This window comes from Pelobates fuscus, chromosome 12 (assembly GCF_036172605.1).
Source record: "Pelobates fuscus isolate aPelFus1 chromosome 12, aPelFus1.pri, whole genome shotgun sequence".
Classification (NCBI taxonomy): Eukaryota; Metazoa; Chordata; class Amphibia; order Anura; family Pelobatidae; genus Pelobates; species Pelobates fuscus.
Genome location: NC_086328.1, coordinates 128,835,092 through 129,123,449, shown reverse-complemented (window position 1 = coordinate 129,123,449; position 288,358 = coordinate 128,835,092). Strand labels below are relative to the sequence as shown.

Here is a 288,358-nt window from a genome sequence, read left to right as displayed (position 1 = left end):
GGAATTACAATTATGTATACAGTGCCAACATATTCTGCAGCGATGTACAATACGTGAACAAGACAAGCAAAACACGTACGTAAAGGACGCCCTGCCCAAATGAGCTTGCAATCTAAATTTCAATGTGAATAGCTCAACTGAAAAATTCACTTTGAATTGTGTTTAAATCCAGTTCACTAGAAGGAAAAAAGCAACGATCATGACCAAAAAACAATTTCAGGGTTTCTAAATGCTGAGCTTATAACATTTAAAGTCCCAGAGGATTGTGTGATGATTGGTTACTGGGCGTAGTCACCCGTTAGTAAATAACAACTCTAGGTCTGTGTTTCCCAACCCAGTCTTCAAGGCTCCCAAAGGGTAGATACAGAAATTGGAAAATCTCTGTATCTACTGGATGCAGTGTGTGTGAGGGGTGCAGTGTGAGTGTGTGTGTACGTTTGAAGAGTACAGTGTGACTGTGGGGCAGTTGTGTGTGGGTGTGTAGTGTGTGAGCATTGCAGGGTGGGTGTGCAAGGGTTGCAGTGTGTGTTTGAGGAGGACAGTGTGTGAGCGGTGCAGTGTGTGTTTGTCAGGGGGCAGTGTATGTCAGGTGCCAGTGTATGTCAGGGCTGCAGTGTGTGTGTGTGTGTGTGAGCGGTGCAGTGTGTGTGTGAGCGGTGCAGTGTGTGTGTGTGTGTGAGGGAGAAATGTGTGTAGGGAGGCAGTGGGGGTGTATGGGGGTCAATGTGTGTGAGTGAGGGGTACAGTGTGTGTGTGTGTGTGTGTGTGTGTGTGTGAGTGAGGGGTACAGTGTGTGGATAAAGGGTGCCGTGTGTGTGATGAGTGCAGTTTGTGTGTATGAGGGACATTGTTTGTGTGAGGAGTGCAGTTTGTGTTTATGGGGTGCAGTGTGTTTGTATGAGGGGCAGTGTTTGTGTGAGAGGTGCAGTATGCGTGTATGGGGACAGTTTGTGTGTGTGTGGGGCAATGTGTGTGTGGGGGGCAGTTTATGTGGGTTTGGGCAATGTGTGTATGGGGGGCAGTGTGTGTGTATATGACGGGCATTGTTTGTGTGAGGGGTGCAGTATGTGTGTATGGGGGGGGTCAGTTTATGTGTGTGTGTGTGTGTGTGTTTGTGTGAGGGGGCAGTTTATGTGTGTGGGGGGCAATGTGTGTATGGGGTGCCGTGTGTGTGTATGAGGGGCAGTGTTTGTGTGAGGGGTGCAGTATGTGTGTATGGGGGGCAGTGTGTGTGTGTGAGGGGCAGTGTCTGTGTGAGGGAGGCAGTATGTGTGTATGGGGGGTCAGTTTATGTGTGTGTGGAGCAATGTGTGTATGGGGGGGCAGTGTTTGTGTGTGGCACACATTTACACATTCCTGCACACACTCACATCATTGTATTTTTCCCTGGGGTCCAGTGGGGATCTGCTATCTGGAGATCTCCTTCCTGCTCCTTACTGCTCCCTTACGCGCGCAGTTTAGTGATGCCGGGTGCCAGAATATGACGTCAAAATCCGGCACCACTACAGACGGCGCTCGAGGGAGCAGGAAGACTGAGCTCCTCCAGCGACCTCTCAAAGGTCCCGATGGGTACGTTTTAGCAGAGTAGTGACTGCAATGAGGAGAAAGCAGGTGCCTACTCTGCTTTAACACTAAGCATGTACTCACAGCTCGCCGGGCTGCAAAGATGTCTATTGTGGGCCGTGAGTTTGACATGCTTGCTCTAAAGTCATACCAGCCCTAAAAGTTACTCTCCACTGTAAGCCATAGTATACTCACCAGTAGTGAATTTATACTTGCCAGAGTTACATTTTCACTTGCCAATAGCTAGTGTTTTGTGGAATTGTTGAACCCCTATTTAGAAATAGCTATTTTATTATATCATAATTATTTATATGTTTATTTTATTCACTGTCACCAAATCAGTCTTTTGGTTTCCTTTGTATAATGGTTTTGCCTATGGCTTTCTTTTATTCTCTTTATAGGTTTTTTAAGTTAGATTGATTGCCTGTGTCACATTTATTTATTTAGTAAATGTTGATTTATTTATTTTTTAGTGTTTACCAGTGAAGAAGATGCCAGCAGTTTTCTTAGACGTCGTTTACTTTACAACCAATTTGACTTTGAAATGTTCGTCTCCGGCAATCTGGAGAGAGAATGTAATGAAGAACTGTGTAGCTACGAGGAAGCCAGGGAAATATTTGAGGATCAAGATGCAACGGTAATTTACATTTTATTTTGTTCAAACAAAAACTTTAGGGACTAAAGGGTCACTTTGGCCCCCTCTCTCACCCACCACTTATCTGATTCCAGCACCGATATCCCTCAGGCTCCTACGCCAACATTAGATAATGGGGGGGCTAATAAGAGTTGGCATTCAGCCTTCCCCAGAGGAAAGCATTGACTCAGTGCTTTCCTGTGGTGTTTTTAGAAGACACTGGACATCATCGTGCAAAGCATGAGGACATCCAGCATCGTTTCATGGAGTCAAACTCTGTGTAAGGCCAAGAAGTGCTCCTAGTGGCTGTCTAAGGCAGTCTTAACCCTGGAACTGTGCATCTGCAGTGCTAAGGGGACAGGGACACCACATCAATGAGATTAAGTAGTCTGGGTGCCTATAGTGTCCCTTTAATAGATTTAGGTGGGTACGTTAATTCTATTATCTAGTTATATTAATTTGTATAATGTTTCATTGAATGGCAGTGTAATTAAATATATAGGCCAATAATTGAATTGTATTCCTAATAAACGCATGCATACTTAGTACAGCAATACAATGCTCTCTGGCATAACACAGGCGGGTGTGTACCTGCAATTTATCATAGCTCAAAATGGACCCAGTACCTGCTATGTAACATCTCCTAGCGGCCTGCTATTACAATGCATTGGTTATTATCAGAGCGTCAGAGTGTGATATCATATCCTAGCAGCCTTTGTTTCCGAGAGTGCAGAACCATGTAAAAAAAACAGTTTACAAGAAAATGCTGGAGTTATAGGCATACCATCCAAGAAATACAAAGGTAAAGTATGTACTAAAGCATGTACTATTTCTCTCAATGGATGCTCAGTGATTGGCGTAGAGCAGGGGTTCCCAACCCAGTCCTCAAGTAACCCCTAGCATTCCAGGATTTAGGGATACCCTGTTGCGTCTAAAGTGTTTTTTTTCCCCCATTGTTTATAAAAACACCATAGACACAACAGGGTAATCCCTTAATCCTGGACTGTTAGGGGGTACTTGAGGACTGGGTTGGGGACCACTGGTTTAGAGCATCCACTGATACTGTGAGCCTGTAATCTTACCTCTTACTGCAGTGCAGGGGGGAAGGAAGTCAGGAGGCTACAGTACCAAATACCAAAGTCTCAATTTAGAGGTTAAACTGATGTTTTAGGGCTTTTTCAAGCAATCATTGGTAATTAGATCTGGTCACATATAGTAACGGCATTTTAGCACTGAAACGGTCAACAAGCTGGTTTAAAGGAAATCAACATCACATAAACCAATGCCATGCTTTAATATATATTTTATATTTTGTATTTCATAACGTATTATAACATTGATTTATTTCTGTTCTAATTATGTCTGCATTAAAATAAGCAAGGTTAATATATTTTTCGTTTGCTCTATTCAGTAAAAGCACAATGGGTAAACAAAACAGTCCTTAGAAAACTACACACAAACACAACATTTTTATTTTTTTTAAGTATAGGATGGAACATGTGTAAACCACTGTATTCTTTACATCAACAACAACAACAAAGTTATGGTGGAATGCTTTTATTTATTTTCTCCTAACGGAAGCTCTTTTTCTGTCTTAGATGACGTTTTGGAAGAAATACACATCTAAGGATGTAACCTCAAGTAAAGGTAAGTTATACAAATACAGTATTGATGCTCCCCCACACCCCTGCCAAAAGAGAATTTCCTTGCACAAATCATGCAGCCTTGCGGTCGCCTGCTCCCCATCAGTTCCTCGATTTTCTGCTGTGTGGTGGTGATCAACAAAGTGTGGTGACAGTTAAGATTAAGAATCTCAACTGTGACATAATAATATTATTATATTTTATTTTTATCACACAAATATACTAATTAATTTGTTGTGCCACTTAGCCACACGGCCAGGAAGGGAAAATGCTGTAAATTAATAGATCTGTTTCTTCCTTGTCTTCTCGGGTAGCACTTGAGATTGATGTGGTGGGACTTCTCACGGGACTCATATCTGCTGGGACATTATTGGTGATCATTGGACTTGTTGTTTATTACGTGTACTCAATGCGCTGTCACCCAAGGAGACACATTAATGTGTAAGTAAAAGTATTATGGGAGAGTGTTAGATGCAGTAATGCATAGCAAATTAAAGTCAGACAAAAAAAAAACATTAAAAGGGAAGGTAAATGATCTATTGTTTGCAAATGATATAAAATAAATAGTAATTGTTGTATATGTGTACTCCCCTCTAATGTAAACGGACCATTTTCTCAGGGGCAGGGTACTTGTGTGCCTCCTTCTTATTCATGTAGCATAAGTCTTGCTCTTAAAGGGACACTATAGTCACAAAATAACTTTAGCTTAATAAAGCAGTTTTTGTGAACAGATTATGCCTCTGAAGTTTCACTGCTCATTTCACTGCCACTGGTGACTCTGTCAGTCGGCATGCACGCATTGAAAATCGCAGAGGCCCTAGCTACATGTCGGGAAACCTAATGAGAGCGACAAGATAAACAAGAGGTGAGAAGGAGGGGAGGCATCAGAAATCCCCAGTAATATGAAGAGGAGTCCCCAGAACAGGCACACACAGCAAGTAAACCCTACTGCAAACAAACCTACATAAGCAATAATAAAATACAATTAAGAAAGGTCACCATCAACTCGTAGCAAGCCTGGCATCCCAAGCCCGGGAGACCTTGACTGCTCAGGGAGTATATGAAGACCAGGACTGCCATCAGGAGGTACAGACAATGCACCTGTAAATGGCACTGCCACCATGCTATAAATGTCTATAAGTAGTTAATTTGTTTCAGTTGTCATTCTTGGGTGTACTCACCCATATATGTATTTAGTAATCATGTTCTGTGTCAGTATGGATGAGTGAGGAGTACATAAGTGACATGATGTTTATGTTACATATACTGAGCATTAACACCTTATTGGTTGGTCACAGTTCTATGGGCCACCTTAGGGTCTTGATACACCTAGATGACTCAATGAAAGAATCCATAGAGTCTGACTTTAGAATCTCCCCAGATCTTCCAAAGAAATATCCCGGTAATATTGTTGCTGCTTCATGGTTTTTATCTAAATAGTATTTGCAGGAATTTTGCTTCCTGCAATGCTTGGAACATATTAAAAAAACGAGAAATGTCCAATATATTCAAGGATGGATTTTAATAGGCTGTGCTATAACTAAGCTAAGAGAAGATACAAACCCAGGGAAAATTCTCTAAAATATTTACATTAGCCAAGTGAAGTAAAGTCATCAATTTTATTGACCTCGCCCCCCAGACAAGGTCCATACTGATTGTATCGCACAAATCCTGATTTCCTGTAACATGGTGCAATATCAAACTTCTATCTCTGTAGGAGTGTAATCGTTTTGCATATCGGACAAAGATTATTTGCGCAATCATACCTCTAATAGTATATTGTCTGACATGTTACTATGGCTATTTCATATTATACTCCCCAATATTATTCTACTACGTGAATTTTAGGGCACCTGACAGGGTTTAAAAAAAAAAAAAATTATTTTGACTCATTACTCGAGTTATTTTAAAAAAGCTCTACAGTTTGTAATTAACATGAAGAAATTACTTGTAGCAGCGAAACGGTCAAGGTTCCCATACAGTAAACCTGTAACTTCCATGCCCCCACAATGCACGGTGTGACTGTTTAATATATTCTGGGAATTTCAGATGAATACGAGGCAGATTGTCTACATTCTATCTATAAACCAAATTTAATCACACCTCTCTATTAGAGGCAGATACTTACGGACTATTGTAGATCCCTTTGAGGGTTGAAATTGAAAAGAGGCAATCGGAAAATGTTTCACTAACTATAAAATGTTTCAACTTGCTAAAACCAACACGAAACTGATTAAATGAATATGTTTTTATTAAATATGGAATTTTATTGTTCTGTATAGATCAGAAGATACCTGCGAATGCAGACGTATATCACACGTGGCAAGCGGAACAGAGGAAGAGCATCCATTACAGCCCATCTATCTGCCTTCGGTGGAGCTAGGTCCACCACCGTACGACCAAGCAGTGATTCCCCTATGTGATTTACCGCCACCACCCTATCCAGGGTCGGAGATAGATGCAAAAGTCTACAGAAAGTCCTACTCAATTCCTGCGTCTCAGGAATTTTAACTCCTCAGTGGGGATTCATGAAACCATGGGAGATAATTATTCCTTATTTTAGAAGGAGAAAGCAATCTCTTTAACAGAGCCATGTGCTAAAGGGAACAAGAGGGGGGATATGGTGAACATACCTGATTGCCAGTGGAAACTTTGCCAAGTGGACCTTATCTTCCAGCAATGTCACTCTATGTGAATGTTCTAGCATGGCCTGTCTATGGTCACAAGTTAATTTGCTGATGAATTTGGTGACCTGGATCGTGACCTATCGTGAAACCAACCAGTGTAAGAGATAGTGGGCCGCTATTTTTTTGTTAAAGTGGTGCACTCTAATCTGTGGTTGGAATAGGATTCTAGAGCATGATGGATCCCGGAAAACTAAACACAGTCATTTATCTTAAAGAGAGAGAGAGAATTTGACACATAATGCGGGTTTGATTATAATTATTATTTTTTTTTATAATTATGGGTATATTAACGTAAGCCGTTTTATACCACTAAGAACGTAACCGTTCTAAGGAGTAGTATATTTATTGTTAGTGTAGCACAACTCTTATGCCTTTTTAAGTGAAGTAACTGACCACACAACACGTACTGCACCCAAAATGCAAAGGCTGCGTTCTGATTTGTAAAGGATAATGGGACTTGTAGGGCGGTGTGCTCTTAGATAAATATTGCTGGTGATGTTCTTTACAATGATAAATAAATCACAACCATGATGTTTATTATTATTGCCATTTATATAGCGCCCACAGATTCCATAGCGCTTTACAATATTATTCACTGTGTCTTGAGCTGACAAAGGTTTAAAATTAGCCGAGTTGGAAAAATCTCCTACATTTATTTATTTCCGCTCTGCTATTTGGACGGTATTTTACACGTATGTTGCCAACTAGCTTCAGTTCACAGTTTAATGAATAATCCATTTAATACAGACACATCGTTACTTTGCCGTCTAACTGCAACCTAAATCATGTGCAAATTGATTGACAAGTGCATAAAGACGACGACATCAGCTGCGTAATCTAAACAAGAATTAAAAACAAACTTTAAAAAGTAGTAAAATTGTTGATTTTAAAATTGCTGCAGTTCTAAGCCGCCCACAGAACTGAGAGTTGGCTCAGAGTGCTTTACGCAGCATCACCTTAATACTACAAAGTGGTGATGGTGCTTATGTGACCCTTTATTAAACATTTAAAGAAAATGAAGCATTACATTTAAAAAACAAATCAGTTCTAGTGGTTTTCGCTATTTTAATAGTGTAATTTCCTGAAAAGTATTGGTTCCTCTGTACACACACCCCAACCTGCAGGCTTTGGTGCTACCGGTATTTCTCAAAGTAGCTGTAATGCAATCTCACGATGATTATGAAAGGTTAATGCACGTCTATCATTAACTTCAGATAGCTGCAATTGTCTGCTAATTTTGCAGAGTACAGAGTGAAGGAAAATACTCCTTTAAATCCTATACATTGTTCTATAACTGTTCTGTGTGATCTAATCCATCCAGCTCAGTATTTGTCAGATTTCTATTGAGAAAGTAGGGCTACTTACTGATCTGGAATGTTTTTGTCCTTAAATGCACGACAAGCAGAGGCTTGCAGCTCAACCAGAACCATGAGAATTATTTTCAGGCTAAGCTATTAAAAAAAACAAGAGAAAAACCCATCACTGAGCATTTGTGGATAAATATGAGTGTGTATGTATGTCTTATTCTGTGACAGCCAGATTAACCCCTTAACTTCCAAGTGGTAGCATACCACCGTCCATCGAGTGGGTCTCCAAATGTAGGTATGTGGAAAGAAAAGAAATATCTCTGATCACTGAGATATTCACTCACGTTAGCATTTGTGGATTACAAAAACAAAAGAATTAAAAATGATGTCCCCGTTTTAGGCCACACTTTGTCTATGAGTAAGTCCGATCCCGTAATGACTGTGCCAGGTGTACAGATATGTTCATGCTGAAGTGTCTTCAATAAAGTTGGCTTTTTTTTCTTACCTTCGTTGTTTGAGTGCTGGGATTCTTTCAAGTTTTGTCTTGATTCAGCTGAACTGGAAGAGTTCTCCAAATTAGCTGTGTTATCAATTCTGAAATTCACTGTGAATACTGAACAATTCACACGTTACTGTACAACCCTGGAGGTTTCTTTCCTGTGAGATGGGCCATTCTAATAAACTAAAGGGGAACGTAAAGCAACATAAAGGGACACTATAGTCACCTGAACAACTTTAGCTTAATGAAGCAGTTTTGGTGTATAGAACATGCCCCTGCAGCCTCACTGCTCAATCCTCTGCCATTTAGGAGTTAAATCCCTTTGTTTATGAACCCTAGTCACACCTCCCTGCATGTGACTTGCACAGCCTTCCATAAACACTTCCTGTAAAGAGAGCCCTATTTAGGCTTTCTTTATTGCAAGTTCTGTTTAATTAAGATTTTCTTATCCCCTGCTATGTTAATAGCTTGCTAGACCCTGCAAGAGCCTCCTGTATTTGATTAAAGTTCAATTTAGAGATTGAGATACAATTATTTAAGGTAAATTCCATCTGTTTGAAAGTGAAACCAGTTTTTTTTTTCATGCAGGCTCTGTCAATCATAGCCAGGGGAGGTGTGGCTAGGGCTGCATAAACAGAAACAAAGTGATTTAACTCCTAAATGACAGTGAATTGAGCAGTGAAATTGCAGGGGAATGATCTATACACTAAAACTGCTTGATTTAGCTAAAGTAATTTAGGTGACTATAGTGTTCCTTTAACCTTTACAGTTTGTGTTAGTCCAACACTCTCAGTCAGTGACGTCCATGTTGAATGTAACTAGAACTGGTAATACAAAGTGTCAATTCTATATTATCTATGTGATTGATATGGTAGAGGGGTCCCTGACACTCTTTACTGATCTTAAACCGGGGGTCTCTGGTCAGCATACTTATTACAGTGCCGTATTGCAGCTGTGTCATGCTACCAGATCATGATTCTGATGTTAACCGCAGAATGTCAGTTCTACTTTCTAGTGGGTCTGCAGTCAAGAGCGCTGCTTTTTGCTGGATTAGTCTAAAACAGTGTTTCCCAACCCAGTCCTCAAGGCACACCTACCAGTCCAGGATTTAAGGATTACCCAGTTTTGTCTAAGGTGTTTTTAGAAAAAAAAAAAGAAAAAACACCTTAGACACAACTGGGTCACCCCTAAATCCTGGACTGGTAGGTGTGCCTTGAGGACTGGGTTGGGAAACACTGGTCTAAAACATGTTTCCGTTATGTACTGGACCAATGGCTGTACCTATGAAGTATGTTGCTCTACACCAGTGGTTACCAATCCAGTCCTCAAGTACCCCCTACCAGTCCAGGATTTAAGGATTACTCAGTTGTGTCTAAGGTGGTTTTGGGAAAAAACAAAAAAACACTTTAGACACAACAGGGCAATCCCCAACTCCTGGACTAGTAGGGGGTACTTGAGGACTGGGTTGGGAACCTCTGCTCTACACCATGCCATCTTAAAGGAACACTCCAAGCCCCTAAATTACTACAGCCTTCTGTAGTGGTTATATGCTTGGAGTGCCCTGGGACCCTCCCAGAATAAGTAGTCAAAACATTTAGGACCGTTTTGATAACCTACCTGAGTGCCTTTAGCTACACTGCCTGCAACTGGACGCTCTTGCAAGGAGACTTCGGTTAGCTCCACTTAGCTAAAACGGTCCACTGTTGGCTGAAAGTGCCAGGTGAGTGCTTCAAGTCAGGGAGCACAAGCCTGTATTGGGCTGTTCTTATCTCTCGTAAGACTGGATATTGAGCAGCCTGTAGTGGTTATAGTGCTTGGAGTGGTCCTTTAAAATGTGTCCTTTTGAAAATTTGCAAATGCTGCTAGCTGCCCTGATTTGTAACAGCAAAATGCAAAAAAAACCCAAAACATTCTATAATTAGCTCAAATATCAGAGAAAAAGGCAAAACTTGGTGAATACAAATGTGAAAAAGTGTCAAGATGGAGCACTAAAAATGTGCAAGTGCAAATGTTCTTACCAGTAATAAAATGGTATGTCACAGGTGTACATTGAGTACATAACAGAAAGAAACAGAAACAAATATATAGTGTAGATGGTAATGCACATAGAACTTGAAATAATAAATGATGAGATCCACTTACAAGGATCAGAGCCTGTAACTACTGGCTCTGTAATCAACGCCTTTATGGTATCATACCACCGTCCATCGAACGGGTCTCCAAATGTAGGTATGTGGAAAGTATAGAAAGAACTCCAATGGTACAGTTATGGTACATGTATTATACTTCCATATATGAATTGTTTAATAAGTTTTTAAGCTCACCTTGCTCAGAGCCCACAAATCCTGGCTCTGGTATTGAATACCACTTGCCTAATTAAAAGGCTGGCAAGAGCTCAAACGAATCCCTTCTGGAGCTGAGGACCATAAACTATGCTGAGTTAATTATACAAGGTTGATTTACCAAAATGTAATTAAAATAATTATATAAAACAAATATAATTAAAAGCAGTCCTTGTAATCAAATGCCAAAACGCATTTCACTCGGATGAGCGTCCTCAGTTGGCTGTATGTGTACGTAGCTCCAGAAGTTGTCCGTTTTTGAATGCTGCTCTCAAACAAAGTTTTCGGTCACATGATGGTGTTGCAACCAATCGCCATAACGGTCTTCATACCAATTTATTAAGGGTAAGAACTTTGTCACTGTTCACGTTTGTATTTTTTATCTGTGTGTGGGTATTCCAACATTTAAGTGTTTTGAGCTGCTATTCACTTTTAGAATGTTAAGCACACTAATTGTACTCTAAAACTTGGTCAATGGTTATTTAATATGTGCAATCTAAGAGATAGGTCATTAAAGGGACACTATTGGTCTGGGTGCAGTGTCCCTGTCCTTTTAACCCTGCAATGTCAAACGTTGCAGTTTTTGAGAAACTCTTTGAGGAGCATTGGAGTGGACTTTGATGGAGGAGGCAATGCCACCTCCATGACGTTGCGGGAGGCAGAGAGGTGAGAAGCGTCCTGGGAGCCTCGGAGCTGGAAAAAGGTAAGTCAATATTTTCTAATTTAAAATGTTATTGAACCCAGTAGGGGAACCTGAATAAGTAGGGACAGGAAGTGCAATACAGATTTAGGCAGAGATAAGTGTGACAATTAGTAGCAAGGCAATTTTTATTTTTATAGGTTATTATCCCATTAGGTTGCCAGATTTTTATGTATGAGATGGAGTGATTGACACCCTTCCTCCCCGTTAAACATTTCCGGTGGTAGGAGGAGTTAGTATAAGAAAAGGCATTGTATCCAGTCACAAAACAGTATAGCATGGGGTGGACTTAATCCTGCAATGCAAACATTCTCAAAAACTGCAATGTTTTACATTTGAAGGGTTAGAAGGACACTGCACCCAGATCACTAATTTCAGATTAAAAAAAATTACATTCTCCAGCCATTTGATTGTTTTTGTTTATTTTGGACCATATGTAGCACTAGGCGGTATGAAGGTCTGTAGGTTTGGAACAAGGAAACTGGTCTTAGCCAAGTCTTGATTGTAAGCCATCCGTTCATAGCGCTCTGACTAAAATTGCATAAGGGCTCCCATGCTATGCAAGCCTATTCTGCACAATTCTGGTCAAAATGGATTCTTATTTGTATGCGCTGTGATATTTTTTTTGTGCTGCTTTTTTGTGAATCGGGTGTTTTTCTATTTTTAAAAGTTGCGAAGATTACTGTGGATTTTTTTGTCAATCTTTCTTTTATTAAGGCATACGTGAGGGGTACAGAATAAAGAAAGGGAAATGCATAAGTTATTTACAAAATAGGGTCAAAACAGTGCAAACAGTGTTCACTTACATTTTCAGAACAGTAATGCCTCATTTTATATTTTTGTGTGTCGATGAACGATAGCGTATTATCAACAGGCTAAAGTGAGAGTCAATGAGTCAAGCGTGGTTCATCCAATGTAACTAGTGCCTCTCTTGCTATGTCGTGTTAGATTATTTTTTTATTACTTCACGGTCTGCTTATCCTAGCACATGTGCTGTCTTTGTCATGGAGGTATGGTTAATACTCATTAGGTCAGTCTACAGCCCTATCGCTGCACATCATGTTATGCTGCTATGCTGGGTTAAGGTCAGACATTTGAGGCACATGTTAGGTAGATTCAACATTAAACATATAGACACGAGCAGGTTCAGCTGTCACTGGCTAGTATCAAAAGCAATCAAGGTAAACTAATAACAGGTTGTGCGTACAGTACCCGAAATTCCCCGTGGGGGTTCGAGCCATCGCTGACCAGCTACCCATAGGTGTGTTATCAAGGAGTGTGGACACCGGGACTCGGATGCTGCAGGCTAAACATACGGGAGTATATACACCGAGTCGGTGTTTGGGCAAGTTAATTACGTAGGTCGATGTGTTGGTCTGATCACCCCCTCCCTGCAGGGCAGCCCTGGGTATCGGTAAGAGTGGGTCTAGTGAGGTTCGGCGGGTGCCATCAACTGTGACCTAAGTGGGGGACGGGGGGATGGCTTATTCATAGCTTATAGGTCCGTCATGGTGGCAGTCCAATGACCCACATGTAAGGGTAAGTCCATGTTCAAGTGCCATTATCAGGTCTTCAGTGCAGCAGCTGAAGACGGTAGAGTGTGGATTTTTGCTTGGCTTTTTGTGCAGCTGAAAAAAGAAAGTTTAAGAATTAAAATGATGCATTTGTCAGGATTACTGTTTGATCCAGCACGTAGAACTGTATAACACGGATGACAAATAAGTAACTTATTACCGGTCCTTAGAATGGCCGGATTTAACGTACATAGAATAGTCAAAAATACTAGCCGAGGTCAGGGAACACAGAAAGGGACGCAGCGATGAGGAAAGCCAGGAGTCAGGATAGCAGAATATAGAGAAGTCAAATAAACAAAGCCAAAGTCAAAAACCAGGTAGAAAACTAATAACAGGAACGCGCTCTCGGACAACCACAAGGGAAACCACAACAGGGCACTGAGCAGGATGAGAACGGGGCCTAAATACCCCTCCTCTAGATCTGATAGGCTGTAACCGGCCTTTGACCCCAAAGTCAGTTACCAGGTCTCATTTGCATAATTGCTGCTCAGCATTAACCCTTCTGTGGATTAGGTTGCTGCTCGGCACAACTTTTCCTGTGTGGACAGTAAATGTCATTAACCACATTTCTATAAGCGGATGAATACGTGACAGCATTTTATGGTAAGTATAAGCATTTTTCCAATTGTTCAAACCTGGGCGGTGGAGATTTCCCATTTAATATCCCCACCAGCAACATGTCCACCACCCCATTAATCACTTAATAGCACCCATGCATTAGGTTCCCACCTTATCAATATTAGAGCCCCCGTCTGCTGCCCATAGGTGGGATTTGGGGAGAAAATAGGTCCCCTCCCACTCATTAATATTAGAGCCTTCACCAGCCTCCCATGGGAAGGCGCTGAAGGGAAATTATGTCCCTCAGATTTATTATTAGAAGCTCCCATTTGCTGCCACTCTTTCCCTCCGATATTATTTAATTAGTACCCCACCATGGCAGCACAGAGGCACGGGGGCGAGTGGTGAGGGGAGGGGGCACATTATCAACCCCAAATTCCAAATTATTTGGCCATTGCACATTTCACTTGCTTCAGTATAAGTCCATGTGGAGGCAAAAATGGCTCATTCCTGAATGCATGGTCAGACATATAAAACCTCCTTCTGCTCTGGTTGAGCTGTATGTTGGTCCAAAACAAAATTTTTCACTTAGAAAAATGTTGTTTGGAATAACTGAAAAAAATCGCACCATGCTCTTACTCTTTACCAAATTTCTAAAACATACCCATCATTACTTGCAGAGCCCCACCCCAAAGCCAAGACATGTAGAATACAGGACATGGTTGTCACATGCAAGGAGTGGCCGGTACCTGCAGAAACTTCCTGAAGCTCCTTTGATGTTGCGGTTAGCCTCTTAGTAGCTTCACTGGTAAGATTTGTCCTCCTCCTCTCATCAGCATTGGAGGGTCAGCCTGATCTTTGCAATCCCTCTGTGGTACACCCAGTGCCTTCAATACTATTGCAATTCCTCCATCCTGACTGGTACTTTTGAACAATTAGCTTTCCCAATTTTTGGCAAATCTTTGAGGACCATGGCTCTCTTAGTATCATGCAACCACAGTCATTCAATCAAATCCAACAGCAACTGCTATCTTTAGTATGGTTTAATAATTGATGTTTTAATTACCTACAGGCTTGATGTAAAATGTGATTTTGTTTAACTGCAAACACAAGGGTGTGCAGATTGATGCAATCGGGGTGTTGTAATCTTTTTCTTCCAGGATTGGATACTTAAGTGCGTTATCTAAAATGAAGCAGGATGATACTGTAGTACTACTAATGTCTTTGTCTTTAAAAGGTAACAGTCACTTCTCTGGGAATAATGCCATTGAATAAGGCATTAAGAATTACTAATAAAAAATAAATACATTTTAAAGTGATGCTGTTTTCTTCTAAATATATTACAATAAATAGCAATGAACGGCACAATCCATTTCAGACACAGCTATAGGCCAGTAAGCCTTACTTCAGTAGTGGGGAAAGTATTGGAAACCATGTTAAAGGATAGGATTGTTGAACATCTAAAAACACATGGATTTCAAGATCAGAGACAACATGGGTTTACTTCAGGGAGAGCATGCCAAACTGATCTTATTGATTGTTTTGATTGAGTAAAGGTCTTGATGGTAAGGTGTGTCTTTTTGCGGATGATACTAAGATATGTAACAGGGTTGATGTTCCAGGAGGGATAAGCCAAATGGCTAATGATTTAGGTAAACTCGAAAAATGGTCAGAGTTGTGGCAACTGACATTTAATGTGGATAAGTGCAAGATAATGCATCTCGGACGTAAAAACCCAAGGGCAGAGTACAGAATATTTGATAGAGTCCTAACCTCAACATCTGAGGAAAGGGATTTAGGGGTGATTATTTCTGATGACTTAAAGGTAGGCAGACAATGTAATAGAGCAGCAGGAAATGCTAGCAGAATGCTTGGTTGTATAGGGTAAGGTATTAGCAGTAGAAAGAGGGAAGTGCTCATGCCATTATACAGAACACTGGTGAGACCTCACTTGGAGTTTTGTACGCAGTACTGGAGACCGTATCTTGCAGGATAAAACTTACCAGGAGAGGGGCGGAGTCTAACCACTGAAGCGATCGGACGCATGGCCGCAGAGCTCCGGGACGAAATTGCAAAAAGCACCCACGAAAAGGGGGATACCCCACCCCAAACATACACCGGAGGGAACGCACACCTCACCCGTACCCCATGGGTCGCAAATCCAAAAAACAAAAGCCCGACATGCCCCGACCGGGCATGAACATCAGGGACATGTGGAAGCAGGCCCTGAGCGCACCAGGCCCCAACATGGCGTCACTACACGGCGGCTGTTCCGACTTCGACGACGGGATGTCAGACGAAACGGAGGGGGAGTACCTACCGGTACCACAAAGGCGATCGCCGGCACGACAGGTACCCCTACCGCCCGCAGCGACGTCCACGCCGGTCACAATGGAGGCAATCAGCAAACTAATGGCGGACCACCACCAAAAAATCTCAACGGAGGTGGCCACAATTCGTGACAACCTGCGCGGTCTGTCAAGCAGACTGGGAGTAGTTGAAAGCACCTCCAATGCCCAGGCAGACCATATCAAAGAGCTGCAGCGGGCGGTCACGGAGCTTAAACAGCAAAATCTCCTCACGGAACGCAAGCTCAACGCCTGAGAAGATAAGCGGCGCCAGAACAACTTAAAAATCAGGGGAGTTGCTCTGGGTATTACCGGAGCTGAGCTACCGCATTTCACCAGGCGGCTCCTAACAGCACTTCTGTCCCCCAAGACGGCCAAAGCGACCCAACTAACGGGCATTTTTTGCATGCCGAAACCAGCCAAGGCACCGACTACTGCCACTGGGGACTTGGTGGTCCAATTCCTAAATCGCAGAGACAAAGCTGCAGTACCAGCAGCCACCAGAGGCCGGCCAACCTACCACTTCGAGGAGATGGAGCTCTCCTTCTATGCGGACCTCTCTGGTGGAACACTAGCGTGGAGGAGGTCGCTGAGACCATTCACATCCCTACTGTGCACACATCAAACGCAGTACCGATGGGGCCCAGCCAACACACTGCTCGTCGCCAAAGGGGACGTAACACATGTGATACACGACCTAAAAGAAGCCGCAGCAGCTCTCAGAGGCCTAGATCTCCCCTCGGACTCCCTCGGACAAGAGGCACCTACTTACTCTAGAGGCCTAGACCCCGTACACGCAGCGGAATTCCGGCCCAGACAGAGAACCACAGAGGCCTATGCAGCGGCCACATCTTAAATCTTCTACCGCACGGAACTCACCAACGCCAAACATGGATTGCACTGCCCGCCACGTTGCCTTTCAAAAATATTTCGGACCTGGACTGGAACGAACTCTTGCCACAGGGACATACCTGACCTTCGGCATCTCACTCAGGCTACAGGCGAACTAAGCCTCCATTCCAGCACGGTCCCAAGCTGACAAAGTTGGGTATGCCACGAAGAGATCTCCGCAGCCTTTCAATTCTATGGGACGTATCCAGAGGTTACTTACTGTTGTTTTTAACCGTTAAAGTTTTCATTTATATCTGGTTGACCTCGGGCAGTCTGCCCCTAATTACATGTATTTAATTTTATTTCAGCCTTCCCTAGCGACGCTAGACCCCCACGGTAACCAGTGGGGTACAAATCACACTTGGGGACAGTCTACACTATTATTGTAGGCAATCAGTAGGAGCCAATGGTTTATGCAATTGCTATATGCGAATACTTTATGCACCAGTTGTAGGCTACCGATATATGCCACCATTTCACGCAGACATCCTACGCAATCATTATACGCAAATAGTAGGTGCACACGGTCTGTGCGATTGCTACAGGCTATCTTATACAACCGACAAATGCAAAGGTTTTAGGCTAACATCCTGTGCAATCGACATAGACCAACGTTATGTGCACATAGTCTGTGCAATTACTATAGGCAGATATCTTAGGTAGCCGTTCTATGTAATAGATATAGGCACGTATTTTCAGTAAACTTTATAAGCAATTGTTATATGCCACTAAGATATGCAAACGTACTATATACTTATTTTATGCAACTATTAAGCAAATGTTTTGTGCAATTGACCTACACAAATGCTACCTACACTTGCGAAAAGCGAATGATCTCTATAATTGTTATGTACATGATAGGTATACATATGCAGGCCTGCCCGAATAGCGGGTATTACTTTTACTCTGATCCACAGTAGTGCAGGTAGAAACGTACTTGTGCTTACTGGGGAAAACTACAACGCCGTGTCCCTGGATTTCAGCAGCATGTTTAACTTGTGACACCACAACTGTTTTGGGATGGTAAACATAGCGTAGATAAGCGTTATCTGTCCTCACGCTCATTGTTACCCTATCGTTCTGACTATGTGGCTTAGCTTGAAAAGGATACATAAAGTAGGAATTCACAGCGTAAATTCACTTACTAGTAACGTTTACACTACCATTATCACACTAGATGAGCGGCTAGAAAATGTTTGGGCTAGATGGTATTTTAAATATGCCACATTGAGACCTCCATATGTTGACTGCATTGTTCACTTTTATACACCTGTAGGCTAATGCACTGATAACATGCATGTTTTATATTATCTCACCATGTTTAAGCTTTCTGCGCAAAGCTAATTTTCAGTTTTTATAAAAAAAAGTGCAGTATATCTTGACAAAGCTTGTATCTAACACTGCACGTCTAAAATAAAGAATTAAAAAAAAAAAAAAAAAAAAAAAAAACTTACCAGGAAAGGTTAAAGGGTCTTAACTAGTGATGTCGCAAACATAAAATTTTCGGTTCGCGAACGGCGAACGCGAACTTCCTCAAACGTTCGCGAACCGGGCGAACCACCATTGACTTCAATGGGCAGGCGAATTTTAAAACCCACAGGGACTCTTTCTGGCCACAATAGTGATGGAAAGGTTGTTTCAAGGGGACTAACACCTGGACTGTGGCATGCCGGAGGGGGATCCATGGCAAAACTCCCATGGAAAATTACACAGTTGATGCAGAGTCTGGTTTTAATCCATAAAGGGCATAAATCACCTAACATTCCTAAATCACAATGGATATGGATTGACACCTGACATATGACATATTGACACCTTGACATATGGATTGACACCTGTCCTCAGAGACCCTGATACACACTGACACAGAGCAGAATAGGGACTGTTCCCCCTACATAGGGTCACTTGGCAGATATGGATTGACACCTGTCCTCAGGGACCCTGATACACACTGACACAGAGCAGAATAGGGACTGTTCCCCCTACATAGGGTCACTTGGCAGATATGCATTGACACCTGTCCTCAGGGACCCTGATACACACTGACACAGAGCAGAATAGGGACTGTTCCTCCTACATAGGCTCACGTGGCAGATATGGATTGACACCTGTCCTCAGGGACCCTGATACACACTGACACAGAGCAGAATAGGGACTGTTCCTCCTACATAGGCTCACGTGGCAGATATGGATTGACACCTGTCCTCAGGGACCCTGATACACACTGACACAGAGCAGAATAGGGACTGTTCCTCCTACATAGGGTCACTTGGCAGATATGGATTGACACCTGTCCTCAGAGACCCTGATACACACTGACACAGAGCAGAATAGGGACTGTTCCCCCTACATAGGGTCACTTGGCAGATATGGATTGACATCTGTCCTCAGGGACCCTGATACACACTGACACAGAGCAGAATAGGGACTGTTCCTCCTACATAGGGTCACTTGGCAGATATGGATTGACACCTGTCCTCAGAGTCCCTGCTACACACTGACACAGAGCAGAATAGGGACTGTTCCCCCTACATAGGGTCACTTGGCAGATATGGATTGACACCTGTCTTCAGGGACCCTGATAAACACTGACACAGAGCAGAATAGGGACTGTTCCTCCTACATAGGGTCACTTGGCAGATATGGATTGACACCTGTCCTCAGGGACCCTGATAAACACTGACACAGAGCAGAATAGGGACTGTTCCTCCTACATAGGGTCACTTGGCAGATATGGATTGACACCTGTCCTCAGAGACCCTGATACACACTGACACAGAGCAGAATAGGGACTGTTCCTCCTACATAGGGTCACCATTTTTAGCCTAAGGCAGCTCATCTCATCAGGCCTTTTTTAGTTGAATGTATCGCCCACTGTCAGTCCCTTCGGGATCCATCCCTCATTCATCTTAATAAAGGTGAGGTAATCTAGACTTTTTTGACCTAGGCAACTTCTCTTCTCAGTGACAATACCTCCTGCTGCACTGAAGGTCCTTTCTGACAGGACACTTGAAGCGGGGCATCGCTCCTCAGAGTGTCGATATCTGCAGTTAAGGCGAGGTAGTCTGCTACCTGTCGGTCGAGTCATTCTCTGAGGCTGGATCCCGAAGGGCTGTGGCGATGCGTAGGACTTAAAAAGCTCTGCATGTCCTCCATCAACAACACGTCTTTAAAGCGTCCTGTCCTTGCCGGCGTGGTCGTGGGAGGAGGAGGATTACTTTCACCTCTTCCCCTGTTAGATTCCCGTTGTGCTGTGACATCACCCTTATACGCTGTGTAAAGCATACTTTTTACACAAATGCTGCATCCTTTCCGACTTCTTGTAATTTGGTAACATTTCAGCCACTTTCTGCTTATACCGGGGGTCTAGTAGCGTGGACACCCAGTACAGGTCGTTCTCCTTCAGCCTTTTTATACGAGGGTCCCTCAACAGGCACGACAGCATGAAAGACCCCATTTGCACAAGGTTGGATGCCGAGCTACTCATTTCCCGTTCCTCCTCCTCAGTGATCTCAATGAAGGTACGTACAACACCACGTACAACACCACGAGTACCAGATAGGTGACAACGAACACCCTGGGATGCCTGTTGTGGTTGGTCTTCCTCCTCCTCCTCAAAGCCACATTCCTCCTCTGACTCCTCTTCCTCACAATCCTCTTCCAGCGTTGCCGCAGGTCCAGCAAGCGATGCTGATAAGGCTGTTTCTGGTGGTGATGGTGACCACAACTCTTCCTCTTCCCGCTCATCTTCGCAGGGCACGCTCCAGGAAGAAAACAAATGGTATGATGTCGCTGATGGTGCCTTCGGTGCGACTGACTAGGTTTGTCACCTCCTCAAAAGGACGCATGAGCCTACAGGCATTGCGCATGTGCGTCCAGTAACGTGGCAAAAAAATTCCCAGCTCCCCAGAGGCTATCCTAGCACCCCGGTCATACAAATATTCATTAACGGCTTTTTCTTGTTGGAGCAGGCGGTCGAACATTAGGAGTGTTGAATTCCAACGTGTCGGGCTGTCGCAAATCAAGCGCCTCACTGATATGTTGTTTCGCCGCTGGATATCTGCAAAGTGCGCCATGGCCGTGTAGGAACGCCTGAAATGGCCACACACCTTCCTGGCCTGCTTCAGGACATCCTGTAAGCCTGTGTACTTATGCACAAAGCGTTGTACGATCAGATTACACACATGTGCCATGCACGGCACATGTGTCAACTTGCCCAACTTCAATGCCGCCAACAAATTTGTTCCGTTGTCACAAACCACTTTGCCGATATCCAGTTGCTGCAGAGTCAGCCACTTTTCCACCTGTGCGTTCAGGGTGTTCAAGCAAGTCAAACCCAAGACGGCGTGACACTGCCGTATCCGGGATGTGGAATAGTACCTGGGGAGCTGCCGTTGATGTGGAGAAAGACGCAGCAGCAGAAGAGGACTCAGCCGAGGAGGTTATGGAAGAGGATGGAGTAGGAGGAGTAGAGGAGGTGGCAGCAGGCCTGCCTGCAAGTCGTGGCGGTGTCACCAACTCCTCTGCAGAGCCACGCATTCCATGCATGGCAGCCGTCAGCAGGTTTACCCAATGCGCAGTGTAGGTGATATACCTGCCCTGACCATGATTTGCAGACCAAGTATCAGTTGTCAGATGGACGCTTGCCCCAACACTGTGTGCCAGACATGCCATTACTTCCTTTTGCACAATCGAGTACAGGTTGGGGATTGCCTTTTGTGAAAAGAAATTTCGTCCGGGTACCTTCCACTGCGGTATCCCAATAGCCACAAATTTTGAACGCCTCAGATTCCACCAGCTTGCATGGTAAAAGCTGGCGGGCTAATAGTACGTGCATGCCGCCCACCAATAGGACGGCTGCACGATCTTACTGGCTATCCCTCCCTATTCATCCATAGACGCCGATCACGTGACTCGCGCACTACATTTCCCAAGATGCTGTGCGAGTCACGTGACGCGTCATGTTTTAAATTTATTCTATTTAAGGTTTAAAACCTCGTTTTAGAATACAATCTTCCTTACAATAATAAGAAATACGGTTTAATAAGGATACTTACTTTTGTTTCAATGTTTTAACTTTAATTTTAAAATCTGATTTTTAAATGTACAATGTATGATTTTGATTGGCTACCAAGTAATGATGTCATTTTGGCGCCATTTTTTTTTTTTTGTCAGTCTCTTTTTATTGAGGCATAAAATTATATGGGATACAGAATAAAAGTAGGGAGACTATAAAGTGTCGCACATTTCGGGTATAATACAGAGCAATTTACATCATCCCTGAATATCTCGTAGCCTCATTTTATATTATGGAAAGTTATTCTTGTAAGTTTCGTGTAGTAGTAAAGAAAGTGATTATACATGAATAAGGTAACAAGTAACGATAGAACTTCAGTGACACTGTACAGGCTAATGGGGTATGTATACGCTAAGCACCGTTACCCCATATAGACGATTCATAAAAGCTTACTAGGTACTAAAATAGAGTGAAAATAATAATTTGTTCATGTGTCTACTGAGTGAGTAATGCGGTTTAGACATTGGGGAGTATTACATGAGTACCAGGCAGTCTGGCTCAGCTTTTCTAGGTAAGTGCGTTAATTCACAGGCTAGTGGCGTTAGTCTAATTAGATGTCATATAGGGAAAAATGAAAGCAGGCCGATAGCAATTGACAAGATAGACCTCGCGTAGTACATATTAACAGGAAAACAAGATGAATAATCAAATCTTAAACATGAACTGGCTGACCAGGCTAAGGAGGTAGCCACATTAAAGGACGCCTTCATATCTTTGAGGCCTATTGGACTGCCGTTAAAACATATGCAGAATGAGACATTAAACAATATGATCCATTGCAACAGGTCAGCTTGCCGGAATATGCCGTGCCATCAGGCCATGATAGTCCCTCTCAGCCTATTCCTATCAGGGGCAGTTCATGTACCCACTGTAGCCGCAGGCCCCGTCCGCTGTGTTCTCTGGGGATCTGCTGCGGCATCGTTGCGGTGAGGAGAGTAGGTAGACCCTGGGGTCCTGTCAGCTTCGGCCGGTTGCGGTTTGTTAGGCCTTTGAGTGGGGGCTGTGGCGGTTGTGTTGGGTAAGTCCAGATGGCAGCGAGTAGCCAGGGAGATGCTGGGCTCACCCCCCTGCTCCGGGTTTGTGTGAAGGCCAGTATCGGTGTTCCACGGGCTCGGGGTCTTTTCAAGGCCTGGCCCTTTCCCTTTGGGGTAGGTCTGGAGATCGTGGTGATGTTCCGCCGCCTGCGGCGTGTGAGTCTCCACCTTTGTAGGAGATACATTGGGCTTTCGCCCTTGAGGGCCTTCAGCCCGGATTGGGTCGGTTGGTGAGTGGTCGCCGGCTTTGTCGTAATACCCGGGGGTCCGCCGGGCACCCTCCGGTTGGCGTCCTCACGTATCTGCTGGGCACCCAGGTTCGTTTGTGCCCGCATCTGTAAGGTACTATGTCGAGCTTCCACTCTCTCCCAGTTCTCTAGCAGCATTTGCAGGCGAAAGTGTAGGGAGTCGTCTGGGCTAAGCTGAGATTCTGGCAGCGCATGGCCCTCAGTAGGTTGTGCATCCGCCATTTTAGTGTCGCTTGCGGCCTGCTGGCTTAGCATGTAGTTTCAGTTGTCTTCTTCGTATGTAGGTTGCGGGAGTGTACCGGATTTGTGGATTTGTGGAGTGGGGCCGGGATAACCCCCGCTGGTCCCAGGGGGGGGGGGAGGGCAGCCCGATACTGCGGGTGCTGCATGCTTTCAGAGTACAGGGAGAGCGGCCGCCTCTCCTCTGCTGTGTGGGATGTAGGCCTCGATCCTCTGTTCCGGGTTCCCTGCAAGTTATCCTTTCGTGAAAGGTGTCCCCCGGTTCCTCAGCCTCCGTGGCACAGTGTGAGTTAGGTTGGGGTTCAATATCAGGCGGGGTCGCTTTGTTTTCTGCCATTATTTGGGTGTAGGATCGGGAGCTCACTGATTTCGTGTCTGTTCAGCTCCCCGGTCAAGCTCCGCCCCCTTGGCGCCATTTTTTTTAAAGTAGTAGTGTACCTATATATATATCTTTTATGTGCCAGGTTATTTGTTATACCATTTTGATAAAGCCCCAGCGGTGAAACGCGTTATGGTTATTTATATTGTGTTATATATAAAATAAATGATTTATTGGTTAGATATTTGCACCACTATCATTTTTTGCACACTATTATAATTATTACTTTTTCCTGGCATTTTAAACTACATATCCTGAAGTGGGGATTATACCACTAACGCTATTTCGAAAGTGCAGTGTGACCTGCACTTTACTTGTGAGTATATTTTATTTCATTTTATTCACTACCTGATATATATTATCAGAGAGCACTATCTGCTGTTTTTATCTCTTCTTCTCCTGAGAGTTGGACAACCCCCTGGAGGACAAGCACCAACACATCCCATAAGCGGGGATTATTCCGCTATATGCCTACAAATCCTGAGCTGGTCATAGCTCATCTAAATGTGAGTGCAATATATATGTTTTAATACTGCTACATTAATTATATACACTCCGCACGATTTGTCCTTTCCCCTTGTGTCTTCCATATCACGAGACGGTGTGAACCACTAGAACAAGAGAAATCACCCCCACAGCGGAATCAGTGACTATATTTATTTTATCTCCTGATATTCATTGGAACTTACCCATTATTTTTTTTTATATTTTTACTATATTTTTACTATTTTTTTTGTATTTATTCTGTTTTTTTTCTATTTATCTTTTGGCGCAACCTTTCTTTTTCTTTACTGTGTATTTCATTATAGAGGGTTAAAGGGTTACCCTCTAAAAGGTTGCTGCCTGTTCATTATATTATTAGCGCTAACCTAACACCTTTTTTCTAATAGTTCAGACAAGCCAGCTGTCAGACGCTGGGCAAGGGAGTGACTTTTTGACATTGGCTTCTTACGCTCAAACATGTCCTTGACAGACACCTGACTGTGGGCAGATGAGCGGGTTTTTAAATGCACGCTATTGTGCCACCAGATATGAGTGGCACTGTGCACACTGGAAGAGTACACGCTGTTGGCCTGACACACAGACGCTTGCAGACAACAAACTGCTAATTAATCTATTACAGTGAAAAAAAATTTTTTGTTTTTAAATGCAAGCTATTGTGACACCAGATATGAGTGGTGGCACTGGGCAAGTGGGCACAGTATCCACTGTGAGCCTGACACACAGACGCTTGCAGACAACTAACTGCTATTCAATCTATTACAGTGAAAAAAAAGTTTGTGGGTTTTTAAATGCACGCTGTTGTGCCACCAGATATGAGTGGCACTGTGCACACTGGCAGAGTACACGCTGTTGGCCTGACACACAAACGCTTGCAGACAACTAACTGCTAATTAATCTATTACAGGGAAAAAAACATTTTGTTTTTAAATGCAAGCTATTGTGACACCAGATATGAGTGGTGGCACTGGGCAAGTGCGCACAGTATCCACTGTGAGCCTGACACAGAAGCTGGCAGACAGGCAGGCAACTGCAATTAGATTACACACACAAAAAAAAAAGCAGACTGATGTTCTAGCCCTAAAAAGGGCTTTTTGGGGTGCTGTCCTTACAGCAGAGATCAGATGAGTCCTTCAGGACTGTAGTGGACACTGAATACCCTAGCCTAGCTATACATTTCCCTATCAAATGAGCAGCAGCTACACTTTCCCTCCTCTATCTAAGAATGCAGCTTCAGAATGAATCTAAAATGGAGGGTCTGCTGCTGATTGGCTGGAATGTGTCTTCTGACTGTGAGGCACAGGGTCAAAGTTTAGTCAATGATGACGAATAGGGGGCGGATCGAACCGCGCATGTGTTCGCCCGCCGTGGCGAACGCGAACACGCTATGTTCGCCAGGAATTATTCGCCGGCGAACAGTTCGGTGCATCACTAGTCTTAACATGCAGGGGCATACCTGGAGCATTTGGCACCTGGGGCGGATCCGATATTTGGGTGTGTTTGTATAGTGGATGATGGTGTGAGGGAGGGGGGGTAATGGTGAGAGGGAGGGGGGGTGATTGGGTGAGAGTGAGGGGGGGAGATGGTGAGAGGGAGGGGGTGATGGGAGGGAGGTGATGTGTGAGGGAGAAGGGGTTTTGTGTGGGTGATGATGAGAGGGAGGGGGGTGATGTGAGAGGGAGGGGGGGTTTAGAGAGGAAGGGGGGTGATGTGTGAGGGATGCCCTGGTGGTCCGGTGTGCTCCCTGGTGGTCCGGTGGCCATAATTTCCGGCAGAGCTGCAGACCATGAATCTCGCGAGACACAATCAGAGCGTTGCCGTGGTAACCCGCGGCAACGCTCGGATTGATCAGAGCTCGCGAGACACATGGTCTGCAGCTCTGCACATTGCGGAGCTGCAGACCGGTGTCTGCAATGGGCGCAGGAGGGGTATCTCACCCGGTGGCATATCGAGCAAGCCGCCGGGCCCCCTCCTGGTGACACAGCATGCCCCGGGCACCCCCCACGTGATTGGCACCTGTGATTGGCTTTCCAGCTGAAGTGGTAGTGGTTAACAAAGTGAGGGAGTCATAGGCGTGCGCACGGGGTGTGCCGGGTGTGCCTAGGCACACCCTAATCCCCGTGGCCCGCGCTATGTGCCCCCTCCATGGGCCTGTGAGGGACCCACAGGAAGTGAGGGAGGCAGGATAGGACCCGGGGAGCTCTTGTCAGCAGCTCCACCGGGTTCCTCTCGCGAGGTCGGAGCGTTGCCACGGTTACCGCGGCAACGCTCAAATCTCGCGAGAATGAACTCTAGCCCCGCAGGATGCGGGGCTAGAGTTCACTCAACAGTGGACCACCAGGGATGGCAGCAGCACAGTCCCCACTCCCTACAAAAGGTAAGAAGGGAGGGAGGATATTAACTAAACAGCCCCTCCCACCCCCACACAATAAACACAAACATACAGCACACACACACATACATCAACCTTACAAACACATCACTCACACTAACAGCACCCTTACACAAACAGCACCCTCAAACACACTAACAGCACCCTTACACATACACACACACTAACATCACACACACACAGCACCCTTACACACACATACATCACCCTTACACACACAGCACCCTTACACACACACACACACACACACCAACAGCACCCTTACACATACATACACACACACTAACATCTCACACACACATACATCACCCTTACATACACATCACCCCTTACACACACAGCGCCTTCACACACACACAGCGCCCACACACACACAGCACCCTCTCACACACACACACAGCGCCCACATACTGTCAGGGTACCTGTGGTCTCTACCTCCGAAAGAGGTAGAGACTTAGCTGTTCCTCCATCCAGACGGCCTGATGGCTCCCTTCCCCAAGGTCTATCCGGTCATGCAAGGCCGGCCGCGAGGGAGTGACTGCCTTTTACAGCATCTAGGCAGGAAGTTGTCATCAGGACACTCCTCCGGAACGACCTGTCACTCAATTGCTGCAGGACCAATCAGGACGCCTCGGAGGCGTGGTTACTGCTCTGAACAGGGTATTTAACAGAGCTTCTTTCATTAGCTCATTGCCCTGTCGTGGTTCTAGCTTGTTCTAGTCACTCAGTGCTTGTGTATTCTATTATCCCTTTTGGTTTTGACCCGGCTTGTTTACCTTACTCTGCTTATCTCTGTTACCCTTGTTTCGGCTTGTCTCTCGCTTACCTGTCTTCTGTTACCCTCGACCTCGGCTTGTCTTTGACCATTCTATACTGTACTACTTACGTTAGTCCGGCCATTCTAAGGTCCGGTATACGTATCTGGCTACTGTTTGTACTTTGCGTGTTGGATCCCTGTCCCGATCCTGACACATACACAGCGCCCTCACACACACACAGCACCTTCACACACACACAGCGCCTTCACACACACACAGAACCTACACAGAGCACCCTCACACACACACACAGCGGTATATATGTTTGATGCTTATATATTTATATATACGCGGCGTGCGTGTTTGTGCTTTGGGTTGCACACCCTTATACACAGGGGCGGACTGAGAACCCTCAGGGCCCCCGGGCAAAATAAATCAAGGGCCCCCTTACAGGCCCCACCCATACTCCGCAGCAAGCGCCACCCATGTCCCGCCTCCATGCACTGCCTCCAGCCACACCCTACACAATCTTTAGACACAAGGAACAAAAGTGCAATAATCCCTTCAAGGCCCCAGTAGAGACTACAATTGAGGGCTAATGGGCCATGGAGGGGGGTCTTTCTAGCAGAGGCTATCTCAGTGTCCTTTAGAGAGTGTGTTAGAAAGAATACCCTCCAGGCCCTATTAGAGACTACAATGGAGTCTAATAGGCTTGGAAGGTGGTCTTTCTAACAGAGGCCATCTCAGTGTCCCTGCTGGAAACAGTCGCCTCCAGGCCCCAGTAGAGACTACAATTGAGGGCTAATGGGCCATGGAGGGGGGGGGGGGGAGCATTCTAGCAGAGGCTATCTCAGTGTCCTTTAGAGAGTGTGTTAGAAAGAATTTCCTCCAGGTCCCATTAGAGACTACAATGGAGTCTAATGGGGCCTGGAGGGGGGTCTCTCCAACACTCTGGTTCCTATTCACAATATAGCAACACAACATAGCTCGCTGATACCTAGGCCAAGTTGGCTCCTCTTACCTTAATTACTGTTGCTGGCTGGCAGTCTGTGGGCTTGCTGGAAGACTGTGGGCGTACTGGCTGCGGCTGGCAGGCTGTGGGCTTGCTGGCAGGCTGTGGGCTTGCTGGCTACTGCCGGCAGGCTGTGGGCTTGCTGGCTGCGGCTGGCAGGCTGTGGCTTGCTGGCTGTGGCTTGCTGGCTGGCAGGCTGTGGCTTGCTGGCTGGCAGGCTGTGGCTTGCTGGCTTTAAGCCTAACTGGTGGCCTGTGGGCTGGCTGGCTACTGGCCAGCCTGTGGGCTGGCTGGCTGGCCGGCCTGTGGGCTGGCTGGCTTGCTGGCTTCTGGGGCACTCGTAGATTATTTAAAGAAATAATCCATGCACAATAACCACTACTGCTCTGTGTAGTTGTTATGGTGCCAGGAGGGCCGGGCCCCCCTCCTAGAGTAAGTAGTCAAACCGTTTAAGAACAGTTTGACAACTTACCTGGGGTCTGCTGGGATATGATGCTGTAGTAGGGTATAGGAGCAGTGGTGCAATGTGTAAGGGGTGCAGTGTGTGTGTGAAAGGTTCAGTGTGTGTGAGGGGGTGTAGTGTGTGAATGTGTAGGGTGTGTGGGGCAATGTGTGTACGAGGGGGCTGTGTATGTGTGTGACAATGTTAGTATTGGGGGCTGTGTGTGTATGGGTGGGCAGTGTATGTGTGTGTGTGTGAGGCAATGTGTGTAAATGTGTATGGTCTGTGTGGGGGCAGTGTGTGTGTATGGGGGGCAGTGTGTGAATGTGTATGGTGTGTGGGGGCAGTGTGTTTATTGGGCTAGAGTTCACTCTCACCACTGCGACCACCAGGAATACCTGGTGGTCACAGTGTTGAGAGTGAACTCTAGCCCGTAGCTCCAGGGCTAGAGTTTACTCTCGCAAGAGCCGTAACGTTGCCGTGGTAACCGCGGCAACGATCTGTGCTCGCGCAAGAAGGACCCAGAGTAGCTGCAGGCTGAGCTCCCGGGTCCTCTCTTCCTCCCTCCCCTGCAGGCTGCCCGCACGGTGCCTGCGGACAGGGAAGGGGGCAATTGCCCTCCTCTTACTCCCCCCCCTTTTCTTACCCCCTTCTTACTCCCACTCTCTTCTTACCCCCCTTCTTACTCCCCCCTCTTCTTACTCCCCCCGCCCTCTCTTCTTACTCCCCCCTCTTCCCTCTCTTCTTACTCCCCCCTCTTCCCTCTCTTCTTACTCCCCCCTCTTCTTACTCCCCCTCCCCCTCTTCTTACTCCCCCTTCCTCTTTTACTCCCCCTCCCCCTCTTCTTACCCCCTTCTTACTCCCCTCTCCCTTCTTACTCCCACTCTCTTCTTACCCCCCTTCTTACTCCCCCCTCTTCTTACTCCCCCCGCCCTCTCTTCTTACTCCCCCCTCTTCCCTCTCTTCTTACTCCCCCCTCTTCCCTCTCTTCTTACTCCCCCCTCTTCTTACTCCCCCTCCCCCTCTTCTTACTCCCCCTTCCTCTTTTACTCCCCCTCCCCCTCTTCTTACCCCCTTCTTACTCCCCTCTCCCTTCTTACTCCCCCCCTCTCTTCTTGCCCCCTCTTTCTCTTCTTACTCCCCCCTCCCTCTTTTTACCCTCCCTCCCCCTTTTTACCCTCCCTCCCTCTCTTCTTACCCCCCCTCCCTCTCTTCTTACCCCCCTCCCTCTCTTCTTACCCCCTCCCTCTCTTCTTACCCCCTCCCTCTCTTCTTACCCCCCTCCCTCTCTTCTTACCCACCCTCCCTCTCTTCTTACCCCCTCCCTCTCTCTTCTTACCCCCCTCCCTCTCTATTCTTACCCCCCTCTCTTTTAACCCCCCTCTCTCTTTTAACCCCCCTCTCTCTTTTAACCCCCCTCTCTTTTAACCCCTCTCTCTTTTAACCCCCCTCTCTTTTACCTCCCCTCTCTCTTTTAACCCCCCTCTCTCTTTTAAACCCCCTCTCTCTTTTAACCCTCCCTCTCTCTTTTACCCCCCTCCCTCTCTCTTTTACCCCCCTCCCTCTCTCTTTTAACCCCCTCTCTCTCTTTTAACCCCCCCTCTCTCTCTCTTTTTTAACCCCCCCTCTCTCTCTTAACCCCCCTCTCTCTCAACCCCCCCCCTCTCTCTCTTTTAACCCCCACCCTCCCTCTCTCTTTTAACCCCCACCCTCCCTCTCTCTTTTAACCCCCCACCCTCCCTCTCTCTTTTAACCCCCCCTCTCTCTTTTAAACCCCCTCTCTCTTTTAAACCCCCCTCTCTCTTTTAACCCTCCCTCTCTCTTTTAACCCTCCCTCTCTCTTTTAAATCCCCCTCTCTCTCTTTTAACCCCCCCCTCTCTTTTAACCCCCCCCCTCTCTTTTAACCCCCCCTCTCTCTTAACCCCCCCTCTCTCTCTCTTTTAACCCCCACCCTCCCTCTCTCTTTTAACCCCCACCCTCCCTCTCTCTTTAACCCCCCCCTCTCTCTTTTAACCCCCTCACCCCCTCCCCTGTAGCGTGGCCGAGCGGATTTCCGGTCCGCGGTGCCCGGCCGGAGTGATAGGAAGGTGCACACTGTGCACCTTCCTGTCAGTCCGGCCGGGTACAGGAAACAGAAACTTCTGTTCCGCGCGGAACAGAAGTTTCTGTTTCCTGTACCCGGCCGGACTGACAGGAAGGTGCACACTCAGTGTGCACCTTCCTATCACTCCGGCCGGCACCGCGGACGGGAAAGCCGCTCGGCCACGCTACAGGGGAGGGGGGGTGAGGTGACAAGCTGCAGCCGCCTGAGCGCTCGCTCAGGCGGCTGCAGCATTTAAAGGGGCGGCCGGGCCCCCTGATGGCGGGCCCCCCTCCCGGCCGGGCCCTCGGACCATGTCCGAAGTGCCCGACCGGTCAGTCCGCCCCTGCTTATACAATAGGCTGCGCATGCCTATGGAGGGAGTTTAAAACATGCGTGGGATAGGCCAGGAACTAATGAAAATATAAGAAAATTGGGCAGACTAGATGGGCCAAACAGTTCTTATCTGCTGTCATATTCTATACCATGGCACCAGGGCCATCTTAACAGCATTATGGGCTCCTGGACAAAGCAGTGCACTGATCCCCTGCCTACACAACCACTCACAGGAATAAAAATCTAAATTATTGACAAAATGAAGCTTATATTTATTAATGCCTCCAACATATGCAATACATACATACAATACACACACATCCTGCTGAATACATACACACAGAGACTACAGAGTACATACACACAGATTGCCGAATACACACACAGATTGCTGAATAAATTCACAGACAACTGGATACATACACACAGACTGCTGAATATATACACACAGACTGCTGAGTACACACATGGACTGCTAAATACACAGACTGCAGGGAGAGGTGTAGTGTGTGTGTTTGAGGGGTGCAGTGCGTGTGAGGGGTGCAATGTGTGTGTTAGGGTTGCAGTGTGTGTGAGGGAGTGTAGTGTGTGCAGTGTGTGTGAGAAGTGCAGTTTGTGTGAGGGAGTGCAGTGTGTGAATGCAGTGTGTGTGTGTGAGTGCAATGTGTGCCAGTAACCAACCTCATTAACAGCGAAACAGCTGTCCATGAGTGGTTCACTGGCTTTGCATCTCTTCCTGAGTTGTGTTTCAAAGCTGTTGTATACAGCAAACACAAACTCCAAGGTATCCATGTTTAAAATGGAATGAGGCAAAAAGGTGATTATGTTTTAAACTAATTTGCATATGCCCACCCAGAATCCTTTGCAGTAGTAACAACACTGCAAATGTGTGATTTCTGTGTGAAAAGCAAGATTTATGGCCTGACTGGTGTGGAGATCTTTGTTTAACATTTTATTGACTATGCACTGACTTCAGGTGTAAATGGTTTTCAATCACATTTTTTTCCCCCACCATACCTTTCTTGTTTTTTGCTTTGTAATATATTTCTATTTAGAGTATGTTAGGAAGTGTAGTGCGTGTGAGAGAGTGTAATGGGGGGGGGGGGGGGGGTACAGAGTACGTGCATAGGGTATATATTGGGGGAAGGGTGATAACGGAGCTTTAAGTCATCTCTTCCCCCCTTTATCTTCTTACCTTTGGCCAGGGGAACACAGTGCAATCCCTGGTGGTCCAGTGGTCCCTCGTTTACTTCAGCATACAGCTCTTTTGACTGCAGGCGATTTCATTCTTCACATCTCGCGAATTGTGTCGGGGTGCCATGAAAATGCGTTTCAAGACTCCAAACAGCCTGCCACCCATGTCCTCCCTCCCCTCTCCTGCATGAAGTGCCCGGAGGCCGGTGAGGTAAATCTTTGATCTCCCACTGGCCAGGAGTTCAGATAGTGTGGCCAGACTTGCATGAGCCAGCAGGGGAGATGAAAGGATCTCACCTGTCGGCCTTGCCACATGGGAAACGCGGTGGGGCACCTATGCTTGTGGGTTCCTTGGTTAAGTGCCCATGCAAAAAGACTGGCCTACTTGGCACACATTGTATTGATTAAGGAGAAACGGAAACATTGCTTCACCATTTGCTATGTTCTTTCCTGCCTAATGATTACCTGTGCCTGCGGGAAGAAGATATTTAATGCCAGTAGGAAAGGTCTCTTTGGGAAAACAAGACTGTTTTAGTTTTTTTCTTTAAAAGGCAGAGCATATCATTATTGCCAGGGAGCCAGGATGAAGTTGTTCAGTTGAAGACATGAAAGGAGATATGCTTGGCCAGTAGTGCCAAAGTGCAGCCTTGGTTAGAACAATTAAGTAATTATATGCAGGATACAAATATTGGCTGGGCACGGAATAGGACCTGAGCCATCAAAGTTTAGCTGAGATCTTCCACAGAATTACCAAGAACATATAAGCTAGTGGTAGCACGTATGCACATAGGACCCAGGTGCAATGAATTTTAAGGAGTCCCCTGTAGCAAAGGGTGACCTAAAGGTATTTCCTTAAACTGTCATACAATTCCCATGATGCTATGCCATCTGGGGATCTACCATTAGCCCATCCTTGCAGGGTTATATTTGTGAGCTTGTGTTTGTATGGAATATTTGTTTATAAATATAGGTGTGTATTTGTGTGTCGTGTGGGCATTTGAATCTTATGTTGGTGTTTGAATGCAGGGGTGTGTTTGATGTGGTGTTGCCGACATACACTCTATGCCAGTATCAACCTCATGCTGCATTAATAATGAAACAGCTGTCCATGAGTTGTTCACTGGCTTTGGATCTCTTCCGGAGTTGTGTTGCAAAGCTGTTGTATACAGCAAACATAAACTCCAAGGAATCCATGTTTAAAATGGAATAATGAGGCAAAAATGAGATTCTTTGTTGAAGTTATATGCATATGCCCACCCAGAATCCTTTGCGGTAGTAACATCACTGCAAATTTCACGCTTCTGTGGAAAAAGCAAGTCTTATGGCTTGACTGGTGTGTAGATCTGTGTTTTTAATGATATACAACGTATATTGTCTATTGATATACAATATATATATATATATATATATATATATACACTGCCCAAAAATTTAAGGGAACACAAAAATAACAGATCCTAGATCTGAATGAATTAAATATTTTTCTTTTACATAGTTGAATGTGCTGACAACAAAAATCACACAAAAATTTAAAAAATGGAAATCAAATTTTTCAACCCATGGAGGTCTGGATTTGGAGTCACACTCAAAATTAAAGTGGAAAAACACACTACAGGCTTATCCAACTTTGATGTAATGTCCTTAAAACAAGCCAAATGAGGCTCAGTAGTGTGTATGACCTCCCTACAACGCCTGTGCATGCTCCTGATGAGGTGGTGGATGGTCTCCTGAGGGATCTCCTCCCAGACCTGGACAGTCTGTGGTGCAACATACAGGTCTGGGGAACGGGCAGGCCAGTCCATAGCTAGCATTGTCTTGCATTAGGAGAAACCCAGGGCCAACCACACCAGCATATGGTCTCACAAGGGGTCTGAGGATCTCATCTCCGTACCTAATGGCAGTCAGGCTACCTCTGGCGAACACATGGAGGGCTGTGCAGCCCCCCAAAGAAATGCCACCCCACACCATTACTGACCCACTGCCAAACCGGTTATGCTGGAGGATGTTGCAGGCAGCAGAACGTTCTCCACGGCATCTCCAGACTCTGTCACGTCTGTCACATGTGCTCAGTGTGAACCTGCTTTCATCTGTGAAGGGCACAGGGCGCCAGTGGCAAATTTGCCAATCTTGGTGTTCTCTGGCAAATGCCAAATGTCCTGCACGGTGTTGGGCCCTCATACCACCCTCATGGAGTCTGTTTCTGACCATTTGAGCAGACACATGCACATTTGTGGCCTGCTGGAGGTCATTTTGCAGGGCTCTGGCAGTGCTACTCCTGTTCCTCCTTGCACAAAGGCAGAGGTAGCGGTCCTGCTGCTGGGTTGTTGCCCTCCTATGGCCTCCTCCACATCTCCTGATGTACTGGCCTGTCTCCTAGTAGCGCCTCCATGCTCTGGACACTACGCTGACAGACACAGCAAACCTTCTTACCACAGCTCGCATTGGTGTGCCATCCTGGATGAGCTGCACTACCTGAGCCACTTGTGTGGGTTGTAGACTCTGTCTCATGCTACCACTAGAGTGAAAGCACCGCCAGCATTCTAAAGTGACCAAAACATCAGCCAGGAAGCATAGGAACTGAGAAGTGGTCTGTGGTCACCACCTGCAGAACCACTCCTTTATTGGGGGTGTTTTGCTAATTGCCTATAATTTCCACCCGTTGTCTATCCCATTTGCACAACAGCATGTGAAATTGATTGTCACTCAGTGTTGCTTCCTAAGTGGACAGTTTGATTTCACAGAATTGTGATTGACTTGGAGTTACATTGTGTTGTTTAAGTGTTCCCTTTATTTTTTTGAGCAGTTTATATATACACACACACAATATATCATATGTAATATGTGGAAATATATACAGTGTATTTATACTTGGAGTGCATATAGTTGTCTGGCTTACTATCTAGCTCTATACACACATACTATATATAATATGTTTATATATATATATGTATATCAGATAAGTAATGACACTCAGAGCCCTGTACAAGCCCAACTCACACTCAGAGGGCTGCACAAGTCCCACTCACATTCAGAGCTCTGTACAAGTCCCATTCACACTCAGAGCTCTGTACATGTCCCATTCACACTCAGAGCTCAGTACAAGCCCCACTCACACTCAGAGCCCTGTACAAGCCCAACTCACACTCAGAGGGCTGTACAAGTCCCACTTATATTCAGAGCTCTGTACAAGTCCCACTCCTATTCAGAGCTCTGTACAAGTCCCACTCATATTCAGAGCTCTGTACAAGTCCCATTCACACTCAGTGCTCAGTACAAGCCCCACTCACACTCAGAGCCCTGTAGAAGCCCAACTCACACTCAGAGGGCTGCACAAGCCCCACTCATATTCAGAGCTCTGTACAAGCCCCACTCACGCTCAGAGCTCAGTACGAGCCCCACTCACGCTCAGAGCTCAGTACGAGCCCCACTCACACTCAGAGCTCAGCACAAGCCCCACTCACACTCAGTGCTCAGTACAAGCCCCACTCACACTCATTGCTCAGTACAAGCCCCACTCATGCTCAGAGCTCAGTAAAAGCCCCACTCAGAGCTCAGTAAACGCCCCACTCAGAGCTCAGTACAAGCCCCACTCAGAGCTCAGTACAAGCCCCACTCACACTCAGAGCTCAGTACAAGCCCCACTCACACTCAGAGCTCAGTACAAGCCCCACTCACGCTCAGAGCTCAGTACAAGCCCCACTCACACGCAGAGCTCAGTACAAGCCCCACTCACACTCAGTGCTCAGTACAAGCCCCACTCACACTCAGTGCTCAGTGCAAGCCCCACTCACGCTCAGAGCTCAGTACAAGCCCCACTCACACTCAGAGCTTAGTACAAGCCCCACTCACGCTCAGAGCTCATTACAAGCCCCACTCACACTCAGAGCTCAGTAGAAGCCCCACTCGCTCAGAGCTCAGTACAAGCCCCACTCATGCTCAGTGCTCAGTATAAGCCCCACTCACATTCAGAGCTCAGTACAAGCCCCACTCACACTCAGAGCCCTGTACAAGCCCAACTCACACTCAGAGGGCTGTACAAGTCCCACTTATATTCAGAGCTCTGTACAAGTCCCACTCATATTCAGAGCTCTGTACAAGTCCCATTCACACTCAGTGCTCAGTACAAGCCCCACTCACACTCAGAGCCCTGTAGAAGCCCAACTCACACTCAGAGGGCTGCACAAGTCCCACTCATATTCAGAGCTCTGTACAAGCCCCACTCACGCTCAGAGCTCAGTACGAGCCCCACTCACACTCAGAGCTCAGCACAAGCCCCACTCACACTCAGTGCTCAGTACAAGCCCCACTCACACTCAGTACAAGCCCCACTCACAATCATTGCTCAGTACAAGCCCCACTCATGCTCAGAAGAAGCCCCACTCAGAGCTCAGTACAAGCCCCACTCAGAGCTCAGTACGAGCCCCACTCACACTCAGAGCTCAGCACAAGCCCCACTCACACTCAGTGCTCAGTACAAGCCCCACTCACACTCATTGCTCAGTACAAGCCCCACTCATGCTCAGAGCTCAGTAGAAGCCCCACTCAGAGCTCAGTAAAAGCCCCACTCAGAGCTCAGTACAAGCCCCACTCACACTCAGAGCTCAGTACAAGCCCCACTCACACTCAGAGCTCAGTACAAGCCCCACTCACGCTCAGAGCTCAGTACAAGCCCCACTCACACGCAGAGCTCAGTACAAGCCCCACTCACGCTCAGTGCTCAGTACAAGCCCCACTCACACTCAGTGCTCAGTACAAGCCCCACTCACGCTCAGAGCTCAGTACAAGCCCCACTCACACTCAGAGCTCAGTACAAGCCCCACTCACACTCAGAGCTCAGTACAAGCCCCACTCACGCTCAGAGCTCATTACAAGCCCCACTCACACTCAGAGCTCAGTAGAAGCCCCACTCGCTCAGAGCTCAGTACAAGCCCCACTCATGCTCAGTGCTCAGTATAAGCCCCACTCACATTCAGAGCTCAGTACAAGCCCCACTCACACTCAGAGCCCTGTACAAGCCCAACTCACACTCAGAGGGCTGTACAAGTCCCACTTATATTCAGAGCTCTGTACAAGTCCCACTCATATTCAGAGCTCTGTACAAGTCCCACTCATATTCAGAGCTCTGTACAAGTCCCATTCACACTCAGTGCTCAGTACAAGCCCCACTCACACTCAGAGCCCTGTAGAAGCCCAACTCACACTCAGAGGGCTGCACAAGTCCCACTCATATTCAGAGCTCTGTACAAGCCCCACTCACGCTCAGAGCTCAGTACGAGCCCCACTCACGCTCAGAGCTCAGCACAAGCCCCACTCACACTCAGTGCTCAGTACAAGCCCCACTCACACTCAGTACAAGCCCCACTCACAATCATTGCTCAGTACAAGCCCCACTCATGCTCAGAGCTCAGTAGAAACCCCACTCAGAGCTCAGTACAAGCCCCACTCAGAGCTCAGTACAAGCCCCACTCACACTCAGAGCTCAGTACAAGCCCCACTCAGAGCTCAGTACAAGCCCCACTCACACGCAGAGCTCAGTACAAGCCCCACTCACACTCAGTGCTCAGTACAAGCCCCACTCACACTCAGTGCTCAGTACAAGCCCCACTCACGCTCAGTACAAGCCCCACTCACACTCAGAGCTCAGTACAAGCCCCACTCACGCTCAGAGCTCAGTACAAGCCCCACTCACACTCAGAGCTCAGTACAAGCCCCACTCACACTCAGAGCTCAGTAGAAGCCCCACTCGCTCAGAGCTCAGTACAAGCCCCACTCATGCTCAGTGCTCAGTATAAGCCCCACTCACATTCAGAGCTCAGTACAAGCCCCACTCACACTCAGTGCTCAGTAGAAGCCCCACTCACTTTCAGAGCTCAGTACAAGCCCCACTCACACTCAGTGCTCAGTACAAGCCACACTCACGCTCAGAGCCCAGTAGAAGACCCACTCATGCTCAGAGCTCAGTAGAAGCACCACTCACACTCAGTACAAGCCCCACTCACGCTCAGAGCTCAGTAGAAGCCCCACTCACACTCAGAGCTCAGTACAAGCCCCACTCACACTCAGAGCATGTGAAGTACGAGGCATGACGTGACTCCAGATGTTCCCAGTCCTGGAGGGGCTGGCTGGGGCCTGTGCTAGGCCTGTGCTGCCAGAAGGGGGAGAGGGAGGAGGCGCCATGCCCGGTGCATCCTGGGAAATAAACCAACATGGGAGGCAGCTCCAGGCTCAGCATTGCACCGCAATCCCTCGGAGTTCGCGCCTGAGGTGACCGTCCGAGCCCGGCGTTACCGGCAGCCCTCCTCCCCCGGGGGACCATGTGAGAGGGGCTGGCCGCCGTATCAGCCAGGAATCCCCCCCGGACCATGGACAGGAACTACCCGACTCCCAGCTTCACCGACCCGCTGGCCCCCGCCTCCCCCGCCGCCTGGGCCTACGAGCGCAGCGCCGGCATCAAACCCAGGTACGGAGGGCGGCGGGCCGCGCAGGAAAGGCCGGGGATGTGCGGCCTGCTGGAGGGAGAGAGAGGGAGGGGATTAGGGAGGCCGGGATTCCCCCACCCTGCTCCAGGTTACTGCCTCGGCCCGGGGCCCCACCAGCCAGGGGGAGAGAGGGGGGAGCACACCTGGGACCCTTCCCCAAACCCCAACCAGGGGGGAGCACACCTGGGACCCTTCCCCAAACCCCAACCAGGGGGGAGCACACCTGGGACCCTTCCCCAAACCCCAACCAGGGGGGAGCACACCTGGGACCCTTCCCCAAACCCAAACCAGGGGGGAGCACACCTGGGACCCTTCCCCAAACCCCAACCAGGGGGGAGCACACCTGGGACCCTTCCCCAAACCCCAACCAGGGGGGGAGCACACCTGGGACCCTTCCCCAAACCCCAACCAGGGGGGGAGCACACCTGGGACCCTTCCCCAAACCCCAACCAGGGGGGGAGCACACCTGGGACCCTTCCCCAAACCCCAACCAGGGGGGGGAGCACACCTGGGACCCTTCCCCAAACCCCAACCAGGGGGGGAGCACACCTGGGACCCTTCCCCAAACCCCAACCAGGGGGGGAGCACACCTGGGACCCTTCCCCCAAACCCCAACCAGGGGGGAGCACACCTGGGACCCTTCCCCAAACCCCAACCAGGGGGGAGCACACCTGGGACCCTTCCCCAAACCCCAACCAGGGGGGGGGCACACCTGGAACCCTTTCCCCAAACCCCAACCAGCGGGGGGCACACCTGGGACCCTTTCCCCAAACCCCAACCAGCGGGGGGCACACCTGGGACCCTTTCCCCAAACCCCAACCAGCGGGGGGCACACCTGGGACCCTTTCCCCAAACCCCAACCAGCGGGGGGCACACCTGGGACCCTTTCCCCAAACCCCAACCAGCGGGGGGCACACCTGGGACCCTTTCCCCAAACCCCAACCAGCGGGGGGCACACCTGGGACCCTTTCCCCAAACCCCAACCAGCGGGGGGCACACCTGGGACCCTTTCCCCAAACCCCAACCAGCGGGGGGCACACCTGGGACCCTTTCCCCAAACCCCAACCAGCGGGGGGCACACCTGGGACCCTTTCCCCAAACCCCAACCAGCGGGGGGCACACCTGGGACCCTTTCCCCAAACCCCAACCAGCGGGGGGCACACCTGGGACCCTTTCCCCAAACCCCAACCAGCGGGGGGCACACCTGGGACCCTTTCCCCAAACCCCAACCAGCGGGGGGCACACCTGGGACCCTTTCCCCAAACCCCAACCAGCAGGGGGCACACCTGGGACCCTTTCCCCAAACCCCAACCAGCAGGGGGCACACCGGGGACCCTTTCCCCAAACCCCAACCAGCAGGGGGCACACCTGGGACCCTTTCCCCAAACCCCAGCCAGGGGGAGGGGGGGCGCACACCTGGGACCCGTCCCTAAACCCCAGCCAGGGGGAGGGGGGGGGGGCACACCTGGGACCCGTCCCCAAACCCCAGCCAGGGGGAGGGGGGGGGCACACCTGGGACCCGTCCCCAAACCCCAGCCAGGGGGAGGGGGGTGGGGCACACCTGGGACCCGTCCCCAAACCCCAGCCAGGGGGAGGGGGGGGGGGCACACCTGGGACCCGTCCCCAAACCCCAGCCAGGGGGAGGGGGGTGGGGCACACCTGGGACCCGTCCCCAAACCCCAGCCAGGGGGAGGGGGGTGGGGCACACCTGGGACCCGTCCCCAAACCCCAGCCAGGGGGAGGGGGGTGGGGCACACCTGGGACCCGTCCCCAAACCCCAGCCAGGGGGAGGGGGGTGGGGCACACCTGGGACCCGTCCCCAAACCCCAGCCAGGGGGAGGGGGGGGGGGGCACACCTGGGACCCGTCCCCAAACCCCAGCCAGGGGGAGGGGGGGGGGGGCACACCTGGGACCCGTCCCCAAACCCCAGCCAGGGGGAGGGGCACACCTGGGACCCGTCCCCAAACCCCAGCGAGGGGGGGGGGGGGCACACCTGGGACCCGTCCCCAAACCCCAGCCAGGGGGAGGGGAGGGGGGGGGGCACACCTGGGACCCGTCCCCAAACCCCAGCCAGGGGGGGGGGGGCACACCTGGGACCCGTCCCCAAACCCCAGCCAGGGGGAGGGGGGGGGCACACCTGGGACCCGTCCCCAAACCCCAGCCAGGGGGAGGGGGGGGGGCACACCTGGGACCCGTCCCCAAACCCCAGCCAGGGGGAGGGGGGGGGGCACACCTGGGACCCGTCCCCAAACCCCAGCCAGGGGGAGGGGGGGGGGCACACCTGGGACCCGTCCCCAGCCAGGGGGAGGGGGGGGGGCGGCACACCTGGGACCCAAACCCCAGCCACGGGGAGGGGGTGGCACACCTGGGACCCAAACCCCAGCCAGGGGGAGGGGGGGGCACACCTGGGACCCAAACCCCAGCCAGGGGGAGGGGGGGGGCACACCTGGGACCCAACCCCAGCCAGGGTGGAGGGGGAGCACACCTGGGACCCGACCCCAAACCCCAACCAGGACTCCAGCCTGGGGGAGCACACCTGGGACCCGTCCCCAAATCCCAGCCAAGTGGAGGGGGGGCACACCTGGGACCCATCCCCAAACCCCAGGCTTGCTGACCCCACGGTGACACGTCCTCAGAGACTGTCACCCTTTCATTATCCCCCTCCCCCTATTACACAGAGTATTCACACAGAGAGAACAGGGACAAATCCCAAATCTTTTTTTTAAACTTTGCTTTTATTCTTATTGTTCGGTCAGAATTTACTGTCAGCTGTGCAAAGTTTGTGGGCGAGTTTTAAAACAAAAGTTTCAAAATTGAGGCAAAACCAAAGTGCATATTTGGGCAAATTCTCCAATTTAAGCCCACATTTTATTTGATATTCAGTTCTCCACAAGTCGGTGTTTAGTAAATAAACTCCAATTCTATGCATTCCTACACTCACCAGACTTGGGGGTTAACTGGGAGGGTGGATTTTAGTGATGTATCCATTTGTTATTGTATATACTACTATATTCACAATATTTTATTTACTTAGCGGAAACATCCCTAGCCCTGTACAGTGAACAGACTAATTCAATGTCCTGCCTAAAGACAGTCATTGGGGGATTAGAAAGTTATATTTGTGTGCTTTGGTATCTGCATATAATACTGTTAGATTATAAAACATTTTTTACTGTAGAGCAGGCTTCCCCAAACTCTGGCATTCCATGTGTTGCTGAACTACAACTCCCATGATTCTATGAATGAAGTAGGCGGAGAATCATGGAAATTGTAGTTCAGCAACATCTGGAGGGCCGAAGTTTGGTGAAGCTTGCTGTAGAGCATGGTAACAATCAGTAGGGGTTGAAGAATAGGTCTAACTACAGGTAGTTCTGTATCTGCTGAAACATGGAAAGGATAGCAGCATGCTTGTTTTGCCTGAATGTCAAATTTAGTTTACTAGTCGAGAGCGACAATATTGTTAGAACTCCCACTGTGACTAATGTCTCTTATGTGACACATTCCGTGGTTGAATCCTTGGCTTCTTGTTTTGGTTCAGATTTAAATCCGTTGCCAGTTTTGATAAATGTTGCCTTAGCACTGGTTTCGTACCATCTGTACATTACAGAAGCGGGGTCTCTCTTTGCGTTGTTTCAATTCTTAGATCGATCTCACAAGATAAGCAAATTAATCTGATCACTGAGGGGAATCAGTTTGAGTAGACTGAAGGCAGTTTTTTTTTTGGGGGGGGGAGGGGTTATTTTTTATTTTTGCAATATTGGTCATTCATTTTATTTCATTTGTTCAGGACAGACTGTATTTCATTTTGTTTTTATATTGGCACAATTCCTGAGGAAACATTTTAATATTACACACATAATGTACTCTTCCTGGAGTCTTCATTTGTTTAAATCTCTTTTGTTCCTGATTTATTACGAAAGAAATCCATACACCAACAATTAAACCAGGTTTATTTGCTTTATTTTGGCTCATGGTGTACTTGCACTTGTTCAAGACTTGCACTTGTTCAAGAAGACCTCAGTAACACCAAAAACCGTGTTGGACTCATTCATCCAGAATGAACAGCAGCTCTATAGTTTGACCCATGACTAGTTCTAAATCAGGAGTTTTTGCTTACATGGACATTAGTCCGTGAACCCATACCATTAGCCCATCAGACTAGTCCCAACCAAAAGGAGTAGTCCCGAAACAAGTGACTGCTATGTCGCCTCTGCATGAACAACTAAAGCCATTTCAGATTCCCCTCCTTTTTCTGCAATGAGTCAGGGCCCAAAACCTTATAAATACACACAAATATCCCAACGTGTAAAGCACACACTGAGAATAGATTAAATCATAGCTGCCTACTGTATAGGTTGTTGTTGCAAACCACTTGGCCTCACTTGTGCCATTACAGTTCATCATAAGCTTAGAGAGGAACACTTAAGCACCATAACCGCTACAAGTAATTATGGTACTCCGAAGCAATGGGTGCAATCAGTCTAGTTTTTGTCTGTTTTCGAGAGTTTTAACAGTGATTTAGTGACCAAATCCTGCTAACCAAGGCATATATCATTGATTTAAAATGAAAAAGGTGAACTCTCTCATGATATCCCGGAGTGAGTGCCGGGAGTCCTCCTTTACTATCAGGTTAAAAAAAATATGTAAATTAAGGAATGTCCTCAAAGTGCCTGTGCATATACACTACAAATGCCTATAATGGCTATGGTACTTGCAGTGTCCCTTTTAAGAACGTGACTTCCATTATAGGAATAGTCTAGAACCAAATTGAATAGCAAATAAAGTGTTTGTGTGTTTGGGACACAATGCATACTTTTGGTGGCAGGACAGCAACCTGTGGAGACTTTACTGTTCTGCTGCTGGCATTGGGTCTAATAAATGTGAATGATGTGCATAAATTTGCATGCAGGTTGGTTCATACACCGTATATATGTGGAATTTTTTCTCTGTAAAGGGATGCGATGATCATTTTTATGACGTGATTTGAATTATAGAGAAACCGGTTTAGGGACTTTACAGTTCCTTCCTCGATTACTGAATTTGTTTATTATATGGCCATCCAGCATCATTCGTAATTTGAACTATCTTTATATCTTTATAAAAATTGTTTGTTTGTTTTTTGTTTGTAGAATGTGTGCTCTTATGTTTGCAATGTCAGTATTATTTTTTTATGTGTTAAAAATACTTTGGGAGCTAGGTGCTACACATTGGCCATGGAATGTATAAGAATCTAGAATCAATATTCTGTGTTGATTGCTAGTAAACCAAGTTGCTCTTCATAAATATAATTTCAAAAATGGACTGCACACGCTAAAGCAAAGGGATAATGGTGCCTCACAGCCTAGAGTGGCTAACTACCCCATGCATGTTGCACATTGAATCTAACCTTTGAGTGCCCGGACATATTTCAATTTTGTATACTACTTCTTTAAAGTACAGCGTTCTTCTTCTTCTTCTTCTTCTTAAAACCTCATGTGGTGGCATATTAATGCAGATAAAATTCTCTATGCATCCTCAAGCTAAATTATTTCCCTTATTTTTTTAAATCACAATCAACATTTAATAATAGTCAGTGTATCTGTTAACTCCCATAATTCTTAATAAGGCATTGCATGCTAGGCATTGTGGGAGAGTGCAGATGTACACAAGTTTACTTGTATCTAGAGCACTGACACCATTGATAGACTAAGGTAAAACTTCAGGTGAGAATACATTTCAATATATGCTTTACATTCTTCTACATAAAATTAAGTAAATTTTAATGTCTTCGTGCCTAAAGTGGAAGTCATCATTATACACATTTGTTGTTGCTTGGGTTCTGAAGGGAGCCTGCAATGCGTCGGCGACTTCTTGTTTTCTACAGTAGGGGGCTGCAATACACTCGTTGATTGAGTTTGTACAGCTACACTCTCAGCTGATGAGCATGATGACATTTGTTGTAAACAATGACATTTAACTTCTTCTGCTAGAGGAAACTAGATGTAGTGGAACCCAGGTAAATTGTTAAACCATGCTAACCTAGTTACCCATAACTGTAGTGGTTATGGTGTTTGGAGTGTACGTCTAGGACCTGCTGTAGGTAGTTTTCCCACTATATGTTTGTCAATCTTGATAGCTCAGTGGTTGATAAAATAATTACCAAATCTGTTGGCTAATCGTAATAGAATTGTAGAGAGATATAAACTGTTCCTAATTATCGTCTAATTTTTAGTACTAAGGTCTTGTGCTTGTAAAAATCCGTTCTTAATTATGCCATTCTTAATGGCATACAATTCAGTAACCAACCAAGAGGCGATCCCTTTAATTTAGTAGTCAGTACTGCTATAAATAGCAGACTTTTGGCAGCCCTGCCCCACAGTTCAAGAGTTCAGGCTTATCCCCCAAGAGTTAGGCAAACGGTATCCGGTATCCATTTCTTCCTGGTAGAGGAGGTAGGACTAATCCTAATAAATCGTGAAGGACAATAAGGAACCCTGAAGGTGTGGTCCTATGTGTTTTAGAAAGCCAAGAAATATGACATTCCGAATTTGAGAACAATGCTTGTTTGGTAAATGTATTACGCTACTCCTTTAACACTGAATAACTATAGCACACCACATATCCTTTAAAAATTCCAAGGGTTCTTTACTCTGAACATTTGAGGTGGACACAAAAAACAAAAAATAGTTATCTTTTTGTACTTGCAGAAGTCTTCTTATCATTGTTTAATTTTGTATATTTTAAGCTGTGTGTATGTATGTAGTCATGGCTTGGAAGTCCTAACTGAAAGTGTTACTGCTGATAACTTTTCTGATTTCTTGTAGAGATTGTAAATATAAAGATATATTTGCTTCTCAGTGCTAGGTATTGTTTCAGGTGATGCTATGGTATAAATATTTTAAGTGGAGAACCATTGCTTTTGCAGAATATTGGCAAGACTTTTATTTTTTTATTTTTACATATATTGTGTCCCCCCCCCCCCCCCCCCCATTTTCTTTGATCATTTGGATTCTATTGCTGATTGGATGAAGCCCCAAAATCAATCTTTTAAACATCTCTTCGACACTTGGAGTTAATACATTTCGAAGACAACACATTTCTTATTTATTTTTTGTCTCCATCATTGTAGCGGAAATTTTGGCCAATAATTCCAGTAATTTCTCTGGAATGTATGATATTTTTATTAAATACAGATGCAAAAAGGATTGGGTTTTCTGTGGTTGCGAGCACACTTCTGTTGGTAATCCTTCGTAGGTAATGTCCTCTTGTGTCTTAAAGGTTTTATTCATTTGATAAAATTTAAACCATAGAGTCAACCTGGGTTAGAAATTTGTTCAATAATGGTTTGCCTTTAATTGATGCAATTTTGTGTCTAAAATGATCTAGTACTTAATTTGATAAAAATGTTTATACTACATAAATGCTGTTAGTCCATTGTAATCTTTCATATGTTTGGAAAAATTCAGTCTCTCAACTTACAGGGGGAAAGAATTACTAGTTGAACCACATGCTTTACTTGTCAAAATCTAACAGAATTTTCCAACACCGATTTAATTTGTTTTTAATTTTTTTTTTTTTTTTACACTTAACTTAAGTATTGAAGCCCAGGACAATAGTGTCTTATTTTTTTTTTTTTTATTCCAGAAACTAAACAGACTGAAGGACATTTCAGATTTACAACGTTTTGTAACATTTAAATTCAATATTTAATGTGTATATTTCATTTTGCTGTTCTATTTTGTAACTGTTGATAAAGAATACCACTGCATGCTTCTTGGTAACTTATAGAAACACTCCAAACCCCATAAACACTTAATTTACCCTCTTTCTCGCTTTATAAAAGTGACAATTTAAAGAAAAATTGGCAGTACAGTTATTTTGCGGCAAATCCGCCCTGCCTCCCAGTCCTCTATGAGGAACAGGACAGTGGCACTGGGTTAGAGCTAAATAACCTCTTTACTATAGGGGTGTCGAGTAATCCTAATAGCCCATACAAGACTCCAGCTCTCTAGCATTTATTTAGAACTCTGAAGTCTTCTTTTAAAAGGGCACTCTAAGCCCAAAAAACAAATTATGAAGTGGTTTTGGGGCATGGATTCTGAGCCTTTTCGTCTGGTTCTGTAAAATGTAGCTTTTTTGAGAGATGGCAATGCTTAAATTTTTCCTGCCAGCCAGACTGACAACCAGCCACTAGAGGTACTTTTTCATTGAAGAACTTCTATTCTCACAGGTTGTTTAGTGTCATCACGCATAACTCTTTGATTACAAACGTGTAATGTTTCTCATGGAGAAGGTCTGGATTCAGTGCTTCCTGCCATTTGATTGATGAGCATAAGCCCTTTCTCTATGAGAAGCATTGGATTGCCTCGTCAACATTTTTTTATTTTTTTATTTCTGTATCGATCTCTCTCTATATAATGGGGCCCACAGTAATCTTAAACATTGGCTATCATCGCTAATTACCTGCATAGATTATTAAGTACATTATGCTGTTCTCTATAGCTACATGTTGTCGAATGGGGTTACAGTACAGTTAGATGAATGACAAGTTAGTTGCTTATAAAATGCTATGCGTGTGTATTAGACTGCAAAACCTCTGTATTGATACACTTTTTATACTTCAGTTATATTTATATTGCACTGCGTCCCTGTAAACCATTACCTTGAATAAAACTACAAATATATATATATATATATTTAATGTTGGTGTTTCTGTATCAGATTGGATTGTACACCCTCTGATTTTTTTTTTTTTGGATTCTCAACTTTCCTGTATTCAGATCAGCTGTTCTGTCACTGATAAAATGTTCATCTCATAGAATTTAAACTTTTTGAATATAGATACTGAAAAATAAGACTCCCAAATAAGTAAAGGTGCATAGACAATAAGAACAATATATACTTGAATCCAGGCCAGCAAGACACTATAATGTATAGTATGTGTAGTGTGCAAGATATAGATATATATGTCCATAACATTTCCAATGTAATATAATTGTTTATTATTATTTGTCCTTGGTATTATATAGCAATTTATTTTACTACACATGTTGATGCATGGTAATGTGATGTGCTGGTTGAACATAATGTAACATAACCGGGTGATTTATGCTCTTACTATTCAAGCGCTCACAAACATGGCTGGTACATCTGAGGATTCACGTTTCTCTGTATATTCAAAGAATATGGCCGGTTTAGCTTATGCTCTGCATGAGTATGATGCTTTTATTCTGCAGTGTCTGTACCAGCAATTATCAGAGCTGACAGCACAAGAGCACCAGATTTTTAAAGTGGTCATTAGAAGTAAAACAGGTTTCATAATAGCTGATAAACATCTTGACATACAGTACTTCTGCAGTGCTAGTGGAATCGTTTGAGAATGCAAATTATGCAGAGCCTGAAAATAGGTGCATCACTTGTAAGGTTTGAACAGTCCCCAATACAGTGAGTTTGTTTAAACCAGGGGTCCTCAAACTTTTTAAACAGGAGGCCAGTTCACGGTCCCTCAGACACTGTTGGGGGCCGGACTATAAAAAAAAAAATATGAACAAATTCCTATACACACTGCACACACATGCATAAGGACATAAATATACACACATACTGAAATACACACACACACACACACACACAGATTCATGCATACAGACAGACGCATACTGACATACATATACATACAGCTAGTTTTGCTTATCTTTTTTTTTTTTTTGCAGGAGGGTGGCTGTGATTGATGGGAGTCGGCGTGGCTCCCGCGGCCTGGCACTCTTCCTTTCCGCGCGGAGGGAGCTGGGAGGAAGTGACCGGCCGTCCCTTCCTCCCAGCATTACTTGTGGCTGCGATTTTTAAAATTTATTTTATATATATATATATATATATATATATATATATATATATATAATATCTCAAAAATGAACAGTATGACCAGCACTCACGGTTTTGTAGAGTAGATAAAAAGTATAAACTTTATTCAAACATAGTTAAAAAATGGCAGCTCGACGTTTCAGTCCTGTTCTAGGACTTTCATCAGGAACACTAGCCTTATGGACAAACAAACAAAATATATAGGGGATACAATCATGAAATAATTAGCTTACCCCAGGTGTACACACTCTCTCCGGTCCCGCCGGCGTTCCGTGAAGCCCCGTGCGCATGCGTGTACGTGCTCCGCCCACTGATAACGTAACCACGTGATACCGGTTGCCATGACGATAGGACGCAAGTAAAGTCCCCATGGCAACCAATACGAATACATAGTGCTGAAGGAAAATAGGAGTTGTGCTAAAGAGTGAAACGCTGGTCATTATTGAAACATATGACGAGATTTAACATACTTCTTAGTTCCAGAAACCTGAAGGATAAGCATATCAGTATAAATGAAATGCTACCAAAGTGCTATTAAGTGCCTGTGGCAGTAAAGTGCAAAAAGGGTGCAAAGTAATATTACTAGATATCCAAGTATATAATCTATGTTATCCTGTGCAATTAAAGGTGCAGAAGTAATGAGGTAGGTAATATAGTAATGCATAGAAGTTCCACATTGTGCAAAAAAAATATCCACTCAAAGTGTTTTCCTAAATACTTAGAAATATAATCCAGTGCAGAAAGTGCATATATAGTACGGTACTTAGTATACCAATTCATTTCAACTTCACATGGTGTAACCGGTGTAGAAATATCTACACAAAGTGCATAAGTAGATTTATATTAAAGTGCATTGTGGTCAAATAATAGCACCTGATTCCAAATAAATTACAACCATAGTATCACTATTGTCTAAAATATTCAATATAGATGGGGCAAAGGAACATATCGACTTATTTTTTTTTTTTTTTTTTTTTAAGGGGCCCGGTCGCGCTATTGCCCGAGTGCTTGGGCTGGGTTCAGGACCCTAGCGGGCCGTAGTTTGAGGACACCCTGGTTTAAACTAATACAGTGATGTTTTTATTTTATTTTTTTCCCTTTTTGTTCTAAAGAAATACTGAGTGCTGTAGGGATTGTGGTGCAAGGAGTACCCTGGTGCCCGCCCATTGTAAGGAGTCAAACCGTTTAGTAATGGTTTAACTTCTTACCTGAGGTCCACTGGGCGTGTTCCACATCTCCTCTCTGGCAGTAGGAGAAGTGGAGGTTCCATTAGCGCTCCTGTGCCGAACTCTGCACTACTTGTCTTAGTTCAATGGAGAGATCTTCCAGCAAAGAGTAGGTGTGAAGGGGTACTTGGAGCAACCCTGGTCAAACTGTTACTTCTGGCTCCATAACCTCTACAGTGTTTGATGGTAGTTATGGTACTCGGATTGTTCCTTTAAAACCTTTCATTATTGTTTTATCAAAAATCTATCTGAAGTGTGGTAAAATGAGCAGAGTGAGGGGGTAATGAGGTAGGACCTGTAGAGTCCTTATGAGTAGGAGGTCTGCTTCCCCGCCCTGTTGCAGTGACTGTGGTGTGTTTGTTCTGCTTCATGGCGTGCAGTATTTAAATAGGGGCCCGGTCCTGAGGTTCATCTAAGATAAACTGCACGGGGGTGAATTAAGAGGTACCTGTCTGTAATTACAATAATGATGTCTCTTACACATTGCATGATATAGCGGCTATGCTACCAAGATTCCTACTTCTCCCAAAGTTGTCTTTCCTGAGCAGACTTGTAGATATTCCCAGCTCAAATGTCTGTCGCAACAGATTGGGAGTGACGAGATAATTCATGATTGTAGGCATAGGTATTATTTTATAACTTGGCCGGTGAGGAAGTGTTTAGGCAGTAAATGTGCCAGACGGAGGGTGAGTTGGACGTTATTGGATTTTTCTTATTGGACTCTAAAAAATGACCCCTTTTTAAGAACTTCCCTTTCTGTTTGTAAACTCAAGTGAAGAATGTAGATATTGGTTTTGGTATTGCTACTTTTGAATAAAACCTCAGTAATCTGTTGATTGGATAGTCAGTCATGATTATCTGGCAAGAATGCAGATAACCAGTTTGTACGTATCTGTCATTTGATTTTTCTGCCAGGTTATCCAGACTTTTTTTTTTTTTTAAATAGCACATTTAAATGTGAATTGAATGTATCACTTATCTGACTTAAAACAGAGGTGTGTGTATATATCTCGAAACTAATACCGTGTGTTATTTTCTCTTGCTCTTAACCTTTACAAACATTTCTCAAATCTTGTTAAATTGGGAAAGCAACCGTTTATCTGTTTAATAGAATCGTCACATGTGAGTCTTTCCAGATCCTATTACATAGGTTGTGCATTGACCTTTTTTTTTTATTTCAGTAACATATTGAAATGATTATTTATTTCCTTTTTGGCAGTTTTGGAGCAGAATTTAGTTTTTTTTTGTTATACTTTTGCTTTCTTAATATATTGTAGTCCTGAATCGTTTTTCCCATTTTTTTGTCAGAATATAGTTGTCAAGTATTCCTCAGTGCCCTGTAATCAAAGCTTGCCAGCTATTGTAGGGGCTGATCCGTACATTGCTATTCATGCCAAGAACTGGAATTGCTGAACTGAATCTATCCGTGCAATTATTACAGACCGTAATAAGAATACAGTAATAAGAATCATAGCAATGCTGATTTTAAGCTTTTTTTTTTTCAGTATTGACTGAGGTTGTCCGTTTGAGCATTTATTTTTTTCCTAGTGTCCTTTAAATTTATCCTAATAAACGACATAGCCATACAAGTTAACAATGAATCCACAATGTATCAGTTATTTTCATTTATGTATGTTATATAATTTTCACACACGTGCCCTTGTTCACTTGGCACGCAGGTGTGACTAAGTCACTGGTGTTTGTGTGTATGTGTATATCTATATTTGTACATTTGTGGTTCTAATGTACCTCTTAAAGGACCACTATAATGCCAGGAAAACAAACTCCCTTTCCTGGCACTATATAATCCTTAGGTCCCCCCCTCCTACGGGCTGAAGGTGTTAAAACCCCTTCAGCCACTTACCTTAATCCAGCACCGGGCTTCCTCAGCGCTGGTGACCTCTCCTTCCCCTCCGACGTCAGCTCCTGAGTGGAGCCGAATGCGCATTCAAACCGCCCATAGGAAAGCATTACTCAATGCTTTCCTATGGACGTTCTGCGTGCTCAATGCGGTTTTCACATTGAGCGTCGCAGGAGCACCTCTAGCGGCTGTCAGGAAGCCAGCCACTAGCGGCCAGATTAACCCTGCAATGTAAACATAGCAGTTTCTCTGAAACTGCTCTGTTTACATCTGCGAGGTTAAAACCTGGGGGACCTTGCAGCCAGACCACTTCATTGAGCTGAAGTGGTCTGGGTGACTATATATACTGGTCCTTTAAGTTGTCAAGAATTTACCAGGCAATTTCACATTTGAATCCAGAATAGTCAGCAGTGTTTTCTAAAGCTATTTTGGTCTTAAAATTGCAATTCTTTATGGTACTTGCAACTGTTTCTGGTTTCGTATTGCAATTTTCCGTGGCGAATTAGTGTTATTCACTGATGTGGGAATTAAAAATATTTGCTAGAAATAACTGGACTAAACGATTAGCGGACTATTTCTTTTTCCAGTTTGCATGTTTTGGCCTAAAATTTAAAATTCTTTTTAAATTCCTGACTATTGACACAGTAGTAAATAAGGTACTATTGACACAGTAGTAAAGCAGGGTGGATTGACCTGTCTGTTTGACCTGGCTAGTCACTTTGTTTACCTTGCCCTTTGGAACTCTACATATACTAGAATATTTTCAGTTATTCTCGAAACTCCAAATGGTAGTAGATTGATTGTGATGGCCAAGATTGAGGTTAACAGGAATATTCTCCAACTCCTCCATAATGATATTGTAGACTATTCTGTGAAGCTGCAATGCTGTATAGGAGACAAGGACTTTTCAGTTTCTATAGTTAGAATTTGTATAGATGGATTTGACAGGCCTATGTCTAATTTTGGGGTATTATAGCAATTTAACTGTTAAAATAACCCCACAAAGGGCTTCCATTTGATAAAGCAGACACTACAGGGTATCTTATATGGCATATATTTTGTGCCTTAACTTGTAAAACAATATGCCCAATGTATGACCCTAGACACTATTTTTTGAAATAACAGTGCTGTAAAAGAGACGTGACAAGTTCAGGCTTTTAAGTCTGAATTTTCATGGAGGGTTTTGATGCGTCAGTGTCCAGTTTTGGAGCACTTTAGCAGGCTACAGCATAAAGGCATACCATTTCAAAAGGCATATTTTGAACCTGGGCGTGAAATCATTTTTCCACTAGCTTGTTGCAAGTGTAGTGGCAATAAGCATTTTTTCTGCAGTTTTGATACACAAAGTGAGTTTGCACACAGTATATTTTGCAAACCTCATGTGTGCTACGGTTGTATAATACTTCCTATGTTGCCCAGCTATGTTGTCTGAGTAAAACAATACCCCCGGATGTACCTTTGCCAGGTATATGTGGATGTTGAACGGACACATTTGAGACGCAGCCATTCCCTTATTTTCTAACTTTGACGTTTTATGCTGTTTCCATGTTCCAATTTGGAGTACCGTATATACTCGAGTATAAGCCGACCCGAATATAAGCCGAGGCCCCTAATTTTATCCCAAAAAACTGGGAAAACTTATTGACTCGAGTATAAGACTAGGGTGGGAAATGCAGCAGCTACTGGTAAATTTCTAAATAAAATTAGATCCTAAAAAAAATATATTAATTGAATATTTATTTACAGTGTGTGTATAATGAATGCAGTGTGTGTATAATGAATGCAGTGTGTGTATAATGAGTGCAGCGTGTGTGTAATGAGTGCAGCGTGTGTGTATGAGTGCAGCGTGTGTGTATGAGTGCAGCGTGTGTGTATGAGTGCAGCGTGTGTGTATGAGTGCAGCGTGTGTGTGTATGAGTGCAGCGTGTGTGTGTATGAGTGCAGCGTGTGTGTGTATGAGTGCAGCGTGTGTGTGTATGAGTGAAGCGTGTGTGTGTATGAGTGCAGCGTGTGTGTGTATGAGTGCAGCGTGTGTGTGCATGAATGCAGCGTGTGTGTGCATGAATGCAGTGTGTGAATGCAGTGTGTGCAGGGCCGGTGCAAGGATATTTGCCGCCGTAGGCAAAACATTTTTTGCCGCCCCCTCCCCCCCCCATATGTCCTGACTTCCCCTCCTCCTCCCTCAGTGGTCCTTACCTCCCCACCCCCGTGGTCCTGACTCACCCCTCCCCTAGTAGTCCTTACCCTCCCCTCCCCTAGTGGTCCTTACTTCCCCCTCCCCTCTCATAGTGGTCCTTATCCCCCTTCTCCCTCCCATAGTGTTCCTTATCCCCTCCCATAGTGGTCCATATACCCCCCCCCTCCCTCCCATAATGGTCCTTATACCCCCCCTCCCCCCCCCAGTGGTCCTGACTCACCCCTCCCCTAGTGGTCCTTACCCTCCCCTCCCCTAGTGGTCCTTACTTCCCCCTCCCCTCTCATAGTGGTCCTTATCCCCCTTCTCCCTCCCATAGTGTTCCTTATCCCCCCCATCCCTCCCATAGTGGTCCATATACCCCCCCCTCCCTCCCATAATGGTCCTTATACCCCCCCTCCCTCCCATAGTGGTCCTTATCCCACCCCCTCCCATAGTGGTCCTTATACCCCCCATCCCTCCCATAGTGGTCCTTATACCCCCCTCCCTCCAATAGTGGTCCTTATCCCCCCCTCCCTCCCATTGTGGTCCTTATCCCCCCCTCCCTCCCATAGTGGTCCTTATCCCCCCCTCCCTCCCATAGTGGTCCTTATCCCCCCCTCCCTCCCATAGTGGTCCTTATACCCCCCTCCCTCCCATAGTGGTCCTTATCCCCCCCTCCCTCCCATAGTGGTCCTTATCCCCCCCCTCCCTCCCATAGTGGTCCTTATAACCCCCCTCCCTCCCATAGTGGTCCTTATAACCCCCCTCCCTCCCATAGTGGTCCTTATAACCCCCCTCCCTCCCATAGTGGTCCTTATAACCCCCCTCCCTCCCATAGTGGTCCTTAACCCACCCCCCCCCCCCTCCCATAGTGGTCCTTATACCCCCTTTTTTTTTATTATTATTATTTTTTTTTTTATTATTTTATTTCTTATTTAATTTATATTTTTTTTTTCGTCCCCCCTCCCTGCTTGATATATGGCAGGGAGGGGGGCTCTCCTTCCCTGGTGGTCCAGTGGCAGTTCAGTGGGGGGGAGAGGGGGGCTGGCAGAGCTGTACTTACCTTTCCTGCAGCTCCTGTCAGTTCTCTCCTCCTCCGCGCCGTCCGTGCAGCTCCCTCTGTCAGCTCACACTGTAAGTCTCGCGAGAGCCGCGGCTCTCGCGAGACTTACACTGGGAGCTGACCGAGGTGCTGAACGGACGGCGCGGAGGAGGAGAGAGCTGACAGGAGCTGCAGGAAAGGTAAGTACAGCTCTGCCAGCCCCCCTCTCCCCCCCAGTCTGTATTATGGCAATGCAAATTGCCATAATACAGACTCTGACTCGAGTATAAGCCGAGTTGGGGTTTTTCAGCCCAAAAAATGGGCTGAAAAACTCGGCTTATACTCGAGTATATACGGTAGTTTAGCTGGTTGGTTATTCAAAGTACCCCACAAACGCATACCATTTTTGAAAGAATACACCCTGGGGTATTTCAAAATGCAATAATGTGGGATCATATTTCCGCTAGTTTGTTCCAGTTGTCGTAATGAGCATTTTTTTTTTTTACTTTTTTTTTTTTTTTTTCTGTAGGCAGTGATCAACTAGCAGGGAATGGGTTATTTTTTATAAGGACTGGGTAAAGCAGGGTGGATTTTTTAAAGATATAAAGATTCGATGATGCTTTAAAGGAAGTGTTTAGGAAGGCTGTATAAGTAACTTGCATTGAGTTATGGCTTGGGGTGTATGAACAAAGTGATTTAACTCCTAAATGGCAGAGAATTGAGCGGTGAAACTGCAGCAGCATTATATATACACCAAAACTACTTCATTAAGCGAAAGTTGTTGTAAGATTGAGTGAATATCCCTGTTTGTGTGGCTGCTGTTCAAGGTTTGGGCTGTATATTGGCTTACAGTTAGATAAGCTTTCATTTTGCCTCTCTGGGGATATTTCATACCTTACCCAATTTAGTGACTAAGTCTTACCATCCTCTCCTTTGCAGGATGTATAGTTGGGACAAATTATCAGTGCGAAATTTTAATTGCTTTGCAAAGATAACTTTTTTGCTTATTCACAACTCTTGTAATCTTTGTTCAGCATGTTGATTTGGTAGCCAATGTGTACATCAAATATATTTAGCTTTTAAAGAAAAAAAAAAAGTAATGTAATTTTGGATCAACAGCAAAAACAAATGTGAGAGACTGATGGTCTGTGCATCTTCTATGTTAATTATCCGTGTTACAATTGGTGGATTCTGAGTTAGTGCATGTTGGCTCTAATCTTCTACTGCCATTGTGTGTTTTTAATTTTGCCTGCAATACAGATGTAAACATAGGCCGGACTTTCGTTAAACCGACATTTAATAAGAGAATGCCAAGTTTTATTTCTAGATAGCCAAGTGCCATCTGCATGTGTAAAGTGCTTTGTCCTTATAAAAGGAACTTTTTCATTTGTTGCAGTTGAAACCTATATCAGTGGAACTGTCCATGTTTGTATCACCTGCTTACCTTTCCAGTCTATTGTGCATGTGCCACACTGTGATTGGTGTTCATGTTTGTAAAGGGTGAAATGCAAATGTTTCCTGTGTGTGTGTGTGTGTGTGTGTGTGTATTCCACCTACAGCAACAGTCCAGATATTTGGACCCTGCAAGAAAACTGACAAAGGCACCTTCCACATACTGAGGACCACTACCTGTGGCTGAAAAGCCCAAAGGAGAATGCAACTCTTTCCTGAGCATAAAACGAAATAAGTTACCCATCCTAAGCTGTTCTAGGACAGTCAGAGAATGGATGGTGGTGTGCCGTTTTTATAGGGGGAATATAGCAGCAGCAGCAATGGTGGCATTAACTTCTTATCTGATGGTAGGCTACCTGCCTAGCTGTGGTGCATGTTCACATTGGTCAGTACTGCTGCTTCACGTTTGGAAAATGTCTATGTATAGTCTGCAAACATTACTCGTGTTTCATCCCCCCCCCCTCCCTCGTCCTTATCTGATGTTTATTGATTTTGTTGCAGTGGCTATAATTTAGACAAATGCTAAGAAGTTATAGTTCACTCAACTATACACCTTCACTTTGTGATCTACAACCACTCCGAGCTCACTGACCATGCCATCTACAGGAGGCCAACACTGTAAATGTTAGACACTAATTGACTAACCTGCATTAGTGAAGGTAACCTAAAAACCTGAACGAATGCAATGGCGAAATGTAGAAACCATTTTTAAAATTTGTTTTTATATATATATAGATAGATAGATAGATAGATATGTCATGAAAAACTTGCAGAATTTGTGTTTTCATTTAAATAGAAGAGAGACCGAGAAGGACTACCTTGTTTCATCAATGAGTTAAATTATATCAAAAGGTAGAAATAGGCAGAGCCGGTAAAGCTGCATTTTGCTCTTTTCCATCAGTGGCCACAGACAGTGACACAATGAAAGGGCGTTTTCTCACAGAGAGCTCAGTGGATGTCTGTGACACCTTTATTACTCATTTATGTGTTGCTCCTCGCACATGGATCCACTACGAGTTGTAGAAGAACATTGCAATGAAGAGGGAGAACTTTAGATAAACTCACAGGGAAAACTATAACGTTGGTTTTTTTTTTCCCTCACTATTATCTTGGGTGGGATAAAAGACGATTCTGACTGAAGATCACTCTAAGTGGTTGTGCACACTGGGTAAAGGACTGTCATAGAATATCTCCACTATTTCTATAGAGAACATTAAAGAAACAGTCTTACTGAAAGTAAGTAATGTGAATTTTTCTCATTTAGGGTGAACAACATAGTAGCAGTTTTTCATTAAGACACTTGCCCTGTGTCACCACCTTGCAAGAAGGCATGTCCCATTGTAGTAATGAGGTCTTCTAAAAAAATGGTTAAAGGGACACTATAGTCACCCAGACCACTTCAGCTCAATAAAGTGGTCTGGGTGCAATGTCCCTCAGGTTTTAACCCTTCAGATGTAAACAAAGCAGTTTCAGCTATGTTTACGTTTGGGGTTAATCCAGCCTCTTGTGGCTGTCTTCCGGACAGCCACTAGAGGTGCATCCGCGACGCTGGAAATGCGAAATTAGCATCCATTGCGCAGAGCGTCCATAGGAAAGCATTGAGAAATGCTTTCCTATGGACACTTTGACTGCGCGCGCGGCACTTGCCACGCATGCGCATTCGGCTCCACTGACGTCGGATGGGGAGGAGAGGTCACCAGTGCCGAGGGAGCCTGGCGCTGGATTAAAGTAAGTAGCTGAAGGGGTTTAAACCCCTTCAGTGCCACGGGAGGGGGACCCTGAGGGTGGGGGCACTGTAGTGTCAGGAAAACCGCTTTGTTTTCCTGACACTATAGTGAACCTTTAAATGAAAGACCACAAAAAAAATGAACCACCACACTAGTAACAGTGCTGCTTTAATGGACCTTTATGGACACCATAACAAATTCATCTCAATTAAGTTATTCTGGTGCAGGGAAGTCTCTGGATACAATCTTACCTTAATGGTTTAACACCAAACTCTGTAAGTTGGCACTGTTTGGTCTGCCTCTCAAATTCCTATAATAATAATACCAAAGTATTTAACCAGGAAAGGTACATTCAGATTACTCTGGTTTTCAAGTACGTCCTGGGGATGTTACCTTAGCCCAACATCCAGGGGTTGTCACTAGTACACAATGTAATAATGGTCCGAAGCTTCTGGATTCCAACTGCCAGTCAATCGCCTGCTCCCCAGAAAAGTCAGTGAAAAAGTGGAGGGGCAGAGTGAGCGGGCACTGACCTGCAGAATTTTGGGTTAATCCATCCGCTAACAGTTACGCTAGGACGGCGGATGGGACCTCCTTGCAGAATAACTTCATGCAATGACGTTGTTATGCTGCCTGGAGTGTCCATTTTAAGATGGCAAAATACTATGGCAGCTGTAGTACTACAACAGCTGGGGGGGTCTGTCCTTTGATTATAGTCCTCTTATTACAGCTGGCAACCTGTTACTTATCTGCTGTCAATAAACTTGTACCGTTACAATTATATAGCGCCAATAAATTCTGCAGCGCTGTACAATAGGTAAACGAGATTAACTCTAAATGCTAACAAAAGATGATTGACATATTGGGATAGTAGTTTAAGGGAGCCGTACGCAAACAAGCTGCAATCTATTGCCCCAATCCTGTTAGAGCATAAAAATAATTGGAATTACTTAACAGTGGGAGATCTGAAGGTTATCCGTCCTGTATTACACAGGCGATTCTTGTTTTGGTTTTTATATTTTATTATTATTCCTTCACTTTGTGTCTATTCTTCGTAAGACAGCCAAGGGAATGTAATTTTTTTTTTTTTTTTTTTTTCTGGGGGAGGGCTCATTTGACCTTGATGTTAATAACATTTTCTGAAGAATGTTCTTATTGCAATAAAAAGGTATCAAAGGCTTCGGATTACATTTGCATAAGAATGTTCGCAAATGGGTTTTGCTTTCTGAAATTGTGGCTCTTATTATGAGCTGAGCGATTTCAACAGAAGAATAAAATTAGACCTTTAATAGTTTGGTTGCTGTTTTCCCTGGATTATAATCTTCTTAACCCTGTCAGAGCAACATGGGATATTTGTGAATTAATTAAACTAATGAAACATTCTCCAAGGAAGTCGCCTTTCCTTTCATTTCTGCTATTCTGTCCTTTAAATTTGAAATTTAGAGTTCTCAGTTTAGCAAATAACTGTTAATTTTTTCCACTAGTAAAAGGGGTGGTGGACTGTTCTTTTCGGCCCTATAGGCTCCCTTTAAATTGGACAAATGTCATCAGAGCTTCTGACTCCCTCAAAGGCTGAATGGCTTCACTAAGGAGACTGTCTAGGCACTGGAAATTAAGGTACATTTTAGGACAGTTTGTTTAGTTAAAGGGACATTATAGTTACCAGGCCACTGCACTGGGCACAGCGTACTTGTCCTTTGAACCCTGCAGTGTAAAACATTGCAGATTTTGAGGAATTACAATGTTTGCATTGCAGGGTTAAGTCCACTTCTAGTGGCTGTTACCCAGTCACGTGATGTGGAATTTCCTTAGAAAAGCATTGATTCAGTCCTTTTATATGAGGAAGTTTGAATTCCTGCGCGTTAGGTTCCCAAAGTTCAGTGTCTCCATGCAGAGTGTGGAGACACTGAATGGCAGTGCTGCTCACTGTGCAGCACTGTCCCAGGACACCCCTCTGGCAGCCATCTGAGGAGTGGCCAGTGGAGGTATCCCTAGACTGTAATGTAAACACTGCATTTTCTCTGAAAAGACAGTGTTTACAGCAAAAAGCTTGAAGGGAATGATTCTACTCACCAGAACAAATACAATCAGCTGTAGTTGCTCTGGTGACTATAGTGTCCCTTTAAAGACCAGAACACTAATGTTAAAATATAAATATATCTATTTACAATCAGGCAGCTGTCACCACTTTACGCCTTTTGTGCCTTCTTCAGCACCTAGTCAATTGCTCATAACATCCAACGATAGTAAAATACTTTATTTCATAGTAATTATCACTGACATGATAAAGAGCTATTTGCATATTCCTTACACTGAAGGGGGTGAATGCAGTTATCAGAATGTATTAAATTGCTTTACACCCCCTCTAAAGTGAGTACGTTGTCACTTTCTTTGCATTGTTATGTGACCCTGTAAAATCAGCCTTAATCAGGTCTGTAATACTCTAATTTTTAAATTCCAGACCAGGGACAGACTGATTTTTGGTATTATCCTGTCTCCTCTTCCCTCACTGTGGATTTTCTATTATTAAGGCATGTAGATAGTGAGACATTTTGCAAAGTATGTTTAGCTAGTTCCTGATTTTAAGTTGCAGATGAGTATAGCAAGGATATTTGCAAAATACATTTTCTTGGATGAGTTTATTTTTGTACTTTTCCTAAATCTATTTAAAAAAAAAAAAAAAAATTGTATTTTTTTTTTTTACACTCTCTCCTATTGCCCCCGTGCTGTGACCTTTGTGTTTGGCTTGTGTGTTTGGCTTGTGTGTTTGTCACTACTCTGATTGGTAGTGATTTCATGGCCACCCCGGTACATTAATTGACTTTGCACCTAGGTTAAGTTAGACTGACAGCTGTATTTTCCGTTTCTGTAAGTTTAAACATGCCTTAGTTCTGCTTAGCAGAAGCTGCCGGCTGTTACACCACAGGTGGTTCTGACCAAAAGCATGTTGTGGGCTAACACTGTGACTGATCTGCTTATAGGATACCACAGTAACCGATTTCACCCCTTCTCCAGAAAGTGAATTAAGTTGATTTAAATACCCTGTGCAGGAAGTGACTTTTAACCCCTCAAACATGTGTGCAGACGTTAATGCTCTCAGTGGATTATTCAGTCGAGTTGTGTACACTGGGTCCTTCAGTCTTTTTCTCAGATAAAAAGAAAACCGTTCTATTTCATTGTTTTCTTAATTGTGAATACAAGCTTATAGTTCCATCTTTAATTGATATGGATTATATCCCATGCAAATAAGTGGACATCTCCATAAATCTAGCATTCACCTTTACTTATTCTCCTTGTCCTGGTTATGGTCTCCTGTCCCTACCTCCAGGCGTTCAGTTGGTTTTATTAAAAATAAAATTAAAATAAATGTCAAAACAACTGCTTGTGTCTTCTGTGCCTGACATCAGATATACGGTGTTAAAAACGGAATGTCTGCCATCCTGGAGTGTCCTTTTATAAGAGTGCTTGGGGAATGAAAGTACGTTCCTCTGACGAGTAGTTCTGGTTTGGGACTAGTTCGTTACATTTGTTCATCGTTCTTCTGTCAAGCAGCCGAACATTCTTTCCATATAAATTCTATGTAAAAAGCCTCTGTTGCTTTGAGCAAGTAATATGCAAGGATTGTTCATTTTATATGATGAGTGGCATTTCTTGGTGCACAAATATTATTCTGGGCACTCTGGAGAGGCCTACCATGATGACTTTCCAGATGAGCGGCCGCGAGAGCATTATGCGAGATATAATCCACAGCATTTGTAATGGGAACAGTTTGCTGATTCCTGCTTTAAATTGAATCCAGAACAAAATACTTGTTTCTTCTTTAACCCCTTAAGGACCAAACTTCTGGAATAAAAGGGAATCATGACGTGTCACACACGTCATGTGTCCTTAAGGGGTTAATGGCTTTTAACACAAGATGATGCTCACATGGAGAAACGTAACACTTTTTTTTTTTTTTTTCTTTTCTTTTAAACACTCTACAGCTGGCTAGATTTATAGCATTTCCTCATCTGGAAATTGTCTTGAGCTATAAGGAATGTGTACAATATTATTGAAGCAGGTGATATTTGGGGGTGGGGGCGAATTGAATATTAGTCTGTTAATCAGGTAAATAGAATCATATTTTTTCTTAAAATATTTGTCTATATGCAATCCTATATCTGAAGCCACTTTAAAGGGACATGCAACGCTTGACAACTTTTTTTTTATTTATTTTATCCAGCAAGTAAACCCTTTTAAATAAATATACAAAAAAAAAAGCACACAAACTTTGAGAAGTAAGAAGTTATAAACGGTAAACCTTTTTTTAGATTTCCTGGTTAGGCACACTTCTCAGCTATGGGAGTTTTTTTTTTTTTTTTTTTTCTTCCCCCAGTCTCACCCCACCTCCCCTTTTCCTTAACCCCTTAAGGACACATGATGGAAATATTCCATCATGATTCCCTTTTATTCAATTTATTTAAGTTGTGTCCTTAAGGGGTTAACCAGTTAAGTTTCAGAACAGTCCACTAATGACCGAAACAGGACCTCATTGTGGACAGGAGACAGGAATCTGACCCTGGAGCCTGCTCTGCATGAATTATACCAATCACACTCCCTCTCTTCTCTCCCTTTCAGAATGTTGCAAGGTGAAGAGATCTTCCAACTGCACATGTGTAAATTTGCCAGGCATGCCCAATGCACTTTCCCAGCATTCCAAGGGATCGAACACTGGGTTTGGAAAGCATTAGATTGTAGAAGCAGCAAACATTGGGGAAAATATCATATTCACCTGCTCTTTTCAGCCTGCAGAGTGACCAAACTGTCCCAATTAAAGCTAAAGCTTTCCAATCAGACAGTTGGCTCCAAGTGACTCTATCGTTGGTTGTTTCATTGTGCGTTCTAGCCCTTCATGTAATACAGTGAGAATCTATGATAAAGTACAAATGAGAATCCAGTGAACTGCTTTATCATCTTCATGTGACTTTGAAGTGCATTCTTTCACCATGAGATGAGTACATAGAGGACAATAAATCAAATGATGCACTGGGCTGAATACGGTATACTTAAACCCCACTATCCCCACAGGCATTGACAGGTCTATGGTACACTTGTCATAGTTGAATTTCCACTCGCCAATGGCTAGCCAACAAATAAAAATTATGAGCCCTGTGCTTAGTGTCTCCCTACCTCAGTATGATGGGGGTTAGAGGGTATGATATTCTATATTTCATGTAGAATTAGTATTTCTCACTTCAGGGACAGTGTAACCATCATCCATAGATACCAACAATTCCTACTAACTCTCTCAAAGTGCCCACATATGCCATCCATGCACATATCCGGCTGATCATCTGGGAATGGCTCAAAGTGGAAACTTGCATGTATCCTAAAAGATTTAACATCTGGGCAGCATTGTAAAAATGTGACCCAGGAAGCATCTCCAGTGACTGTCAGAGGAGTGGCCACTAGAGGTGTTCCTAGGCTGTAATATTAACACTGTGGGCAGGGTGGAAGGGCCAAATCCACCCTGGCCAATCAGCATCTCCTCATAGAGATCCATTGAATCAATGCATCTCTATGAGGAAAGTTCAGTGTCTGCATCTAAAGGAGTGGCCACTGGAGGTGTCCATAGGCTGCAATGTAAAGCGTGCATTTTCTCTGAAAAGACCGTGTTTACAGCATGCAGGGTCTGACTATACTAACCAGAACAAATACAATTAGCTGTAGTTGTTCTGGTGATTATAGTGTCCCATTAAAGGACCACTATAGTGCCAGGAAAACAAACTTGTTTAGGTCCCCCCTCCCGCCAGGCTGAAGGGGATCGAAGGGGTTAAACACTTACCTTTCTCCAGCACCGGGCTCCCTCTGCACTGGGAACTCTCCCCACGTCGGCTTTGAATGCGTATGTGCAGCAAGTGCCGCGCGCGCATTCAAACAGTCCATAGGAATACATTACTCAATGTTTTCCTATGGACATCAACGTCTTCTCACTGGTTTTTTTTTTCTTTCTTTTTTTTCACAGTGAGAAGCGGGAAGCGGCTGTCAGTGAGAGAGCCACTAGAGGCTGGATTAACCGATTTGTAAACATAGCAGTTTCTCTGAAACTGCTATGTTTACAGCTGCAGGGTTAAAACTAGATGGACCTAGCACCCAGTCCACTTAATTGAGCTGAAGTGGTCTGGATGACTATAGTGGTCCTTTAAGTGCTAGATTTCAAGATTGTATGAGCCTGGTACAAATGTAGTTCACTCCAAAGCATGCAGAGGGGCAATCAATAAAATAAGTCAAACCCGATTAGCTAGCCATCCTTGGAATCTTTGTTCACATAGCTTAAAGTTCTTTATTCCCTCCATTGAGGGACTGTTGTGGTTATCATGTGTGCAATAACCCTTTAACCCCTTAAGGACCAAACTTCTGGAATAAAAGGGAATCATGACATGTCACACATGTCGTGTCCTTAAGGGGTTAAGGTACATGGTGCAATGCCAAAGTGTGGCACATCTGTTGCCCATCTAATCATCATTATCATCATCATCATCATTTAATGTGAAAAAAAAAAATGTTCCCCTCTGTTTAATTCTAAAAGCCTCTAGTGACATAAGCATTATGACCTGTCAGTCACTCACACATGTTTTTTAAATAAAAATATTTTTTTTATAATTATTGTAATGGACATGAAGGTACATGTAAAATGATCTTTTAAATTAAGACATACACTTGGACAGTCCTAAAATCCAAAAAATTGGATCCCTGCAAGAGTCTCCTGTATGTGATTAAAGTTCAAATTACAGAGCAAGAGATAAACATTTTTAAGGTAAATTACATCTGATTGAAAGTGAAACCATTTTGGTTTTCATGCAGGCTGTGTCAGTCACAGCCACGGAAGGTGTGGCAAGTGCTGCATAAACAGAGAAAGTGATTTAACTCCTAAATGGCAGTGAATCCTGAGAGGCATGGTCTATACACTAAAACTGTTTCATTAAGCTGAAGTTGTTTAGGTGACTATAGTGTTCCTTTAAGAATGTGTTTTAGGAGACTTTAATCTATCTGGCAAATGTATGCAAATCTATGAAAAGGCACATATCCACTCTTCCCCTGTCTTTTGTGTACCTGGTATAAAGCAAATAAAAGATTTTAAAAGATCTGTTCTGAGCAGCCACTTAAGAATATGGAGACCAGGCCTTGCTGGGAAAACGCTTCTTGAACAAGAGACCAGTTATTCCAGTTCAAAAAAACAAACAAAAAACTTAATGTAGAGGCATTATTTTATAACGAGTGTTATAGCGGCTCTGTCACCACTATGCAATTTCTGAATATTTAATCTAAAATCTTTATTAAATAGTCATTTTGCAGCGTTGGAATTTTAAAGCACTAGGGAACTGGAGGAAAAAAAGATGGTGGAGCCTGTGAGGAAGAGCTTCAGGTAAATAGAACTCCCCTCCGTCAACTCCTGGGGTGCCTCATGCAACTCTACATATCACCATGTTTTTTTGGATTTGTCAGCTTGGATGCGTTTTTTTGCAAAGCAAGCAAGGATCCCAGAAGTTGGTGCTATATTACCTATTGCCAGACTATCTTGCTTTAACCAAACAAATGGAGACCTCTAAAAAGGATGCTATTGTAACCTCATTTTTTTTTTTTTTTTTTTTTTTAATACAGGGCTCAAATTTGTCACAAACCTCTAGACATTGGCAAGTTTAAAATCTTGCCATGGTGAGTAGAAATTCACCCTTCAAGGTATAATATGGCTTGCAGTGGCAAATAACTAGTAAAGGAATACTGTAGTCATCAGAACCATTAAAGCTTAAAGGGACACTGTAGTCACCAATATGACTTTACCTTCATGATGCAGTTGTGTATAGATCATGCAGTCTCACTGCCTCCCCTGTCTGTGACTGACACACTTTTCATTTTCAATTTGATGACTTACTTTAGAAGTTTTTATATCCTGATCTGTAAATTAAACTTAAATCATGCAGATGGGGCTTCTGAAATGTCTAGCAAACAGTGCAAGAGATAAGAAATTCTAAATTAAACAGACTGCAATAAAGGAAGTGTAAATATTAGGTCTTTCTTTACAGGAAGTGTTTTGAAAGGCTGTGCAAGTCACCTGCAGGAAGGGCTGTATAAGGGTTTTACCTCCTAACTGGTAGAGAATTGTAGATCATCTTGGAATAAGATTGAGTCCTACAAGGCAACTTTCGCCAGTTGGTTAACAGAAACTATCAAAATGCCCTATGAAGTAAGTTGTTAGTCTTCAACTACCCATGTAAAAACTTGTTCCATAGAAGCTATGGCTACTGCTTGGGCAGCAAAGGCATTGGCCTCTGCTGATGTGCTGTGGACATTTGTAAGGCTGTGACTTGGGAATCAATCAGGCTAGACCCCTTTTCATCATCAGAAGCTGCTTTTGCACGTAAGGTGCTGTCTAATGTTAGTATCCTACTAACACCATAGTGTTCCTTTACCTTTTTATGAAATTGCAAAGGAATTGTACATTTTAGGCTAAAACAGTCATGGTTCTTTATGCTTACTTCCTAGCCAGTTTTGGGTATTGCTATATCCCTATTGTACTGGTGCAATTAAAAACAGAAATTCTACTTACTGTCAATTCTTGGTTCCTTAGCATAGCAGAGTGCAAATACATTTTATTTTTATTTTCTTGCTATCAATGCTGTGGCCTGCTTGTGGTTATTGAAGTTATGAGGGGGTGGGTTCCCTTTTAATTTACATGTGTAATTATAGAGGCTACTTGTTCAGCTCAAGGAGGAACATTCCTCTAGTACTGCCGGTATACTAGGGAAAAAAGATTATGCAGTAAGTAAAAATTCAGGTTTTTATTTTTTTAACCTTTGCAGTGGATTCCAATAATTTATGATTCGCTTCCACTTCTTAACAACTCCAGTTGTATATAGTGCTTCTGTCGTATACGTCACCCATGCACATGTCAGATGATATGCATCAGTGAGCACTCACTCTGAAAATGTCTCCCCGGCCTGCTAGAGTCGAGGAAGAACCCAGTGAATATTGCCTATGGCAAAACCAAAGAGGACCGCTCTGGAACATGAGTAAAGGTCGTGGTGTATATTAGCTATTTTTATGAATGCCATTTGGACAAAGCTAGAAAAGCATCATGGGAGTTATAGTTCATAAGCTGGGAATCAAAACGTTGGCTTTTACTGCTTTAAACTGTCTTTTTGTGTTATTAAATCGGACTACAGTAAACTAGCTAATGCAGTTATGTACATTTTGGTAGTTACCCAGGAATGTATGATGGCTTTTTTCCACTTCTTTAAATATGTGTTTGAGGAAATTACATATGCAAGAAGAAAATGTATGGTTTCCCCTGAATAGACGTTTGCGACCACAAAATTATTTATTTTGAATAATGTTGGAGGAAGTATTTTTTTTTTTAATCTTTTTTTTTGTAAATTTTCATTGTTACGAAAGTCATAGAAAAACTGTTCTCATTATACAAGAACAAAAGTAAGCAAGAACATTAAGCAGATTTTGTAAACCCCTATTACCATTGCTATAATGTGGTTCAGATCGTGATCTACATTTTTCTTGCAAAGTTTCTTTTCTTTTTGTGAAGTGTTTTTTATATATAAAAAAAACAATAAGGTTATGGTGGGGAAACATTGTGATTGAAAACCCCTTCCACCTGAAGTCTGTGGATAATTAATACAATGTTAAACAAAAATCTGCACACCAGTCAAGCCATAAGACTTGCTTTTCCCACAGAAATCCCAAAACTGCAGCAATGTTACAACCGCAAAGGATTCTGGGTGGGCATATGCAAATTACTTCAACAAAGAATCACGTTTTTGCCTCATTCGAAAAGCAAGTCTTATGGCTTGACTGGTGTGCAGATTTTTTAATTTATATATATATATATATATATTTTTTTTTTTTTTGAGTAGTTGCTCGAGATATTGTAGGGTTGTTTAGATTTTTCTTGAGCAAATGCTTCACAATTAACTGATGAAATGGAAGATAAAGTAATTTAAATTCTGTTCACAAATCATTAAATGAAACTCATTTGCTTTTAGTTGTTATCGCATGATTGTAGCATTTTTTTCCTGTTAACAATACATAGTTTACTGAATAATTCCTCTTCCACTTTTTCTTTAATGTCCATAATAATTATAGATTGTAACAGATCTTAAATTCTATTAACTGTCACAAGAGGAATATTTTTATTAAAAAAAATAAATAAGCTGTTAAAAGATACAGCATTATTCAAAGGGGACACTACATAGGTACCCAGACCACTTCATCTCAATGAAGTGGTCTGGATGCAGTGCTCCTGCTGTTTTAACCCTGCAATGAAAAACATTGACATTTCTGCGAGCGATATGTTTTCATCTCTACTGGCGGCCTTCTTGATATCCACTTGACTAGAGGCTTTTTCCCTGTGAGTACAGCGTCGGACTCCACTTCCTCAATTTCACACACAAATGCTTCTCATAGATGGCAATTGTTTGGCACAGCGCAACAATTTGCCGCACATGCACACAAGTCTGTGTTTCCCTATGGTGGAAGCATTTGATTTGAGATAATCAATCTTGATAATCTCAGACAGAGAGGTGAGGCAGCCACATGGAGACCAACAGTGCTAGGGCTTAAAGTAATTCTTCATTTTATAGAGACTCTCCGAAGAGGTTGGGGTGTCACCGAAGTTCTAGGAACACAAACATGTATTCCTAATGTAATAGTGTTCCTTTACATTTTTAGGAAATTGCAAAGGAATTGTACATTTTTGGCTCAAATAGTTGGAGAAATTTTCCAGTTTACAATTTCAGCCTTAAGTTTATATTTTTCATCCTGATGAAGCTGTCCCAATTCATTGAATAATGTATGACCAGGGCGTTAGTCACACATTTTGCAGAAGTAATAGCAGTTGTCCGTCTATTAGTCAGAAGTCAATATTTTGCTGTAACACAGCAATACAAGTTAAGCAGTTGTCCCTCCTCCATTCTATGCACTTGTGAGTTTGTGCTCAGAAGTAAACTTTTTTTTTCTATTTCAAATGAAGGTGTATTTAGAATAGTTGGAGATCCTCCGATATTAAACACAAAGTGAGAGAGAGACAAAATATCATATGGACTAGGGATGCACCGAAACTAAAATTCTGACCGAGACCGAAAATTCAAGAGGCCCTTGGCCGAAAACCGAAAAGGACTTTTTTCCCCAAATGATTTTAAAATAGTTTTTTTTTCTATAATTTTATTAATATTAGACTTTTTATTATACAGTGTGGGAGGTGGTGACTGATGGAGGGGGCGACAGGTGACAGTGACTGATGGAGGGGGCGACTGGTGACCGTGACTGATGGAGGGGGTAAAAGAGTGACTCTCCAATAAGGGATTGTTGGAAGAAATTGCTGTTTTATTGCTCATTTTGCCCCCTAGTTAGTCTTTCTGACCAAGTACGGTCTTATTTTAGCTTATATTTGTAAGTATATGTTTTATTCACATCTTGTATGTGTTCATTGCTCTAATCTGTGTATTCACCTGAGATTAACTTTTGCCGAGCATCTTTGCTTATAATGAATCCTCTCTGCAGGATTTCCCCAGTCTGGCGTGAGCCCTAGCAGACAAGATGTTTCACTGGCCTACCTCTGTCACTTTTTCATTAATATTTTGTTATATATACACAAACTTTTATGAGTTGTAGTAGATCAGTTTTATGCGTCCGCAATGTTATAGTTGCTCTTTTTCATACAGATGCATGGAACATTGGAAGCCCTCCAGGCAACTTTTGGGCCTTAAAAATAGTAGTAATTGCCAAGTTTATATATATATCTGTTAAAGGTGTTATATTATTTTGTGTGTGTGTTTTTTTGTTTTTTTTTGTTTTTGTTTTTTTTAAGCTACATATGTCCTGTTTTTTCCCCTATACTAAACAAACGTTCAAACGTGGAATACAATGGCCCACAAATAAGAAATTATGTGTCTGGCCCACAAATAGGAAATGTATCAAACCCAGCAGATTAAGAAATGCTTTAGAAAGCAGAAAAAAACAAGTTGCAGTAAGGGATTGCACTAGGTTTTGTAGATACTTACTGTGGCCTAACACGCAAATGCACGTAAATATCAAATGTTATTTATTAAATCCATCCTTATTTTATGTAGAAGCAGAATGGAGATCTTCCAGGATTGTGCACTAAACAGGTAATTGTAAAATTAAATTGAAAGGTTCTCCAATTCTGGAGAATTTTTTTTTTTTTTTTTCTAAATCATCTTCTCCATCTTGGCAATTCTGGCATAAAATGTGTAATTTTCTTTTATTATTATTATCATCATTATTAATATATATATATATATATATATATATATATATATATATATATATATATATATATATATATATATATATATATATATTATTTATTTTACATGCTTGTGTTATTTGCGAAGATTATAGAGCCTAGAGACTGATAATTTAAATCTTCCCTAAAGAGGAATTGATGGCTTTTTGCTGGTTACAGGGACTTTTGCACACAAGTACGTGAAAGCAGTGTTTACGACTGTATGATGTCTATAGCAGAGGTGTAGTGTTTAAAGCAGCACCCCACTTGGAAAATGGGCGTTTCGTAGAAAGACGATCTTTATGAAATACTCATTTCAACTCTGTTTAGATTTTACTGAAATTCCAACCCAGTCAAGAGATGAGACAAAGCAGGGACCGTTGGCTCTATATTTTTCTGTCATATGGTGGCAGTCACATATGGGTTTTGCTCCTCCCTGTGGACAAGACTTTTAACAAGCTTATTAAAAAGGATCCTCCCCCTTTGGGTATAAAGGCTCAGACCGCAAAACCTACCCCAGTCTTCTTTCTTGTCCCGATAGGGATGGACAGGACTTCGTCGTTGGTGAGACACACAGGTTGCTGTCTGGGGGATCCGGTCCGAGAGCTGCCCGGGTGGTAAGCTGAGTGGCCCATGCTCCGTTTTCTTAATCGTTACGGAGCATACTGAGGTCTGTAATTTATGCCGAGAAAGTTTCCGGCAAATACTTCCGGGAGGCGGAGCTCGCTCTGAGCAAGCGCACAGCGGTGGAACGCACGCCCGGGTGGTGTTTGCGTTCCACCTAAGCTTCCGGGTGCGCAAAGACGCATGCGCAAACGGAAGCTTAAAGAGATATTGCAAAAAAAAAAAAAAAACGAAAATTTGAATTTAAAAGCTGTGCTAGTACCCACTGACAGCATGATGCAGATCAGAAGAGGTACGCCGTGTCACCTGCCCCCCCACACGGCTCAGAGGTATTTTGAGGTAAGATTTACAGAAAATAGATCTTTACTTTGAAATACTTTCTGAAGGAGAAAATACTTTCTATGGAGTATCCGTTTAATTTTTTCAGATATGTCTAGTCCACCTGAGATGGATAAAGAGAAACTAACTCCCACGCCTAGAAAGGCTACAGTGAAGTCCAAACATATTGTTTGCAGCGAATGTGCAACTCCCCTCCCAGACGGGTCTAGGAGAAAATATGCAGTCTGTGTACTGCAAACTCGTTGGAAAGAGAGAGGCAAAAGGATATGCAATCTTTCCTATCCTGGTTCCAGGAGAGTTTGTCCCAGACCTTGGACACGATTAAGGATTCTAAGAGGGTAGAAGCCCCCAGTCAACGAAAGATCAATAAAAGAAAAAGAGATTCCTCATCTGGATCATCTTCAGGGGAATGTTCTTCTTCTGTCGAATCAGAAGATTCGGGTTCCTCATCCAGTGAACCAGTGGGTTTTCCATCAGAGGCAATCCGTAAATTTGTTAAAGAAGTGAATCTGACCATCCTACCTCAGGGAGCAGAAAATCCTAAGAGAGGTTTTTTTGTACAACAGAGCCTAGTTGATTCTATTTTTAGGGAATGGAAAAACCCGGAAAAACGTGCCTTTATTTCCAGACACTTCAAGGACATCTTTAAGCTGGCTAGCGACGTTATGTGGGAAGATCTCCCAAAAGTTGATGTTCAGGTGGCACAGATTGCCAAGAGAACCACGATCCCTATTGGAGAAACTGCAGCATTAAAAAATCCCATGGATAAGCGAGCCGAAACCTCGTGTAGGCGAGCTTATCAGACAGCCGGTTTCCAATGTAAAGCCCTTCTGGCAGGGGCAGCAGCAGCCAGAGCGAATGAAGTTTGGCTAAATCTAGTACAAGAAAATTTTTCATCTGGCCAGGTCGTTGATCTTAGTCACATGTTTCAGAACATGCATTTAGCGAATGAATTCCTTTTGGATATGTCAGTAGAAGTGATAAAATTGGCCTCCAGGATCATGGGTTTGACTTCGGTGGCAAGACGTGCCCTATGGTTGAGGTCTTGGTCGGCAGATACGGCGTCCAAGGCAGTCCTTTGTGAACTTCCTCTGGAAAAGGCTAAATTGTTCGGCGCTCCCTTAGAGGAAATCATACGTCAGATGTCTGAAACCAAGAAGGCACTTCCTCAGGATCGAAAAATTTCCTGGAGAGCAGGCTACAGGAATTATCAATCCAGGGGTAGACGACCCTTTCAGGAAAGACCACACTATTTTCAAAGAAAAGAAAAAAACCGAAAATTTGAACAGAGTAACGAAGTCAAGAGAAGCTTCAGAGACAAAGGGAAGCGTTTTTGACGCCAGAGGTGTAGGAGGACGACTCCAATATTTTTTACCGACATGGGAACAGACCACAAAGGATCCTTGGGTTCTAAGGATTATCCGAAAGGGACACAAGATTGTTTTTCTGGAAAAGCCAAGATCAAGGTTTCTACTTTCATCCTACCAGTCCAGAAAGAAATCTCGAGCTCTAGATTGTCAGACCAGGATGCTTCTTCACAAAAGGGTAATAGAAAGAGTGCCACAGAAACGGGAATTTCGAGGAGTCTATTCAAGACTGTTTCTCGTTACAAAACCAGACCACTCATTTCGGCCCATTCTGGATCTGAAGAGGATAAATCAGTTTATCCCTTATCACAGATTCCGTATGGAATCAATCGCATCAATTTTCCCCTATTGCAAAACGGAGACGTTATGGTAAAAATCGACTTAAAGGATGCCTATCTACATGTTCCGATAGCCACTACTTCAAGGAAATATCTAAGATTTGCAATAAGAAGAAGAAGTCGCACCGTTCATTTCCAGTTCAGGGCTCTACCTTTTGGTCTGTCCTCCGCTCCAAGAATCTTTACCAAAATCCTGTCTCCTCTAACTGCTCATTTAAGGGAAAAGGGTGTTTCTATTGTCCCATATTTAGACGACTGGCTACTGGTGGCACATACCGAAGATCAACTGCACGAGGATCTGCGGATCACTATAAAGTTTCTTCAGGACCATGGTTGGATTTTGAATCTAAAAAAATCAGTTTGCATTCCAACAAGAGTAATAGAGTTTCTCGGGTTCAAGATCGATTCAACCACCATGTCTATTTTTCTGCCCAGACGGAAGAGAATAAAGATCCGAAGATCGATTTCCAACCTCCAGAGAATGAAAAGTTGTTCATTCAGAGAGGCCATGAGTGTGTTAGGGCTTCTTACGGCCACTTTTCCCGCAGTCAAATGGGCAAGATCAAAGGTCAGACCTTTACAGTGGAACATCCTGACGTCTTGGTCAAAGAAGGAGGAAGATCTAGACGAAAGATTCCTACTGTCCCCTCAGGTGAAAAAGCAGCTAGATTGGTGGATAACCTCAGAGTGCCTGTTAAAAGGCTTGTCCTTTCTACCAAAGGTCTGGCTGATAGTCACCACAGACGCTTCAAACTCAGGTTGGGGAGCCCACTTGGGTTCCACCATGTTCCAAGGAAAATTGTCTTCCAAAGAAGCAGAGGAATCCACAAATTTCAAAGAATTGTTGGCGGTTCTGTATGCTCTTCATCACCTCAGACCTTGGTTACTTCAAAGAGCGGTCAAGATACAGTCAGACAATCGTACGGTAGTCTCTTATATCAATCGACAGGGAGGAACCAGAGCGAGAAGGCTTTACAGTCTTTGTACAGCCGTTATGGAATGGGCGCAGAGAAATCTGGAAGACATTACGGCGGTCTACATAAGAGGCAGCGACAATGTTATAGCCGACGATTTGAGCAGGGGAAAGTGGGACCAAAAGGAATGGTCGCTAAACCCGGACGTATTCAGAATCCTAACTGTGAAATTCGACGTACCAGAAGTAGATTTGATGGCAAGAAGATCAAACAAGAAGGTTTACCACTTCGCCTCCCTATTCAGAACGGATCGACCCAGTTGGATAGACGCTCTATCAATAAGGTGGGATTTTCAGCTGGCTTACATCTTCCCACCTCTGCCCCTGATCCCAAAGGTTCTCCTCAAGATACGAACAGACAGGGCAAGGATATTGGCAATAATCCCTTATTGGCCAAACAGAGCCTGGTTTGCCGCCCTAAAAGAGATGACCATCAGCTATTGGGAACTTCCAGTGTCAGCTCATCTCATTGTGAACAGGAACCTACCCTTGAAGGTACTAGAGATGTTCAGATTGACGGCTTGGCTACTGCAAGGCTGATCCTTCGAAACAAGGGATTGCAGGATGAGAGAATAGCTGTCTTACTCCGCGCCACTAGAGTATCGACTTCTAGGATATACTTTAGAATTTGGTCCAAGTTTCTGCACTGGTGTAGGGATCACCGGTTCCCGATCTTACAACCATCAATTGATAACATTCTTCAGTTTTTACAAGAAGGCTTTGACGCTGGCCTGGGAGTCTCAACTCTCAAGGTCCAAATATCTGCTTTGAATTTTTTTCTTCTAAAGGATCTGGCAGCAAATGTTTTTATCAGAAGGTTTTTTAGGTCTATCAGCCTCAGGAGGCCTCCTAAACGATCAGTGTTTCCATCATGGGACTTAGCCCTAGTCCTTCAAGCCCTTAGTGCTACCCCGTTTGAACCTTTGGAGGAAGTTCCTTTAAAAATTTTATCTCTTAAGGTTTTGTTTCTGGTGGCCATCACCTCAGCCAAAAGAGTGGGAGAACTTCACGCCCTATCCTCCTCAGACGAATTCACTATTTTCCATGAGGACAAGGTGGTTCTTTACCCGAGACCATCTTTTCTTCCTAAGGTTTTATCTTCAAAGAATGTGAATCAACCTATTATTTTACCTTCCTTTTTTAGTGCGCCCTCATCCCTTCAAGAACACAGATGGCAAAAGTTGGACGTAAGAAGAGCGTTACGTATATATTTAAACAGAACAAAGGAATTCAGAGTGTCGGATCACCTGTTTGTTAATTTTCAGGGTCACTTAAAGGGTAAGGTATCTTCCCGTGGTACTTTATCTCGTTGGCTTATTCAGGCTATCGATTTGGCATATTCTTCCTCAGGTCTTCAGTCGCCTGCTGCTATCAAGGCCCATTCTACTCTAGCTATGGCTACCTCATGGGCAGAAAGAGCACTTGCATCTCCAGAAATCATTTGCAAGGCAGCATGCTGGTCATCTTACAACACCTTTATCAAGCACTACCGGCTAGACATTTTCTCTGCCTCTGAAGCTGCCTTTGGGCGTAAGGTGTTACAAGCCGTCGTGGCATAGGTCCCGCCCAGAGGGATTCTTGCTATATCCCATATGTGACTGCCACCATATGACAGAAAAAACAGAAATTTTTACTTACCGTAAATTCTTTTTTTCTTAATATGGTGGCAGTATTATAACCCTCCCTCTTTATTAAAGTAATTTTGCATTGGATATTGGATTTGTCTGATTTCTTTACTTGTCACGTACTGGGGTAGGTTTTGCGGTCTGAGCCTTTATACCCAAAGGGGGAGGATCCTTTTTAATAAGCTTGTTAAAAGTCTTGTCCACAGGGAGGAGCAAAACCCATATGTGACTGCCACCATATTAAGAAAAAAAGAATTTACGGTAAGTAAAAATTTCTGTTTTCTCCTCCCGACTTTCTTGGACTCAAGGCAGAGTCTAAGAGTAAATATGGATAGCTGTCACCAGTGATGGCTGCAGGGCATTGGCTCTGTGTATAGAGGATCTTGTGGTCTTGCAGGACCCACCATAGACCTCAATGCTGTACTCTTGGGTAAACATCAGTTCCTGGTACTTGCTAGGAGTGCCCTGGCACGCTACCTGGGTGGTAAGTAGTTTAACCATTTGGGAAAGGTTTGGCAACTTTCCTGGGTCCATAAGTTGCCTCCTCACAGTCTCATGGCAGGGCCATTTCATTGGTTGAGAGCATCAGCTGATTTCTCTTAGCCAATAAGCTAAGACCTGCAAGTATCTCGGTGAAAAGGGCTTTGGGCTCTGACAAAGCTAGGAGCGATGCCCAGTGGACTGCAGGTAAGAAGTCAAACTGTTCTAAATTTCAAGGGCAATCCTGGCTCCCACTGCAGTAGACTGTGGTGGTCATGGTTCTTGGACTGTTGCTTGTATGTATGTAAAGCACTATATAAGACTTATTAAATAAATACATTTGGCTGCTGGACTGACCTCTGCCAAATAAACAGCCAAATAAACATCCCTGCTTTTTGCCCAGCACTTGCATCCTTGTTAGTGCTGGGCATTGGCCAGGGAAAGTCCTGTTTTGAAAGGGATATTCTTAGCACTGTAGTGGTTATGGTGCCACAGACACAATATACCTGCAATCTGCCAAATGATTTAAATTTCTGTTGATACTCTTAGCCATTACTGTCTGAATTGGGTGTGATAATGAGTAATCGGGAAATTCAACTTTATTGTAAAACAAGCTTGAAAAAGTCCAATTACCAATTTTGTTTTGCCCATACTGTACACCTTAATAGAGGGACACTGAAGAACTGAGTATATGCTGGAGTATTTTATCATCTTTTCATTGTATTGGTTTTTGGGCAAAGCCAGACTCCTATGCTGGCAGTTTCTGTTCCATACTTAGTGTAAATATTGTAGTTCAGCTGTATCCAACCAACGCAGAACGAAAAAACAGCGGGTGTCAGACCATTTTGTTAACCCTGTGATACATTGCTGGTGGTCTGTGCCGAGGAAATTATGACACCATAACCACTACAGTGAGCTGTAGACTCTAATGCACTGGCTAGGAAGCCAGCATGGTACCATCAAGGTGGGAAGGTGTTCCCAAGCAGGGCCAGTAACATAGGTAGGCTGGAGGTAGGATTGACTGGGAGCCATTTTGTAATGGCTGCAACTCTGGAGAGGAGATGATTACTTAACTCCTAAGGCAATAAAAAACCTTTATCTTTGAATAATGACATTCATTGTTTTAGAGCATGCTATCTGTTGAGGTAAATCAATCATGTCGGGTTCTTTTTAAATGGATTTGTTATTTTTCTCTCCTTTAAGGATGTTGGATATCATAAGGATAGTGGGGTTTCTTGTTGTGTTGCTTGTGCCAGGTAGAGTTGGCGGGCTCCATACCTCTTAACTTGATACTGCTTAACCTGGAGAACAGGTACCCAACCTGCAAATGTGGAGACAGCCGTATAGGTTTAAAGGAACACCAACAGGTATTACTGACCCTATAGTGTTTAACCCACCATTAAGGTGGCTTGCCCACTCCTCACCTTAATCCAGTACCACACGAGTCTGCCGCCCCCATAGGGAAAGCATTGGATTGGCTGAAACCGGCAAGAGAGCAGGGCCATACGTTGTTTAAGACCATCAACACCTCCTTAAAGATGCATTGAATCAATTCATCTCTATGAGGAAAATTCAGCATCCCCATGCAGAGCGTGGAGACGCTGAATGGCAGTGCTGCCTACTATGCAGCACTGCCTCAGGAAGCACCTCCAGTGGCCATTTGAGTGGCAACTTGGAGGTGTCCCTAGGGGGCAATGTAAACACTGCCTTTTCTCTGAAAAGGCAGTGTTTGCATTAAAATGCCTGAAGGCAATGATTATAATCACAAGAATAACTACATTAAGCTGTAGTTCTGGTGACTATAGTGCAGTGATGACTAACCTTGACACCATAAATTGTTTCTGGACTACATTTCCCTTGATGCTCAGCTAGCTTTTAGAGTCTAAAAGCTAGCTGAGCATCATGGGAAATATAGCCCAGAAACCATTTATGGTGTCATGGTTAGCCATCACTGCTATAGTGTCCCTTTAAACATAACTTCCCAAGATCTTTCTTGTGTATCGGAAAGGTTTGGAATGGGTAGGTCATTTTCTCCTGTTTTCTAACATCCGTCACATTATAAAGAGAAGTACGTTTGAATTTGGTTTTAGACAATTGGAAGATTCAGCTAAATCCTGTACAATACATTTATCCTAACATTTGCAGTGTTGTTTTTTATGTTTACAGTTGCTATATTGTGTTTTCTATCACATTATATTTTATCAAGGTTTTCTAATTTTTTTCACTTCTATTTGGAGATGTCTGATGTCTGATCTATGGCAGTTTGCATACACCTAATGTGAGAGGGATTATCACTTCTGGTTATGGCCAGTAAATTGCTGCATTTTTTAAATTTACGGATCACTTCAGGATGCGTGTTACATTTTGGCATCTGGCCAGAAACTTACATAGCATGAGCTCATAGCAATGCATAGTGTTTGGTATACGCCATCCGCTTTGTTTTATCACCATAATGAGCCATAGTTTACTGCTTTTATTCTGCTACATCACAGGCTACATAAATGCCATTTACAGTTTATCTACTTTATATCTTCCAGATGTTGAGCTGTTCAAACTGCTTGTGTATATTGTCATATAAGTCATGTGATACAAAGGAGGAAATGTATGTGTTGCCTAATAGTCTGTTTTGGGAGAGATTTATTTTAACAGATAGGAACAAGTGCTCACTACAAACAGGGCAGGTGGGTGGGCAGCAGCAGATCTGTGAGAATTCCCAAATTCTCACTGGCAAAACAGATAACAAGCAGGGTGATGAACCACGCCCCAAAAACAATGAAATTTAACAGAAATAAATAACAAAATATATAATTACATCGGTTTGTTCAGTCTACATACACTGAGATAGGATGATTTCTGTAACCTTAAAGGAAGCAGAAATGGACAAAAATAGTACAATATGTAACAGTAATTTGGACTCTTTGAGGTAGAAATATAGCGTGATAACTCACAATAAATAGCTGCTAAGAGCTCTGCTGTAATGTGCCTTGACGGTACATTCCCAGTCTGTGGATATTTGTAGCTCTGTTTGGTGATTGTTTCCGTCCAGTATATACGAGAAAACACAATAGAGACGTCTTATGGTGTAGTATGTATATACACAAAGTAAAGGATAAAAAAAATCATCCTATCTCAACGTATGTAGCCTGAACAAACTGATGTAATTATATATTTTGTTGTTTATTTCTGTTAAACTGCGCCCCAAAAACAACAAAATTTATCACCATGCTTGTTATTTTTAACCATGTTTGAATTGTCAAATCTGTATTTTCTGCTGTTGAATACTTTTTTGTCACTAAATTTATGTATTTTACTTTTTGTGTAGTACATTCTGTTTACTAATTATTTGTTTTTAAAACAACTTTTGAAACCTCACTAAATTTGAACACTTTTCAAATCATAGGTAAAGATCATCTACCAAGTTTTAAATTGCTTTATTCTGTGTAACTAACTTATTAAAATTTTTAGAGTCGGACACGTCCCAGTTATTAAAAAAAAAAAAAAGACCTTTTCATTGGACGGCAAAAATAAAAATTTTAAAGGGACATTATAGTCGCCAGAACCACTACAGCTTATTGTAATTGTTTTGATGTCTATTTCCTGTCCCTGTGGGCTTTTCAATGTAAACACTGCCTTTTCCAAGTAAAGGCCGTGTTTACATGCTGCCTAATGACACCTTTAGTGATAGTCACTCAGACAGCCTCTAGAGGTGCTTCCTAATTCAGTGCTGCACAATGTGCAGCACCTACGTTCAGTGTCTCCACACTCTGTATGGAGGCGCTGAATGTTCCTCATAGAGATGCATTGATTCAATGTATCTATATGAGTAGATGCAGATTGACACATACATTTTCTCATACACACATTGTGTCGGTTTTTCTAATTCTTGTTTTTATATTTAAATCCACTGAGCCTCCCTACCTTATGGAGAGCTGGAGTGGATACTTTCCCTTTGATCCAGTGGAGCTACTGTAATCTTATAACGCTCCGCTCCCTCACGCACTGTTAGTGAGTGACCTCATATTCCAGATCCTGGCATCACTAAACCGCGCACGAGCAGGAAGAACTACAGAAAGAGTACTGCTCCCTCGGCTGGTTGCCGATTTGACAAACACCCAGGCACCAGGACAACATTTCTAGTCTCCATGGCAACCGGGCACCTGGGATTTGTTGAGCCCCGTCACAGATGCGTTCTTATTGCGTCATCGGATATTGGTCCATGGCTCCTTTCCTTAATTTTTTTTTTTTTTTCTTCTCATCTTTAATATGCTGGAAGAGGTGCTAAAGAAAGAGACCGTTCAAAAAACAAACGGTCACTCCAGGGGAATATGAGTAGGAACCAGTGCACCTCTTGGTAAGGTAAAGACCCAGCAACCTCCAGGTAGGTTAATTGAAGGCAGGATTGGATTGTAAATTTTGCAAGGCCGTGCGTTTTGCAGATGGCAAACTAGGATTAGTATAGGTGTTGTGTTTTGACATCACAGTTTCTAGGTCTGATTTGACCAGTTCAGAATAAAGTGTAAATTTCAGGACAAGAAGGTTGTGAAAACGTACTCCTATTATGTAGAGATGGGTCCTTTCTCTTTAAACGCACAATTATCCTCCGTAATCCCCACTATCATAGACTTGTCCCTTTTTGTTTTTTGGCAAAAATGCTTTTAGTCTCAACTGTCTAAAAAAAAGCGCTCTAGGTCTAACACTAGGTCAAAGAATTAGATTTCTGCATTTGACAAAACGATGAGCCTTTGGACAGTACCAGTAGTTCTGCATTGCTGAGATCTGCCATGGAGATGTTAACAACATTTGGCATTTTCTAGTGTTGTACGTCCGCGTTAGTGGAGTTGTTTTGTCCCTTTTGTTGTTTTGTCCTGATCCTGGCTTGAGGTAGGAAAATGCAGTGTACAGTATTTACCAGTGTTTGCTATTCCCCAGTATTCATGTGGTTCACTTTGACCACAAGGAGGTGTTTTTGTGTTTGTTTTGTTTAGGTTTTTTTTGCAAGAATTGGTTTTACTGGGAGGATTGTGATTGAACAACCACTGTCGTTGAAGGGCAATAAGGGGAAATGATTATAATGAAAGGCCACTAAGCTATGACCAGTGACAGAAATTCCTAAGAAGCAAATGTTCAAGACTTTTGTTAAAAAAATAAAGTATATCTGAATAATTAATATAGATCGTGTGTGTCTATGTATATATGTTACAGCCATCGGCAAAGGACTTGTCAATCATATGAGAAGCTGTAAAGGATTTATCACGGGACTTTCTTAAAATTCAATACCAAAGTAAATCCGGTTTAGTGACATGAATTGCTTTGGTGTTGAATTTGTAGAAAAACTGCATGTTTAAAAAGTATACATTTTCTCTAAAAGGAAGAGAAATGTTGCAAAATCAAATTTCTTTAATGTGACTACAATTGGTTTTCGCCATGTACCTTTAAAAGTTGCAAAGAATCATTTGTATCTGTTGTATATCATACCGTTTACATTTCCAAATTGCAGACTCTGTGTCAAATGACTTGTACATTGCCAGGAATAGATAAATATGCATTTTAAAAGACTTGTCTGGTCCCTGTACATCCCGTGGCCTGCTTTCTTGTTGATTTTCATATTTTAGTGTAAATTTGAGATGTGTATGCATTTTTACTATGTAGTTTTATGGTATTCCACCAATATGCCACTGGCAAACTGCAAATCTGTGTTTACAGCTGTCGTCATGGACAATGCATGTATATGTGCTTGTAGGGACTGAGCTGTCTAACAACAATGAGATGTTTGGTCCCTTTTTACGAGCATCTGTTGTGGATCCCAAGCCATTGCACATCTGACCTTTTATATATGTGGTCTTTACATCAGGAAGTTTCTGTTCAATTTTAATCTGAATGGAAAAAAATCTGTAAATCACATTATAGTTTGTTAAATCTAAAAGTGTAGTCACAGTCCCACTTTCCTTGTTTTAGTGAAAAGGGCTTTCGGTTGTTGGTCTCCCCCCACCCAAGCAAATTGTGCTTTTGGTCTTTAATTTCATTCAGCTGTGATTCTAACGTTGTAACCACTATCTTACTGACTAAGCGAAAATTGTATTACTTTGTTTAATTTAAACTGGGATGGTATTTGGTGGGACTCTGGCTGTTTAACCCCTGCGTTTCAGATGATATGTCAGAATGGTATAAGAACAATTGCAAACCACCAAAAATAAAGGTTAATGCAAACACAAATATATTAAAATAACTTAACTTATAGGTACAAACAGCATCCCACGGTTGCCTCCCAGTTGGTAACCATATAATATAGATATCTCAGAAGATAGGGTTTTGGGATGTCGCTGAAATGCCTATAATGAAAGATAGAAAACGTAGTGCAATATTGTTTAAAACCACATCAAGTTGTAAGGTGTGACAATACTCACAAATTCCAAGCGTTTTTAGAGCATATCAAAGGTGCCTCTCCACAGTAAAGATGGGGGTTGGAATAGAAAGCCTCCTTAGATAATGACCGCAGGGTGCCCGGTTGCTAGGACAGAGCAAGTATCCAGCCTCACCAAACAGCTCCCAAAAACGGTTTTAATTGATGAATAAAATACAATACAAAATAACAAATTGATTCAATATGAGAATAAAAAAATAGAAAGTCCACAGGTCCTACGCGTTTCGTTCTTATGCAAGAACTTCCTCAGGGACCAGATAATAAAACAATGATTAAGATTCATGCATCAAAAAATCAATCTAACAAACAGTTTCAAACATACTGCTTTAAATAGGGCTAACCCTTATAGTTCATTGGAGTTTTCTTTCTTTCATTATAGGCATTTCAGCGACATCCCAAAACCTCATCTTCTGAGATATGTCAGAATGGTCATATCACAACAGGATTTGTCCAACTGTCTTGAATGGCTTAAAGGGACATTCCGAGCACCAATACTACTAAAATGCATTTAATAGGTTTTGGCCTCATTCTAATGCTGTATTATTTTGCTCAAATCTTTATAGTTTTTTTTTTTTTTGCATAAAAAATATTTTGCAGAATGCTGCACCATAGCAGTCCAGAAAAGACTTCCTTTCCAAAAGGTGTGCACACAACTCGGCCACTGGCAGTACTGAGTGATCTGACATATAAGGATATCACTACCTGTCTGCAGGATCTCGAACGGTCTGCAGATAGATTGTAAATTAAAGGCATCTCACTCAGTGCTGTTAGATCTGAGCTGTGTGCATACATTTGATAAGGATGCCTTTTTGTGGTGTGAAGGGGGGGGGGGTGATGGCTAAGTAGGCAAGCTTGTGGTGCAGCCTTCTGCAAAACATTTATTTCATTTTTGTCCAAAAACAAAAAGAATTGTGCCTGCAAAAAAAACCTGCATATTAAAGAGGACAAAATCCATCAAATGCATTAAACTTGTATTGGCGCCTAGAGTGTCCTTTTAAATTTGTATTAAGCGTTCCTCCTCTTTTTATTAGAACTACAGCCACCTTGATGTATTGTCACACTGAAAGTCGTGAGAGTTGTCTGTAGTTCTTCAATGGCTGAGGGACTACTTTTAGACCATCCTCGGATTGTGACGTTACTTGTAAATTTTTTGTAAATGGACATTTGGTTCTTATTTTTTTTTTTCTTAATCTTTTCTTCAGCTTGAGCTATGGAGGCGGACACCCTTCCCATTCAGAGACGGAGCTTCTACACAGGCAGACATATGCAGCCACTCATCAGCTCCCTGCATACGCAACCACTCACCACCCCTCAGGTATGGGCTACACATTATAGCAGACATTTCCCATCTGTGACAATCATCGAGAAGTTTTAATGATCCCTCTTAACGTTGAAATTCCTTTTCCTTTAATGTCGTGCAAGTATGTGGAACGAGGCCTCCCCAGAATTGAATACATATAATTTAAAAATATAAGGGATAAGGAATCTCTTCATTGCTCATAAGAAAATCTAGTCCTTATTTTGTCTTATGATTACTATTGACTTAATTGTAATTTTAATACATTTCCAACACCGTCACTATGAGCATTTCCTAAAAGATTATGAAATACTCCAGCAATATGGCCATTACAGAGGCTCTATAATACCATTGCACAAGTTAACGTAAAATATGATGTAACCGATACGTAGTCTAATAAAGCACAATTGTGAATAGAAAATTATATTAAAATGGTAACTCAATATATATCCCTAATTCACTGATTGCTTCTAATTGTAGATGACTGGAGCACAATACTGTTTTAAATCCGTTTGTCCATTTGAATCATGATTGAATCCTATCAAGGTGCAGAAATGTGACTTTATATCATGTACTCTACATCCATTATCTTTCATTTATGCACCTGGCCTCAGGTGAGCAGGGAGACAGGTGCTTTCCATAGGGAAATGCAAATATTACTCCATTAGTTAAGAAAAAAAGTTTAAGAAGCCTGCTGCACATTGCACGCTTCCTTGGCTGAGTTTCCTTCCGTCAGTTAGTGGAAATTGTGTGCCATTTTAACAGTTGCTGTGGTCTACAATACATGAGCTGTAGACGCACTTTGTTCATTCCTGTCTTTTTTTTTTTTTTTTTAGAATGTTTTGACTGAACTACACTTGTAAGTCACCTGATGGATCAGTTTCTTTGTTTGCCTTTAGGTCTGTCTGGAATCTTTGACACCAGCCTTCATGTGGCCGGTGGGAACACTACAGAAACTTCTGTAATGAACCTTCTCTCTGCCATTGAATCTCGGACTGCCCAAGCTTCATCAGGGACAACTCTTCTTCCGCAGTTCAGGGCACCATCATGGCAGACTGGTACGTCTACGGTTTGTCTATGTTGTCGGCAAACATCCAACAGAATGATGCCGCGCAGCATCCTCCCCAGAGTTCATCATTCAGTCCTATAATGATTGGAATTATATTGAATTTGTATTAAAATATGAGATTTACAGGCAGTTCCTTTAATTGGCCTCAGCAGCGGCCTCTACTAAAACCCCTAGTTGTCCTTTTTCTTTTTTTTTCTTCTCTCTCTCTGGTGTTCAGGGAGAAGTTGCAGTTCCTCATTCCCTCACTCCAGTAAAATCTAGTAAAACGTTTACTGATTTGAGTAACGCAGAAGAGAGAACTTGGGGAAAACCTTGGTTATGTAAAAGAAATGCCATAGAGTGCATGGGAGTTTGGGGTTTTTCTGTAGTGATATTTATGAATATGACACTTCTGGGATTAATTTATGGCAGAGCAAGTAAACGGATTCGTTTTTTCTTTATTTCTATTCATTTTATTTTCTCTTGTAGTTGGCTAATCCAAGGCCTGTGCAGAATCTCACTAGTCACCATTCCTCTATAAATTACAAATGCGTTGAAGTGCATTTATCATTAACAAAATGTCCTGCTGATTAAACCAGAGCGAAGTTATTTATAAAACGCTGATTTATGCAATATATATATTCAAAAACTCATAGCAAATCTGTAGATAAAAGAGTTTGTTCTCGGAGCGGAGTATTGTGCAGGCTTGAAAATGAAATTTCACTTAGGCCTCAAAAGCCAGGCTGAAGAAATCCTCTATATCTGCTATAATATCAGGTAGATGAGATGTGCACAGGCTGTGTCAATACCCCACATTTCCCCGCTGATTGGGAAGTTGCTGCTTACCTGACGTTTACTGCTCCCTCCTCTAGTATGGCCACCCTGTAGAGCTAAAGTATCTATTTTGGTGCTTCTTGGGACAATGTAAAACGTCTATAGAGTTTCTGCAAGCCAGGTATTGTGGACGCAGATATCCTCTGTTCTTTCGTCCATAGCTGTGCCAACAGCAAACCGATAACCTAGTTTTTATATATTGTTATTCACCCACAGCAGGGCTGCCAGGGATTGCTTAGTGCTGAGTTTGACTTGCTTATTAAATAATATTTTACTTACGTGAATAAACACAGAAATATGGCCACGGTCACCTCATTTTGAATCATTGGCATATACCTTGTACTAATTGGTTCATGTTTGCTTTATTTTTGTTCTGTTTTCAAATGTAAATTGCTGCAAAGTATATGTGCATGAAATAGCATGTTAACCTGTTCTGTTTGCTTTTTTCAGGCATGCATTCCTCAACCGCTACAGAACTGTTTGTTACGGGAGCACTGCAAACATCTGGAACATTTCCAACCTCTGCACTCTCAGCCTATCAGCACCCAAACACATTTAGCTCCAGGAACTTTGCCACAACCCCATCTTTGGCCCTCTCAGACGGTACCTTCAGCGCTACAACAAATGGTCTACTTTCTCCCCATGACCCTTTGCTTCAGATTAAGACATCGCAGACCCCCACCGCTTTGACTTTTGAACGGCTTGGCAGCGCTGTTTTAAGTACCAGCATCCCACAATCATCAACCTATCGATCTGCCCAGGAGTCTGCACCCCATCTCTTGCAGCCTCAGTTCAGCTTATTGCCTTCGGCACTTGGCGGGACACAGCAAACTGCTCAGCCATACAGTACGTCAGTTTTTACTGGCTCCACTGCCTCCATAGAAAGAGCACTTCAGAGGGAATGTAGTGTTATTAAACACCATCAGAGGCCTTCAAGTACACAGTCTGTTCAAGGGCAACTATCTGGTACTCAGCATTCCTTAACCAATTATTTAACAAATGCAAGTGGAGCTTCTTTGCAGGATGCCACAAGGCAGTCTGCTCTATTATGCTCTCCACTAGGGGCACTTACTCAGGTGAGCAATGGGGCGCCAGTGCAGAAAACGTCTCAAGTTTCAGTGGAGTTATCTCAATCTTATCCATCTGTTATCCCGTCTCCCGGCTACCCTCCTTCATCTACAAAATCAAAAAACTGCCCTACAAAGGCACCTCCAAGGTCTTCGAAGACCCCAAAGTCTCAGAGTGTTTCTCCTGGGCAATCCCAAAGTTATACCAAGTCTTCACAGAACCAGAGTTCTGTCATTTCAAGCCAAGCACAAGCCTACTCCACGGCACAGCTACCCAGTCTTCTGTCTGTAAGCCAATCTCACAGCTATGTTTCAACACAATCACCAAATCTGCCATCTGCTAGTCAATCACAAGTGTTTTCTACCATGAAAACTGAGAAGCTGCCTCCACTGTACAAACCACTCACTTCATTCTCAAGCCAGTCGCAAACCATAACTTCTGGCAGCCAGACACTAACTTTTTCATCAGATCAGCAACTTGCTCTGTCTTCAGTTTCAAGCGAGAGCTACTCTGATCAAACAAGAGATTTGTCCTCCGCTAACCAGTCACAAAATTATTCTTCCAGTAACACTCAGGGTTTAACTCCTGTTAGCCAATCACAAGTTAGCTATTCATCTCAATCGCAGGTGATGTCACCCGTAAGTCCTTCAGACAGTTACACTTCAGGACAAAACCTACCACTGGCTTCACCATCTCTTCCATTTTCTGCTTCCTCGCGTGGTCAGAATTTGTCCTCTTCGAGTCCAACTCAGAATTACATTTCTATGCATTCTTCACAGAACACACAAGGTTCAACTTCTCCACAGTCCCAGAAGTTTTTGCCAACTGTTCAGTCTCCATCTTTTTCATCCCCATCCCATTCACAAACTTTGCAGAGCGGTAGATCATCTACAGATTCAAAGTCCTATGGGAAAAGGAAATCTGAAACCAACCTCTATGCTTCTGTAAAACAAGAAGAGAAATTTCAGATGCAGGACTTGCAGGCATTACAACAATCTTCTCTTGAGTCTTCTAACCAGGGACTTGGTGAAGGTGAAATGAGTTCACAGGAGACTGCCTATAATGTTTCAAAGTCTGATGATCGATATTCTCAAAGTGTTATTAAAAGTAACTCTCGCCTCGAGGACCAAGTCCTTGGACTTCAAGGATCTAAAAAGGATGAACGAATGATCAGCCCTGTGCCTCACATGTCCCAGCATGTGAGCCACATGAATAATACATCTGGCCATGATCCCAAAAAGGCAACAGACTTGATACAGTCCCCACAGGTGAATGCTAAAGACTTAAGTCAGCATAACATGATGCACAAAGTGCATGATACAAAGATGCAGGAACAGCAGAGCACATCTCCACAGATGCAAGCTGCGTTAAGACATTCACAGCATATCCAGCTACCTGTTACACAGGTACTTCTAGAGTCAGGCTGTGATTTGATGTTCCAGCAGTCTATGTTACAGGCAAACATGGGACAAGCAAAGGCTTCTGTATCGATGCAGAGGATTCAGAGTCCTCAACAGGTAACTCACCAGTTTCTGCAAATGGATGGACATATCATCCAGAGCAACGGAGGGCAGTCTCAGCAATCCCTCCACTCTCAAGGTTCAGAAGTAATAAAAATGGACACTTCAGATGGGAAACACCTTCAATCAAATCTGCATGCAAAAGATCATTTCAACCCAAGAAGCCGGCTTGATTCAAAGAATCAGTTTGATTCTCTGAACCCAATGTGTTTCTCTGAGTCTATGCTGCTAAGCGATGAAAGAAACTTTTTGTCTCAGGTTGATGACATATTAGCTGCTACGGCAGCTCAGGAGTTTGCCAAGTCTTCTAGTGAGGACAATATGTCTGTTAAAAACGAAGATGCAAAGTCTCGCTTTCAGTCCATAAATGTAAGGCATGTTTCTCCAACTTACACACCCACAAAGCAGCAAAACTTAAGCACCCTTTCTTTAAATGGTGGCCAAACCGCAATAAATCTTTCGACCGTTTCTTCGGCTCAATCAAAAAATGTCAATTTAGATCAATCACACATTCAACCGCTAGAGCAGGATTTGCAGAGTGGGATGGGTTCGCCAGTGCTTGGGACCAGTCACGATGATCATGAGAAGAATTCTGAAATAATAAAGAAGCATTCTAATGTCAATCGGGAATCAAAAGAAGGTGTTGAGGTAAATGATGAGGGCATGGATTCTGAATTCATGCCCAACAGCAAGAGCCTCAACGAAGAGAGTGCTGCACCGGATGGAGACTTTATTATGGGCTCTGATGAAAATGTATCCGGTGTTGGTCAGGCTCCCAGCCATCTTCTATCAAAGACTGATCCTCAGTTGAGTGGGAATTCCAATAACCAAATGGAAGACAACTGTCAAGATCCTACTCAGGACAGCCTTCAAAAGATGAAGGCAAAAGACAAAACACCAATGAAACACTTTGCAGAAGATGAAAATCAAAATCAGAAGCAAGTAAAACGGAATGTACAACTGAAACGTCCTTTGCCTAAGGGTCCAGAAGCGTGTATGCAATATTCCACTCATGCGTCTGAGGGTTATTATGATACATACCAGCACCAGGAAAGAATGAGGCAGAAAATAAAGGAGGTGGAAGAGAAACAGCCAGAAGTAAAAAGCGGGTTTATTGCATCTTTCTTAGACTTTCTAAAAACGGGACCAAAGCAGCAGTTTTCAGCTCCTGCTGTTCGTGTGCCCAACAGAATAAGGAGGCCTTGTACTCCAGTAATCAGGGCTCCTGGTCCTAGTCCTACTTCTCAGGCTCAGTCAGTGGGGGCCCCTCCAGCTTCAGATACTGGTGGCTCTAGCTCTCCCAAAAAGACAGAGGAAGAGTTTAAGAAAAATCTCGAGACATTGCCTTCTTTCTCTTCGGACGATGACGATTCTGTAGGAGGCAATAATGACCTTCAGAAGAGTATAACCACAGCTCTGTCTGCCTTGGATGAAACGTCCGATAGAAAGAACAAATCAGGTGAGCGATTGTATGTTTTGGGTCTGCTTGTTTGTTTGTTTTTCTTCAAATTAATGTGCGTTTATAGACTTAGAGAGCAAGTAAAGCATTATATAACACCTTTTACATGGAAGGAATATTAAATGTTAAAGGGACACTCCAGGCACCCACGTCTTCCCATTGGAGTGGTCTGGGTGCCAATTCCCACCACTCTTAACCCTGCAAGTGTAATTATTATTATTATTGCAATAATTACCTTGTAGGGTTAAGTCCTCAGACAGCCACTAGAGGGACTTCCGTGCTCTTAGAACTCAAAAAGTGTTTTAAACAACGCTGGATGTCCTCACGCCATGCATGAGGACATCCAGTGTTGCCGGTATTGAATAATGCTTTCCTATGGGGAGGACTAATGCACGCGCACGGCCAGGAGGAGCGTGGGCGGAGCCTGAACCATCGGCGCTGGATTCAGGTAAGTCACTGAACGGGTTTTAACCCCTTCAGCAACGTGGGAAGTTGGGGTGAGGGATATGTTTTCCTGGCACAGGAGAGTCCCTTTAAATATACTTCTATTTTCCAGACGTTGTGCTGTAAACATATGTTGAAAAGTATTCATATTCTTTTTGGCCTTGTTTTTTTATGGGAATCGGTCACAAAGATTTGGAATTTGTGATGCAGTTAAAAATGGCTGACTCCAAACTAAAACACTGACAGCTAAGCTTTTTATAATTATTGACAGTTGTACAGCATCCTTTGTCGTGCAGAACTTAATACAGATTGTGAAAATTACGGTAGAAGCACACATGCCATTTTCATTAGTATACACTGGGTGAGAAAACAAAATTAATAATGCAGCGGAGAAAGCATTAAAAAGCATTTTGTGCGAAGCCAGATGTCCCACCACGCTTGGTCAGGCACCGCCGACGTTGGTGACTTAATGTGCATATGTGGTGAGCACCACGATCGCATTAGGGCAAACCTTTAGGAAAGCATTGTATCAATGCTTTCCTATGGGGTTTTAGCTGATGCTCGATGTCCTCATGCAGAGCATAAGGATGTCCAGCATCAGTTAGGCAACCAAAAGTCGCCTAACAACCTGGAAGCACATCTAATGGCTGTCAGGTAGACAGCCACTAGAGGAGGAGTTAACGCTGCAAGGTAATTATTGCGCAGTTTTTCAAGAACTGCAATAATTACCATTGCAGGATTAAACGGACAGGCTCACACGTAGACCACGTCTGGGTGCCTCTAATGTCCCTTCAATAACGTTGCATGGCTAAAACCAAGCACTGCAATCCACTACTGATTCATGCATATCTGCCTACTTACCTCTTCTCAAGAAGTGGTCAGGTGAGTGAAAGTGCTGTGTTTTTTCTCCAGGCCTTGTATTTACATGGCTCTAACTGCGCCCCCCAAGGGTTTTTAATAATATGTAGAAAACAAGGAAGAATTCATCGCTTTACAATTATTGATATAGTCCAAAAGGCAGTTTGATCACCAGAATCTGGGTCTTTTGTCCTGTAATGAAGCAGATGAAAACAGAAGGGGTGGTGCAGCGCCTCGGTGTATATATGATAAAAACAAGGTAAGCTATGGAAAGCTAATAGTGAAGTATATCACAGTTCCAGTAAATAGTAAAATAAAAATAAGCACACTCACACTTTTTGGGAGGCAAAATATAGCTCCAACTTGAGCGGAATAATCCCCGCCTATTTATGTGGTGGAGTATGTTCTTGTGGTTGATTTTTACAGTGGTGGTGACTGTTGTAGATATGTAGAAGAAAATAAGATGTATATGGTGCAGTATATCAAATACAGATATAAAGATAAAAATGATAGCGGATGCACACTCCGGAGCCTGGAAAGCAGCTCTGCAGGTTAATTTTAAGTGGTATAATCCCCCACTTGTGGATATCGGTGGTGATGGTCTCTCTCTGATGATATAAAAAAAAAAGGGAAAGACAAACCAAAATAGTGAACACCATGTGGAGTGCAGAATAAAATGAAGTAGATAAAAACTACGATCGTTTAGTAGAGCAAATAAGGATTGCTCTATCTAGCCAGGCATAGGTGGTAGCATCCCCACCACGGATATAGGTGTTCAGAAAGTTAAGCAGCAAGTAGGTCCAATAAAAAAAAAACTTTTATTGATAAAAAGATCAAATATAAAAATAGAATAAGATATGCTTAGTGCGTTTCACCATACAATGGGTTTATTATGTGTATCTTAACTTCCTGAACACCTATATCCGTGATGGGGATGGTACTAACTATGCCTGTTGGATAGGGCAATCCTTATTTGGATTTGTCTTTCTTATTTGGTTTGTCTATCCCTTTTTTTTTATATAATCGGAGAGAGACCACCACCACCGATATCCACGAGTGGGGGTTATGCCACTTAAACCTACAGAGCCACTTTCCAGGCTCCGGAACACATGGGTGCACATCCGCTATCATTTTTTTTTACAATTTTTTTATCTTATTTACTCCAAGGACACCCCGGGTGCTGCCCCACGCCTCTTGTTTTCATCCATTTTGTAAAAATATGTATACTTATCAAGTTAGGGTTTGTCATGTCTGAAAAGTTAAATTAAAGTCAATAATTATTAAAGCCTCTTTCATTTGCACCTGGCAGTCAGCATACAGAAAATATAGAGAGGCATAAACTTGTATTTTATTTTTTATTTCTCCTCATTTGCAATGTTTGCTCTGGCTCTGCTTTGTCGGAACTGGATTGTAATGTCATTTGGTAAAACTTTTGTAAATTAAAAAAAAAAAAAAGAGAGAGAGAATCTCATGAAAACAAATGTTAGCAAAAGTTCTAATTGTTTTTCATTGTCTTATTTAAAGAGTTACTCCAAACCATTTTAGTGCAATTTTAGTTTTTGTTTTATAATGCAGAATTGGGCATTAGTTGCTCGGTTCCCCCCTTTAAAACCCTGTAAAAGAAAGAAGTCCCTTACCTGGAATATAGCAGACATCGCAGCCTCCCTCTCTGTGGTCCATTCAAATGTTTCTCTATGAGAAGCATGTGGTTAGACCTTTCTCCCAGCTCAGAGCGCATGCACACCCTCAGAACTGGGGGGAGGGGCGCAGCACTGTAGGGAGGCAGAGACAGCAGGGAATGCTCAATTGAAGGAGAGATGGGAGATCAATGATTACACTTTCAGGTGTGCTGCTCACCACGTCTCTCTCCAGCACGCGTTTTACACAGAATTAACATTAGACTGTTCTTGGCTGCGTGAGTCACGTGTGCTGGAGGTGTATTTAGCCAGTGGTACAAAAGTATAGATATTTCTGAATGTACAGTATTTTAAGCAGATTCCTGCCACCATGGCCACTTCTAAAAGCAGAAGTGGTTATGGTGGTTGAAGTAACCCTTCAGCTGTGTAGATTTCAGATCATTGACCGTTCACCCTGCAAGTGCAGTCTTTATACAGGCATATGTTTTTGTTGTGGGGCACATTGACAGGGCAAGTAATTTTGATAAAGGTGACCTGTGACTGGACTTTATTTTCTATGGTTTTGTTTGTGTGTATGTTTGTATATTTGCAGATATTTTAATTTTTTTTAAATCTCAGGATTTGACTGAAGCATCCTAACATAACAAACATAGGGCAATATTGAGTGAGCACCAGAATTATATTTCTATAATTTTGACATATATATATATATATATATATTTATTTTAGTTTTTTTTTTTTTTTTTTTATGTCAATGTTTGAAGACAAACCTGAGTCCTTATATATCTAATGAATAGATGCGTTGTAAGGGTATATATTTTCTAAATCCCGATACACATTTTTCCACTGGTATTTTGAGTGTTTCTTTTCCACATTGAATACCTGAGATATATTTTGCCAGTTTATGTTGGTTCTATGCAAAGTAATCTCTCTCAGCCACACCTTCTCTCATGCCTTAGTCATTGACATTGGCAAGGCCAGGACTGTAAACCTTTCCATCTTTAATATAGTCCGGGTTACTCAAGCTATTAACTAAAGTGGGAATTGGGGTACTTTGCTTTTTGGCTAAGCACTGAAATGTACGTCCTGATAACCATGTTTTTCTAAAATACTAGTGGGGCTTCTCTAAATCACATTATATTAACCTCTTAAAGGACAAAGGCCACCTCAATGCTGTTTTATTAAAATAAACCTTTTATCGTTTTGAAAGGATATAGATTCTTAGTTAATTGAAGTACCGGTATATTTAAACTCATCCTTTGAGTATATGACAGGATCCCTCAGCCATATACATACACCTTGGGACAGACTGTGTTTGGAAACCTCTCCATGGTCTTTCCTGCTTCACTCTCTGCTCAAACACTGTCCGAACAAGGTGCTTTTATGTGTCTGAAGCATTCTGTCACATACTAAAGGTGTGGATGGGATTTTTTATTTTATTTTTTTCATATACTTAATGAACCCGTGAACAGTAGCAGAATACACGTATGGGGAGTTTATAGTAGTGGGGTATCTGTGGTCTGTTAATTTCCCCAAAATAAAATTTTTTTTTTTATTATTTTTTTTTTTACTATTTCGACATAGGTTTTTGATATAAAACGGTCAAATTAAAAAGTGTCAAAATACGGTACTCATAAAGATCATATGGGGATGGACTTTACTCTATACTTTTCTGTGGTAGTTTTGGATTTTGTGACCATTAAATCTTTAATCTCAGCATGCTAAATTTGGCAAAGTTTTAGATTTAAAACCATAATTCACTCCTTACAATATTTGTGTACACAACACACTCACACTCTAGTCCAAAAGGCAGTCTCTCTCCCTCTCTATAGTCCAAAAGGCAGTCTCTCTCCCTCTCTATAGTCCAAAAGGCAGTGTCTCTCTCCCTCTCTATAGTCCAAAAGGCAGTGTCTCTCTCCCTCTCTATAGTCCAAAAGGCAGTCTCTCTCCCTCTCTATAGTCCAAAAGGCAGTCTCTCTCCCTCTCTATAGTCCAAAAGGCAGTGTCTCTCTCCCTCTCTATAGTCCAAAAGGCAGTGTCTCTCTCCCTCTCTATAGTCCAAAAGGCAGTGTCTCTCTCCCTCTCTATAGTCCAAAAGGCAGTGTCTCTCTCTCCCTCTCTCCCTCTTATTCCTCCCCCCCATCATGGGATTAGGCAATTTACAAGCTTTACAAGTACTTTAATTCAGTAAAACTGGCGTATGTTAAATATTCTAATGTTTTCCAATACAGTTTTTTTTTTTTCTGTGTTTACTTTTAACATGTTCTACTATTTACTTTATTTTGTTTTTTCTCCAGAAGCAGAAAGGTCAGGAGCATCCGGTAAACAGGAATCCACACCAGTGTCTTCCCCAAGGAATGCTCAGGAAAAATCTAAAGCATCAGATTCCCTCAAACCAGCGCAGTCTGATCCCTCCCAAGCTGAGCAACTGGCTAAGTCACAGGAAATGGTTGCAATTGAAGGATGCACCGATGACGAAAATGAAAGTGGCGGAGAAGGGATATACCGGGAACGTGATGAGTTTGTTGTAAAGATTGAAGACATAGAAATGCTCAAGGTAATCATTCCATGTGTGTGCTTGTCTGTCAGAAGGTTTTACTTACTTTCTATGATCATACATTGCATACACCTGCCATAAAGCCAATGTTACCCCATTTGTGGCAGGTTCTATTCTAACAACCCAATGCCTGTTCTTATAACATTAACCCACTGACTTGGGAAATCGTGGCAGGTTTATGCAATGTATGATCATATACTGTAACTATATCCCCACTATTTTTGCCTAGGTTTATTACATTGTGTGCTTTAAAGTGCATGCACTAGATGTTGTATTAAAGGGACACTATAGGTACCAAGACCACTTTATATCCATGAAGTGGTCTGGGTGCCATGCCCCTGTCATTTAAATCTTGTGATTGAAAATATTGCAGGGCTAACATGCTTCTAGTGACTGTCACACTGGCAGCTGATAGAGGCACTTCCACCGTAATCATAGTCGTTCCATAAAGCCCATAGAATTGGTGCTGTGCCAATTTTATTGTGCTTGCGCAGTAGCCTTCCAATGCTTTCCTATTGCAAACAATTGGATTGGCTGAGATCATCAAGATTGATCATCACAGCTGGGGTGGGGGTGGACACAACACTAACCTAAATGATTAGCAAGACACCAAACATGTATTCCTAATTCTATAGTGTACATATAATTGAACTCAGCAGAACCCTTCTAATCTAGTGATGTGTGCAGCATTCCTGGTTTCACATATATGTATATAATATTTAGTATGTGTGCAATAACTTTACCCTTAATGTTTAAACATGTTGCTTAGTTATTTTTGAATTATTTTGCCCTTTACATTTAGATATTCACATTGATGAGGGGGTTAAGAGGAAAATAACAAAGATTTACTATCCTTTTTAGACCCATGCCATACCACAGCCACTGTTCCACCGGTGGCTGATCTATCATTAATGATGATCTCTACTAATTCAGTGCTTCACCATAGAGAATTAGTGGGGGGGGGGGCCCTATGGGGAGCATTCAGCATCTTTACGTAGTGGCTGGCTGAGTGAGGTGTCCTTGGCCACAAATGTAAATGCTGCCTTTTTATAGAAAATGTTTTTTTCTGTTTTTTTTTGTTTTTGTTTTTTTTTTTTTTTACAAATGAGAGACTGCAGGAACAGACTCTGCACTAAAACCAATACGTTAAGTTGTGGTTCTGATGCTTTTGTGTCCCTTAAAAGACTCAGAATGAACCACATGTTTAGCAAGAAATGTAAATTCAGCAAATCTGCCCAATCTGAGAGAACTGACCAGTTAAAGTAACTCACTCAAACCTTTACACAGGAAGCTTTGCGTTTAGGCAAAGAGCCGCCAGCTATTTGGAAAGTTCAGAAGGCTCTGCTCCAGAAATTCATCCCTGAAATTCGTGAAGGTCAAAGATCATTTGCTGCTACCAACAGCGTAAGTAGAACAACTTAAATATTGTGCATCAACATACAAGACCACACATGTTCTTGGCATAAGAAAAATAGGAAACATTGTTACATAGTAATGTACGTTGCCAAGACTCAAATCCATCAATTTCAACCTTCAATACCGGATACAAAATAAGTTTTTAAAAAAGCCAATTGAAGCAAGTGAAAAAATCCTTCTTGACTCCATTCTGACATTGGATTTCTCCTTAGATCAACACACTCTCATATTAATTATATCCTTGAATATTCTATTTCTGAAAAGAAATATTCAGACCTTTTTTAAAATAATCTATGGAACTGATAACCTCATTGTGTGTGTGTGTGTGTGTGTGTGTGTGTGTATATATATATATATATATATAAATATATGTTTATACACACACACACACACAGTTTTCCTCCCATAAAACTCACACTCATACGTGCTTTGATTTTCTTTTCCCTCTCCTGATGCTGGCTCCCATACAGTTTCTTCATTTTTAGAAAAAAATAAATAAACTTACAGATTAACCAGTTGGGTATCGACTATGAGCTAATAATGTCAGCAAATCACTTAATGATTTATTTCCCCATCAATACAATTCATAAAAGTAACTTTCTTTAAAAGACTGGAGCTGTTGGTGAATAGTGCACTTTGCATATGGTTAACAAAAATCTGCAATGAGTGTTACTTAAAATCTTAACTACACGATACTTCCACGTTGTGGCTTCACCACACCATGATATCATGCATGTGCTCCAACATTTTACCGAGAAATTCCTTAAACGTGTATGTACGCTCAAGCGTTGTCTCCAACAATGCTTTACACAGAAATCTGCTGTTACTGGTGTTGCCAGACAAAGCAAGTAAATTAAAAAAATAATTTATAAAAAAACATTAGTACAACCATTAACTAGTTTTTGGTTAGGGGTTTAGTTTTTCTTAAAAAAAAAGATATAGTTCCTCTCTTTAAAGGTGTTCTTGTCCAAAACACATGTGACTTGAGTTGGCAACAAAAATACTTTTTTTTTATTTTTTTTATCTATTCTATCTAACTGTACTTGTGTTTTTAAAAGTGAAATATATTGTAATAATACTTTTTTCATTTTCTGTAGTATCTTGGCTATTTCGGTGATGCAAAAACAAAATACAAACGTGTTTATGTGAAGTTTGTCGAGAACACAAACAAAAAGGAGTACGTGAGGGTTTGCTCTCGAAAACCGAAAACCAAAATTGCTCCACCTGCAAGGTATTTTTATTTGTTTTAGATCACTAATTTTGACTTCTGAAATCTTGTTTGTGAGAATGTGCCTAAGTTCTTGAAGAATTTTCACGTAGACTACTATGCAGATGGGTAAATGGTTTTGTTAAAATGTGTTGTTTGTGTGTCTGTGAAATCATTGTGATATTTTGATCAGTTGTGTGCACTGAAAGCTCAGAATTCTAATGGATCTAATGTAATTGAATGTAGCGTCTAGCCGTATACACCATTTCTTACTTACTCCTCACAGGACCTCTCACACGAAGGTCAGTGGAAACAACAAGGTGACAGAAACTCCGCCACCAAAAAGTGTACCCCCTAAAGCTGTGTCTGTGAAACCTAAAGCCAAACAGCCAAAGGCGAAGGCTGAACCTCCACCAAAGAAGAGGAAACAGTGGAAAGAGGAATTTGAATCTTCCCAGTCGGATTCCTCTCCGGACATGCAAAGTGATGAGGAAGGTGGGCTGCATTTTGCGTTTTTAATTCTGAACTTTGTGTCAAAACCTGCACATAAAGCTCCTTTTTGTAAAATGACAAAAGATGATTCTAGTTATTGTTTACGTGCTGCACTATGGGTGGCTTGGCCAAAGCGTGGATATAATGCTACCCTGGTATGCCCACTATGCCTTCCATATAGATGATAAGATCTTTAATCCTGCTTTCAATTCCGCATAGTTTTTTTTAAATTAACATTTGCTTTGTGGGATAAAGCAGAACTTTAACTATCCAATGGTGGATAATTCTTTTCATTGCTTTACCAAACGGTGCTAAATTTTACTGGTTTATATACTGTTTTATACCTTTTGGTACAAAAATGAAATTTCCCTAATGTACCTGGGTTGTGAAAAGTGCATTGCTCATTGAGACAGAGACTTTTATTCTTTAACAATCATATTTTTCAGAGTTTGAGCCTCCACCACCACCAGTTGTCACTCGTTTTTTGAACACACGAGCCATGAAAGAGACCTTTAAAGGATACGTCGAATTACTTGTTGGTCTTGCTTTAGATGGTGACATGATACAAGCCTTGGAAAAAGAAAATGGTATGTTCTGAAGCAATATTAGAGCTTTTATGTAATCTTTACAGTCACCTTGCTTATTGTCAAAGGGCACGACGCACAAAGCTTTGTGTGTCTCTGTATGCTGACCATCAATTCCTTGCAACAGTATTCATACCCCTAACGTGTTCTGTATTGTCACTGAAGGGCTTACAATATACTGGAACCTAACCCTGTGATTGTTTTAGAATTTATTTTATTGCGATGTTGACTTTAAAAAAAATAGAAAATCTGAACTTATGTCATTTTAACCTTTGTGATATTTGCAAAAATATAAATTGTATGCCAACGAAGCTGTTGCCTCGTATTCAGAATATAATCCTCACCAAATTCTCATCTGTGCATAGATTAGGAAATATGTACCAAATAATCATATTCATTGGATATCAAAGAGAGGACAGCTGTATAAAGAAAAGGGAATTTGGATTCTGCATATGTGTGCTCAGACCTGCTAATAGGCCCTCCCTCAATACAATACTGGGAATCCCTCTAGGTTGTGGTTATGATAGAGTAAGAGTTAATTCTGTGTTTGCATTAATGCTGGGTTAAGGATAAGGATTGTGTAGGGGTAATGTTAGAGGTGGTGTAAGCATAGGGTCAGGGGATAGGATTAGCATTGGTTACCAAAAAATGATCTAGATCTTAGACATATGAGGCAATTAACAATCATGACTGATTGTTAACCTACTTAATGTTGTAGAATACATATATTATATTACAGAAAGGTGTGTGTGTATAAATACACAACCGACACACAGTGGGATCCTACTTTGTCTCATTATATGTTAATCTTAATGGGTTAAAGACTTAATATTACTGTGATCCAATCATGTAGGAAACATACTGCACCTGCAGGGAAATGCAATAGTCTGTGATCACACACCTTCATGTGCAACACAATGATCTGTTTGACACCCTTTACACTATGAATACACAGCAAATTGACTTTAAATGAAAAGCTCGTTGCTGAATCCATTAGCTGTTCCACTTCCAGCCTGCCGTCAATCCCAATTTTTTTTTCTCCCTTATCTAAATATTGATTTGAATGGATTTTTTTGACATGTATACCTCCATTACTTTGCTGGTAATTGTATTTATTTTTAGATGAAGTTCAGCTTCCTCATATGAGAAAAATTGAAGGCATGCTGAATGAAAACAGAAGACGTCTTCTAACAAAATTACAGTTGGATCAATCTCTTAAGGTAAGAATAGATGCATAATGTGCATACCATATACACTGATTTTATGGTTTTTCTTTTAACGTTTTTGAGCTAACTACATTTTGATTTGACCAGTTGATTACCACACACACACGATTTAGTTCTGTCTAACACAATGTTTGTGAATAATCTTACAGAATGCCTTGGAAAACTACCCCGATGTTGCAACAATTACTCGTGACACAAAAGCAAAAGTTTCTGTGTGCAAAATAAAGACAAGCGGCAAGTGGTATAACAAAAAAACCTTACGGCCAACTAAAACTGCTTCAAAGCAGTCACAGGTATGAATGATTGAGAGGGTGGTTTTAAACATGTGACTACCTTTTAAATAAATTAAAAGGGGCTTTTGTTGTGGACCAATCAATGTGTTTATGGACCAACCACGACCATTGGATGTTCTGCATTTACAGCTCCAGTTGGACTGTTAGGATCCCACAGGTGGTTTGGGTTTTTTGTTTTCTCTTCTTAGTATATCCATTCTCAGAGAGCACTTTCCTACTGCATAGTAGCTTTGATTTGAGGATTATTATTTTTTCAAATTGTAAATTTTTGTAACCTTTTATTTGTTCCAGGAATTCACGGTAGACCCGGAGAAATCGCAGTTGTGTTCATTGTATCATGCACTCCATCATTACAAGTACCACATATATCTTGTATGCAAAGATGAGGTATGTTCCGTGGGTATTTCCAGAAATGAATTTTATTTTAGATTCCTTTATGTATCACCTGTTAAAGTGAAACTCTAAAATTAGAAAAGTAAGCATATTTCTAATGTTCGTTTCTCCTATCCAATTTAGATTTAGTGTTCCTTTGTAAAAGTGAAGATAAACTCACCTTTTATCTCTTACTGCACTAGTCTCCCCATGGCTGCTTCTCCACCCCTCTCTAATCTTTAAGGATTTTCTCAGTCAATGTAATGTTTTTCCATAACCAAAAACCAAACGCGAGTCCTGCGCATCCAGTATAGGTGTGCACACCCAGGTACTACCACAATTTATTTGAGGACAAAATTAATCAGCAAACGTTTCGAGCAGCAGTCCTTTCTCAACGCTAAGGACATTAGCATTGAGAAAGGGCTGCTGCTCGAAACGTTTGCTGTTTAACATAGTCCTCAAATAAACTGTAGTAGCACCTGGGTGTGCACACCTATACTGGATGCGCAGGACTCGCGTTTGTTTTTTGGTTGTATACACACTGTTGGGATTTGTGTGGAGTATCTGCAGCACAGGTCTAATTTTTTCTTATTTTATAAATTTTGTAGGCATTTTTTCCTCTACCTCACCTTATATATAGTAATGTTTTTCCATAGAGTGAGCACCAATTGCCACACTTCTCCAATCAGCACCCTCTCTTACAGATATAGTATGACAAAAAAAGTAAATAGAATTTCAGAGTGCTGAGCTACCAGCTCTAAATACAAGTAATTTGTTAAAAGGACCGCCTTAAAATGTCCTTTTAACCATTTCCATTTATACATAGTTAACGTAACGAGATAACTGTGAGGCAGTCCTAAAGCCATTTACAAAAACTAAAAAAAATGGAACTGCACTCAAACCATAAATAAAGTAGGAGTGCAAACAATCCTGGGGCCAGCACCAAGGTGCAAAAATTAGGTTGTAGTCCCTGAAGAAAGAAAAAGGTCCAGGCAAACAAAGACAAGCAAAGTCTAGTGTCCAGCGGCAACATTGTGACCCTAGGGTCTTTTTCAAGCTTGGATCTAAGCCTTGGAGTGCCTGGGCCTTTTTCTTTCGTCAGTGACTACAAACGAATGCCATTTACAAACCCAAAAGGGATTTAACTTAAAGGAACAATTAACATTTTAGCACAGTCCAGTTACTACAACCAGCTAAACGGCTTTAAAACTATCAACTATCTTACAATACTATTTTAATTTTTATTCAAACTTTAAAAAAAAAAAAATGCATTTTCATCTTTCTGTTTAAAAAAATATGAATAAAATAGTTACCTTACTCTAAACATTTTAATCAGTCATGTTTGATATGATGTAAATGAACTCATTGACTTCTATTTGAAGAGTGATTATGGAATTCGGAAAGTTTATACAGTTATAAAGCATAAAAAAACTTTTTTAGATAATACAGACCAGTGAGTGCCAACATTATTCCATGTAGATATAGAGATGGTTTTGAGATGCTGATTGTCATAATATCTGAAGAAGCTTAGAATTGACTGAGATTATCAGTAATAATAATCTCAGCCAGGGAATGAGCAGTAAATGTGGAGAAACAGGCGTAGTCAGGGCCAGACAGTGTCCCTGTGATCTCCCCAGCCGGCCTCGGCCCATGGCCATTGCGGACCACCAGGCATTTGCCCAATGGCCAGTCCGGGCCTGGGCGTAGGATAGAACGTTAGAAAAACTGATTTATTTAATGCTTATACAGAGGGACCCCGTAACTAAATGGATATAGATTACACCTAATGTTGGAAATATGTTTTGATAACCATAGCACTCTACTCTGAGTCAAAAAAGTGCAACGCCAGAGACCTTATATTAATATGCAAAAAGATATCATCATTCTACTATGTCAGACCAAAACATTGCTATTGAGTTTTGAATTTAGGAATCTTTTTGCATATTCAGTATCCAGGAATGTAATAATTATCCTTTTTTTTTATTTATTTATTTTTTTATTATTATTATTATTCACAGACTATAAAATGTTATTGGGTTTAAAAAAACACTGCAATGTCTGCAATGTGTTTGACTGAACTCTAGAGAGCAGTGTTGTGTTCAAGAGTATGTTAAAGTAAAATATTCTTTCTACTAGCTCAGTGCATTAAAATAAGCTGATCTGGCAGTTTAATTCATTTTATTCTATAAATGCTGTTATTTTCCATTTTGTTTAACTGAGGTTTCTCTGCCAAGAAATGTTGGTATGGCACCAAATTTAAATAAGGAGCTAAAAAAGGTGTGGGGGGGGGGAGAACCTGATGCGTAGATATGGTATAGCGTAATTGCGTAAAAAATCATAATCCTAGATTTACGTGTTCTAGAAATTTTGGCTACCTTTGGTCACTATTCTGTTTTCTGTGGCTTCCAGGTTAACTCTGTTCAGAAAGCAAACCGGGATCTGAAGCAAGAGGAGTTGGTACACCACTGTCTGAAAAACATGAAATGGGTGGAAGATCTTTTTGAAAAGTTTGGCGAACTTTTGAGTCGTGTGCAACAGACCTGTTCCTAAACCCCCCAGCTTCTACCATACTCTCCTTGCAGTATATTTCTCCCCAACAGCACTAGCCTACTGGAAGAGGAATGAATACACATTCACCGAACTCGTAGAAAATGTCAGACTCCCATCAGTAGACTCTGCTGTTGAATCTGCAGTTACGTGCCTGCATCTAATCAAGCTGTGTCAGAAAAGAACATAGCCCATTATTGCTTGGGCAGCAAGCACGTATTCATCCTGGCCTTTTTTTTTTTTTTTTTTTTTGTATGAATGATTTTTCTATTTTGTAAACTATTGGGTAATGCTTTATTTTTATTTTAAAGGAATATTGATTTTCCTTTTTTTTTTTTTTTTCCTTTTTTTTTTCTTTCTTGCAAAATGATACAGCATGCACTAAATATAGAATTCATTTCTTTATTATCTATAGCGTTAACACTTAAAATGCTTTACTACAATTTTGGTTTTTGTTTTCCTGATTGTGTAAAAGAAAAAACAGAAAAATCACCCTTTTCCCATCTTCTCTTCCCCCCCCCTCACACACACACACACACACACACACACACACACAAAAGGTTTATGGTGGAGGTACAAAAACAATATTTAGATTTAGAATTTCTGACCACCACATGTAAGGGTATTGTACATTTTGTAAAACAGAGTTGGCGGAATGTCAAGTAAAAGAAACCACCATGATTTAACAAAACAAAAATATCTTAGAAATTGTTATGCTTTATGGACACCTTTTACAATATATTGTCCAGGAAACTGGATATGGAGCTGGTGCAATCCTATGACTTGCTTATTTTTTTTTTTTTTGTGTCAAAATATATTATAATGAAAAAAAAAAAAAAGACCTTAACTATTTTCCCTGTTTTGAAGAAAGCTATTTTCCTTTATACAGTGTTTGTTTTTTGTTTGTTTTTTTTTCTTTTCTTTTCTTTAAAAAAACAAAAGCAAAAACAAAAAAAAATCAATTGTACATTTTATCTCACTAATAGTTGTATTTTTCACAGAGAAAATATTGTGGTTCAAATTCTGTTTCATGGATCTTTGTAATACACGTCCCATGGTTTTTAAGTAAATCCTATCCATTTATGTGTTGATTTCACATTGTATGCAGTATATCTTGGGCTAGGCCTCTCCCCTAGACATTAGATGCAGTGTGAGCCTGCAAGTGTATAGCAGGAAACATTAGCTTTTACATATAGCTATTAGACTTTGCAACCATTTTCTGATCCTTGGAAATAAATTCCTTCCAAACTTGCACTTGATTAACGTAGCGTTGTTTAGCAAATTTGCAATGTCCTCCTTGTTTGTTTTCTAGCGCTTTCCATTAATCTCTGGAGTAGGCCTGTGTTGACAAGTCGATTATTTATCACGGGTTTAAATTGAAAGAAAAAAAAAATGCCCCTTTGGCCAGTGTCATTGACATATAGGCTGCAGAAGATGGACTTCTACTACTACATCAGTATGTGTTTTGTCATTTATTTTGGTACATTCTGGTTTAAGCCATATACACAACAAGAACCAGTTTGAACTGATTTTTACACCAACAATCCTGAGCAAGATCTGCAGTTATCTGGGACTATCTGTAGAATGTACGTCTTCTGTTTATACGGACTGTGACCTTCAGTATGTCCACTTGGTGTTATTTCATTAGTGTCACAGACGTGCAATGCTGAATGTGTGGTTTGTATTGATAGTTCTCATTAGAAGGCACCAGATTACAATTTCAATATTGTAGAGCAATTTTTTTTTATTTTTATTTTTTTCTTGAAGCTTCCTCGGCACTGTGTTGCACATAAGAATTTAATGATTTGCATTCTATAATTTAATTCTGTCCATCTTCATTGGTATGGAGGACCAGCTTTTGTTGGACCAATATTCAATTAAAAAAAATATATATATATATGCAATTTTGTACCTTCCAGTCTCATCTTATCCAGTCTCTATTCTTCCCAGTACCCTTATCTGATTTTTCTTTCCTTGGTCCTTCTTCACTTTTTGTCATTTTTTTTTTTCTCTTTCCTTCGCCTCCTTTCGTCCATGTCTTAACTTGTTTTATTATTCCATCTCTCCTCTCCTATTTCTATTTCCATATTTCATTCCATCTCCTCTTTTCTCGAAATTTCCCTCCTCTTCCTACGTTAGTCTTTATTTACTCTACTTTTCTCTTTCTGTATTCCCTTTCCTTTAACACTGTCCTTCTCTTGGCATTTCCTTTGCCTTCATCTTTCCATTGCCCAAATATCCCCTTTCTCCTTTCAGAGTATATATTCAACTCAACATCATTCTACCCTTCATGCAGCCCTTCCATCTCCCTCTCCCATGTACCCTTCCCCAGGTTTCACCTGTTGGTGGTGGTTGTGGTATCCGGTCAGTGACAAGAGGTCTATATACACGTTATTACCATTTCATTCTTCAGCTAACATCCTTGGCGTGATGTTTGCCTTTGAATAATGCATGGATGTGATGTCTTATCCCCTTGCTGTTCACACTTAGCCCAATCTCACACAGAATTACTGAGTAGATGCATACCTCCTGTCACTGGTCTGATACACAAACACCAACAAATGGTGAGAATGAATGAGTGATTTAATATCCAAACGTTAAATAGCTTTGTTATAATATCACTTCAAAGGAACACTATAGTCACCAAAACAATTTTAGCTCAATGAAGCAGTTTTTGTAACCTTTGGATTATTGGCATTAGGATCATGCCCCTGCAGTCTCCGTGCTCATTTTTGTTAAGTCACTTGTTTCTGTTTTATGCAGCCCTGGCCACATCTCCCATGGCCGTGACTGACAGCCTAAATGAAAACAAATGGTTTCACTTTTAGTCAGATGTAACTTACTTTCAAAGTGTTTATCTCTTGCTCTGTAAATTGAACTTTAATTACATATAGGTGGCACCTGCAGGGTCTGGCAATCTATTAACAGAGCAGGAGATGTGAAAATCTAAATTAAACAGAATTTGCATTAAAGGAAGTATAAACCATAGATGACTCTTTACAGGCTGTGTAAGTCACATGCAGGGAGGTGAGGCTTGGGCAGCATAAACAGTAATTTCACTTATAAATGGCAGATAATATTAATCTATACCAAAACTGCTTCAATAAGCTAAAGTTGTTTTAGTGACTAGTGTCCCTTTAAATTCCCCCCTCAAATTTCGGTATGAAATGCTGCCTTTTTCAATACGACATTGGATACACTACAGAGGGAAGAATTCATTTACAACTACACTAGATACATTTTCTCTATTTAGCAACAGAATAGTCCGTGCTAAGCTGATTTTGAATTCCCAGTACTTCACAGATCCCTTCTATGGTCTAGATCTGGAATGTTAACGTACTGGCATTCTTCTAGAATACAGGTGCGTAAAAAAAACTGCATCATACCGATATGACGTACCACACCAAATACATTTCCTGTTTTGCTTGTGATCTTTCTGTATTTATCAGTGTTCAAAATGTTCTATAGTAAGGTACAAATAAGGGCTTCAATGCAGTAACAGTGTCAAATGTTTTTGAGTGTCTCCCTTTGTAAGCATATACTTATTTTCTACTTCACAGGATGAGAGAGGTATTTCATCAATACGCCCTGACCACTTTAAACATTTGTAGATTTATAATCCCCATAAAGAGGAAATTAAAATGTTGTGTAACTGGCACACGAAGCTTCATACATTAATTAATCTATTGAATGAGGTATTGTCATAGGACTTGGTAGAACTAAAGTGCCAGGTAGCGGTTATGCCAACATTTTACCTACTGGCGCTTTTTTTCTTTTCTTTTGATTTCTGTGGAGAAAAAAGCCTTGCCCATAAAAACCTTCTGGGCTCCCATTTTGCAGTATGATGTGAGATCATCTACCAGTGCACATTGCTTCTTATTTTTGGTCAAACTGCTGTTGATAAAATGTCCACAACTTTTATTAAGAAACTGGTGTGTGTGTGTATGTGTGTGTGTGTACACTATATGTTTTCATTGTTTGTTTACTCCAGTAAACATTATAAAAAAATGTCAATGTGTTCAAAACCTCAACACATTATAATTCATTTTGCTTTTACGGAGTGGATTAGTCCCTCTCACCCTTTTACAAAACTTCTCCGTGAAGGTGAGTTCTCGCGGAAGCCAATTGGGGTTGCAAAGTCGCAGGCAAACTGTGTGCACTGATGCATGTTCCTTAAAAAGCAGATCCACAGCTTTTCAATCAATTAGTAGCAGCCCGAGGTGCCCAGGCCAGTAACTTTTCAGATGTCTATTGAAAATGCCATAGTGGACTTTATATCAATTGAAAGAAGTAAGCCATACGTAAACTAATAACCAAACACCTTTTTTACATTTGACTCAAATGCTCTTATTATGGTGGCAGTTTTGTTTTGTGGTTTGTTTGTTTTTGTTTTTTATATAGCAGTGGAGTTGTCCACATAATTTAATGGACTATCTTTTTTTTTTTTTTAGCAAATTAGTTTTCTTCATAAGAGCAAGATTAGGTTGTTTTTTCTGCAACAAAAACCTCTTTGACTGTAACTTTAGAGAACTGTTACTTCACATCACTGCTGTGACTTTACTCTGCATCACCTTTAGTGAGTTTAAATAAGAGTCCTCACAGATCGATTTTTCATCTTTTGTCCTTTTCAAATGACAAAACGTCTAAAAATACAAAAAAAACTTATTTATAAAGATAGAAGGTATATAAATGATATAAATGTAGATCCTCTGTTCCCGCAGAGCGTGTTTACATGCAGTTTAAACTACATATTTCTTTTTCATCTGAATTGCTCCGTTTATAACTTCGTAAAGCCATCATGCCAGGAAGCCATGGCTCACAAATCATTGCCTAATGACACGATACATTTTTTTAGTTATGTATTCAGGATCAGTGTGGATGTATTCTGATACAATTAGGACAGATTTATTTGGCTAGTAACGAATGCGTCTTTTGAAGTATGTTTCCTTAAGTAGAATTATTTCATTGTAGTGAAGAGCATTAGATGCAGGGCTTGTTTAAGAGTTCTCCACTTTTTTAAGGCCCAGTGGAAATATTGTGGTTGACAAAGTTTGATCAACATTAAGCGCCAAGAATAACAATTGGTTTACTACTGTCCAGTATCTGTTAATGAACATTATTTTACACGTTGGAGATAAATCAGAATATTTTATATTTCACAAAACAACTAATATTGAAGCTGGGATAGTGGTGATGGGAAAAAAATTATTATACGTTTCTAAGTCTTTTGATGGTCTCACATTTTGAAGTTCCCAGATATTTGTAAGAGTTTGATTTATACACTTATCACAATTGTTTGTGTTTGTGTTCCCTGGGGGTTGCAAGTTGCCCTATGTAGGGTTGCCATTTTTTTTTTTGCGTTTATCCATTTCAACTGTATGCAATTGTAAATAATACCGTTTTTTGTATTATAATTTGCTGTTACAGAACATATTAAAATGAATACGCTTTTTATTGAATGTTTGACAAAAATGTGGATTATTACAGAAGCACATTCTGAATTATGTATGCAGATTACTCCATGAATTGGTTTCTTGTCTGAAGTGACTGCCACGTGTCTTTGGGTTTTCTCAAAATGTGGAAATTTAAACTATGATGTTGTTGACCGATCCCATTAATCATGGATTGTGTCCCCTATCTAGTACCACTTCTGTAATCTAGGTTAGTTCATGTTAAGGGGAGATTTTTTGCCTTTTGACCAACAATTCATTTAGGTGAACAGAAAATAAATGATGACACAAATATTACACCAAAAACTGACAACTGTTGCCCCATTGTACAGCGCTACAGAATCTGATGGCGCTATATAAATAATAAATGTCCCTCTTCCCGGACAATACATGGTAGAACCTGTGATTTACATAATTTCTTTATAGCTGTGAATCATTTTGGTAGGTATCCACAAGGTTTTCATGCATTGGTGTAAGCAATCCTTTCAGGTTGTCTCATGGATTCTCAGCTGGACTAATAGCTGATCTTTTGCCTGCGCTACATCATAAAAGGTTCTAGTTCTTGGTTTAAGTCACTCTGTGCAGCTTATGTGGAGTATTTAGAGTCCCAATACTGCTGGACAATGAGTCTGGTGTCTATCATCTTGAAACAGAATTTCATCCAGATTTTGTCGTCTTTTTGGCTCCATCAATTCTGACCAATTTCCTGTTGCTACCAATGGAAAGCATCCCACCAGCATACTTTACTGTTGTTTGGAACCCCCACTAAGAGCACAAGTGACTCAATGGAGAGAAAGGAAGTGTTGGCCTTACTAAAAAGTGACCAAACTGGCCATAACTATGGGTAAAACATAACTTATTGAGATTATTTATTTAAAAACAAAAAGACATGAAAGGGTACATAGCAGCGCAAAACCAAAGATGGTTCTTGGGCACAACATCCTGCTGCGGTTTTAAAACACGTGACCGAACGTTCAGCTGCAGTCTGCCACAGGGAAAGCGCGAATAAGATGCACGAAAACTGACACCGTTGATTCAGAAAACCAAATCAAAAGTTAATGAAAAATGTAGAATACAAATAAAATGTAAAATCAGAATTAGGAAGGGAACAATGATTACATACACCTGGGAAAATGCGTGTTTAGTGAATACATGTAAAAAAAAAAAAAACCTGCTAAATTGGCTAAACAGTGAATTATACCTGACTCGCAAAAACTGAGGCGCCATATATTGTAACAACCTTCGCCATTAAGAATGCAAATGTAACAAAACATGAATTGATTACTTGTATCAAATAAAGCTTTGCAAGTCTGAAAATGGCGTGCTATTCAGGAATTAACATTATGTTCAATAGCTGTTATGCTCTCGTATCTTTTTTTTTTTTTTTTTTTTTAGGGTTTGTAGTTTGACAAACGTATTGGGTCAATAGGTAAACTACAATGAAGGTTGTACGGTTAATATACTGTTAAATTTAAAGCTTTTGTTTGGTTACTGAACAACTGAATTTACTAACTAGTTTGATGACTGCACAAGCCCCACATTTGTACATACCCACATCACAAAGCCCAAGTAGGTTTCTTAGTAAAAGTCACCAAACTTGGAGCCAGTTGTTGAAAAAGATTAGGAGCTCGTCTGGCAACTGTATGTATTCCTGAATGAGTAACATGCTCAGTTTTACAGTCCACAAACAAGAATGGTAGATATTTTTTAATAATGTTGCATATTTTTCTATACTGTAATCTGTAACAATGATTTTTGGGCACATTTTCTAGTTCAGGAAGACCAATCCTGTGGAAGGGTGGATTTATCGGTTTCCAAAGCATGCTGAAATGCCCTATCAAGAACTGATTCAGAGTAGCCAATCTCACTTGATCTCTGCCTTAAGATAGATTTAAGAAAATTTTCCATACAGGAACAAGAGCCGCAAAGTTGCAGGAATTGCCCGACTGAAATATTCTTTGTCACATGACGTGGATGACAAGAAGAGGGCAACAGTAGATTGTTGCCTAAGCACTCCTTGCGAAATAAACTAGTCTGAATTGAATGCTCTTCAGATTTTAATGATAAATCCAAAAATGAAACCTCAGTTTGGCTGAAATTAAATGTGAATTTCAGATTCAAATCATTATCATTACAATATTCAATAAAACTATGTAAGTAACAGATCCACCCTAAATGATCAACAGATCATTGATGCAGTGTTTATACAAAATTGTATATCTGAAATGTGAGCAAAAGTACCTCCCAAAAACCTCCCACCACCCCATATAGAGACTGGCATACAGGGGTGCAAATTTAACCCCCATTGCAGTCCCGCATCTTTGGAGGCAATATGTACCATCAGTTTGGTTGAAATTAATGGTAAACTTCATATTATATGTATGTATGTAAGATTCATCTCATATGAGCATGTTGCTTATTCTGACCTTTCTCAACTTGCTCTAAATGTAGCTACGTCTTTTACTAAGAAACCTACTTGACTTTACCATGTGTCTATGTACAAATGTGGGGCTTTAATTAGGACCATCTTAATAGCACCCGGGCCCTGCCTACACAACCACTCACAGAAGTAAAAATTTAAATTATCGATAAAATGAAGCTTATATTTATTGGTACCTCCAACTAGATCAGCATTAAAACATTAGAAATCATGATCAGAGATAAACCCACGCAAACATTTAGTAGGTAGCAGGGGAGGCAACCGACATGGATTGTTAAAAATATTACTTTATCATAGCTTTATGGCTTCAGAAAAATGTGTGTTGGTTTTGTCTTGCTTATGTACAATTCGTACGTTGTTTTCATCTAGGTCAATATATGTATTCGCAACTGCAAGATCACATGTACAGATGAGCTGAGTTGGTCAGTCCACCCAAATGTTTTATAAAGAGGGTTTGAAGGTTCTGAATAAACCACAATATTATACTGAAGACTTGGCAAGCCTATGTGGCCCCTGTGCTCGTGGGGCTCTCAGGCCACTGCCCAGCATGACCTGGCCTCAGGGTAAAATCCTTGTGCAGTCATCAAACTCGGCAGTGAATTCAGTTGCTCAGTAACCAAACAAAAGCTTCAAATATATTAACCGTACAACCTTCTTTGCAGTTTACCTATTGACTGGTCAGTCCTGTTTGATCCAATACGTTGGTCAAACTACAAGCCCATTAAAGAACAGGATACGAGAGCATATCTATGCTATGGAACATAATTATGTTAGTTCTTCATTAGCATGCCACTTTCATACTTGCAATAACTCTGATGTTTCCAAATTGCATGTTCAAGGCAATGAAGGAATTGGAATACCATACAAAGGTGGAGACTGCAGGTCCAAATTGGACTATTTTGAAATTAAATGGATTTTTCAGTTACATACTCGCAGACCACATAATCTTAATATCAAGTTTAACGTGCCTATTTCTTAAAAAAAAAAATTCTCGTTTCTCTGGTGTTTTGCTACTTGGTACAAGTAATCAATATGTTTTTTTTGGTGCACTTGTTTGCTCTTCCCCTGTGGCAGGGCCAGGGTTAACACCTCTCTCTAATTAAGTGACTGTTAAGGCACGTGTTTAAAAACCTCAGCAGGATATTGGGATATTGTGCCTAAGTGCCTTCTTCCGTGAAACTACTGATGCGATTTTCCTGGGATATGCTTTCTTGGGGTTTACGCTGCTCTGTTCCCTTTTCCTGCCTTATTCTGCTATATTTCAGTAACACACTGAGATATTGTTAATTGAATTCTGTATATGTGTAGTTTTGACACATGTTGGCATTCTATGATGTATCTCTCTTTGCTGTGTTTTATTTCTTTTTTCTGGTATGATGATGGTTAACTTCCCAGTTTAATTGATGCTCCATGTAGGGTGTTGTTTGTAATCTAATGGGTATTTAAGCTACCAGCTGTATTTTGGAACCAAGGCTTGACAAAGACCCTAGAGTTGGGCTGAAACAGATCTTTTTGACGTTTATTTTGGTGTTCTGACTCCGTATGGGTTTCTACTGCAGGTGAGGTAATTGGAAGGAGACCATGGAGATTTGCTCCCAAGTCCCAAGTGGAGAGCTGACCCTCCCTATCCTTTTATAAACATTTTAGACAAAAGTGACCCTAGCTGGGATAGAAAATGTTTCCAGAATGGATTTATTTTGCCTATATATTGCAATGTGCCAGTCAAATCACTGCTTTTAGTGAATTAACCACTTTGTGCAGGACTTACTAAGAAAATGATCGGTCCCTCCATATAAACTCAAAAGACAGGCAAATAGATAAATAAATAAAAAAAGTGTGTGTGTGTGTATATATATAATATATATATATATATATATATACACACAACTTGTTGCCGCAAACACTGTATTTTCACAGAAAATGCAGTGTTTACATTACAGCTTAGGGATACCTCCACTGGCCACTCAGATGGCTGCTAGAGGTGCTTCCTGGGACAGTGCTGCACAGTGTGACTAACATTCAATGTCTCCACCCTCTGCTGGAGACCCTGAATGTTCCTTACAGAGATGCATTGATTCAATCTCTATGAGGAGATGATGATTGGCCAGGGCGGCATTTGGTTCCGCCTAGTGGCGGAACTGCACGGGTCGCAGCTGCGACCGGGGACGCCACTCCAAGGGGCCCGGCCACCCTGCAGACTCCTGTGACTGGGGTGCCCGCTGCCATGTGTTGCGGCTACTGCCCGAGCCGGAGAACCGCCAGGGCCGCACATTAAGGGGCCCATGTCAATGAATATCCAGGGGGCCTGGTCAGCGCTGCGGCACTTCAGCATCAGCCGCTGGGAGGGAGTGACTACCCCGGGATGTATGGGGAGTGCCCCAGGGCAATATTGGCACCGGGTCCCGTGATTTCTAGTTCCGCCTCCTTTGTTGAGATAATCAGTTGACAATCTCAGCCAATCCAATGCTTTCCTAAGGCTAAGCATTTCGATTGGCTGAGATCACCACTTTTGATGTCAGCCAAGCAGGCAGATCAGGCGCAGAGCCAGCACCAGCAGACTGGAATAAAGGTAAGATTTTACTACATTTAGGGGGACAGGATGGCTAGGTGGTGTTTAAACACTGTAGGGTCAGAAATAGATGTTTGTGTTCTTGACTCTATAGAGTTCCTTTAATTTTTCAGTTTGGCAATTTGTTTGCCAAAAAATGAACTTTCTGACACTACCCACTTTAGTGACTATCCCTATACATGTTTTATTTGTTTTTTTTAATTCTTTATTTTTGCTCACCACTTTGTTAGAGAAGCCGTAATTTGCCTGAAACAAACAAACAGTTGCAATACGAGGTTCACGTACAACATTACATAAACGCTGTGTTAGTGGTGCCTTATACATAGAGGGGAGTATTTTTAGGGTTATAGGGAAGCTTGGGTCGGTTCGTCGTGTACTTGCTGTTAGGTGGCCTTGGTATGTCATATTAATTGCACAGTTCTCTATCGTACGGTTGACTTTAGGTATTCTAGGGCTGGGGGTTTGCGTGTGGGGGCCATTAAAATAAAAAGGAGAATGATTGATTAAGATTAAAAGGAAACCAAAACGATTAGTGGTGTTGGTGTGTGATTGTCGCATGAGCTAGGCTATTATCCAGAGCATGACCTAGTGGGCTTTGCGTACGTCTTGGGCTTTTAGATAGTAGACTGGGCTATATTAATTTTACGCCCCTGGGTATAGCTTAAGTGGCTGAGGTTGTCAAGGGTATAGAGGCTGGGGTTGAGGAGCCTTGGGAGTCTGGCCTTAATGACCCTCTACAGTGGTGTAAGGACTTTGTGTAAGTCAGGTATTTTAAAGCGTATAAAACATAAGAAGTGATAACTAAGAAAGCAAGCAACTTTAACTTAAATCATTATGACTGCTCAGGTTGTGGCTGCAGTGTATGTGTCTGCTGAGACAAAAAGGGTAACTTTCTCCATCTCCCAGGTATGCGGTGACACTGGGGTGCCGCTTGGGCCAGTCCTGGTTATAGAGTCCCGCGGGAGGCCCAGGACCTCTAGTAGGGCGGCCGCCTCTGCCAGATCTCAAACCGTGTGGGTAACATCGCCCTGTAGCAGTTTCTGGGAGCCCCATCGATATCGAATGTCTCTGTTTTGGAGCAATGCCATGCAGGGTTGCAGGAATTTTCTCCATTTAAGTGTGTCCCCAGAGAGGTCAGCGTAAAATGTAAGCGCCATGCTTTTGAATTTGTATGGTGATGTCACCTTTAGCGCCGCCATTACTGCCGCCTTATCCCTGTTAAATTGTATCACAATGTCACTAGTGGCGGACTCCGGTGCTCTCTGTGGTTTTGGAACTCGGAAGGTCCCATCGATGCCGATGCTTCTAGCCTGTGGGAGTCAGAAAGGCCCCGATCAGTCTCCACACCAGGTGTGGGAGTTGTGCCTCTGGTAGTTCGTCGGGTACTCCACGCACCTTGATGATGTTGCAGCACCATGTGTATTCCAGGAGGGCAAACCGCTGCTCGAAGGTGAGTTGTTGTTTTTTTTAAGGCATTGCACTTAATTTTCTAGAGAGGCTGTTGCGTGGATGTCGCGTCCACAGTCTCAATGCGATCCACAAGGCCTGAGAGGTCGGAGTGAAGGGAGGCTACATTGGCTTGAATGGTTTTCTGAAGTTTGGTGAGCAGATCCTTTCGGACGGCCGTCGGTGACCATCGTTGGCCCGCTCACACCATGCTCTTGGCTTAGGAGATTCACGATATTCATACCCATCCTGGGCTTGTCGGGCTTTTGTTTCTTAGTCTTGCGACCCATCGTGAGCGTGGATGCTCGGTTTGCCGTTTTCGGATCACTGTGGGGTTTTGGTAGCTGTTGGTATCGCTGAGTATTACGGAGCTCATGTAATGTGCGCCTGTCTCGCTTGGCTGCTTGGTTCCGCCACCACCTTATACATGCATGTTTTAATGGGTTTCTCCAACCCTTTAAAGCTTAACCATTTTAAGAGGGCTTGTCTGCCTTATTGGGCATTTGCTAATTAGCCCCCCCTCCGATTATTTAGTTTTAAGTAAACTTACCTGTGTGGTGTAACACCACATTAATATATTACACAAGGTTCGTCTACATTAAAAGGTATTTATTTAGAAGACAACAACACAATACTATAAATGTATCACAAACACACAGCCCAGACCCACGGAGCAACAACCCTTTTAAATCTATCTATCTATCTATCTATCTATCTATATAGTAATCCCTTTCCCCACACGTTTGATCTCACCCACGGTTAGGCCTTCACATCTAGTAATGGCTCACTGCTGCAAGTCCAACATCACATCCACCAAGGAAGAAAAGGAAGCAACAGAGTATAACATGGTTCACCAAGATAGCACATGGCGTCTGCCCATCTGCTCAGCAGCAGAGCCAAGAAGGAACAGAGAGGAATGAGGATAGTGGGGGGAGTGGCTATCTCTCTCCTGACTTGTAAAGGTATTGAATTACCTAATTACCATATCAAAGTAAAGCTTATCCCCCTGTAAGAAAGATCTACATGAACTTGATCACATGACCCCTGGTCACCATGTTAGTTTGATGACAGAATGTCACCACAACCTGTACTCCAGCACCAGCTGCTCTTCATTCCCTGTCTGGTGTCACTGCTTCCCTCATGTGGTTAAATCAAATGCTTTGGATTGGCTCGTTTCACCGGCTCAGTACGTATGCCCTGATTTTTTTTTTCCAAAGTAATGGCCAGGGAGGCATGCACGAAGGAAGAGAGGGAAGAGCATGGTTTCCACTTACAGGCACACTGGCTCAGGGCAGAAGATTATTAAATCTACCACAAGCACCCTGATGACAATTTGTTTTTACACAGAATAAAAATGAGGCAGCCTGGTACTGAGTGACGTGTCACGTGCTGGGGTCATGTAACTAGCCCCCGGCATAAAAGTGGAAATATCTGTGTACCTACTCCTACCCACATGACCACTTAAGAAAAAGTTGTTATGGTGGTTAGATAAACTCTTTACTAATTTTTTCTGTGTGCGTATTTCTTTTATACTGGTTCAGATGTTTTGATTTTGTTTTTGAAGGATCTACAAAGAACACATTCTATTCTCCATGTAGGGTTCTGTGACATGAATACTCCCCATACATTGTTTAACACTATGAAATATTACTCCAATAGGGTCCTTTGTTAGAGAAGCCGTAGCTTTCATACATATTCATTTAAGTCACATAATTGCACTTGTGGGAAGCCGAACTCTCACTATAGTCTCTGTTTATAACCATATGTTGGCGTAAAACAATTCTTAATAGCAGGGCCGGACTGGGGATACAAAGCAGCCCTGGAAAAAAAAAATCTATGCCAGCCCCATAAGTCATTGCGCCATATATTGTCGCAATATATATATATATATATATATATATATATATATATATATATATTGCTTTTTCTAATATAATATATTGGTCCTTTCAGAGTAAAACATTTAATTATACAGTAAGCATACTCACATGCAGACACAGACAATCTCACTGACACACACAAGCTCATTGATACACAGCCTCATAGACAAACAATTTCACTAATATACATAAGCTCATTGACATAAAAACACAAGCTCACTCACTAGCAGGCACACACACACACACACACATACACATGCAAGCAAGCTCACTAGCAGGCGCACACACACACAGCTTAATGTAGTGGTTCTGGTGTCTATAGCCTGTCCCTGCAGGCTTTTGAATGTAAACACTGACTTTGCAGAGAAAAGGCAGTGTTTACATTGCTTCCTAGTGACACCTCTAGTGACACACTCAGACGGTCACTAGAGGCGCTTCCTGTGTCAGTGCGGATTGGCTGAGATCATCAAGCTTGATGATCTCAGTCATAGAGGCAGAGACCAGCACGACGTTGGAAAAAAAAAAAAGGTGAGTAAAACACTATTTTTAAAAACACACACAGACACCACGACTGACACACACACACACACACACACACCACGACTGACACACACACACACACACACACACACACACACCCCATGACAGACACACACCATGATACAGACACACCGTGACACAGACAGACACACAGCATGACACATACAGACACACACACACAGTGTAACACAGACACACACACAGCATGACACAGACACACACACACACTGCATGACACAGACAGATACACAGCATGACACAGACAGACACACACACATCATGACAGACACACACACACCATGACAGACACACACCATGATACAGACACAGCATGACACAGACACACACACAGCATGATACAGACACACACACCGCATGACACAGACACACAAACAGCATGACACAGACAGACACACACACCATGACAGACACACACCATGATACAGACACAGCATGACACAGACAGACACACAGCATGATACAGACACACACACACAGCATGACACAGACAAACACAGCATGACACAGACATAAACACAGCATGACACAGACATAAACACAGCATGATACAGACACACACAGCATGACGCAGACACACACACACAGCATGACGCAGACACACACACACAGCATGACGCAGACACACACAGCATGACGCAGACACACACACACACAGCATGACACAGACAGACACACACACAGCATGATACAGACACACACACACACACACCATGACAGACAGACACAAACACACACAGCATGACACACAAACACACACAGCATGACACACACACACACACACCATGACAGACAGACACAAACACATACAGCATGACACACACACACACTTCCACTGACATACATATTTTTTAGTACCTGTGGGCAGGGGCGTACCTAGAGCATTTGGCACCCGGGGCGCGGACCCTGAGTGTGGCAACCCCCCTCCCCCCCCCATAATAAAAATGTAAGAAAACACCCACATATTTTTTCAATGTTTTCAATAATATTTATTGCACAAATTTGTAAACTGCTTGTAAAATTTGTAAAATGCGCCAGTTTTGTAGAAGGGGGAAGACCAGTGCTTTTGTAGAAAGGGGCTGGTGAGAACCTTCTAGAAAACTCCTGCCCTGCTCCTTTCTACAAAGCCCCTTGTCTCGCCCTTCATATAAAAACCCTGCACCCCGATCACATAAATTTCATACACTCCCTACACATAAAAACCCTGCACCCCGATCGCATAAATTTCATACACTCCCTACACATAAAAACCCTGCACCCCGATCACATAAATTTCATACACTCCCTACACATAAAAACCCTGCACCCCGATCGCATAAATTTCATACACTCCCTACACATAAAAACCCTGCACCCCGATCGCATAAATTTCATACACTCCCTACACATAAAAACCCTGCACCCCGATCACATAAATTTCATTCACTCCCTACACATAAAAACCCTGCACCCCGATCACATAAATTTCATTCACTCCCTACACATAAAAACCCTGCACCCCGATCACATAAATTTCATTCACTCCCTACACATAAAAACCCTGCACCCCGATCACATAAATTTCATACACTCCCTACACATAAAACCCTGCACCCCGATCACATAAATTTCAGACACTCCCTACACATAAAAACCCTGCACCCCGATCACATAAATTTCATACACTCCCTACACATAAAAACCCTGCACCCCGATCACATAAATTTCAGACACTCCCTACACATAAAAATCCTGCACCCCGATCACATAAATTTCATTCACTCCCTACACATAAAAATCCTGCACCCCGATCACATAAATTTCATTCACTCCCTACACATAAAAACCCTGCACCCCGATCACATAAATTTCATTCACTCCCTACACATAAAAACCCTGCACCCCGATCACATAAATTTCATTCACTCCCTACACATAAAAACCCTGCACCCCGATCACATAAATTTCATACACTCCCTACACATAAAAACCCTGCACCCCGATCACATAAATTTCAGACACTCCCTACACATAAAAACCCTGCACCCCGATCACATAAATTTCATACACTCCCTACACATAAAAACCCTGCACCCCGATCACATAAATTTCAGACACTCCCTACACATAAAAATCCTGCACCCCGATCACATAAATTTCATTCACTCCCTACACATAAAAACCCTGCACCCCGATCACATAAATATCATTCACTCCCTACACATAAAAACCCTGCACCCCGATCACATAAATTTCATACACTCCCTACACATAAAAACCCTGCACCCCGATCACATAAATTTCAGACACTCCCTACACATAAAAACCCTGCACCCCGATCACATAAATTTCAGACACTCCCTACACATAAAAACCCTGCACCCCGATCACATAAATTTCATACACTCCCTACACATAAAAACCCTGCACCCCGATCACATAAATTTCAGACACTCCCTACACATAAAAATCCTGCACCCCGATCACATAAATTTCATTCACTCCCTACACATAAAAACCCTGCACCCCGATCACATAAATTTCATACACTCCCTACACATAAAAACCCTGCACCCCGATCACATAAATTTCAGACACTCCCTACACATAAAAACCCTGCACCCCGATCACATAAATTTCATACACTCCCTACACATAAAAACCCTGCACCCCGATCACATAAATTTCAGACACTCCCTACACATAAAAATCCTGCACCCCGATCACATAAATTTCATTCACTCCCTACCAGGGGTGTATCCTGGTTTTGTGCTGCCCTAGGCAGGACAAAACTCAGGCGCCCCCCTCACCCCCACCCCCCCCCCCCGCCACCCCCACCCAACCCTTCCCCCGCCTTCTAAATACACACACACTGACAGATACGCATCCATTAGCTAACTGTTAGCTAATGGATGCGTATCTGTCAGTGTGTGTGTGTGAGTGTATGAGTGTGTCTGTTAGTGAGTGTGAGTGTGTCTGTTAGTGAGTGTGTCTGTTAGTGAGTGTGTGAGTGTGTCTGTTAGCTGCTAACAGACACACTCACACACTCACTAACAGACACACTCACACACACTGACATACACACACTAACAGACACACACAGTCAGACACACACACACTCTAACAGACACACTCTCACACACACACACTCTAACAGACAAACAGACACACTCACACTCACTAACAGACACACACTAACAGACACACTCACACACACTAACAGACACACTCACACACACTAACAGACACACTCACACACACTAACAGACACACACACACACACTAACAGACACACACACACACACACACTAACAGACACACTCACACACTAACAGACACACACAGTCAGACACACACACACACACTAACAGACACACTCACACACTAACAGACACACACAGTCAGACACACACACACACACTAACAGACACACTCACTCACATTAACTCATTTTTTTTTTTTTTTATTTACCCCCCCAGCCTCCTTACCTTTGGGAATGCTGGGGGGGGTTCTCCCTCTCCCTGGGGTCTAGTGGGGCTGCCGGTCGGGCTGCTGGGCTGGTTGCTGGCGAGGGAGCACTTCCTCTGAGCTGTCTGCTCAGCTCCCTCGCGCGCCGCAGAGTGAGGCTGGGAGGCGGAGCCGGAATATGACGTCATATTCCGGCTCCCAGCCTCACTCTGCGGCGCGCGAGGGAGCTGAGCAGACAGCTCAGAGGAAGTACTCCCTCGCTAGCCGCCCGCCCGCCCGCCCAGCAACCAGCCCAGCAGCCACCAGCCCAGGGTGTCTGTTAGCCGCAAGGCTAACAAGGCATTTGCCCTGGGCGTTTGGGGGCGGCTTTTTTTGCCGCCCCCTGGAAAATGCCGCCCAAGGCAAATGCCTTGTTTGCCTCGCGGCAAATACACCCCTGCTCCCTACACATAAAAACCCTGCACCCCGATCACATAAATTTCATACACTCCCTACACATAAAAACCCTGCACCCCGATCACATAAATTTCAGACACTCCCTACACATAAAAACCCTGCACCCCGATCACATAAATTTCATACACTCCCTACACATAAAAACCCTGCACCCCGATCACATAAATTTCAGACACTCCCTACACATAAAAATCCTGCACCCCGATCACATAAATTTCAGACACTCCCTACACATAAAAATCCTGCACCCCGATCACATAAATTTCATTCACTCCCTACACATAAAAACCCTGCACCCCGATCACATAAATTTCATTCACTCCCTACACATAAAAACCCTGCACCCCGATCACATAAATTTCATTCACTCCCTACACATAAAAACCCTGCACCCCGATCACATAAATTTCATTCACTCCCTACACATAAAAACCCTGCACCCCGATCACATAAATTTCATACACTCCCTACACATAAAAACCCTGCACCCCGATCACATAAATTTAATTCACTCCCTACACATAAAAACCCTGCACCCCGATCACATAAATTTCATACACTCCCTACACATAAAAACCCTGCACCCCGATCACATAAATTTCATACACTCCCTACACATAAAAACCCTGCACCCCGATCACATAAATTTCATTCACTCCCTACACATAAAAACCCTGCACCCCGATCACATAAATTTCATACACTCCCTACACATAAAAACCCTGCACCCCGATCACATAAATTTCATTCACTCCCTACACATAAAAACCCTGCACCCCGATCACATAAATTTCATTCACTCCCTACACATAAAAATCCTGCACCCCGATCACATAAATTTCAGACACTCCCTACACATAAAAACCCTGCACCCCGATCACATAAATTTCATTCACTCCCTACACATAAAAACCCTGCACCCCGATCACATAAATTTCATTCACTCCCTACACATAAAAATCCTGCACACCCCCTTAATAAAAAAACCCTGCACACCCCCTTAATAAAAAACAAAAACGTGCACAACCCCTCTTAATAACAAAAAACCTGCACACCCCCTTAATAAAAAACCCTGCACACCCCTTAACAAAAAACAAAAATCTGCAGTGCACATCCTCCCTTAATAAATAGAATACTGCAACCCCCTTAATCAAAAAAACCCTGCACCCCCATTATGTAAACCTCCCCCTTTAATTCTTTAATCCACAGCCCCCTTTAATTAATCCACACCCCCCTTAATTAATACACCCCCATTAATTAATCCACACACCCCTTAATTAATACACCCCCCTTAATAAATCCTCACCCCCCCCTTAATTAATACACCCCCCTTAATTAATCCTCACTCCCCCTTAATTAATACACCCCCTTAATTAATCAACACACCCCTTAATTAATACACCCCCATTAATTAATCCACACACCCCTTAATTATTACACCCCCTTAATTAATCCTCACTCCCCCTTAATACACCCCCCTTAATTAATCCACACCCCCCTTAATTAATCCACACCCCCTTAATTAATCCTCACTCCCCCTTAATACACCCCCCTTAATTAATAGACCCCCCTTAATTAATCCACTCACCCCTTAATTAATCCTCACTCCCCCTTAATACACCACACTTAATTAATACTCACTCCCCCTTAATTAATCCACCCCCCTTAATTAATACACCCCCTTAATACAACCCCCTTAATTAATCCACACCCCCCTTAATTAATACTCACTCCCGCCTTAATTAATCAATACACCCCCCTTAATTAATACACCCCCTTAATTAATACACCCCCTTAATTAATACTCACTCCCCCTTAATTAATACACCACCCTTAATTAATACTCACTCCCCCCTTAATTAATCCACACACCCTTAATTAATACACCCCCCTTAATTAATACTCACTCCCCCCCTTAATTAATACACCCCCCTTAATTAATACTCACTCCCCCCTTAATTAATCCACACCCCCCTTAATTAATCCACACCCCCCTTAATTAATACACCCCCCTTAATTAATACTCACTCCCCCCTTAATTAATACACCCCCTTAATTAATACACCCCCCTTAATTAATACACACTCCCCCTTAATTAATACACCCCCTTAATTAATCAATACACCCCCCTTAATTAATACACCCCCTTAATTAATACACCCCCTTAATTAATACTCACTCCCCCCTTAATACACCCTCCTTAATTAATACACCCTCCTTAATTAATACACCCCCTTAATTAATACTCACTCCCCCTTAATTAATACACCCCCTTAATTAATACTCACTCCCCCCTTAATTAATACACCCTCCTTAATTAATACACCCTCCTTAATTAATACACCCCCCTTAATTAATACTCACTCCCCCCTTAATTAATACACCTCTTCTAATTAATACACCCCCCCCTTAATTAATACACCCCCCACTTAATTAAACCTCCCTCCCCTTTAATTCTTTAATTAATCCATTATCCACCCCCCCTTTAATTAATTTAGCCCCATCACATAAAATGACTACTTACATTTTATTGAAGTAGTACGCCACTGCCTGTGGGTGGGCAGACTGGTAGCTGTGCTGGCGGCTGCAGGAAGAACTTGAAAGGCGGCCGCAGGGGAAGCTTTTCATGAGGCCGGGAGCAGGCTCTTCTGGGGGAGCAGGCTGTTCTGTCTCTGCTCCCCCTCCCTCACGCGCTAGAAAGACCGGGGCCGGAATATGACGTCATTCCGGCTCCGGTCTCATTAAGCTGCGCGCGAGGGAGGGGGAGCAGAGACAGAACAGCCTGCTCCCCCAGAAGAGCCTGCTCCCGGCCTCATGAAAAGCTTCCCCTGCGGCCGCCTTTCAAGTTCTCCCTGCGGCCGCAGGTCACCCCGGCCCCAGTTGCCGACAGCCCACCGGGAAATTTCCCGGTATCCCGGTGGGCCAGTCCGGTCCTGCTTAATAGCTAACTTTCCGTGTTGTGCAAACCATGTCCAATTCTTTACTCTACTTATTCACAAAAGGGTGAGATGTTCAGGGTAGATTTGCAAATTGTAAGCCAACATCATATTATAGGGAGAGGAGTAGCATGATGGGCCATAGTATCAGGACACAATTCTTAAACCATATGTTGTCTTCTCCATCACATCTGACTTTGAGAATGAAGGGAGAAGGATAAAAATCAGCAACTGCAAATATCATCTCCTGCACAGGAGTATAACTCCCACCAGTGTTCGGCAGACTGGGAAATATATAGGTCCAATTACTGGTCTGATATTAAATTAACCCTAACTATAACTAATAAAAAAAAAAAGTTTTTTTATTATTCTACTTTGGCCAATTAAAAAATGTGTGTGAGGGTGATGGGTGCGGTTTGCGTGAGGGTGCTGTGTGTCAGTGGGTGCTGTGTTTGCGTGAGGGTGCTATGTGCGTGTGAGGAAGCTGTGTGTGTCAGGGGTGCAGTGTGTGTGTGTGAGGGTGCTGTGCAGTGTGTGTGTATGTGTGTGCTAGTGAGTGTCAGGGGTGCAGTGTGTGTGTGTATGTATGTGTGTGCTAGTGAGGGTGCTGTGAGTGTCAGGGGTGCAGTGTGTGTGTGAGTGAGGGTGCTGTGAGTGTCAGGGGTGCAGTGTGTGTGAGTGAGTGTGCTGTGAGTGTTAGGTGTGTCTGTGAGGCTGATGTGACTTGGGTCATTATTTCACCCCTCCCTGCTTACCTTATGCCTGGGAGGGGGGATCCTGCTGCTCCTGCCGCTATCCATCCCTGGTGGTCTTAGTGGTGAGTGAACTCTAGCCTGTGATGCTAGAGTTCACTCTCGCGAGATCTAGAGCGTTGCCATGGATAGTGCCGGCCCTGCAAAGACCGGCAGGGGAGATCCTGTGATCTCCCTGCCGGCCTCGGCCCATGGTTACCGCGGCCCACCGGGCATTTGCCCTGTGTGCCCGATGGCCAGTCCGGGCCTGGTGCAACATATTTGACCATACAATGCACCCCCTTTAAAAGTGACTTTAAATGGGCAATATTGGCACTATACCATTTCATATCATTGAATTTCTTATAGTGTGTGGAGTGCACCATGTTATATTTTTGTACAGGTTAACACTGACTGAGGGTTCCTGATCTTAGCCAATCCATTGCTTCTCCATAATGAAAGATTGGAAGGCTAGTGTGCATGTGCAGCAAGTTGCCACACTGCTCCAGTCAGCATTTCCTCGTAGAGATGTACTGAATCAACATATCCCTATGGCCAGTGTTGGACGTTGAGATGCTGAATGTCAGTCCTGCAATCTTTGCAGGACTGAACCCAGGAAGTCCCTCTAGTAGCTGTCTGAGTGAAAGTCACTAGAGGTGGTCACAGGTAGTGGTATAACCCTGCATTTTCTCAGACAGGCCTTATTCCCTGTAACCACTACATTAAGTTGTATTGCTTCTGGTGACTGTGATTGTCCCTTTTAAAACCAGTTTAAAACTGCACAGAAGGACACTGCTAAGAGACTCCAGACACTAAAACTACTTCAAAAGATGTAGTGGTTACAGTGTCTCTTATCTGCTAAAATATTGTATTCTCTGTCTAGCAACAAAAAAACAGCGTATAAACAAGCTGAAACTACTGGGTTTAGAAATTCCCCTGAGGCTACCTGTGCATAATGAGAGGGAACAGTTCCTGCTTCCAGTATTCATTAAGAAGTCTCCCGAGTTTGCCCTATAGGAGACACGTGCTTTATCTGGGTGATGTTTTGCAATCTTTGCTGCATGAAAAATTTGAAGAAGCCTCGTAACATTTTGAAATCAGGTTTATCAGATTATTTTCCGAACCGTCGCAAAACAAAAGGGCATTATTCACTAAACTCCAAATTGTGGTGAATTGACGAATGAATAGCAAACATTTATCCAGATCATCTAGTCTTGCCTAGATATCCATTCAGATTTCACCTGGCTATAATTCCATGTTTAGTAAATAAAGCCCTGGAATTGTGACAACTTTAGCAGAAAATGTGTACATTTTAAGATAAAGTAGATTAGATGGGGTGGAAAAGGTGACTTTTGAATTTTTCTCTTTTGCATTGCCTTGTCCATTCTTTACAATTTCTGATGGAAGGATTACTGCAAGCACCATGATCACATCCATGATTTAAAGTGGTTATGGTGCCTGAAAATGAAATACATACAGACCAAAATGCTGCATATATGTTGTTTAACCCCTTTTAACTCCATCTTCACTGTGGCATCTGGGGCATCATTAGCCAGCCTGAAATAAAAGTTTTGGACTGGCGAATGTCATTTCTGTGAAAATGTTCATGCACCATGGACCAGGCAATAGCTTTTAACCTCAAGAGTGGAGCGTTAAATGGTGATATATCAGTGTAATCAGCACTTGGATGGTATTGCAGTACAGTACGTATCACGGCATATAAAAAAGAGAAAACGGGAGGAAACACATAGCATAAATCTGTGATAAAAAGGAAGTGTGTAGAAACTACCTAGTGCCAACTCACATTGAGAAGAGCCTCAAATAGGGCAGGCTCAAATCTCTTAAGCAGTAGTGCCGTCTTTTTTCAAATAGTATTCCTCAGAGAATGAGAGAAAAGCAACACAACAGGGAACACCTTCTGCTGTAGTAGGTCACAATATCTGAGTGTTTGAGTAATAAAGTGCAAATGGTTGCTCACCTTGTTCCGGGTAGAATAACTTGGGAGTCTATAAAGAGACACAATCCTTCTTCGAAGCAGCTTACTGGAGGGCCCAAAACGGACATGAGGTCAAATGGATTTATTGGTAAAATTAAAACACTGTAAAAACAGATATAAATAAATAAAAGTGACACTATACAAATGGTAATGTCCACCATGGGTTCCTTTCCGAGACGCGTTTCACCCTATACAAAGGCTTTTTCAATCGGTGTATACTGCTTCAAGTGTAGTCAATTGTTTAAATATGGTGGAGACCCTGTTCATTGGTGGTTCTCCATGGGGTCTAGCCAATCGGATTCGGCACACTGGGGGTGTGTATCCATGCCAGCTGATTCATCTTCTCTCAACGAGTCCGTACCGGAAGTGACATACTGCAGTGGGCAGCATCACTTCCGAAGTTGCATTCCCCATCTTATCTCCGGGTGGGTCCTGCATTTGTTGTATTCCTCCCTTTCTTTATGATTAGTTCGCTCATAGATTAACAGGCATTCGATTTGTTTGAAGCAGCTTAAAGGTAATTGTGTACAAGTCTAGCTTGTCTATTATAGCTTAAAGGTTACTATTCGAGGGGGACCAGACTGCCACGCTGAGTAGTTGCACTCTGAGCTACGTGAAGAAACTTGAATTTTACATAATCAATGGTCTTTCTGTTAACAATTTTCAACCTTGAAGTTACCGTAGACCTATTATAGCTTGTAGGATCAGCATTATCCTCTTCGACGACTGAAGCAAAATCCAAAGTGGACAGTAATGCGGCCTATCTAAGGCCCTCCTGGTAGCACAGGTGTGGGGAAGCAGCCAATCTCTCTGTCTCAGGCCTGCCTGTATGTTGAGCCTCATCGGTTAAGTACCATTCTCGGGCCCTTATCAATGAGGGCTATCATGACGCCCATCAGCCTTGGGTCCCACAGAAGTGACGTTGGGTGCATTGTCCCAATTACAATAGCCGCTGCCAGGCACCAACCGAGCTCTCGAGGCCTACAACTCTATACTCGACAAAATATTTTTTTGATTTCTGGACAAAGCGAGCAAGTAGACTGCAGCCCCTCACACTCAGGTTGCCAACAGCTAACTTACATTACTACACTCCTCAGGTGGGGGGCTCCGCACGGAATCTAAGGCCTTTACGACTAACCAATGCTGTTCATCTCGGCTATCTGGGAAACCCCGGAGGCCACTGTGTACTTTGCATCTCCATACAAGATATCGCAATTGCTACAATTGCATAATTAATTGGTGCTGGACTTACGCTGATGGTTATGATCTATCAAGGCCACGAATTGGAGAGCGGTCAGAGAGCTTGCTGGATCATGGATTGGGGAATCTTAGGCCCAAGTGTGCATTGTGGGACTGTGCCCTGGCTGCGGTGTGAGTTGGCTAATTGCAACCTGGGGACTAGGAGCACCTTCCAGTGTGCTAAATTCCAATCTGAGGGGTTACTGCCTTACCACCATCTCCCCTACTTTTATATGGGATTCAATGGTTTTATCTTCACCTGTTATTGGATGCCCATATTCTCACCTATATGAGTTGACTTTTCATTTGATTATCAATATGTGCTATTGTTATGTTTAATTCTTTTTCCTTCCAGCACAATTACATACTTAATCTAGTCTACTAATAGCTAACCAATTAGTCATATTATTTCTCTAAAAAAATGCAGATTTTTTTTTCTCCATACTTTAAGCTAGCATAGCAGACTGTAAGCTCTGCTGCCTATAAATCTTACTTAACAAATACAAGCCTCGTACAAGCTTATTGATGTTTTCGTCAGCCAACATCTTTGCATATCGTATTCTTTTCCTTGACACGGATATACCTGACCTATTCACACAACTGCTGATTCGGTGCTTGTATATGCACAACAAACATTAAACTTTAAAATAAGGAAAATTTACAATTCAGTTTTCAATTGACCACAACTGGCTATTTAATAAATAAACCCTTTTTCTGTTTAAATTATTAAAGTTTGCATTTTTATCGCTGTTACGTTCTTGATAAAATAGAGAAAGCAGATTTTAGCCTGGGGGAAAAAAACTAAACTAGATTCAAACCACCCATTAATTGTGAAAAATGTTTGTGTGAATCACTATTCTCAGATATCGAGAGATTCTCTCAGAGGCCAAATGGCCATCTCGGTACCAGAGCAGACGGGTTAAATAAATGTAAATGTTCTAAAGAAGACACACACAGAGACACGCCTTTGTAATGTTAATTCTTCTGTTTTAAATCCCTGAATAATAGAACCCTAGTATCTGTTTGTTTGCTATTCTTGCGTATATCACAACAAAAGCCCATGATGTCTTTGTCTAATCTAATTACGAGTATGTGTTTAGTGCACCTTTTGCCTATTTACTGCTCATTGTCTAAGCATGGTTACAAATTATCTCCTACAGTATGCTCCCTTTGGGGGAATGGTAAAATATTCTCAGAACCAGGGTAGTATAGGAGTACTTCAGTGACCATCACCACTTCATCTTAGTGTAGGAACCAAGGAAAATCTTGGCAGCCCTCAGTAATTCTAGCCATACTTCGGGAACAAACAAACTTTTTGCAGTTTTTCTTAACCCCTTAAGGACCAAACTTCTGGAATAATAGGGAATCATGACATGTCAGACATGTCATGTGTCCTTAAGGGGTTAAAGGCAAATTTATATATTATCACTAGGGAGTTTATATTAGTGGAATAGGATAACCAACTCTTTTAACATATATTTAGTTTTTCTTATGTTTCTGAAACCGTGTAATATATACACCACAAGTGTAAAAATTATTTTATATCCCATTTTTGCCATTTCACAACTATTCGTTTGGCTATCTATTTTAATATTCCCAGGTAACCTGGGTTGTTGGTGACTGCTTTTAGAACATTACACATCTCTAATATTCATCAGTCTTCAAATCCATACTCCCCTGATCCGTTCTCCCATGCCTGGGGTCCCCCCAATTTATACCACGTTAACTAATGGAAAATGGTTTAACATGGTGTTTTTTATTATTATTAGTAGTATATTTATAGCTCCGAAATATTCCGCAACACGGTTATAGAATGGGGATATTTGACCAATAATTGACATACAAAAGTTAGAGAGAAGAGGTGAAGAATCCCTGGTCAATCGGGTTTACAATCTATGAAGATAAGATGGCACCAATGGACTACAGGTACCATAACCACTCAATTGAGATGAAATGGTCATGGTCATGGGCGTAGGAACCCAAAAAAATCTGGGGGGGATAGCATTTTTACTCGCCGGGTATATTCTTATTCCGTAAACTAGGAGTTGTTTATCCCATTGTACAGCGCTACGGAACTTGCAGGCGCTATATAAATGATTAAATAATAACATTAAAGGGTCACTACAGGGAAAGGGTTTTACTTACCCGGATACAGCATCGGGATCCTCCTGATTAGAACCACCCCTACCCTTCCCAGGAATATTAGAACCACCCCTACCCCTTCCATGCACAAAAGAACCCCATCTACCCCTTCCACGCATAGTAACCCCCTACCCCTTCCATACATATTAGTACCCCCCTAACCCCTTCCATGCATATTAGTACCCCATAACCCCTTCCATGCATATTAGAGCCCACCATACCCCTTCCATTCATATTAGTACCCCCTAACCCCTTCTATGTATATTAGTACCCCCTAACCCCTTCCATGCATATTAGTACCCCCTAACCCCTTCCATGCATATTAGAACCCACCATATCCCTTCAATTCACATTAGTACTCCCCTAACCCCTTCCAATAATTTTTCTACCTCCCCCCTCCACCCATCCATATTAGTAGCCCCCCTAAACCCTTCCAATTATTTTTCTACCTACCCCTCTCCCCCTATCCTTATTAGTAGCCCCCCCTAACCCTTTCCAATTATTCTTCTGCCATGTTAACTAACGCCAGTGCTGGAGTGCCGCCGTGTTTACATTAAAAGGCCTGCAGGGACAGGCTATAGACACCAGAACCACTACATTAAGCTGCAGTGCTTCTGGGGACTATAGTGTTTCTTTAATGTGAGGTAAATTAGAGATTAGTGCCATGAATAATATGCTAGATTGCCTACTCACAACCAGATGAGGATGATGATGGGCTCTAGCTGCAGTCTGGCTCCACTGGTCTGGTGTAGAACGGGCTCTCTGGAGGCTGTTTGTAACTGTGGTCACAAAAATCAATGTTCTGGGAGAACGGGAAGCAGCTCCATTTTTTGGGGGTCCTTTACACAGCTCAAGGTCTGGGTCCCAGGGTCCACCTTCATGTTCCACCAATGAGTTTGATCACAGGGGGTGGAGTGTGTAGGGGATGTCCTGATATGTGTGAAAGGAATGCATTGTGTGAATCTGTGTTTGTATGTGTAAGGGCTGCAAGGTGTGTTTCTGTGGATGTACGGGATGCAGTGTGTGCGTCTGTAAGGGGTGCATTGAGTGTGTGTAAGGAATGCATTGTGTGTTTCTGTGTGTGTAAGGGTTGCATGATTGTGTGATTGTGTGATTGTGTGTGCACGGGGTGCATTGAGTGTGTGTAAGGAATGCATTGTGTGTTTCTGTGTGTGTAAGGGTTGCATGATTGTGTGATTGTGTGTGTGTGTGTGATGGATGTCAATATCTCTCCCTCCCTTGTCACTCTCTTTCTCCCCCTCCCTCCCTCCCTTGTCACTCTCTTTCTCCCCCTCCCTCCCTCCCTCCCTCCCTTGTCACTCTCTTTCTCCCCCTCCCTCCCTCCCTCCCTTGTCACTCTCTTTCTCCCCCTCCCTCCCTCCCTCCCTCCCTTGTCACTCTCTTTCTCCCCCTCCCTCCCTCCCTTGTCACTCTCTTTCTCCCCCTCCCTCCCTCCCTTGTCACTCTCTTTCTCCCCCTCCCTCCCTCCCTTGTCACTCTCTTTCTCCCCCTCCCTCCCTCCCTTGTCACTCTCTTTCTCCCCCTCCCTCCCTCCCTTGTCACTCTCTTTCTCCCCCTCCCTCCCTCCCTCTCTTTTTTCTCCCCCTCCCTCCCTTGTCACTCTCTTTTTTCTCCCCCTCCCTCCCTTGTCACTTTTTTTCTCCCCCTCCCTCCCTTGTCACTTTTTTTCTCCCCCTCCCTGCCTTGTCATTCTCTTCCTCCCCCCTCCCCTACCTCTATTGTAGCATGGCCGAGCTCTGTATGGTCCGCGGGTACAGGGAGCTTTTGTTTCCTGTAACTGGCCGGACTAACAGGAAGTGCACACTCAGTGTGCACTTTGTAGCGGTACTTACCTTATCCGGGGGCCGGACGCGGTCCTCTCTTCAAGCCGCGCGCGGTCCTGCGGCTGCACGAGCCGCGCGCGGCTCGTCCGACTGTTCTGACAGGAAGGCGGGCAGTGACCGCGAGAAGCGGTCACGTGTCCCGCCTGCAGCTAAGAGCGCGCCGCGAATCTCGGGCGCGCTCTTAAAGAGACAGTGGGAGCCTAAATTGCAAAAAGGCTCCCATTGGCTCCTGTCATGCCAATCACCCCATACACTTACCTGTTGGGGGAGTGGAAGTGACAGGAGCCAATCACATTAGTTTGAAGGCTACTTATACTTACCCTTTTCCCTTAGTTCCTTGCCCTATCGTGGTTTCTGCTACAGTTCCCTTTAGTGCTTGTTGTGTTCAGTTGTGTTTCTCCGTATTTGACCTTGGCTTTGTATTCTGACTTCGTTTTCGCTTTATCCTATTCTGTACTGTTTGCCGGCTTGCTGATTCCTGTGTACCAGTCCCCGGCTAGTTTTCGTTTACGCTGTCTCTTTGTGCCCTTGACCTCGGATCGTTCCTGACTCTGTCTTATCCTATTACGTCGAGTCCGGCCACTCTAAGGTCCGGTAGACGTATCTCTCCTCTGTACTGTCATCTGTTAGGACTGGATCCTGCGTGTAGGGGTATATACTCGTTACATTACGATAGGGCCATGGACCCCGCAGATTTAGCTCAACAGATGGTGACCCATGAGGCTAGATTTGTAGAGCAGGATCACCGTATGGATCAAATAGCTCAGGCTCTCCAGACGCTCTTAGCTAGAACCATTCCAGCAACCGCACCTAACCCTCCTGCACCCCTGCTTCCTGAAGTATCGACTATGCCTAACGCTACAGCACATTTAACGCCTCCTCCTAGGTATGGAGGGGATTCTAAAACATGCAGAGGGTTCATTAACCAAATAGAGTTTCATTTTGAAATGTATCCACGTTCATTTCCCACAGAGAGGTCTAAAGTTGGGTTCTTTATGCACCAACTTACCGACAAAGCACTTGAATGGGCAAACCCTATTTGGGAGGCTAATGGACCTATGGTGCATAACTTTCACAGTTTCCTAACAGCTTTTCGCAGAACTTTTGATACTATGAAAAGGTCTAAGAATGCCGCTAGAGCATTAATGAGGGTTAAACAGGGTTCTAGGTCTGTGGCTGATTACGCTATACAGTTTCGTACCCTTGCCTCACAGGTCGATTGGACCAATAATGGGTTAACTACGGCCTTCATGGAAGGGTTATCAGACTCTATATTGGATGAGGTAGCAGCTAAGGAGCTTCCTATTGCCTTAGAGGACCTTATTGACTACCTCATCGATATAGATAATAGGATTCGTGACAGGCTCTATACTAAGAACAGGAATAGACGTTTTGTTACACCTATTCAACCCAGAGTTAATATACCGGAGAGTGTTAAAGTACCTGAAGAGGAACCTATGCAATTAGGGGTTGCCAAACTCTCAGATACTGAGAAATTACATAGGAGAAGGGAGGGACTCTGCCTATATTGTGGTAAGAGAGACCATATGGTAAAGGAGTGTCCTCTGCTCCCGGAAAACTCTCGCACCTAAGACCTTATAGGGGACTGGCCTTGGGTGTGATTTCTAAGTCTCCTACTTTGCCTCCTAACCGACTGCTTCTCCCTGTTTCTTTACATATGGGAGAGAGTTGTATAGTTGAAAACATATACGCCCTGGTTGATTCTGGGGCAGCCGAGAACTTTATAGACTCTGGTTTTGTAAAGAGAAACAATATTCCCATCAGAGAGAAGGAGATACCCTTGGCCGTTGAGGCCATAGATGGTAGACCATTGATATCTCCTGTTGTTACTCACGAGACTGCACCGCTACACATGTACACAGGGGTTCTACACTATGAAACCATTCGGTTCCAGGTCATCACCTCTCCCTCTTCACAGTTGGTGTTAGGGTATCCATGGTTACGTGCCCACAATCCCATTTTTGACTGGGAGACAGGGCAGATAAAATCATGGAGTGAAGCCTGCCATGAGTCATGTACTATTGAAGTCACGCCTGTGAATTCTATTAACGTTCCTACTGTTCCTCCTTTATCTACGACTATACCCTCTCAGTATTTAACTTTAAAGACTGTCTTTGATAAAAGAGAGGCTGACAAATTACCGCCTCACAGACCCTACGATTGTGCTATTGATTTGTTGCCTGGTACTATACCTCCTAAGGGCAGGGTGTACCCCCTATCGGTTCAAGAAAACCGTGTCATGGAGGAGTACATTAAAGAGTCATTAGACAAGGGATTTATTAGAAGATCCTCTTCTCCGGCTGGAGCGGGGTTCTTCTTTGTATCAAAGAAAGAAGGTGATTTAAGACCTTGCATTGATTATAGAGGTCTTAACAAGATCACCATCAAAAATGCTTACCCTATACCTCTAATAACAGAATTGTTTGACAGGCTCAAACATGCTACGGTATTCACCAAATTAGATCTTAGAGGAGCATACAATTTGATACGTATTAAAAAGGACCACGAATGGAAGACAGCCTTTAACACTCGGTCAGGTCATTATGAGTATACCGTCATGCCATTTGGGCTTTGCAATGCCCCAGCAGTGTTCCAAGAATTTATTAATGATGTCTTAAGGGATTTTATTCACTCATTTGTTATTGTGTACTTGGATGACATTTTAATATATTCTACAGACATTCACGCTCATCACAGACATGTTACAACAGTTCTGAAGACCCTTCTTGCTAATGGTCTTTATTGCAAATTAGAAAAATGTCTATTCGACCAGTCCGAGGTCCAGTTTTTAGGGTATTTGATTTCCGCCGAGGGTTTTCGGATGGATCCCCAGAAGCTCGCTGCAGTCATAGAATGGCCTCTGCCGCAAGGTCTGAAAGCCATCCAGCGTTTTCTGGGGTTCTCTAATTATTATAGACGTTTTATCAAAGGTTTTTCGTCTATAGTAGCGCCTATAACTCGTATGACTAAAAAGGATGGCAATACACGTGTCTGGTCTACTGAGGCACTTCAGGCTTTTGACTTTCTTAAGACTACGTTCGCCTCTGCCCCTATTTTACAGCATCCTGTCCCCTCATTGCCATATATACTTGAGGTTGATGCTTCCGATATAGGGGTAGGTGCTGTCTTATCCCAAAGAGAGTCTCCTGACAAGCCATTGCATCCTTGTGGCTTCTTTTCTAAACAAATGTCCAAGGCAGAGAGGAATTATGATGTGGGTAATCGCGAACTCCTTGCTATCATTTTAGCACTCAAAGAATGGAGACATTTGCTAGAAGGAACTAAGGATCCTATTCTCATATTTACAGATCATAAGAACCTATCCTACCTTAGCGAAGCTAAAAGATTGTCTTCAAGGCAGGCTAGGTGGTCACTGTTCTTGTCTCATTTTAATTATATAATCACCTATAGGCCAGGTGACCGGAACACTAAAGCGGACGCTCTGTCCAGACAATTCGAGACTATTGACAAACAGGAGATTGATGTCACTCCTGTCATTCCCCCAGACAGGATAATAGCAACTACTATATTGTCTATTTCCTCGTCCCTCTTGCAGGCCATACAAGCGAAACAAGGCATGGCACCCAGCGAGAGGCCTAATGATAAATTGTTCGTTGACATTCCCGAGAGACGGGATATTCTGTCACTTTATCACGATACTAAGACTGCTGGACATCCTGGTATTTCCAAAACAGTGTCAGCCGTTTCTCGGTATTTCTGGTGGGATACCTTACGTAAGGATGTTACTGACTATATAAGTGCTTGTACTACTTGTGCATGTATGAAAACCTCTCGTAGAGTTCCTTGTGGGCTGTTGCATCCGTTGCCCGTTCCCGAGAGACCTTGGTCTAATCTATCAATGGATTTTATTGTTGAATTACCCCCTTCGAATGGTAACACAGTCATCCTAATGATAGTAGATCGGTTTTCCAAAATGGCTCACTTTGTGTCTCTTCGCAAGTTGCCCACTTCCAAGGAATTGGCTCTTATCTTCGCTAGAGAAGTGTTTCGATTACATGGTATTCCCTTATCTATTGTATCCGATAGGGGTAGCCAATTTATTTCCAGGTTCTGGAAAGCCTTTTGTTCGGAGATGGGTATTTCCCTCTCATTTTCTTCCGCTTACCATCCCCAGTCTAATGGAGCTGCTGAACGTGCCAACCAGTCTCTAGAGCAGTACCTCCGTTGTTTTGTGTCTCACCATCAGGACAATTGGTCTGACCTGCTTCCTTGGGCTGAATTTGCTCGGAATAATGCCACTCATGATTCTTCCGGCAAAAGCCCTTTTTACGTTGTCTATGGCCAGCATCCCGTTGTTCTTCCGGCTGCATTCTCCTCTCAGGACATGCCAGTTCTGGATGAGCATTTGGCTGGTTTGCGTAATACTTGGGAGCAGGTTCAGCGTTCTTTGGTGGACTCTGCTGCCCGCCAGAAGGCTCAGGCTGACAAGCATCGCAGAGCGGCTCCTTCCTATGTTGTGGGGGACAGGGTTTTGCTTTCCACACGGAATATTCGCCTCCGGGTGCCTTCTATGAAATTGGCTCCCCGCTTCATTGGTCCTTATCGCATTATACATAAGGTTAATCCCGTTTCTTATGCCTTGGGTCTGCCTAAGAATCTGCGTATACCCAATGTATTTCACACCTCTTTGTTGAAGCCTTACGTACACAACCGCTATACCCGGCATACTCCCCCTCCCCCTCCTGTCTCTGTGGAGGGTCATGAGGAGTTCGAAGTATCTGCTGTTATTGACTCTCGTTTTCTTAGGGGTCGGCTTCAGTACTTGGTACATTGGAAGGGTTATGGGCCTGAGGAGCGCAGTTGGATTTCTGCGGATGCTGTTCATGCTCCCCGCCTTGTACGTTCTTTCCATTCGCGTTTTCCTGCCAGGCCTGGTCCTGCCCGCCCGGAGGGCGTGTCCTCAGGGGGGGGTACTGTAGCGGTACTTACCTTATCCGGGGGCCGGACGCGGTCCTCTCTTCAAGCCGCGCGCGGTCCTGCGGCTGCACGAGCCGCGCGCGGCTCGTCCGACTGTTCTGACAGGAAGGCGGGCAGTGACCGCGAGAAGCGGTCACGTGTCCCGCCTGCAGCTAAGAGCGCGCCGCGAATCTCGGGCGCGCTCTTAAAGAGACAGTGGGAGCCTAAATTGCAAAAAGGCTCCCATTGGCTCCTGTCATGCCAATCACCCCATACACTTACCTGTTGGGGGAGTGGAAGTGACAGGAGCCAATCACATTAGTTTGAAGGCTACTTATACTTACCCTTTTCCCTTAGTTCCTTGCCCTATCGTGGTTTCTGCTACAGTTCCCTTTAGTGCTTGTTGTGTTCAGTTGTGTTTCTCCGTATTTGACCTTGGCTTTGTATTCTGACTTCGTTTTCGCTTTATCCTATTCTGTACTGTTTGCCGGCTTGCTGATTCCTGTGTACCAGTCCCCGGCTAGTTTTCGTTTACGCTGTCTCTTTGTGCCCTTGACCTCGGATCGTTCCTGACTCTGTCTTATCCTATTACGTCGAGTCCGGCCACTCTAAGGTCCGGTAGACGTATCTCTCCTCTGTACTGTCATCTGTTAGGACTGGATCCTGCGTGTAGGGGTATATACTCGTTACACACTTCCTGTTAGTCCTGCCGGGTACAGGAGGCAGATGCTCCCTGTTCCCGCGGACCATACAGGGCTCGGCCACGCTACAGTGAGGGAGTGACAGGAGGGAGCGCTGAGCGCTTCCCTCCTGTCAGCCCCTCTCCTCATGCTGCGCCCGGGTGGTGCGCCCTCATGGACGCACCAGCCCGGGCAAAGCTTCAGCCGCCTGAGGCTCTCTGCAGAGTGCTCGGGCGGCTGCAGCATGAGGGGGGCCAGCGGAACTGGGGGGGATTTCCCCATAACCTGTCCCCCTCGCATGATTTGCTGGGGGGGATGCGTCCCCCCCATCCCCCCTGGTTCATACGCCCATGGTCATGGTCCTTTAACTTGCTCTATGTTAAATAGAGCCAAAGATCCCAAACTGTGGTTGATGCGGAGTTAGGGAGTTTTTCCACGATTTTGTAATCTGGTTTTCAATTTAGTACAATTTTGGTATTTAGCATATAATCCCCAGGGCCATCACAGTGATTACATATCAACAGAGATCTGTGTTTGTCCTGGCACAGATTTCGCATCAACTGGCATGACGCAAATAGGGTTACTAAAATCCGAACTATAGGGAATTAAAATCTGAAAGGGAAACGTTTGGCAACAATATCTCATTTGTAAACATTCCCCAACTATCCTTTGGTCATAGCATTGCAATATTAGCTTCGGAGTTCCATTTCATATTTAAATTGAGAGTTTAATTAATTACCCCGAAAAGAAGTTCATAACAAATCATGTTCACCTGGAGAACGGACAGACACCTGGGCTTGCGTTGGTCAAGTCAAATATGACGACATACGGCGTTTGGATTTTTGTTGACATTTTTAAATAGTGAGCCAGTTCACCCATATAGGGCCGGGTACTAAAAATGGAACTTGCGTGGGAAGCCCATTAAATATGGACGCTAAAAATAAAATGTTAATATTCAGCGCTTGCTGTTTCTATCTGCTTTATGACCCGTGTTTAATTGTGAATTAATAACTTTTTATGAGTTAATGTCCATGCAGTCTCATAACTGTGATACATTGTTTACGTTATTCCTTAGTCAAAGCAGAAATTATTAGAAACATTAAATTAAATTACGCTGTCAAACAGCCAGGTATTATGAAGTAAGAAGAAAAGGAGGCTTTGTGTAAAAAATATTCGTCTTTTGAATAGGATAGTCTCACTTAAAGTCTTAATCAAAACATGTCATTTTGTAATCATTTGAAAAAATTGGCTCCAGTGTTTTTAGTGGTCATTGAACAGAGGAGCATTGTTTTCGAGATGTTCAGAGGTTGGTAGATAGATTGGTCAAGGCACATAGTCCAACCTTGCAGGGTAGCCCCTCTGAGGCAGCATGTGCCCCAACATTTCAAATGGGTAAAGTGGGACACTTTAATTTTAGGTGTTGAAGAACAGTTTAACCCCTTGAGGTAAAAGGGCACGCCCAGGTCCTCCTGGCACCATAACTTCATTTAGATGACGTTGTTTAGGTGCCCGGAGTGTCCTTTTAATTAGAAGAAATTATGCAACTAGCTAATGTAATTTAGAACAAGAACATTGTATCTTATTTACACAGACTGATTTCTAAACACATTTATTGCAGTTTAAAGACACATTACTGGGAGTATTATTGCTGGGGAGCTCTGTGATACACTCAGACACATTACTGGAAGTATTATTGCCGCGGAGCTCTGTTATACACTCAAACACATTACTGGGAGTATTATTGCTGCGGAGCTCTGTTATACACTCAGACACATTACTGGGAGTATTATTGCTGTGGAGCTCTGTTATACACTAAGATACATTACTGGGAGTATTATTGCTGCAGAGCTCTGTTATACACTCAGACACATTACTGGGAATATTATTGCTGTGGAGCTCTGTTATACATCCAGACACATTACTGGGAGTATTATTGCTGTGTAGCTCTGTTATACACTCAGTCACATTACTGGGAGTATTATTGCTGTGGAGCTCTGTTATACACTCAGACATATTACTGGGAGTATTATTGTTGTGGAGCTCTGTTATACACTCACAAACATTACTGGGAGTATTATTGCCGTGGAGCTCTGCGATACACTCAGACACATTACTGGGAGTATTATTGCCGTGGAGCTCTGTGATACACTCAGACACATTACTGGGAGTATTATTGCCGTGGAGCTCTGCGATACACTCAGACACATTACTGGGAGTATTATTGCCGTGGAGCTCTGTGATACACTCAGACACATTACTGGGAGTATTATTGCCGTGGAGCTCTGTGATACACTCAGACACATTACTGGGAGTATTATTGCCGTGGAGCTCTGCGATACACTCAGACACATTACTGGGAGTATTATTGCCGTGGAGCTCTGTGATACACTCACAAACATTACTGGGAGTATTATTGCCGTGGAGCTCTGCGATACACTCAGACACATTACTGGGAGTATTATTGCTGTGGAGCTCTGTTATACACTCAGACACATTACTGGGGGTATTATTGCTGTGGAGCTCTGTTATACACTCAGACACATTACTGGGAGTATTATTGCCGCGGAGCTCTGTTATACACTCAGACACATTACTGGGAGTATTATTGCTGCGGAGCTATGGGGACTATCCCTCCTAAATCGGGACACTTGGGAGCAATGATAGCAGTAATGTCTAAACCGTCTTATTGAGAATTATAGAAAACTCAGTCCACAAACTGTCTGCAGCCCATCATTCACCCATTGCTTCACTGTGTTATCTGTTAGTATTGGGAGTCAACTGCCATGAAACAGGGATAGAACAGTGACAAACACACAACTATTATATCTAACTTTTTTTATTTACCATTCATATTATTAGTTATTTCCTATGACAATTCATGGCTTCTAACTAAGCGCTGCACAGTATGACATCATTTACATCAGTGTGACATCATCAACACCAGTGTGACATCATCTGCACCAGTGTGACATCATCGGCAGCAGTGTGACATCATTGGCAGCAGTGTGACATCATCGGCAGCAGTGTGGGTTGGTTAAAAAGACACTGAAACTAAGAAACTTGGAGAGAAAAATAAAAGAAGAAAAATTGGCAGAGGGAAAAAAAAAATCAGAAAATCGACTGAAAAAAAAGATACAGGGGGGTACAGGGGTATACAGGGGATACAGGGGGATACAGGGGGATACAGGGGGATACAGGGGGTACAAGGGGTTACAGGGGGTACAGGGGTACAAAGGCTGAGGAACACTGATTTAAGGGATACATTCTATAATAAAATGGGTAATAATTCAGGAAGTGCCACTTTAAATGTGTTATTGGCAGAGTGGAACTTTATCATGGAACTCTGACACAGCTTTATGTCCTGTATTTATAACTGAATAAAAGGCATTGTGTTATCGCTGCACTGCGGGGTCCCTGGCTGCCATCCGAGATGTACCCACAGAGACCACCTGTACTTCTCCCTGTACCCCCTCTGTGACTGTAATACGGATTGTCACCTTTTATTCGGTTTCTTGACTCTTCTCGGATATATTTTTGTTAACCTTTACTATCTGAAAGATTCCAAATAAAGAATTGTGAAAATAATCATTTGTCTTCAGATTTTACTAATGAACATAAATTCTGTCCTTTTACACCTCTAACTGAGTCTGTCTGTATTCATACAATGTCACCTGTTTACTGTTTGCAATAAGAATAATAAACACTATATGCGATACAATATCACAATAACAATCTCTGGGATACAATATCACAATAATAACAATCTCTGGGATACAATATCACAATAATAATCTCTGGGATACAATATCACAATAACAATCTCTGGGATACAATATCACAATAATAAACAATATCTGCGATACAATATCACAATAATAAACAATCTCTGGGATACAATATAACAATAATAATCTCTGGGATACAATATAACAATAATAATCTCTAGGATACAATATCACAATAACAATCTCTGGGATACAATATCACAATAATAAACAATATCTGCGATACAATATCACAATAATAAACAATATCTGCGATACAATATCACAATAATAAACAATCTCTGGGATACAATATAACAATAATAATCTATGGGATACAATATCACAATAATAATCTCTGGGATACAATATAACAATAATAATCTATGGGATACAATATCACAATAATAATAACAATCTCTGGGATACAATATCACAATAATAATAATCTCTGGGATACAATATCACAATAATAACAATAATCTCTGCGATACAATATCACAATAATAAACAATCGCTGGGATACAATATAACAATAATAACAATCTCTGGGATACAATATCACAATAATCTCTGGGATACAATATCACAATAATCTATGGGATACAATATAGCAATAATAACAACCTCTGGGATACAATATCACAATAATAACAATAATCTCTGGGATACAATATCACAATAATAATAATCTCTGGGATACAATATCACAATAATAAACAATCGCTGGGATACAATATCACAATAATCTCTGGGATACAATATCACAATAATAATAACCTCTGGGATACAATATCACAATAATAACAATAATCTCTGCGATACAATATCACAATAATAAAAAATCGCTGGGATACAATATAACAATAATAACAATCTCTGGGATACAATATCCCAATAATCTCTGGGATACAATATCACAATAATCTATGGGATACAATATAGCAATAATAACAACCTCTGGGATACAATATCACAATAATAACAATAATCTCTGGGATACAATATCACAATAATAATAATCTCTGGGATACAATATCACAATAATCTATGGGATACAATATAGCAATAATAACAACCTCTGGGATACAATATCACAATAATAACAATAATCTCTGGGATACAATATCACAATAATAATAATCTCTGGGATACAATATCACAATAATAAACAATCGCTGGGATACAATATCACAATAATCTCTGGGATACAATATCACAATAATAATAACCTCTGGGATACAATATAGAAATAATAACAATAATCTCTGGGATACAATATTACAATGATAAAGTCTCTGTGAATCTTATTTCTGAATAATTAACTCACTGTAAATAGTGTCCCAGCAGGCTGCAGGCTGTGTATTACATGCAGACACTCATTTATCCCCCACCCCCCTTTCAGTAGGAGGTAGTGGGGAGGGGGGGTTCTCAGATTTAAGCTGTCAATCACCCAGTGACTCCCCACGTGCTGTCAATCAGCGCTGCCGGCTGTGTTGATGCTCGGGCTGGTGACGTCACTGCCTGCAGTAGTAAAACAGGCTCCGGGCTGCCGGCAGCTCAGTTTGCTGCGGGCGGTGATTATGGCCACAGTGAAGGAGAAGGCGAGAGCCCTGAATCTGTGTGCGACTTACAGCCCCATGCAGAGACCGCCAGGTAGGTCAATATACTGTATATGGGGGGTGTACCTACCGGGCAATATACTGTATATAGGGGATATACCTACCGGGCAATATACTGTATATAGGGGAGGGGGGGTGTACCTACCAGGCAATTACTGTATATAGGGGATATACCTACCGGGCAATATACTGTATATAGGGGATATACCTACCGGGCAATATACTGTATATAGGGGATATACCTACCGGGCAATATACTGTATATAGGGGAGGGGGGGTGTACCTACCAGGCAATTACTGTATATAGGGGATATACCTACCGGGCAATATACTGTATATAGGGGATATACCTACCGGGCAATATACTGTATATAGGGGATATACCTACCGGGCATTATACTGTATATAGGGGATATACCTACCGGGCATTATACTGTATATAGGGGATATACCTACCGGGCATTATACTGTATATAGGGGAGGGGGTGTACCTACCAGGCAATTACTGTATAGGGGTGTACCTACCGGGCAATATACTGTATATGTACCTACCGGGCAATATACTGTATGGGGGGGGGGGACTTACCTGGCAAAATACTGTATAGGGGTTATTACCCACTTGACAATATCTGTACACTGACTAGACGGGCCCACCACTGGTCCATATGTTGTGTACACTGAAGCCGCCCCACTGGGCCATATTGCCATATAGAAGACCTGGGGGAATTTAATGTCTATCTTCCCCAGCTGCAGTGATACCCCTGGGGGTTTACTGTGTGTTTGTAAAGTAACAGGTAATTACAGATGGCTGTGTCTCAGTGGAGCTGTGAATTGCAGGTATGAGTCCAGTTTGGGTTGTGGAATGTGATCACTATCTGTGCTGTCAGTGGGGAGGATAAGTCCTGCTGTTTCTGTTGTTTGTATAACCTGTGTGCTGCAGCAGCCTGAGCTGGGAGTGTGAGTGACTCTCTAGAGATATGTTGAGCTGCTCTCTTCCTTCCTCGTTTCATACAGGCGAGGAGTCTCTGTAGAAAATGCAAAAAGGTAACATTTCTGACATTATTTTCTGTTTAGATATGGATTTGTTTCTGCTAAATGTCTTGGTCTGTCTTAATATGAGCAATGCTACCCTCTGTGCTTGTCACTCTTCGTCCATTTAAACCAGGAACTCTGTAAGGTAAATAATGTTACTAAAGACCCAACTTTGACCCACAACAACCAAACTGAGCCATTCTCCTGCCTTGTCCTAAAAACCCGCATTTTCTCTGTAATTGACCAAATCCTGGTTTAGTTAATTGTTAAACTGTGAATTAGGGGAATTAGGGGAGTTAGTGAGTGTAAACCCAATCTAAACTATGTATCCCATTGCATTGTTCAGCTCACTGTCAGACGTTTGATTTGAAAAGAACAAATAGTTTGTGGCAAATTCTCTCAAACTTGGACAACTGACCCTTCAGCTGCTACAGAAGACTTTGCTTCTAGAATTCTGTACTTTTTCACAAACTGTATTTAAACACCTTGAGAGAGTGACTATTTCCAATTCAATCACTCCAGCATGAGCAATTGGAATGGCTACTGCTTGACATGCTTTGGCCATCTGCTAAAATTGTGAGCATGCTTGCACACACATTGTCATGGCATAGACTTAAGTGTACTCACATGGTATACTCCCTACCAGTTAAAACAGCCAGGTATGGACCAACTATGAAGTTATTTATAAAATCTTTTTTTATCCATTTTTTTTTTGTCCCTAAAAAGGGCACAAACCATTGCGAATTAGGTTATGCTGAAACATGTGACAGTTTCCCTTTAAATATTAAATATTAAATTAATATTAAATATTTGTGGGTTTTTATTTTGCTCTTATTTTTGGTAGCACTCAAACTATATAGAGCCATTGTCCTGTCTTGTAGTTGCACGTTTAAACGTTGATTTTGTCACAAAGTATTGGCATGTATTCTTATTGTACAGCTCTGGGGTATTTGTTGGCGCTTTTTATAAAAAGCTCTACTAATCCATCACTTTTTTTATTGGGTTGTAAAGGCCACTTTCTTGCATAACTGTTCCTTTGATCGGTTTGAACAAAATGTTCCGAATAGATTGTCTGTTGTACTAATGAATGGGCAGTGGCAAAATATAGAACTAATCAAAGCCTAGTTCAAAAAAAACAAAAGAATTGTGACGTTTAGTTGATAGATCGAGATAACCTTGTTTGAGCAATTGTTACAATCTAAAGAATGTTGGTGCCCAGATGAAGATTAGTGGGAAAACGTGTTATAGGAATCCAGAAACAAGGACACATGGGAACGAAGGTATTTATTGCAATACCTGAATGACCTTGTAAGGCGTGGAAGTCCAATGTTCTTGTAATTGTCATTTTTATTGTGATTTAGTAACTGTAGCCATATTGCTCAAAGTTCTCTCTGCATTTTAACCTCTTAATTGCATTTAGTTCTTAATTACATAGAAACATAGAATGTGACGGCAGATAAGAACCATTCGGCCCATCTAGTCTGCCCAATTTTCTAAATACTTTCATTAGTCCCTGGCCTTATCTTATAGTTGGGATAGCCTTATGCCTATCCCACGCATGCTTAAACTCCTTTACTGTGTTAACCTCTACCACTTCAGCTGGAAGGCTATTCCATGCATCCACTACCCTCTCAGTAAAGTAATACTTCCTGATATTATTTATAAACCTTTGCCCCTCTAATTTAAGACTATGTCCTCTTGTTGTGGTAGCTTCTCTTTTTTTAAATATAGTCTCCTCCTTTACTGTGTTGATTCACTTTATGTATTAATTAAACAAATATCTGTGCATGGCAATTCTTAATAAAATATATTGGGGAGATTAATAATTCTAGACTTGTAAAGTTAATAAATAGAAAGTCTTTGCCTGCTAGAAGGGACTTCGCTGTCAACGGAGTGATGGCAGACCCCACCCCCCCACCCCTCCTTTGCCTTTTCTTTCTTGATTATACTCTTCTTAACTTTATTTCTTTGTCTTTTACCTTCATTCAATTCTCTTCTTAATTTGTTTTATATCGTTTTCTCAGGCTAGATCAAACGGTCGGAGGAACAAGGTAGCAAAGTTAGGATGATGATTAGCACATATGATGGCTATTTAGTTTGTACCTTTATCCACCATAAGTTTCCTCAACATACGGCGAGTGCCAAAGCTAAGATACGAAGTAGGCTTGTAATGTTTGCACTGACTAATGTTCCCATGCAAGGATATGTAAAGTAAATTGGCCTCTTCATGAGCTTGAAAGTGACTGTATACTTGTTGTGTCAATTGAAGAATGATGAATATTCTAGAACGGGGTATCATGTAACTTAAAAAAAAAAAAACACCTTGATAGATGGTGCCACTGGTTTTTCTGCCAAGGGATGGGACACATATTGTTTTCTTGTCGATCTGTATTATGTTTCCACAATGTTACTCAAGTTGGCTTCTGCGTAAGCCCTAAAGTTGATGTGCACTTGCTATCTCTATTGAGTAAAAATAAAGAATTAAAAAGAGTCTTTGCACCGCGGAGTCTGCACGGTCACAATTTGTTTATGGGATGAACTGATATTCTAGAGTGCAATAAAATTTAAGAGATTATAAAACTTGTAAATTCAATAAACTAGTCATTGTTGGGAACTGCATAGTTTTGGCCCAAACTGCACAGCTGAAGAATGTTTGGTCTAAAATTTCAGTTCGTAACACCTTATTTATTGACTAAACGTCATAGTTGATGGTTTCTGAATGGCTGCATCATTTCCTCCAGTTCTTCTCACAGCTAGTAAACCATGCATAGGTAAACATGAAACTCGACAGGTTATTCGGTGCATTCGTCCGAATGATCAATTCTCTGAAACTAACCGCTTACATTCCCTCTCCTAAATATTACTCAATCAGTTACTCTGACTAGTAAGCATCATGACTGAGGTTAATGTGGGGAAAACCAAAATGTCTTCTCACATTGTGTCCACAGGGGCCTCGGACTCTCTGTTCTGGTTGTATTTGGGCATCTGCAAAACAATGCAATGAGTGATGAGCACTTGATACAGTTCATATTCAGAAATGGTCAATGTACAATACATACACGACCAGAATGTAACCAAGTGACCCCGGTGGAACACACCACCAAAACATCTTAGTGGAGCCTACCAGAACTACCAGAATGTAGTTTATGTTCTACATTTGCCTTTGAGAGCACTTGAGAAAGTCCAACTATGACTGTATTTTTATATATCTGTGGATGTTGGCATTCTATATTTTTTCTAACTTTAATTTATTTTTACTCTGTACAGGTCCGAGCTTGACTCAGAAGCCATTCAAAGCCACTTATATCTGGACTAGTATCATCAATGCCTTGCATACCCAGGTTGAAGTGAAGAAAAGACGACACCACTTAAAGTCTCACCATGACTGTTTTATTGGCTCCGAAGCCGTGGACGTTGTATTCGCTCACTTGATTCAACAGAAGTATTTTGGGGATGCTGAAATCCCTCGTACCAAAGTAGTGCGCGTGTGCCAAGCTCTGATGGACTGCAAAGTGTTCGAGTCAGTGTTAACGTCTTGTGTCTTCGGAAAAGAGAAGAAACGGCTGGTGTTCGAGGACAGCAGCTGCAGCTTGTACAGGTTTACCAACGTGTCGGGTCTCCCTAGTGGCCCATTGGAAAAAGGAAATGGACGATGCGTTCCACAGAGCTATGCCAGGTCAGTGCCTGCTGCTCCTGTTTGGATCAATCTGCTGCTGGAAACTTGGCCAGGTTCTGAGAGGGATAGCAAAGGGCACACGAATGTTAAAGTAAAAACCTTTCACACTTTGTTTAACCCAAGGAAGCTAAATTCTCCTGCAAGTTGCCCTAATTTTCATGGGACTCCAATAATCTGCGCTATATATGGCTTGCAATAGGTTTTTGCCAGTTGGTTTGTGCACAGGGGTTCCTGACTGAAATGACGTTCTACACACAGTAACATCTGCTTCTTGCGAGGAACTCCCTATCACTCTTCCTGTTAATCTTGGTTATTTATATCTGCACTGGCTTTTGCTAAATATTGCTGCAGAGTTACTTAAATATGTAAAATATGTTCTTGCATTTCATGCATACCCTAAGCATGACTTACTCTGATGGTTTCCTTCATGAACCTTACTAAAGAGCTGGCCCTCTGGCCCTTAACCCCTTAAGGACACAACTTCTGGAATAAAAGGGAATCATGACGGAATATGTCCGTCATGTGTCCTTAAGGGGTTTTAATGGTGTTGGAGATTTGCTTTGGTTTGGGGTCAGATTATGGAACTTCAAGCTGAAATGTAGCTGGATCTCGAACCAGTGGAAACACAATGGCTGAGCATGTCAGTTTTGTAATTCCGCTCATGATGGACACCATTTATGGCTAGGGGACCATCACTAAATGTTCATTTTATTCACCCTTCACGTTAGTAGTAGTTTTATTTTATGTTTCTGCAACTCACGGTTTTATCCTTTATTGGTAAATTTTCTCTATCTGTGACCCAAATGACAGGAAAATGCTCCTATCGGTGTACTGCAAAATACAGTATTCGTATTATATTGTGTGTGTGTGTGTGTGTGTGTATTGCACTACACTGGCCTATTTTTGCGCATCAATAAATGTATCCAAATTTAGCACATGTGAATGAGTGGATTACGTAATGTTAATAGGGGCATCAGACAGTCTGCTTCATTCATTTACACAGTGGCATGTTTGTAAAGCAAATGAGATACTTAATCGTCAAAGTATCTTTTTCTACATGATTGGAAAGCGTTCCAACCTGCTGGGTGTGTTGCCCACATTCTGATTAGTATATTTGGTGGAAAGTTTGACCTAGCTGTCCATCTGTCCTATACTGAGTGTATTCCTAATCCTGTTGGGATAAATGGCGCTGTGCGCATTATAGAACGTTTAATCGGTCTGCTCTAGAACATACAAAGTGTGCGGTGTATCCCTCCCTCTGGACCTTATTTGAAAGAAACCATAATTGATCAGTCATGATTCCGAAACGGAATGTGTCTGCCTGAATTTAAACTGTCACTTTGTTTTATCTATAAAGCGCCAACAAATTCCGCAGCGCTGTACAATGGATGGGCTAACAGACGCCTGTCTGTAAATAGACAAGTTGGACACACAGAGGGATTTAGGGCCCTACCCAATTCTGTGGTGTGTAGACTTTAAAACTGCCATGCCCCCTTCATCAATCAGCTCTGTAGACCTACAGATAGTAACTTTTATTTTTTATTTAACTAGCTTAACTGTTTAATTTATCAATCTTTATTTTTGTTGAGCTGCACTGAATTGGAATAGACCTTATTAATGTACCCTGTCAGATATACACAGAATACACTTGCTGTGTTCCCCACTGCTTGGGGACTGATTGTAAACATCTCATGTGATCAGTGTTTGTGGATTTTGTCCCCCTATATTAACAAGTTGAATGTCTAATTCCTTCCCTGCCACTCTTTCTTAGCTGTGCAGAATTTTCCAGCAGTTTGGCTGCAGTTACATGAGGTCTATCTCTCAATTTGTGAAGTATAGATCCAGTTTAGGCAGTTCTACTGGTCTGCCATAAACTCACAGGAATGTGCATCAAGAACTAGCTAATTCTGGGCTGTTACGTGACAACCACTTGTGTTTACTAGTACAGTTAAATGACTTGATTTGTAACGGTTAGATCCAAACTAGACCTGACTTTTACATGTTTCACTTAGAAATACCAGCCAATCTATATTAAATGACCTGCTTTAATGTTGGCGTTCAACCAGAAAAGGTGCATTTAGCCCGTGTCCTGGGTATGCAGTGTTCCATTTATTGACCCCTAAAGGGTAGAATTGGATGTTCAGTTCCCAGCAGAAAATACTTGGTTTTTCAAGTTACCAGAAATCTACCTAAAGCGATCTCAAGGTGGATAGTTTTAGACTCTAGCCCAAGTCTATTCATCTTGGAAGAGAGAACGTTTTTGCAGAAAAGATCCCAATGATCTGCCATTTTGTTGAAACCTTTGCATTAAAGACCGCTAAAGTGTTCTAACTTAGATTATTTGGGCCCCTTATAAAATGTTTTACGTACCTAGTATTCCTTGGTTAGCTGGTCTTTCTGCTGTCATTTCTCACCTAGCTGAGAACTTTAAACTTGATAATCTCTGCCATTCCACTGCTTCACCATAGCCAGTTTCGCACCAATCGGAATTTCTTCATAGCTATGTATTAACTCAATGCATCTATGGAGAAGGTTCAGCTTCTTGATACAGGGCCAGGTGACTGTTTGTTCTTCCTGCAATCTTTGCAGGACCACATCCAGGAAGCCCCTCAGTGGCTGTCCAAGGAACTATGTACAGATGTGTGCACAAGTTGCTACTTTCTACAGGTTGTATACAGTTTCCTTTACTCTGCTTTGTATCTCGGTCTGTTAAATCTTCTGATAGACTTGGTTGTGGTATCTTGGATCTATCCTGGTCTTGCCTGCTTTCATGTCTCTCTGGTCCACCAAAACTATCTTCTGATATTTGGGAACCTTATTATAAGCACAATGTGGACTTGCTGCACTTGGCTGGGGGGGAAGTCCAAGCAATGTACGGAAACTTCAATGTAAGATTTGAGCAACTGTGATTCAGTAAATACAGCTGTTTGTTTGCAATTAGTTCTGCGAGGGTGTATAATTTTACAGAATGAGAAACCTCTGTTTCAGTTAGTGTGTATATATACATTTTACTGGCTGTTACATTTCCAGGGTCCTCGGAGCCCGCACCAGAAACATTTAAGATTTCAAGTATTTTCTGAATACAAATCTGCACTGCAAGGCAAACTGGTGCAAAGTGTTTTTTTTGCATGTGTTGCATGACTGCAAACTAGATTTTATTTTGCTTTGCGTCTCTCCCCCGGTTGCTGCTGTATGTCACATAACCTGTAATGTCGTGTTATCCATCAGACATGAACAGGCAGGATTCCAGTCAGCTTCCCTCCAGTCGCAGAGTTTAGAAGATCTTTGGGATAACTTGAGTTTAACACCTGCAGATCCAGCACACCTACATCTCTCAGTCAACCTACCTCCCCAAGGTAAGAATGTTCATAGAACAATGTTCATTGTCACAATGTCAGGTTGGTTAACTGTCAAAATGCTTGGAAGGTGGGGTGGGGGGTCCTCTCTGTATTCCTGTAATGCTTTATTGGGTCTATATTGGTGTTTACATCACTACTACTAAACTTTAAATGTTCGCTGTTCTAAGTTTGGCAGTGAATAATATCTACCAATGGCTGATGACATCTTAAAGGAACACTTCTAAATATTTTAATCAATTTAGTGCAGTGGTTCACAAAACAGTCCTCAAGGAACCCCTACCAGTTGAGGTTCCCAAATCAGTGGTTCCCAACCCAGTCTTCATGGAACCCCTACCAGCCAGGGATTTAGGGATTACCCGGTTGTCCAAGGTGTGTTTTTTTTTTTTTTATATAAAAAAAAAAATTAGGCACAACTTGGTAATCCCTAAATCCAGGACTGATAGGGGTTCCATGAGGAGTGGGTTGGGAAGCACTGATTTAGTGGATACACCCCAAAACACGCTTTTTTTTTTTTTTTAAACTGCCAAAAGCTGCAGATCTGCTGTCTGCAGCCTTTGCAAGCCCTACCCTCTGAAGGTCTGTGCCGTGAATTACAGGCTTGTCACCGAACGAGGGAGTGGTTTCTCCCCAATTATAAAAGTGTTGTTTTCTACTGAAATCGGCACTCTTTATAAATGGTCAAACATGACGCTCTAGATCAGGGGTGCCCAAAAGGTAGTTCACAAACCCCGATGTTTTAAAACTAAAGCTTCCATGATGCTTTGCCATTCTAAAGACAAGCAAAGCGTCATGGGTGCTGTAGTTCTACAACTGGGGTCCTACCTTTTGGGCACCTCTGCTATACATAAAGCCCTTCAGCAAGCATTTAAGAGTTAAGTTCTGGTGTGTTCATGTGCAGAATTTAAAGAACCTTAAATATTTGCCCTGGAGGACAATCTGTTGCCAGTTCAGTAACAAATGGTTCTATTGAACGGAGCATATTTTACACTACTGTTCTATTGTGATTCTTACATTCATTATAAAGTATAATAACAGTCTCATAGACACTGTGAATGGGTTTCTTGTCTGCAAGATGGCTTCTATTAAGAACTTTTTGGCTTCAGCATCGTAAATGAAATCTTAAAGGTCTCTCCATTACAATTCAGTGAATTGTCTTCAATTGGGTTAACTCTCTGCATGCCAGCATGGAATGTTTCATTAATGAATGCTAGTGAACTGATGGCCTAAATCTTGATACAATCTGTATTTAATGATACTTTATAGTGGCATTGTAGGCCTGTTATTTTTCCATATGTTCCAAGTGTCCCTATTTAGGAACTACAGTCCTGATTTTGAACCATAATCCCCTTTTCACTCTGTCTGAATGTATAACAGAGCTCCCCAGCAATAATACTCTGTAATATCTTTAAATTTATTGAAACTAGAATAAATGTGTCTAAAAATTAGACACTTTATGTTGGCTGTATAGGAATCCCTGCACCTCGAGGTGAAAATGCTTGCTGTGACCGGTTGCTGCTGGCTGACACTGCTGGGATAGTTGCCAAAGTAACTTTTGCAGTGGCTTAGCAAACTAAGAGTTTGCAGTGATTCGGTTTACTAGATGGGACGTTCTGAGCCACAGGAAAAAAGTGGCAAAGATTAGGTGAATTCTGTAGCAATTGCCAACCATTCTCACTCTAGTGAATAACCTTGTTAACGTTTGCAACTATAGTCCCAACGCGTTTCACAAGTTCAACAAGTAACACGGTCCCAAAACACTCACATTACATTGACTTTTTATTTTATTTTTCTTTATTAATCAGACTTGTGTTTGTCTGTAGCAGGTACATTCCCTATGTTGCTTGGCACAAAATAAACAATAAATTGAGTTGTCACCATGTACATAATCTTTCTTGCCTTTCTCTCCTAGTACTTGGTGAAGTCTGGCAAGAACAGACCATCCGCCGGCTACTACAACTTGTAGACCTCCCGCTTTTGGATGCGTTGTTGGAAAATGTCACGGTGCCCCTGCCAGCTCCACAATCCAAAAAGGAGGAATTTATTATCACAACAACTTTCCTCGATCGAGAAATCCTCAAAGCTTTCAGTGATTCACAGTAGGTACCATAAAATGGCTAATTCCTAGTGTCAAAGGTGTAATCTGTAGATAATGATTTAAAAACAAATCCCACTAAAAGCATAATTTACTGGCAACGTTGTTTTTTCTTTTAGTGGTTTTTGTTTTTCTCTCTAAAGCGTGGGTGGTTTGGGATATTTGGTGGGTGGTGGTGGGTTCTGCAGAAAACGCCTGGTGGCCCTCGACCAATGCCGGTAGGGGAGATCATTTCTCAATTTGACAGTTTTTATTTTTGCAAAGTTGTATAAGGGGGGGGGGGGGGGTGTGTGTGTGTGTGTACAATTTGCATTGTTCAGCATTGAGGGTTTACAGTCTTTGTGTTCAGAATCGCTGCCTCTCAGGAGGGCGGAGTCCATTTTGGTGTGCGGTATTGTTACCCACAAAACAGTTGTTTACCCAATGACTTGTACAGTTTGGATACATACTTTCTAGTAACCTTTGGTGGGGCTGTGGCTTTGGGTGAAGCCGTGGTGGGGTGGGGGTTAAACTGGAACCTTAGTGGTAACTTGTGCACTGATCTGCTCTGCTTGCTCTCTAGATCAGGTCTTAGTTGGGCATTACTCTATGGGCTTGTCTCGTGTGGCCCGGCTTACACTGGGGGTGTTGCGTTGACTGTTCCTCAGCCTTTGATCTTACCTAGTTTCCTAGGTATGGAGCTTACTGTACTTTCTATGTACCCGTGTGTGTCTGAGGTGGGCTTCCGGAGGGTTCCGCATGTCTTTGTATATTCCGCCCACTTGGTTTTTGCTTCCTCGACTGTGTGGTTTGTCTTTATGTATTTGTTAGCCATGCTTTCGTATTCCCAGTTAAGTGTGATTTGAGTTAGTAGATCTTGTTTGCGTGGTGCCTGTGTTTGCTTCCAATGTCTGACTATCAGCGTTACTGCTGCTATAAGTACTTGAAATATCAGTTGTCTCTCTGGTTTGTGCCAGAGGGTGAGGTGCATGAACAGGATGCCTTGTTCTGGTGTTAAGTGGTATGGTTGGCCTATAGTGTCAGCCACTATCTCTTCTACCATCGACCAGTAAGGGGTCAGGATTGGACATGTCCACCATATATGGTACATTGTCCCCCTATTCCTGCATTCCCCCCGGGCTCCCGGGTACATTCTCGCTAGCTTGTCTGGTACCATGTACCATCTGTATAAGATTTTTCTTATGGTCTCTAAGTGTGCGGCACAGGTGGTATGTCCTTTGTGTGCCTGGAAGGCTTGTTTCCAGTCGTATTCCGTGATGGTGCCACCTATGTCTACCAGGCGATTTTGAAATCAGCCTGGTCTTCTGTATCTATGGTCGTTAGGAGGCTGTATAGTTGAGATGTTTTTTGGGGGGTATTTTGTCAGACATGCATAGTTGTTCCAGGGTACTGATGCGTGGTGTCTGGGTTTGTGGCCCTCAGACGAAGGATTTTAGTTGGAGGTATGGGAATATGTGTCCAGGTGATAATGAGTGTCTGGCTTGTAGCTCAGGGAATGGCAATATTTTGTCACCCTCGCATACCTGTCTAAGGTGTACATCCTCCCGCTACCCATGGGGTGTGGTCAAAGGTTGGAATGCCTACATTCGCCCATAGTCATGTTACCCAGGGATGTCCCGACTGCTCCCAGTGAGGTCCTAACGTCTCCCATGTCTTGAGCATCACCACCGTCAGTGGTAATATGTCTGTATATTTTGGGCGTAGTGTGGATGGTATCTGTAGGAGGTGGTGCAGCCCTTGTTTGCATGCCCAGTGTGCTTTTATGTGCACCCATTGGGGGGAGGATCTTCCACTGAGCTGGCCACTGCTATGGCCGCCAGCAGTGTGGCTCTGTGATAGTTTTTGATGTTGGGCAACCCCAGCCCTCTGTCTTTGGCTTTTGTAGGAGTCTGGTGGCTACCTGTATCTTACGGTTTGCCCATATGAATTTAACGAGCATCTTTTGGATTGTGGTTAGGTATTGTCCAGGCAGGCGGATGGGGATCGTTCGTAGGAGGTATTGGAGCTTCGGGAGTAACATCATTTTAATTGCTACCATTCTGCCCAGCCATGAAATAAATTTACCCTCCCATGTTTGTAGTGTCTGTGAATGTCCCGATTAGTTTGGCAACGTTTAATTTGAACAGGTGGGGCAGGTGGGGGGGTATGAGGACTCTGAGGAATGTAATATGGTCCTTCCTCCAATCGAACAAGGTTTTACTAAGGTGATCTAGGTGGATTCGTATGCCCATGGCCTGGGATTTGGTGATATATAATTTATAGTAAGAGTTGAGGCCATATTCCTTAATAGTGTCCATGAGGTTTGGGAGTGAAATTTGTGGCTGGGTCAGTGTCAGCAGGACATCGTCCGCAAATTGATTTTGTATTCCCTGTCTCCTATGGACACTCCGTGTATGGATCGATTCTGCCAGCGGCTCCAGGGCCAATACATATAACAGTGGGGAGAGCAGACAGCCCTGTCGCATTCCATTTGTAATGTTAAATGGTTCCGATGTGAAGTCTGCGGTGACAACCTGAGCTGCTGGCTCGCTGTACAGGGCCCCGACCGCAAGGTTTCTGGCATCCTGAATTTTCGGAGTGTAGGGGAGATAATTTAATCTCACCTGCCAGCCCCTGCAGAGCCAGCCTTGCTGAAACCCTCTTGGGCTGGTGAGATCAGAGATCTCCCTCCCTCACCCGCCTGCTTGCACTTAGTTCCAGCAGAGGGAGGGAAGGGCCTGGGAGGCTCTGTGTTCATCCCGCGAACATGCTTGTCGGAGCGTTGCTGCGAGTTACCATGGCAACTCTGATAGTGCTGTGCTCATAGGAGGACAGGAAAGTCAGCCTGCAGCCAGAGGAGCTGCAGGCTAAAGTTAAAATGCCACCACTGGACCACTAGGGCTTGCAGCATTGGGTTCCCCCCTCCACTGATAAAAGGTCAGAAGACATTAAAACAGATTTTTCACATCTCTCCCACCTTCACACAACATAGACCTACCTCATACACACTGCCTCCCACCTCATACACGCTATCGCACACTGCCTCACACCCAGCGACATTTAAGCCACGAGGCAAACAGGGCATTTTCCTTGGGTGGCACTTTCCAGGGGGCGGCAAAAAAGCCGCCCCCAAATGCCCAGAGCAAATGTCTTGTTAGCCTTGCGGGTGGCTGGCGAGGGAGCACTTCCTCTGAGCTGTCTGCTCAGCTCCCTCGCGCGCCGCCCGCAGAGTGAGGCTGGGAGCCGGAATATGACGTCATATTCCAGCTCCCAGCCTCACTCTGCGGGCGGCGCGTGAGGGAGCTGAGCAGACAGCTCAGACGAAGTGCTCCCTCGCTGCCCAGCAGCCCCACTAGACCCCAGGGAGATAGAGAACCCCCCCAGCATTCCCAAAGGTAAGGAGGCTTGGGGGGGGGGGGTTAAATAAAAAACAAATAAAAAGTGTTAATGTGAGTGTTAGGGGGGGTGTCTCTGTTAGGGGGGGTGTCTCTGTTAGGGGGGGTGTCTCTGTTAGGGGGGGTGTCTCTGTCAGACACACACTCACTGTCTGTTAGTGAGTGTGTCTGTTAGCTAATGTATGCGTATCTGTCAGTAAGTGTGTGTATTTAGAAGGCAGGGGGAAGGTTTGGGTGGGGAGGGGGTGCCGGAGTTTTGTCCTGCCTAGGGCAGCACAAAACCAGGATACACCACGGCCTCCCACCTCATACACGCTACCGCACACGGCCTCCCACCTCATACACACTGCATTCTAAAAAAAAAATTAAAATAATTCGCACTTTCGCTTTAAAATTATTGCAGCAATTCTATTGGCAAAATACACTTTAAAATTAAAACGATCTCCTCCATTTGACTTTGTGGTTTCTGTTTTTAGAGCTGACGAGTGGGTGTCTGCTGCTGTGGATTGCTTGGAGTTTTTGCCTGATCAAATGGTGGTGGATGTCAGTCGGAATCTACCAGAACATCAGGACAAAGATGAGAAATGGAAGCTGCGGTTGTTTGAGACGATCAGCCGATACTATCAGATTCGAGAACCGCTGGTTACCAATCAGTTCTTTGACATACACGTTGGGATCGCTGAGCTCCTGGGTAAGAAATATGGATAACCAATTCTGTGCCATGTATTACCATAATGACCTCTAGATGGTTTGTCACAAGTGACACTTTTTAATGCATAGCTTGCCTTGGTTTTCAGTCACCTAAGTAACAAGTGTAAACCTTTAACCAATTGAGTTGGTTATACAGTATCTTATGAAGCGCTTGCCAAGCTGGTATCAGGTGACCTTTCCTGACACACATTCTAGCATGGATATTTAGAATGGCAATAGTGGTGTCTTGCTGTATGTAAAGAGAGACAAATAATAAAAAAATAAACACTTCATTGGCCTAAAACACTTTTTGAAACCAACTGAGTTGGGTTTAATTTTTTTAAAACTTTTTTGAAATTGGTATTTTACAAATGCCAAAATGTTTTGCCTGACCGGCTCTGGCTGGGATTGCTCTCCTATTTGTAGCGATATGTAAAGGAATCTATTGGCAGCATAACGAGTGGTTCTCCATATCCAATGTTTGCGGTTTTTGGATTTTGTCAAATGGCAATTGATTTTGAACGTGTATACGCCGCTGCTGTGATATTGAATGTTACAGATCTATAGAACTAGACTGTAGCCATTTATGTGGGTTGTGTAGGGTGAATAGAATGGCAAACTCGAGACAAACTTTGAACATAAAGCACCTAGTATGCAGAAGTCACCCTTTGTCGGAATCTGGTTTTAAAGGCAAATTAACCAGTATAGTGGGTTATGGAACTCTGTGGGGAAATACCTTCCAGACCTTGAGGAATGAAGGAAGTGAAAATCCTTTGTATTCTGAACCATTTTATGAGCAGTTCTAGAGCATAATGATTAGACCTGCTGATGGACAAATAGATCTGTTTAGCTGGGTGGGTATACCTGCCCTGAGTTAAAGATTTACAAGATTATGGATTTAAAACATTTGTTTACACCACTTTTGTTTAAAACTCTCCATATAACATCAGAATGTAATAGTTTGCCTTTTCATACAGCAGGATGTCTCATGACTGGGCATGCTATGAAACTGGTTTCTAAAAGCTAGATTGCTATAAAGAAACAATCTGATTGTGCATTCTCTTATCAGTGAATGGAAAGAACGATCAGGCTCTCGAAGCGACGCAACTTTGCTTAAAACTGCTGAATTCCCAAACTCGAGAAGAGTTCCGATGCCTTCTCTATTTCATGGCCGTCGCTGCAGAACAGACTGAGATAAGACTGCAGGAAGAGGTACGATGGGAGAGTTCTTTACTTGGTTGAGATGCCACTAAACTATTTCATGTGGGTGAATGTTGAAAACACAAGAGTACGTTACTGCTTCGAACTCTTGATGAGCTTAGACGCTGTTCTCAGATTCTTTGGGTTAGGTCATTTTAGTTTGTGCCCTGCAGGGGAACTTTATAAAATATATAGGCATTTTTGTAAATGTACGTCTCTAAATCTCTTCCTACATGGAAGTCAGCCTTACCGTTTGCAAACCAGTTAGAGGGCTGAATATGGCTTGCAGGCCAATTAACGGGACACTATAGGAAACAGGTAACTTTGTCTCATTGAAGTGGTCTACGTGTGCTTGTCTGTCCCTTTAACACAACAGCTGAAAACATGACTGCATTAAGACAGTCTCTAGTGGCTGTCTGCTAGAGGCGTCCCCTGCGGTCTCAGAGTAAAAGGACACTGGATGTCTCTTTCCATGAGGCTGTCCAGTGTCTTGCAAATCCCCATAGGAAAGCATTGAATCAATGTTTTTTTCTGGGGAAGGCCTAATGCGATTGGCACTCGTTCTGCATGTGCACTTGCTACTCCCTCGAGCTGAATTCAAAGGAAGTGGCAATAGAGGCAGCTCAGGGACCTCCGTGCAGGAATCGGGTAGGTGTTAAGGTGTGGTGGTTTTTTTTTTATATATATATTTTTTTTTTTTTAACCTTTTGCCATATGGGAGACTTCAGTGACACTAGTGTTGGGAATACAGCTTTGTACAATAAAGAAACACTATATATAATCTTATAACTACAAATGTTTTTGAGCTAGAATTCTACTTGCCTTTGATTTTGGCAATCACTAAATCTAAAATTGACAGGTGATCGTTTGCATCAAGCTACGTGTCTACAGCTCAGGATCTTGTCAATGTTTGAAATGTCAGGTTGTAACAATCTTTTCTCTATTGCATGCATACCTACTCCTCTATTTCAATTTGTAGAGTGATAACCGAATGACTGTGAAAAGAATGTTCTCGAAGGCAATCGTCAACCATAAGACCTTATCCAAAGGAAAATCCGATCTTCTGGTTCTTTTCCTGTTGGATCACCACAAGGATGTTTTCAAGGTAAATGACTCGGCTGAAACCATAATTTCAGAGGTGTCTTCATTCTATGCCGTTTACAGGGGATAGGTACGTTTAATTTATTAACTGCATTTTCGTTGGCCCTCTTCCCTTCTGGATCTGTGAAAATAAACTGCATTTCCTAGTTTAAAATGGATTTAAGCAAAAGCAAACTTCTAAAATGTACCTGACGAGAGACTGGGTGACTACACTAGTTTTTTTTTTTTTTGGTTTTTTTTTTTTACACAAAGACAAGAGCAAGATCAGTTAAAGCAGGCCACACTCCCCACAATGGCACGAATGCCTTCTCATTTTATATTCCTTCCCATTTTAAGATCCCTGGGACCCTGCACAAGATGGTCAGTGATAAATTGGTGTCCATTCAACAAGGAAGAGATCCCGATAAAGACACAGGTACGAACATTAACGGAGTGTTGGGAGACCCTCTGTGTTTGAGGCATTGTCTTGTTGTGGCTGCATATTGCAGAAAATGCAATTAAACTCCTTGTGTCATACAGATTTTCCCTTACGGTAGCAAACGTCTGATCGGTATTACTAAAATTGTATCCTCTACTTGGTCAAATATTTAATGTTACATCTTGTTGGGACGTATCCAAATAGTCCCCTAATCCAATTTACCAGATGATTGGGTGTTGCTAATGTAAAACTGCACCTTCCCCCTAATGTTCTGTAAACGTCATGACAAACTGAACTATAAAAATGTTTAGTTTAATTTTACAATAATTGTTTTTTTAAAAATCACTTGTATGTGTACACTAATTGTCCTCCAATACAGGCGTGACCTACTGTCAGAAAGTGGACAAAACAGAGTTGGCTTCAACTGTACAGACTACAACAAAGTCTGAGCTTTGGACATTACTGAAAACAATCTACGAAAACACAAGACTTTCCCCTAAAGAGAAGAAACGTCTATTGGGTCAGTTCTACAAAAGTCACCCTGATATCTTCATCCAGTACTTTGGAGACAAAGTGAAAAGTGTTTATACGTAATGTACTATATTGTAAATGTAAGTGTTAATATTGTATAGTTTAATGTATGTTTAATAAAATATTTTTGTAAACTTCTATTCCAGTTAACGAATAAAGTTAGTTCTGCGCCTGTTCTTACAAGGTTATTGAGCGACTGTGCTGACTCTTACCTGCTTTGAATTGATCATCTTTTTAAGGAACATGGTTTGATAAAGTGAGAGGCTGGGTACTCTAAACCCATAAAGCACTTAAAGTGTGGGTTCTATGAGAAATTGGCACTTTTATAATTCTTCTGGGTTGCACTGTCAAGTATCTGAGCATGAAAGGGTTACTACCCTTGTAAAACTAGTTTTTTTTTTTTTTCTCTATTTTTCACAACCCCAAACACTGTTAAAATATAAAATTTTTTCAGATTCGGCACCAAAGCTCCCAGCAATGTCTTCCTAGCCCCATCCTCTCTCACTTGATCAAATCACAGGCTTATTGCGCAATGCTAACAAGGAATTTGCCTTGGGCAGCACTTTCCAGGGGGCAGCAAAAAACGCCGCTGCCCCAAGTGCCCTAAAAATTCCTTGTTTGCCTTGACTTATGGGGGCCCAAGAGTTGACTGGCCTCCCTCGAGCCCCCCCAGGGCGCCCAGACCGTTTATTTACAGACTGCCGGTGAGGGAGCGCTGATCTGAGCTCTTCCTGCTCAGCTCCCTTGTGCGGCCCGCAGTGATGCCGGTTTTCTATCAGATTTCTACATGGACTTCACTTCCGGTGAGGGGAATCAGCTGGAGCCTGTGCGTGTGTGCTAGCACTCCAGCTGAGGTAGGGAAATCTGATGGAGGCCGTGAACATGTCCTGGGAACTCCTCCACAGCCAGGTCCTGGAAGGTAGGTAACACGGCGTTTATATTTTCCTTATAGTTGGTGCATTCACGAAGCTTAGGAACACGGGACATTAAGGGTTCAAATTAAGGCTTGGTAAGCTATTTTAACCTCTCACACTTCTAACCCTAACCCTTGAGGTAAGTGTTTAAATTAAAAGGGTGACATAAATGACAGTTTAATGACATTCCCCTAATTTGAAAAATGACTAAATCAAAAATAAGCCCCTAAATCTAACCCTAATTTGAACCCTAAATGTCCCATGTCCTAAACTTAGTGAATGCACCAACTAGAATGAAAGTGTAAAACTGCTTTACTTACCTTCCAGGACCTTGCTGTGGAGGAGTTCCCAGGACAGGCATAGGCAACCTTCGGCACTCCAGATGTTTTGTCTACAACTCCCATGATGCTTTGTCAGAATTATGGGGGATGTAGTCCACAACATGTGGATTGCTGAAGGTTGCCTGTCCTAGGACATGCTCGGCCTCTATCAGATTTCCCTACCCCAGCTGGAGTGCTAGCCTGCATGCACAGGATCCAGCTGATTCCACTCACTGGAAGTGACGTCCATATAGAAATCAGATGGCTATACTTATCTGATAGGACACTGGGTGCCAGAATGTGATGTCACTCTGGCGCCCGGCATCACCAAGCAGCGTGAGGGAGCTGAGCAGGAGGATAAGAGCTTCTTTGCCACCTATTTTGCACACCCACCCCCCCCTGCCCTCCATCCTGCAAGCCTGCCTGCCCAGCAGCCCTACTGGGCCCCAGGTGAAAATCCACCCAGTTATCCCAAAGGTAGGGAGGCTGGATTTAAATTAAAATAAAAGTAAATTATTTGTAAATGTTGGGGGGAAATGTGTCTGTCAGTAAATGTTAAATCTGTCCTTATCGAAGTAGCTGTCTGTCAGTGAATGTGTTTATCTGTTTCTGTGAGGGATATCAGTCGGATATGCTGATGGTTTGTTTACTTTTATTCTTTATTTTTGTTCGTGCATAAGGGTAACAGGCGAATTTGTACTGCCACAATAGCTGGTACAGTCAAGTTTGCATACAGTCTTAATCACATGGCATTAATGACATTGCACTTTTTTTTTTAAGTAGTTATGTAAACAAGATAATATCGTAAGCTTAGTAGTGATAGCAAATTAAAGGGAAACTCCAGTGCCAGAAAAACGATCCGTTTTTCTGGCACTGGAGGGTCCCTCTCCCTCCCACCCACCAATCCCCGGTTACTGAAGGGGTGAAAACCCCTTCAGTCACTTACCTGGGACAGCGGCAATGTCCCTCGCCGCTGTCTCCACCTCCGCGACGCTCCTAATGATTACGTTGGCCGGTGGGCGAGACTAATCTTGCTCACCGGCCGAGGAGACCTAATGCGCATGCGTGGAAATGCCGCGCATGCGCATTACGTCTCCCCATAGGAAAGCATTGAAAAATCATTTCAATGCTTTCCTATGGGGTTTTGAGCGACGCTGGAGGTCCTCACACAGCGTGAGGACGTCCAGCGACGCTCTAGCACAGGAAACCTGTGCTAGAACCCAGGAAGTGACCTCTAGTGGCTGTCTAATAGACAGCCACTAGAGGTGGAGTTAACCCTGCAATGTAAATATTGCAGTTTATGAAAAACTGCAATAATTACACTTGCAGGGTTAAGGGTAGTGGGAGTTGGCACCCAGACCACTCAAATTAGCAGAAGTGGTCTGGGTGCCTGGAGTGTCCCTTTAAAGACTTAGACATAGAGAAACAGTTATGTGTCCTATTTGCACAGTTTTATGGGTTAATACAGGAATGTAGGAGCATGCTAAGTCTATTGAGGCTATGGATTGTTATGCAGGCTGAACATTGTTATTATACATAGCCTAGCCCTATAGTGTGTAGAGGTTGTGCTTTGTTAAGTTTGGCACATGTTTATACTAGTTAGTCGATAGGCATACAAGAGAATTGCAGTGGGTTAGGGTGTGAGTTGCATGGGAGTAACACTATTTCTCAGGGGAACAAGAAAATGTCTTTAGTAGCAGGTAGGGACTTTATGAGGCATAGGGTGAATGACTCATCTGTGTTGTCAAATGTCCCGGTCAGCAAACACCAGCCAGGGGTATGTCACAGCCATATGTTTTGCTGCCTCTCGGGGGAGCGAGTGGACCAAACACTCCGTTCGTTGGGCAGTGAGTTGGCTCTGTGCTGCCTCTAGGTTTCCTAGTGGCTTGGAGTGGTGAGTGTTTGGGAGTCCTGTGTGTGCCTTTAGACCCGGAGGGTTGCTGTTCTGAGACGGAACCTGCTTGAGTGTGCTAGGCTGGTTCTTAGAGCGGACTTTTTGTGGGTGAGAGGTGGTGATGGGGCAGCCCTGGAGATCTTCTCCGTTGAGGCTTTGGGCAACTCACCAGCGGTCTAAGAGTCGGGCGCTGGGGCTTCTCTGCTGTCTCGATCTTTCTCAGGTTCCGCACCGGAGCTGCAGGCTGCTGTGAAAGGTCCTTTGTGGCTAATGCCGGTGGGACTTGTGTCTGGGTGTCTCTGTGGCTGGTGAGTTTGGCCCAAAAATCGCTGAATAGGCGGTCTAGCCGCTCCGACAGTGGAGGCAAGCTGGGCTTGGATGCTGAGATCCACGTGGTCTCTGCCATGTCGTGAGTCGGCGGTGCAAGGTGGCTGAGCTTGGTTTCTCCGTCCTGATCCACATGCTCTGGTTGCCGGGATATGCCTCATCGGCGAGGGGGAGGGAGAGAGTGTTCTGGGGAGACCTCCTTTGTTACAGGCTGCAGTCGGCTGAGGGATCGGCCGTCTCCCCCCATGCTTCCTGAGTATTCCCCTGGAATCGGTCGCATTTTGGTGTCCCAGGCTCGGTTATGCATTGTCTGGATATTAAGCCCCAGTGTCCGGGGTGTAAAGGCATTGAATTTGCAGGTTTTGCAGCGATTTTGCTCGTTTTTCAGGCTATTTAGACAGGAGCTCTGCTGAGGTGCGACCACTCAGCTTGGCTGTCAAGCTCCGCCCCTGGTTTGTTTACTTTTTAATGGCACAAGTGAACAAAAACATTTCAGACCTGTGCGGGGACTAACTGAAGGGCACGCTTCTGAGTTCCTCTAAGCTCTTGCCCATTCTCACACCATTTTTGTAATTTTTAAAATACTACAGAAGCTGTTATGGACCCTCCCATTGATTACCTGTCAGCTGGCGTTAAAGTAATTTTAGCAGACTTGACGTTGTGGAAATCTTTGGTAATCCCTTTGGCTCACACATAAGATGAAACCAGGCAACCGGTACAATCTCTTTATGGCCTTTAATTCCTCATTATTTGGGCTTATGCCAATAGACCCCTTTTCAACAGCATAAAAGGTGGTGGTTTCCTAAACGTATTGTATTACAATATTTTTTTTTTTCCATTCTGCACTTTCCAAGGACAAAGTAACCTGCACCCCTAGAACTGTGTTTTTTTGTTTTTATTCTGTGCCCCATTAATTAAAAGCTTCTAAAATTATTTATAGTGTCTTTGTTAAACGTGGGAGTCTTCTAAATAGAACATTATAGATTCCCTTCTTAAAATGGGGATTTTAGATAAGCCCGATATGACGCGACCTTGTAGTGCGTATAAATAGATTTATATAAGGCCCTCTCTAACCTAATAAACTGTACTACAGTCGTGTTCTATAGAGGAGCTGTATTGTATGACACAGGAAGGTATGAGTATTTATTTACGTACAAAGTAGCCGAGGAATGCGGTTCTAAGAGTCTGACCTTTCATCTCACTAAACAAATGTGTTGGAGGAATGTTTGTGTACAGTAAATGACACCTGCAGTGTTTTTGCGTGACAATCAGAATTTATATTGAGTCAGGAAGTTTAAGTTCATAGTTGGACAGAGGTGGCAAAAATATACGCAAAATGTCAAAGTTTCGAAGGGTTAACTCGGATTACTTAAACAACTGGAATACCGAACCGCACTAAAAAAAACAAGTCATGCACCGGTCACAGTGGACACATTATAATCTATCTTTTATTGTGCATGAGAAGGTCAACACATTGCCATACATAACTGTGCTTAATAAAAGGGAAAGGTCACTTATTTTTTTAAAATTATGAGACAGAAAATATTGACACAAAATGCAGTGTGTTTAATGTGTTAAAAGGTATCCATTTAAATAAAAATCATTATTCAAACGAGGTAACATATTAGCATATCCCTGGTATGATATATCCATGACCGGGCTAGTATCAATAAAAACCCTTTACCCTTTTAAATGAGAAATGACTCAATATGTAGGAGCAGTCTAATGGACGGTATTTTGTCTTCATGTTGGAGTGAGATTTTCAAGCTAGATTATAGAAATAAATAAAAATAAGGTATGAACGCTTCATGAACCAGAGCTAAACATGTTAGTCTCGGTGTAACTAGCAATTACATAGGCATCAACATATTCAGAACGAAAATGGAAAATAATAAAGTTGAACTTACTACTCGCTCAAGTAACTGGAACCAGACACTCACCACAAATAAACTAGATAATTAAACTGGCCTGCAGCAAGGACAGTAGCTCAGCGCCTGAGAGGTAGGCTGTCAGTAAGGTGGAAAAAGTGGCAGCCAGACTATTCCCTGACCGAGTAGTGTTCGGTATCATAGGTAAAGTCTTGTACGGGGGTGGTAGAGCAGCACCAGGCCCATCCAAGGGCTTTCACCTTGTAACCACAGACTCTGACAAGCATGGAGTCCAAGTCTTTCCTGGTCAGGCTGCGCAGGTCTCTGGAGTGTCTTCGAAGAGATTGTCGCTAAACACGTCGTGAACATCTGCAGTCTTAATATGTGTGTGAACTGTACATGGCTCTTTCACAATAATCTTAAAAATAAAGCCAGTTTTAAATCATTTTAACTTCTTAAACTTTTTAGTTAAACAATAGCATTTAGCTGGTAAATGTCATGAGTTACGTTATCAAAGAGTATTTGAAACTCTAGAATCTAAATATTTCAAATGGGGGTTAATACTTGTTGGAAGGCAGTAGGTCTACATCTTGAACTTTGAAATGGGATGAAGGTTTGAGGGAGACCAAGGAGGTGGAATAGCATTTGCCAAGTGAAGGCTAGGGAATGTATGTGAAGTTTCACGGCAATCTGGGTTGGGTAGCTGAAGTGTTGAGTTATAATTGTAAGTAATGGAGTATGTGCGGCAGATACGACCATGTTACATGATGGACAGCATTATTTTAGGGATGACAATAGAACAGGGAAGGAAGTGGCGGGGGGAGGCATGGAGTGTAAGGGATGGAGAGAGGTGTTTGTGATGGGTTATTATGCACAATGTGAGAATTACCTCGAGGATGAAGAGAAGGTCAAAAAAACCTCAGAGGATATGGATGTTATTTGCAACGAAGATGCCCTTAAATCCATGACGGAGATGAGGTCGAACAAAGGTAGAAGAGGTGCACAAACTGGGCGTTGTAGTACATCCATGCACTGACATTGGGATGGTTAGGGTGGGCTCTATGATGTGTTAACAGCTGCACATTATTAGCAATTCTCCTTTTATTGTGTAAACAAAGTGTGATCCTATAATTGCTTTCGATGGTAAAGGTGATCAGTCAAGGAATATTGAAAGTTTGTGTGTTTATTTCTTTCTTTTCTGCAAATTAACCATCACCGTTCAACTCGGTGTGTTTTCTGTTACATTGAAGTTGATGACAGGCCTAATCCTGTTTTGCTACAAATTAGTAATTGCTTTGCTCTAATCCTTTAAATTATAGAGAGGTGAGCAAGATGCAGCTCACCCTCCTGCAGTCAATAGTTGAAAGGAATGTGTGTATACCTTTTAGATACATGGTGGCGAGAATGCCAGTGCTGACCGTGGTGATAAATGCTAAGCCTTTGGCCTATAGAGCATCTCAGATTAAATTAAATTCTAGTAATACTGAAAATTTAATTGTTCATAATTTTCCCTTTAAATAAATGGCAGCAAGCTAATATCGCCAATGTTTGGCACTAGGGCTGAGTGTATCAATCTCAATTGTAAAACTATGGCATAAAACTTTATAGCAACAGATGTCAAAAATAAATGTAAACAAAAATAAACCGAGTCCTGGTAGTCAACGTGAAATAGCTCAACTGCTAGCTTCCCCTGAAAGGAATATGACTTTGTGTGTCCTCAACGATCCTACATACAATGACAAGCCCAGGTTAGTGAGAACCAAGAAGCACATTTCAGTTAGGACAGATATCTCAATCTCGCCCTTCCATGTTGCTAACTACAATCGCTACGATTCTATGGCCGCTTCTGCATTGAAATAATTCTGGAAGTTGTAGTCCATCAGTAGCTTAGGGTCCCAGAGTTTGAGATCCCTTATTTAAAGGGACACACCAGATGCCTAAGCGCTTCAGTTTGCTGAAATGCATTATGTGTGAAGAGTGTGTCCTTTTTTTTCATTTCACACAATAGAAATTGGCACTTTTATAAATTAACCTTTCCATCAGACAGACCTGTTACTTCCTGGTTTGGTTAGCTCGGTGGAGCTAAATTCGAGAGGCAGAAATTTCCCATGTCACCTACCTTGCAAAGACTTCTCATTGAGCTGCATCATGAAGTGTGTGATTGGACAGCCGCAGAAAGTCTGGGCGGGGTTGGAAGGGGAGGGCTTGTAAAGTCTTTAAACAAGAGATCTGCTTTTACAAATTGTTTTTAGAGATAACCCAAGTGACAAAAATAATGCATAATTAAAAGCATGCTTAGTTTTTTTGAGGGTATATCTACTATACAATGATTTTTTGGGGGGAAGTGGAGTTTCTCGTTATGATAACTTTATATTCTCGATCATCTTCTATGAGATCAGAATATTCAGAATTGTTTTTCTCTGTGAATCAATGAATCATAAAGTTCTATAACAAAACTTAAGAGAAAAATGTGATTCAGCCATAGTAAACATGTTAATAATATTTATTAATAAAATATTACATTCTTGTTTTGAATGACACATCTAAATATATTCATAGCTATATATGCACGTCATAAAGGCATAAAAAAAAAAATAATTCCTGGAATATCCCAACCCATTACCCCATCAACTGCACATCTCGACAGAACTGTAACTATGTTTAATCATTTGGAATGTTGAGACATGCAGTCTGAAGCCTGTGTATTCTTTAGGAACATCACTGTGAAAGGCCCAGATCATCAAAGCTGTTAAAAGAGAAATATTTCTAATATAACTATAACATTTGAATTGAGTAATCATTTGATTCCATGTAAAGTTTAATCTGTTTGTTCAAACATTCTGTCCTGTTTCATTGGTTTCAGAGAAAGTGCTACCTGTAAAACCCGCAGTTGTTGGATCACCTTTAAGGAGGGTACATCGAAGAAGGCAGCAATGAGAGAACATATCTAGACTTATTTTCTCCTATAACGATAGCCTGACATTTTAATAAATACGTTGTTCTACAAGTGTTGTAGACATTTCTCTAAATATCAACCCATATTACTTGTTTTCTGTACTAGTAATAACATGTTACAAAGTCTCTGGTGCATTCCGGGAGTCGGAATGTTCATCACAAAGTATTTTGTAACTGTTGAACTTGATAACTGAGATCTGGGAAGCCTTCGTACAGTATATTGAGGTTTTGGGCCTAAATGCTCATGTGGTGGATTTGGGAGAAACATCTCAGCATTGATCTCACCAGCACTGACTGGCCGAGTTGGCTACCACTTGACAATTACAAAAATGGTATGAGAACTGTGAGAATGGGCACGAGCTTAGAGGAACTCAGTAGCGTGCCCTTCAGTTAGTCCCCGCTCAGGTCTGAAATGTTTTTGTTCACTTGTGCCATTAAAAAGAAAACAGACCATCAGCATATCCGACTGATATCCCTCACAGAAACAGATAAACACATTACAAAGTCTCTGGTGTATTCCGGGAGTCGGACCCACGTAAGAAGCCCCGAGCTCCCCCTCGAGCTGTTACTATTTGACTCATAAACCATTTTCCAGTCCATGTTCATCACAAAGTATTTTGTAACTGTTGAACTTGATAACTGAGACCTGGGAAGCCTTCGTACACTATATTGAGGTTTTGGGCCTAAATGCTCATGTGGTGGATTTGGGAGAAACATCTCAGCGTTGATCTCACCAGCACTGACTGGCCAAGTTGGCTACCACTTGACAAGGACATGTTCTACTTGAAATAAAACATAGAAACATAGAATGTGACGGCAGATAAGATCCATTCGGCCCATCTAGTCTGCCCAAATCTAAATACCGTATATACTCGAGTATAAGCCGAGTTTTTCAGCACATTTTTTGTGCTGAAAAACCCCAACTCGGCTTATACTCGAGTCAATGTCTGTATTATGGCAATTTGCATTGCCATAATACAGACAGGGGGCTGTGGGGGCTGCAGAGAGTTTACTTACCTCTCCTGCAGCTCCTGTCAGCTCTCTCCTCCGCCGCGGCGATCCGTTCAGCACCTCGGTCAGCTCCCAGTGTAAGTCTCGCGAGAGCCGCGGGGTCATAGTGCGGCTCTCGCGAGACTTACACTGTGAGCTGACAGAGGAGCTGACCGGACCGGCGCGGAGGAGAAGGGAGCTGACAGGAGCTGCAAGAGAGATAAGTGCTCTCTGACAGCCCCTTCCCCCCCCCACTGAACTGCCAATGCCACTGGACCACCAGGGAAGGAGAGCCCCCCTCCCTGCCATGTATCAAGCAGGGAGGGGGGACTAATTTTTTTTTTAACTAAAATTAAAAAAAATAATAAAAAATAATAATAATTAAATTAAAAAAATAATAATAATAAAACATTATTAAAATAATAAAAAAATTAAATTAAATTGCCCACCCCCAACCAAGGCTCAGCTACACACACACACACACTGCACTCATACACACACACACTGCATTCATACACACACACTGCATTCATACACACACTGCACTCATACACACACTGCACTCATATACACACACTGCATTCATACATACACTGCACTCATACACACACGCTGCACTCATACACACACACTGCACTCATACACACTGCATTCATACATACACACACATCACTCATACACACACGCTGCACTCATACACACACGCTGCACTCATACACACACACTGCATTCATACACACTGCATTCATACACACACACTGCATTCATTATATACACACACACACACACTGCATTCATTATATACACACACTGTAAATAAATATTCAATTAATATAATTTTTTAGGATCTAATTTTATTGAGAAATTTACCAGTAGCTACTGCATTTCCCACCCTAGTCTTACACTCGAGTCAATACGTTTTCCCAGTTTTTTGGGGTAAAATTAGGGGCCTCGGCTTATATTCGGGTCGGCTTATACTCGAGCAGGCCCGGACTGGCCATCGGGCACACCGGGCAAATGCCCGGTGGGCCGCGGTGGCCGTGGGGCCAAGGCCGGCAGGGGAAGTCCCAGGATCTCCCCTGCCGATCTATGCAGGGCCGGCACTATCCGAGCGCCGGCCCCGCTGTTTTCAATGAAGGGCCGGTGAGGAGATCAGAGATCTCCCTCACCGGCCCACTTGGAGAGACATGCGGCTGGGGAGGGAGAGGACCCGGCGGAGCTCTATCTTGCAGCTCCGCCGGGTTCCTCTCGCGAGATCCGGCGCGTTGCCATGGCAACGACCGGATCTCGCGAGAGTGAACTCTAGCCTCGCAGGCTAGAGTTCACTCACCCACTGGACCGCCAGGGAAGATACCAGTGTGCCGGTCCCCCCCTCCCACTCACCAGCGTGCCGGTACCCCCCCACCTCCCAGGCTACAGGTAAGAAGGGAGGGGGGGCATAATGCTACATTTTATTTTACCCCCCCCAACACTCAATCCCTTCTAACATGCACACACAGCACTATCACTCCCATCACACACAGCACTCTCACTCCCATCACACACAGCACTCTCACTCCCATCACACACAGCACTCTCACTCCCATCACACACAGCACTCTCACTCCCATCACTCTCACTCCCATCACACACAGCACTCTCACTCCCATCACACACAGCACTCTCACTCCCATCACTCTCACTCCCATCACACACAGCACTCTCACTCCCATCACTCACTCCCAGCACTCTCACTCCCATCACTCACTCCCAGCACTCTCACTCCCATCACACACAGCACTCTCACTCCCATCACTCTCACTCCCATCACACACAGCACTCTCACTCCCATCACTCTCACTCCCATCACTCTCACTCCCATCACACACAGCACTCTCACTCCCATCACTCTCACTCCCATCACACACAGCACTCTCACTCCCATCACTCTCACTCCCATCACACACAGCACTCTCACTCCCATCACTCACTCCCAGCACTCTCACTCCCATCACTCTCACTCCCATCACACACAGCACTCTCACTCCCATCACTCTCACTCCCATCACTCTCACTCCCAGCACTCTCACTCCCAGCACTCTCACTCCCATCACACACGGCACTCTCACTCCCATCACTCTCACTCCCATCACACACAGCACTCTCACTCCCATCATTCTCACTACTATCACACACAGCACTCTCAAACCCATCACAGCACTTTCACACACAGCACTCTCACACACATCACACTCAGCACTCTCACACACAGCACTCTCAGGACTCACACACACATCACACTCAGCACTATCACAAAACACATCACACTCAGCACTATCACAAAACACATCATACACAGCACTATCACACACATCACACTCAGCACTCACGCACATCATACACAGCACTATCACACTCAGCACTCTCACACACATCACACTCAGGACTCACACACACATCACACTCAGGACTCACACACACATCACACTCAGCACTCTCACACACATCACACTCAGGACTCACACACACATCACACTCAGCACTATCACAAAACACATCATACACAGCACTCTCACACACATCACACTCAGCACTCACGCACATCATCCACAGCACTATCACACTCGGCACTCTCACACGCATTACCCTCAGCACTCACACACATCATCCACAGCACTATCACACTCGGCACTCTCACACGCATTACCCTCAGCACTCACACACATTATCCACAGCACTATCACACTCAGGACTCACACACATCACACTCAGCACCCTCACACACATCATACACAGCATCCATCATACACACATACTGCACCCCTCACATACACACAGAACCTCCCCAACACACATACACAATACTTCCAAACATACACACACACATATATATATATATATATATATATATACACACACACACTCTGGATCCCCTATACACACACTAGATTCCTTGTAAGCAAACGCATACTACACCCCTAAACACACACTCTCTACAAACACTACATCACATATATACACACACCCACACACACACACTATAGCCTGTATGCACACACTTGCTACATCCCCTATACACACATTCTCTACAGCCCCTAGCCACATATGCATTACATTACACCACAAACACAACACGACTAAAACCGACCTTATTACACAATACCACACCACAATCAGCTCACACTATACACACACACAATCCCACAAGCAAGCTCCAAACACATGCACAATACTCTTTCCTGGCATTTTTGTCTCCTGGTATCCATTTATAGAGACACCAGAGACAAGTTGCAAGGAAACACAGTGCAAGCATGTTATTAAATTTGCTTGCACTGTGCAGAACAAATACAGGGCTTTTTTCTCATGCTAGAGATCTTTAGCAGAGCTCTGCGCATGGTCTGCCCTGGCCTGCACTTTGAGAAGGGGGCGTGTTTGTCGTTAGTGATGACAAAACACACCCTCTCTGCCCCGCCCCCTTCTTAGTGGGCCGCTCTGATAAAAAAATGCCCGGGCCGAATTTTGTTCCCAGTCCGGCCCTGTACTCGAGTATATACGGTACCTTAATTAGTCCCTGGCCTTATCTTATAGTTAGGATAGCCTTATGCCTATCCCACGCATGCCTAAACTCCCTCACTGTGTTAACCTCTACCACTTCAGCTGGAAGGCTATTCCATGCATCCACTACCCTCTCAGTAAAGTAATACTTCCTAATATTATTTTTAAAACTTTGTCCCTCTAATTTAAGACTATGTCCTCTTGTTGTGGTAGTTTTTCTTATTTTAAATATAGTCTCCTCCTTTACTGTGTTGATTCCCTTTATGTATTTAAATGTTTCTATCATATCCCCCCTGTCTCGTCTTTCCTCCAAGCTATACATGTTAAGTTCCTTTAACCTTTCCTACAGGGACACTTAGAAGACCTTGATAACAGGGGCCGGATATGCAATATACAGATAAGGCATCTGGCTGAGCGCCCTTCTGAAAACCTATAGGAAGCCTTTAAGGTTCTTTTAATTTTGTCCTACATGACGACGAGCCAGAATTAATGAAGCTGGAGTAATCTGTCAAAGTTTTGTCAGTAATACAAAACATATTGATCGTAGTTTTCAAATTTTGACAGGGATTGCTCGGAGTGAATGCTGGCTGGACAAATTATTTACCAAACTTGTAAGATACAAATTGATTTTAAAGGGTTTCTCCAAGCAAGTTTAACCTCTCCTCTGCTGCTGCAGATATAACTCCACCCCTTGCAGCGTTGGATTATAAATAGATAAATAATACTAGAGCTGTATATATAAGAAAAAACTGTTAGCTGAAAAAATTAAATTAAACAAATAAAACGATTTAGATGAATGATTATTTTTATAAATCAAACTTCCTTTGGAAATTTTGTTTTCTAAAAAAATTTTGGAGAAGCCAAAAATAATTTTAACTTCTCAACATGTGCTGTGAAGAGAGTGGTTAAAAATAGCCCCCTGATATTCACAATATTTATAAATGATCTGCCTAACGTCTGCAAATCCTCAACTGTACACATGTACGCAGACGACACAGTAATCTACGCTAGTAACCCAAGCTACCGCAGCTTGAGGCTGTGCTCCAAAATCAACTCACAGAGGTAGAAAAGTGGATAGCGGATAACAAACTCTTCCTAAACACATGACAAAACTGTTACAATGATCTTTGGAACTGTACCTAAATAACGTAAACTACAAAATCAACAATTGTATCAGAACAAATTCAAATGGAACACTGCCAGCAGTCTGCTCTTTTAAAAATCAAGGTATGTTGCTAGACCCCAATCTATCCTTTGACTTTCACATTGAAAAAATCTCTTCAAAACTTTACCCAAAACTAGGTGCCCTGTACTGAAACAAATCCTACCTAAGCCCTACAGTAAGGAAACAGATAGTGCAACAAATGCTAATGCCGGTCATTGATTATGGGGATGTGGTGTATGCACCCGCACCGCAAACCCACCTTAATAAACATAATACGTTATATAATTAGTTCTGCCGCTTTGTACTAGAATGTAATTTCTTTACCCACCACTGTGACATGTTAAAAGAGCTAAACTGGCTGTCGCTAGAATCCCAACGCACTCTTCATCTTTCCAGCCTTGTGCATAAGAGCATTTCTGGGAAGCTCCCATCCTACCTGAGTAGAATGCTCTCCCCGGCTGTTCCCACCTCCTGTAACCTCCGATCCCGTACTAGCACGATATTTAGCATACCACAATACACAAATAAAGGGGCTCGATTCTCCTTTTCCTAAAGAGCATCGCAATTATGGAATAACCTAATGGACACAGTCAAATCTTCATTCAATCTAAAATCTTTTAAGAGATCTATGGCAATATACCTCAATACAGAATGCACCTGTCATGGTTGAATATATTTATTACCGGGTATGTGTTAAATTTATATATGTGTGTATGTATATACCGTGTTTCCCCGAAAATAGGACCTACCCCGAAAATAAGCCCTAGCCGAATTTTCGGGGTGGGCTGCAATATAAGCCCTACCCCGAAAATAAGACCTAGGCATTTTACCTTTGGCGGGACTTCCTTCTTCTATGAGGAGGGGGAGGAGCGTTGCGGGCCGCGGCATCGCGCAGCGTGATGACGACGTGCGCAGCGTGATGACGACATGCGCAGCGCCGTCAGTCTGCCTTCACAGATCTTCAGCAGAAGGATCCATTCCGGGCGGTGAGGCACCCAGTGGTCGGACTCTTTGAACTGTGAGTAGATACCGGTATTTTATGTCTGGGACTTAATTAATTAAAGGGGGGGGGTGAATTAATTAAAGGGGGGGGGGTGAATTAATTAAAGGGGGGGTGAATTAATTAAAGGGGGGGTGAATTAATTAAAGGGAGGGTGGATTAATTAAAGGGGGGTGGATTAATTAGAGGGGGGTGTGGATTAATTAGAGGGGGGTGTGGATTAATTAGAGGGGGTGGATTAATTAGAGGGGGGTGTGGATTAATTAGAGGGGGGTGTGGATTAGAGGGGGTGTGTGGATTAATTAGATGGGGTGGATTAATTAGAGGGGGTGGATTAATTAGAGGGAGGGTGAATTAATTAAAGGGGGTGGATTAATTAAAGGGGGTGGATTAATTAAAGGGGTGGTGGATTAATTAAAGGGGTGGTGGATTAATTAAAGGGGTGGTGGATTAATTAAAGGGGTGGTGGATTAATTAGAGGGGGTGGATTAATTAGAGGGGGTGGATTTATTAGAGGGGGTGGATTTATTAAAGGGGGGGTGGATTAATTAGAGGGGGTGGATTAATTAAAGGGGGGTGGATTAATTAAAGGGGGGGTTCAATGTACATACCGGTACCGTAAATAAATAAGCCCTACCCTGAAAATAAGCCCTAGTGTGTTTTGTGTGACTAAAATTAATATAAGACCCGGTCTTATTTTCGGAGAAACACGGTAGTTTGTATAATGTATTTTTTGGAATATTGTATCCTATTGTAACAATGCAATGTTTTGTGGAGAAAGACCCAGGACACACTTGAAAACGAGAGAAATCTCAAAGTATCCATCCTGGTAAAATATTTTATAAATAAATAAATTTGATGTCATTATTCCAATGCACAGAATTGCACTCATTGACTGAGAGCGGTCAGCTGATGCTCTCAGCCAATGAATGACCGAAGGGATCAATCTCGGATCATGCAGATATGCAGAAATAGCGTTACTGGCCAAATAAGACCCTCTACGCTCGGTAGGGACCCAGGTAAGAGGGCAAACCATTCCAAACAGTTTGCCCCATTACCGCAAAACTGAGCCAGAAGGCTGTAATGCAGTGTTCATTTTTAGTCAGTCTTTTGACTAAAAAGCCATTTTACTATTAGTTATATTTTAGTCATCTGAATTGTTCTAGTTGTAGTCTAGTTTCAGTTGACTAAATCTCCAGTAGATATTAATCGACACGACTAAAATCCAATGGGTTTAGTTAAAGCCTATATCTGTCTCTTTTGCCCCTTCCCCAACCCCTCTCTGGCTCTTTGCCCCCCATCAAGTCCCTCTGTGTGTCTATTTTTCTCCATTGCCCCATTTGTGGGTCTCTTCCCCCCAGCACCTTGTTGCTTTCTTCCCCAGGCCCTTTATGTTAGTTGTGTCCCCCGTAGCCCCTCCATGCATCTCATCTCCCCCAAGTGTCTCATTCCCCCAAGCCGCTCTATGTGTTCATCTTTCCCAGTCCCTCCAGGTGTCTCATTCTCCCAGCCCCCAATGTGTTTCAATCTCCCAGCACCCCATGTGTCTCATTCGCTCATCCCCCCACGTGTCTCATTTCCTTCCTCCTTCCCCCATGTGTCTTACCCGCCAGTGCTATTTTTGGCGGCAAATTTTAATTCAGTTTTAGTCATAGTCTTTTGACTAAAAAGCCATTTTAGTTTTAGTCTTATTTTAGTCATCTGAATTGTTTTAGATTTTACTAGTTTTAGTCAAATAAAATATGAATAAAATTGTTAGTTAACACTGCTGTAGTGGTTTTGATACTTGAAGTAACCCTTTATCATATTTATTTTATTTGACCATCTGCTTTGGTGATTCCTTAAGTTATGTATATATGTTACAGTCCATCACCAACCCAAGGGGTGGTGTGTGGGGGCTCTATAATAAAATATGGGGTTACTGCCACTGTTTCTCCCTTGCCCCATCCATGGGCAGTTGGTTCTAGATAATATATATTGATATTGGAGGAACATGCCATTGGCTTCCCTCATCCACCCAACCACGGATGGCAGGTAAGGGTTACAATATACATAACGGGCGGGAACATCACTGTACCTCCCAGCACCTTAACCCATCACTGTACCTCCCAGCTCCTTAACCCGTCACTGTATCTCCCAGGACCTTAACCCATCACTGTACCTCCCAGCACCTTAACCCATCACTGTACCTCCCAGGACCTTAACCCATCACTGTACCTCCCAGCACCTTAACCCATCACTGTACCTCTCAGCACCTTAACCCATCACTGTACCTCCCAGGACCTTAACCCATCACTGTACCGCTCAGCACCTTAACCCATCACTGTACCTCCTCCAGGACCTTAACCCATCACTGTACCTCCCAGCACCTTAACCCATCACTGTACCTCCTCCAGGACCTTAACCCATCACTGTACCTCCCAGCTCCTTAACCCATCACTGTACCTCCTCCAAGACCTTAACCCATGGACATCTCCCCGTATCCCCCCCATGAACATTGGGTCACAGCCCAGAGAGACAGACCTAAACCTCTGTGTGTACAGATGTCTCTTGGGCTATCAACCAACCAGTTGTATTACTGTCTTCCTGTATTGGTAATATCAATGTTTTACATTTTTGTGTCTAGTGATAGCATGCATTATTTCTCTCTTAAATTATAAAAATAAATACAATAAAAACTTGCAGGGACATTGTCTTTGCACCATAACCACTTCAGATAGGATGACTTGGTTGTGGTGGTTATGGTTTGTATGAATCCTTCCAAATTCTGATTGTTAATACTGATTATTATATAAAGTATTACTCTATGGTACAGAATAGCCTGTAACCCAAGGCAGCTCTCATATTTCATTCTAATTATTATTTTTAGCTCCCATATGGAATGATTCCAGTAAAAACAAGACTCATCAATGTGAACCAACCCCTTCTCTGCCAAGGGGAGGTTGTGAACGCCCTGCAGACCCCCCCCCCCCCAAATAGAAATGGATCCCTGATTCATCACAGCCTCTACTGACTGCTTGCAAAATAAATAAATAAATAAATAAATCAGTCAATCTCCACCTTGCCACTGAACTACATTTCCCGGCATGCCTCGTTTGCACTTCCGTAAATACAGCCTTGGTTGTTCCTTGAATGATTTGCAACATTATATCTCTTACTTATTCCTGTGATTGGGTGAGCAGCCCTGGGTGACAGGGTGACAATGCACACATAGACAGCCTGGTATACAGAATATACTGCTCTGGGCAGCCCTGGGTGACAATGCACACATAGCCAGCCTGCTATACAGAATATACTGCTCTGGGGTGACAATGCACACATAGACAGCCTGTTATACAGAATATACTGCTCTGGGGTGACAATGCACACATAGACTGCCTGCTATACAGAATATACTGCTCTGGGGTAACAATGCACACATAGCCAGCCTGGTATACATACTGCTCTGGGGTAACAATGCACACATAGACAGCCTGGTATACAGAATATACTGCTCTGGGGGTAACAATGCACACATAGACAGCCTATTATACAGAATATACTGCACTGGGTAACAATGCACACATAGACAGCCTGCTATACAGAATATACTGCTCTGGGGTAACAATGCACACATAGACTGCCTGATATACAGAATATACTGCTCTGGGTTAACAATGCACACATAGACTGCCTGATATACAGAATATACTGCTCTGGGAAACCTTCAAATCAGCTGCTCCATCCTATCCTGCCCTCCATTGGTGAGTGTTGTTGTTTGTTGATGTTTTCCTGGTAACATTGTTTCACTGAGAGGTGAATGAATGTAAACACGATGTGAAGGTGTTGGAATCAGCCCCACTATTCTAATGCTGTAATTACTATTGCTTTTATTGATTGATGTGCTAGAATGTGCTTCTGCTTCCTGTAAATATATCTTTAGGAATCCAGCCCCCAATTTCTATCTGACTTTCATTTCATGTCTTTTCCCTAAGGGTTTATTTACTAAGCAGTAAGTTCAAGAATTTAGCCTAAAAGAGTGTTTTCTGAATTGTCTGTTTTTGATGACCTTTTGGCAGCTTTCTGAATAACCCCTTTTATTGTATTCTCTCTGTTTCTATCCATATATGTAAATACCTTTTGTGCAATGTCTCTGTTGAACTGACTACTGTGGGATATCCAGTATGAACCACAATTATCCTACTTCACTGCTGTCCATTCTCTATAAATTCACTAAAATAAAATATTATCTAAAAGAACAACTCATTGCGGACTTGGGCCTCAGTTTAATATTGTTGGATAAACTTTTAAAATGTCATTATGAAAATTATATCTTAATTGTGTAATATTTTCATAGTTTTTGATATACTGATTATGTTTTTTTTTATATTTTAATAAAAAAATATATTTTAAAAGCTTATCTAAAAATATGAAATAATTTGGAAAGCTTATTAAATATTAAATTGAGGCTTTGGTTGCTTTTCCTTTTCATATTTATAATGATGGAAGTACTTTCCTGAAAACATACACATCTCTTCCCTTCTAGCCCACTGTTTACTTGTGCTAACTTTCATATTACATTATTATTATTATTATTATTATTATTATTATTATTATTATAATGTTCCTAATGTAGTTTCTATTAAATGTATCACAGACTCATTTTGGGTAAATTCCAGGATAAATTGTCAGAGTCCTCGTTGAAGTGATTTAGAAACCCTTCAGTTTGCAGAACTTTTGTAACTATGATTACCATTGTAAAACTGTTTGTGAGAAAAGTGTTGATGAAATCTGTTGTGATCACGGCAGCTTCAATGCAGCTGTTAATGTGTAGATAATGATCAAATAATAGATTATGATCCAGGCCACAACTTGAAAGAAATTAAAGACCAATTTTTAAAAAAATTTTTTGTTATAATTTAAACTTTTTCTGTCTCACATTTTCCCAATTCTCCTGCGAACTCCCTACAGCTTTCTGTTTGGTGAATGTGTGCCAGGAAGGCCGTTAAAACATCACAGTACAATTAGTTACTGGTCCTTAAAATTGATTGCTTCATTAAAAGGGGAACTCAGCTGTCATTGACCTTTTAAATGCCATATTATAGCAATGACAGTGTAGGAGTGTCAGATATATGTTCCCTTTCTATAGAGGCATTTGTGCTGGCAGGTTCATAATGCAGACACATTGCGTATCTCCAAAGTGTCCCTATTTACGAGGGACAGTCCCTAATTTGGGCCCACATCCTGCTGTCCCTCCCTTTTAAAAACATTGTTCTTCTAAATTATATTTTAGTTCCATAAATTTTTATTAGTAAGTCACTTAAAATATCTCAGAACGGGGCAGAGCCGGCAGCGTTCAGGAGCAGATGCCATTTCCCCAAGCTCCCCAATACTGAAGCAAATTATTGCCCCAACTTACGAACCGCCCGACATCCAGGGCCCCAACAGCGATAGAAGTGCTGGGGACAGTACACCGGACCTGTAGATGCCTTTTTTTTTTATTTTATATGCCTCGTGCACCAAAACCCATCGCAGAGTGCCTCTGGCCTACCGCGCTGGAATCCTGCGGCTGCCGCACATTACCCTTTGGGACCGGGCGACTTTGACCCGGTACCACTCACAGCCAGCCCACCTAGGGAACAACCGGAACCCATGAAGGGCCGCAAATCCCACGAACTGGAGCAGAAACACCTATGACAAAGCAGAATATACATGACTTACTGGCACACTTCCAGGACATATTCTTTACAATTTAATTACAAGCAGTCACAGAACGCCTCCGAGCATCTAGGAGGACACTGCTGACCTGAGGCAAGGCATGACAACTCAAGGGGAATCAATACAGCATCTGCAACATTCCCACTCCCTACCAGCTGCCAGAATGGATACACTAGAAGACAAGAGCCATAAAAGACCGTCAAAATTCGGGATGTGGATGACTCCAATGATGAATTACCACATCTCATCAGGCGACTTATTGCATCTATCCCTCCAGCCAAACATGCTAAACAGTTCGCATATGATGGACTTTACCGCATTGCAACATTCCTGCAAACGCTGAATAACGTTCCTGGGGACATTATATTCTGCTGCCGGTCCTATGCGGACAAACAAAGGCTGCTACAGGCGAAGCGGGGGAAAACCCCATTCCTATTTGAGACTCATTCACTTACCTTCTACCAGGATCTAAGCAAGGCCACACTATTGTGGTGAAAATCAATGCGCCCCATCACGCAACCTCTACAAACAGCTGGCCTCCCCTACAGATGGACTTACCCAAGATCCCTTGTGTGCACCAAGGATGGGAAGACCTACAAAGCCGCAAACCCTTCAGAGGGGTCGAAATTTCTACAAGCCGTAGGCCTTCCGGCGCCAGATCCGGAAACACGTTCACGACGAGTTTGGGATGTCGACAGCATCACTCCCTTTATTCCCGGAGGGGAACGAGACTTAGTAACTTGCACATGCTCACACACCTTTGCAAGTTTAATGTTTATGTTGTTTCACATTTCACTTTTACGTTTATGGTGAATGGTGCCACTCCCCCACACACTGTAAGGGACTCTGAAGCAAGGGTACTTAGGCAGGAGGGCCTCCCAACACGTAACGCAGACACTCTAACACCCCGCACATGAACGCATACAAAACAGCAAGGGCTCTTTCTCTGGGGGTGGACGCCTTCACTCTTTGAGTTTGTTTTTGTTCCCGATTTCTTTTCTTATAGTTTATCACTATACTCCTTTCTGGACAAAATCTGTATCCCCAGCCTTGTTATATTCTCTAGTACACCACAAATCCTCAGGAAAAGCAGTGCACCCTCTTAGCACCCGGGTTTGGGAATCATTCTTCCTTTGACCCCCAGACTCTCATGGAGCAGGTGTTTTTATGCTCATTTTTTAATAGCCATTACCTGAGGGCACCAAAGGATTCATTACCTTGTTACACTATAATTGGATATAAGATAACATGTTCCTCATTGTATGCTCTCACCAGCTACCTTGGCACATTCCTACTCAGCCATGTTTAGAATGGATGGAAAGTACTCCTGATCACTAGCTAGAACTGCTTGACTTGGATCGTCCACATTTGTACTCTTGTAATCTTTTACCTTAAAAAATTGTGCAAATGTAACATACAGTATGCCATACCGATGTTATCGTATGTCAACAATTTATTTGCATGCAGACGTCGTCATGACACTGAACGCTTCTTTGTACTCACTTGCACTACCAAAATAAAGAATTACAAAAAAAAAAAAATCAGAACAGCCTCTGGCCACATCCCCACTCGCACCCCTAAAATTAAAGTGTCCCTGTTTGTCCATTTGAAATGTTGGGCGGTATGACACTGACCAGCCTCAGTGTCTATGCACCTACAGTGCTCTGTCCTACATATGTGTGTCAATCAGTGATCCAACCTTTCCATGTGTTTTGTGTAGAATCATTTTAAGACTGGTCCGTGTTAAGACCTGCATATATTCCCTGTAGTGACTTGTGATGACATCTTATTGAGTCTTGAAAGCTTCCCTGGTGAAATAACTCTGTTAGGGCATTCTTTGCACATACATGAACACCTGCATTTTATAATGAGCCGATACTAAATTATTAACCAACTGCCGGGAATTACTAATATTTTGTGTCCAAGTGCTTTCCTAAATGAACTGTCTGCTACCTTGTATAATGTACTTTTATATCCATCACAGCCAGTCCAATCCATCCATGTAGCTCTGATAAAATCCTTTTCATATTAGTAGGCACTGTGCATTTCAGACTGTCTGGGCTTCGACATGAATATATCATAATGGAGGAGTAATTTTAGATTTTTATCCCTCGCACAGACTGTAAGGCTGGGCTGTCTAGAAGGAAATCAATAGATTTTGATAGAACCCAACTCCCCAAATACTCAGCCAGTCCTTTAACCCCTTAAGGACACATGACATGTGTGACATGTCATGATTCCCTTTTATTCCAGAAGTTTGGTCCTTAAGGGGTTAAATGTAGTGGTTTTTGGTGCATATATACTTGAAATATAATCGGAATTAGCAAGGAACAAGCATCTAGCGGCTCTCAGAGACCATCACTAGAGGCGCTTCCTCCTTAAAGGAACACTCCAGCAATTCAGATTTTTTTATACGTTGTTTCTTTTGGTTTTTTTTTGACAGTTTATAAAAGTCACAATTTCTATTGGGGCCAGAGACGTCACTTAGACAGTCAGGAATATGTTATCAGTGTTGGGTCTGATTATCTTTGTAAATTACACTGTATTTGATGTCTCACTGGTGTTGATGTATACTGTGGTATATTTTTTTCAAACAAGCTTTATAAAAAAAATCACAAGCATATCAAAAACATAAATAAAAATGTGAAAACCTACTAGCTTTATTGTGGATTCTCCTTGTTGGTCTTTCTGAGATTTAATAACTATACAAGTTCCCAGATGCCAAACAAGGAGCATTGAAGAAAATGGTTATACATATATTGATCGCAACCAAACTGTACAGAAAGTACGTGGCAATCTGAATTTTTTTTTTTTTAAATTCTTTATTTTTTCTGTGCATGAAAATTACAAGCTTGTGTACTGCTTGTAACAGCACGCATATCTTAATCATTGAAATTCACATTTTGGCACTAGAGAACTGCACTTTTTTTTTAAAGATCATGTTGGTACACGCTAGACACATTTTGTAGGCTTATATTGAAACGTGGGTACAATAGACCTATGTCAGTAAGCGATGGTGAAACAGCGGGGTAGACTCTACTCGTTAGTGATAAAACATAAAAGCTGCAAGGCAACTGTTGTGTAGGGCAGTTAGCTCCTGTGGGTGATGTTCACTTAGTGTTGTAGGTATGTGGGTAAGTGTGATGCGGTCTGCCCGCAGAATGAAAAGATTTCACTTATGCATCGGTGTTGCATATAAGAGAGGCATGCGATATAAAAGTCAAATCATATAACCATATTGTATCCTCCGTGGGTGTGGGTCTCAGTCTCTGGGTTTCCAGATAGGGGATTCATCCCACTCCGGCTTTTGGCAGGTACCGCTTGTGGTCGGGAGGTGCAGTGGTATCCCCCTGCGCCTTTTTGTTGGTCTGCGGCTGGTGCTGGGCCTTGTGCATGCGAGGTTTGTTCAGTTGAGTTGTCTCCTATCCTGGCTGTGGTTGTTGGCTGGGTACATGGTGGGTGGTTGGGAACCTCGACCCCCCCCCCAGGCGTGTCACCTCAGGACTTTGGTGTCCCTTTCGGGTGGAGGGGGGTCTTTGGGGGCCCTCTTGACTGTGGCTTCAGCCGAGCTGTAGTGCCAGTTAACCGCTTCTGTGGTATTGCAGCCTTGGTTGAGCGCCTCGGCCGCACACAGGGAGGTGCTCATATATGCGGTGTCGGTGCAGAAGGTAGGTTTTTCTCTCCTAATCGCTTGCAAAAGTTCTGGCAAACGGCGTCAAATTTAGCACGGAAGGCCGCTGCCCATTCGTCGGCAGTCTGTTGCCTTCGAATTAGCCTCTCTGCCGTCGGCCATTTTGGATTGGCCTCTTGGCCAATGCGCTTTAGAGTGCTCCCGAGGTGAGTGCTCCCCGTAGGTGGGTGGACCGGGATGACCCCCGCCGGTCCATGGTGGGGCGCGGGGGAGACAAGGGCCCTTAGCCTCCGAGGCAGCTAGTTGCGGCGGTGGGAGAGCGGCCGTCCCTCCTGCGCTCGCCATGTGAGTAGGCCCCGGACACCTGACCGGTAAGTATAGCTTGTAGTGCCGCTTATGGGGTGTCATTCTGCCGTGCTTAGTGTTCCCTTTCAGTTGCTGGCCTTTGTGGCCCGATTAGTCACTTTTGGGTCGTGAAATTTAAATTTTAGAGTAGCTTGGTGCAGGAGCTCTTGAGGTTCCCGTCCTCTCGGCTCTGCAATCTGAATTGTTACCTACACTTTCTACAGTAACTCACAATTTGAACTACAGTATCTATATGAAGTGATCTCTTATAGGATAACAGGATTGCTAAATAATCATTTCATATTGTGGTCTCATTTCTCTGCTGTATCTCCCCCAAACTGGCAATGCCCCCAACCCCAATCTAGCCGGTTCCCCAGTTTCGATCCGCACATAACGGTCTGCCCTCATGATCTAGCTGTCTATTCTGTGTGTAACTTCCTCCAACAGTCAATGTTCATATACAAAAATGTTTCAATGACTTGCGTGTGTTCTACTCACTGCATTGAACTGTGGCAAGATTTTGATAATTTTATACCTCTGTTGTTCTTCCTATTATTTTTAGAGCACCAACAAGTTCCAGAGTGCTGTACAAGGTTCATTTTGTACTGTTATGAAAAAATTATGCAGTGAAAAAAAGCAATCGAAAATATACAGATAACGTGGTATTTGATTTTGCATATTAGGAATTCTGAGATTTGAAATTAAATAGGATTTAAGATTTCCTTAAATGTTTTTCGTTTAAAAGGGGAACAATCACTTTATAGATAATTACACCAATTGAATAAATTAAGTTTAAAATTACCTATAACTTCTGTTAAACCCTTTTTTTATGTGATATTTTTCTTTACATTTTTTTATTTAAATGAATATAAAAGATTTAAGCAATTGACCCACAATCTGGTTCCGACCCGTCATAGCCAGGGCAAACATTGCATTGGAGGAGAAATTAAAACATGGTTTCATTTTTTCAATGACAGAAAAGGGCAGAGATTATAACAATGATTGTCAGAGTGCCAAGATGAAGGCACACAGGTCCAAAACAGAAGTAAATAGACTGGTGGGGATTTCTATATTTTATTTTCAGATTCCAGAAACCAATATTTGTTAAATATAGAGCATAAATACTCATATTGCACACAATCCAGGGAATTGGCAATACCCTTTAAACCATTGAGATGACTTGGTCTGGGTGATGGCGTTGGTGTCCCTTTAAGTATGTCATTCAAAACTGTGATTCTTTCATATTTAATTTTAAACCTCTGTATTAAGGATTTTTTTTATTTGCCATGGAGTAGAGATTACTTTATTTATTTACTTTTTTTTTTTTTCTTTTAAGAAAAGTGTCCATTGCATTAATTTGCCGTGTTTCATTCTGCATTCATTGAAGAATTTGCAGGACCATGCCTCTAGATCGAGACCAGGCTTGCCCCAAAGATGAAGCTTCTGGCGAAAGTAAACAAAGTGACCACTCTGGTCCTATGCAGGAATCTCACCAAAAGAGAATTCGCCAAAGCACTCCCAGCCCTCACCGGGAGATTGCAGTCCAGCGTGAGTATACGCTTCCCAACTACGTACATTGTTAATTTTAGTTTCATTTTAAAAATCTAGAATTGAATTTTTATTTTTTGTTACGTAGCTGAAAAGAGACCCTAGGGGAAAAAATCCTTCTTGACCCTAGAATGGCAGTCCAATATCTCCTTAATCACAAAGCTATTACCCCACTAATTAGAAATGATTTCCCTGTATATTATGCTTTTTCAAGTATTTATCCAACTGCTGTTAAAACACCTGTATACACTTTGATAAAACCACCTATTCAGATGGAGAATTCCACATCCTTATTTTTCTTACTGTAAAAAATAGCCCTTTTCTTTGATATAGACTAAATTTCCTTTCTTCCAGTCTAAATGCGTGACCTTGTGTCCTATGTAAAGTCCGGTGTATGAAAAGATTTCCAGAAAATGGTTTGTATTGGCCCCGAATATATTTGTATAATGCTATCATATCCCTTCTTAGGCACCATCTTTCCAAACTAGAGATTTAGATTTTACATTTATTACAAATAGGAGCCAGTTGCCTTATTTAGTCTGTAGATAGATTACCCATTCCCAATATCAAGTCATGTCATCATTTATTGTTGATTTTATAAAAAAATAAATTAAAAAAAAATATATATAATCTATATATCATGATCTATCCATTATTACAATGGTCAGATCATGTTATTTTCCATAGCGCACAGTGAGTGACATCGTCCAACGAAAGCAGATGTCAAAATGCCACTGGCAATGTGCAATATGGGACCACTAATCTCAGGAGAGCACTGGGACCTATGTATCCATTCCTGTGGACCACTATAAACACTGTAGTGACCCTGTGCTTTTTTGTTTTTTAACCCCTTAAGGACCAAACTTCTGGAATAAAATGGAATCATGACGTGTCAGACATGTCATGTGTCCTTAAGGGGTTAAATTTATAATCTTTATTAGTTTTCATGTTGTACATACATTTAATGACCTAAAACTATAAATGTTATATTGACTTAATATTCATTAATATTAGAGACAAAAAAAAAACCACCCACAAACAAACCGAAACTCCTTGTGGAGGTGGAGAGGGGGTCTGGGGTACCCATCTAAGTCAGTTCAGAGGTTGAAAAAGAAAGGGAAAGCAGTTTGCCGCTCGATGTCATGGGTAAGGACCACTGACCTATAGTTTCTCAACTTGCTCCAACCATTTTTTGTACACATTGTTTGATGCCCATCTCCATCTTAATTTGATAGATAAGGTGAACTTTAACCTGATGCCAGCAATGGGCTAAAACCATCTTGAAGCTTCTGGCAGCCAAAATGTGTATCACCATAGTTGAAGCTGAACCCAAAATGTTTTTAAATGTTTAATTGTAATAACAAAAGTCTAGGATGGAAATCAATCGTTTTTAGAAAGTAAAGTTTGAATTTTAATGGGAATCATGTTCCAAAAAAATCGGATAGGATGACATTCCCACCATATATGCATGAAATCTCCTCTATGAGCCAGGCATCTCCAACATTTATCCGAGACATTGGGGTAGATCCTAGACAACCTAGGTACCATTTCTTTAACAGTTTGTAGTGGATCTCAGACGGGTTTAACTATTGGATATTTATATGAACCATTTTCAGTAATTCTGTCCATTCCTCACAGCTAATATCAATTCGTGACCCTGTGCATTTATGAGTACAGCTCCATTATAGGGACACATTGGTGAAGCTTGGCACTTTCATAATATATTTTATTATTAAAAAAAAGACTGATTTTAATGCAGATCAGATTGACATTTTTAACTTTGAACAAAGATGATATTTTTTAACTCCTTGTAATAAAACTTTAGTTTTTATTGATTGTTTTACCTTTATTTTCATGGAAGTGTTAAGCCTTCGATGACCATCTCCATAATACTCTATAGTAATAATTAAATATGTAATTGGAATATAAAGTCTGTTTCATTATCTTATATTTAATTGGAATATAACAGATTAAATAGTTCTTCCATGCATATCTGCCCCTACGAACGTCTTTTATTTCCTTTCCCTACAAGTACCTGTTGCACGTTCCCTGCACGTGTTTTCTGTATTGACCCTGTTGCTTGTTCCCATGCAGAGAGTCCACCTCGGCTTGTGACCGAGCGAGAACTCATGGAAGCAGCTAAAGGAGTTACGAACATGGCTTTGGCTCATGAGATTATTGTTTCTGAAGGGTTCCAGATCAAACCTGTGGAACTTCCTGATGACAGGTGAGTTGGAATGTTTGCCAAGAATCTGTTCCATCGAACTCCAGAGATTCGGAGGCCAAGCATGCACTGCCTACCCACGTACAGTAGGATGTAAAAATGGGAAACTCCCAGTATGTTCACAATAATAAAAAAAGGCAAACTTATACTAAGGCTGACAATAACACCTTTCAGTTTGTATCCTTACCTTCCGGTATTAAATGGAAACAATTCAACCGGAATGACAACATTTCAATGAGAATGAAATCACTAATCTGAATGTTTTCATGTAAGTCAAATTTATTGAACATTGCTTGGTCTTCATTTAATCCCATGCCTTCCAACGTTCAGAAAAATTGTGCGCAGACAGTAGTGGTGACTAATTCACTAGCTGTAAATGTGCAGACTGTTGGTTAACCTCATTCTCCCTAAAAACTAGAAAAAAAAGCAAGAATTGGGTAATAGGATCCAGAAAGTGTTTTCCTTAATATTGTTACTGCAAGTAAACTCCTGTTATATAAAATACACTAGACGGGTTCAGTCGAAACACACAATAACAAATACAGTGTTTCTATATTTGTGTTCCATATACTGTTGTTATTGTTGGTAGATAAACACATATAGACAAGCTATGCAGACCCCCTACTGTCAATCAATCGGAAAAAGAGGAAAGCATAAAACGAACTATAAAATAAAACCAAAATCTAATACATGCAAGTTTCAAATTCTACAGTTAACGAAAGCATATAAAATGTATTTCTATGGTAACTGTGGGGATAAAAGGGAGATTAGATTTCTGGTTGTAGAACAATACCACCTATTGAGCATTCAAAAATACTGAAATGTAATCTGCAGACGGAAACTTGGGATGTTACAAAAAATGAATGGCCTTGAGAAGGAAGTAACTAGCCATATTTGAAAAGAAGTTAAAGGATCAAAACAGGTCAGAGACTAAAGAATAGTCAGGAGACAGAATTACAAAAACTGGCAAATTATCTTAACTGGCTAAAATCCAGGAAACAAGCAGGAAGAAAAAACAAACACACACACGTACACTCTTCCTTCACTAACTAGCACAAAACATTATGTATAGTACAATATAAATACACAAAGCGCAAGTCAAGGATGTGGAGTGAGCTGAGGTCAATATGCAGATTCTAATAAAGAGCTCCATTCGAAAGATTCCTCATATTTATGATTGCCTCTACACACAAGACTTTATGAGTTAACCGCAAGCTAAGCTTATCTCTGTCCTGCGCAAAGGTTTCGATTTCATTGGACGTATTTCAAAAACGCCATCGAGATTAATGGAATCGGCAGGATCATTCTATTGATTCTCCCTGTATTTACGCCACTTTTAAAATTTGCCCCCCATTTTTTTTGTTTGAAACAGTTTGAAACACTTTATTATTATAAATCTTACCAATAGTTTAAGGTATCCGTTCAGTACATATTTCTGTGCTTCGAATGTCCAGTGCGCTGAGTAGATTGGGGTGCGTTAATGAAAGACTTAACGCACTACCGAAGCAGTGCTACACAAAAGGTCTGCTGCTTGTTAATGAGTGGTAACGTCACTACACAATATAAAGAGCTCAATTCATTTTTTTTTTTTTCACCCATCTTAGTTAATGTTATTCTCCCCTCCCATTATATTTGTTTAACGAGAAACGTGATCAGGCTTACCGATTACTGTTCAGTGGTCGTTTATTGCAGACACATATGTGATGTTTTGGCTTTCCTGTTTATCTTATTAAACTTTTGTTGTATTTTTTGCATAGTTTGCAGAAGAGAGTCCGGGACATTTTGCACAAAGCATTCTGGGATTGCTTGGAGGCCCAGTTCAAAGAAGAACCCCCAGTGTATGATCATGCCATTATTCTTTTGGGAGAAATAAAAGAGGTTAGACACAATAATTTAATCTTTGATTCTGTAATAATACAATTATGATGATGTCTTACTTGCATGGGGTACATGTCATTTACACTCCAGGAACATTGGCTGACATTTTAGAGTCATTTCCTTGCCCTAAGTGAGCAGTAAAGGGATATCGACAGAGCATAAGAGAATATCGACAGAGCATAAGAGAATTACACTTACAGTTATTTATTGTCACGATTCCGGGAACCAAAACACGCTAACACACACACAGAAAAGGTGCAGTACCGGACCTTAGAGTGGCCGGGCTAAGCACACACAGAATAGTCAGGAGACAAGCCGAGTAAGGGGAACCAGAAGACAGAATAACGAGAGACAAGCCGAGGTCAAAGGGTAGGAGAAAGTCACAGGGTCGGATAAACAAGCCAGAGAGTACGTAACCAGAGAGAAGTAGAACAGCAATACTAGAAAGCAAAGACCACAACAGGGCAGAGAGAGACAGGAAAGGTAAGTATTTAAACCCCTAGATTAATTCTGATTGTTAATTCTGATTGGAAATTATCCAATCACACGTGGGAGATATCTATACCTCCCACTGTGATTGAGGCACTGTGCCTTTAACGCCGGGTCAGGTGGCTGGCGTTTATAAAACTGGGCGATCTCCCAGCGTGCAGCGTCATGCATGCTGCCGCTGGGGGACAGAGAGGAAGACGCGGGCGGCATCCGAGGCTGGGAGGATGCCGCCCGCCGAGTGTACGCCGGGAAGGAGACCACGGATGGCTGGAGGGTGAGTGCCGCGAGCGGACTGCAGCCTCCACTCGCAGCCGCCCGCGGGATCCTGACATTTTATGTATCTCCAACATATTCCCAGCACTGTACAAAAGATAAACAAGACAATTACTTAATTTTTACAAAAGATGATTGATATACTGGAACAGTAGGTGAAGATGGCCACATTGGGTGTAAATAGTCCAAAAAGAGACAGATATTCATAAAAAGTGGGTGAGCCTAAAACCTACAATTCCTGTCTAAAGAAAAGCGATCTCCCCGAGGATCTATAAACGTATAAAACCGGGAGAAAACACAGAGAATGCCAGGGAGTGGAACACAGAATTTTTGCATTTTTAGCAATGGAACCCATCGAAGGGCAAGCTACTGAGTTACTCGAAGCTTTTTGTCCGTTCTCATTCTTTCCTTTTGCTTCAATACAAAACTAGTTAGCTGTTAGTTTGTTAGTAACAAGGGACCGTATATAATATGGTACCTATTATAGTAGTACAACGGTTTATTTTCTAGTTATGCAGCAGGTGGTGTACTAAATATTTATATATATATATTGTATGTCAGCTATCTGTTTAGTTCTGCACAAGATATTTTTATATATATCGTAAATCTGTTACATACAGTATTTTTTTGAAACCTACCAAGGAGTGCAGTGATAATACAGGGAGTGCAGAATTATTAGGCAAGTTGTATTTTTGAGGATTAATTTTATTATTGAACAACAACCATGTTCTCAATGAACCCAAAAAACTCATTAATATCAAAGCTGAATATTTTTGGAAGTAGTTTTTAGTTTGTTTTTAGTTATAGCTATTTTAGGGGGATATCTGTGTGTGCAGGTGACTATTACTGTGCATAATTATTAGGCAACTTAACAAAAAACAAATATATACCCATTTCAATTACCGTATATACTCGAGTATAAGCCGAGTTTTTCAGCACATTTTTTGTGCTGAAAAACCCCAACTCGGCTTATACTCGAGTCAATAGTCTGTATTATGGCAATTTGCATTGCCATAATACAGACTGGGGCTGTGGGGGCTGCAGAGAGATGTTACTTACCTTTCCTGCAGCTCCTGTCAGCTCTCTCCTCCTCCGCCGGTCTGTTCAGCTCTTCTGTCAGCTCACAGTGTAAATCTCGCGAGATTTACACTGGGAGCTGACCGAGGTGCTGAACGGACCGGCGGAGGAGGAGAGAGCTGACAGGAGCTGCAGGAAAGGTAAGTAACATCTCTCTGCAGCCCCCACAGCCCCCAGTCTGTATTATGGCAATGCAAATTGCCATAATACAGACTATTGACTCGAGTATAAGCCAAGTTGGGGTTTTTCAGCACAAAAAATGTGCTGAAAAACTCGGCTTATACTCCATAATAAGTACCCCATAATAAGTATTATTAAGGCACCAAGACCCACAATATATACAGAGTGGGTACTACTCTGGAGGCATGTTGATTTTGTGGCACAAATATTGGTAAGAGAGGAAGAACAAAAATGGATTGAGAAAAAGATAATTTAAAAAAGGGGAGAAAAAAGAGAAAAATTAAAGAGGCATTAATAAAATCAAATAAGAAAAGTAATATCTGCCCAACTGACACAATTAAGTTCTTGTTCGCAAGTGGATTTCAGCAACTTCCGGTTGGGGGTGCAAATGGCAGGTTACAATAATATGAAGGATTAAAAAAGAAAGGCATCTGAAAAATATAATTTTCAAGTACAACACATATGATATAATGGCTTCAGCAGAAAAGGGCTTATGAAAGCGAATGTTATAATAACGGCGCAAGGTATAAAGGACCAAGTGAACTTGGACTAAAGGATACAATAAGTTGCTTAATGCTGTGAAGGACCAAGTGAACTTGGACTAAAGGAGCAAGAGAAAATCTTTTCCTTTTTTTTTCATTTTTTTTTTTCAATATGGCTAAAAGGAAAGGTCAAGATAACAAACCGCTTACGAAGAGGGACAGAGAAAAGAAACAAGAAAGTAAGACAGACAGGAGGCTTTCCTTTCCCGTTCCGCTGCATACACAGAAACAGGAAATAGACCATCAGAACGTTTCAGACTCCTCATCTCAATCATTTAAAGAGTCAGATAATCTGTCTCCAAAGAGTATGCCCACAAAATCGAGTTCAAAAGAATATAGCTCTGATGAATTACATATGTACCTTGAGACCTGTTTTGAATGACAACTAGATGAGATTAAAAATGAGATCCATGAAGGCCTTATGGAATTTAAAATGGAGCTATCACAGATGGAAAAAAAAACTTAAGCTGAATGAAGAAAAACTAGAATCGCTGGAATACCAGCAAGTCTCATCAGAAGACACCATGAGGAAGGCAAATCAAAGAATAGCAGAATTGGAATTTATAATTGCAGATCTTGAAGATCGTTCTCGACGCAACAATCTTAGAATCAGGGGTATCCCAGAATCTACTAATAGTGATAAATTGCAAGACTACATAATGGAGATTTTTTTCACAATTCAGCATCCAAATGACAAATTCATTAAATTCTCTTGAAAGATGCCACAGAGTTATGAAACCAGATTTTGTGGCCCAAAGTGAGCCCAGAGATGATCTGCTGTTCGTCATATAAAATGAAAGAACAAGACTTATTAGATTGAATGATCCACATAGCAACAATATGATTTTTCCGGATATTTCATACCATACCAGGGCCAAAAGAAAACGTTTGCAATTTACACAAAGATTCTACGACAGAAGAATATTCGATATTCATGGCGTTATCCTTGTAAAATTATTGTTTCTCATGACGCAAGGTCCTACTCTTTTTCGGATGTTACAGCAATCTCGAAATGGTTTAGAGAGCAGAATTTTGAATTATTCAGTAGATGGAGACAAAGGACGGAGGAGAGAAGCTGTATAATATAAGGGATATAATCCTTCTTTTTTCCTTTTTTTTTTCTTTTTTCCCATTCTCTCCCTTTTTTCCTCCGGCCCAAGTGGTAGCCAAAGAAGAAATAATAATACAAGAAAAACGATGAGAGGGAGTATTGATGAAAAAGGACACTATTCACAGAAATACTAATGTTTTGATGAAGGACTTGTGACTGAGGTCACATGCAGGGATTCTTCCCAACTCTGGTCACTTGATATACCAAATAGGCACTGGGAAATAGGGTCAAAAATTTATATAGAGGGATTAATTGTAACACAGATATAAGGAAATTGATCTTACACAAATAATTTGAAACTAGGACCAGGTAATCACTTAAATTAGGATATTTAATTGTTTAGAAAGGCGGACCACTCAGGAAATATTATTATTTAAAGGGGAGATTAATGTTTTCTGTGTTCCCAGTATTGAGAGGCTGTAAGTCAATAATTGAAGAATTGACAATCTGTTAGATTTTGTATATAATGTAATATTATTACCGAAGGAATAAGTAATACACAATTCACTAGGACCACAAGGTACTGTTACAGAATTACTGACAGTTTAGGAAGGTTGAGAAGGGTCTCTGATGTTACAATTGACCTTAAATCGATAGTCCGTATATAAATTTTGGATTTAAGATGAGTTATTTGAAAGCTAAGTTAAACATTGAGACTTTTAGCATCGACAACTCCAACTATAGCTATAGTATGATAATCTTTAGGTTTAATTTTTGTAATGGGTGTTAGATGATAGGAGAATTTAAGTCTATAAATGCTATATAGGAAATTGATTGTGAACGAATAGGCGTAACTAAGGGTAGGAAAATATAGATAGGTATAGTATGTTATTTACGGAGTGGAAAGTTGAAACACTAGGGATTATTTGAAATATATAATGATTTATTAATGGTTTTCTGATCACAGCACTAAGAATTTACTAAATATTAAGTGGTGATGGAAATAGGTTAGAAATCATACTAAAAGCAATGGTTCATGTATAAAGAGTAATATATTTAGTTACTAGAAATAAAAGAACACAGTATGAGAGGCATGATGCCAGAGAGGTCTGGGTGGAGGAGAGGAGGAGGGGATGGAGAAGGAAGAGGAGGAGAGGGAAAGTATAAAATAGATTATAATTAATAGATAGATAAAGTGATGGTAGACTGTATTATTATTATTTTTATTTTTTATTTTTATTTTTCTCTTGATGCTTTGTGGCATCTAGGAATGTGCACTCGACTAACCAGTGGTTCTTGGAAAGGGAATAAAAATAAATCTATATTCGGACTCTTTCAAGATTCCAATGTCTCTAGCATTATCCAGCATAATTTTGAGTTTGTTCTTTATTCCATTCAATGGGTCATTCGATAATTTCCCGTATGTTTCGGGTTCTTCTAATAATCTGGTAGCTTCTTTTAAGTAGTATTCACTCGACATGATAACTACTCCCCCCCCCCCTTTATCAGCTGGTTTAATGCAGATCTTTTCATTATTAGTTAGATCCTTTATTGCTTCTCTCTCTTTGCTTGTTAAGTTATTCTTTGAGTAGTGATTCTTTTTCACTTTTTACCTAAGATTTTTTACCTAAGATCCATAAAGATCTGAGAGCACCACCTGGCCGGCCAATAATATCAGGGATCAACTCGATCACATCAAATCTGTCACAGTATATAGATACATTCTTGCAACCATATGTGTCTAAGGTAAAGTCACATCTTAAGGACACGACACAGATGATTAAGGAACTAGATTCCATCTCTTGGCAAGACGACTATATTCTAGTATCTACAGATGTGACTTCGTTATATATGATTATTGACCACCAACAAGGCTGTGACTCCGTGAGTAATTCATTAAGGAAATATGGAGAACTAGAAGACACTCAAATCTCATTCATAATAGAAGGGATTGCTTTCATTTTGAAGAACAATTATTTTCTGTTTGAAGATCAGTTTTACCTCCAGAAGAAGGGAACGGCTATGGGGACGAAATTTGCCCCTAGTTTCGCCAACCTGTTCATGGGAGATTGGGAGGATAATTACATCTGGAATGAACATCCCTGGAATAAGAACACACACAGATACAAAAGATACATCAATGATGTTTTCTTTATATGGGAAGGTGAAATGGAAGACCTGCAAAAGTTCTTCGGATATGTGAACAAGAATACCTGTGGAGTTAAACTGAACACCACCTGTAGTAAAACACAGGTAGAATTCCTTGACCTTATCATTTATGTAGATTCTGGCACAGTTAAAAGGAAAATGCACTTTAAAGAAGTAGACGTGAACAGCTTCATTCTTAAAGAGAGCTGTTACCTACCGATGTGGCTCAAGAACGTACCTTACAATGAATTTAGACGCCTGAGACGCAATTGCACAGACTCTGACGTCTACAGAGAACAAGCGGAAATAGTAAAGAAAACATTCTTGTCGAAAAACTACCAATATAATAAAATAGAGGAGGCACTATGTAGAGTCGACAATTTAGATCGTATCAATCTCTTGAAAAATAAGGATAAACTACGAGCAACAAAAGTAGGAGAAGAATTCCCAGCAATCATTTTGAACTATAATAAAGAAAATCTACAATTAAAAAGGATACTTACAAGACACTGGCATCTACTGAAAAAAGACAAAATTCTGGCTAGTAGCTTACCGGAAAGACCTAAGATTATTTTTAGGGGTGCACCGAATCTAAGAAGAAAAATAACTAATAAACATCTAAAAGGAAGAAACGCCCCAATTACAACAAAGAAGAATGGTTTCTTCTATTGCTTGGACTGCATTGCATGCAAAGAGAGCAAGTACAAACAAACAAAAGGAGTATTTGAAGTCACTAAAAAGAACTGCAAGAGAAAGATGGAATCTTTTAAAATAAAAGAACATATCACCTGCCAAAGTACTAATGTGATATATGTATTGGAGTGCCCATGCGGGCTCCAATATGTAGGAAGAACAAAGAGGCAACTGTATGTTAGAATTAGAGAACATATGCTGAATATAAAGAAAGGCTATATGCAACACTCAGTCTCAGCCCATTTTAAACAACAACACAATTCGGATATGAGCCTTTTGAACTTTAAGGGGATATGTAAAGTGAATAAAAACTGGAGAGGAGGAGATCACACCAAACAACTGAGCATTACTGAGATGAAATGGATATATCAACTAGATACGTTGCAGCCCAAGGGATTAAATGCTGAGTTTGAGCTATGCCATTTTTGGGCATAAATTTCCCCTTTAAATTCATTTTTTTTATATATATTTATTTATTTTTTGTCCCTTTAAAAATCAATATGTGGTCTATTTTTACGAACCACTTAAGAAAGGTCCTTAAAGAATAATACATGAAGATCTTTGTATGCTATGTATTGTTAACACCATGTGGGGTCTAGAATCTCAAATGAATTCATACCTAGCAGTGTCAGTATAAGTATTAACATTAAGACTTTGAGATTACCTTAATAATTTTGTATATCATTAATATCGATCCAAGTTGCAATATAGCAATCATTTTTACTCAAATAAGCAAAGTAGTAGATTAAATGAGAGATCCCTATTCTAATATAAATATCTTTTGCAATGTATTTCTTTCCTATCTTTTCACTCTCTATCTAACAAGATGAAAACGGCAGTTACATTTGAACCTGCTCAGGCAGGCGTTACTGTGGTAACGAAAGTAAATAAAGAATAGCAATTTAATGTGCCGATCATAAGAAATAGTAACATTCTTGAGTTATCAAGTTTTGATATAATTCAACTATTTGGTTACATAGAAGTTAGTTTACTTTTGCAACACTCATTTTTGTTAGTAATCTGCTGTGATCAAATGTGTACCGGCAAATTGCTATATAAGCGAACACAACGATACAGACCTCATCCATTGAGAAAGCCGCCGAAGCGGAGAAACGCGTCTGGAGAGGTCTGACTCCCACCAACACCAGCCATTACTTGTACTACAAAGAGGACTATTATTTGATATATTTTTTCAGCACAACATATTTTTTGCTGACTCGGGACGCCGAGCATTCGAATAAGGTCTGGACTTTTTACATGGCTTTCATTTAGCAATTTGTAATAGACATATTATATGCAATAGAGATTGTTTTCTTTTTATATTTGTCTGTATTTTATAATAAATTATTTTTAACTTATCTTGAGTGTGCTAGTAAGGTCAGTTCTATGATCTATTAGGAGAGAAGGGTTAATTTATTTATGTATTTATTCTACATAGCGTTAAGTCCGGCCACTCTAAGAACCGTTAATACGCTTTAATATTATTAAGATTTTGTTTAGTTTGCCTGTTAACTTAAGTGCTGCGTGTTGGGTCTTAGTACATCCTGACACCCCTGCCTAGTGCCAATAATCTCTACATTTCTAAACACATCTGTTGTAGTTAAAACACTTATTACTGTGTATTTTAGTACCGTGAAATTCTGTTATATTTTTGTACACTATTAATGTGCAGCTCCTAGAAAAGAGGGACAGATGTATATGAGCCCAAAATAGGGACTGTCCTTCAATAATAGGGACATTTGGAAATTATGCAGTTTTATTTGAGTAATTAGGGACATTATGAACTTGCAGTTTTACTCATAAATTTTATTTATGATTTGTTGCCTTTAGAGTCTGCTTTCCTTCCTGTTGCCTGGTCACAATCGTTTGAGAAATCAAATAAACGAGGTTCTAGATTTGGAATTAATTAAGCAAGAAGCGGAGAATGGAGCTTTAAACATCCCTAGGTTAGCTGAATTTACCATCGGGATGATGGGGACATTATGTGCTCCAGCTCGGGATGAGGAGGTCAGGAAACTAAAAGACATCAAAGATGCCATCCCTTTGTTCAGGTATTAACCGTTGTCGTCTAAAATAATAAAATTATTTCACAAGGGATCTAATACTTTTGGCACGTAATTTCTGTAAGGTATGTTTATTTTATTTTTTATTTTTTTGAATACTTAGGCCATGATTGCAATAGTTGGATCAGCTTTGGTCAACGTATTAAAATATAAAAAAATATATATATTAATAGTCACCTAAATTACTTTAGCTAAATAAAGCAGTTTTAGTGTATAGATCATTCCCCTGCAATTTCACTGCTCAATTCACTGTCATTTAGGAGTTAAATCACTTTGTTTCTGTTTATGCAGCCCTAGCCACACCTCCCCTGGCTATGATTGACCGAGCCTGCATGGAAAAAAAAAACTGTTTTCACTTTCAAACAGATTTTTTTTTTACCTTAAATAATTGTATCTCAATCTCTCAATTGAACTTTAATCAAATACAGGAGGCTCTTGCAGGGTCTAGCAAGCTATTAACATAGCAGGGGATAGACAAATCTTAATTAAACAGAACTTGCAATAAATAAAGCCTAAATAGGGCTCTCTTTACAGGAAGTGTTTATGGAAGGCTGTGCAAGTCACATGCAGGGAGGTGTGACTAGGGTTCATAAAGAAAGGGATTTAACTCCTAAATGGCAGAGGATTGAGCAGTGAGGCTGCAGGGGCATGTTCTATACACCAAAACTGCTTCATTAAGCTGAAGTTGTTCAGGTGACTATAGTGTCCCTTTAAAAAAAAAAAAAAAAAAAATCAATATATAAAAATATCAAATTATTACAAAAACAAAAATCCCTAATAAATCGTGGCCTTTTTTCTCTAATATAAAAATGTAGATATTACTGGATTTCTCCATTACCATGGACCGTACCTGTCCACTAAGGTTGAGGAGTGCTAGACTCTTTCTATTTAAATATAATGAAATCATAAACTGTAACATTAAAAATAATGGTTTAATATATGCCAAAGAGAATGTTTGATAGAAAGAAAGACAAAAATGGAACAATATGAGTGGTTAAAGGGGGAGAGAACACCGGTAGTCTAAAAATCTTGTTATAGGAGTAAAAAATTAGCCTCATGAATTGCAGAATTCCAATGATTATTTCATCACCCCTCTAGAGTACACGTTCCACACTTCCTTACTTTATACTTAGTAATACTAGGAAAATAATTGAAAAGCCAATTTATCTTATGGTTATAACCATAAATGACCACCAGAGGGAGCTTTTTGAGGCTTTCTCAGGCATATGTGATAACGCTATGTATTGAATTACCAGGCCTATTACAATTTGATTAGCTGTTCCTGTAATAATATTTGTCACTCTTGGATGTGACAATTATTTCTTTGGTTTATTATACTCTGCAACACGATTTTGTGACTATTCACCTCTTTATATTAGTCCACCGATTAACTCGATATTTCTCTAGTCTTGTCTGCCTAAATGTATATATATTGCAATAATTGGAAATGTAAACGTTTTGTAATTTCTGTGTTGGCTTTCAAAGATTGGCCACCTTGGATTTTTACACAGCCTAGACCTGCCTTTCAATGAAACGTGGCATAAGATTAATTTGCATGATGTATGTCATACATATTGTTTTAATCCTTACGGACATGGTGGGTTGATGAATTATGGCTTTTTCTGTTGTTTAGGGCAATATTTTCCGTTTTGGACCTGATGAAACTCGACATGGCAAACTTTGCCATAAGCAGTATTCGGCCACATTTGATGCAACAATCCGTGGACTATGAGCAGAAAAAGTTCCAGGAATTCTTTGAGAAAAATACAAGTAAAAATAAAATTTCTATATCTATATATATTTATTTTTTACATCGTATTTATTTTATTTTAGTGATTGTTTTCATGATTTGTTAAATGGAAAGTATGTATTAATATATGTAAGCCATTACCAGTATTAATGCTGCTAAATGATTCAACAAGGGCCAGATTGTTAGTAAACAGTGAGGCATTGATTCTGTAATTGATATGAAAACTCTTCTTTTATAAAAGGGACACTCCACTGCCCAAATACAAAATAAATAAACATTGCTGATTTTGTTGTCTGCAGCCTTTGCAAGCCATCCCCTTCTAACCCCGCCCAGACTTTCTGTGACTGTCCAATCACAAACTTCCCAATGCAGCTCAATGAGAAGCCTTTGCAAGGCAGGTGGACTGGGCAATTGCTACCTCTTCAGTTTAGTGCAAATAAACTAACCAAACCAGGAAGTAATGTTTCCCGTTGTCTGCTTGAAAAGCCAGAGAGGTGTAACCAGTATGATTTACAAAAGTGTAAATTTCTATTGAAATCTGCACTTTTCCAGAAATAAAAAAAATATGACACACTCTTCACACATAAAGTGTTTCAGCAAGCTAAAGTGCTTTAGGGGTCTGGAGTCTCCCTTTAAGTTCAACATATCGTTTTCACATATTACACCAACATGCAAACAAATGATTCTTGCCACAAAGGACAAGCTTAATAGATCATCACTTTAAATATTTTCTTATTAAAGGAACATGACACAGGAGTCAGGACTGATTATTTTCTGTCTTTGCATTAAGACTAAGCTTTATAAAATCACTGATCTGTAGAGTGCATGCATTTCTGTTTAGTTGAACTACAATTTTCATGTATTTTATCAATAGTTCAAATATAACATGAATTTATCTAAATCTCTTTAGTTTAGAAAAACGGCCTCAGAGGGAATATGATGGCATTATACAAATATATCCGGGGCCAATACAAACCATTGTGTGGAAATCTGTTCATAAACAGGACTATACATAGGACACGAGGTCATGCATTTAGACTGGAAGAAAGGAGATTTAGTCTAAGGCAGAGGATACATTATTTTTTCAGTAAGAACAATACAGATATGGAATTATCTGCCTGAAGAGTTGGTTTTATCTGTATAGATGTTTAAACAGCAACTGGATGCATAATTGCAAAAACCTAATATTCAGGGATATAATTTTTAAAACTGTAGGGTAATAGCTTCTTGATCCAAGGAGAGATCTGACTGCCATTCTGGGGTCAAGAGGGAATTTACCCCCAGTCTGTTGCAAAATTGTAAATGCTTCAAACTTTTTTTATTTTTTATTTTTTTTACTTTTGGATCTACGGCAAAAGCAGACATGCGGAAGGCTGAACCTGATGGACGCATGTCTCTTTTCAGCTGTGTAACTATGTCATTTTGTAATTTATTTCTTGTATGTCATTTTTTGCTGATAAAAAGAAATGTTCTCTCCTGCTGTAGATTCTCTGGAATTTGTTAGCCAGTGGCTACAAGAAGCAGCCGATGACCTGATGGCTTTGCACGCAGTGGAGACTACCAATATTGCTGCCGAAGCGACAACTGGATCAATATCTCCAGTCTCGGTTCTGAATCATGCCTACATGAAACTGCTTGCATGGAACCACCTGCAAAAGCCGTTCCCTGAGGTAAGGATGTTTAAATTGCAAAATGAATCACTGCTTGTTTTATGTGCATGTATGTAATTGATGGTGGCGATAAGGGACTGACAAATGAAATAGTTATGAACTGCCTTACCTAACAGGTGTTTCGATATCCATAATAGAGTGTAATATGGTACAATGCTACATACATCGCCTGCTGTTCTAATCCTGCAGCCATGCTTGACGTTCATTAACTTGGATTAAGCTGGTTCTGCATCTGGTTAATTATATTCACAAACCTGGGTTCAAGCTGATCGTGTTTAGCAATCACGTGTTGAATGAAAACAAAAAAAGCATAAAAACTGGTTTACTTAGAACTGATTTTGTTGTCTTGACAACCTGAACTAAATATTTAATGTGGAAATTACTTACATTTATGAAGTGAAGACCTCTCGTGGAAACCTAGAACTTTGTGAACTGCTTATTATAGAATCGGGAAAATTAAGACAAAATCAGATAATCTACAGTCTGTGGAAACGTTGCAAACAAATCCTAAATGAGAGGACACAAAGCGTACCCATGACAATTAGTAGGCATCCCATAGAGGCAATGGCATTCTTCTGTTGTAAAAGAAGCAATACTGATTGACCTACTGGGCTCACTGTGTGGGATCTTTGGCCCTCCAAAAAACCTTTGAGGCTAATGTAGCGCAGCACTGCACCAACCTGACGGGCCTTTTTGGCTGCCTGGGAGTAGTGGAAAGCTTTGCAGAGAAGCATGCTGTTTTGTTAGAAGAGCTCCAGCTGGAAGTACAAGCACTGAAAAAACAGCAGGCACTCACAGACCAGCATTTCGCCAATCTCGAATATAATAAGCGCCGCAACAATTTAAAGCTTAGCAGCATACCAGAGGATACTCCTGCGGTGGAACTCCCACACTTACTGCGATGGAAGATCGTGAGGGTCCTGCCGGCACCCAAACAGGCTAAGAACCTCACCTTTGACGGGGTCTTCAGAATCCCTAAAGCATGGATGGCGCCGATAACAGCACTTAGGGACTTAGTGGTGTGATTTCATAACATGGTTAACAAGACGGTTCAGGCTGCTCTCATGGGTAGAACCCCGTTCACATTTAAAAATATGACCAGGATCTCTCTCGAGGCACTCTATTAAGGTGCAAATTTATGCAGCCCTTCACTGCCCTACTCGGTGCCAACGGCCAACTGACACACACATGCTCACAACAGACAAGCTCACGGTCACACACACACACACACACACACAATCACTACGGAGGAATCTCACTGACACACATGCTCACTACAGACAAACTTCACTACAGAAAAGCTCACTTATAAACACGTGGTCACTACAAACTCACTGACACACACACATGCCCACTACAGAAAAGATCGCTGACACACATGCTCACTACAGACAAACTCACTGACACACACATGCTCACTACAGACATGCTCACTAGCACACACTCAAGCTCACTAAAAACAAGCTCACTGACACACACACAAGCTTATTGACAAACATGCTCACTACAGACAAGCTCACTGCAGACAAACTCTGACACACACACAAGCTCACTACAGACAAGCATAATTGTAATGTCATCCATGCTCTGCCTCTTTTTGCAGGGCTAGATTGGGGATACAAAGCAGCCCTTGAAAACAATGTATGCCAGCCTCATAAGTCATTGCGCCATGCAGTGTGTGTATGTGTATATATTATTGGTATGTTTCTTTTTCTAATTCAAAATATAGTTCTGTCAGTGTAAAAAATGGCAGACAATCTCAGACATAAACACACAAGCTAATTGATACACAGGCTCACAGACAAACAATCTCATTGATATACATAAGCTCATTGACCTAAAAACATAGGCTCCCTGACAGACCATCTCACTGACACACACAGACAAGTTTACTAATACACACACAAACTTAGTACAAACTCTGACACGCACACAAGATTACTACAGACAAACTCATTGGTATACAAAAAAACTTACAGATTAGCTTTCTGACACAGACACACACACATGCGCTCTACAGACAAGCTCACTGTCACATGCTCACTGACACACATACACATGCTTACTACAGACAAGTTCACTGACACACACATGCATACTGCAGAAAAGCTCACTGACACACATGCTCGCAACAGACAAAGTTCACTTCAGAAAAGCTCACTTATAAACACATGGTCACTACAAACTCACTGACACACCCACTTGCTCAGTGGAGACATGCTCACTGACACACACATGCTCGATTACACATAAGCTCACTGACACACACATGCTCCCTACAGAAAAGCTCACTGACGCACATGTGGTGGTATACCCTCTCGAGGATGGGTTACTACCGGCCGGTGGTCACCCCTTCCCAGTTGTGCCCAGCCCTGGAGTGATTAGAGCTGCTCAGAAGCAGGGCTCGAGTCCTGCAGGAACGCGTGGGAACGGCGTTCCTGCACTTTTTTTTACAGCGGGAACGCCGTTCCCGTTGCTCCTGTAGGAGCCCCCGTGTTCCCCCTGTTATGGGGTCCAGTGGGGCTAAAGCCCGGCGGGCGGCTGTGGTGCCTGATACACGCGGCGAGGGAGCTGCTGGTCTGTCTCCTCTGCTCCATAAAAGGGCGCAAATCATAAGCCCACCCCGGCGTTGCTGTGTCTGGGAGATAATTTTATCTCCCAGACAAAGGAAGCCAAACACACAAAAAACAAAACAAAATACACACCATACAGTAACGCTTCCACGAATAGCTCCTGGTCCCAGCTATGATCCCTGCAAATAGCGGAGCAATTGGATGTACAGAGCCCGAGAAATCGTCATATAAAGTCTGGGCTTGAGGCTCTGTACATACCCAAAAACAGTTACAGAGAATTACTTGGTTTAGGCCGGTAGATTCAAACTTCATGCCTAAACCACGCGACGGCCAATCATGAGAAAGGGCGTAAAACTATTTGCACCATTTAGTGCTCATGGAAGGGGGGATGTTTCACTGGCCAATCAGGAGAAAGGGCAGAAAACCAGTTTGAATGGTAGCCCTTCTCCTATTGGCCGGCATGGACTTCCAGGCGGCCAGTGGTACTCTGCAGCTTGTGAAGCCAACTTACCGTTCCAGGGATTCTGCTCCACGTATCTCCACGTAGGTAGCACAAGAGAGAGCACTTGTGGCGGTATTCAGTGACTGAGAGGCCGAACAGGATTGGGGACAACCCTGCCTAGTGCCATTATCTATTCCAAATGGAGCTGTATCCGATCCCGGGAGTTGAATCTGTGCCTGAAGATTAGAGTACAAAGCTCCAACTGTTTTTATCAGGGGTTTGGGAAGGCCCCGTGTTTGAGGAGATTAAACAGATCTGGCCATGCCACCCTATCAAATGCCTTCTCTGGAGACCGGAGCAGAGAAGGCATTTTTCCGATCTCAGCACACCATGCCAGTTCTACTACTCCGCGTGTGTTTTTGTATAATTGTCTACGTGGCATAAATCTCACTTGATCAGGATGCATCAATCTTAGAACCACTAAGAAGAAACGTTCAGCAAGAATTTTGGCTAAAATCTTGGTATCTACATTTATTAATGAGATGGGTCTATTATTGGATGACTGAGTTCTCCAAGGGGAAGTAAATCCTGGATTTATTTTATGCCAGGAAGGCTTAGGGACGTCAATCCCACCATGTCTACAACGGCCATAGGTTTGTATGATAAATCTCAGACAAAATTGCAGCTTGGGAAAAGAGCGTACCTAAGCTTGGAGAACTCAGGGGAAGGATAGATGTCTGAAGAATTAGGAAGGCAGACTGGCTCACCAGTATTAATCCCCAAGGTTCCTCCGTGGAATGCCCCTATATCCCCAGCTGGGTGAGACCCATCTAAAGCCCTCTTTTAAAGAACCATGGAAGGTCCAAGGAGATAGCCCTTCATCTAACCGACAGCCGAGTAAGATGGTAGCATATAAACCGTGCAGTATACTAATGAACAGAATGCAACAGTCGAATAGCATTGCAGATATGACATGTGCTCCATAGGATGAGTAAAATAATGGAAAGAGTATAATAAAGCAACGAAAATATTAAGTAAGAATAGCTGTTTTTGTTTTTTTCCTTTGTATTAGTTCATTACTTCTCTCTCTCTCGGCTGTATTTGTGAAATTTTCCTTCTGATGTTGTACAATATGAAAGGTATGAAGGCCTAATCGAAAGCTCAGAATGTAGTAAAATTATTCTCCCATCTCAAGGTACCTTGCCGTAACCCACCGTAGCTCAGCCATAATCCCCTTCCTAACCCTATTGCTCCACAGGGCGGAAAGGGGGAGGACAAAGGCCGACCAATACACCTCTTCTCTTACCCTGTAATAAACCAATATCAGGCCACTAACATTAAACAGTGGAAATGGGACATCATTAGTTAGGAGAGAACATTAATACAGTGAAAATCTGCTGATCAGAAACTCTTCATTAGATGAACAAGAGACCTGATGCAAAATCCCAATAAAAACAACATAGTCAAAAAATAGACAGGTAACTCTCCTTCTTGGCACAAACATATATATCCATTTGGTAAGACCCTATAGAGTCACAACAAAACAAGAGTAGTAAGTATATATAACACATTGCTGGAACTTCACTTCCAATGGAAAAACAACAACGGTAGCCCCTAAAGGCCCTCTCAGTACAAAGCACTGCCTCCATAAAATTGCTTGGAGACTCTTCAAGGATGAGAACAAACGGTAGAGACGTTTTTCATCAGTCAAGGAGCTCCTAACTCGTACCATTCCCTGGGTAATGAGACATCTCCAGGCCAAGAGACTGATAAAATCTCACCATGTCTGTGGTGGGAGCAAGAATGTAGGTACGGCCGTTCCTGAAGGCCAGTAACTTGAATGGGTGACCCCATGCAAAAAGGTTTGTTTTAATCATTATTGATCCTAAGTTGTTTTTTTTTTGTTGTTTTGCAGACTTTGTTAGTGGACCAAAGTCGTTTCCAGGAGATGCAGCAGGAGCTGGTTCAGCTAACCCGCCAAGCAACCTTGCTATTGATAATTCATAACTCTGCCGGTCCTGCTTTGTTTGGGCTTCCTGGGTTTATAGAGCGAATGAAGTCAATCATCAGAGTCTTGCTAGAGGGAGTGGACGCTCCGTAAGTAAACTCAACACAAATGTTTCCATGCTGCAACTGTATGAAAATATAATAATATAACAAAGGGACGCAACAAGATATATTGCGCCCTTCCCCTCGTTTCTATTCATTCTTTAACTAGAATAAAAAATTATGCTTTTCTGATGGCTCCAATTTAAAGTTTTGGGAGTGTAATGGTACTTACCCAGTCCTTGTACCTGGGCGGTTATGATCGGGTGCACGGTCCATACAGTATTGAGAATGCTGATCGCGTCATGAGCACGTTCTGGTATTGACCTTGGTTTTGTTCCTGACTCTGAGTTTATCGTTTTTTTAAAAAATTATTTATTTTGGTCGTGCAGATATTGAACAAGTAGATTTGCCCTGCCACAACAGCTGCTGCAAACAGATTTGTAGTCACATGGTAACAGTCGCATGGCATCAAAAACATTGCACTTTTTTTTTTTTTTTTTTATATAGGGGAATAAACAGGATAATATCATAAGCTTCGTAAAAACAAAGGGAAACATCGACCTGGCTCACAGATTGGCAGCACAATTTGAGACTGAACTGAGCACACCTGGCTTAGTACCTGACCGCACATGCTTTTGTGATCAATATAGTAAAAAAGTAAACCAGTCTCATCATGCATGTTTAAAACTAAATAGGAGATAGTTGTAGAGGAGATAACTAACACCCCGTGTAACACCCCGGCCAGCTCCACAACTAAAAGTAAAGCTAATGTCCAGAACACGAGAAAACATATGTTGTAGAGGGACATAAAAAGAAAATCAAACAATGCTCTCAAGTAAAGTGGAAGGAGATAAGCAACAATAAAAGCCAAATTGGTACTCGATCAAAATAAAGCTCCACCAGAAGCCATCTTGGCTAGATGCGAGGGGAGATTATGCAGAATATTCAGCACACTACTCGGCCTATGCCTGCCATGGGCAGGGCACAGGCACTCAGGATGGTGCAGTTCAGCAAGCATGGTAACATAGGTGGTGTTGGTGTTGTATTCTGACGGTAGGGAAGTTCCCTTGCAGTCTCTTGCTTTCCCCTCCTCGTCCCCTCCAGACCTGCCTCTGTCGGCGCGCTGAAACCACGGGCCGATTCTGGGATTGTCGGCACATATTCTCAGGTGAGTGAGTTTGTGGCATTTGTGGAGCAGACATTTGTTGCCTGAGTCTCAGCTTCCTCCAGAATTCTTCAAATATAATTCAAAGTTTGGACAGAGCCCTGGACATTGAGACATGGTAATGAAGAGGGCACACAGCATCCACCATTTTAAACGTACCGCTGGTGATGGCTTTGCTGATTGTGGCATTACCACCCGACCCTGGAGGATTTGGTCAGCCATCAGGGTGTGGATCGGGTAGCGGGGCGTCAGGTGGTGCCGGGTCGGGAGATCGGCCACATCTGCCTTCCACAGCACTCGCAAGGCCTCTCTCCTAGCGGCTAAAAATTCCATCAGGACAGCTTGAGATGACCGCTGGAAGCACCCCCAACCGGTCAGTCAACACAGAGTGTGAATGTCTCTCAGCCAGCCTCAGTCCAAAAGCACAGGTAACTGGATTAAAATCACAGGACTGAAAGCACATCCAGTCTCCATTAGTCCACTAGTCTGTCCTTTGCAACTTATATTGTAGAGGCTTCAAAGATGAGTGCCCATGACATATTCTTGGCCCCTGATTGTTTCCAAAAGAATCAGTGAAAAATATTATTGTGTGCGTCCGCAGTGGTACGGACACAGATTCTGTAGTTGACATGAATGGAAGTTATCCTAATGACCATGGTGGAATGCAATGAAGTTTTCTCTTCCTCCTGTAATTCACTTACCGGTGGAAACAGATGCTAAATCAGAGCCAAGCTGACTCTTTTAAACCAGATCAGTTTAAAGTTATAAGTTAAGGGACACTACAGGCACCAAAACATCTTTAGCTTAATGGAATAGTTATGGTGTGTAGATCATGCCCCTGCAGTCTCATTGCTCTATTCTTGAGTTAAACCGCTTTTGTTTAGGCCGACCTAGTCACACCTCCCTGCATGTGATTTGCACAGCCGTCCCAAACACTTTCTGTAAAGAGTCATCTAATGTTTAAACTTCCTTTATTGCACATTCTGTTTAATCTAGAATTTCTTATCTCCTGCTCTGTTGATAGCCTGCTAGACCATGCAGGAGCCTCCTGTGTGTTATTGAAGTTCAATTTACAGAGCAGGAGATAAAAAACTTCTAATGCAAGTTAACATCTGATTGAAATTGAACCATTGTATTTAATGCAAGCTGTGTCAGTCATAGCCAGGGGGTGTGGAGCTAGGGCTGCATAAACCGAAACAAAAGTCATTCAACTTTTAAATGGCAGATAATCGAGCATTGAGCCTGCAGGGGCATAATCCTCTATACCAAATTAAAGATGTTTTGGTGCCTTTAGTGGCCCATTAAGATTCCAGATGTTGGAAAATAGCACAGGTGCCTTTACTTGAACATTCTTCTAGGTTTCATTTGATAAAGTGTTTATTTTTTATTTTTTTATTATTTTGTTTTTATTTAGTTTTTTTTCAACTTATAACAATCAGCTTACATTTGTTTCCTATAGATAAAGTGTTTCTTAATGTAGCGATGTATGTATCTCAAGCATCGTGAATATTCGTGGTTACCACTTTTACAATTACTTAAAACGTTGACATTTTCCAAAGATTTCTAGCAAAGGTAATCCATACAACAGTTTCTCAACCTGTAATATTTTTACCATATAGTATTCTTTGAAATGGCCAGGGGCTGCTGTAGCTCATGTTTTCAAGCCTTGTAGCCACAGTAGTGGGAATATAGCCCTTTCCCCATACACTGGATGAAACGGTGTGTGGGTAATACAAGTTCAGCCTATATTGGTAAAGCAAGCAGGTAAAAATAATTTCAATTAAATAAACATTTGCCTTCTCAGACATGGGTGCCAAGGATTCCGAACCCCTGAAACATCCATCTTCTCAACCTATACTCCCCAAATCTTGTATATACCCAGGGTGGATTTCTAGCAATTTATAAAAAAATTTAACTGTTCGGTAACAGCTGATATTTAAAAGGATCCTATAGTGTCAGGAAAACAAAGCTGTTTTCCTGGCACTATAGATTTCTAAGGTCCTTCCCTCCCTCGGCACTTACTTAAATCCAGCGCCGATGTCCTTCGACGTTGGGTCAGGCCCCGCCCACGCTCCTCGGCCGGCGGGGGAGACCTAATGCACATGCACGGCAATGGCTGCGCTTGCATTAGGATTTCCCCATAGGAAAGCATTCATCAATGCTTTCCTATAGGGGAAAAAATCTGACGCTGGATGTCCACATGCAGAGCATTTAGATTCCGGGAGCCCTCTAGTGGTTGTCTGGGAGGAAGCCACTGAGGGCAGACTTAGAGCTCCAATGTAAACATTGCAGTTTCTCTGGAATTGCAATGTTTAACATTGCAGCACTATGTGCAAAAGGGACACGGCACCCAGACCACTTCAATGAGCTGAAGTGGTCTGGGTGCCTACAATTTCCCTTTAAGGAAATTGGAATGCTATTACTTGAAAAAGCTGCAGCTGGTGTCAGTGGCGGATCCGGGGGGGGGGGGGGGGGGGCGGCGGGGGGCAACGGGGGGCAACGGGGCAATTGCCACCCCCAAGATTCTCCCCTGCCGGCTAATGCAGGGCTGGCATCGTCCAAGTGCCAGCCCTGCAATGTGCCTGTGGACCGGGGATGGAGATCAGAGATCTCCCCGGTCAGCAGGCACATTGCTGGCAGCCGGCAGGGGAGGGAGAGAGGACCCGGGAGCTCAGCCTGCAGCTCCTCCGGGTCCTACTCTCGCGAGCACTGAGCATTGCCGCGGTTACCACGGCAACGCTCTGGATCTCGCGATGGTGAACTCTAGCTCTGGAGCTACGGGCTAGAGTTCACTCTAACCACTGGAACCACCAGGGATTCCCCACGGACCACCAGAGATGGAGAAATGTCCCCTCTCCTCCCTCAGTAAAGGTAAGAAGGGGGGGGACATAAATTTATTTATTTTATTAAATAAAAAAAGAAAACATTATTAAAAAGCCTCCCTACCCTCCTTCCCCCCCATACACACACTGCCACCCATACACACATTGCCCCACAAACACATACTGCTGCCCCATACACACATTGCCATACACACACTGCCCCAAACATACAGTGCCCCCCACACATACAGTGACCCCCCATACACACACTGCCCCCCCATACACACATTGCCCCATACACACACTGCCCCACACACATACACTGCAACTCACACACACAGCCCCCCTGACATACACTGCAAACCCTGACATACACTGCCGCACTCACACACTTCACCGCTCACACACACACTGCACCTTTCACACACACTTCATCCCTCACACCCCTTCACCCCTCACTCTTAAACGGTTTGACTACTTACTCTGGGATGGGATCCTGGCACTACTGGCACCATAACTACTACACTGAGCTGTAGTGGTTATTGTGCCTTGATTATTTCTTTAAATAATCTACAAGTGCCCCTCCCGAGATCAGGCTTTGAATCCGCCACTGGCTGGTGTAATAAGTTAGAAAAGGTTGATAAACTTTTGGTTCTGACGGTATCAAGGGTTAGATTTATTTTTCAATAATGTGAGATGGAAAACCAATATATTATTTTTCTGTAATGTGTATTTGTTATGAAGCATTACTGACCCTTTAAAAATTACATATTTGTTTAAAAAAAACTCCCATCTCTTTTATTTGAGTTAGGTCCATCAACACCAAGGAAGCTGTGGCTACACTTAGTGAGAAGATATGCACAGAGGTGAACAGTACGCTTACTCAACATGGCTTTCCTCCTTTTTCATCTGATAACTTGGAATCCTTCAAAGGGCAAATTCAGACAGCATTATCACCTTCTAATCAGATCTACAAAATAATAGGTAACTGCATGCATGATTTAGTTTAAAAAACTGAAATATGATATGTGATGGGATTGAGTGATCGGTGGACTTGATTCTTCTTCCTTTTGTTTCTAAGTGGGGTAGATGGGTGGGTGGGAATGGTCAGAATACAAATGAGATGGTGAGAATGGAAAGTTGGATGGGTTAGCCCAGTACTCTCAGCTAATTAATGCCTACCAAGTTGGATGAAATTGTCGTTGAGTTGTAGTGCAATGGTTCTCAACCCAGTATAATGGTTCACCACTGGTCTGGCATGTACAGTTGTAAACACAATTATTCTACCTCCATTGAAAATCAGGTTTATCAAAATTTACTGACCTCAAGCTGTTTGGAATGAACAAATCAAACAAAAGAAATTGAAATAGCTCAACACAACGAATACTTCAAGTGGTTTCCCCAAATTCAACTTAAAATGCAACTTATGACTTTTCTTCTTCTTCTTTTCTTTGTCTCAAAATGATTCAACCCCTTCATGGCAAGCATCTTTAGTACTTAGTAGAGCACACTTTTTTTCTGTTTTGACCTTCTGTAAATGAGAGATGCATAACCAGCCAACAGCTTCTCATGAGCAATGGCCTCCAGGTCAGTAATATTCTTGGGTTTGTGGGCTACAACCGCCTTCTTCATATTCCACCAGTGATTTTCTATGGGGTACAAGTCAGGTGACTGTGATGACAACTGTAGAATTTCTTAAGACTTTAAATTCCACCAAGGCTTGGTTCTAGAAGAAGTATGCTTGGGATGATGTTTTTTCTCAGGATTTTATGATACTTTAATGAATCCATCTGGTCTTCCACACACTTTCAGTGCCAAAGGATGCAAAGCAGCTCCAGAGCATCACCGAGCCACCACCACGATTAACTGTAGGCAGAGTGTTCTTTTCAGTGTATGCTTCATTCTCCTTCCTCCAGACATACCATTTGGCCGAAAAGTTCCAGTTTTGTTTCATAGCTCCACAGAAGAGAATCCCAGAACTTCTGTGGCTTATTTATATGGTTGTTAAGCATATTGGAGTCGACTTTTTTCACGCTTTTAGGTCAGTAGTGGTGTATGTCTTGGAGTTCTTGCATGGAAATCTTCTGCATTTAGTGCACTCCTTACTGTGCTTACTGAGACTTCAGTTCCTGTTGCCACCAAGTCTTTCAGTCACTCGAGGGTCTTTCTTAACCTGCCTTCTCAGAAACTTGGTTGCAGTCATTGATAGCCTCTTTTTTTTTTGCCCCGTCTACATAGTGTAACCACTGTTCCTCCAACTTTGAACTTGCGCACTATGCTTCTGACGATGTCTCTAGGAACATTCAGTGTTTTCGCTATCCTGTTCCTTGTTTGTGAAGGGCGATGATCTTTTCTCTTAACTTTGTGGACCATTCTTTTAACTTTGTCATATTTCTAACATGCAGTCAAACGTGACACTCAACAAACCCCTAGCCAGTTCAGGTATTTCAAGTGTTCCAGCTCAAGCACACCTGGTGCAACAAATGAAGGCCTTGATTAGTTGCATAGCGTGTGCTTGAGACACCTGTTTTGCATATTTGTGCTGTTGTGAGGGATTCTATTCAGGGGGTGGAATAATTTTGAGACTGGGGAAGTCAGTTGCATTTTCAGTTGAATTTGGGGAAACCTCTGGAAGCATTCATTATGTTGAGCTATTTGAATTGCTTTTGCTTTAGTTGTACTTTGCAAACTGCTGAACGTCTGTACATTTGTAAATAAACCTGATTTTCAATAGGGCTTGAATAATTTTGATTGCAACTGTAGATGTTTCCAAGTTTTAGTTCACTAGTTTTACGTCAGAGAGAATCTGTCAGTTTCGATCAGACTGATCCCACACGAAATTGCAGTCTAGATCCCAAATGCTGATAAGATCCCTCTGCACAAGAGACACATCAACACCAAATGATCATCTCAGCCTTGGTGGATCTTATCAATGAACCGTGGCCAACAATTCTCTCTATGCACAGTGAACAGATAGTCTACATCTAGTTTACCTTAGGAAGACCATAGGTTTTTGCAAAGCCCACAAAAGAATATTGAGAACGGACAACTGCTGAAGTAGCTTGATATTTGGTTGGTCCCTGCTCAGATCTCAGGAAGTAAAAGGTAGTCTTAACAGGGCTAATGCGTTGATATGTATTTTCTGTTTGTTTTATTCTGTGTCTAACACTAATGCTTTCTGTTTTTCTGGTCCTCGTATGGTAGAAAGTATCAGCCTTCCCCCCACCCCCCATATCTGGGCAGCCACTAATGACATATTGTTTATATTTTGGTTCCACAGAATCCAGGATCCAGAATTTTTTATTGAGTTACCTGTCGGCCAGTAACCAGAAATCTCTTCCTTTGACACCAGGAGGTCTGGGCCCAATTCAACAAGAAATTGAAAAAATAGCGGTGAAATTTGCACGCCTCGTTAATTACAACAAGACAGTGTTTAGCCCGTACTATGATTCACTCCTGAGCAAGATACTGAAAATTTAACATTTCTAGCCTTGGGGTTTAAATCACAAAAATGACTCATGAAATGTATGTAGATTGCCCACCACAAAATACTTTTGATGGGTTTATTTTCTAAACTGTGTATTGTGACGCGTTTACAACTGACTTAGAAAATGCTGGTCAAATAGGATCGGATAGTTTTTCCCCCTCCATATCTGCCTGTTTGAGAGATCTTGGTTGAATCTCACTGTTTAGAAAATAAACCGTATGGTTTTTGTGATGCTCTGTGGGCGCCTCACGTGGGACAAAATGTGTGAATATTAAATCAATTGTTTTAGTGTAACACCAAAGCTTGTTAACCCTTTGAATACTGTTCTGGTGAGCTAGTGAGGATCGTCAATATATTTGATCCTCAAAGGGTTAATAAAAACTGCATCAGTATTTACTCTCAAAATAGAATTTTTTTTTTAAATCAATTTTTAGAATACATAATTTTAAAACTATATTTTAAAACATTTATTTCCCCTATAGATTCCTTTATGAATGCCACCCAAAGAGGTTTAATAGAGGCTGTGTAATATTTAACAAAAAAACTGCACATTCCTGTTTATTTTTATTATGAATAAATCTGAAACATTGTATAGTATTCTTACAGTTTAATTTAACCGTTTGAAGACTGGAGACGTGCATGCGTTAGGTCATAAATAATACCACCACCACCAAGATTGCCACTGTTTGTTAAACCATTTCTGGGTATTTATGAAACTCACCAAGTAGTTACTCAATTACATATCATTTGCCAAGCGTTGTCTACATTATAACTCTGCTCCTTCTAAAAAAATAAAAATGTTAATTCTGTTTTTGAGAACTCACAAGTGAGAGCACAAATCATTTTCTGTTTAAGATCTCTCAGAATGTAAAGCTGTACTTACTTGTAGTTGGATGCAATACATTTTACTTACTGTTGGCGTATGTTGTCAGAATATGTGTATGTCAGCCGTTACATGTAAATCAGTTAAAATAAGTAGCCTAAATGTCAGGAGGTAAATTAGGGCTCCAGTGGACACACACATTCTCCACATTCTACTGGTGTGATCAAACTAATAAGAAAAATAACCTAAATAATAAGTTATCATATTCTCCCCCCCCCCCCCCCCCCCGGCCCCCACCCCTGAGCGGCGGATGGGGGCCCTAAATCAGAATAGGGGGGGACCTAATGTCCCCCCCTGGCCCCCACCCCTGAGCAGTAGGTGGGGGCCCTAAATACTAATTAGGGGGGGGACCTAATGTCCTCCCCCCTGGCCCCCACCCCTGAGCGGTGGGTGGGGGCCCTAAATACTAATTGGGGGGGACCTTATGTCCTGGCCCCCACCCCTGAGCGGTGGGTGGGGGCCCTAAATTAGAATGAGGGGGGAGGACCTAATAGCCACACCAAAATTGTTGGAAGGGTCTTGAGCTCTCAAATACCGGGTAATGAGAAGCTTGCTTCTCCAACCTGTCTTTTAAGAAAATCACCTAGTGCATGCGCACTTCACCTGCTTTTATTTGAGTAAGTTGCCCTTAAAGGAACACTTCAAACACCATTTCCACTACAGGCTGCTATAGTATAGTGTCAGAAGAACTATTGAATCACCTGTTTGTAAGTTTTTAAATCATTTTAAGATGGTTTCACAACTTACCTGGGACTCCTGGGTATGTGTCATATCCGGCCTACTCCTGCACACGTTGGACATCTCTTAAAGAACACATGGCTAGTCCAATATTTTGCTCATAGCCTGATAGCGCTTAACAGATGCGTGTCCCTGCTTTGTTCTATAGAGCAATCCAGCTTCTCCTGCAGATGACCAGAATGAGAATGTACAGTCTGATGCCCTAAAACGGTTTGGCCTACCATGCGATGACACCATAATCACTACAGTGCTGTAGTGGTTATGGTGCTTTGAGTAATTCTTTAATAAATCGATTTTATATCTTTTTTAAAACAGCACACTGTTTGATTTTGTGTGCTCCGTGATTTTTCCTTTTTACTTTGGCTGTGCCACAGGGGCATTTAATCACGTGTCTCACAGTTACAGCTATTATATGTGTACAGCGCTATGGAATTTGCTGGCACTATATAAATAATATCATATGTGCAAGCATTTAAACTTGTGAGAGGTGTTAAACTGTTCATGATGTGTCAGGGCGGCCACATGAAATGCACAGTTTATTATATCGAAAGGTAAAAGTAACTATTTACAAGGCTATCTGTCTCCACACAACTAATGCAGCCTGTCTATGCCTCACCCATTACATGTATATATATATTATAAGAGAGAATTATCCTAGCAGCTGCCAGCTACAGATCACACAGTGCTATTCTCTGGGCTGTAGCTGCTCGCATGTGCCATCTCTTCTTTCTGAATCACTTTCAAACAGGAAACAGAAACCGTGTTCTGAAATCTGGAAGTATAAAACAGCATGTCACAAATTCAGTACCTATGGGAGCGGTTACCCAATGCCCAAGCAATGTTACATTTGCATTACATAGCACACATCATGTGCATCTAATGTCACATAAGCACAAATTCAGTTTCAATGTTGCCCCCTCTGTACTGAAATCTAAAAATGAGCTCCAGACTTTAAGCACCTGGTGTTAGAGTCCTATGAACGGTGTACTGTATGGCTGAAATGAAAGTTTTAATAGGAAGTCTGTAAATGAACTTGAGAACTCAAAGTTTCTGATATGTCTCTATAATATAATATGAACCACCCATTGAAGCTGGGCAGTTTTGGGGCACTCCACTCCCACCATATATTGAACACTGACTCACTCTACAGCTCTTCCAACAGAACTCTGGACTGTCAGGATAACAAGCTATAACCGGTATGGCGTCATGCACCGTGCCATTACCTTGACATTTATATTCTGACATTTATATTCTGACATATTCTGACATTTATATTCTGACGTTTTGTGAAAATTCAGTTCTGATGAGACAGTGTTTTCAGATGTTCTTGCTCCACTTTTCAATGTTATGAAGACACTAATATTTTCTTCAATTACACAAGAAACAGTTAGAAAAAGTTTAGTGTCACTATGTCGTTCAATTTAAATTTTACTTGCAGTATATAAAAGGTATTGTGCGCAAAATGACTGTTAGACATAAATTTCATTTAAAAATGTATACTTTCGAAGGTGTACACATCAAAAAGGCTTTTTGTAAGTTCATTCTTTAATTTTGAAACAAAATAACCAAGTTTTCTTTAAAAAAAAAAAAAGTTAAACATTGCTTTACGTTGACCCTAAGACAACAATACCGATAATCAAAAACATACCAGAAATCTTACACTTTCCACAGTATTAGAAAGCAAAACCCACATTCACATGGATTTTCACTATATGAAAATTGAATTCATAAGTTCAAAGTGAATTTCAAATTTAATGCCAAAGTAGCCAAACTGGAAGCCGGGCTAATAGATCATTTTCCCAGTTTGCCTATTTTTACCTTCAATTTGAAATTCACTTTGAATTCTCGCTGTAGTGAATAACCCAGTCGGTTTTATATTCAGCTTTAAATTCTCTGTTAAGAGAGAAGTGGGAGTATTTTCTATTTAAACATATTGATCTGCATGAAAGGTAAAACGTGTATGTTATAAGATGAGGTTTATTCAAGTTGAGAAATATGGAGAACCGACAAGAGAAATGCAAATTTTACCCCAAACAGCCAAAATGAAAACATTCCCCAGCTTTGATGTTTCTAGGTCGCTATTTTTACTTAAAAATTAAAATTTACAATGACTTTGTTCCCTTCGGTTTAGTGAATAATATGAAATGAGCCGTGGTGAGCTAACAGCTGAAGTTAGGGAATAAAATAGGATAGTTAGGAGCTATTTTGACCACAATTCTGCACATTAGTGATCATCTCATTACAACTCGTTGTTCAGTAAATACACACCTAACAAACAAAATAAAACACGTTTGGCTGCTGTACAGACTCATGAAGCACTGACAATGCTAACGAATTGCAAATGAACCGCGAACCTAGCTGTGACTAGATTAAATACCAATTTTGCAATTTTTGTGCAGGAAAAATAAAAAAACAAGTCTAGCACAGAATTTGTGTGCAATGGTTGCATTTGCTTTACATTTACAGTGTCTTTTAAAAGTAGCAGCCTCTTTTGTAAAAACAAATAGAAACAAGATGTTAACCCGTTCAGAGCCGTGGAGTGCCCTGTGGACATTAAAAGGTCGCACTCGCAGTCTCAACTGCTCTGTTTGCAGGAACGACTCTATTTGGGCAACAAATAAAAAATGAAAAATGAATGAATGACTTTTCTTTTCGATACTCCTCTACCAGTGAAATGAATTCTACAGGAATGACCATGTGGACAAGATAAGAATGACCTTGACATGAATATTAAACATAAAAAAAACTATAATAAGCCACACAGTTTTAAAATAAAACTGTTAAACACCTGTACGCCTTCCAGTTGTATGTAAAACACAGAGAAAACAAGACCAAAGATTCACCAGGGAGACCAATAGTCCTAGATTCAGTCCTTTATATCGGACAGTTTTCATGTTGTAGAATTGGAACCTTTGTTTTAAATCCTGTGTTTGCAGTGATTTCCTTTTTTTTCACCAATAACCTTTTTTGAATTATAGAGGCACCACAAGTACACATATTCGTCTCCCAAATGCTTGTAATAAAAAGTTTTGTGTTTTTTTTTCTTTTAAAGCAGTAGGTTTAGGAGGCAAAATGATGGTTCTGTTAAAAGTCTGTTTGCTCTTTCTTTCCAAAGCTTGATATTTCCTTCACCGGATCCTTTTCTGTTGCCGAGCTCTGTATATGTCATGGACAGGAGGCACTACAGATCCCTTCTCCTCCTCCTCATCAGAATCTTCATTTGGTCTTTTTAGTGACTTATTAAGTATAGTGTTGGCTTCCACCGGTCCATTCCCTTCGGCAATTAGCTCTGCCTGACCCCCGGTTATGAGTCTCACAGCCTCTTCTGCAGCTACAGAAGAAAATTAAATGGTGGATAAGTTTGTGACTTGACAAAAAGTATCTAATAGGGTTACTGAATTTGAATTCAAAGTAAGTTTGAAATTTAAGGCCAAAGTAGCTGAAATGGAAGAATAGCCGATTTTGAGAATTTTAACCAGTTTGGGTTTTTCTTTTCCTTAAACTTTAAATTCATTTTGAATTCTCACTAAATGTATCTAGGACAGGGTAGTATAGATGCTGGGAATACAGGTACCGGTATATATTATTAACACTATAGTGTTACTTTAATCTAGAACGTCTCTAGATACTTACTATCTGGAATTTTGCACCTTCTGAAAACCTCCATTAGTTCATCCACCTGCACAAAGGGACCCTGTGAAGATAAATCATCGCTGTCACATATATAAGCAAATAAGTGGTGATTTCTTAACCAGGCTATTAATGGAAATGAAGCCATTATCATATAAAACATTAACAATTCTTCTCTCTGTTCAAGATACTGGCAGCTCTGAGCACTGAGAGGAATTATCAATCCATCTGTTCTTTGTATTCGCATACACAAGTCATACCATCATGAGTACATGTGATGGTTATAGGAGGAATACGTGACCAAGAATGGTTCATCTCTGTTATCTGAATGGTGCGTACATGAGGGAGTACAAAAGTGTGCAAAACTAAAAGAAGAAGCAAAAGCAAGTGCTCAGGTGGTGAATAAGAGGTGTACAAACAAGGAAATGTCCGAAGGGACAGTACCTAATTAACGTTTGATACAGTGGCATAACTGGGGTAGGTTCAGGAACATATGGGTGTAATTGCCCTTTGTACTAGTGATCTAGTGCAGAGAGTAGAATAATTGTATCCAGAGCTACAGTCCTGTTTATCACCGTGTTACGTCACAAAAGACTGGAATATGGACATGCCTTCTTTCCTCTCAGAACACATGGCAAGGGTATCAAAGAGAAGACAACGGGGCTCAGCAGCAATGCAAACCTCAAGTATAACATGAACAGAACCTCTTCTGCCGTGTTCAGTCTGATACACCCACAGTCCTCTAACATGTATGTGCTCAAGGAGGCTTTTGGTGAATTTAACCCTGCTGCTTATCAGTGCTAATGGACATCAATACCCAGGAATTAGACATGAATTGCTAACATTTTAAAATGTGTGTGTAACTTAGTTTGGCAATATTTTTTTTCTAAAGAAAGGAGTTACCTGCACTCTACCCAAAATCCCTTTGCATATTTATATACATGAAGGTTTTGTTGTTTTACTCCAATGGCCATTAAATGGAAGCCCACCTGCCCACATCAAGGCAAACCTCTTAGGTGGGTCCTACATTAACAATTCACCTTGCTTCCTTCAGCTTCAGGCAAAATAAATCTCTAATGAGACAGACAGGGGTATTTTTCTAAGCCCCTATAATACATATTTACCCTTAATAGGCAACACATGGGCTGGGCGGCAGCATTGTAAAATAGCTGGGGGAGGGGGGGGTTTCAGCTGAGAAACATCACAACATTTCGAATGTGACAACAAACATGGAAACATTTACTATGAACATGTTTGACATTAAAATCAACCCTCTTTCAGACTTCTTTTGCATAATGTATAACAAAGGGAATTCCCTATTAATGCATTCTAGTGATAATACTAATCTCAGCTCACACAGTAAATACCATGGATGTCCGTTTTAGCCATATCTTGGACACAAAGCTTAAAAGCAGGAACAGCCTCAGGTTTTGTTAAAGGTTTCTTTATTTGTGACGTGGGTTCTTTAAATTATGATAAGGATGTATTGCAGAACAGAAGGCAGACAGGACAGTGCTGAAAAGGTACATACCTGGTAACAAATGGGAGGAGGCAGGAGTTTCATTAAAATAACAGCCGCTGGTGGGACAGGAAATACTCCTCCTGGGACTGGATGAAGTCCTGGAGCTAGAAAAGTCAGAAAACAAATGGTATGATTTCAAGTCGAAAAAATAAAAAATCACAACTGCTTTTATTCTGTTTATTCTGTTTATTCTGTTTATTCTGTTTATTCTGTTTAGGTTCTGTGAGTACCAGGAGCACATCATATTAACATCAGGTCATCGATTTGGCAATCAATAAAGCTTCCTAGTGATCTTTTGGAGTCTGTAGACATCTAAATGCCAGCAGCCCCATGTTCTAAAAGTGATAGAAATTTTACAAAGTTTATAAAGATGCAAATGGCAGAATTCCATTAAATATTTCAGGAGCCACTACAAAGTAATCGATACAGAACCCAATAAAAATGCTGTATAACCAAAACATCCAATGTTTTTATACAGCTTCATATTCTACTTATAGATCTAAAATGATGAGCTTCTGCAATCTCTCACCACCGGATGGTAGGTAGACACTCTGGTCTTGTGTTTTTCATCAAGAGTGTGTTAGAATTTTATCAAATGCTGAATCGTGTAGGACAAGATCTTTCGCAAAATTTGGCAAAGTGCTTGAAGCTGCTTCCACTGCAACATATTTCTATTTTCCATTAGATGTAGTGAGTGACTGTTCATGGGAACAGGCATTAACATTAAAACCTCAACAGATGTTTATGGCATCTGTCTACACAAGTGTAAGATTGTCTATAGGGGACACCATGAGCTTTGTACAGGAGTCCTTAATAAAAATACAACTTTTATAAAATGTTTGCACAAAATGGTGATGGTAAGGTGACCTGAGCACAGCCTCAGTAAAGACTTACGTGCTAAATGTCTCGGCTGGAAAGGGATCATCTGGCTAGTGTCTGGTTTGGGATACTCTGGTTTTCTATCCAACTCATCTTTCAAAGATGGTGTGATTGATGGTGTTACCACAGTCTCTTGGATCATGTTTGATAATTTGGATCGTGAAACATCCTGGAGTGGAAAAAAACAAAAACAAATATTTTTACAGAGTTAACTTAGATGTTGGACAGAATGTCTCATTACACTGATAGTAAAAGAAAGAGGTGGAGAAATGAGGGCAATGTAGATGCAACAGAGAACCCATATGTAAAAGCGTAAAAAAACTGTAACTAAAGGGGGCGTGGCTTGGATGCAGAGAGCGATGGCTGCCTAACCTCAGTGCTCCGCACCCAAAGCTCCCTGTACCCTCTGTAAACCGCAAAGTATCCTGGCAAAGCAGATCCTAAACCTATCTAGAGAGGAGGAGAACAAGCCAGCACCGATGGCAAGTCGGGGGGACCCGGTCGGTTGCAGACATGCTGGCGGTATACAGACACATCTTCCAAAGATGGCGGCGGCCCAGCGCGGCTGGCCTCCACTGGCTCAATGGACTCTGAATACCTAACGCAAATGGAGTCACAAGGCGCAATCCTCCGGTCACTATCATAGGTAAAGTGCTTTCTGGCGGCAGAGATAGAGCGCTCAGCAAGACAGGTGAAAGCTGAAATACAGGCGGTGGGTCAGCGCACAGAGGCCCTGGAATGGCGGATGGACCATGTGGTGTCAGTCCACAACGAGGCAGCCACGGTCACCAACAGCTTGCTCTCCAGAGTGGCAGTATTGGAAACGGAGTTAGAAGATGCCTCCACCAGGTCTAGAAGGAATAACCTGCGACTCAAAGGCCTACCTGAAAGTGTAAAAGACGCGGACATCCAGGCAGTATTAACCACACTGTTTAAAGAGCAAGTGCCTGACATAGCAGAGCACCTCTGGACCATTGATAGGGCACACAGAGCACTGAGGGCACTGCGGCCCACATTAGAATTCACATACGGGGGGTCAGACTCATAGCAGACCTGGACCAACTGTATTCGGAAAACTATACCCACAATATCACAACACATGAGAGACCTAGAAAAGATGGCACGACAAGCTAATATCCTGGATAGGTAGGTTACATGCCATTAAAATGAATCTCTTTCCGTGCTTGCTCTTCCTGTTCCAGGCCCTGCCCATCAAGGTGACAAAAAAAGACCAAGGCCCCCTGCAAAGCGCAATAGACAACTTCACGTGTGTCAAAAGAGACATAGGGTGGCAAGGCAAGTACTATACCGCCCCAAGTCGAAAGGCGGCCTGGGCCTCCCCAACCTACACCTATGTTACATGGCGGCACAGCTGGCAGGTGGTGAGCTGGCACTCCCTGGTGGACTCCCCACCGCTGGGTCGACTTAGAAACACACATCATGAGCACTGACTTACCACAGTTTTGGATATGGGTCCCCAAAGAGGACAGACCGGCACTACATACCACCTGTCTGGCAATTCTGAGCTCCATTAGAATTTGGGATCTTACGCCCACCAAATATGCCCTGAAACACCCCCCCTCTCCACTGACCCCATAGCTAAGATACAAAGCGTTTGAGCCCGGGATGAGCACACAAGAGTTCCGGGGCATGGAAGCCATCGGGATGCAAAGATACTTCCAGATATTTGAAAATAACACCTTCCGAACGTTTGAAAGTCTCAAAACATTAGCACCCCTTACAACAAAAGACCTATTCCGATACATCCAACTAAAAGATTTTGCTAGAAATCCCAAGGTACGTAAAGTTCTGCCTTGGGATGCCTGTGACATTGTGGTGTCTTGCTATCGGGCTCAGGCCCCCATGACCTTTTATGAAAGATTGTACATCACAGAAAATAACCAGAAGGGCATGATCTCGACACTGTACACACAGATTAGCGCACCAGAGAGGGATGACGACAACCCTAGCTATATAGGACACTGGGAAAATGACTTGGAGGGAGAGGACTGGGCTGATATCTAGGAAGCGCCAGCTAAAACATCTATATGTGTGCTACAACAAGAGCAATCATACAAGAGGTTGATGAGATGGTACACAACCCCAGTAAAACTATTCAGAATGGGAAAAACCACAACAGAAACATGTTGGAAGGAATGTGGGGATAAGGGCACTTTCATTCACATGTGGTGGACATGCCCAAAGGTCAGAAGCTTTTGGACTCAGGTTCAGACCCTGCTGAAGGACGTGTTGGAGAGGCAGATAGATATGGACGCGTGGTCCTTCCTGCTGTCCAAACCCACTGACGGCCTACTGGGGAAGGGACAAATACCTCTTAATAAACTTACCCTAGCGGCCAGACGGGCGCTGGCACAATCATGGCTCAAAAACTCCACACCCATGATAGCCGACGTGGTCGTGAAGGTTAAAAATAACTACTTGATGGATAAATTGACTGCCCAGATCAGAAACACAGATAAAAAATTCTCAAAGATTTGGCAGCCATGAGAGACATTCATTAACGACTGACAAACCCACAAACGTAGACTGAACAGGAATCCCAGAAGAGGGCGCTGCGCGTGCCGCTCATCCCCTGCGCATCCCCCTCCCTGTTACCCCTCCACCCCCACATCTCCCTCCCATGTCCCCACCCCCTAATTAGAGAGTGACCCTCTCAGCCCTGCTAGTGGACATAACGGGCCACGAAGGGTTAGGACCTTATATGCCCTTCAAAGACACTACGGGAACGATGAAAAATTGTTAATAAAGGATTCTATTATTAATTACTGTACTGAAGTACACACCACTCTTTGATAATATTGATAAAATGTGACGGCCGAGGCAGGGAACATAGACTACCCAGCTGTATTATAATGAATATGGATAACCTCCTGTACACAAACATGTCAATAACAATGTATCTACCTCAATGTATGGGACCATATGTCTACTTATAATGTAACGTATGTAATGTCTGAAAACCTGCATATCGGCCGACACCACAAATAAAGTATTTAAAAAAAAAAAAAAAATTTAACTAAGAGCTGATGGCGAACAGCCTACCGCAAAAAACAACCTGTTCTAAAGAAGCTAGCAAGTGCATTATTGTGAGGCATGAATTAGACACCAGTAACACCTCATACAGACAATTCCTATAAACCTGAACATGAAGTCATTTATTGAACAAATCATAGCACTTTGAGCAAATATACTGCCTGCAGAGTGTAACTGCACAGGGTGCACTCCGAATAACATTGTATACTACTTTAGTAAGGACAACTTTTACGGTTCTGTAGAAGACATACCTTGTAGCCCAAAGCTTTTAATTCACATGCCGAGCAGGGGTACAGATCCATAAACTTATATCTATCCACAAGAAGCGCTGTCTCCTTTCCCTCGTACTCCTCTTTGAAGGCCGTGTATCTCCTCTTCTCTACTTTCAGAATACTTGCTAAGTCACCAATATTGCTTTCAAAGGCCAAGAAACGTGCCCATATCTCTCTGTGGGACAACAAGGAAAGATTTCCAAAATGTTATTAAATGAAAAAAAGACTGGCAAAAAAATAAAAACAGAATAAAAAAAAAAATATGTTCAGATTCTGATTAAATGTGTGTGATGTTTTTTTTTTTATTAAAACTTCCAATTAGTATCGGGATATTTCCAGAGTTGGTAGATTTTTACTCCACGGGTAACGTTAGTTCTGTGCGGCAGAGACTAACAAATCGTGAGATTGATGGGACAAAACACTCACACAGGGTTAATCTCTAAAGAGTGAATTGGCAGGAAATCACAGTACATTCAAAAATGAATCAACATAAAAAATATGTATGACATAGGTCTCCACATTGACTATTATTGCAGAAAATTCCCATTTCTGTAAATAAGCGCTTCATCTCAGTTAAAGACATCTTAAGCCGTGCCTTTGTGTGATTTCCACTTACCCAGACTTCTCAGGGGGCAGACTCCCTGATGTTAAAACACGTTCAAATAATACTCTTGTGTTGTTGTCCTCTACAAAGATGTAAAAATCAGTGGATCACAATGTGAAATTGATAAGATAGATACATTAAATGAATTGGTCTTATAAAAGTTAATGGATTGAGCTGAATTTGATGTCACCATGCAGAGTAGCTATGAAAACCTTAGTAATGAATATAATATGCATTCCTGAGCTCCAAACTCCATGCGTGTCTAAGAACATAACAGAATATTTTTTATAAAATCTAATTATTTCTCTAAGTGGATATGGGTCTCCAACATCCGAATTTTAATGATCTATTGTCCAGTCCCTTGGGTAAGGTTCTAACAGAACTGTTGGCTTCACCCATGATTTTAACTGACTAAACCATAAAATAAAAATCTTAGTAAAATTTCAATAACCAAGGGTACTAATATTGTTAGCTAAACTAGGTATCTGATAAACTTACCATTAAGATGAGACAAATAATCAATGTATGCAAGCACATATTCAGGGATATCCCCATATTTCTTCAGTCCCAACTCAAATATTTTGAAGGCCACTGAAGTGTCCTAAAAGGATGAATAAGCAAAGTTTTTAAACATTTCGTAATGTTGTAAACAGGCAAAGGCAAAATACACAAAGTACTTTTAAATTGCATTTCTTTTTTAATATTAATAAAACATTATGCAGACAATGGTTTTAACACAAGAATCAGTCATTGACTATTTGCAATTTAACATAAAAACATATTTATTTACACAGTGACAACCAAATTGTCAGAGGTGGATATATATTTAATGAAAAGCATTATAGACAAATAACCTAGTACTAGGAGGTATTAGGGGTCTGTCTGCAAGATTTGAACCCCACAGCACTTAAAATGCACATGGGGACTACACATAATCTATTTCACTAAATTAAAGGTTCCATGTTCTTTCCTGCCTTCAGAACCAGTAAATCATATAATGAGTTACATCCCAAATCTTATAGTTTTACATTCTAAGACTTTCTACCATGGGAAAATATTGCTGTAGCATATGCAAGGCTCAAAATTTTCACTCTCCACTAGCCTTTGGCAAGTGAAAATTCATCCCTGGCAAGTAAAAGTTCCCCTCGGGTAAGTGTAGCATGGTAGCAAGTGTACACCGCCAGACTATTTTTTTTAAAGAGGGTGGTTATGTGGAAAGCTGCCGATATAGACACATATCTCTCTATTTCACCATTATTAAAAGGAAACGCTAAGCATCAAAACCACTACAGCTTAATGTAGTGGTTTTGGTGCCTAGATGCAGCCCCTGCACTCAGACACCTATATTTACATTTGTCAGTCAGTGTGCCTCTGGTGGTGGTTAAACTGGCAGCCACTAGGGGCAATTCCTAGTGAAGTATGCAAGGAATTACATTTTTTATGTTCTGCATCATCATGCACAGCCCAGCGTGATGCATTTTAAATGCTTCACATTGAGAAGCATTGGATTCAATGCTTTTCTATGACAAGCATCTGGTTGGCTGAATGGATGCTTGGAGGGCCCCAATGAATATCTATGAGAAAAACACACTAAAGTTATCAATAAATATATTTTGTTTACAATGTTCCTTTAATAGCTAAAATAATGTTAATTTTGCATTTGGTAAAGATTGGTACATTAACGTTACATAAAAACTCTTTGAAGTGATACATATCAAAGTATTCCACAGCCATACTGATCTATATTACACATCACGGTCACTCAGAATCCAAGTTACAAGTCCAGCATACTCTTACCTTGCTACAATAATACTCCATTAAGGCAGCTGTAACATAAACATGATGCCTGGTCCTTACATCCTCTCTGGCTTTTTTGAAAATCATCCTCCCTGACTTGATACCCTCGGCACGCCTTGCAAATTTCATATATTGAATATAAACCTGGAGGGGAAAAAAGTTTCAATTATAATTATTTAAAAGACAGAACAGAAATGCACTGGCCGTGGGTAACATGTAACCTGTTAGACCTATGCCTTATGTTAACATGATGAAACCAGGGGGCTGCACTCACCTGAACATGCATAAATGGGGTGCTGCTGGGGGCCAAATTTATGCATTTTCAGGTGAGTGCAGCCCCCTGGTTTCACACATACATATATTTATTTTGGAGTCTAGGTTAACTCCTTGGTTTTGCACCCCTCCCTGTCACAGGTGCCTCATCTCAGGTCCCTATTTAACCTTGTACTGCAGAGAGCCCCAGATGGGATTTTTTTTCCCCAAGTAAGTGGGTTAATCTCATAAGAGCAGACAGGCTGTTAAAAAGTTGGACCTGCCAAAGATGGGGTACATTGACGTTGTGGCAATGTATGATCACATAATGTAACTAAACCCCCATTATATTTGTCTAGATTAGGTGTTTAAAAAAAAAAAAAAACGAATAAAATCTGTCAGCATTGAAGTTGCTGTTTAGAGGATAAGTGAGTGCGCTGGATCTTGTGTATTATGTTCACATGATGACATGACATGCCTTGCATTGGGCAACATGTATACATTTTGAGGGTGGTCTTACCAAGGTGGGATCTATATCTTCTATGGTGAGAAGTCGGTTGTAGATACTGTGAGTTTTTTCATATTTCATTCGACTCTGCATGGAAAAGTGTAGGATGGTGATTAATTAATTTACAAAGTTCCTTAAATTAGTACTCATCAGACGCTTTCCAGCCAGTATAAACAAATCAAATTAGTTTTAATCTACTTCCGGAATAAATCAGGAACTTATTTTTTTCTCATAAATAAAGCCAATCGGTTGGTAAACGGTCTGGCAGACACAGGTTGATAGTTAAATATCTACCCAAGTACACGGTATTAATAAAACATTCCTTTTTCTTCGTTTAAGGGAAACCAACCTCTTCATAGTCAGCATAGGCAAAATAGAGCAGCATGTTCTTCTTCAGCAACGTACTGATTGCACGTTCATAGATATTTGCAGCTTCATCGCTGAATAGTTTAGCGTTATTCATGTCCTGGAACAATGAGAACCAGAATGATCAGATGGGAAGTACAGAAAAACTACTCCAGAGGCGATTCTAATAAGGTTTACTAGAATGAATAAGTTTCAATAACTCTACAAATGTACACGTTTTGAAGAAATAAAAAAATGAACAAGAAAATAACATTAAGCAAAATGAAAGAAAAAAAATGGATACAAGATTTCACAGCAATTTGTAGACACATAGTGTTGTAAATGCTAAAATTAGGAAATATATTAGATTCTCACATAAGAAACACATTTCCATAATTGAATAGGTGATTACTGGAGAACTCAACTTGTAAACTCGTACATTTATCTGCACTTGTTTACACACACACACAAAAAATAAAACAATTACGTACCCCCTTTTCAGCCAGTAGTTTGCTGGACTGTTCCAGGTATTGTGCAGCTTCGTACCAGATGTCCGGATGATGTCCCAACACCAGCAGACATTGTTCATAGGCAAACATTACTGAAAGAGAACACAATAGTCAGTGACAGACAGCCGTGTAACATTTCTGTCCACACCAAATAATGCAATACATTTACTGTGCCAGCAGGAATCCCACAGTGCTTGCCCGTCTGTTAGTCTTGGAAGGGGTGATAATAAAAAAATAGAAATATCCTTTTCTTCATAGATTATCATGGTACATTATATTGCGGTTCAAACTTGGTTTGCAGCGACAGAGTCCACTTATGACATGCTCAGCTTGTCACTCTCACCTCTCTTTGTTATGAGGGTCTGATCTTCCGTGCGGAGGGGATTACTCTTTTCCCACTGTATATATTTCTTCCACATCTCCACCTGCTGAGCTTCCTGCGGAGTATTTTGAGGGGGAACAGAAGGAGCATTCCGATCTAAACCTTTCATCACGGTTTCATATTCCTTAGGTAAAAATACATAAAGTGTTAAACAGACAGGTAGGTAGACATATAGAGATACAGATAGACAGGTAGGTAGACATACAGAGATAAAGATAGACAGGTAGGTAGACATACAAAGATAAAGATAGACAGGTAGATATACAGACAGAGATAAATAAAGACAAGTTGAAAGACAGACAGAGATAAAGATAGACAGGTAGACAGACAGACATATAGAGATAAAGATAGACGGGTAGGTAGATATACATAGATAAAGATAGACAAGTAGGTAGATATACATAGATAGATAAAGATAGACACGTAGGTAGATATACATAGATAAAGATAGACAAGTAGGTAGATTTACATAGATAAAGATAGACAGGTAAGTAGATATATAAAGATTGTTCAGGCCTATATGCAGTAGAGTGAACAAGACACGGAATTCCGTGTGATAATATTACATACCTTTGCCACCCTCCGTGCATTCATATAGTCTCTACTCCGATCCTCAATCATTTTCTTTGCAAGGTGAATGTTAATACCCTACAAGAAGAGAGTGGCATGTTAAAAATGCATAATACCAGTAAACACATGTAGTAAAACTATAGCCATATAACTCAGGATTAATGTCATATGCTGACATTATACGAATTAACTCTGTCAGTTACCTCTTCATACTTGTTATAATCCCTCCAAAGCTGTTCAATGTTAATCATGGGATTCACACAACCTCTCTGGTAGACCCTGCGGACAGCTGTAATTCTCTGGTTTTCTGCATAAGATCCGACAGCTTCCCTAAAGAAAAACAAAGATAAGCCTTTACTTACCACATTTGTTAAACAAAATTATTATGAACAGAAATCAGTCCAGTTTACAACTATCAGGGTTGTTCATTAAAGTGAAAATTGTTTGGAATTCAAAGGGAGTTTAAATTTAAGGCTTGGAGAATTTTTCCAGTTTGGCTTTGTTGACCTTCAATCTTAAATTCACTTTGAATTTCCCACAATTCTCAATTTAGTGAATAACCCTCTATGTAAAAAAAATACACAAAGCAAAGGCTGATTTGTTGATCCAGATTATCAGGGCCAGATTAAGAGCCCAGTGGGCCTGGTGCTGACAATTAACATGGGCATATTTACAGAATCTTATCGACCAAAAACACAAACAATCATACCTCCCAAGCGTCGTGTATCTGATGGAAATGGTGTTGGAGGGAAACTCAAAGGATGCAGCTAAACGAAAACACATACTCTATGCTAATCTCGCTCTAATTTATGCTTTCATCTTTCAAGTAAATCCATATCCCCTAATAGCAGTGTCCAGTAAAGCAGGAAGTCAATGTGTAGGGTATAAGAGTGTGCCACTGGCGCGAATCACGTGACCAGACCTGCCAAAAAGGGGGCATGTTTGTCCAAAGAATTGGAAGGCCAGCCTGGCATGAATGCATGCCAGACTGCCTGCCAATCATGCAGGCAGTCCAACTAAGGGCATACTATGCAGGCAGCACCCTGAGCTTGACATAAATGCATCAAATGATGCGCCTACTCCACGCTTTCTAAGGACTGTCCCCTAGCACTCACATGTCCACTTGTCTCCTTATCATCTTACTAGCAGGCAAAAGTTCCTGGTATATAGTCTGAGAAAGAGAAAAGGTGTATGTAGTGAGTGTAGAAGAAAGGGGACATGCCACAGTGTTAGAGAGACCAAAGTCTGCATTATCTAAACTTATTTTGTCAGCCTGGCCACACAGGTTTTGTTCTCGTGCATCCCTCTTAAGCTTCCAAACTTAAAGGGATACTTTAGTCACCAGAACAAGTTCAGCTTATTGTATTTGTTCTGATAAGTAGAATCATTCCCTCCAGGCTTTTTGCAGTAAACACTGTCTTTTCAGAGAAAATAACTCTGATGGCCACTCCTTAGATGGCTGCTATAGGTGCCTTCTGGGGCAGTACTGCCTAGTGTGCAGCACCGCCATTCAGTGTCTCCACCCTCTGCATGCAGACACTGAACTTTCCTCATAGAGATGCATTGAATCAGTTTATCTTCATGAGGAGATGCTGATTGGCCAGGGCTATGTTTGTGCTGGCTCTGGCCCTGATCTGCCTAGCTGACAGTCTCAGCCAATCCTATGGGGAAGCATTGTAATTTGCGCAGACCACCACTTCTGATGATGTCAACAGACAGAGTCAGTTCAGAGGCAGACAGGGACAGAGCCAGCAGCTGCATACTTGAATACAAGTAAGAGTTTACTATATTTAGGGAGGCAAGAGGAGGCCAGGGGGGCTAAATTGTGGTTTTAACATAATAAGGTCAGAAATACATGATTGTGTTCCTGACCCTTTGGGTTCCTTTAAGCAAGAGTATGTGAAGAGTAGTTAGGGTTGCCACCTTTCTTGGAAAAAAAATACCAGCCTTATACATTTGAATAATTAGTTATGCGTGACATCACATGATGTAAAATTCTGTAAAATCACCAACAAACTACTCAGAGTTGGATTCTGCTGTATAGATGGATTGCTCCCAGTGTCTCCATGTCTCCCAGTGTCTCAGTCTCGCAAGTCACCCAGTCTCTCAGTGTCAGTGTCCCCATGTCGCCCAGTCCCCTAGTCTCCCAGTGTTCCCATTTCTCCCAGTGTTCCCATGTTTCACTGTGTCCCCATGTCACTGAGAGACCCGGAGACACTGAGAGACTTGGGGACACTGGGAGACATGGGGCACTGAGACACTTGGGGACACGGGGAGACATGGAGACACTGAGTCATTAGGGACACTGGGAGACATCCTAAAATTTTTATTTTTTTTAAATGGGCCTATTACATGGGCCTGGAGCTCCATCAGCCCCTTTGTTAATCTGGGCCTGCAGATTATGTTAAAGGGATACTCCAGGCACCCAGAGCACTTCTGCCCATTGGAGTGGTCTGGGTCCAACTCCCACTACCCTTAACCCTGCAACTGTAATTATTAATATTTACCTTGCAGGGTTAAGTCCTCCTCTAGTAGCTGTCTATCAGACAGCCACTAGAGGGACTTCCGTGTTCTTAGAACAAGAAAAGTGTGTTATACGACGCTGGACGTCCTCACGCTATGTGAGGACCTCCAGCATCGCCGAAATCCCCATAGGAAAGCTTTGAATAACAGTTTGAATAATGCTTTCCTATGGGGAGGACTAATGCGCGTGCGCGGCCATTGCTGCGCATGCGCATTAGGTTTCTCCCGCCGGCTGATGGCGGGGGAGGAGAGTAGGCAGAGCCTGACCAGCACCGAGGGACATCGGCGCTGGACTCCGGTAAGTCACTGAAGGGGTTTTAACCCCTTCAGCAACTTGGGATGGGGGGGTTGGGAGGGAGAGGGGCACTGCAGGGTCCTGCAGTGCCAGGAAAACTGGAGAATCCCTTTAACTACAATTAAAATTAATTAGTTAATGTGGAATTAATTAAATGCTATTTTAAACAAATGTGGAGATCTATCTGCTAAATAATAAATTGCACATGTTCTGGTGTCAACAATGAATTGTAACAATCGCTTAACTTATACTAGCCAAAGTGAATTTAATAGTGGCTCTGTTTTACACACCAAACTTACAGCCAAATCAGTGGAACTTTTAGCCACCCACCCACAGGATTTTAATGTGGAATTCAGAAGGCATCAAGCCGTTGTGTGATTATTTCAAATTCTACTGCAAGGCTCCAATAATTGTAACCAAGCTATGTTTTTTGAAGACCATTGCTGAGAATGATTGGATTTTGGAAATAGGAGTACATCTTGCTGGGATGTATTCACAGCAAGACACCGTGAGCTAAAATAATTAGGAAGTTTAGTATGGAAGGATACAATGAGGCACATTCTTTAGGTAGGTATATTTGTCATACTCATGTTATCAATCTCAATAATAAAAAGGTTAAACTTGCTAGGAATAGTATCTGTGACCCTGTGTTTTCTAAACAAGGGCTGCTTTTTGGTGTATTAACCAAAGGTACTATCGTACAAGAGAGCTGAAAACCACGTTACAATAATTAGGCCCAAAAAGATGTTTGGACAAGTCTGACAATCTTTCTTTTGCAGAGCTGGTTCCTAATAGCTTTAACCCCTGATGATATTGTACCACATTTCTCCTAAACATTATCCAAGCTAGAAACATGCAGGATAAGTATAACGTAAGCTGTTGTTCAACAAAATTTTCATAGGTAGAGGTTGTGTAGATTTAAATATTATGCTAAATAAAACAAAGAAAATAAACTTACACTCCTTTCAAAAAATTGATGTAATCAACCCATATCTGTAAAAAGAAAATAACAATGTTAAGGACAGTTACATATAAATTACAAGATACATATTGTGCGAAATCAGGTTTTCGCAGCTAATAGTTGACACGTTATAGGGCATATAGATTTGATGTGCCCAGGAAAACAGACAATCTGGTAACTTAAAGCTGTAAAGAAAAGGACTATTTACCTGATACGACATAATTTCCATGCCAATTTTGTCAAGAGCAAAGTCGTAGGCTTGTGCCATCTTCTCCCTGAGAATAATAAATAATAATGAAATGAGTGATCCTGGGGGTATTTAAGGTGACCTAGTTTATGAAAGCATAGAAGATTAAACCCGTTTCTTTGAATTTTCTACCAGACAAAAATTCTACGCAGTTTGAGGAGAGACCATATAAATATATATGTATATTTTTTTATTATTGATATTGCACTGCCTTGTCAACAAAGTTCTCAACTGAAATTGTGAATTCAGTTTAAAAAAACGAAAATGGAAATAGCGGAAAAATGTATACTGCAAAATACATATACCGTATATACTCGAGTATAAGCCGAGGCCCCTAATTTTACCCCAAAAAACTGGGAAAACTTATTGACTCGAGTATAAGACTAGGGTGGGAAATGCAGCAGCTACTGGTAAATTTCAAAATAAAATTAGATCCTAAAAAAAATTATATTAATTGAATATTTATTTACAGTGTGTGTATATAATGAATGCAGTGTGTGCGTATGAGTGCAGTGCGTGTATGAGTGCAGTGCGTGTATGAGTGCAGTGTGAGTGCAGTGTGTGTGCGTATATATTAATTGAATATTTATTTCCAGTGTGTGTATATAATGAATGCAGTGTGTGTGTGTGAGTGCAGTGTGTATGAGTGCAGTGTGTGTATGAATTCAGTGTGTGTGAGTGCAGTGTGTGTATGAGTGCAGTGCAGGGCCGGACTGGGAATTAAAAGCAGCCCTGGAAAAAAATTATTTACCAGCCCCATAATGCGTCGCGCCAGCATAGTGTGCAGATACAGAGTTAGAAAAGATAACTTAAAATTAAAATTATTACTCCAACGTGAAAAAAAGCACATATAGGCTTAAAAAAAAGAGTGCAGATTTATTTTAAGCAGACGTGCCTTTGTATATAACCAATGTTTCAGTCCAACTACCATGACATATTAAGGAAAGCTTGGTAATGGGACTGAAATGGTGAATGTATGTAGGGCACAACAGTAAAAAATGACGTTATCTTGTTTATTTTGAGGTCCTGTGGGTGCACTCTTCACTTTAAATATGTTATTGTGCTGGATTATGCACCTAGCAACAAGACTGGGCCAATATCTGCTTATTACATATTGTACATATCAATGACATTTCTTAGCGTATTATGCATATATAAATGTACATTAATATATGTGTAAATATAATAGGCATAATTATATATATATATATATATATATATAATGTAAATCAGTGGCGGATCCAGAGCCTGATCTCAGGAGGGACACCTATAGATTATTTAAAGAAATAATCCATGCACAATAACCACTACTGCTCTGTGTAGTGGGTATGGTGCCAGGAGTGCCGGGACCCGATCCCAGAGTAAGTAGTCAAACCGTTTAAGTACAGTTTGACAACTTACCTGGGGTCTGCTGGGATATGGGGCTGTAGTAGGGTATAGGAGCAGTGGTGCAATGTGTGAGGGGTGCAATGTGTGTGAAAGGTTCAGTGTGTAGGGTGCGTGGGGCAATGTGTGTATGGGTGTCTGTGTGTGTAGGGCAATGTGTGTATGGGGGTCTGTGTGTGTGTATGGGGGGGCAGTGTGTGAATGTGTATGGTGTGTGTGTGTGGGCAGTGTTTGTATGGGGCTAGAGTTCACTCTCACCACTTGGACCACCAGGAATCCCTGGTGGTCGCAGTGGTGAGAGTGAACTCTAGCCCGTAGCTCCAGGGCTAGAGTTTCCCTGTGGCACTCTCCCTCCCCCTCTGTCTCTCTCTATTTACGCCTCTTTCTACCCTTGTGTCTCACTCTCCCCCCTCTGTCTCTTTCTCCCTTCTTTCCCTGTGGCACTCTCCCAACCCCTCTGTCTCTCTCTATTCACCCCTCTTTCTCCCCTTGTGTCTCACTCTCCCCCCTCTGTCTCTTTATCCCCCCTTTCCCTGTGGCACTCTCCCTCCCCCTCTGTCTCTCTCTATTCGCCCCTCTTTCTCCCCTTGTGTCTCACTCTCCCCCCTCTGTCTCTTTATCCCTCCTTTCCCTGTGGCACTCTCCCTCCCCCTCTGTCTCTCTCTATTCGCCCCTCTCTCCCCCCTTGTGTCTCACTCTCCCCCCTCTCCCTGTGGCACTCTCCCCCCCTTGTGTCTCACTCTCCCCCCTCTCCCTGTGGCACTCTCCCCCCCTCTGTCTCTCTCTCTATTCACCCCCCTCTGTCTCTCTCTCTTTTCACCCCCCCACTGTCTCTCTCTATTCACCCCCCCCCCACTGTCTCTCTCTCCCTATTCACCCCCCTCTGTCTCTCTCTCTATTAACCCCCCTCTGCCTCTCTCTCTCTTCACCCCCCTCTGCCTCTCTCTCTCTTCACCCCCCTCTGTCTCTCTCTCTATTCACCTCACCTCTGTCTCTCTCTTCACCCCCTCTGTCTCTCTTCACCCCCTCTGTCTCTCTTCACCCCCCTCTGTTTCTCTTCACCCCCCTCTGTTTCTCTTCACCCCCCCTGTCTCTCTCTCTCTTCACCCCCCCTCTGTCTCTATCTCTCTTCACCCCCCCCTCTGTCTCTCTCTCTCTTCACCCCCCCTGTCTCTCTCTCTTCACCCCCCCTGTCTCTCTCTCTCTTCATCCCCCTCTGTCTCTCTCTCTCTTCACCCCCTGTCTCTCTCTCTTCACCCCCCTCTGTCTCTCTCTCTTCAACCCCCCTCTGTCTCTCTCTCTCTTTTCACCCCCGTCTCTCTCTCTTTTCATGCCCCCCCATCTCTCTCTCTCTCTCTATTCACCCCCCCACTTCCATCCCCCCCACCCACCTGAGAGGAGTCAGGGGGCCGGCCGCATTGCACGCTGCAGCCTCGCCGGTCCGGCAGCACTGTTAATGCTGAGGGCTGAAGGGGGAGGGAGCATATCTCTACCATGCTCCCTCGCGGTTCCCACAATCCCCAGCACGGATGCTGCTGGGGATTGTGGGAACCGCGAGGGAGCATGGTAGAGAGACATGCTCCTCCCTCAGCCCTCAGCATTAGGTGTGCCGCCGGACCGGCGAGGCTGCAGCGTGCAATGCGGCCGCCTGCCGGCCGGCCCCCTCAAGGTGTGTGCCACCGGACCGGCCACCCGGTGGCACATATATTGCCAGAGCAGCCCCCAGGTGCCGCGGCCCACCGGGAAATTTCCCGGTATCCCGGTGGGCCAGTCCGGCCCTGGTGCAGTGTGTATGAGTGCAGTGTGTGTATGAATGCAGTGTGTATGAATACAGTGTGTATGAGTGCAGTGTGTGTATGAATGCAGTGTGTGTATGAATGCAGTGTGTGTATGAATGCAGTGTGTGTGAGTGCAGTGTGTATGAGTGCAGTGTGTATGAGTGCAGTGTGTATGAGTGCAGTGTGTATGAGTGCAGTGTGTATGAGTGCAGTGTGTATGAGTGCAGTGTGTGAGTGCAGTGTGTGTATATGAATGAAGTGTGAGTGTGTGTGAGTGCAGTGTGTGTGAGTGCAGTGTGTGTGAGTGCAGTGTGTGTATGAATGCAGTGTGTGTATGAGTGCAGTGTGTGTATGAGTGCAGTGTGTGTGTATGAGTGCAGTGTGTGTGAGTGCAGTGTGTGTATATGAATGAAGTGTGAGTGTGTGTGAGTGCAGTGTGTGTGAGTGCAGTGTGTGTGAGTGCAGTGTGTGTATGAATGCAGTGTGTGTATGAATGCAGTGTGTGTATGAGTGCAGTGTGTGTATGAGTGCAGTGTGTGTATGAATGCAGTGTGTGTGTATGAGTGCAGTGTGTGTATATGAATGAAGTGTGAGTGTGTGTGATGCAGTGTGTGTTTGTGTATGTGTTGGTGGGGGTGGGCATTTAATATATTATTAATTATTATTATTATATTTTTTTATATATTATTTTTTTTAATTATTATTTATTATTTAATTATTATTAAAAAAAAATTAAATTATATATTTTTTTCGTCCCCCCTCCCTGCTTGATACATAGCAGGGAGGGGGGCTCCTTCCCTGGTGGTCCAGTGTCATTGGTAGTTCAGTGGGGGGGAGAGGGGTGCTGGCAGAGCTGTACTTACCTTTCCTGCAGCTCCTGTCAGCTCTCTCCTCCTCCACGCGGTCTGTGCAGCTCCCTCTGTCAGCTCCTAGTGTAAGTCTCTCGCGAGACTTACACTGGGAGCTGACCGAGGTGCTGAACGGACGGCGCGGAGGAGGAGAGAGCTGACAGGAGCTGCAGGAAAGGTAAGTACAGCTCTGCCAGCCCCCAGTCTGTATTATGGCAATGTAAATTGCCATAATACAGACTATGACTCGAGTATAAGCCGAGTTGGGGTTTTTCAGCACAAAAAATGTGCTGAAAAACTCGGCTTATACTCGAGTATATACGGTATTTATATTATGGAGTGCACGGATTGGCCCATTTTCACATCTTTTTAGTTTGTCAGAATTTTTTCCCCCCAATTCTTTGCATGTTCAAAACTCGCCCGAACCAAAACACCACATGTACAAATTTCAGACAAACTGAACTATTTTTTTTTTTTTACTGCATCAATTCAGCCGAACTGATTTTTTTTCCCCGTGTGCAAGTCTATGATAAAACTAATGAGGATGCATGCTTTGAATTTCCAATTGTGTTTTTCAAAACCCTATCTTTATCCCATAAGTCTCTGCACTGTGGGGATATTGAGGGCAGAACAGAGGTTTATGGAAGATGTAGCTCGTGTATCAGCTTTTAAATTACGAAGATTGCGAGCTAAACTACAACTTTTAGAAATCTTTCTGTACTTTCTAATGACACACACAAGCCTAACATAAATAGAGCTGAGACATCAATTATGTAGGTACAATAATCAGCAAAAATTATATTTTGGACGAGAGGGGGCTAGCTTCAGATACAGAACGCAGTAAAACATTTTAATTTATTTTTTTTACAAATAGTATACAAAACTAAACATGCAAAAACACATTTAAGCAAAGTTAAGCAAAATCTTAAATGCTTAAATGTTGTTTTTGTACCTGGAGTGTCTTTTTAATAGATTTGAAAACCACAGACTGTGTATTATTTATTATTTTATTATCTTTAAATCATGTAAAATTACATACACCTGAATAAGGGAGAATTTGCCTGCTACATATCAGTCACTTGTAATGTGAGCAGCAAGCAGGAAGTGCCAGAGATACTTCAACCAAAGATCTCCATGTTTCAACCAATCAAAGATCTCCTAATAATTGCAGAATGGAGGCCACAAAACGCCTGTATTGTTAACAAGTACTCCGTGTTACTCACTTGTAACTTGGCAGTTTCCCTTTGGTTTCGCGAACGTAGGACACATAACATTTCCACAGATCTATGTGTAAGACTTTCATGAGACATCTCTGAAACAGCTACAAAGAGATATAAAATGTGTTAACAAAAGACACGCATCCGATGCTATTCTACACATCTCATCTCTACCTGAATGATGTTACTTTAGTATCAAAGTATTTTAGAGCATAACTAAACTAAAGTGGGACACTTGGGTTAGTAAGAAATGTTGTCAAACCATTTTTAATAAGTTTGATACTACCTAGGGTCCATCGGATGGCTGCGGCATGGCCCCTTCTCATACGTATTGTTGAAGGGACATTTCCACATTAGTGATATCAATTCTGGCTGGGAGCATCAGCTCACAATCCATAGCCATAGTTGAACAAAATTTATATTGCTAATAATAATAAAAAAAAAAACAAGCCTCCACTGTATTAATATGTGTAAACAGGTGAGGACTCTGGGCCTAGGCAAGTGGCAAATCATTTGAAAAATGTCTATTTCTGATGTGTAAAAATTCCCTAACTAAGCCATAGTCACAGACTGGCTATTTTAGCTTGAATTTTCCAATTTGAATTTCAATTAACTACAGTTACAGGTTATTGAATAAACCTTACAATATAAAGTAGACTTGGCACGTCATCAGGTGTGACACCTTTCACACGCTACAGCTTAATCTGGCAAGATATATTTATATATTCTCCGCTGTAAACATGAGTTAATTAAAATCTCTGCTAGTGTACATGCTAATTAATGTGATGCTAATCACAACTACGGTCAGCTTAGCTGTGGCTGGTGGAATCTGGAATCCTTGAGTCTTGTGGAAAAGCTCACCTTTTCAACCTTGTCGTAATTCTTAGCTTTAATCTGCAGTGAAAAAAAAAAAAAAAAAAAAAACATATTACATTAGATTCATTCAAATGCCATGGAATATATTTGCATTGTTACAACGTGTCACATTAGGGCAGGACTAGCAGTAAAGGAATCTTGATTCATACTATAACCAAGCATCTGTTGCGTAGCATTAACAGTGGTTGCTAAGACTTAATGAGTCATTAAATGCCGGCTCCTGCTGTGACTTCTAATTATACATATTTTCTTTATATAGCCAATCGCAATCTACTTACTAAACCCCAGAGGCTTAGTTAACAAACGTAAATAAAAAAAACAAAACAAATAAATAAAACTCAATCAGTCTAGTTTCACTTCGCAGGTGCAATCATGAGAATTTAATAAGAGTCCGATTTCTCAAATTCATGTTTTGTCCAATCACCCTGTCTTCCAGGATTTCTTGGCTACAAAGCTTTAATTATAATTCACAGCTAATATGATTTTTTTGAATCATTATGTCATAGTGAAGGGCGGGAATTAGGTAAATCAGATCATAAATAGAGGTAGGGCCATTTGTCTTAGCATATAAATGTGGCATAGGGTATAACAGCAATGTTTATATGCTGTCAAGAGCAGAACAATGTGAGGTGTCATGAAAGACATGGTGGGTTTATCAACTCAATGGGATAGACTGATGGATGATTTGCATGGTGATTCAAATTGCTTTTACTATTTAAATACAGGTTTATATAAACTTTTAGTCCTGACGTCTCCATCATGTAACTAACCCTAAAAGGTGAACATTATGTTTTATTAGGTTAGACACTATGATAACATTTTTCGGTCATTACTGTTTCACTGCGCTCTTATCATTTTCTTTACTTTCGGCTGAAACACATTTTAGATGGTATCCCATTTTGTATGTCCATTGTTTAACAGAAAATAATATACACGTGTGTGTACATACAAATTAGCATGTATATAACTCCAACGTACAATAATGGACTACGTATGATTGGAAAAGTAATTAAGATACAAAATATTATTGACAAAAGAGGTGAAGAAAGCCCTACTCGAATGAGCTTACAATCTAGGAGGAAGGGGTAAAGAGAAACATAAGAGGAAGAAGAACATGTCAGAGGGGAGAGGGACTGGTGGATATGATGCGTGTTGAATTACGCTGGTACAGCAGGTGCGTAGGAGGTTATAAATGGTGTGTATTGGAGTTCAGTGCAATGGGACAGGTTGTTCTGTGTCTCTGTGACACAGATTCTTCTCGGAGTTGTAATGTATATTGTAAGACTAACAGGGATATTCACTAAACTCTGAATTTTAGCAAATTAAACCTGAATTGTAAAAATCGGACTAAACTGGAACTATAGATGGGTTGAAGTAATTTGTCCAAATCAGCTATGGTTTCCTCGATTTTCCCATTTGGATTTTATCTGCTAAAATTCACAGTTTATTGAATGGACCTTTTAGTGATGGTGTAGTCCACGGGTGCCTAAAAGGTAGATCCCCAGATGTTTTAAAACTATAGTTTCCATGATGTTCTAAAGTTATTCTAAAGGCATGTAAAGCATCATGGGAGTTGTAGTTATACAACTGGGAAACTACCTTTCGGGCATCTCTAGTGTAGTCAATCCTCTAGCACAGTGGTTCCCAACCTTTTTTCACTTAAATACCCCTTGGCAGCCCATTCCCTTACATTGTACCCCTTCCATTAGCAAAATGTTTGTAATTAATATAGTTGCATTTATTTCAAATGTATACATTTTTATCTGTCCCATATCCCGTTTTCCTCTGCCCTAGGCTCTCCCTGCTTCTCCACCGCCCCAGGCTCTCCCTGCTTCTCCTCTGACCCAGGCTCTCCCTGCTTCTCCTCTGACCCAGGCTCTCCCTGCTTCTCCTCTGACCCAGGCTCTCCCTGCTTCTCCTCTGACCCAGGCTCTCCCTGCTTCTCCTCTGACCCAGGCTCTCCCTGCTTCTCCTCTGACCCAGGCTCTCCCTGCTTCTCCTCTGACCCAGGCTCTCCCTGCTTCTCCTCTGACCCAGGCTCTCCGTGCTACTCCTCTGAGCCAGGCTCTCGCTGCTACTCCTCTGAGCCAGGCTCTCGCTGCTACTCCTCTGACCCAGACACACAAACTGTCACACATGCAGACACACATATAGAAACAGACTAACACACACACACACACACACCTGTAGATACGCATATGCAAACACTGACACACATGCGGATACACATATGCAAACACTTACACACTTGCAGATACACACACTGACATACATACAGGTACAGATGTACAGACACAATTATGCACAAACATACAGATAAAAACGCTGACATACATACAGACTCACAAAAACATACAGATGCACACACTGACACACATACAGGTACACAGATACACACAATGACACAAAGATACATACCCTGACACATATGCAGATACAGTGAAATATAGATACATACCCTGACACACACACACAGATGCATACCCTGACACACATACAAATACACTCTGAAACACAGATACATACCCTGACACACACACTGAAAAATAGATACACACTGAAACACAAGCAGATACACAGACACATAGATACACACATGCAGATACAAAGACACACAGGCACACTGACACACAGATACACACTGACACCCATGCAGATGCACAGAGATACACACAGATACATACCCTGACACACATACAGATAAACACTCTGACACACATGCAGATACACAGCAATACATACACTGACACACATGCAGATACACAGACACATATATACAGACTCTGACATACTTAAGGATACATACCCTGACACACAGTTACAAAGAAACATAAGGTATGTATCTGTGTCTTAGTATCTGCATGTGTGTCAGGGTATGTATCTGTATGCGTGTCAGTGTATGTATATATGTATGTGTGTGTGTGTGTATCTGCATGTTTGTTAGTATATGTATCTGTGTGTCAATGTGTGTCTATGTATCTGCATGTGTGTCAGGGTGTGCATCCTTAAGTGTGCCAGTGTATGTATCTGACACACAGATGCACACCCTGACAAACATGCAGATACACAGACACATATATACATACACTGATACACTTAAGGATACACAGATACAGATACTGACACACATTCTCACACACCAATGCAAACCTTGAGACACAGATACACACATTGACACACATGCAGATACAAAAACACATAGATGCACACCCTGACACGCGCGCCGATGCACACCCTGAGACACTTAAGGATACACACCCTGACACACAGATGCACATATATACATACACTGATACACTAAAGGATACATACCCTGACACGCATAAAGACACACACAGATACATACCCTGAGACACAGATACACACATTGACATACATGCAGAAACACAAATACCTATACTGACAAACATGCAGATACACAGACACATATATACATACACTGATACACTTAAGGATACATACCCTGACACACATACAGATACAGACACTGACATGCTCACGCACAGATACATACCTTGAGACACAGATACACACATTTACACACATGCAGATATAAACACACATATATACATACATACACTGACACACTTAAGGATGCACACCCTGAAACACAGAGATGCACATACACAGACACACATGCAGATACATATACTGACACACAGATACACATACTGACACTTAAGGATACATACCCTGACACACATACAGACACTAACACACATCCTCATGCACAGATACTCATCCTGACACACTGACACACATGCACATACACAGTTACACACCCTGACACAAAGATACACACAATGACACACTTAAGGATACACACTGACATACAGATACACACACATGCAGATACACAGAGATACACACACAGGCACATACACTGTGCTGTGTGTGAGGGGTGTTTTGTGTGTGTGATGGCTGCTCTGTGTGTGTCTGTGAGGGGTGCTGTGTTTTTAAAGGGGTGCTCTGAGTGTGTGTATATATGAGGGATGCTGTGTGTGTGTATATGAGGGGTGCTGTGTGTGTATGAGGGGTGCTGTACGTGTGTTTGAGGGGTGCTGTATGTGATGGGTGTGTGTATGAGGGGTGCTGTGTGTGTGTGATGGGTGCTGTGTTTGTGTGTATGAGGGGTGCTGTATGTGATGGGTGTTGTGTGTATGAGGGGTGCTGTGTGTGGGGGTGCTGTGTGTGTGTGTGTGTGTGTATATATGAGGGGTGCTGTGTGTGTGTGTGTGTGTGTGTGTGTGGAGTGTTGTGTTTTTGTGTGAGTGGTGCTGTGTGTGTAGAGGTGCCTATATATTGGAGGGGCAATAGGGGTAATTCATTGACAAAAAATATATATATATTACTATTAAAAAATAAATAAATTATATATATATATATATATATATATAAAAATAAATAAATAGACTGTATGTCCCCTCTCCTTACCTTTTCCCCCAGGGAGAGGGGACATTGCCCTGGTGGTCCAGTGGAAATCAGCAGCATTACTCTGGCTGCAGGCAGAGTTTAGTCCTCCCGCGAGATTCTCAGAGCGTTGCTGAACTCGCGGGAGGACCTTCCTCATCCTTCCCTCTCCTGCATGCAGCCTGTCAGTGCCTGTGGGTTGGTGAGGGAGATCTTTGATCTCCCCACCGGCCCATGAAGGCACACAGCTGGGCCTGCGCTCGGATAGTGCTGGCCCAGCTAGGGCTGGCAGGGGAGATCCTGTGATCTCCCCTGTCGGCCCATGGCAATCGCTGCACACCGGGCATTTGCCCGGTTGGGTTCCCAACCCGTGAGGCCACCATTTTCAAAATGATTTTGCGTACCCCCAGAGGCACAGAATTGGGAATCCCTGCTCTAGCATGTAAGCTCATTGAGCAGGGCCCTTAACCCCTCTCTGTTCCTGTGCGTCCATTTATCTGGTTACAATTACGTGTCTGTTAGTCCACCCGCTGTACAGCACTACGGAATTTGCTGGTGCTATATAAATAATAAAATATTAATAAAATAGGACCATGTCATCCTCAGTGACTGGAGGAGCAGATGAGAGAAATCAAATCCTTCACTCCTGTATGTTATTTCTTCTCAAATAATACTGAAGCAAAATCTATAAACACTGAGCTAATATTAATGACCTCAATTATTTTGCACCCATATTCACAAGTATAGGTACTGCAAAGGATATGCTGGAATAGATTGAAGCTTATCGCATGCTTTTATAGTATTAAAGAAAATAGTAACTGCCTATATCTTGCCCTGTGTTTAATATCAAATGAATGCTTAAAAGCCATATCAAACTATAAGTTTTTCTGCTTGGTTCATCTATTCTGTTTACGTGCACAAATTTACTCTCAAATGCTACATCAGCCATCCAAGTACTGCGAGGACGAGATAAAGAAACAGAGTTGGAGAATGTACAGAGACTTGGATTGGTCAAACCACATCACTGGGACATCTCCAAAAAGTATAAAGACACGGTTTTATCTGATCGTGGTGTGCGGCAGCTGAATTACTTTGAAAGTGCTAAAACTCTGTCACTTTGTTTTGTAATCCTGCTTGATTGTTCATTAATAATAATATCTTTGATTTTGACAAGTTTCACCAAAATAGCAAAGTTTCAAGGTGGACCCCCTCAGTGTTTGCACAATACATTTTGCAAGATATGGATCCCATCCACATAGATACAGCCATGATGGAGTTCTATTTAGGTTTCTGTAATGTAAGAGTAATTACAGCTGAAACTTAGACAATCTTGTCACGCTAAGCAAATGGTAATGGTCATGCCTCTGCAGAAGACACTTCCCATCTTCACCCTGAATTACGGGATACAGCTGGGCTCCTAGTACTGTCACCATTAATCTACTCTTTGGTTTACTCGTGCAGTCCAAAGATCGTGGTCATTTTTTTTTACGGGCCAGCAGGTTCTGCATCATTGTACAAGTATTTAATTAGGCTAGAAAACCATGCGGACTTACAATAAATTATCAATTAAACAAAAGGTGAGAAAGCTTTGTTGTTGGGTGCTTATACCAAGAGTGTAAGGGGAAGTAAGATTTAAGGCTGATGATATAGAAACTATACTGTTGAGCTTGTTGGGGAGACTAGGTTATTGCTAGAAAGTAAATGGAGCCCATACAAGAAGGTTTTGACTGTGGGAAACATATAAAAGAAGTAGTAATGGAATCCCAGGAAGAGGCATGAGGAAATTAATACCAGGACACCAGAGGGGAGAAGAGATTATAAAAGAGAATTTATGGTTGGTATATATGTGTGTGTAAGATCCATGTTATACATTGCATTTTAGTCTGGAGACAGTGGGGAAGAAGTGATGGAAATGAAGATAGTGAGTGATTAAAAAAAACTAAGACCCACTATGAAAGTTACAGAAGTCTTGAGATATGATGAGGAAACTGATTGTTTGATACGTTGTCTTAATTCTTGTAATCAGAGAAGGCTTAAGATCACACGGGGCTCTAGATAGGTTGCCAGTTTGTGGCCCCCCTTCTTTCTTCAAATAGGGATGGTTAATGGAGCCAGGCAAAGTCATGATTCTCTGGTCCCTAACACCAGGGCCCAAGGCGGCTGTGTAGAGTCGACTTATGGTTAATCCTCTGCTGCCAGAGAATGGCATATCGGAATACATCATGATTCGGGAATGGAGAAACCGTGCCACATGAAACATGAGTTCTTTAGATTAAATGTTATAAAAGATGGAAAGAATGTGGAGGCTAAAATTCTATGAACGTTTTAGATAACGAGATAAAAGCTATTAGTTCTCTTTTCCATAAGATTTTTGCTCAGTAATTTAGTCGGCATCAGGATGAAAGATGTGATAATTGAAGTCATACCACTCTTTTTTTTTTTTTATATAATATTATTTCAGTGTATGACATCTATGGATCTGGAAAGAAAACAATCAGTATCTACAGTATAATAATCATTTTTGTTTGGAATCCAAAAGTAATTTTTAACGCAACATTTTACCACTTAAAATTGAGAATTGTGATTAATAAATCATTTATAGATTGCACATACTCGAAGGGTATAATTGAACTGCCCACCCCCAACTACGGGTGCCCCATAACTGGAGCTAGCAAAAAACATAGAAAGATGTCTCCAGTAAGTGTAGCAAGATTGCATTGACACATTCAAGCTGTGCAAGCCGTACTCATCCCGTTAAATCCCTAACAAGCTGCATGGTAGTGAATGTAGCGGTCTTGAGCACCTTCTAATCAGCTGGGCGGTCATGCATGCCACCCCCACCTCACGTCACGCACCCCTGGGGCCCAGCCCACCTCTGTTGCTCATACATACTTCCTAGTTTTGGAAGGTATGCAATTGCAGAAATATGTAACATTCATATTGGAGAAGACAATAACTGGCCAGTAAATCATAATTTAAATAGCACTTAAGAGGGTTCTGGTCATCCCTTTTAAATTATGTATATAATGCTTTCTTTTTTTATTTAAATGGACAGTAAATTCTCCCTGCATAGTCTGTTCAATATTTCCGTATTTAGGAAATAAAAATATTTATTTCATAACAATGTTTTATAAAGTTCTAAATACAGGGTGCATTACAGGTTGTGAACAACACTTTCTTGCAAGTGTAAGATTTTACTGGGGTCAAACACTACACTTTATGCTTTTTCCAACCAGCTGTTTAATATTTATTACGGAAACATACCAAACCCTTGAAGCACTTCAGCTTCAAGAGAAATCTGCACTGTTATAAACCCCTCTTACAACATCTCTGTCCAGCACCAGGCAACCACAGAAGCTGGCCTACTAACTTGCTATGAGCGCTCGCTCAAAGCAGAAGTGCGGGCTTCTAACAGATATGCATTGGTTTCAATGCTTCTCTATGAGCAGATTGCAGTGACCGCTACACATTCGCTTTGTATCCCAATGCATTGGATATGCTGAGCAATCATAACAGTGAACTCCCAGGGGCAGAGCTGTGGCGAGAAGATGGTATTGCCGTTGGTTTAAGAAACATGTTTTTTGGGACACATTGGGGGGTCCTAAATCTAAAATAAAAGGGAACACTCCAGAAATAGAAATGTATATTTTTTTTATTACATTTGTTGGAATGTTCTTAAATATAGCAATGCTATTATGCAACTTGTTTTGAAGTCAGATCTTTGAATGCAAAAAAAATAAAAATGCATGTGCTGTGTTAAAGGGACACTAAGCACCATAACCACCTTATTTCATTGACGTGGTCCAGGTGCCTGGAGACACCTGGTGCTGTGGCAAGGTTCAGTGTAACACAGTTAAGAGCATCAGCTAAGCGTTCTCAGTCAATCACTGGTATGAACGGGGATGGTTAAAGCGCAGTGTAACAGCGCCTTAGTCATACGCTGGTGTGGGGCCTCCACTTTAGCCATACCACCGGTGGGGCTGCAGACAGCTTTTGTCCCTTGCTCATTGTTGAGTTATTTAAAAAAAATATGGTTAGCACTGAACCATGAGCTTGTGCTACGGGACACCAGGCATCAAAACCACTTGAACGAGACCAAGTGACTATGTTACTCTTCATTGTCCCTTTAATGTTTTTTTTCTCCTAAACCCCTAACTTGTAGTGAATTGAAATCCACATATCAAATTTGGTTAAAAAAATAACCGATCTGGGAAAAAATAATCTCCAACTTAGCTATTTTTGTGTTAATTATGCCATTCCGAATTTACTGTGATAGAATAAGAAGTTAGTTGAATAAACCTGTTAATAAAGTGTTTTATGGCTAAGAGGCTTGTGCTATTATGCAAGGCATATTTCACCAGCCCAATCTGGTAGCTATTTCAATCACGTTACATAACATCAACGTAGACAAGAACTGTTTCAAACAAGCACTTCAAACACTCATCTTAGCCTCACTTTTTTCTTTAAAGGTTTATTTTAAATGTTACTTACACTCATGTAATGTGCTGTAGAAACCTTAGTATTTTTCTGTAAAATTATACCTACAAAATCTAAATATGTAGTTCAGTGCCACTGTGTCTGGATTTAAAACAATTCAAAAAAAAAAAATTCTTGGAGTTTTTAACTTCTTTGTATGTTTAATAAAAGTAGCCATTAATAAAAACTTGGGTTGGGAAACAAAACTGCAGGCTGTTTTTGGACAAAATAAAACGTTTGGTATGATGACCATTACAAAAAAATAAATCTCAAAGTCAATCCAAAGTAATTAAAAGATTAAGGGCAGCGGTCAATATGGTGTTCATGCACAACTAAACAGTGAAGTAAACGTGTAATTGATAAGAACGCTGTCCTGGACATAAAGCTGTGAAGGCAAGTGTGAGATATTTTACTTTTATAAGCTTAAGATCATCTAACGTGTTTATGATTTAGTGCTTGATTCAAGGTGGGCTTCTGACATCTGAAATGACCTTTGTGTTATTTAAACAATTCTGAATATAATTACCTAAAACATTTTTTTATCCAATTAGGTTGTTTAATACCAAACTGTGTTGAAGACACACTTTATATAGAAGTGCAATAGAGACACAATCGTTGTTTTAGAAGTAAATATATTCTATTTACATAACCATATGTATTGGGTGCAAAGGCCCATTCTTGCTAGGTATCCTCTGTTACGAATTGTTCACTTCCAGAATCGAAATATTTTTACTTTCATGTACTTTGCATTAAGTCTATTAAGTCTAACTCATACTCATTTACACTCTAGAAGTTATTACCAGTCTACAGGGGAACAGATTTCTCTGCCAGCAGTCACACATTTAATCACTGCAATTGTGTGCCTTACAACAGTCCCACATTTTTTGGGACACCAGCGAGGTGTGCCCAACAATCATAGTGAGAACGCATCAATAGACACACTCAAACTATGTTGAAGACACTAGCATCCTGTTAGAAGCACTGAAATACCAGCTTGACCTGGCACTGATTTGGGCTGGCCCACCTACTTTCTGGGCAAGTTTGCCCCTCTTGGGAGGAGTCAGTGATGCAATAGTGTGACTGGTCTGCCCCCAATTTGTGGATTGCCAAAGTTGGGAAGTATGCAAGTGTGATTAAAATGTCTGCTCACCCCCTCCTTCCAAACGGTGAAGGATGTTTTATTGGGGGACACTATTATATATTTAAAAAGTCAAGGAGTGAGAGAAAATGAGCACTATCATTTCACTGTTAGCTAAAGCACTTTTACTATATGTGGGCATTATGCTCAAATGCAGGAATTAGCTTTACATTCTGTAGCTATTTTTAGTAAGTTGCACTAATAATAACACCTTACTTGGAAACACCTATAAGCAAGCTATTTGACCATTTTTATTTATCCATTTTTGTCACACCTATTGTATGAGAAAAAATAAATTTTTGCATTTCTACTACCGTTTCAGACCGTGTCTAATAATGCACAATAAAGGACACTGTATAGTATCTAAAGCTTTTAATTCCCTAAGTGTATATAAAGGATGAACGAATAAATTCAAATTTACAGAAATTGCATTTTCATTATATGTTTGTTTATATGTGCTAGCTACTTTTCAGAAAAAGTTTATGCTAATATTTTTTCAAACAGAAAATAGTTTGGTACTAAAGGGGTTAAGGAAGTGACAAATGGAAGGACATTTAAGCCATGAGGGTCCTCAAACTATTTTTTATTTATTTTTTAATCTGTGAAGGAAGGCTTTGGCAGATGTTCCATTATATGTGGTTTGAGTGAAATCCACAGTGGTTGACAGACAGACAGACAGGCAGCAGCTGCATTTACCAGAGCAGGTACTTGCCTACTGGTGCATTGCTGGGGCAGCAAGGGAGCTCCTGGGACCTCTCTGCATGGTTTGTTTAGTTCCCTCAGAATCTCTGTACTGGTAGTGGAACTGGTATGTGACTTTGCCCTGGCATCAGCACAGTGAGCTTGGCAATAAATATAGAGAAATCTCAGGGATAAGGCTACTGCAGCTTCCTTTCAAGATAAGAAAAGGGATGCTGGGAGGACCTCACTATAATAAATAAAAATGAAGAGCGTGTGTAGATCAATGTGTGTGTGTGTGTGTGTATGTGTGCTAAATGTTTGTGTGTATGTGAATGTGAGCATACGAATGTAATTCACTAACAAAAAGGAGTGGGGGTGCAGAGTGAGAGAAGAAACAAATTTCTTCCCCAGGTTACCTGTAACCGAATATAGGTATGCATATGCTAATCCGTATCAGGGCTCTGCATTTCAGCTGGATACATAACATGTTTCTTCTTATTATTAAGAATGCCATGCAAACTTGCAGCTACATAATTGAACTACATGTTGATGGGGGTATAATTCTAAGACAGTTTTCTTAATTCTCCTGGGAATGATCCTATTTATCTCCAAGCATTCTGAGGTATGGGATCGGGACAGTGGGCATTCGCACCACTGGCAAACCCCATAGTGGATGGGCCTGTTTGGAAAGGGGGCAGGTCTGTCCATTGAAGTGCGTGTCCAAGCATGACACACGCTAGCATGACACGCACTGACAGCCTACCCCCAACAAAGAAGACCAGGCAGACAACTCTGTTGTAGAGTTCTCTGCAGGGTCCAAGTGCCCTCCCCACAGCACAAGCATGCCCTATGATGTGATTGGCTTGTGCTCCCTCGGAACAGTTCCGTGGTGTGTTCAGATGTGAGACACCAGGGAACAAAATTATGACAGTAAGACTAAAATAGTAATGGTCTGGCAAAACTTGGGACATTTGGGAGGCGTGTGCTAAAGGGTTACTCATTTGTAATAAGATATATATTTTTATTTTTTTATGGTGGTATCAGATAAAGCAGACATGCAATGTCATGAGCACCAAACATTTCTGTTTAGTAAGTAGTCATATAAACCAGACACATCGAAATGTAAATTCTCCGTGACGTAGAAAGAAAAAGACAAAAGTAAACAAGGAAAGTGTAGGGCAAAGAGGAGTGTGAATAGAACATCCTCACTTGCTCCTAATACCTCCGGTCCCCCATTTTCTCCCCTTATCCCCCTACAGGATGCTAACATGTTAACTCTGTGAAGGGGATGCATCCTAGTTTTGCTAAAGGGTAAATTGAGATCTCTGTGTGCGGGTTTGGGGGAAGCCCGGATCTTATCTTAACAGTATGAGTGTGATGTAGGAACCTCGGAATTACCCTTTTGGCCATCAAGGTCTCCCCCTTCCATCCTGCTTTTGGGCATCCCCTTTGGCTTGGATTCTACCAGGGTATGGAGGTTTAACGCATGGCAGAACTAGCCCACCACTCTAGGCACATGACAGGCACTCTAGGTTCCCATGCTCCGGCTTCATACATGCCCTTGCCCCTCTATACGTTCCTTAGGGATGCAGGTAAAATGGGCAGGCAATTTACTCCTAAGGAGGCACACAGTATTAAACTTAAAGAAAATAAAATAGAAAGTGAGGGAAATTAGAAGATAGAAATACAGCCCGTTTCAAGTCTTGCAATGACCACTGGTTAGGAATTACCCCAGTTGAGTCCACTGGTGGGCAGGACCCTTTATGGGGGGGGGGGGGGGGGGGGAGAGGTCTTGTGTTTCCTCCTGGGCCGTTGGTCTCCGGCCAGAGACTTTAGCAGTCAGGTCAGTAGTTGTTCCTGGTTGCTCCTGTGAAGGCAGCTTTACAAGACTTAGAAAATTCGCTGGATCCTCTTCTGCAGACAAGGTCAGCACCGATTCTCCCTGAGGCACCACCAATGTCCCTGATGCTCGCCAGGATAGCTGTCTTCATGAAGACATCTCGGGTGGCCGCTATGACATCCCTTGGTGCCTCTGCCGGGGTGGTGGGAACTTTCCGGATTCTTAATGCGGATAATATTGGAAGGGCATCACTGTCTCCCTTCACCCCCAATGCCCCTGCAACCTTGTTAGCGCAAATTAGCAGGGCCTCTGGGCACCACAGATTCCGGTGCACCCCGTATCCTCACACATTCATTTGGCAGTGCCATAGTGTCTCCATTTGGGATCGGGCTTCCACTAGCCGGCTCGCTCGTTCCCCTCCTCGGGATTCCACTTCACCTATGCAGCTGATTTCCAATTGTACCCCAGCTAAGTCATGGTTCCACACTGCACAGAGGTCTTGATGTCCCCCTTAGTGGACGGAGAGGTGTCTGTGTCGGAATTGGTTTGCCGATGTACTCTGCAGCGCCCCCGTAAGGTGGTGGAGCTTTCCTCCCCTTCAGTTGTCTAATTCACTCGAGACTCATGGTCTCCTAGGCGCCATCTTTGGAAAGGCGAGTGGTTGCGGCCTGTCGAAGGATTTGCAGGTGTCAGGCTGAAGGAAGCCCTCCAGGAGAGCTGATCTTTTTGCTTGCCCCCATGTAATAAGATATTTTAATGGACCTGGTTAAGGACAAATGATGTATTTTCTAGAATGTTACTAACAACTAAAAACATACATAAAATTAGCGGCAGCCGGGAGGAGTTGGTGTAGCACAAAGTAGCACAGTTCAGGCCCCACGATATAGCAAACCTGTGCGTAATTAAACAGATATCTCGAGATCACACTTACCTGCACCCACAAGAGACACGATGGGGCGCAGAAATAAAACATTAGCGCCCAGAAGCACAAGATATTAGGCTCTCCTTTGACCGCAGGTGCCTCCAAAGATGGCGCCCATAGCCGCAACTGAATCAAAGGAGTCCAAGGACTATCAGGAGGAAGAGAGATCCCTTGCCTCGCCTGGAAAAATATACCAGTCCTCAGAATCTGATGAGGATTCAACCCCATCGACAAAAGGGGACATAAAAAGGCTATTAATAGCCTTTTGGTGTGATACACCAAAAAGTAAGAGCGGTGGGAAAAAAGGAAGGAAACTAAATATGGGTTGAGCCACGAAAAAAAAAAAAAAAAAAAATGATAACTTAACTTAGAACTTCTCTCATAGGTACAACAATCTTTGCCGAGTGGTGACCTCATTACACCTGGCTGCTTTCCTTCCCTTTCACAAGCCACACAGCCAGATGTGTAAATGACAGCCATAGTTTTCCCACCGTTTCTACCTATGTGTAAAATGTGCATACCCATACCCAGTAATTAGATGATTTAAGTGCTTCTATTTTTCTCATCTGTAAAATATATATACACACACACACACACACACACTGGAAAAGGTGTATATCAGTATCAACTTAAATAAAACACAAATTGCAAGAAAAATTGCAGAAAGGGTTTCTAAGCACTTGTGTGCAGTACAGGGTCTTCGAATAGTGCTGTGTAGACACAGTGTAGATTTCTCTATAACCTTATTTCCAAATGCATGATCCCAGCACTGTGCCAGCAAGTGGCTTCTATAAGCTGAATTGGTTTTGGTGCTTTAAAAATGACCCTTTACGAAGCGCTTGAAGTGGATGGTCGCATGGCCGCAAACCTCCGGGCTAGAAAGACTTACAAACAGGTCCTGAGGGCTCGCACACCCAAATTAAACTTACCGGGAGTACGCCTGAGACCCGCAGGAACCAAATGGGTCGTAAAAACAAAAAAGCTAAACCTGACAATCCCCGCCAGAATAGGGACATCGGGGAATTGTGGCGGCAAGCGCACGAGGCGGCGGAGGCCAAGATGGCCTACCTACATGGCGGCTGCTCCGATTTCACAGATGGCTCATCAGATGACGGCCAAACCAGCCCCATCGACAACACAGGTGCCAACTCACACGAAGACCCCCACTCCGGTGACTATGGAGGCGATTGGGGAGCTAATGGCGACTCAGCACGAAAAAATTGCGGCCGACGTAGCCCTCATAAGAGGAGACATCAAGGGCATAACGGTGAGGCTGAGAGCGGTAGAGGTCTCCTCCGCTGACCACATCACCCAGATAGCAGACCTCCAAGCGGCAGTCCGGGCGCTGCAGCAACAAATCTCTGCGCAGGAGGACAAGAATCGCAGAAACAACTTAAAGCTCCGGGGAGTCGCCGACTCAATCCCGGAGGAAGAACTCCCACACTTTGTCAGGCGGCTCCTCACTGAGCTACTGACCCCTAAAGCAGCGAAAGCAATCGCCCTGGAGGGCCTTTTCCGCACACCAAAGCCAGCGAGGGCCCCACCGGCTGCCCCGAGGGACTTAATAATTCAGTTCCAATCCGCCAGAGACAAAAGAGCGGTTTTGGAAAGCACAAGAAACCAGACCGCTTACCACTTCGAAGGGATGACCCTCTCCTTTTTCGCAGACCTTTCCGGCGGGACGCTAGCGTGGAGACGATCCATGCAAGCCTTCACGGCCTTACTAAGGCTCCATATCGACAAAGGGAACTCCAAACACGTTGTACGCGACATGCAAGAAGCGGTTGGGACATTGGGCCTACTCAACTTACCCGCAGGCTCGCTTACACTCACGCCGCACCCAGCAGACCGCACAAGCACACTCGGAGGTAATGCCGCGAACGCCCCAGAATTTATCCCCCGGGGACAGCCTTCGGACCCATACGCCAAGGCCACCACTTGAAGCCGGATCCCAACCCACGCGGACTCTGCTAAAACCGCACTAGACCACAATGCAGAAATATGCAGTTTGAATGCCACTTAAAATATAACTTCACGACCGCTTACTACCACAACACGTTTTTTCTTGTTTTTTATTTTTCTTCTTATTTTTATTTTTTCTTTTCATTTTTATTTTTAACTCAGTCTGCGTACATCAGACAAATTGTTTTTTGTAGTACAACCTATTTCTAATTGGTTACTAACTTGGTCTCATTGAGTAACCACAAATTAGTTTGAAGCCAAAATGGTCAGCCTGTCTCATACATCACCCTTTTGATAGATCAGGACTTGAGCTATTGTCATAACTTGCAGATTCTCATTTGCCTAATTAATAACCTTGCGTATGAGTGTGGCTGTATATTTTCCCCAATTGGGCTATAGTATGTGTGCCCCAGGTATTTATTGCATGTGTAACAAGACACTGTGCTTTCCTCTCTAATTCTCTGACCTAGAAGTACACGGGCTACCGGGGTGCATCTTGAGGGGGCACCAAACCTGCTCTGACTGACACAGCACACATTATTCAATATAGCTTAGTGAGAGGAGACGTAATGGGCATCCAATGTATGTACTTTTTTTTATTATTATTATTTTACAGCGACACTGACGAGGCCGTAGACCTAGCCACTTATAACAAATGCTACCATTTGCTCCCAACACCACGGTAGATTATCTATATCAGGTACACATTCATTGTCCTCCTAGGGTTAAAAAATGCTTACCCTGGCGGTGAATAGGCTGGTTCATTCTCATGAACCGCACAAATTCTTATGCTAATGACTAACGCTTAAGAATCTCTTATAACGCGTAGCTTGTCCATAACTTTTTACTGTAGCGAGAATCTAAGCATCTAAACGCTAAACACTCGCAGAAGAGTGATATCAAGCACCTACACTGACTCAACGAGATCACACTAACTATAAGCTTGACAACCTACACATGTTTCAACTACTCTTCCAATGTTATTAAGAAAGTAATTTTTGTATGTGTTCTCTTTAAAATGTGCTGTATAATCTGCCATGTCTTACAATGTTAAAATGTTGTGAAATAAGCTGCTGTCATGGCCCTGTATGCCAAATGTTCTTTCATGCACAATGAAAATAAAGAATTTAAAAAAAAAAAAAAAATGACCCTTTACGTCGTTGAAATCTTAAAAAGATAAAATATATTAAAGGGACGTTTGGTGAGTTTTCTTTCCAAATCATCCTTAGAAAACGTACAGAATCTCAGAATCTATGAGTATCACATCTCAGAATCTATGAGTATCACATCACATCATCCTTAGAAAACGTACAGAATCTCAGAATCTATGAGTATCACATCTGCAACTAAGTAATCAAGTAGTACAGGGCATAAAACCTGCTAACTTCATAAACCACACAAAAAAAAAAAAAAAAAAAAAACCTTTTTGCAAATGTGTACCAAGGGGGTTGCCTTGCACATCTATTGGATTGAGTTAAAAAGTCCACAAGAGGTAGCCACTGCTCTAGCGGAAGACGTTATAATATCAAGAAACAACATATAGGTCAAAGAGTAGGCTAATGTCAAAGCAAGATGGCTGAGTTTGCTCCAGTGATCACTTCACATGGAAATAAATGATCCAATTATAGGAATGCATTCTCTGACTTTTTATATTGCCATCTTCTATAGGAATAGTGCTCATCATAGCTATTCAGACTTCCAATGTCATAGTGCAGAACATTTTGTTGGTACTCTGTTTATATTAGCTTTAATCCAACCAGCCTTCAATACAGGTCTGAAACACAAGCACAGATCTCTCACTTTTTACTTCCCATGATAGAAGTATTCCAATTACTTTATCCATGGCAACTAAAGGAGCTTTGGCAATCTTGTCAATTCAACGGATTGCTTCAAAATCAACTCAACATCCATCTACATATCTCCTTTAATCCAGCAGTTTTTTCAACGTTGTAAAATTCTGTGCTACCCATCCAATACAAACAACAGTGTCGGAAAACCTACAATTTTGACGTTGAGCCTCAGGTCAAAGTTCCAACAAATGAATGTGCTACCAAATGCACTCATTGTTGATTCAGACAGCACCTAATACACTTATATTGATGAATATATTTAATTTCCTAAAATAATTCTGTTTGGATGATGTTCTGCTGATAATGTATTTGATCTTCTTGAAGTTAAAATTAAATTTTTTCGGCAAGCACTGTTGACATTTTGCTTGGAGGTATTCTCCAACTCCAGGCAGTATCTTCAAACAATCTAATGTCATTAATTGACAAATCTTCTGTAGAGGGTGCTTCAATTCAACCTACATTGCCCTCAGCATAACTACTAAAACAGAGAAGACAATATACATCACTGATGTATTTCTACTCACATATGAACTTCAGATGGGTTCTTCTAACCCCTAACTAGACAAAATCAATAATCCTGAATGATTTGGGAGTAAAACAACCTTTTTGTTCAGCAGTGTTGTTTCAGACCATATCTCCATCCTTCAGAGCAAGAGCCAACAAATCAAAAAAGATTTTGCCAAAGGCCACCACACACTAACAGAGAACGTTCTCAAAATCTGGATTGCATTAAGAGCAGAATTAACCATAAACCAACCCTAGATGACTGGCTAGGTCCCAGAGGTTGGACGGGGGCCCTGGAACCTTGAATTTGCTTGACTCCTTTAACAATTCCAATGTAAAGAATGAATGCAGGGGATAGGATGGTGGACTGTGGGATCTTAATCCCGCTCTGGCTGCATACAGAAAGTAGTGCAGTCGAAGATACATTTCAGAGGAGATATACGTGAGGAATAAAGTGAATAATCTTTCACAGAAACAAGAGAGAAGCAAAGAAATGTAAAATGAAAGACTTGATGAAATCTATAAGATAAGAGAATACCCACCAAAAATCCAGACACTTTGTGTAATAAGTTATACCCGTTTTTTGGGTAAGTCAACTAATATCCAAGTAAACAAAATAGGCACATTTGTTACAATGTATTGTTTTCATTTTGCTAAATGTAATGCTCCTCAACCGATGTGCTTTTGTATTACGGTACTGATTATTTTCTATGGACTTCAATGTCGTCCTGGTTAAACAAAATTCATCTTATAAATGTGATCATGTCAATTCCTTCTTGTCAATGCTGCAGGGCATGGAAAATTCCTTAGAACAGGGAAGACGCTTTTGTTTATATCAAACCCAGGGACGCCATCATGGCGTGACATGGGCCAGGCGGTCATGAGGGGATGGCATTACTCGGGGATACATAGTTGTAAACACTGCATTTACTACACACACACACTCTGCATCCACTATATACACACACACCACATAAATACACTCTGCATCCAATATACACACAGCATCCTTGTGCGCCCAGACCTTCAGCTGTGTAAGGGGTCCCATAATTTGCGGGCAGCACTGATCAAACCATTCTTAAATTGTTTGATATATAAACAGCAGATGGCTCCAGGAGACACTAGGCGACCAAAGCACTACAGTGTTTCTGCTTTCTCTAGCAGTCCAGACAGCCTTCGCTGCTCCCAATGCACCATGATGAGATAGTGGAATGCAGCATGTAATGCAGGTCCTGACATTTCCTCAGAATCTAGGACACGTGACAAGCAAAATCTTTTATATATTAGCCACTCTCTCCCTCTCAACCTAATGTTTAATCTATTTGTGAATGTGACACGTCATACTCTCTCATGCACGCACAGCTACTTGCCTAAACATAACATCACACACATATATACACAACTAACAATCTCAAACACACATCACTCATCCTGCCATTGCACAGACTCGGGATACAGCAGTAAAGGGGGAAAAAAAGTTCTGAAGCTGTCTCTGGCTATCGAGCATGCAGAGACCACTTGCTCAATAGCAGCTTAAAGGAGAGATCTTTTGATCTCTATCATTTGTAAGCACACGACAAACTAAAAAGCACCCAGTGTCCCATTTGTAAGTCAAATTGTGGAAAGTGTGGAATAGAGAATACAAGAGAAAAACACAAAAAAAACCAAAAAACAGGGTGGGGTGGTAAGAGTACAGAAAAAGTAAGAGTTTGGGAAGAGCACAGTTGTACGGGAAGAATAAAAGAAACAAGTACAGTGAAGACAGACCTTGGGGACGAAGCTGCCCGATTGAGAACACGTAAGAACAGAATATGCAATGCAAGCCTAAAATTAAAAACTATAATTTGAATATTCAACACATTGGTGGGGTGAGGTAGAGAGGGGAAGAAGGTATTAGGTCTCATACTCAAAATATTGAGGGGAAAATAAGGTCTATAAGATCAATCTGATATGAAACTTTATATTTATGTGTAATAATGTAATATACAAAGACACACAGAAAGGAAGCAAAGTATTGAAACACATAAGGTAGCATCATAAACATGATTTTATTAAATTTACTTTTTCTTTTAATGCAAACCAAGCAATTCTGTATAACACAAAACACTCAAATATTAGAAGATAAATTTACCTAAATGTTAAGTTATTGCAATATAACAAATATTTTGCATAAGACAAATTTACATTTTTAATGAAAACATTTGATTTGTTACATTAACTCTTGGTAAATATCTGGCATTAAAGTAATTCAGCAATACCGGTCATAGTAATGTAAGAACGTGATGCTTCAATATGTTCACAATTTGCACTTGGGCTAGTTTGTTCTTAATGTTCTTTTTGTGAATAGTGAGTTAATCATCATTCCATTTAAACACGTAGTTCTATATCACATCCATATATACAGATTCATTTAACTATGTACTTGCCTCATGATCACAACTCATGCCTTCTCATTTTAAGAAATAATAAAAAAAACAGGTAACAGTGTATTATGACTAAGTAGACACAATCATAACCTTAAACCTGTAGCGTGGCAAAGAATATATATATATATACACACACACACACACTCACTATCTCTAGGTAGGCTTTGGTAATTACACTAAAACAAGTCACCCATTCCATTATTGAATGTAAGATGAGTGCTGACAAATTACAGAGAAAGTGTCTCTGCAATACGAATGAGAAAATAATGATGTATGGACTAACACGAATGTAGCGGCTTTTGACTCTTCTGGAACAATCCTCTGATCAAATAGTGACTAGATTATATAACACTTTCAAAGATATAGTGGTGAGGTGGAACACTATACAAGTCTAAAGGGTGTGGTGCATCTGATCCTTTTCTGTGCCACCCTGTGCATTGCTTATCATTAAAGTAATTCCCCCAAAATATGGAGCAAAAGCTCTCCACATCTCTCCTAAATTAGCAACAATTATCTGATGTCATAGGGATTCTTATATGCAAGTAGGTGGGAATATATTAAGCAATCTCTCTTTCATGGGCAGCATTTATGGTTATAGTTCCATTACTTCAACCCAAAAAAGTGTTTGAGAATGATCTATCATGGATAGCTTTCCAATTCGGCATCAATGGGAAGGTAATGTATTTTGGAAAAGCAAATAGATAAAATATAGACAAATGATATCCATCTCCTTGGTGGAACATCACCATCAAAAAGTTCCTCAAAGGATGTTTATTGTCAATGCTTAGACAAAGTAATTGAGAAAAAATAAGGAATAATTTGATGATGGGACAGCTTTTCAGGAGAGTAAGTATTGGAAAAAGTATGCTGGTGTTATTGAGTTTTCTAAGACAAGATAAAATGTTGGATATTTGTGGTCCTGTAACTAGAGTCGCGTAGAGCATCTAGATTCCACTGTGAATGCAGGATAATCACAAATGGGCAAGAGCTGGTAAGAACTTGGTGTCTATTCTGTCAAAGCATGATTGTAGCTTGAATCAGGTGATTTGGTGTACTATCTGCCATCCACTGGCTGCAGTTAAAGCACGTGTGCATGATCCACAAAGAGAAAACCAAGGGCTGGTCAACATGCTGACATTTCAGAAGTAATCCAAGACACAATACTAGTGAGAGGCACTGCCATATAGTACTACAAATCAGGAAGTCTGAGGAGTGTATGGAGGGTGCAAAACACTTGTGAGATCAATTGCACCAAACAAAATCACCTGGCTTTAAGAGTTTTGAAGAACTTCATTGGTACACAGTCAATGCCAAGTCAGTGAGTAAGAAATCAAAAGAACCTGGATGCCTGATAGAAAGGCTATTATTTCAGATCAAAAAAGTTCAAAATTACTCCATACATGCAGGGATTTTATTAACACGACCCAGTTAGTTGCTTCTCATAATCATCACTGATTACCGAGTTTCACAGGTTCATCGTCAGCACCTGAAAAGAGGGTCTGGAAAGCCAATGTTGAAGATGGATCAAATTTTCCTGGTTCAAAGTTTGTACAATTCTCTCAAATTTCCACCATGTCCAAACTGAAGAGGCCATTCTTAACCATGACAGAGAAAGCGGATGTTTGTGCCAAATTAATGTCAAACAGAAAAATAACCATAAAAGCGAATAATCAATTTAAAAACTAAACAAAACCCACAAAAAAAGCATTAGTTAATGTCATTGTGACTTTTCACCTAGACATTCCATCTAGAATGAAATAGAACAAAGTTGTAGGACTTTGCAATTCCAGACCAAAAGAAAACAGGCTATAAAAGTTTTTTTGTGTCAACATGGTAGATATATTATGGTAGATAGATTCATAGGTTTCAAACATCGTCACTGGTGTTCCACCTGAAAGAGAAGGATCATAATCTTACTATTCCAGACTAAGGCTAATAATCGAAGAGTAGAAGAGGGTGCCTCAAGTTTGCTTTACTAAAATGTGGATGATGCCAGTATCGACAAATAGGATTATAAATTATTGTGGTTGGTTTTGTGTGGAGTTTCTTCCACCAAGACAATTCTTTTTTAATTCAGGAGTATAAATCTGAAATCTTAGAGATTATCTTCAGCTCACTAATGGAGCAGATGGTCAAAGAAAACTTACTGTGATAGAATATACCATAAGAAAAACAGCAAGAACACAAAATGAAGTAAAATGTATGGTCCATGTTGAGCCATGGGATGGAAGTAGACTCTTTGGTTGACTTAAAGGTTTAGAAAGTAAGAAAGATTGACCGTGGCATTTTTCAGCGAGGAAATTGGGGAAAGGGACTAGCAAATTCTTAATTAGTCCGTAGTTACTTCACAAATTCATGTTGAATTTTCTAATTTGAAAGACCTCTTTAGTACCGCGCGCATAATAAACCACTGTAGACAGATGAAACTAATCATCAGAAGCATCGGTACCTTGATGATTCGAAGGTTTGCGCTAATCCTTGCTTATGTGACCAGATGGGACTGGGTAAGAGGTGTGGATCAAACACTGGCGCATTCGGCCACTGCACTGGCTGTGCCCTACATGGCCCTTCCTTCAGAACCGAGGTGTTGTCTTCAGACTGTTAGAACAATTGGACTTCGCTTCACTGTTGCATTATGGCATGTGAAAATAAATAAAATAAAAAAATTAAATAGTGGCAAAATCCATAAAATTCCTGAAACGTGTTTGAGCACAGTGAATAAATTAAGAGCATACAAATAAAAGTCATTGTTGGCCTCCAGCTCTGAAAGTTCAGTGACTTAACGTTGCACCAAAAGATGCCTCATCTCAAACGATTCAGTTGAAAAAAAAGTTTGTCTTCCTAGACCGGCCTATCTCCATTGTAATTACAATTTCTAAAAAAAATATTGTCTGTGGAGAAAGAATTCCACTGCTGACAGCAGTACACTCCTCATGGACATGACAGACAATTCCCAGCGTTGACAGGAATCATTTAAAGCTTGCTATCACAGACTCAAATGGAATCAAGTCATCTGGAGTAAGATATCGTGCCTATAACTCTGGTGAAGCACTAGAGAAGGTGCGCGATAACATACAAAATGCTAATTTTGGTAGAGGAGTAATGATCTAGGGAATGAAGTTCCAAAAGACAGACATTGCAGTCATAACTTCAATTGTATCCCAAATGATTGTGGATAGCCTTTTTCTATTTCAATGTAATAAAGCAGCACAGGAAGTGGGTTTTCCAGATGGAAGAATGTGCTTGGCCTACTCCGAGCCCTGACCTCACCCACATCAACCCCTTTAGGATAAATTATACCAACTTGCCTAACATTTGTGTCTGACCTCATTAATGCTTACATAACTAAATTGAAGAAAACCGATGCAGTGAGGTTTCTAAAATAAATCTTTCCAGAAAAATGAAGAGCAATAACCATTATTTTAGGATGAGATGTTCAGAGAAGCATCTCACTTTTGGCCAAATTTTTACATTCTTGATTCATACTGGCAATAGGTTATTTGTTTTTATTACGTTATGTCCAAAATGTTTAGAACTGAAATACAGCCAAATGAAAGCTGCATGTCCATTACACAGATCACTTAATGGATGACCACCCCCACCGTCCCAATAGGGTTGTTTGCCATACCGGAGTGTATGCCTGCCAGGGTGACAGACCGTTGAGCACTACTGTAGCACTCACGTATGAGTTTAATTATCTTGAAATGTATTTAAAATGTACCGTGCACGAGTATTCTTTATTCTTTAAGAAGGGCAATGCTCAGAACACTCTAGACCTGTGGGTCCCAAACCAGTCATTATGACCCACCAACAGTCAAGGTTGTCAGTATCACGATGAGGAAAAAATAAATAAATCAATCCAGGATTGTTGGTGGGCCAGGAGGGCTGGTTTGGGAACCATAGCTCTAGAGCAGGGGACCCCAAACGGTAGATTCCAAGAGGTTTTAAAACTACAGCTTCTGTAATGCTTTGCAATTATAAAAGGCATGCAAAGCATCATGGGAGTTGTAGTTCTGCAACATCTGGGGGGATCTACCTTTTGGGCAGCCCTGGTCTATAGCAATAGTTCCCAATCACTCCTCAAGACTCATCACTCCAGGATATTGGTAATTTTATTTTTATGGATATTCTAACAAAACCTGCACCATTGCTGTGTATTGAAGTTTTGGGAAACCTATGATCTACCGGACATCCCAGCCTTCAAAGCCATGTATAGTATAGATTATTTGTATAATCTGTATATATGACCGTACTTACTATATATGGGCAAAGAATTGTAAACAAGTAAATGTGCCAGCTTGTAAATGAGTGTACTGGTCAAACATTAAATAAGCAATAAATATCTCTCTCTCAAAAGCCCACCACCTTTATTCGGAAAACAGCAAACACAACTATACAAGATAAAAAAGAAACTAACATGTTAAAACTAATGTTTTTAACATTAGAGTATGACTGGTGCCGTTTAAATGCAAGGGTGCCTGTAGAATAAAAATCCCCTTCCTTGTAAGATCATCTGGATGGATGATCTCAGCCAGTCAACTGCTGCTGCATGGAGAAGGTTTGATGGTCTTGCAGCACATGCGCAGCAACAGTATTCTCATTGAGAAGCATTTCTACACATCTTATGGGCAGACTTCACTGCATTTGGTGTTATGACAGTCAACGTGGAATTGCCTCCAGTGGCTGATTGGAAGCCACAAGAGGCATACTGACCAACAAATGTAAACTTTGCCATGTCTCAGAAAAGGTAATTTTTACATTTGTCAGCCTTGAGGCACAGCATCTGGGCACCACCGACCGAAGCTGTAGTGGTTTTGGTGTTTACAGTGTTTAATATATATTCTAAGATTCCACCAATTAAACTGTTATGATACTTTTTATAGTTATTAAATGTTTAACCATGTTCCAATATATTATAAAAGGAGGATCTACTTTGAATATCTTTTGAATACTTTGCAGTAATATTGCATTGCTATTCATAGCCAACATGCCCACAGTTCAGTGTTGAATATTTTGACTGGTTTAACAGTGAATAGGAGACCCTGGTCAATACCGGAGGTATAGCAGAGGAGTTATTCTGCAACCTAGCCATACCAATTCATATCTGTAAAGGGAGGCAGTGACGGGCCAAGAGCCATCAGACAACACTCGGCCTGCACTGCAAATGCATCATTGCAATCAGTAGAGAGGAGCCAATCTGCAGGTCCTCAGCACTCTCATTCAGCGTTAAACTATTTGGAAATTGTTTTATCACTGACCAATGGGATGGCGCAAAAGACTCCAGACACTATAACCATTTGAATGAAATTTAATGGTTATGGTGACTAGAATATTCTTTTGCACAGGGTTGTACACTAAAAGTCACAATATTTGCAAAAAAAAAAATGTAAGTTATAATCTAAATGGAAAATGAAAACAAAGTTTTGATTATGATCAGCTATTCTTTGCCTCAATTTTCAGCATTTGATTTGCAAAAATTCTGGATTTGAATTTTGTATGAACATTTTTAAAGACAGTCCAGCAGTTAAGATTTTTTATAATGCCCACTTACCTGCCTTGATGCTTAATGTTCTTGTGTTTAGTAATCTCACTACATGCCATTTACCCAGTTCACTTACCATTTCTTACTGAATACTTGCTAAAGATTTGCACATCACACTTTCCTTGATCTTTTGAACTTTGTTAAATACAAATAATGAAAGTGATGGGGTAACTAGATGTGTGGCTACAACAAAACCATCATCAAGGCAGGCTAGTAGAGAATGGCTAAAATTATCTTAAAAACATGGCTGACTCCCAAAAAAAATTAAAGGGATACTTTAGGCGCGAAAACTACTTTAGCTGAATGAAGCCGTTTTGGTGTATAGATCATGCCCCTGCAGTCTCACCAGTGTTAATTTTGGCAGCAAATTTCAATTTAGTTTTAGTCATAGTCTTATGACTAAAAAGCCGTTTTAGTCGTATTGTAGTCATCTGAATGGTTTTAGTTTTAATATGGTTTCAGTCGACTTAATCTCAAAAAGTCAACTAAAATTGTTAGTTAACAAAATTACCGAGTCTCACTGTTCAATTCTCTGCCATTTAAGAGTTAAATCAATTTTGTTTCTGTTTAGGTAGCCCTAGTAACACCTCCACTGGCTGACTCTCACAGATGTTCACCAGCTTTAACTGTATTCACACACAGGAGGATCCAGCAGAGTCCAGAAGGCTATCAACAGAGCAGGAGATATGAAATTCTAAATTAAAACAGACAGGACAATAACTTGAGTTTAAAATGGACATTGTTTTACAGGAAGTATTTAGGAAGGTTGTGCAGGAAGGCATGATTAGGGCTGCATAAACAAAGGGAATTAGCACCTAAATGGAAAAGAATTGTTTAATGAAATTGCAGGGGCATGATCTATATATTAAAACGGCTCCATTAAGCTAAATGGTTTGGGTGCCTCTAGTGTACCTTTAAGGATGTCTATATGAAATAACCATAAACTTTAAAACGTCAAAAATAACCTGTTCACTGCTTAAAGGATCTCTATAGGGTCAGGAACATGTATTCCTGACCCTATAGTGTTAAAATCACCATCTAGCCCCCCTGGGCCCCTCATGCCTCCATAAATATAGTAAAAATCTTATTGTATTCAAGCCTGAAGCTGCTGGCTCTGCACTGTCTGCCTCAGAAAAAGAAGCAGTCTGCTGACATCAGAAGTGGCAGCCTGATCCAATTACAATGCTTCCCCATAGGATTGGCTGAGACCGACAAGGAGGCAGATCAGGCGCAGAGCCAGCATGATTCAAACACAGTCCTGGCCAATCAGCATCTCATCATAGAGATGAATTGAATCAATGAATCTCTATGAGGAAAGTTCAGTGCCTGCATGCAGAGGGAGGATATACTGAATGTTTGGGTGCATTTTAGGCAGCAATGACCCAGGAAGGACCTCTAACAGCTGAGGAGTGGCCAGTGACGTTATCACTAGGCTGTAATGTAAACACTGCATTTCTCTGAAAAGACAGTGCTTACAGCAAAAAGCCTGAAGGTAATGATTCTACTCACCAGAACAAATTCAATAAGCTGTAGTTGTTCTTGTGACTATAGTGTCCCTTTAATGTATTTGAGCATTACAAATCACTGTGCTGGGTTGATATGGCACCCAGGCTACAACAGTATAGAGAAAATGACATCCCAACATTGCAACTTTATGCAGACTTCCTTTAATCTGGTCCCTGCACTATTAGATATAATAATATAACTTGTAACATTCATGACCCAGCAGCTGTCTTAGCCTTGACTCTTGTTCAGAAAATCCTTTTTTGCTCACTAGAAACCAGTACTTGTTAGGAAAATATATGCATATGGAGCTTTAGGACTGCACTACAAAGACACCAGGCATGTCAAATTTGTTAAAACTGCGTTGTGACTGCTGCGTGATCTTTGACTACATGTATTTACTAACTTATAAAAGATCCAAGTGTGAGCGCAGGTAAATACTAACTAACCATCAACTCTTCAATCCGAACTATACAGGGAGTGTAAATACTGAGTAAAATTGTCGAATGTGGATGTATAGATGACATGGTATAGAAGAAGCTGTATGATAGAGGCCAATGATGCTCATCAGTAGGCTCCAATTTATCACACAAAGACTTGGTTTTCAAGGACGAATGCACAGTCATGCTGGCAATAAAAAACGTGTTATTCTGTTGACACAACGTGCGTAATTTAGAGATTTATTCGGGCATAAGCATTTATGCAAAATGTAAACATGTAGAGTGGTTAAAAAAAAAAAAAGACAAATATGACGCATTTATTAATTAAAAAAACCTTATGGCTGAAAATGGTCTTCACTCTTATATTACAAATAAAACACATGCAAATCAATGCATATTAATTAAGATGCAAGTCAGTTTTTCATAGTTTTACTCATTAAAACTCATTTGTAAGAACCATTTTATATAGCAGGTGACAAGAGTGTCGATAAAAGGATAAAAGGTAACAGATTACAGAGAAAATGAATCAAATGTTTTGAAAGGTGTATGGATAACTAAAACTATATTTAGATGTATTAGGACACAAGTAAATCCCACGAGCCATGTATCCATAGCTCCTAAAATGTAAAAGTAGCACTGCATTTACAGCTAAAATTATATATTTTGTTAGATGAAAATTAATATTACATATTTTATCAATAATACTTATAATGACATCACATTTCTGCTTCCTGACAGGCTGGAGATTTGTAGTCAGAAGTAATATGGAGGCTGGGGGCATAAACTAATTTGGGTACGTTAGGTGTGCAGGGGCACTAATGGAGTGCGTAAGGAGGGCCGGTACACTAATGGGGGTGCGTAAGGGGGCAGGGACACTAATGGGGGTGCGTAAGGCGTGCAGGGACAGGGACCAATTAAATCTGAATGTAAAAAAAAAATGGGGGTACAAGGACACTAATGGGGGTGCGGGGTACACTAATGGAAGGGATAGGGCAAGATTCATTATAGAGGATTTGGAGGCAGAGGCAAATTGGGGCGCATCTCACACACACATACACACTGCACGTTACACAGCCTTCCCACTCACACAAACTATGGTGGGTGCAACACTCGGGATTATGCACTAAACTCACAAATTAAATATGAATGTAAAAAAAATTAAAAAAGGCAAAAAGTTGTGACTTTCAGAGTTTATTGAATAACCCTATATCCAGAGCTCTACGATGGTGCCCCAATCTGAAATTATTATGCATGTCAGGACAAATAGATTGGGCTACTGCTTTAATACTTTGGACAAGATTCTTTTTTTAACATTTTCACACCCATGAGGAAGCATGTTTTATGCCAGTAGCCAGTCCAAGAAAATATGTTTGCACAGGGTCTTTTGGAGCCAAATTATAATAGGCACTCCATCTGTAAACACAGACACTAGGGAAACTGTATAGTTAATGAATAATTAAGGATCATCCCAGCAGCATACCAACCAGAGCCAAGTTCTTTTTCCCTTTACTTGACTTTCATTAGATAAGTTCCCAAATGTTAAAAGGAAGACTCCAACATTAAAACATATGGACTGTTCCTTTAGCCATACAGGTGCCAGTGACCCTCCCAAATGAAAAATACATATATTACTCATCTTTTAATCCAGCGGTGGGTCCTCCGCAATGTTAAATTTCTACTTCGTATCTGGATAAAAGTGGCAAATGGGAATGTTCCAAATCAAGTGCAGACATCGTCCGATAGAATGCTTGTCTCATAGGGAAGTATTGACAAATGCATCCAAAAAAAAAAAAAAAAAGCTTGTCTCTTCCGTTTGAGCAATATTTTTAGGTGGAGTGGATCAGGAAGCCTTCCTAGCTTTTTATACTAGGGGATGTATATTCTTCATATGCAGAGTGTTAGGGTGGTTAGAGTGACACTTTCATAATTCTGCATCATTTTGAAGTATATGGTGCAGAGAATAACATGGTCAACTTTTGGCTTTGAGATTGGCTAAAAACTTAAAGGGACACTATAGTCACCAGAACCACTACAGCTCAATGTAGTGTTTCTGGTGTCTGTAGTCTGACCTGTGTTTACATTGCTGCCTAGGAACATTTTTAGGTGAAGTTACTCAGACAGCCACTATAGGTACTTCCTATCTCAATTCAGCGTCTCTACGCTCTGCAGGGAGAAGCTGAATGCTCCACATAGAAAAGCATTGATTCAATGCATCTTTACGAGATGTTTATTGGCGCGGCATTTTGCCACCCATGCGCGATTGCCTTTTAATACTTTCTTACAGAAAAGCATTGGATTGGCTCAGATTATCAAGATTTATAATCTGTCATAGAGGCAGGGCCAGTTATGGAGAGGGAGAAAAAGTAAAACCACCATTTCAATTCGATCTGAGGGGGGCTGGTCACCTAAACAGATTAACACTATTGTGCTAGGAAAACATGTTTGAATTCCTGACAGTAGTGTCCCTTTAAGTCTTTGCTGGGCAGCAGAGGTACACATGCGTTATCACTACCTAAACTGCTAAACTATGATTCAGATTGTGTGTAAGCTGACACGCAACTCCAACTGGGGGATAGATTATTCAAAAATTACTGCTGGACAGAAATGTAAGATATATTATTAGGCTGGAACGAGAGGATCCTGAGTTTGTCTGCGACTGACACTTGGCAAGTGTAGTGGCATTAGAATTATTAAAATGTATTTTTTCCACATTTTCTGTAATGTATATCTATACAATGGAATAAAAACGTATGGTCAACTTTTGAATAGTTACCCATAAAATGTATTGAAATACTGGAAATATATGTACCTAATAGCAAGTGAGGGCAAAAAAAAATATAAAAAAATAAACAAGTGAGGCATCTGTGTAAGACATGGCTAATACTAAGTTACAAACTTTGTTTAACAAAAGTAATGGAGAGACAGACACTGGTTGGCAAGGAAATCACCCAAAAGTAATTTCCGTTTTTTTCTGATTAGGATGCCTTATAAGTAATACTGCCAAGCATTGACGGACTATACCAAATGAAGTATAATGGTTTTTATTTTTACTCAGGAAACAAAACATTTGTTTTTAATTCCACTTTCCGTTATGCAAACAAATAAATGTAAATATGTTAACTACTGTGTGAAATAAAAAGAGATAAGAGGTTTAATGCTGATTTAATATCATTATAATAATATTTTCTAACTAGTTAGAAAGGTAAGAACTAACTCCACCACTCTAGCAATCCCTGGCAATATGTTAACACATCTGGACATAGAATTATGCCTACAAATTCATTTAGTACCTGAAGGAAGAAAGACCAGTTATGTGAAAAAAGGAAAATTAAAAACATTCAAATCTTGACCAAAATATAAATTGAAAAGATACAGTTGTAGCATATTTTGATAAATGACACTTTCATTCTACATGCATAGTTACACATTAAACTATCTAGCAATCAAGTGAAGTGTATTTAAAACTGCTGCACAAGCTTTGAAATATAAAATGAAATGTAATTTACAAGGGCACTGCAACAAGCTACTAAACAGTGTCACAAACTCTGATTAAAAGACATTGATTTTATAGCCTATTAATGTAAAGTATGTGATAGACTTGAACCTGGAAATACCTTATCAGAATATAAGGCTATAGACAGAGCATGTTTGTCAGAGGCGTACTATTGGCCTAGTGCAAGAGACCAATTAGAAGCAGCTGGCAAAATGTTTGAAAGGCAAATACAAAGGACCCTGGAAAAAGATAGCAGAATATTTCGCTAACAAGGTATCTCCACAAGATGCCTATTTTTGAAGCATTTTTTTTTTTATTTTGGTAATGTGACACCAACACCTAAAAATGAAAAGAGGCTGTGTGCGAATATCTGTTTGTGTCTTTATTGCAGGCACTCTAAAAACGGCAGTTCATAGCATGTCTAGGTAGCCCAAACATTTCAGAGGATAAACAAAGTCAAGCAATTGTGCCTTTCAATGTAATCAATGAAGAGACCGGATGCGTGTTAATCATTTTAATACTGTATAAAGCAGGCGAGGGTCAGCTGCCTACACTATGTGAACAGTAAGTCTGTTGTGAGAACATGGATTCCCTTTTATAGCTGAGATACACTATAGCCGCATATGACTTCTTTTCATTTTTAAGTGTGTTTCCATTTGAGCACCTGAGAGACGATTTAAATTAACTGCACGCTAGATGTTCAGATTGACTGCCCCAGTAGATTTTATACCAGTTATTTACGAATAATAAAGTTGGATGGCTTCTTGTAATAGGGTCAGGTGCACATGCCCTTTTGTTTTCCCACATTACTGCCTTTCCCGTGCTCTCATAATGTGAGATGTGAAAATATATAACGGTAAGTGCTGAAAGAAAAGTGAGCAGGTTATGTACATTGTTTGTCATATGCATGCAGTTTCCAGTTCCGAGAGCATTCACTATAACATTAGGTGACACACAAATTTGCCATTAACCACCCACCTGAGACATTACACTCAGGGATACCATTAAAATTAGTTTGCAGCTGGAAATATGAAGAACATGATATTTGCACTCTCAATAAATGACACAGGAGGCAATAAATTGACACATGACAAATAAATAAAAGTCTAAAGCACTCCATACCATTAAAATGTTTTAATGTTGTTGCAAAATCACTATGCAACAATCATCAGTGTGAAAAACACTCTTAAAATGTCAGCGCTTAGGACTTCTACTCTAAATTACATGTAAAGAATAACACAACTAATCATTTTCCTACCTGTTCCTCTTCCCAGCTCAGTACCATTTTCTTAAATATAGTGGCTTGTCAATATAAATTCTCGTAGGAAAAAAAATGTATAAATAAATATATTAACCTCTGCTTCAATGTACAGTTTCCAGAATCTGCCAGAACTTGGGAATTGCGTAACAAGCCGCTCATACGTCTTCCGTGCCTTGTCTATTGGCTGATTCTAAAATTTGAATAAACAGCATTTACAATATTACGCTTTAGTAGACACAATGTTAATATTACTGTGAAAAGTATGCCACTGTAGGGACTCATAACAATGTAATCCTATGTCACTAAACCTGTGCCTCGCGAATAAGAATGCTCCATGCGTCAAGGTCATACGGGTTGTCTTCAAGTTTCTTTTCAGCTTTCTTCACCTTTTCAGGAACATATTCTGCAGCCTTTATGCAAAGGAAGAAAGAAAAAAAAACAAAAGAAAAACAAAAAAGTCAATACAAGAATATAACACTTCTAAATGATTCCCCATAACGAAAGCAATAAAAGATGGCCCAAATCACAAAATATCCTAACTACAAGGTTTTAATTTAGATTTTATTTGGCACATTAGAAATATCTAATACATGAAATAAGTCTATAATTAATAGATTTATTTGTGAGAACACAGAAATAATGTAGACAGAGTAAAAACTGTGGGCTGCATCTATTGCGAATATTATTCATGTTGTTGGAGAATTTCAGGTTGCTGTGGGCTGATGGCATTTGTACAGCAACGTGGGACTCTTTAAAAAGGGACACACCAAGCACCATAACCAATAAAGTAATTGTGGTGCAAAGGCTAGAACCAATTGTTATTGTGGAACATGGATCTTGGATGGCCAATTGGTCAAACACAGCTTTCCCAAATGACATCAGCCAGGTGGAGCTAAGAACGGACATATTTGGATATATAAAGAAAAGAGAAAACTGCTAAACATTAAAGAACTCTATAGTCACCCCGACTACTTCCTCATGAAGTGGTCTGGGCATAGCGGTCCTCACCGAGGCAAAGTAAAACAATCTGGGAATCAAATAATGCTGTCTGGAGCTACCAGACGACGGCATGTATTCAAGCCGAAACGCGCGTTGAGCGTTTCTTATCTTTATTATTTCTTTCACTAGGTAGCACTATGGCAGTTATGCTTAGAAATTTTTGTTTATATTGAGCATCACCAGCATTCAGAATTTTGGCACTTCATACGAATTAAGCTTAGTCCTGCGGGTTGGTCTTGTACTCATCTCTGGGGTTAGGACTATTTACCCTAGATGATTCTACTACCCTGTTAGGTAGGACTCCTATTTATTCATTCACTTGAAGCCAGTGTGGGTGACGTTTTTTCTTTTTTTGGGGTAGCTAGTTGTGGTTTGGATTTGTGGTTTGGATTATCTGAGCTACTTTAGATATAGGAAGGGCCTTTTCTTTTATATATACACTTGCAACCTATACTGACTGGGACGTGTTTTGGGGTCTTTTACCCCTTTATCTCCATTGTAGCTGTGCTACTTGTCTGTGTAGGGGGCTGTTTTCCCCTGCAGTTAGCAAGTTTCAGGGTGTATAGTTCGTTCTACTATTAGGTATAGATAGGGTGTTTTGTATGTATATCCTCCCTGTACCTCTATCACTATACTACCCATTTGTGTCTGTCCCCATATTTTCTGATATTATCTGGTTATTTTTTCCTTTCTGTGTACTCAGAGCTACTACTTGTTTTAAGGGTCTCCTCTATCTACATATCATTAAATTTTGGGTTACCCCCTACTCAGTAGCTCTGTGGTAGGCAACTTTTAGAACAGATCCCACACTCTAACACATTCACCGTGATTGGGAGGATCTGCCCTTCTTTGTTCGTTTTCATTTAATGCTGATAGTGGCCTAGTTTTAATCCCTTGTTTCGCTATACATCCTGACCTAACCGAAGGAGGAGCTGCAGCCTGTAGTGGAACCCCGCAGCTGGGGAGGTAAGTAAAACTTAATTTTACTTATTTTTACACAGCAAAGGGGTTGATAAAATGGAACCTATAATCCCCAAATAATAAATGGTTAGAGTACATGGAGCACCATAAGCACTACAATATACCTGTATCGTACTATATGTACCCTTAAAAAGGGACACACCTACCAAGATACACAAACAACAACTTTACTAGATTACCCCACAATCAAAAAAATAAATAAAGCATAATTAAATGCATGCATATTTTCATTTTAAAGTGCCACTATAGTGTCAGGATAAACTCGTTTTCCTGGCACTATATAATCCTCAGGGCCCCATTCCCGCTGGGCTGAAGGGGTTAAAACCACTTCAGCCACTTACCTTTATCCAGCGCCGGGCTCCCTCGGCACTGGTGACCTCGCCTCCCCCTCCGACGTCAGCTCCCAAGTGGAGCCGCATGCGCGGTCAGTGCCACGCGCGCATTAAAAACGCCCATTAGAAAGCATCTCTCAATGCTTTCCTATGGACGTTCTGCGTGCTTAATGCGATTTTCGCGTTGAGCGTCAGGGAAGCGCATCTAGCGGCTGTCAGGAAGACAGCCGCTAGAGGCTGGATTAACCCTGCAATGTAAACATAGCAGTTTCTCTGAAACTGCTATGTTTACAGCTGCAAGGTTAAAACCTGGGGTCTGGATGACGTGGTCTGGATGACTATAGTTGCCCTTTAAGTATATCTAAGTAGAAATAATCAGCACAGTGTATTATAACAACAGCGAACTATATGAACACTTTTCATACATGAGCACCTATTACACAGACCACATTCTGACTCCACACCTGAGCACACCCTAGGTCTAGAACCTTGATTAAGGGCTCAGTGTGTCAATTTAACGGTGTTCTTGTCATAACAAATCATTTATATACAGATTTGTTGTTTTTTTATTTATTTTAAGAAAACACTCACAAATCATAAATAAAATGTGAATGACAGTAGACCGTGACCTACTGACAATTGTTAGGAACCATCTAACTATTCTACAGAGACAGAATCTTAAAATGATACATCTACACAGAGCCTCCGTGCTAATTTTCATAAACAGATGTTTCATGGTCACGCACATCAATGTAAACACTGACAGAAAAGACAGGTTTTACATATCGGAGTATTCATAGATACTGAAAGGATAAGCTAACATTGGCTTAGAGTACAAGATCATCCTTCAGACAAAAAATACATCACAGATACTATACCGGTCAGCAAACCTACGAAACATTTTTTCTAATATACTAACAATATATCAGCCGGCAACATGATGCAATAAGCACTTAAAACAAAAGATATTGGTTATTTGTTCCCTGTAAACGTTATATATTGTAAACCAATGCCTACGCTATGGCGCCCTAGTTGACACTGGCCATGTACTAGCTTTTGATGACTTATATATGCACATTTCTGAATTTTGTCAGGTCAAAACAATCCCAAGATCAGACTAATTGTTTTTCCTAAATGAAGCTGACTAAACTCCCAGAAAAGGCACATGTACAACATGCACCTGCTGAGTAAGTACACTTTATACAAGCACATTTACAGCCAGGGGGACTTTTGCCCGATGTATGCAAGCGATTGTTGGCTTATAGCTGCAATGATTCTTGCAAATAGCTGCATTTATAAGCCACAGTGCAGGGAACACCTCCTAGCAAAATAACCTATGCAACAGCATAAGGAGTTTGAAATTAAGATTGTCTCCTGAATTCAATGAAGGGCTTTTCCTGTGCTATACATTTTAAAAGCAATAAAGCGCTTTTGTTCACAGATCCCATTGGGGTTACAGTTAAGTGATATAGTAAAGCTGGAGATAACATGCCATAGGGCTGACATGGAAAAGGAAAGAAAAAAAAAATAGTGTACACACACACCCTTCACAAGCATGGTAGACACTCCAACTTTGTGAGAAAAAAAAATAACCCACCCTACTTGAATGCCCCACTTGGTGCAAGAAAATGTTAAAAGGACATTTACATATCTGCAGGTGCTGTTCTAGTATCACTCTTAGTCTGCTACAAAAGGAGTTATTACAGGAAACTTGTTTTAAAGCAATACTCTACACATAAACACCACAGCTCAGTGTTTATAGTGCAGTGTTTGCTCCGCTGACCCCGGATTATATCAAAGGTATTTAAAAAAAACACTCCACACACCACAGTGAACAGAACTTCCTAATTATCCTTGCACCCTTACAAGGCAAAGACTGTGTTTAAAGTAGGGACACAGCCTAAGAAACTGTCAACATTATTGGAGCTGTGGCTTTAAGTGCCAGGAAGAAGCGAACAGCACTTTCATCTGTAAACATTACATTCAGCTGTAGTGGTTATGGTGCTCACAGTATCACTTTAATGCTTTTATTTATAGAGCATGAATTTCCTTATCCAAAAACACTGCATAAATTCACACATATTTACATTATAGAACCCATTTCCCAGCAACAATAAATGTTCACTAAAAAGACATCTTGGAATAACAAACAAGACCGTGAAACTGCTGAGCACGTGATGCTAAACAGCATTTGACTTCAAAGGCATTGTTCACGCACGTGTGCTGCATCTCCCACAGAATGTGTAATATTTGAACTCATTCCTGTGCAAAATCAATCACGATCAAAGGAAAGTCAGGGTTATTAAAATACACAGTGTATTTCTAATCTGCAGAAAGGGACAGGTAGCTCTCAGACCAGAGTGAATTGCCATGATCTTGAGGACAACCATGGGACCTATTTTGTTTTCATGCAATTTAGCGAGAATACCCACAAGGTATTATAATGTATAATGTCCAAAGGAGAAGATGGCAGCAGTGAGGATTGTGTTTCTATGCAAATCAGAGCTATTAATCTCTCTTACCAAAACACCGCTCACTGAGTAAGCCACTTATATTTTACACAAGTGTAGACTATATATATTCATCACTTTAAATAGGACTTCAACTTTATTCCTATAAAAACACGAAAAAAATAACTGCATTATCGGTGATCAAAGTTTTATTGCAATTTGTTTCTTGTTTTTTTCCAACCACTATCAATACAGCTGGATTTGAAATAAAAGATGACGATTAATTAGCTTAAAGAGATATAGCACCAGTGGATCCCAATCCAGTCCTCATTAAATCAACAGTTCACGTTTGCTTAGTATAGCCATTGGAACAGAAAAAGGAAATGACTAAACCCTGAACTGTTTGAGTGCATCAAAGAGTTTCTCCAATCATTATTACCACTATAGCCCGTTGTAGTGCTTATTAGGCCACTAATGTGGCCCAGAAGCAGAGTATTGGGGCAAGCACCTGCCAGCTTCCGCAGATTTGCAGCAGCTGCACAATTGCCATTTCTAGTGATCCTTTAACGTCAATTCTGTGCAAATGAAAGTTGCACAAAATTGACGTTAAAGGATCACTAGTGTCAGGAAAACTAAGCGGTTTTCCTGACACTATAGTGCCCTGAGGGTGCCCCCACCCTCAGGGTCCCCCTCCCGTGGTGCTGAAGGGGTTAAAACCACTTCAGTTACTTACCTTATTCCAGCGACTGCCTCCCTCGGCGCTGGTGACCTCTCCTCCCCCGTCCGACGTCAGTGGAGCCGAATGCGCATGCACGACAAGTGCCGTTCACGCATTCAAGCGGTCAATTGGAAAGCATTTTTCAAGTCTTTCCTATAGACGCTCTGCGTGATGGAGGCATAATATGCCTCCAGCGTCGCAGATGCACCTCTAGTGGCTGTCCGGAAGACAGCCACTAGAGGCTGGCTTAACCTCAAATGTAAACATAGCAGTTTCAGTGAAACTGCTATGTTTGCATCTGAAGGGTTAAAAGCTGAGGGACCTGGCACCCAGACCACTTCATTGAGCTGAAGTGGTCTGGGTGACTATAGTGTCCCTTTAACCAGCCTGGAATTAGTTCCGGGCTAGATGATCACACCCAATGACTGGTTGGGTACCAGCGCCCTGCAGTTGCAATTTAAAAAAAAACAAAAAACAACTGCTGCAGTTCTCTCACTGCAAAGCTGCGGAGACAATGAAAGAGCCTAGGTTTATCACTGAATTCTAGTAGTGATAATGGCTTCAAATAGTCCTCCCCCTGATCTCTCCCCACTACTCTTGACTCATGTCTCTGATTGCCTCTCTGCTATTTCTAACTAGATGGCTGCCCACTTCCTTAAGCTCAACTTGTCCAATCAAAAACAAATTACATTTTCTAGAGAGCATTTGATTGGAGCAGCATGAAGTTTTGCCATGTGCACGCACTAGCCTCCTAATGCTTCCCAAGGAAAGATCACCAACCCCGATGACACCTTTTCTCCATCGCCGGGCTCCCTCGGCGGTGGGGACTCTCTGTCTCCTTTCCCCGTCATCGGCTGAATGCGCATGCGTGGCAAGAGCCACGAGCGCGCATTCAGCCAGTCTCATAGGATAGCATTCTCAATGCTTGCCTATGGACACTGGCGTCTTCTCACTGCGAAAATCACAGTGAGAAGCGCGGAAGCGCCTCTAGCGGCTGTCAATGAGACAGCCACTAGAGGCTGGAGCAACCCATAGGTAAACAGCAGTTTCTCTGAAACTGCTATGTTTACAGCAGAAAGGGTTAATCCTAAAGGGACCTGGCACCCAGACCACATCATTGAGCTGAAGTGGTCTGGGTGCCTATAGTGGTCCTTTAATGCTAAAGTGTCCCTCTAAGCTATTTGTGGCCTTACATGTGTGGACATGTTCTAAAGGCGTTTTCATAGAAAGCTACAAAAGGCCTGGCTAAGATGCATAGAATTCATAGGAAAATAGTACTTGCAATTCACAGCACTTGGATGGTCAAGGAAAAGAGAGACAGCGATTAACAAAATGGGAAAGAGGCGTATACCAGTAGCTACAACGAATAAGATGGGCAGCAGGGGGCTCTTCACAATAACTTATGCACATAGGATCGGTGTTTATGGTGTCCTCTGCACGACTGCCTTATAATACAACATTGCAAACAGGCAGATTTCACCACTTGCACATGCACTCTTATTTTTGCATTACTGTTCCATTAAACTAAAGCAAGGATTAATATTTTATCATTCAGAAAACAAATATGCCTTGCCAAAATTAGATTTTACTTATGGAGATGCAATTAATGAATTTAGTTTACGATAAAAGGAAACAGCATTTTCTTAAATGACATTACCAAAAATGACAAGGTTCAAATCAGTATTCTGTACCAAAAATTCCAACAAAAAATGCTGATTTTCCTTAGTAAAATAGCCGACTTTAGTAAGCAGTAGCATTGTACATTATATTCTGTTTAATTTGTGGTGAGCATATTATGTAGAATTTTAGATGTATAAAACAACAAAATAAAAGAGACTATGTTATATTACTCTACATCAGTAAAACATCCAAATTGCAACAGCATTGTGTTTCAAAGAATGAATAAGTCCAAATCAGATACAATGTGCAGGGTATCAATAACAAATTCTACCCAGTCAAAGCATTCCCAGCTCTGATCACTGCAAGAATATGCAATATTTAGAAATCATAAATAAAACAACTAGCAGCAGCACTAAAACATCATAGAAGCAGTCCCTCAGCTTTCAATCACACACTTTTCAAGCATACAAAAAAAAAAGATTTTCCAGACACCCCCTTGTTCAGGGCATAAAGATTTCCTCATCTATTTAACATACTTTTACAGAGAAGGATTCTGTTACACCAATATGCATTAACCCCTTTGTATTTTACCGAACATAGGAGTGTTTTTTTCCTGAAAACAGTTTGACAAACAAAACAGAGAGACTGCACCCTTTGCCACATTGAACCAGCGTCACTTCAGTAATTTAAGGTTAGAGTACCAAGAGTAAGTTTTAATGTTTATGAAATACTTCTATTGAGTGTTGGAATTTCACAGAAATTCCAGCCCAATTAGTAGAAGTAATTAGACAAATTAGGGACTCCATTGTTTAAGTATTATTCTGCCACTTCTAAACACTAGGCGGAGAGGCCACTGTCTAGGGGCGGACACTAGTGACAGCTGCATGGAAGTTGCTCTGTGTATGATCCTGCTGTCTCCACCATAGACCTCAATTCTGTACTCTTGCGCATGCACGAAAGTACAGAAGTGACGTCTGCTGCTGGAGAGGACTGACCGGGAAAAGATGGTAGTACCCGCAAAGAATATTTTCAGGTAAGTGAAATTAATTTAAAAAGTCCAATGTCTGCCCCACCACCAGGCAATGTTACCGTCAGGAATCTTGGCAAATTATGCAAAAATCCCAAACTGACAGTGCCGCTTTAAATATATACAGAACACCCTTATACTCCAAATACAACTCTTCAGTGATATCTGATCAAATACAATCCCTCTGCATTTAGACTAGAACTTTCACCATCCAATGCAAGACTGCTGAGCGTTGCATTCCACTAAAGGATAGGTTACCCTAGAGAGAGTACAAGTTTCATTCTAAACGCTCTTTCAAAACAGTGAACTCATTTATTGCACAGGGCAAGCTTTGTATTCGGTGGAGCACTGTAACAATACATTTGCATTGCACGTTTCAGTAACAGTGGTTAGTTTAAATAATCTGGCAACCTTTAACAATCCTGATGTTGGGGACTATATCTCCCATAATGCTCTAACATCTAAAATACTGGCAAAGCATCAAGGAAGATGTAGTCCACAACATCTGGAGTGCCTATTTAATGAATTACAAGTACCTGATGAACTACAGGTACTTGTAATTATCACCGATATAAATAGCTCACATTTGCTTGTTCAGTCTGACCACATCTCATGATGCATCAGGCCTATTCTATTTAATAATAATAATAATACTCTCCCCACAGATACTGCACCTGCCTTCATTCAGCCATGCATGACCCCTACCCCTGAGATTCACCCACCTCTCTAGCTCCACACACTCACATGGACAGGGGCTACTCGTTCACTCGGTCGGTCAGTAGCAACAGCTGTCGCCCCCCCACATTCACTTGGGGAAGGGCAGATACTATCCAACCCCCCAGTCACTATAAACTACTAACCCCCCCCCCCTCACTTCAGCAGAACTCCCTCTAACAACAACTCGACCGAGGGTTCCCCCAAAAGCTGACCAATAAACACCCGCATTGAATCGCTCAATCATACCCTGAAACATGGAGGTTTCCCGAACACCCCCCCCTATAACCCGCACTCCCCCCCCCTATAACCCACCCTCACCCCCCCCCCCCTTGTAACCCTCACCACCCCTTGTAACCCCCATTGTACAGCGCTACGAAATTTGTTGGCGCTATATAAATAATAAAAATAATAACCCTCACCCCCCCCCCCGTAACCCGCACCCCCCCGTAACCCTCACCCCCCCTTGTAACCCCCATTGTACAGCGCTACGGAATTTGTTGGCTCTATATATATAATAAAATAATAAATAAAAATAATAATAACCCTCAACCCCCCCCCGTAACCCCCATTGTACAGCGCTACGGAATTTGTTGGCGCTATATAAATAATAAAATAATAAATACAAATAATAATAACCCTCACCCCCCCGTAACCCGCACCCCCCGTAACCCTCACCCCCCCCCCGTACCCCGCACTCTGCACGCACCCCCCCCCCCCCCCCGCCACTAACCCGCACACCCTCCCAGTAACCAGCACACGCCCCCCCTTATCTCCCCGTAACCCGCACTCCCTGCCGGTAACCCGCACGCCCTCCCCCCACCTGTCTCCCAGTAACCCGCACACCCCCTCCCGGTAACCCCCGGTGTCGCTCACTTGGTCTGGGGGAATATCGGCGGCCGCCATCATGCTGTCGCTGGGCCTCGTGTTTCCCGGTCCGAGTTACAGAGCGCGAGCCTCGCTCACACCCAGCCGCCCTCAGCTCGCACACAAAATGGCGGCAGGAAAAACAGGCTGAGAGAGCGCCGCCCGACCGCAGCGAGCGGAGACTGAGCGTCACAGCGCCACCGCGCGGCCGGCCTGATATTACAGAGACAGGAGGACTTCCATAGACACACACAGAGCGCCACCGTGCGGCCGGCCTGATATTACAGAGACAGGAGGACTTCCATAGACACACACAGAGCGCCACCGTGCGGCCGGCCTGATATTACAGAGACAGGAGGACTTCCATAGACACACACAGAGCGCCACCGTGCGGCCGGCCTGATATTACAGAGACAGGAGGACTTCCATAGACACACACACAGAGCGCCACCGTGCGGCCTGTCTGATATCACAGAGACAGGAGGACTTCCATAGACACACACAGAGCGCCATCATGCGGCCGGCCTGATATTACAGAGACAGGAGGACTTCCATAGACACACACAGAGCGCCACCGTGCGGCCGGTCTGATATTACAGAGACAGGAGGACTTCCATAGACACACACAGAGCGCCACCGCACGGCTGGCCTGATATTACAAAGACAGGAGGACTTCCATAGACACACACACACAGAGTGCCACCGTGCGGCCGGCCTGATATTACAGAGACAGGAGGACTTCCATAGACACACACAGAGCGCCACCGCGCGGCTGGCCTGATATTACAAAGACAGGAGGACTTCCATAGACACACACACACAGAGTGCCACCGTGCGGCCTGTCTGATATTACAGAGACAGGAGTACTTCCATAGACACACACACAGAGCGCAACCGCGCGGCCGTCCTGATATTACAGAGACAGGAGGACTTCCATAGACACACACAGAGCGCCACCGTGCGGCCGGCCTGATATTACAGAGACAGGAGGACTTCCATAGACAAACACACAGAGCGCCACCGTGCGGCCTGTCTGATATCACAGAGACAGGAGGACTTCCATAGACACACACAGAGCGCCATCATGCGGCCGGCCTGATATTACAGAGACAGGAGGACTTCCATAGACACACACAGAGCGCCACCGTGCGGCCGGTCTGATATTACAGAGACAGGAGGACTTCCATAGACACACACAGAGCGCCACCGCGCGGCTGGTCTGATATTACAAAGACAGGAGGACTTCCATAGACACACACACACACAGAGTGCCACCGTGCGGCCTGTCTGATATTACAGAGACAGGAGGACTTCCATAGACACACACACACAGAGCGCCACCGCGCGGAAGGCCTGATATTACAGAGACAGGAGTACTTCCATAGACACACACACAGAGCGCAACCGTGTGGCCGGTCTGATATTACAGGAACAGGAGGACTTCCATAGACACACATAAACAAACACAGAGCGCCACCGTGCGGTCAGTCTGATATTAAAGGAACAGGAGGACTTCCATAGACACACACAGAGCACCACCGCGCGGCCGGTCTGATATTACAGAGACAGGAGGACTTCCATAGACACACACAGAGCGCCACCGCGCGGCCGGTCTGATATTACAGAGACAGGAGGACTTCCATAGACACACACACACAGAGCGCCACTGTGCGGCCGGCCTGATATTAAAGGAACAGGAGGACTTCCAGACACACACAGAGCGCCACCGCTCGGCCGGTTTTATATTACAGGAGCAGGAGGACTACTAGATACACACAGGGCACAACTGCAGTAACCCTCACGGGGGGGGTGGGGGGGTGGGAGGGACTGGGAGGGAAGGGGTGTATGTCAAATCTACATAAGGGACTAAAGAGGTAGCCTAATTTATTTGCTTTTCACAATAATCAACTTATTCTAACAGGAGGACTTCCATAGACAAACACACAGAGCGCCACCGTGCGGCCTGTCTGATATCACAGAGACAGGAGGACTTCCATAGACACACACAGAGCGCCATCATGCGGCCGGCCTGATATTACAGAGACAGCAGGACTTCCATAGACACACACAGAGCGCCACCGTGCGGCCGGTCTGATATTACAGAGACAGGAGGACTTTCATAGACACACACAGAGCGCCACCGCACGGCTGGCCTGATATTACAAAGACAGGAGGACTTCCATAGACACACACACACAGAGTGCCACCGTGCGGCCGGCCTGATATTACAGAGACAGGAGGACTTCCATAGACACACACAGAGCGCCACCGTGCGGCTGGCCTGATATTACAAAGACAGGAGGACTTCCATAGACACACACACAGAGCGCCACCGTGCGGCCTGTCTGATATCACAGAGACAGGAGGACTTCCATAGACACACACACACAGAGCGCCACCGCGCGGAAGGCCTGATATTACAGAGACAGGAGTACTTCCATAGACACACACACAGAGCGCAACAGCGCGGCCGGCCTGATATTACAGAGACAGGAGGACTTCCATAGACACACACACAGAGCGCCACCGTGCGGCCTGTCTGATATCACAGAGACAGGAGGACTTCCATAGACACACACAGAGCGCCATCATGCGGCCGGCCTGATATTACAGAGACAGGAGGACTTCCATAGACACACACAGAGCGCCACCGTGCGGCCGGTCTGATATTACAGAGACAGGAGGACTTCCATAGACACACACAGAGCGCCACCGCACGGCTGGCCTGATATTACAAAGACAGGAGGACTTCCATAGACACACACACACAGAGTGCCACCGTGCGGCCGGCCTGATATTACAGAGACAGGAGGACTTCCATAGACACACACAGAGCGCCACCGCGCGGCTGGCCTGATATTACAAAGACAGGAGGACTTCCATAGACACACACACACAGAGTGCCACCGTGCGGCCTGTCTGATATTACAGAGACAGGAGTACTTCCATAGACACACACACAGAGCGCAACCGTGCGGCCGTCCTGATATTACAGAGACAGGAGGACTTCCATAGACACACACAGAGCGCCACCGTGCGGCCGGCCTGATATTACAGAGACAGGAGGACTTCCATAGACAAACACACAGAGCGCCACCGTGCGGCCTGTCTGATATCACAGAGACAGGAGGACTTCCATAGACACACACAGAGCGCCATCATGCGGCCGGCCTGATATTACAGAGACAGGAGGACTTCCATAGACACACACAGAGCGCCACCGTGCGGCCGGTCTGATATTACAGAGACAGGAGGACTTCCATAGACACACACAGAGCGCCACCGCGCGGCTGGTCTGATATTACAAAGACAGGAGGACTTCCATAGACACACACACACACAGAGTGCCACCGTGCGGCCTGTCTGATATTACAGAGACAGGAGGACTTCCATAGACACACACACACAGAGCGCCACCGCGCGGAAGGCCTGATATTACAGAGACAGGAGTACTTCCATAGACACACACACAGAGCGCAACCGTGTGGCCGGTCTGATATTACAGGAACAGGAGGACTTCCATAGACACACATAAACAAACACAGAGCGCCACCGTGCGGTCAGTCTGATATTAAAGGAACAGGAGGACTTCCATAGACACACACAGAGCACCACCGCGCGGCCGGTCTGATATTACAGAGACAGGAGGACTTCCATAGACACACACAGAGCGCCACCGCGCGGCCGGTCTGATATTACAGAGACAGGAGGACTTCCATAGACACACACACACAGAGCGCCACTGTGCGGCCGGCCTGATATTAAAGGAACAGGAGGACTTCCAGACACACACAGAGCGCCACCGCTCGGCCGGTTTGATATTACAGGAGCAGGAGGACTACTAGATACACACAGGGCACAACTGCAGTAACCCTCACGGGGGGGGTGGGGGGGTGGGAGGGACTGGGAGGGAAGGGGTGTATGTCAAATCTACATAAGGGACTAAAGAGGTAGCCTAATTTATTTGCTTTTCACAATAATCAACTTATTCTAACAGGAGGACTTCCATAGACAAACACACAGAGCGCCACCGTGCGGCCTGTCTGATATCACAGAGACAGGAGGACTTCCATAGACACACACAGAGCGCCATCATGCGGCCGGCCTGATATTACAGAGACAGCAGGACTTCCATAGACACACACAGAGCGCCACCGTGCGGCCGGTCTGATATTACAGAGACAGG

The 288,358-nt window shown here is 42.0% G+C and overlaps 5 protein-coding genes across 8 annotated transcripts in view; 4 read left to right on the top strand and 1 right to left on the bottom strand.

The window, feature by feature from the left end:
- PRRG4 (proline rich and Gla domain 4) overlaps nucleotides 1-7,055 on the top strand; it is a 19,550-nt gene extending 12,495 nt beyond the window's left edge. Inside the window, exons 3-6 of the mRNA XM_063437296.1 lie at nucleotides 2,037-2,200; nucleotides 3,796-3,844; nucleotides 4,155-4,281; nucleotides 6,123-7,055. Of these exons, the coding sequence (XP_063293366.1) occupies nucleotides 2,037-2,200; nucleotides 3,796-3,844; nucleotides 4,155-4,281; nucleotides 6,123-6,351 (569 nt within the window). The 3' untranslated portion in view covers nucleotides 6,352-7,055. The remainder of the gene's footprint in view (nucleotides 1-2,036; nucleotides 2,201-3,795; nucleotides 3,845-4,154; nucleotides 4,282-6,122) is intronic.
- A 31,553-nt stretch (nucleotides 7,056-38,608) lies between these two features.
- On the top strand, nucleotides 38,609-104,819 carry QSER1 (glutamine and serine rich 1). The gene is made up of 13 exons (XM_063438187.1): nucleotides 38,609-38,901; nucleotides 83,909-84,021; nucleotides 84,903-85,061; nucleotides 86,336-89,932; nucleotides 95,169-95,428; nucleotides 96,716-96,832; nucleotides 97,942-98,075; nucleotides 98,338-98,546; nucleotides 98,990-99,130; nucleotides 100,250-100,347; nucleotides 100,503-100,646; nucleotides 100,938-101,033; nucleotides 103,428-104,819. The coding sequence occupies exons 1-13, from the start codon at nucleotides 38,804-38,806 to the stop codon at nucleotides 103,566-103,568; spliced, it is 5,307 nt and encodes a 1,768-aa protein (XP_063294257.1). The 5' UTR covers nucleotides 38,609-38,803; the 3' UTR covers nucleotides 103,569-104,819.
- A 38,838-nt stretch (nucleotides 104,820-143,657) lies between these two features.
- DEPDC7 (DEP domain containing 7) lies at nucleotides 143,658-169,423 on the top strand. Of its 3 annotated transcripts, XM_063438227.1 has the most exons (10): nucleotides 143,658-143,737; nucleotides 148,003-148,411; nucleotides 151,640-151,767; nucleotides 153,680-153,866; nucleotides 157,713-157,927; nucleotides 158,996-159,138; nucleotides 160,106-160,231; nucleotides 160,564-160,642; nucleotides 161,025-161,218; nucleotides 169,363-169,423. In XM_063438227.1, exons 1-10 carry the CDS (start codon nucleotides 143,665-143,667, stop codon nucleotides 169,378-169,380), a joined length of 1,572 nt encoding a protein of 523 aa, XP_063294297.1. In that variant the 5' UTR covers nucleotides 143,658-143,664; the 3' UTR covers nucleotides 169,381-169,423. The 3 variants fall into 3 exon arrangements, with proteins under 3 accessions (XP_063294297.1, XP_063294296.1, XP_063294298.1); XM_063438226.1 differs by lacking the exon at nucleotides 169,363-169,423 and having other exon boundaries at nucleotides 161,025-161,316; XM_063438228.1 differs by lacking the exons at nucleotides 143,658-143,737; nucleotides 169,363-169,423 and adding an exon at nucleotides 144,647-144,747 and having other exon boundaries at nucleotides 161,025-161,316.
- On the top strand, nucleotides 162,702-216,530 carry TCP11L1 (t-complex 11 like 1). Of its 2 annotated transcripts, none has more exons than XM_063438230.1 (10): nucleotides 162,702-162,887; nucleotides 187,204-187,364; nucleotides 189,459-189,591; nucleotides 191,346-191,466; nucleotides 199,750-199,970; nucleotides 201,616-201,752; nucleotides 203,218-203,402; nucleotides 208,333-208,514; nucleotides 213,265-213,437; nucleotides 215,734-216,530. In XM_063438230.1, the coding sequence occupies exons 2-10, from the start codon at nucleotides 187,217-187,219 to the stop codon at nucleotides 215,931-215,933; spliced, it is 1,500 nt and encodes a 499-aa protein (XP_063294300.1). In that variant the 5' UTR covers nucleotides 162,702-162,887; nucleotides 187,204-187,216; the 3' UTR covers nucleotides 215,934-216,530. The 2 variants fall into 2 exon arrangements, with proteins under 2 accessions (XP_063294300.1, XP_063294299.1); XM_063438229.1 differs by lacking the exon at nucleotides 162,702-162,887 and adding an exon at nucleotides 179,312-179,886.
- Nucleotides 216,531-219,621: 3,091 nt separating this feature from the next.
- CSTF3 (cleavage stimulation factor subunit 3) lies at nucleotides 219,622-284,300 on the bottom strand. Its single transcript, XM_063438489.1, has 21 exons — nucleotides 284,182-284,300; nucleotides 274,773-274,874; nucleotides 274,559-274,654; nucleotides 242,002-242,034; nucleotides 241,147-241,244; nucleotides 235,873-235,939; nucleotides 235,662-235,696; nucleotides 232,089-232,215; nucleotides 231,886-231,963; nucleotides 231,277-231,439; nucleotides 230,916-231,025; nucleotides 230,429-230,545; nucleotides 230,092-230,166; nucleotides 229,320-229,463; nucleotides 228,021-228,123; nucleotides 227,535-227,604; nucleotides 226,898-227,093; nucleotides 223,608-223,761; nucleotides 222,723-222,817; nucleotides 221,195-221,255; nucleotides 219,622-220,892 (listed from the first exon to the last, which is right to left on the bottom strand). The coding sequence occupies exons 1-21, from the start codon at nucleotides 284,212-284,214 to the stop codon at nucleotides 220,690-220,692; spliced, it is 2,160 nt and encodes a 719-aa protein (XP_063294559.1). The 5' UTR covers nucleotides 284,215-284,300; the 3' UTR covers nucleotides 219,622-220,689.
- Between the last annotated feature and the right edge of the window lie 4,058 nt (nucleotides 284,301-288,358).

Bases quoted from the DNA above. Each gene is read 5' to 3' on its own strand.
- QSER1 (XM_063438187.1), top strand. From the start codon at position 38,804: ATGGACAGGAACTACCCGACTCCCAGCTTCACCGACCCGCTGGCCCCC. The intron at 38,902-83,908 runs GTACGGAGGGCG...TCTTTTCTTCAG, and splicing joins AGCGCCGGCATCAAACCCAG to CTTGAGCTATGGAGGCGGAC. The intron at 98,076-98,337 runs GTATTTTTATTT...TACTCCTCACAG, and splicing joins AAAATTGCTCCACCTGCAAG to GACCTCTCACACGAAGGTCA.
- DEPDC7 (XM_063438226.1), top strand. From the start codon at position 143,665: ATGGCCACAGTGAAGGAGAAGGCGAGAGCCCTGAATCTGTGTGCGACT. The intron at 148,412-151,639 runs GTCAGTGCCTGC...GTTATCCATCAG, and splicing joins GTTCCACAGAGCTATGCCAG to ACATGAACAGGCAGGATTCC. The intron at 160,643-161,024 runs GTACGAACATTA...CCTCCAATACAG, and splicing joins AGATCCCGATAAAGACACAG to GCGTGACCTACTGTCAGAAA.
- TCP11L1 (XM_063438230.1), top strand. From the start codon at position 187,217: ATGCCTCTAGATCGAGACCAGGCTTGCCCCAAAGATGAAGCTTCTGGC. The intron at 208,515-213,264 runs GTAAGTAAACTC...TATTTGAGTTAG, and splicing joins CTAGAGGGAGTGGACGCTCC to GTCCATCAACACCAAGGAAG. The intron at 213,438-215,733 runs GTAACTGCATGC...TTGGTTCCACAG, and splicing joins TCAGATCTACAAAATAATAG to AATCCAGGATCCAGAATTTT.
- CSTF3 (XM_063438489.1), bottom strand. From the start codon at position 284,214: ATGATGGCGGCCGCCGATATTCCCCCAGACCAA. The intron at 235,697-235,872 runs GTAAATAGTCCT...TTCTTTTTACAG, and splicing joins TGGAAATTATGTCGTATCAG to ATATGGGTTGATTACATCAA. The intron at 228,124-229,319 runs GTAAGAGTATGC...TCATCCTTTTAG, and splicing joins TGGAGTATTATTGTAGCAAG to GACACTTCAGTGGCCTTCAA.